At 41.0% G+C, this 288,358-nt stretch overlaps 10 protein-coding genes and 3 pseudogenes across 10 annotated transcripts; 7 read left to right on the top strand and 6 right to left on the bottom strand.

Moving 5' to 3' along the window:
• Window positions 1-62,761: 62,761 nt before the first annotated feature.
• On the bottom strand, window positions 62,762-66,720 carry LOC138588454 (5-hydroxytryptamine receptor 7-like). Its single transcript, XM_069658590.1, has 2 exons — window positions 65,835-66,720; window positions 62,762-64,907 (listed from the first exon to the last, which is right to left on the bottom strand). Exons 1-2 carry the CDS (start codon window positions 66,410-66,412, stop codon window positions 64,004-64,006), a joined length of 1,482 nt encoding a protein of 493 aa, XP_069514691.1. The 5' UTR covers window positions 66,413-66,720; the 3' UTR covers window positions 62,762-64,003.
• Window positions 66,721-72,284: 5,564 nt separating this feature from the next.
• Window positions 72,285-136,194, top strand: arfgef3 (ARFGEF family member 3). Its single transcript, XM_069659082.1, has 41 exons — window positions 72,285-72,369; window positions 75,447-75,498; window positions 80,094-80,175; window positions 80,974-81,114; window positions 81,342-81,410; window positions 85,731-85,920; window positions 89,151-89,235; window positions 92,836-92,940; window positions 93,126-93,250; window positions 93,413-93,627; window positions 93,720-93,832; window positions 93,921-94,053; window positions 94,162-94,439; window positions 94,485-94,754; window positions 96,814-97,154; window positions 101,251-101,417; window positions 101,721-101,883; window positions 102,061-102,168; window positions 104,531-104,746; window positions 107,207-107,317; window positions 108,702-108,852; window positions 108,990-109,304; window positions 112,685-112,818; window positions 113,478-113,623; window positions 113,770-113,949; window positions 114,062-114,203; window positions 114,429-114,551; window positions 114,744-114,847; window positions 116,445-116,589; window positions 116,714-116,842; window positions 118,710-118,886; window positions 120,473-120,587; window positions 121,814-121,916; window positions 126,976-127,107; window positions 128,454-128,584; window positions 131,545-131,763; window positions 131,853-132,024; window positions 132,716-132,817; window positions 133,090-133,465; window positions 133,671-134,071; window positions 134,164-136,194. The coding sequence occupies exons 1-41, from the start codon at window positions 72,285-72,287 to the stop codon at window positions 134,353-134,355; spliced, it is 6,738 nt and encodes a 2,245-aa protein (XP_069515183.1). The 3' UTR covers window positions 134,356-136,194.
• A 17,249-nt stretch (window positions 136,195-153,443) lies between these two features.
• On the top strand, window positions 153,444-163,951 carry LOC138588675 (high-affinity choline transporter 1-like). Its single transcript, XM_069658908.1, has 8 exons — window positions 153,444-153,627; window positions 154,955-155,068; window positions 158,460-158,615; window positions 158,748-158,896; window positions 160,497-160,640; window positions 161,109-161,262; window positions 161,497-161,714; window positions 163,263-163,951. The coding sequence occupies exons 1-8, from the start codon at window positions 153,444-153,446 to the stop codon at window positions 163,812-163,814; spliced, it is 1,671 nt and encodes a 556-aa protein (XP_069515009.1). The 3' UTR covers window positions 163,815-163,951.
• Window positions 163,952-168,780: 4,829 nt separating this feature from the next.
• On the top strand, window positions 168,781-171,604 carry LOC138588835 (G-protein coupled receptor 4-like). Its single transcript, XM_069659081.1, has 3 exons — window positions 168,781-168,975; window positions 170,559-170,743; window positions 171,097-171,604. Exons 1-3 carry the CDS (start codon window positions 168,781-168,783, stop codon window positions 171,602-171,604), a joined length of 888 nt encoding a protein of 295 aa, XP_069515182.1.
• A 5,993-nt stretch (window positions 171,605-177,597) lies between these two features.
• Window positions 177,598-182,806, top strand: LOC138588834 (2-oxoglutarate receptor 1-like; annotated as a pseudogene).
• A 6,731-nt stretch (window positions 182,807-189,537) lies between these two features.
• LOC138588833 (ovarian cancer G-protein coupled receptor 1-like) lies at window positions 189,538-193,037 on the top strand. Its single transcript, XM_069659079.1, has 3 exons — window positions 189,538-189,744; window positions 192,258-192,442; window positions 192,530-193,037. Exons 1-3 carry the CDS (start codon window positions 189,538-189,540, stop codon window positions 193,035-193,037), a joined length of 900 nt encoding a protein of 299 aa, XP_069515180.1.
• Window positions 193,038-197,520: 4,483 nt separating this feature from the next.
• Window positions 197,521-205,357, top strand: LOC138588832 (G-protein coupled receptor 4-like; annotated as a pseudogene).
• Window positions 205,358-208,892: 3,535 nt separating this feature from the next.
• On the bottom strand, window positions 208,893-219,788 carry LOC138588831 (uncharacterized). The gene is made up of 5 exons (XM_069659078.1): window positions 219,582-219,788; window positions 216,888-217,072; window positions 216,469-216,800; window positions 209,567-209,685; window positions 208,893-209,126 (listed from the first exon to the last, which is right to left on the bottom strand). Exons 1-5 carry the CDS (start codon window positions 219,786-219,788, stop codon window positions 208,893-208,895), a joined length of 1,077 nt encoding a protein of 358 aa, XP_069515179.1.
• A 6,725-nt stretch (window positions 219,789-226,513) lies between these two features.
• Window positions 226,514-231,969, bottom strand: LOC138588828 (G-protein coupled receptor 4-like). The gene is made up of 6 exons (XM_069659076.1): window positions 231,807-231,969; window positions 230,968-231,205; window positions 228,698-228,758; window positions 227,170-227,363; window positions 226,740-227,060; window positions 226,514-226,676 (listed from the first exon to the last, which is right to left on the bottom strand). Exons 1-6 carry the CDS (start codon window positions 231,967-231,969, stop codon window positions 226,514-226,516), a joined length of 1,140 nt encoding a protein of 379 aa, XP_069515177.1.
• A 6,732-nt stretch (window positions 231,970-238,701) lies between these two features.
• On the bottom strand, window positions 238,702-241,044 carry LOC138588827 (ovarian cancer G-protein coupled receptor 1-like; annotated as a pseudogene).
• A 2,360-nt stretch (window positions 241,045-243,404) lies between these two features.
• On the bottom strand, window positions 243,405-247,596 carry lhb (luteinizing hormone subunit beta). Its single transcript, XM_069658148.1, has 3 exons — window positions 247,503-247,596; window positions 244,067-244,185; window positions 243,405-243,638 (listed from the first exon to the last, which is right to left on the bottom strand). Exons 1-3 carry the CDS (start codon window positions 247,594-247,596, stop codon window positions 243,405-243,407), a joined length of 447 nt encoding a protein of 148 aa, XP_069514249.1.
• Window positions 247,597-252,742: 5,146 nt separating this feature from the next.
• Window positions 252,743-255,800, top strand: cox20 (cytochrome c oxidase assembly factor COX20). The gene is made up of 4 exons (XM_069658924.1): window positions 252,743-252,855; window positions 253,770-253,884; window positions 254,217-254,280; window positions 254,473-255,800. The coding sequence occupies exons 1-4, from the start codon at window positions 252,823-252,825 to the stop codon at window positions 254,615-254,617; spliced, it is 357 nt and encodes a 118-aa protein (XP_069515025.1). The 5' UTR covers window positions 252,743-252,822; the 3' UTR covers window positions 254,618-255,800.
• A 3,706-nt stretch (window positions 255,801-259,506) lies between these two features.
• On the bottom strand, window positions 259,507-281,474 carry LOC138588312 (high-affinity choline transporter 1-like). The gene is made up of 9 exons (XM_069658351.1): window positions 281,442-281,474; window positions 276,592-276,928; window positions 275,649-275,762; window positions 270,518-270,673; window positions 268,347-268,495; window positions 265,845-265,988; window positions 262,198-262,351; window positions 260,682-260,899; window positions 259,507-260,556 (listed from the first exon to the last, which is right to left on the bottom strand). Exons 2-9 carry the CDS (start codon window positions 276,773-276,775, stop codon window positions 260,005-260,007), a joined length of 1,671 nt encoding a protein of 556 aa, XP_069514452.1. The 5' UTR covers window positions 276,776-276,928; window positions 281,442-281,474; the 3' UTR covers window positions 259,507-260,004.
• Window positions 281,475-288,358: the final 6,884 nt, after the last annotated feature.

Raw genomic sequence — 288,358 nt, 5'->3', positions numbered from 1 at the left:
CAGGTCTTTTCTCTCTTGTTCCTGAGTCTACTTATGTTCGAGGCTAAATGAGCAAGTAATTGGAGTCATGGTCCATAACCCCTCCCAAAGCATGTATTTTTAAACAAAGACTTTTATTAATGGTTACACACTGTTTAATGTACTTACATAGAGCAATATATTATCCAGTTAAAAGGAGGAAGGAGGAGATACAACACACTTACTTACAGGTCAAGATAAAATTCCGCATCTGAAAGCTTGACAGGCCTAGTTACGGTTGCTAACGTAGGATTGGACATTGGCCGTTCAAGGGAGGGGCTTAGTGAGGGGTCAATTGTCACTTTTAAGTAACCTGTTTATTTTATTAGTGATATATATCTGACGACATGGCTAGTCCGTAGACGTCATAGCAGACATTACTGTAAAACAACTGACTTTTAAACACGTATGCTACGAGAACATTTTGAGAAGAAATGTACAACATCAGTTACAGAATTCAAGGTTTGTTAGTTTGCAGTGGAGGAATAAGTAAGTCACTGACATTAACAACTTCATCATATGTTTGGAGCTCCTTTCACCTTGCTCAGGTTCTCCAGGTGTCCGGGTTGGCCGGGCTGCAACAAACTGTCCAATGAGGTCTAACTGAGCTAATTTATTTCTGCCTCCAGAGCTGCTCTGCTGCTTCTGAGCAATGACGGTTCAACTAAAAGCAAAAAAAACACTATTTATTTCAACTGAGTTTAAATTTCGAATGATTAACAGCAGCACATTGGGAGAAAACAAACTTCAAAGGGAGCAAAATCCAACAAACTGCTGCGGTAGAAAATGAATCCAGGTGCAATTTCACTTCTGCATGTGCCAATTTTACGTGTTTGTGTGTGTGTGTGTGTGTACGTTGTATGACAGATGAGTCATCCAACACCCCGTTCTCAAGTGAATGAGTGCATCTGTGGCGCTCGCCAAGAGAAGTCAACAGACCTGAGCGCCTCTTCCCACAGAGAAGAGGTCTGGCAGCGCTGTCGTGATCCCGGCTGTGTTTTCTTGGCATGGTTTAGGTCAGAGAGGAGCCTGCAGAGTTTCATTCCAACCAAACTCATACGGATTAACACACCTAGAGATCATCTGCTGGAGTGTTTTGCCGGGTAGGAGACGGTTGCCCAGTCATGATTCTGGGCCACTGATTGCCTGTGGAGAGCCATGTGAAAGTGAAACCAAATATAAATCTATTTTGAGTGATCGTATTCATCGTGGGGCGCACTGTGTTTCCTGGCAGGGCAGGCATGACAATGATGAATTGCATCATCCATGAAAATATTGTACAAATATAATTTTGGCAGTTACACGAAATGTCAAAGCTTGCTTGAAATGAAAATATGTTTGTATGTATTTTGTAACTTTAATTTTTCTTCTTCTCAAAATTGTAGCCCTTGGAACAAGCATAGTGATCCGCTACGTACTTCATAGGGATTTACCTTTACACCCAAAACAGCTGATTGTCAAACTATGTTGTAGCAATACCACGATCATACCCCAACCTTAAACATGTTTTTAATTGTGACCATGTCTACAAAGTGTGGTTGTGGTAAAAAATGACACGGTATCAAAGTCTTTCTAACAGAATGATGATGTTTATGTGAAAAGTAGTCCTTTTCAAGTGATGGATGGGAGGCCATGTGGCACAGGTCTCATCAGTGTGGCCGTCCTGGAGGAGGGATCCATCCTTTATTATGCCTTGAGGTTTCTATTCTCATCAACTCCCTTCCCCATAAAGGAGCGACCTTCCTTTCCTATCTGAATCGAGGTTCTAAAATCAGAGAGTGTCATATGCTGTATAGATTATAAACACCATTGATGCAAATTTGTGGTTTGTTCTTTCCAAACCACAATATTTCCCGATCTTTAAGAAGAGTGCTTACCTTTGAGTTGCTGGTTTAGCTCAGTTGGTAGAAGATGCACCCCATGTATAGAGGCGACAGTCTTACAGCACTGATCGCAGGCTCAACTCCTGGTCTGATCTTTTGGTGCATGTCTTCCACCACTCTCTCCTCCCCACATGTCCCTTCTCTCTTCAGCTGTCCTATCAAAGAAAGGGAAAAGCCCAAAAAAGAATCTTTAAAGATGGGGTATCATGCTAATTTCCAGCTTCATATTTCACTCTGTGATACCGTAAGTAATTTACAGTTAAAAAAAACTTTCTCACACTGGTGCTGTGCAGGCCTGAAACGACTCAGTCAGCTCTGTCTCTTTAAGAAACCCCGCCCCTACAAGCCCACTTTCTTCTGGTTGGCCAGCTCTCTGAAGGGGCAGAACTCTGTTACAGAGGTGTCGGCAAAAGTAAACTTCACTTTTTGAAATGAACGCATGGTGCTCTTGTCTTGTAAACACTGATGTCTTTCCTTCACGGCCAAAGAAACTTTCTCCAAGACATTCGTAAGCAACTCGACGAGCAGAGCCGTTGAGCAGAGTGGTGGAGTGAAAAGAAATTCAGAGGCGTGGGTGTGTCCTTGAACTGTGCCAGGGACAGGAAGTTCGGCTGTGTCACGGGCAGATGCCCAAATATAGTTCCTCCACTTTGTGATATCACAAAGTGAAGCGTCTGGAGAAGCCTGTCTCAAACCTGGCATTCACAGCAGCCTTCAGACTGAGAGTTTTTAGCAGGAGATTACTCCAACTTACTTCCAACATCCAACATTGTAACATTGTATATACTATATGTCTTAAAACATTTGTTGTCTGATCCATAACCTACTCAAACCTAAACCATCACAGCACTAAACACATTTGTTGTTTTCCAACGGTGACATGTGACAGTACTGGAAGGCCCAGACAATGACAAATGTGTTATTTTTAATTGCTATGAAAATCTTTCATTTATTTTTGTCCAGGTGAATTTAGATCACGGCTGTGATTTCTTTTGTCATCGTGACACAGCTGTGATCGCTCTCCGTGGCTGCATCTAGATTTTCCATCATCAACAACAACAGCCCTGGGAAGCAGTGACCGCAGGACAACCCCACTTCCCTGATGTATGTTGTTAATCAATCCACTTGTTGCCTTTCGGTGTCCATACTTCACCTGTACTCTCCCACTCAAGTTAGCCCCTTGTCAAAGACATCATCATTGAAGTGTGATGATTTACAACCTTCCTCGTATTTCTTTCGCTGGATAAACAGGCTTAGATTTCTTTGAATTTCTTGGCCATAACATTAAAACATCATTTTGCTTGTCCTAAGGTCCTAAGCATCCGTGTTTTTTAGAGAGGCAGAGATCCAATTCCCTCCTGTGTGACTATCATATTGACTTTGATGCATAGTTTGTGTTTCTCTTCTTCATTTATTTCTTCCTGCTTCTATAAAAAGCAGACGCAGCTCTAAAAGGTGAAGAAGATGGTTTTAAAGAAGCTTCCGGCACTGACTTCAGGTTCTGCTCGGGTAAAATTATTTTGACCTTTTAAAATTGGACTTCATTGATCCTCACTCCCGAATAATATCAGGTAGTTATTTTCACAGCACTCCCGACTTCATCTGCAGTGGAGCTGCGGAGTAAAAGAGGAGGGTACATTAATACCCTAAAATCCTTTCTGTTCCATATCGCTTCAGTCCCAGAGGAGGCGATGTTGAAATCTCATCTTCCATCCATTTCACCGTGCTGTTGAAGTGAAGCTCTTTCTAAAAAGGTCTGTTTCCTGATCTGTATTACGTGAGCGATGAACAAAGGCTGCAGTATCTTTACCTGGACTGTATATGTGCTTCTGTTATTCTGTCCACCCTCTGTCTGTCTGCACAGGCTGATCTCCCAGCTCCAGTCTCAGCTGTGTTTGTTATTCTGCAAGTTTTGACATGAATATCCTGATCAGGGCCCTGCAGCCTGAGCCCCCGGGGTCTCTGACTGGCACAGAGATGTGGGTCGTCTGCTCCTCCCACCACAGAGACCCCTCAGCTGGTCGTCCTGTTTTTCTCTGTTTGATTTCCTGTTTGCTGCTGTTTGTTCTTCCCACTCACGGAGCAGCACAGAGGGTCTCCATGTAACTCAAACTGATTGGGAGCAAACTTCTCCTCACGAGCCAGACGACCCAGTGGGAGCAACAAGAAATCTGACAAGAAACTTTTAGTTTCTTTAATAAAATGAGGTTTGATTCATCCTCAGGCAAAACATCCCCTGAAAATTCCCAATTATTTTCTGCAGGATTATATAATCATGTGTCCCCCGCCTCTCGCCCAATGACAGCTGGGATAGGCTCCAGCGCCCCACGACCCTGAACAGGATAAGCGGTATAGATAATGGATGGATAGTTCTCTGTGTCTAACACAGTTCGACACAGCTTCAAAATGTCTGGGTTTCCGGTTAAACCAAAAAGGTGAGGACCCAGATGCAGACTTTGATATATAAGTTTAATAAACAAAGGGCAAAAAACTTACAAACAAAACCAGGAACAGGTAATCCAAGGGAACGAGGAGCTACGAGGAAATCAGGGGAGGCACGAAGAATATCCAGAGAAGACACAAGGAACAAAATCACACCAGGAAGGTCAAAGACATAGACTCACACAGGATGGACGACAATGAACTGGCAGCGAGACAGGGGAGCACAAAGACTAAATAAACTTAGGAGGTGAGGCTAATCAGACACAGGTGAGACAATCAAGGGGCAGGTGAAAACAATCAGGGCAGGGCACGTAATCAAAGAAGTGGGAAACACAAAGGCAGGAAGTGGACCAACACGAGAGACAAGGTGACAAAGTAAAACAGGAAATGATCTAACCAAAGAGACACAAGTGAAATACTTAACTAAACAAGACTAACTACTGACAAGAACACAGAATAAACCAAAAACAAAACTAAACAATGAAAACTCATGACAAGGGACAAAGTGACAAGGTAAAACAAGAAATAATAATGAACACCGAAATACAAGACAAAAACATAACTAAACTAGAAACTCATGACACAAAATCTGTTGTTTTTCCGGCAACAGCGCCATTATTTGACCTATTTGGTGGCCAGGGAAGTTGTTTCAACTTTGATTTCTAGTCTCCGCCTTCTCTTAAATGCAAGCTAGCTGCGAAACTACGCTAAGAACAGAGAAAATGGCACGAGATATTCAGCTGTGTTTATTCTAGCTGTAATGTCGAGCCAAAGAAATGAGTCCTGCTCATGGTGGATTCATGTTGGGTCTCTCTCTAAATAATATTAAAAAAAGTACGGTCTAGAGCTGCTCTTTTTGTAAAAGGTCTTGAGATAACTTCAGTTATGATTTGGTGCTATATAAATAAAATTTGATTTTAAATTTAGCGGAGCGAGGCCGATGTTGCAGCGTGCCCCTTGCAATGCACCCTGCAATACCAGGGGTCAGGAACCTTTTATATTAAAGGAGCCATTTTTAGATAGAGTGCCAATGAAGAGCTGCAGGCCTTCTTTGAGTTCTCTTTCGTGAAAAAGATAAATGAATAAAAAGTTCCTCGCTGCAGATCAAGCCAGCAGCGTTGGTGATAAAAGCAAAGAAATCTGTCCTTGCACTTTTAAATTCTCAGTTTTTAAATGAGACTTTTCTTGTTTTTTATTTGACATTCATGACTAGCCAAGCCAGTGAGACTCATAACGAACCACCAGTAAGACTAGAAAGGTGCCGTAGATGCAAGGTATGATGCACATTTAAGTTGACGAATTACAAATAATAATTTGGTGTATAAGCTGCAGCTGCTGTAAATGGCTGCGGAGCAACGTGTTCCCTATCCCCTGTGCTAAACAGTATGTATGCACTGCCTACAGAGGCAGCTCTCTCCATCAGTTGAGCACACACTGAGAAATTGATTTTTTTATCAATTAACTACATTTACCATCAAGGCTGATCGAACATATCCATAGAACATGCCGAAAATTTCCTTTAAGAGTTTGATGAGATTCGATTGACAGTGACCTTGAGCTCCTGAAACGTTGCAACGTTATCTCCAGATGATTTGGTCAACGGTGATTTCTCACACTTACATGTTTTAAGAAAACACAAATGATTTACAAGTTTGAAATAAAAAATTCCTTCACCTTAATCCATTTGGACCCCTTGTAATGCTCCTAGCAGAAGAGCATACAAGTAGTGATGGAGTTTTCTCTTAACTGAATCAATGATCTAGTTTAGAGTGCATCACTGCAAAGACTTTAAAGCAGTCAGAGCCAAATCTTGTTATTTCAGGCTAAGTATGTAGAATTGACTTGTCTCCAGTCCGACACTTCAGCAAAGTGCCCTTTTAATGAACGCGTTCCACAATGTGTTCTGCTGTATTGCATTGCTATACTCTAGTTAACAGCAGCATACTTTCTTCTAATTTTCCCACCATCTAACTCAGGCTGTAAAAGGTAACTTCAAAATAAAAGCACACTGTAAACTTTTAAATTAAGACACACGTCTGCACCGAAGACGGCACCTCTGAGTGCTTGCCAAGGGCACCGAGTCTTAGCAGAAACTCCCACTCTAATTTACTCATCTGTGTGCTGCAGACAGTGTTACACACCTTTCACTGCAGCAGGAAACTGTGAGAGAGCTGCACTGTGCTGAAAAACACACACACGGAGAGCTTATAATGAAGACCAAAGTGAGAGGCAATATCCGGTGTGTGAAATTGTTATACAGCATCAACAGGACATTTGACCTGAGAAGGAAGATAAGCTTCATGCTGACAAAATAAAACTCCAGTTTATATGTAAATCCACTTCCTCTATAGTGATTTCTTCCTGAAACCTCAGGGGTTTAATGAAATTCATCACATTAATGTTGCATAAAGCCTAAGCATACACGATTAGGGCTTCAGTTTATGTTTAAGTTTCAATTTTGTCAGTTTAAACTATTATGCAGTGAGAGTGATAACTTCGTTGGTTGTCAGTGTGGAATTAATGCTAACCGCTGCGTACAGTCCAGTGTGTTTCCTGGCTCTAATTATCTTATTATTCACTTAGTCTTTCTGGGAACACAGTCCTGGTAAAGGGCCACTCACTCCGTCTAAGGCGTAATCATTGATGTATTAATTGGTCTTTTCCTCACTCTTCCCCTACAAGTCTCACATCCTGCAGAAATCTCAGGGAGTGAAAGTTCCTCTTCTGACCTGAGCTCATCTCACGGTTCATTAACTCGGTCTTGATGACACAGGGATACGAACATGGGAAGAATACATCAACTTTAATCTTGTTTGTGCAGGTTAAGGCAAAAAAAACACCAAAGTTTCTGATGAAAACATCACCGCAAGCGATCGCACAAAGCGAAAAAAGAACCATTACGGTGACAGTAGAACTAATGACGGTGATAACAGACAATGAGAGACATGAAAAGAGGATTTATCATCCCATTTCGCCTGATCTGACCTTATTTTGACAGGAGTAAAAGATTGACTGTCTCAGCAGATGTTTTTATCCTGCATGAGTTAATTTTAAGAGCGTACACCAGATGTTACCAGATGTTCACTTGTTACAAGGTCACCGTCTGAAAATGAAATCATAACCACACGGAAAGCTTTTACGGACCGATGACTTCCAAATAATTTAACACTTTTCCCCTTAAGTTGTTAAGTATTTATTGGTTGTATTTAGGCAACTTAAACGACTTTGGATGAAGATTTAGAGCACAGCAGTATGGTTCCCAGTTAGTACAGCACTACTGTCAGTAACAGAATCACTGTGTTTGGCTACAGTCCTCAGCTCTAGTGCTGTTAGATCTGTCAGCTACCTATGACACAGTGAACAACCAAATCCTGAGCTTGGTATCTTAGGATCTGCCCTCCAATCGTTCATACTCTACCTCTTAGGGAGAGTATCTTGGAAGGGAGAAGTTTCCAAACCCACAGCTTATCCACAGGGGTGCCTCAAGGGTTACTACTCGGTCCCCTTCTCTTTTAAATATATCACCTCACTCAGTGCAATCATTTGCACCCATGGTTTCTATGCGGACGATGCGACACGGGTCTCGTCATGCCTTGCCGATAGCTCTAAATGGATGAAAGAACGCCAATTTCAGCTCAACATATGCAAGAATGAGCTTTTTGTCATCCCAGCCAGCCCCTCTATGCAAACACAGATCAATATCCAGCTTGGACCAACCGAACTCATGCCCACAAAGTCTGCCCGGAACCTGGGCGTCATGACTGACGACCAGCTAACCTTCAAGGTTCACATGGCCTCGATTTGCCCGGTAAAACATCAGGATGAACCTGTCAGAGAACTGGTGGACGGAGCTAGAAATATATGCGTCTACTGAGAACCTTCACAGACTACTAGTACTATTACTTTATATTTATATTGTTGAGTGGCACTGTGGTGCAGTGGTTCACACTGTTGCCTCACAGTTTAAAGGTTCCTGGTTAAAATCCTAGTTTGGCCAATGAGGGCCTTTCTGTGTTTGCATGTTCTCCCTGCCTTAGTGGTTTCTCTTCGGCTTCCTCCCACAGTCCGAAGTCATGCTTGCTAGGGTGAAAGGTGACTCTAAAATTGCCCGTAGGTGTGAAAGGTTGTCTGTCACTATATGTGTCAGCCCTGTAATTGACTGGAGATCAATCCTCTCTGATTCGAATTCCCATTTCCAGAATATCTAGCTTCTGTTTTGTGATGTATTTCAGAGTGACACAGGATCTGCAGGTGAGCTAGGAATAGGGAGAATTTTAATTTCAAAACTCAAAAGTTGCATGTCTTATCAAACGTGACTGTGAGGCCCCAATGGAGAGAAAACACAGATGGAATAGTGTTTATGTCAGGAAGAGAGATACAAAGCACACTGAATGCTCCATGTAGTTGCTGCTGAAGCATTCCACTGTAAAATGCCCGTGCATAATTTGGAGCTTTAGCGGATGTACCACTTTTTTTTTATCAAAGTGAATCAAATTCAAGTGGGCTCATAACCACAATATTTTAGGGAAACAGAACAATGTTTGAAATGGCGAAAATCCAAAAACAAACTAGCACACATGCTGTATCAAAAATGTACCAGTGGAAAACATAGTGCATGGAATCCCATGAGAGGCAGACAAAGTTTTAGGCTGCAGATGAATCTAAAAATACAAGCACCAAGCTGCCAGCAAGTTTTGCATGACTGTTTAACATGTTGCATTACAATTTTTTCCCTCCGTACCTGTTTCCCAGTCCCTGCTACTTTCATCCCTCACTTGACATGTGTCCATCACTCAGCCATGCAGCGGGAAACCGAAGTGATTTACACTTCATAGGCATACCTCCTGTGTAGCTCTGCAGTAGGTGTGATGAGGTTTAAGCTGTTCTGGCATGACTTTGGGTGCTCTGAAGAATATATGTGCTGTGATAAGGCTCAAACTGACACGCTGACTACCTTGTTATCACAATCTGAGGACTTTGAGATGAAAGCGCTGGATCGTGGCTGGAAGCCCGTCTAATACTTTCCCTCTGTGGTAAAGTCAGGAGTGACTTTAGATCCGTCTCATGAGGGAAAGGAGGTGATACTTTAAATAAGGAGTTGAGAAGGTGTCTACTATAAGTCTGTGCTTTTACAGTGCACTAAAAATGGCTACATGTCAACACAGGGTCGTGCAGTTCAGTAATGCCAAACAGTACAAAGAGCCTAGAGCCCAGGCCTATTTCATTTCAGATAGGATGCACATACTGGGTAAATTGCAAGAGACAGCACTGATGTGAAAAAAGGTAATATAAACTCCTAAGCCTCATTTTCCTTTTGTTTATATCAGTGGTGATAGCGGTGTCTTGTGGTCCAATGCACACATCAGGCAGCAAATTCTAATCAGCAGCTAGAAGCCTGTTATAAACAGCACAGAGGAAATCAAGAAGAGAAAAAATAAATGCGTAAAAAAATCAGCACGGTGCCAGGAAATGGATCTGTAAACAGCTAAGGCTTCCAAATAACATAGATTCTGGGAACAGCATAAGAGCTGAATCTTATCAGAGTACACTCCTGAATGCTGGAGAGTCCCAGGATCAGCACCTTGGACAGCAGTCATCACACACTGCTACAGAATGTTGGCAGTGGTACATCTGAACGGTACAGGTTGGTGTTTACTCGGCTGGTAGAGATCACTAAAATTAATACAGTCTAATAAAACAGACTCATAACACTTAGATAAGGGACGATTCATCGTAATGAGTCTTGTTTTTTGTGCTGTGAAATTGTATTGTGTTATACTGAGAGTTGATTCAATTAGGGTTGACATATTTAAGTTAATCTTATTCAGGGAATTTGGAATATCCCTAAAACCCTACACGAAGAAATCAGATGGTGTTTGTCTTTAAAAATTACTCTGATAGTTTTATTTTATATTTTAGTCTTTAGTCGTTTCGTCTTCCTCTTCCGTAAAGGCACGATACAAAATACCCAAACCAGAGTCAGAGCAAACGGTTCAAAAGGTTTATTTTCCTTTATCAGACTTTATATTTTCCTTTATGCTTTGGCAACAAAAACATTTTGACATCATGCCAAAGATACAAAGTGTAGCTTTTTATACCAGGAATTTTACCCTTTTAGCAGCTGCAAATATCATAATTCATACAAAACTAAACTTTCTGAAGAAATAATTACTCCAGCAACTGTATTTGAAGTGTACAGTGTAATTACTCATCAGTTTACCTCAAGATTTGGTGCTATGTCAGACGCCTGCCATGAGCCTAAATTAATTTGTTCTTATCGTCTTCAATTAGTGGATTTTCGACAGAGCCTGAAGAGGTCTGTTAGACATTTTATTTCTGACTACTTAAAGAGCAACTTGCAGGTTGGAGACCCCGGTGAATCAGTGTGTAGGAAAATTATTTAGTAATTATATTTTTAACAAAATATATGAATTAATACACTACAGAGGCTTCTGGAGTCATTTTTTGTACGTTTTCTTATATTTCCACATCAAAACAGACGACCAGATGCTACGTAACAAAAGGAAGTCCGGCCGATTAATGACGGCTTTAACATCAATAAATATGTATATATATATATGATGAAGAAATTGTTAATTAATAACCATCCGACGGACTGCAGGCTTGTAATTATGAGCCTGTTAGGCGTCAAAGAGACCAGGAACAAGCCGGGATGAGGAGAAATAACAGCCTCGGGAGAGACATTGAGCTGTAGTGCGACGAGAACCAGTGGAGAACTGGGCAGGTGTCGCGATGTAGCTACAGCGTTAGCTAGCCTTATTTACCGCTGTGCTCACATCACCCCACTGTAAAAGTTAATCACATACCAAAGGCTGAAACAAATCATGAGGAGTAGCAAGTGGGAGCATTTATACTTACCTATTATAAGCTAGAATTTGTGCAAGTCCCTCTTGTTACTTAATATGACGCCTTTTTAGCAATTTACGGAAAACGACAACTTTTTCCTCTAAATTTGAGCCCTTATGTCTTGTTATTAATATAAAATCAAGGATGAACCTTTTCCGCAGCCATTTACATGCAAGATTGAGTATTAATGTAGTAAAAAATTTAACCTGCAAATTGCTTTTTAAAATAATTGGAAGTATCCAACCAAATTTGAGGCAGCTGGATGTCAGAAAGCTAAAGTTCAAATAAGAACCCTCCACTCTCACACTTCTCCTTTCTTCAGTCCTCTGTGTATTTTCGTTCACATCTTTGGGAAGCCTTTTCATGGTTTCCTGTGTATTTTTACTTCACCCAGCCCATGTTATAATTATGCTCGCCGGCCCACCTCCTCCCCCAGCTCCTGCAGCAAGACTCCAGACAAATTCTGCTTTCCAAATCCCATTAACAACCATGTACCCATGATAGTCTAAGCCAAGATGTGCTCAGTACTCAAAAAGATTTTGCCTCTCTTCTGACTAAATTTCCTCTTTATCATGACCTGATGAAGTCTCGTCAGTGCTTCTCTCAGTGTGTGATCATGTAGCGTGTCAGCCCCTCCTGTGGACATGACACATTACACCTTCCGGCCTGTCTGAGAGTGATGACATCTCCCTTTGAAAATGTCTGATTCTCAAAGATTTTCCCAAAGGTAGAACATAAAACATGTACCTGCTGAATGGGGTCATGCTACCAGCTCTGCGGGAGTGGTAGCGAGTGCCAAAAACACCTGACCTGGCACCTCGAGAGAGAACAGCTTTGATCCATTCAGCTGTGCCAACAACTGTTCTGCTGAGTAATCTCCCAGACACACAGCCTAATTTCTCTTTGTTGCCCGTGCAGATTGTTGCTCCAGGGCGCCGGCATCATGCAGACTCTCGCTTCCTCTGGAGCTTTCACTTTTCTTCAGCTCGTCCTTTAGTTTTTCTCGCAGTGGAATTGGGATTCTTTTTGAAGCAGCTGTGTCTTAACTCTATCTTCTAATCCCTGTTTTGTTTTCTGACTGTCGTTCGCACTGTCTGTCTGTCGTGGACAGGGTACATCATGGGAGCATTAAGAAAACTGAATACAGTGTTGCAAGCTCCCATCAAATCGGCTCTACTGGATCAAATTGTGACAATACAAAGTGTGTTTCTTCATTGTTTCACATGTATTGCTTAAGTCTCTCTGTGCATCATGTGGCCTGCAACCACCACATTAATATCATCACACAGCCTAGGCTGTTCCTGCGGGGCTGTAGATGTAACGCCTACATCATTATACATAACAACTTACATAATGCTCATTTTAAAAAAGAAATACAACAACTGCATGTTTTTCAGTGTTTCCATCTATCCATTTGTCTTATTTTGGTGTTGACGTCCCATAACATTAAAGTAAAAATTCAACCTTTGTCAGGTCTGTCCTCGAGAGGAGTAAATTACTTTTAAAATGCTTGTTTGTTTAACGATGGTTGAATCGATAATTTCTAATGCATTCGAGGAAGTCGGGAAATCTAAACACTGAACAACTTTTGCGAAAGAGTCAAGGGAATTTATCTCAAGAACTTTTGATCTAGAATGGATTATTAGCTGAACTTACTTGCAGATTTCTGTTTATAGAGATTAATAAGAAGTTAAATCATCAACAGATAGCTGCTGATTGGAGCCGGGATGTCATTACAGTGCATTACGTTACCCCACTTTTGCTCTCCACACGGACTGTTTTTCCTGCACATGCCGCAGCCCGCTGATACATGATTGGTCAATACTACTCTGACTAAATGCGTACTGCAAACGGAAACCAAACTGCGAGGAGCTCTACTTCAAATTTGAGGAAGCATCTGCAAACACAGCTCTGCAACACTGGTGGAACTAAGTGCCTGTGTTGTATTGTTTTCATTGAAACAGCTGTGCCTGTATATAACTCTGCCCAGTTCACTGTCAGATTGTTATCATAATAAAGAGTTAGAGTTACAATATAACGGTAAAGGTTATATTGCACCTGTCATTCCTGTTATTAGGCGGCACAGGTAATGCAGTAAAGTAACGAGTTACTTTTTAAAGTAACATTACCAATGCTCATTATATCTAGATTGTTATGTTATACTGTATCATCAAGCATTTATTAGCCATTTGTTTAGCAATTATGTAATATCAATAATGTACTAATAATGTAGCTGTGCAACAGAAAGATCTGTGAATAAAGTCACTGATATATAATGTCCAGTGTTCAGTGAATTGCTTTGTTATTCAGCTTCTTGTCGTAATTGAACCCCGACTCATCGTCCTCCACTTACCCTCTAAATCTTTTCCTTTTCTGTCTCTCACAGAAACTCCTTCATCAAGCAGATTCTCAGTTCAAGCACATCCACATCCTTAATGCAGACTTTCCTAAAACTGCCAGAAGCATTTCGATGTACTCGAGTCCTCAGTTAGTTTCCTATCACAAATGGGTTGATTGCCTCCTCATGGTGCCTCCTCTTGTTTGTTTTTCTGTCTCACTTCACATAATTGTTTTGATGCCTTTTCTCTGATCACCCACAGCCTCTCAGATGAAGCAGAATCTCTGATCCACGCCACAATTTTATATCTTATTAACTACCCCTGGGATCGAGCGTCGGGACAGGTTGTGTATACTCAGAGCTTTCTGCAGAGTCTCATTAGTTTCTTTGAAATATTTCTCTGATGCTGCAGACTAAATGCCCTTTATTTTACCTTGTTGAAGCAGCTTTTCAGCCTCAGATAAGAGTCAAGCCTCTACTTCACTGTCCATTAGTGCATTTACTAGAAGTGTATCCCTGTTGAGGCTGCACTGTGGGGCAATAAACAACATCTTTTAAACCCTTTTGATCTTTTATTCAACCTGTATTCCCAGCCTGTTCTCCCTCCTAAGCTGTCAAATACCTATGATCTGTCACAGCATTCGTCTTCTCATACAGAAACACAGGTACCCTTTGGTATCTGTATGAGACGCATGACTTCCATGTTGTTGTTGTTTTGTCTCAGTAAGGCACGGCAGCTTTATATAGCCAATTCAAATACAGGAGTAATTCAAAGTGCTTTACATACACCAAGAAATGGCGTTATCATTAGATTGATTGATTGATTGTTTGCAGCGTGGCAGCTTAAAACTGCTGTCACACTGCTTTGTTTTGACTCTAGGAACTAGCAGCTGACTGCTTCTTAAAGATCCAAGGGCTGTACTTGTTTTATAGTCTTCAAGGAATCAGAAATGCACTTTGTTCCTGGAGTATTGAGTGGTTTATAAACTCACAGCAACACTCGAAAATCAATTCCAGCCAGGACTAGCCCATAGACCATTACAGCAGTCCACCCTGCTGGAAATGAAGGCATCAATGAGTTTGTCTGAATCTTGCCTGGACACGAGACCTGTGACTCTTTCTTTTTGTGTTAGATGAGTGTTGGATCTGAGTCAGCCAATTGTCATTCCCAAGGCATCAAATACCGATGCTCTGTCACGGATGTAAACATAACAAACAGATACACAAAGGTAGCTTCTTTATAAGATGCACACTAACTGTATAGTAAACCCTTCTGTGTCAGTATTAGACCCTCAGGTGAATTGCTGTTAGTGAAGTAGTAGGAATACAGAGAAAGTCCCCAACGGTGGACAGAAAAGCTGTAAATCTGAAGCTCACTAATCCAATAACTTTCATTCTTTCCCCCTGTTGTCAAATGCAAGGATTTCATTTTCATATTCTCATTGTACAATTGAAGGAAATGTAATTTCATCTAGCCATTCATTTGCTCTAAACACTGATGGAGTGATTCTTTTGACCCACAAGGAGTATGAACAGGTTGAAAGATAGTGGCCCAAGAATTGCACCTTGGGGGACTCCACGTGTGCTGGTCTGCTCAGATTGATGGTCACCAGTGAAAACAACATAGGCTCTGCCTTCACGATACGATCACATCCATTTCAAAGCAACTGAGAACTGAAAACAGAAGGTGGATGTACCAAGATGCTTCCCTAAATCCTCTCAGTTTTGAAATTAATAGGATTGAATGTTGATAGTCACTTGTATGGCCACTCTGATTTCTTTTCTCTGAAAAAAAGATGCAATGTCATTAAGAGATAGGAAATCAATGTTTTCATTTATTTATCTTTTTATCCTTTTGTGCCGTCATTGAGAGAGAGAGGACAGTGGATAGTGTCAGAAATAGGGGAAGAGAGAGTTGGGATGATGTGCAACAAAGGGCCGGGGGTGGGAGTCGAACCCGGGGCCGCCCCACCGAGGACTTTCGCCTCTGTATGTAGGACACACGATTTAACTGCTGAGCTAAACCGGCGCCCTTCAACGACAAATCAACTGTGCTGAACAAGGCATGGGATTGTTGATATTCCTGATCATGATGTTAGACAAAAAAGGATGTCAGGCCTGATTTATTTCAGAATCTTAAATATCGAGGCAATCTGAAGTTTTACAGCTCTGCAGCTTTCTCTCCTTCCCTGTGACAGCTGGAGTGTTTCTGCACAGTGCTTTCTGCTTGCCAGAGATGTTTTTTGAGAGTTTTTACTGTCAGAATAATCAACGAGAAAACCAAGAGATTGTGATGGTAAGCTAATTGTTGTAGACAAAGCCTCTAGAAAAAGGCCACTGGTGTGCTCGTTTTTTGAAAGAACAAAAGTGCTCTAGCGTGGGGAGCAGGGGAAACTGACATTTCACAGAAAACCATGCAGAAGTTGGAAGACAATAGACCTATTAGCATTTGTCTGACAGACAACAACTTTAAGATGCAAAATGATACCTTGTGCTTCATGACAAGCCAGAGGGTTGCAATGAGGAGTCAGTATTTGTAGACCTGGGATGAGAACTCTTCTGTTTTGCTCATCTTTAGAGCATTTTCAGGAAAATAGTACCGAGCTGGAGCACCCTCACCGTTGTTTTAAACCTGCTCGATCACTTTTACCATATGTGATATTGTGAAGGCAAAAAAGAGAAATAATTCAGCAAACAAATCACCTTGCAGCCCACATGATATTGCAGACTGTCACTAATATGCAGCATGTGACACTTTTACAACTTCTAAATCTAAGTTTAAACGATGGGGAAGTCAAAGTGATGGAATTCTGCTCAGTATTCATATCTTGCTGTACAACTACCGTCCTTAATCCTTTTCACACATCAGGACGCAGCAGTGGGAATGAGATGACACCCTAATGGGAATGGATCACTGTCTCCAGGGGAGGAAATGAAATGTAAGGAAGAGAGATGTGAAGGGAAGGAACACTCGACAGTGTGACTTTGACGTGTCACTTCTCTGCACCTCTCTGAAGTTTGAGCAGGTCTGCAGAGTTTCCAGAGTTTTACAGTGAGGAAAAAAATAAATTAAACATTGCAACATGTCATAAAATATAGCTCAAATTATAACGGGAAGATTGTGGATTTCGTCAAACACACATCACGATTTTTCTCAGCAGAAGCTATGCAATGTATTTTTGTTCTTTTAAGCCTTTCCATCACTCTTACACAGGAATCACACACGAGTTTGCACAGGATTCACAAAAAAGCACACAAGGTCAACAGGAATAAATGTAAATAAATGGAATAAAAGTGATAAAGAAAATAAAAACATAAAAAAGATAAAAAGATTTGGACAATTAAGTAAGTAAATCAAAGCAATAAAGGATGGTAAGAATAGGATATGATGAGCACTTGACTTCTGCACACCTTATCTCCTCAGGCAGGTCGTTCCAAAGTCGAGGGGCCCTGACGGCAAAAGCCCGGTCACCTTCGGTTACGCGTGTGGCTCTTCCACCTGCAGCTCCTCAAAGTGTGTTTGAAGCTCTCAGTCAGCCGATTCAGGTGTTATCAGTGCATGAAATGGCCGTTATCAGTTGTAATTGAGAGCATAGATATGAGGCAGTACAGCTCACTGTACCTCCAGGTTGGCTGAGTGGGTCGTTATCGCATATAGGTAAGGGGGCAATGACCATCAGTGAGGAAAATCAAGAGTTACAGCCGTGGACGTCACACATGCAACACTGGTGCTCTCTCTGCTGGCGGTGGTGATTAAGCTCACCTGTTGCAGCCTAACAATCAGGACTCAGTATAAGAACAAGGGAGAGAAGACGGTGTGTGGCAGCGGGTAATTTCGGAGATCGTGTGTGTGCTGAACAGACTGCAGAATCCACTGTCTTACTCTGTCAGTGGAACGAGGGTGATCTTCTTCTCGGAGTTCTTTTGTTGTGTATTAATTCTGATTTTGTTAAAGAAATAGTTTAATGGGAAAGAAGCTTGTTTTGAGTTGTATTTGCCTTTCATTTGTTATTAAATATAACTTTGGTACTTTTGGCCTTCATGCAGAAGCAGTTGGCCCTGTCTGAAGCGTACGAATAACGGTGATAGCAGCCTACAAAGGGCAATTTAATGGTGTGTAGGGAGTTAGCTTCCCGGTATGCACCAAGTAAGGAAATTGGGACTTGTAGCTGAAGAGGTGCCGGTTAATTTCCTGGGCACTGTAGGGTGCCCTTAAGCGAGGTACCAAATCCCCAATTGCTGAGGGCGCGTCCCTGTGCAGCCCCCTCACTCTCTCCATTAATGCATGTCAATGTGTTTGTGCATGTGCGTATTGCAAGGCCTATGTGTGTGCATAGCATGTTTCTAATAATAACAGAGTGAAAATTTCCCCTCTTCTTCTTCTACATGTGTGATTTCAAATGGAGTGATACGCTCCGATTCGTTAAATCAAGTATATTTATTCAAACCACAGAGGTGTCATCAAATCAACCAGGACAATACGTTGCTATGATCGACAGTTATGTGCTGAAACCTGATCAACAAGAATAACCAGTGTGTATTTAAGTGATTTTAGTGGCATCTATCAGTGGTGATGAAGATTGCAACCAACTAAAGAGTGTAGGAGAACCTACAGTTGCTGCAAAAACACGCAAAAAACATGCTCTCAAGCCTGTTGTTGGTTGGTCCATTCTGGGCTACAGTAGAAACATGATTCATCCGTCTGTTTCATAGCCAGTGAAAAACTCCCAGGAGCTTTAAATAAGTTGTAAGGAAGCTAAACTAATTTTATTCCAATGTTGCTTTGTGTTTGCATAATTTGCAGATAGGCAACTGTTTGCTAACACAGACAGCACAAAAGGATTATAATATACGAGAGAACACAGAGGGGGCATTCAAACATCTGACTGAAGCTCGTCTTGGTGGCACAAAATAATAACTGACAACTGTGATTTGAAAAATGCAATCCAAACCAAGCGGAAGAAACAAGCCCAAAAATGTACAGTAAGGGATTATGGGTTTAACCACACCGCTGTTGTCATCTGATAGTCAGCAGGAACTTGTGCATGTGCAGCTAAACACAACAGAGTGAAAGCTAATGCTGAAATTTCACTCAAAAGCTAATCCTTCATATCCTCTCAACTGGCAGTGTGCACACCCAAGCAGGAGAAATATGTCATTTCAATCTCTACTGACAGATAAGAAAACACGGGCGGGAAAAAGTTTTCGGGTAACAAAACCTAATCCAAAAATGCATCAATTTAAACTTTGACACTCTGGCTCGGATTAAAGAGAATAAACTGCACTACACCTGTGACTGCAAACTTATTATACAGCCAAGCTAAGTCACTCTGGATAAGCGCATCAGCTGAAAGGCATGTGTGGGAACCTGAGGAGAAAGCTATAGGCGGAAAGAGTGACAGACAAAGGCCCTGACAGACAGACAGCGAGAATAAAGCAGAAGAAAGGCGGCAAAGTGAGAGAGGCGAAGGAAGAAAGGGGCTGAGCGACAGGGCAAAGGAGATATGAAAGAATGGCCAGTGGGAGTGAATGAGAGCTGCGAGGATGTTTCCGGAAGCTGTTTAAGAATTAATCCAACAGCGAGCGGTAAGCAGAGCACAAATACATCACGCCCAGCCGCAGAGCTCCCTGTGCTGAAGCAGCTAAAAGGGAATATTATAAAGATGCAAATGTGGCCCATTTACTGCGGTGCAAACGCGCAGACTGAAATTTGGGAAGTGTGTGTGTGTGTGTGTTCTGTGTGTTTTTATGCATAAAATCAGAGACAAGGAGCTAGAGCCTCATACACTTTGTACTTCTGCATTTAGGAGGAGCGCCGTTGCCACAATACTTTCTGAAGTTAGGTGCCTTAAGCTAACAGTATACCTTAAATTAATTTACAATTCTTGCTCATTGCAACTTGGTTCTTATTAGGAGACTTCTCCATCGTTCCAAATGGTTAGATGTGGGAACACAGCGACATGCCAAAACTTACTTTGCAAGCAGTCACATGATAAGACATTAAACTGCTCTACTTGGAGGTAAAACTGAAAAGTGACTGCACCTGAAATAAAGTAATCCTGTAATCCCTCGATAATCCCTCATAGCACCGCAAAACTATGTAGGTCAAAGCTGAAGCATTCAATATGTCACTTTGTAGCCTGTGAGTGTTTTTTTACGATGCCTAATTTTGTGCTCCAAATAAGTTTGTCTAACCTGCTAACAAGCTGTCAGATCATCTGCTTGTGTTTCCAGGACATAAAAACATAGTTGTAACTGATAGAAGTGATGGACTAAACTATCATTTAAGACACCTTAGAGGCCAATTTATAATACATTACACTACAGCTCCGGAAAGACCACTCCAAATGTTCCTTAAACCAGCATCTCTCTCTACATGTCAAGGCCAGCCCAATCCAGATCTGAACCCCACTGAAAGCCTCCTGAGTTTGATCAAGAGGAGGACGGATGGTCACAAGCCATCCAACAAAGACGAGCTGCTCCAAGAGCGGCCTAATGTCACCCTACAGCACTGTGAAAGTCTTTCAAGATGCATGAAAGCAGTAATTAAAAACCAGGTTAATAATAATGTAAATAAATGTCTGTTAAGTCTATCTATCGTCGAATGAGGTAACACAACGGTGATTGAGCCGATGCAGTATATAGTATCATTATGGACTGCGATATCAACAAGCGGCGCCCAGTTAGTGACGCGTTTTCCATCACCCAGCAGTGGTTGGTCTGCCAGAGAGGGTAGGCGGAGCTAAGCAGCTGCTTTTCCGGTCTCTGCAAGTGTTGCGAGTAAACAGCAATCTACTATGGCTGAACAAACAAAGAAAAGATCGATGACTACAGATACAACTTCAAAAATAAGTGAAAATACAAAGAAAAAGAAAGAAATTCGACGATCAGATGAAGGCAAACAGTCTAAAAAGGAAAGCGACCTAGGATTAACCTGGGATGTGTCCTCCCGCCATTACCGTATATCGCCATTAGGGGGCGTCCAAGAGAAAAAAACTTGTCAGTTTAAAACATGATTATTCTGTTGAATATTAACTTGTTTTCTTTGCATTATTTGAGGTCTGAAAAACATCTTTTTTGCAACCTTTTTTTGTTTTCTCCACCAGTTGTCCTTTTCTGCAAATAAAAAGACCTAAATGGGACATTTTATTTGGAAGTTGTGAGAAAAAATACTTTCTAAAACATTAGAAATGGTAAATTTGTGTACATTTTACTCAAACAAAAACCTATAAGTAGAAGAACCAGAGAAGAACTTGTTGTCAGGGTTTTGATTTAAACAAAAAAGGTGAGGACCCAGATGCAGACTGAAATAATGGATTTAATAAACAAAAGGCAAAAATGCAAAAACCAAATCTAAACTCCAACAGAAGGCAAAAAGGAAAATCAAAAGGCACAGCAATAAACTCACAAACAAAACCAGGAACAGGTAATCCAAGAGACACGAGGAAATCACGGCACAAAGACAATCCAGGGTAAGGTCATGGACATAGACTAACACACGATGGAAGACATAGACTCACGTATGATGGATGACATAGACTCACGTATGATGGATGACAATGAACAGGCAACGAGACAGGGGAGCACAAAGACTAAATAAACTTAGGAGGTGAGGCCAATCAGACACAGGTGAGACAATCAAGGGAGCAGGTGAAAACAATAAGGGCAGGGCACATAATTCAACAGGCGGGAAAACACACAAAGGCAGGAAGTAAAACAAGACAAAACATACATAGGGCAAGAACTACAAAATAAAACAGGAAACACTAAAAACCAAACTCAGGACTGTGATAGTAGAACTCATGCAGAAAATCTCTAGACAATAAAACACAAATGAATTACATAGCTAAACAAGACTAAATCAATATATCACAATATATTAAATACAAAATTAAACACTGAGAACTCATGACAGGTAGACAAAGTGACATGGTTAAACAAATAATAACTGAACACCAAAATACAAGAAAACCGGAACTAAACTAGAAACTCATGACACTTGTTTTGTGCGTCTTAATTTTTTCCGGGGCTATATGATACCATTTTTTAATATATTTCTTCTGACTTTGAACAAACCAAAAGGACAGATTATACCAATTTACTTGAGGGGGCTCACGAGTCCCTAGACTATGACTGTGTTCCTTCCGGGGACAAGATGCAAGTCCCTATAACACGAACCATTACATTTAGGAGGAAAGTCTCGGTAAGGTTTAGGCAAGTGCCACTTTGGGTTGGGGTTAGCCCCTGGGAAATAAATAGGATTCAATGTAATGTTATTCAGAGTGATGGAAACAGAAGTGAAGATGTTTCCTACGTCTGTTTTAAAAGCAGCTGCATCCCAAAAAAATCAAGCTCATTTCAAAGTGCAATCAGCTGCTGACAATTCTCCTTTTTCTCTCAGTACTATTAGCATACATAAACACACATGTGTTGATCAAATCAAGCTCTGATTTCTCAGTATTTGCACCAAAAATATCTGTACACAGCTGTTGGGTTGCCGCTCACCATGATTACTCAGAATCTGTGAAATCTGAAAATGTTTTACCGCTCTGTGACTTTGATTTTTGGTTGTCTCGTCCTAAATATGAGAATAAAAGACTAACTCAGCTACCGCGTCAAATGAAAACAGTGCTGGCAGGACGGATACATGATCTGATGTGATTTTGGATACGCAAAACAAGAAATTAGCCCCCTTCTCAAACAGATTCTAATCCAACATGAACACAGTGTCAGATTGGATGACTGGAGTAAAAGGAAACAGTAATTCGCTCTGATTACCAGGCGACTCAGAGTCAAGGTCTGAAACTCAAATTGGTCCTCGCTAAGATAATAACACACAAGCAAAAACGCACACAAACACACAGAGTAGCCCTCCTTCATTCAGGGGCCTAAGGCGTTAGCATTAGCTCTCTGCGGCCCATTTCCCAAACCCTGAAGGAATCCAAACATTATTACAGTCACGAAGGTAACAAAGTGCTGTGGGGAATGAAACATTTCCCCACAGGGAAGACATCTTCATGAAGGCTCGCCCGTATTTTCTCAGTTTGCCCCCCCCACATGAGAGCTTAAGTCTACAGAAGCTTCGGGGTGCCAGCTGAATAAACTTTCATGAAAGGCTTTCAGTCAAACAGTGAAATATCCGCTGTGCTGCTAAATGAGAGAGGAGGCTTTTAAAAACAAGTCACCTTTCCGGCTGCTTAGCATTGTGTTGCTGTCCTTTATACGCGGTTATTGCCAAGCAACTATGAAATAATGGGAATCAAAAATGCCAGCCTACTCCACTGGGGTAATTATTTGAGCTTTTAAGTGTCACTGTCTCCCAGTGGCAGCTTAATGCCTCCATTATAATTGTAATTAGTGTGAGAGGGCGTCCCACCTCCAGAAGGTCACCAGTTTGATTCCAGGAAGTGGCGACGTGTCCGCCGCCGTCCAAGCATCCTGCATCTGAGACACTGTATTTAACTTACTCTAAATATAAGATCACTTTGCAGATTATTAACCTTCTTAATTACAATTTATCCAAGCTTGACATCCAGTTTCCACTGGACTGATTGTGTGTGCCAACAATTAATTGTACATGAGTCGTGGTTGTAGCTGCAGGGTCTAAAAAGTGAAGTGCATTCATCCTGCCTTCTTTCCAAAGGTCAGCAGGGCCGACTCCACTGAGTGCAAAAAGAGGTCAGATCGTATAGAACAACGAGACTAACTCTCCGCTGATTTATTAACTCAGTAAACATTTTCTGGTCTCAATAGAAGGTTACAAGACTTCTTCAATACATCAGGACTCATTTTGTGAGTGAAATAGTCAAAAAAAACAGGATATAATTATTAAGGATATTAATATCTCAGTTACAAAATTACACATGCACCTTGTGAACCACGCTAGTACTCGTCTACTGTTGGCTTGGAAACCCTTGCTCATGCTCAGCTCCAACCACACGTCCAAACATGGTCACTTATTACTCCTCAATACAATATGGCAGCGGCAAAAATTCTTTACTCGAGCCAATAAAAAGGTAGTCCAACATATGTCTGAAAATATTTGTAAAAAAGCATGTACATGGTCACATTTGGTCACACACGTTACTTTTAGTGAGCATTAATGTATGACGTGTTGGTGGCCTAAATTTATGTGCCCTGCAGTCTTCCAGAATCTCTAGCAGAAAGCTTTTTCTCCTTCACAAAGGGGACCTCGGTTCATTTTCATTATTGAACCAAATATTATATAGGCAAAAGCACGATCTTTTCCTACACCTTTCCAAGCAGTCCTGGTGTCTGAACCTTAAAGAATCGGCTGCAGTTTTGACATGTTAATCACCAAAAGAATTTAGTTTTGGACTAGAATCAAAACCAAGTATGTGGCTGACCGCATCAGGTCAATGTGCGCTTTTGTGAGCAATGTGTTACAAGGACTGTCCTTATGAGGCCGATGACAACGTGTTATAAAACAGGTACTCCCACCTACTCCCCGAACAAAGTATCAAGAGTTGTATGGACAGAGAGTCGCTTCAGTGGAGGTCCAATATGCTACATGATCCGCCATTGCAATGTCGAGACTCTCTCTCTCTATGGCTTGTCAGACAGTCAGGCAGTCAGTCTGTCAGTCACATACAGACCCATCTGTAGGGCTGACCCCGGCGGTTAGCCAAAAAGATCATGGGTTTGGTTAGGGTTAGGGTGTATAGTATGTCGAGGAAACTATAAGTCATTTCATGCACATTATGTAACTTTTGTCAGTTAAAGTAATTCAACTCTGAATTTTGGTAAAGGATTGAACTTTGATTTCCCAGGTGCATGTCTTGTGTTTGTTTGACCAGTCCTTCACCCCCGACCGCCACCATAGCAGACTATCTGCCTAGTCATGCCACCTGCCTTCTTAAATTCTTTCATTTAGAGTCACGAAACATACCTCAAATTAATTCATAACTCTTAAATTTGTGCTGACTTACACCCCGAAAAAGGATAAATACTTACTGAAAGTGAACAGGAAAATGCTTAATGACGACCCTGTAGATTAAGCATTTTCTTGTTTACTTCCACTAACTATGTATGGTTTTTTAATTTTTGTTTGAATGATTTAATGGTTTTGTATACTCTTGGCATCCTATTGTCACTTGATGTATTCTTAATTGATCCTTATGTGTTTTAATGGTTTTGTAACCGAGGTCTGTGTCTGTGTTTTCTAAATGTTGTATTGTCTTAGCTGGCTCCACCGCTGTAAAGTATACCACTGCAGCCCGGGGAGCCCTGCGGTCCACATGGGCCCCGCCCCCGCTTGTCAACAACGATTTGAAAAAACACACAACAGCGACATTGGGACGTGGATTTCCAGGACGGTAAGTGTTCTGGTTTCCGTTTGTAGTACACTTATAGTAGTATTAACCAATCACGTATCAGCGGGGTGCGGCGTATGCAGGAAAAGCTGTCTGTATGGAGAGCAAAAGCAGGTGGAACATATTGCACCGTATTGACATCCCGTCTCCCATCAGCGGCTATCTGATGACAACTTAGCTTCTTATTGATCTCTATAAACAGACATCTGCATGCTAACAGCTAACAATCCGTTCTAGAGCTAAAATTCAACTTGAGATAAATTCCCCTGACGCTGTGTCACGAAAGCCGTTTAGATTTCCCAACTTCCTCGAATGCATCACATCGATCCGACCTCCATTCAACAAACGAGCATTTAAAAGTAGTTTTCTTCTCCTCTTTAGGACAGACCTGACAAAGCTTCATTTTTACTTCTTAATAATCTGCATCATGTTGAAATTTCGGCAAAGGTAAGACCTGTTAATTAAACTAAATCACAAGAAAAACGGTTTATTTATCTGTAAACAATGCGGCACGTGAAAAAGAAAGTCTTGACTGGAAGTCATTTATCCCGTTTACCCCGGCAAGTTCACCAGTGTCCACAGAGGCTATATTGTCGTCAGACTTTAGCCGATGGGATCCGAGATCCCTCACCTGACATTGAAGCTGCGGGGCGCACAGTGGTCAATTTAAAAACACAATAAAGTAAAAAACACTGCATATATGTTTAAAAGCTCCAACAGTTTAAAATGTACTTGATACAATTAACTCCACAAAGTGTGTCCAGTGTTATAAAATGGTCTGATAAATTTCGCTGCCACTTTGAAATGATTAAGTATCCTCACTATGAAAGATGTTAAAATTCGCCTGCTCTGTGCAATGGGCTCACTCAGGATTAGCTGCGGGGGGGCTTCACGTGTTTGCGTTATGGTGCTGCCTGGCTGCAAAACTAATTTCCCCTCGGGGACAATAAAGTTGAAGTTGAAGGAAATCCTAATTCAAGTGTAAAATTCTATATATTATATTTTTGTGACTATTTATTTTATCAACTGCTGTGAGAGGGGACTGCAATCCTTGAAAAATCTCTTCCTCTTGCGGCACAAAGGACTCAGTGTCCATTACTGCCAGGTGAAGCAAAAAAAGACAAACATTATGAGCCACAGTCACAGCTCGAGTCTGTCTGGAGTGACACATTTCATAGTGAAGAGGGAATTGGGTTTTCTAAACTAGGACAAAATGGAAAGAAATCACACAAATTGAGAAAAACTCCGTTAGCTTAATTTACATAACACTGCATTCATTTGGCAGACGCTGTTGTTCTAAGTGACTTACAATAAGTACATTCAAAACACAAAGGACCCAGAGCTACATGTTGTTCAAAACTGGGAGTGTGTCCTTTTTGAACAAATAACTAAAGGCATGCTCAGCACTACACTACACATGCTCAGACACAAATTGGATGTAAGTAAGCACCAGAAAGGGTTGTTATGATATTCTGTGGTCTGATAAGGTAGGTGTTTTTAGGCTGCAAAATTATTGGAGGTGACTAAAGGGAAAGATATGGCACACTTTTAATCACACAACAGCTCACACACACTCGGTTCTACCTCATTAGTGAGACATAACCTCGGGCTCACTGTGAGGAAAGTAGTGCACAGTTCAGCACCACGGACAGCTCCCAGAGCATTTTGAAACCACCCCAACAAGGAAACTTTTAATGTTCTGTTTTCTTTCGCTCACTTAGTCGAATAAATCGACTTACCTTGGAGATTATTCTGCAGGTTGGAGATACTTACTGAATGTATTTTGCATTATTGTCCATAAGTTTAAATATAAGATTATAATCAAATTTAGACCCCCTTTTCTGAACTTGTCAATATGCACATCACTCCCCGTGAATACGTACATGTATACCCGTTCTTATTCCTGGCAGTAAATCAGATTATTTTCTTCCACCGCCCTGTGTCTGTCAGTCACAGAAGAATCCACACAGACAAGGTCATTGCATGTGAGAGGTACTGAGATCTTAATTAGGCCTTTGACAGTCGAGTAGCGTGCGGCAGACTTCAGCTGTCATCTAAACTCTGCTCCCGTGTCACTTAGATTGATTGTGATGGTGTAATTATGTCATTTTGGAACCAGGTTATTCAGAAGACATTTTAAAGGATGGTTTCTCTCCTGCACACAGACGGGTAACGGGTCAAGTTTCCTGCCTGTGCTGCTGTCAGATCTTAGGCTGAACTTTTCCTTCATATACAAGTGAGTGAATCAAATCATTGTTGTATTTATATAGTAATACAGAGTATTATTTTGTCAGAACGTGCCATTGTTTTTTATTACATTACATTCATTATGCTTATGTGAATTGTTCTAGAAGTAGTGTTGCAGGATTCAAGCTCTGGAAATGATCACTGAATAATCGTTGTTTACAGACAGAGAATAGTACCTTTACATTAACCAGCTGCAGGTGGGGTTATCCTTACTTGATAAAAACGAACTATATTTCTACCTTGTCATATTCAGCAGGAGGCTCTGTGTGGAAAACAGGGTTAGTTTTGCAAACATGTGCATTATAGTTTGTCCATGTAAGCCTTCATTAGTAGAATTGTACATTTTGTTTCACCCCAGGGACTTTTTTCCCCATAAAATATGATCCAGATTTTAATCAAAATCAGTGAATAAAGATGTGTCTTTGTACAAATTAGAAAATATTTTTTTTACAGTGAGGCCCGGGTGCCAGAAACACGCTGTTCCGGTGGCACCTAAACAGTAAATTAATCAAAATCAGTGCCCCATATCCTATTTTCCGAGCTACTTTAGCGACCTTATTTAGGAACACCCATATGAGGGCGCTTTCTCTGGGAACAAGGGAGTGAGTTGTAAGTCTGCGTTAGAACACAAGGACTTGCTAAATGGGTTTTGCAGGCAACATGCATGAAATAAAATTCCAAAGCTGTGTCCTCATTCTTATACAAGGAAGCTGCAAACCCACATATTTGAGACTACTATTTATTGTGTGTAAGAATGTCGCTTTTTCTTTTCTTTTTAAGATATATTTTTTACCTTTTTTGGCTTTATGGACGGAGAGGACAGTGGATAGTGTCAGAAACAGGGGAAGAGAGAGAGGGGGTGATGAGCAGCGAAGGGCCGAGGGTGGGAGTCGAACCCATGGCCGCCGCATCAGGCACTGAGCCTCAATACATGGAGCGCGAGACTTAACTGCTGAGTTAAACCAGCACCCTGGATGTTGCTTTTTCTTAACAGAACATGTTTAATTTTAACGCTCCATGTGCCTCTCTGCTTAAAAAGTATAAAATATACTGTATGTATCATGTCATATGTTCAATATGTTGTGTGTTTGCCTGCAGCTCTGCCCCTCTGCAGCTGTCTTACTTGTAGATGCGGCTCAGGTCTCTGCTCCTGTTCAGTGATCCATTTTCATCATGCACTGCTGTGATTGGTTTAAAATGTGCTGAATGAAAGATTTGACTGGACGAGGAGTCAAAGATTCATCGTCTCACCCTCCTATTTATTTCACTACAGCCATTATTTCACTCATACATCAACTGAATGTATAAGATTTAGAATTACAAGTGGCACAGCGCAGCTCTGACTGTGTGTTTCTCACACTAGTAATGGGGAACATTGTCCTCTCCTACCACAAAGTGGCTGGTGTGTCAAAAGCACAAATTGGACACCTGTTTGCTGGAAGGTTCTGTAATTAATTTCGCTAATGTTCACTTTAGAAATACTTGTTGTCGTGGGGGAAGATGTGCACTCAAGCGTGAAGATAATGTTTCTGACCTTTGACCTCTGCATACAGTTTTACCTTCACTGCAAAGCTCTAATATCAGAAATGTCAGTTGATAATCTTCGAAGCAAACAACAGAGACTGCATCTATTATTTACAGAACACAGCAGCTCAGTGTCCCCGCAAACTTTCTGTCTGAATACTGAAGAATACAAAGGGCAACGGCCAGAGCATTTTATTCCTTACGCACACACACACACACACACACACACACACACACACAAAAGTATGTGCTGTGGCAGGTCACAGGACCCAGGGGGCAAACACTGTAAATACGCAGCAGAATAGAAAGCAGAAAAAAGGAAACACTTGAGTGGATATAACCTTATCTCTTCATAACCTCTTTCTCGTGATTGCAGGAGAGTTTTAAAACTAACTTCTACCACCAATAAGAAAAACGTAACATGAAAACTTTCCAGTAACTAATCTGGTAACACTTTATATTAAGGTACACATATTCACTATTAATCAGTTGCTTATTAGCATGCCTTTTAGTAAATATTGGCACTTATTAATGCCTTATTCTGCATGACCATATTCTACAACTACTAGGCCTTTAACTAAGGGTTTTCCCCCAATAACCTCCTAATTACTGCTTATTAATAGCAACTTATGTGGGATTTAGGGTACCAAATGTACCCTGTCTCTGAGAAATAGAATATTTTCAGTGTTATAAATAAGCATGTTATACAGTATGACAACAAATACATACTGTTGATATATGGTTAAAAATCTGTGTGATCCCTTGCACACTGAAAATCTGTCAGCTGTAAATTATATAACAAGTTTAGGCCGTGTATTTGTTCTTAGCCTCGAACAAGCTTGAACAAATCTTTTAAAAGGTGTGTTTGAAAACCTCTGAAGTGGTCCATCAATAAAGGAAATATTTCTACTTGTGGTGACTTTGTTCTTCTTCCACTGAATGGGAATAAAACCTCAATAGACCTCCATTTTTTTCAAGGTGTAACCCATCACGTCTGCTGGTTGCAGTAATTGTAAGCTATAATGGATTTACTGAGTTTGGAGAGGAGACAACCTTAGAAGAGTGTGTGGGTTAACAAGTGTCAAACAAGTAGTGAATTGGTTATGAGCAGGACCTCACTTTAGAATAGGTAACATATTATAAGTTAGAAATACTTCATTTGGAGTTATTTGGACTCTATTAACACTTGAAATTGTGTGTTATGTTACACAAGCAAACACCATTTTTATTAAGTGTTATTAAGGGAGAATGACTATTCTTGTGGTACTACCACCTTATAAGGCCCTGACTGAGCAAAGCATATAAACAATAACTCCCTTACTTGCTATTAATAAGCAGTGATTAGGATGTTATTGAGGGAAAACCCTTAGTTAATGGCCTAGTAGTTGCAGAATATGGTCATGCAGAATAAGGTGTTATTAAGTACTTTATAAGCGCCAATATGCTACTTATATACATGCTAATAAGCAACTAATTAATAGTGAATATGTGTACCTTAATATAAAGTGTAACCATTAATTCAAATCCCTGTGTTTTATAAGAGCCATTTTGCCATGCTTCATAGTTGGTAAATTCTCTTTCACATTTAACCTTCAAAATAAGAATAATAATTAGAATCTTTAGAAAATGGTTCTTTAGATCGACAGACCATTGACCTGCACAGGATTCAGAGTTGTGTAAACCAATTTACAAACACACACAAAAAAGACTGAAAACGGTTTTAATAAGAATATTATTGAGAGTGAAAATTCACTATTTACTTAGCAGTATAGTAAATAGCCACCAAACTCTCTTTCACCTTTAAGAAGAAGCTACAGACCCTGCTCTTTATGAACACCTCTGACCTTAATGATATGGATGCTATTGAGGATGATGACATTGAGGACATTGTTGATAGTGATGATGATGGTAAAATTTTAAAAACAAAAAAACTGCTTGTATAAACCCTGTGCACTGCCTGTCAGCACCTGTGTCCGATCGCACTTGAAGCTGTTTGTTGGCACTTCCTGACTTTGTTCCCTCCTGTCCTGATCATTGCTTTTGTTATATTAACTCAGATGTACGTCGCTTTGGACCAAAGCGTCTGCTAAATGAAAATCTAACATTGTAAATAGTAAATAATGGTGGAAAGATGAAATAACCTTCGCACAAGATCCACTTAGTAGCTTTTCCCAGAGCTTTCAACCACATCTGCATAATAATAATTCATTTTCTAAATGTACTAAAGAGAGCTGAAGAAGAAGGGAAGGAGATCTTGCCCATGTAGTTAGAATGTAAATTATATAGGATTTGTTGTAAAACACAAATTTACCAGTAATAAACGTTCTTTAAATGATAGCATCATTTACTATTTTGATATCATCTACAATATAAATGTGTTAACCCTTTCCTGCCCTATCTGAAGCTCTGAGCCTGAAGCCAGTGGGTTACTATTGAAGGCTCAAATCTTTACAAACATAAACATTAGTCATTTCCCGAAACAGGTAGTTTGGCTCAGGTCTGTTTGGCAGCATCTTTAGTTTACTGACATAATCACAGATCTTCATTTGTGTTTTCAATATGTCCATAAATGTGTCATTCTGATTCTGTTATTTCAAAAGGCTGGTCTATTCTGAGTCTGTTCCACTTATTTCCTCACTAAAGGGTTCCTGTGAGGTATTTCTTTATTCCCTTAAAGCAAACTATCTTTTTTTTTTTTAAATGTATTTATATATCCATCCATCCATCCATCTATTATCTATACCGCTTATCTAAACCAGGGGGCTGGAGCCTATCCCAGTTGGCGGGAACACCCTGGACTGATCGCCATGGAGACAGACAACCTTTGATGCTTACACTCACACCTACAGGCAATTTAGAGTCACCAATGAACCTAGCGAGCACGTCTTTGGACTGTGGGAGGAAGCCGGAGTACCCGTAGGGAACCCACACATGCACGAGGAGAACACACAAACTCCACACAGAAAGGCCCACTTCAACCACACCGGGATTTGAACTAGGAACCTTCTAGCTGTGAGGCAGCGCTGCTTACCACTGCACCACCCTTATTCATATATGTAATCATTTATTTATTTTGTGCAATGGCAGCTGACTACATGATGAATTTGTCTGTCTGCTCTCACTGTTTATGTCTGGCGACATGCGATGAAACATTTACACCGCGCGAATGCCAGAAGCCCTGAGACGTGACCAAGCCGTGTTGTGTTCATGTCACAGTCATGTTGGTTCTGTGTTATTTATGTCTTACTGTCAGGTTGTGTTCTGTCTGCCTCGCTCCAGCTCTCTCGCTCTCTTTCTGCTGCACATACACACACACACACACACACACACACACACACACACACACACACACACACACACGCAGAAAGACTTCACAAAAGCGCCTTTCTTGTGCTGCTATAATCATGAGGACATTTGCATACAGCAGACTCATTCATTGCCTAAAACACTGAACTCAAGTCTAATAATTATCCTCATTGACCTAAAATCTGTCTCTTTATCTCTCTTTTTTACACACACGCACACACATGCACACGCACACAGCTCGGCATGCCCGCCTGCATCAACAGACTTCCGCTCTTTCTGCTATTTTTGGCTGTAATTAATTCTTAAAGGACGCTGTGTTTAATGTGTCTTATAGCGTCGGCTCCTGGTCATGTGACCTGACAGCTCAAGCAGAAAGTGTCAGGTGCAAAGATGCCGGACAGCTGGCCGCTCTGTGGGGAGTGTGTGCGTGTGCATATATAGGTTTCATGGATTTGCGTATGCGTGCTTGTGTCTGTTTTTTGGGGGGAAATTTCAATATTTCTCCATTTGCATCATTTATATATTGATGTGTGTGTGTGTGTGTGTGTGTGTGTGTGTTCATTTCAAAGAGGTGGGTCACTTGGGAGGTAAATAAGCTCAGCCAACACATGTGGTTCACTGCTGGATTATGTAAGAGCAGAGAGTGAGGCTGCAAAAGAAGAGGGGAAGGAAGATGAATGGAGGGAAGAGATGAGGAGGGGGGGAGGGGGGTAAGGATGGAGAATACTTGAGAAATGTGAAAAACTTTCATCAGTTTACTCCTGCTACATTTTTGTTCCGATTCTGGATGTCACTCATGTTTCATACTCCAAGCTAACACAGGAAGCGGTGAGGATTTTTGTAGAGGAAACCGTCTCTCTCTGGAAGGATTTGGAAGGAACAAACGGACTCCATCAACAAACTTCCACTCTAACAAACCAAACTGTTGGAGACAGCAGTGACTTTCAGTAAAGGAAGCCAAAGTGGAGGAAACTATTTCTGGTTGTCGGAAAACATTGCCATGTCTCAATATCTTTTGTATCATCCAAAGAAAACCTTCATTAAAACTATTTGGCATGTGTCCCAAAAGCTTCAATACCAATACTCAGGCCCAAATTCCCATAATGTATGTTTGAGTATTATCCACAAAATTTAATGAACAGAGAACTCCTCATCTTAAATCCATCCGTCCATTTTTTTCCACTCATCTGGGGTCAGGTCGCGGTGGCAGCAGGCTAATCAAGTTATAGACGTCCGTCACCCTAGCAACACTTTCCAGCTCCTCCTGGGGGATCCCGAGGTGATCCCAGGCCAGGTGGGATATATAATCCCTCCAGCGGGCTCTGGGTGTGCCCCGGAGTCTCATTCCAGTTTGACGTTCCCGGAAAATCTCCTAAGGGAGGCGCCCGGGAGGCATCCTAATCAGATGCCTGAACCACCTCAACTAGCTCCTTTCGATGGGAAGGAGAAGATATTTTTTCAGAATGTATGTTCCCAGGCTCTGTGCAAATTCGCTTCAGATTAGCTTATTAGCTTCAGAATCCAGTGAAGTTGCCCTCTGCATGTTCCTTTGTGAAACTGATTTGTAAAGACAACCAACAGCAAGAGCATTTTTACCAAATAAATACATAAGCAGGGGTCGCAGTTTGTTATGCCATGTATATTCATGTTCCCCTGAGAGTGAATCCTAACGATTTTAGTGACCTTCTGACCATCTGACCTCAGATACTTAAGTGATTCATCAGACCAGGCCACCTTCATTTACTCCGTGGTCCAGTTCTGATGCTCATGTGCCAATTGTAGGTGCATTCTGTGTTGCAGGTTCACCGGTTTTCCTTCCTGATTATATTTACCTCAGTTACTTAAAGGAGCAATTCTCCCCTGGAAAAAAAACACTGTCAGTCAAAGCTGGTGTTCTCTGTAATCCATAGAAGCAATAATATTTGAAATTGGCGCCATAGCTGTGGAGAAAGTTGTACAAACAGTTTGTGGTTTCGCCCATTCTGCATTCCTACAACACCCAGCGTGCATTGCGCCTCCCTCTGAAAGTGGAGTGAAATACTACCGTTTCACTGCAGGCAATGGCTCAGAGTGGCACAGAATCTGATATACAACGAGAATATACCGTAGCTTCCCATAACAGCATGATAGTACTGAATCAGCGAACTGGCCCTTTGAGGACATGTAAAAAGAAAAATTGCATGGCACAATAAGTACTTTCATTCTTGTTGTGAATTGTGCTACTTCATAGATTTTCCGAATGTCCTCAAACACTTGCAATAAGCAACTTTGATCTAAAACAGTATTCTGACTCTTGTTCTGAAAAATGGTTCTTCTCCCTGTAGCTCAAACAAACCACAGAAAGGCTCTTGTACATTTGAATATCAGAGGGAAACTCCCTCATTCAGATTTGTTACTCTTTTTTTGCAGGCCCTAAAAATAGAACCAGGAAGCTCTGAAATGGTAATTCAGCATGTGTATCACACTGCTGCAGACTTCAACACTCATGTAAAGTGGAGCGTCATCTGGGTTATGTAAGCTCATCTGTCAGTCAGTCCGTCACTCATTAAAATAACGTAACATTAAAGAGAGGAGGAATAAGGAGCCGTGGGCAGAGACAGGGGGCACATCATGCTGAGAAATGTGGCTTTGAATGTTTCATGCTAACCTTTTATGTATTAAAGAGAAGACGTATTCCTTTTAATAAGTTATTTCATATGGTCTTTGTTTGTATTTTTACTCTGGGAAAGGTTGACTGAGCACAGTGCTCTTTTACATCATCAGTGCTCGTCTCATTCATGCAGCTAACACACAGTCACACCTCAGAGGTGCTCAGAACAAACGGTCACAAAGTGTGAACGGCCTGTCACGGTGTCCAGCCGTGGTTTATTTAGGAACTAGCTTTTTGAAGGTGACATATCTTATCAACAAACTCCATTTTGCTTTGTTCAAAGTTACATCCATGTTAGTTTTCTTTTTCCTCCGCCAAATAGATCCGGACGGTGAAAAGATTCAAAGCACAGCCTGCTGCTGTTGGCCTCTGACATGAATTATGATGAACAGCAGGACGGCTGAATCGTTGGAGCTCAAGAGGTTAATGATAACTTCAGTCTGTTTGCTTTTGAAATCTATAATAAAACACTATTCTCAAGGACAAACCAGGAGAAGAATTTGTAAAACAGTTTTCAATTCAAAATGAACCAAATGCTGTAGCAGAGGCTTAAACGTGTGCCAGCAACCAGACCTGCTGTTTAAATCATTTTGCCTACATAAATTTAAGCTTTTAATGTGTAAAAAGTTTCCTTTTCTCTTTATTATTGTCAAAATGCACTTTTAAAGACGTGCTTGAAGGTGAAATAATTCCTCTGATCCTTTTGCACACAGTTATTAAAGCTGCTTTGAGGAACGAAGCAGCTTTACCTTTACCGTACCTCTTTTTTCTTTGCTGATTTTGTACAGTCATATGTATCCCGCAAATTTTTGCCCTGGAAAATGTAAACAAAGGCAGCGTGCAGTTAATCGATTCATCTGACACTACCCCCCTGCCAGCAGTTTCAGGCATTAAATATAACTATATAGAAATAATCAATATTTAATATATATATTTAATGGTCTGGTTTGCTTTTGTAACTCATATAGAGTCATCAGAATTAATTTCAATCTGTTTCATAACCAGATAAAAACTCCTCACAGGAGCTTTAAATGTGTTTTATGTGTTTATTATTGCCCTTGGACTCCCTGTAAAACTTGGTATGAACTAATTGTCTTCAGCTGGTTTTTTTTGCGTAGTTATAACAGCAATAGATCCACTAATGGCGTTTTTTCTTTATAAAAACAATGCAGTTCAGCGTTTTCAGCGCTCACTGTCCTCAGCGTAAGAACGCCCTTGCTGTCAGCTGTTTTTCGTCGCTGCGCTCACAGCTGCTCTCAGTTGAAAATAATTCTACTTTTGAAACACCGCTGCACTTGTCATTGTCACTTCTTCCTCACAGACCAATCAAAATCAAGAAGGGGCGGGTATTTCAATATCAACTCAACAACAATGGAGGAAGAGCTAATCCTTTTGTTTTTTCAAGGGTACAATATCCAGGTGTAGAGTTGCTGCTAACGCCAGGATTCGATTCCTTTCCATTGCTTTTATGTTTTCTTTGTAAAATGTCCTCGAATAAATCAGATATTAAGCATACAGAGCGATTTAAAATAGACTTAGGGCCCGATCAGACAGAGTGTGTTTTAGCAGCTGGGGGTGGCCTCGGTGACCTCGGATGAATGTAGAGGCGGGCCTTCTGTTTCCAATATAACAGTTAGATTGATGACAGCTAATGATTCGGTGGTTGCCTTAACAACAGTAGAAAAAAAAGGCGCAGCGAGCTGCTCTTTTTTTAACCGTGGGCTTCAACAGAAAAGGCAGTGTGGTGCGCCTCTTGTTTTACACGTGTCTGATTGGGCCCTTAATGATCACAACCGAGGGTAGCGGAAGTGCCGCCAGACAACTTTCGTAACCTTTCGTAACAGTAAGTGCTGGTGAGAAGCGCTCTGAAATTTTCGGTCTTGGACGCTGCCAGCGCAAAAAAAAAAAAGCCATTAGTGGACACAGGCTCTGAGTGTTAAACCCCCTCATATGGGAACATAGAGCTCACACAAACACATCCTGTTTCAAATGACCACATAACAAACAAGTTACGGACATTCAGCTAAAATGAAGCACATATATATAGTCCGTATACGTACAATGGGCTGTGTTCCTATGGTCCAGCGCATTTGTATCCCCTCAGGAAGTAATTCTCTTTTCTCTCCAATGTTCTCCTGATTCAAGGTGAAATTACCTGTTTTATAGGAGCAATTTAATGCTGAGGAAAATAAAAAGAATAGTGGAAAATAAATAAAGCCATATAAAGGGAGCTTAATGATACATTTTATTTGGTAATGCTGAAGCCAGGATCACATTACCAGACAGTCAATGACGACAAAACGTGAGCAGAGTCGACAAAAAGACAAAGACAGGAGGCAATGAGTACAGGTGCAAATGCAGTTTATCTTTTCTTAGAACCTTTTACTCAAAATGATTTGCTTTTGTTCGACTTTATATGTTATAAGATGTGACTATGGTTGTATTCCTTAGAAAATTGAATTTAAAAATAAGGCTGATGAATGGATGTGTTGTGCGTTAATGTTGAAAGGGCAAGTTATCACATCATTGCATTTTTTAAGAAGGAAAAGTAGAAGACGTGTGGCCTAACTTGCCTTTGCAAAAGAGACTGTTCTCATTAGTAAATAAATAGAAGCAGGATTTCTCACTTGGTTAAAAGCTTAAGCACACCTGTCCAAGTCGTACTCTTGTGGTTGTTAAACTAATGACTCACAGCAGTAAAGGGAAACGCAGTTCAATCAGAAGAGACTTGTTTTTAAGTGAACAATTATTTCTTTTACAAGCGCATAATAAGGATGAGAACTGTGCAAAATCTTTGGCGATTAGACCCCATCAAGACGTCTTCATGTATTCAAAAGGGTTAGTGAGGCTGGGAGCAGGATAGGATACCCCCCGATGGAGTCTAGACACTGGTGGGGAAGGAAGGAAGGATGCAGGATGTGATGAGGGGTGGACTTCTGAAGAGCTCAGCCTGGATGTCATGTGTTGAAGCTGGTTGGAGGAGGGTTGCAACGATCCACCCTGACATGACAAACTGACAGCAGCAGAGAGGAGAAGAGATTTGAAGTTTGACGACAGCAGGATGATGGCTGGTTGGTTAACACCGAAAGAGGGAACACAATGATCAGCTGATTAGAGACGCAGAAGGAGAGAGAGAAAGAGGGATAGAAAGGGATATATGAAGGAATGAGGCTGAATTGACCTGTCATTGTCATATCATAGAGCAGGTTTCATGTTCTATCTCCTTCCAACAACAAATAATGTTGGATTCAGACCACGCATTATTTGTCTGTTATGATTGTCACTGTGTGTTCTAGGGACCAACCCCGAGGGAACATCAGATAGACTGAGGTGTTTCACACTGGTCAACCATTCCTGTTGGTCTCTTTATGCTCCGTAGACCAGACCGTCTCATGTCAGTTCAGCCTTAGCGGTCTATGCAAACCATGAATGACACATCCTTCGTAGCCTGCGTCCTTGAGTTGAGACACAGCTACAGTGACACATAGCATGATGGCAGCTGGCTCGTTAGCACATTGCCATTACCTAATATGCCACTGTGGGGCAATGACTGGAGGACTTTCTCCCCGTTGGGGAACAGTTTTTTTTGCCGGGGTCAGCCCTACGCGGGGTCTGTATGTGACACACTGACTGATTGACTGATTGACTGAGTGACGGTGCTTTCAGAGCCGTAGAGAGAGAGAGTTGCGACATTGCAATGGCGGATCATGGAGCATATTGGACCTCCACTGACGCGACTCTCTGTCTATAAGGCTCTGGGTACTTTGTTCGGGGAGTAGGCGGGGCTGCTCGTCCGCTGCTTGTCCGCTGTCCTCACCTACGTCTGCAGCGTGTACCTGCTTTCAAACACGTTGTCATCGGCCTCATAAGGACAGTCCTTGTAACACATTGCCCACAAAAGCGCAGTCAGCCACACACTAGGTTTTGACCTAATTGGAAAGGTAGGGTTATCTGGCAAGAAAAGGGGGAGTAGAGAAGTCAAGCCAAGCAGACACCATCGTGCTTCAACTATATCTCTTAAAAAGTTATTGCTTATACTCTTAGGAAGAACCAAACCCCCTGCATAGATTATATTCATTGCTTATATTCTTTAGCCAGACAGAAGGGAACGGCCAGGGTGGAAGGTGGACATACATCGAAAGCCCTATTCGCACGGGACTAGCATTACCTAGGGTAAGTTTTTCTGCACCTCTTTCCTGCTTCTTTCCCGGTCGAGAATTATGGGGGCTGCAGTGGAAATTCCAAACGAAAGTTTAGATCACATTTTGGGTGCAAATTCAGGAGGTTCATTTCTAAATCACATGAGGTCCCCAGGTAATAATAGTGCCGTGCGAATAGGGCTACACATGTGATATCAACCCCCATGTGGTTAGTTTAAGGCTACTGCCATTTCGTTCCACATCTTTCTGTGGGTTAAATTTCGGATTGTTTCTCGAAGTCATTGATGTGTACTAAAAACTTCAAATGAAAACTAATGTTTTACTGATATTAATAATAAGTAATAGCCTACTCATGTTATGATATGTAATGCCATCCATCCATCCAGATGTCCCTCTCCCCACCAACGTTTTCCAGCTCCTCCTGGGGGATTCCGGGGCGTTCCTATGCCCCAGCGAGCTCTGGGTCTGCCCTGGGGTCTTTTTTCCCAGTCGGGCAGGCCTGGAAAACCTCCATTTAGGAGGGATCCTAATCGGATGCCGAAACCACCTCACAAGCTCCTTAACTGATCTCTAAGGCTGAGCTTGGCCACCCTTCAGAGGACGCTCACTCGTATTCACAACCTCATTCTTTCAGTCACGACCCAAAGCTCATGACCATAGATGAGGGTTGGAACAGAGATCGACTGGTTTTGTCTTCATGCTAATTGCTAAAATAGATCCATAATAGATTTAAATTCAGGGGTTTTGTATATTTTCTTTCTTTGTTTTGATTCAATCAATGACAAAAACTTTAAGCTGTGACACATTAATGATGGATGAGCGATACAGATGAGCATCTGTTTCGTAACACATTCTTTCATAAAATAATGAAACGCTCCAAAAGAAGAAGTGTTTTCCCAGAGAGAGAGAGAGACAGAGTGCTTGCTGGAGGAGAGGCTGATATAAATAGAGGGAGACAGCTTGTTGGAAGAGTGGAGAGGTGAGAGAAGAAGTGTGGAAGGACGAGAGGTGGACATAGATAGAAGAGGAGGGAGAGATATGTGGATATTCTTTTGGTCTCGTTCCAACAAAGACTTTTTTTGGTTGAGCTTTTAAATTCTGATAAGAGGATTCTCTTTGAGGGCAAGACGAGTTCAGATAGATTTATTTGGGCAAGGAATTCAGAGCACGCAATCATACCCCCGAGCAGAGTGTATAAGATTCACTGTATGCACAAAAGTGTGTGGACACAAAACTTAGTCCTTCCCTTAAATGTCTGAATACTATTGTATGCTGCAGCATCAGTGGCCTTAAACTGGATTTAAACTTCTATTTGGGCGTCTTTTTATTTTGGCAAGCTTATTTAGTTCGGCGACAAAGAGAAAAGGGTCAGCATCGGTAAACATCTTGACCTTCGGGCTCTTAAGACCAAAGACTAAGTCCGTAATCTAGGCGTGCTCATAGACCCAGATCTCACGTTTGGAATCTCCATAACAGCATTTTATCAATTAAAAGATTTTGCAAGAATTAAGGGGTTTGTGTCCCAAAAAGACCAAGAGAGGCTCGTCCATGCTTTTCTTTCCCCAGTAGGGTTGATTGCTTTAATGGTCTTCTAACTGGACTTCCTAAAAAGACCATGACCATGGCCAGGACTAAAACAAGACTAGTTCAAAACCAAGTCTGTGGCTGACCGCATCAAGTCAATGTGTGCTTTTGTGGGCAATGTGTTACAAGGACTGTCCTCATGAGGCCGATGACAACGTGTTTGAAAGCAGGTGCGCGCTGCGGACGTAGGTGAAGACAGCGGACGAGCAGCAGAGGAGCAGCCTCGCCTACTCCCTGAACAAAGTATCCAGAGCCGTGTAGGCAGAGAGTCGCGTCAGTGGAGGTCCAATATGCTCCATGATCCGCCATTGCAATGTCGCAACTCTCTCTCTCTCTACGGCTCTGAAAGCACCGCCACTCAGTCAGTCAGTCAGTCAGTTACTCAGTCAATCACAGACAAACCCATGTGTAGGGCTGACCACGGCGGTCAGCCAAAATGGAGCACACTACTCCAGGTTTAAAATCTCTGCATTGGCTTCAGTTAACTACAGAATAGATTTTAAAGTGTTTCTGCTGGTCACTTAACGGTATAGGCCCAGAGTATACAGTATATCTGACATGTTTAAAACTTACCAACCAAACAGGAACCTTAGATCTGTTAAAGCAGGTCAGCTAGAACAGCCCAGAGTCCTAACTAAACATGGAGAAGCAGCAACTGGAACAAACTGCCATTAGAGATTAGATGTGCTCCAAGCGTAGACATTTTTAAATCCAGGTTAAAAACATTTGTGTTTTCATGTGCCTTTGAATGAACACCACAACCTGCACTTTATCCCTACAGTGCTCAGCATTTTAACTTCATATTTCAATCTTGTTTTATCTTACCTCGGATGTCTCCTTTATTTGTGTAAAGCTCATTGAGTTGCCTTTGAGTATGGCTTTAAAAGTAAACTTAAAAGTCTTATTACTCACTATGACTGCTATACGATTTTCCATTTGCTTTGTTTAATTAAAATGATCAATCAATGATCAGTTCTGAGTAGGAGATGATAACAGCCTTTCTTAAAAGTGGGTTCATGTTGTTCTGACCGTTTTGATCAAAATCCCCCTCTGAAGAAAAACATGTTTTGCTTGCGTGCTTCTCGGATGTTCGACCTTCACTGTGTATTATGATGGATGTGCAGAGTTAGATTTATCTGCTGAGGGTGAATGTTTCTTCTCATGACATGAGAATTTTATGATAGCTCTTTGAAAGCAAATAGTGGTCATGTATGTATTTTACATGATAAAGCCTCCAATACAAATACAGTAAGAATAGGAGCAGACATCCTGTTTCATATGAGAGACAGGAGACAGGATACATTGTCAAAATTACAATGATTATGAAGTACACCAATCAGCCATAACATTATGGTAGTCAGTGAAGTGAAAAACATTATCTCGTTACAATGGTCCCTGTCAGTGGGTGGTATATGTTAGGCAGCAAGTGAACATTTTGTCCTTGAAGTTGATGTTAGAAGCAGGAAAAATGGGCAAGCTTAAGAACGTGAGTGACTTTGACAAGGGCCAAATTGTGATGGCTAGACGGGTCAGAGCATCTCCAAAACTCTTGTGGGGTGTTCCCAGTCTGCAGTGGTCAGTACCTACCAAAAGTGGTCCAAGGAACGAGTCAGGGTCATGGGCGGCCAAGGCTCAGTGATGCACAAGGTGAGTGCACACTGATCCATGTGGTCCAATCCAACAGAAGAGCTACTTTAACTCAAATAGCTGAAAAACATAATGCTGGATCTGAAAGGTGTCAGAACACACTGTGCATCGCAGTTTGTTGCGTATGGGGCTGCGTAGTGGCAGACCGGTCAGGGTGCCCATGCTGACCGCTGTCTAACGGCGAAAGCGCCTACAATTGGCATGTGAGCATCAGAACTGGACCACTGAGCAGTGGAAGAAGGCGGCCTGGTCTGATGAATCACGATTTCTTTTACATCATGTGGATGGCCGGGTGCGTAGGCGTTGCTTACCTGGAGAAGACATGGCACCAGGATGCATTATGGGAAGAATGCAAACCGGTGGAGGCAGTGTGATGCTTTGGGCAATGTCCTGCTGGGAAACCTTGGGTCCTGCCATTCATGTGGATGTTACTTTGACACGTACCACCTACCTAAACATTCTCAGTGACACTGGGTTCACAGCTCAAGCTAACGACTCACCCCTGATTACACCCCTGAATGACCAACAGAGGCTTAGATTTCTAGCTCTGTCAACCAGTTAGTTGGAGTCTTTTGGAGGTGAAATGTCTTCAAGAACTGCAACCAAGTCCAGTTCACAGACATGTTACCTGAACATTGTTGCAGACCAAGTACACCCCTTCATGGAAACAGTATTCGATAATGGCAGTGGTCTCTTTCAGCAGGATAATGCTTCCTGCCACACTGCAAACATGGTTCAGGAATGGTTTGAGAGTTTTGACAGTCGAGCATCTGTGGGATGTGCTGGACAGACACTCCTCGATCCATGGAGGCCTCACCTCGCAACTTACAGGACTTAAAGGATCTGCTGCTGACGTCTTGGTGCCAGATACCTCAGCACACCTTCAGAGGTCTGGTGGAGTCCATGCTTCGACGTGTCAGAGCTATTTTGGCGGCAAAATAGGGACCTACACAATATTAGGCAGGTGGTCATAATGTTATGGCGGATTGGCGTATATTGTCTTTACGAATCTCTAGTGGTATCACTCTGCTCATGTGTCGGTAAAATGTACATCAACAATACAGTGGCACACTTGGGACACAGAGCTCATGGCAAGAGATTGGACTGGCAGTGTTTGAAGACAGACGGAGGCTAAAACAGCAGGATTTATACTCCAATATTTAGTATTGCCATTTAGAACAAATATTAAAACTTGAAAGTTGTTTGACCTACTTTAGAAAAGTGAAATTTCACTTAATTAGAACTACGGTCTAAAAAAGTTAACTAGTCCATTTGGCAAAGAATCACAAAATCGACAACTTCTACAACCTATAAGATAGTTATCTCCAGTCTGCATCTCATCAGCCCTGAGATGCTTTGGTCTGATGTGTTCACATGTCTCAGTAGAACTCGCTGTGTGCAGGATACAAATTTTGAATATTGCCACTAATGAGCAACTGCGAGCTGCACCAAACAAAACCTGAAACATAACGACGATGGTCATTAAAAGCTCCTCATGAATCTCATTGCAGGAGCTTTCATCCCGCAGAGAGGCAGGTAATCAACCATGATTTGTTTGGAGGTATTTGAGGGCCTGTTCATATGTAAATTAAGATTTTAGAAAAGCAAGGTGGAACTTTTTACAGACACAGCAGGGCTCAGGATATTATTTATGGCCCTGTTGAAAGGTAGAAAGGAGCTGGAGTTCTCAGCCAGGAGGTCAGTCCAGCATGATTTACAATCTGAATTGATTTATAAAAGACAAAAGGGCATTTGTACAGCTTTAAGTACCCCAAAACTGAATTTTTTAGAAGAGAGAAGAGAGAGCCCAAAGGTCCTCTCATAGTTTTTGCTTTATAGCTTGGACCTTATCGATCCTGGTCCGTCAGTCATGTGATGACTGGCGGCTGAATATATGGGGAGATGATAACCACTGCCTCTGCTCCACTGTTTTTGATCTATCAGATTATTTTTTAAAGACTTTTTTTGCCTGTATTGATAGCGCAGTGAAGAGTGAAAGGAAATGTGGGGAAGAGAGAGAGGGGATGACATGCATCAAAGGGTCGAGGCAGAAGTCGAACTACTGTAGCCTGCTCTACCAACAGAGCTAATCCAGTGCCAGATTTTTACAGGGATTTCTTCTCTGATTAAGTAGCAAGGCAGAGGGCACAGGTGAAGGGGCCATGTAGGGCAGTGGATCTCAACTGGTCTGGCCTCAGGACCCACCACCACCTCCTTAATGACAAATCGTGACCCAAATTTTTCAACCACTGAAATTTAGAGAATGAAAAATGGCTCAACAGCATAATAGCCAACCAATATGACCAGCAGATGGCAGTGCATAAATATTCCCTCCACAATTAACAGCCTTTTTTCAACACTAATAAATTGAAATGCAACTACTGTTGCGTTCATCAAGAGTCAAGAATGTGAATGTAGCTATAACTTTTTTTTTCAAGCACACATTCATGACCCACTGAAAAACAGCTCCTCGACCAACTTTGGGTCCCGACCCACCAGTTAAGAACCATAGATCTTGAGCGTCTGTTTTGTGAGAGTCTGCATCCAGTTAGAAGCCAATATTTAACACTTAGGTAGATAAAAGGCTGCAAAGGAGCTTGGAGGTTAGGCCATGAGGCTCCATACAGGCTCCATAAGGGTAGAACGTAACCGTTGCTTTTAAGGTTTTGGCCCAAACTAACCCAGGTAAGGCTCCACCTAGAAGTGTGGGCTCCACAGATGAGCGCAAGGCAAAAAAGGAAGGACCCAAATGCAGACATTGCAGGTGGCCACGGTGAGTTCAGGGATTCATTAAGGAAGTGCCCTGTTTACACCTGGCATTAACATGCATCTTATGTGATCCAATCACAAGCGACAGCTCTTAGTTCACACCTGGCTTGAGAATCTCAACTCGCATCTCCAGTGACCTCTTAAGATCAGGTCTCACGTCTGTGTCCATAAGCAAATAAGCACAACCTTTTGCAATGACCAACTGCGTTGTTGTTAACCACCGGCCCTAATGGAAATCAGACAGCAAGTTTCATGCATACAGGATCAGAGGAGGAGGTGGTTAGGGATGAATGGGAAATGTGTTACTCCAGAAGACAGGTGGGCAGGTTGATGTGAGTAAGGGGACCAGGATGGATGGGGGGGAGTTTGGCCGGAGGCAGAATTTGACAAACCCAATTAAGCTAAAAATACACCAAAGCATATTATTATACTCTGATTTGACACAACTGAAAAAGAAGCTGTGAAAACAAACACCCAACAACAACAACGACATGCAGGTTTCACATTGTCCTGATTTATACAACAGTTAGTTCTGACCAAGTAATCTGATTGGATAAGAGGCATTCCATGAGGGGTGATCACTGGGACTTTTCACTGTATCATTCCGCCTCAGCCAGGTGTTCTGAATACTCTTAATTAACATTACAGCAGACTGTCTACATTGATCAAGCTGGTACCTCTGAGTCACACAGCAGACTCTTATTTCATTGGTTTATGATAAATTAAAACAAATGAACATGATAAAAACAGCTGATCTGTGGTGACCTGTAAACACAGAGTGCAGGAGAATGTTTGGGTTGCTTGGCAACAACAGTCCAGTTTTAGTTAAGTTGTGGAACTAGTTGAGCTGGTGGAGCAAAAAATAGTTTGTTGTTGATTATTACTGTTAACTACTATTTGCCGCTTGTATAACTGTTGTATAAAAGCAATATCACACTCACGGTTGTGATGTTATACAGAATATCAGCACGGCAGCTGATATGTGCATCACTCCCTCTCATGTGATATTGCTTAAAAAGCCTTTTCCACTTTCTTCTTTGTCATTTGTCACATTTCTCCTTCTCAACATCTCTTCCTTTTGAAGTTTGCCTTCAGTGTATCCTCTACGATGCCTCTGTAGTAAGCCATTATTTTGACAGCAATCACTGTAGACTTTCACAAAGTGCATTCTTCTGTCGTGTAGTTCTTGCGTCTCTTAATGCCTCATCTGTCAACAGTTAATCTGCCTTTCACAACGTGTTTCTTTGTGTGTTTCAGTCCAGAATCAAGTCAAGCTTTCTATTGACTCATTGCCACATCATTCATTATCACCCCAGACTCACCAACAGAGACGAGCTCTTTCAACTTCTCATCAGCGTGCTGCACTTCGCATGAAGACGGAGAGAAAGTCACATGAAAGGATTTTGCCTTTTAATTAGAAATTTTGGGTTACAAAGTACTTTGAAGATCCCTGCTGCTTCCTAAGCAGTTTCTGTGTTGTAATACTCCTCTCCACCCTGAGCGAAGGCATTTTCATTCAGGGATCATTTACATGTCGAGCCTTCAAGAGGCAAAATCCAGACGTTGCTTTTAGTGGATTTAAGATTAATTTTTAAATATATTTTGGACTTTCGGATAGAGTGACAGCGAGGGCACTCACAACAACATAAGCTCTCCCAGCCCGCCTACAGTACAGTTTTTCAGAATGAAAACTCTTTCCTGAGGGTCTCTGTTTTTTATATATTCCAGTGGTTAATGGGATTAGCCATACTGAATCCACCATATCATTCTCTTACCAGAGTCCTCTGTGCTCAGTGTAAGACCAACTACCACCATGACTGCTGCATGAGATGAGGAAATGTAGAAATGAGTCATGGCCAAATATAATGCACTGAAAAGAGAAAAACACAATTTTTACAATGGCTTCTGACTATGTGGAAAGACACACAATAGAGGAAAGAGGCTAAAAAAATAAAACTAACGTATAAAAAAAAAAAGAAACTGATCTAAGTAGTAAAAGATTGAAGGAGGATGAGTAAAAACACGAAGAAATAAAAGTAGAACATGTGAACAAAAGAATGACTCAGAGATGGAGCAGGACAGAAATGGCGACTGGAAATCAGATATCGTTGGTTGGTAAAGAGAAGCAGAGAGGCAGAGTCAGAGGTTGGTTCTTGTGCCAGTGAAAGAAAGCCATGTAAGAAGGAGAAGCAGCCCGTGAATGAACAAGACGAAAATGTAAGGCAGGCAATGGCAGACACGAACGAGAGACAAACTGAGTTCGTGAAAGGGACAGAGAACAAGAGCTCAAATCAGGAAATGAGTGAAAGATGCACAACGACAGACGAAATTTGAATGAGACAGATGAAGACAGACAATATTTAGATGAAAATGAGAACAAGAGACAATGTCAAGAAGAACGGGATGTTTAGAACTGACTTCACACACGTATTTAGGTCACAAACAATGCCAGTGGCGGCCTCGGATGACTCGCGACATAATTTATTCTGGGGTCTGCTTTCAAGCTGTTGGTACAGACTTTCAACCGTCTATTTCATATAAAAATGTTATCCTGGAAGACGTGTGTGTGACAGAAGTTGGAGAAAAAAATATCGTGTGTTCGGTGTGTAAGGCTCAAGTTATCCTTGAGAGCAAAGAAAGACGTTGGCGGTAATTTTTAACCACCTTAAAAGCTCTGACAGCAGTTCTAAAAGGGCCGTACCGTGCATGAGAAGTTGTACTGGGGATTTCATGGCGAGTATCCCACACTGTAATGTTAAGTGGGTGAGAATGAAAATTTATAATCTTTCATTATTCACAAACTTTTATCCAGTATGGCACTTCCCTGCACTTGCACTTTAGTGCTTAAAGTGAGGGGGGGAGAATGTCACTGAGTAAATGGAGATGAATAGCTATAGACATCATAAAATCTTTCATGGGTGGACCTCTGTAAAGGCTACGTGTCAAGCATTCCAGCCGGATGGCGTGTTGGGGAGGTAAAAAGGGACATTAAATATTAAAGTGGTTTCGAATGTCACCAAACATCGCCCTGTCATACATTCATTTTCTGTTTTGGACAATAGGGACAGAAGAACAATCACTTATGACAACAACAATAATGTTTTAAAGACATTCGCTTCAAGCAAACGCCTCCATATTTATACATCTTGACACAGAATAACATGAGCAACAATTTGGATTTGTGTTTGGAGATGGAAATGGTAAATGGACTGTACTGTATAGCGCTTTTCTAGTCTTGCGACCACTCGAAGCGCTTTTCCACGACATGTCACATTCACACATTCACTCACTGATGGCAGAGGCTGCTACACAAAGTGCCCAACTGTCAATCAGTCTTCACATTCACACACCGTTGGCTATGACACCGCAATTTGGGGATCAGTGTCTAGCCCGAGGACACTTTGACATTTAGACGGAGGGAGCTGGGGATCAAACCACCAACCTTTAGATTGATAGAAGACCGACTCTACCACTGAGCCACAGCCGACCTGTACGAATATTGGATGACTATTGTTATATGTCACAGGGGTGGGCGCCACGGCAACAAATTATTTTTGTTCAGTGTCATTCAGTTCCTGTAAACTCAGACGACACGTCGGAGGAATAAAGACACAAACTGTTCATTTCCTTTCCCAAAATTCCTCTGAGGGGAGGGCGGAACCACCTTAGGAGACCTGGACGCAACATCACCTGAGCACATTAGTTTTGCTCTCACACATCGGTTCTGCTCTTCTTAATTCTCGCAAACTGTTGCACCACAAAGGTGGAATTAATTACTTTTAACCTTAATACGAAATTGTTGGCATGTAACTTTTAGTAAAAATAAAGTGCAGCAATGAAAGAACAAAAAAATAATCATCACAAATCTTACAAATAGACACAAAAGTAATCACATCACATTTGAGTGTCAGTGAAATATTCTTTCTCTCTTTAGCTCCTAGCTAGCTTCTAGTAGCTTTGGCTACAAGAGCCAAAGAGCTCCCTTTCATCGCTAACTAGTCGCTAACTTTACAATCTCATGATGTGCGCACGACAAGTAGCATATGGTGGTTCTTAAATGATCCAGTGTTTAGCAGAACAAACACCATTTTGGAAAATATGTTTTTTTTCCCCATCCTGCTTTAGAAAAATGTATATTGGTTTTGTTGCACCACTCTAGTGTCCGCTGAAATGTTTTTAGCTTCTAGCTTAGTGACAACACGAGGCAGGAAAATATTGATCCAGCAGTCACCCATGTTCAAGGATTTGTCCATGTTTTTTCAGTCCAAAAGGTTTCTAGGACAACTTCACCTACCACAAAGTAGTGTTGGTAATTAGAACTCAGAACTCAGAATATCTTTATTGTCATTGTACATGTACAACGAAAGTGGATGCAATCCTGTCAGTGCAAACATCCAAGGTAAACTGTAAAAAATAAAATATATATTATATAAAAAAAGAGGGAGAAATTCATAAAACACAAAGTAGACACATCACTGCAACATTTCACATTCTCTGGTGTACATTGCACGATTCCCTTAATATTGCACAGTCCCTTAATATTGCATTTAAGATTCCCCAATATATTGCAACGGTTTTGAATAACAGCTCTTTGAAGGGAGCCGGATCTTAACGTTCCTTTCCGAGAGCACCATTTCATCATTTTTTTCCTGGGGTCAGAGGTTACTAGGTTTATCTGCAAAATAATCACGAGAATAATGCTAGGGTATGACCTGATTTGAACTTAGCAAGCTCTTCATCTATATTGTCTCAATGGGAGGTGCTGCATATTCGTAGAGAGATTTCTGTCGAGTGGGGTCTTCTTGTGCCCGTGTTTCTATGGCTGCCTAAGCTGAGTGTGGTAATTCAGCACACAAAGGCACCAGCTGTATGGGGCACCAGCACGCAGAGCGTTTTGACGCGGAACAACAGCAGGGGCATTTTCAACTGCGTCTGCATCCCACGATGTGCACAATATCTCACACGTATGAGTGTGCGAGGCCAACTAGTTCTAAAATTTGTTCCATTTATCCACTGGAAGGGTTTTTATTTCTACTGCAGGGGCATCCATGAGTGCACTTTCGTAGTGCTTTTTTAAACATAGGGACACCAAAGGGGACAATCAACCCCCTGGGCCCCTTTTGAGTACACCACTGCTCTAGAGTAAAGGTGGAATAATGACAAGTGTTGAAAACTTCTTTGGGAAGCGGGAGGTCTGCAGGGATATTGTCCTCTACATAAGGTGCCTGTTAGCTAACGTTCCGTTTGACTAAGCCTCTGAAGTCTCCGCCTCCAGCGCTGCTTTGTCAGGTGTGAACATGCAGGTCTGTGTGATTGATTGGCAGCTGTGTTGCTGACAGGGAGCAGACGGGGTCGATCTTTGCCTCCGCGGTTGATAAATGAAAGATAAATCAGGCCTTCCTCCTCGCCGCCACAGGCTTATGGACATAATCAGTGTGGTGACCGTCTGAATGAAGTCACCGCTATTTTTCTGCTGCCTCCTCGCACACTGACTCATCACAATCAACATGTCTTTGACTCACCATATTAACATGGCTAGCTGGCTCACGTCATAGTCATAACACTAAAAGCCAATGATTCAGCGTTGAGTGACTTTGACAGCCCATCCACTAACCGACAAATTACCATCCTCATCTTTCCATCGTTCATTCATCTGCAGCCTTTCTCTCTACCGTTTCTCCTCCCCTTCCATCACCATCTTCTCTCTTTTTTCAACCCTCCTCCACCTCAGTCCTTCTTTCTCCACCTCCCACTCATTTTCCACCCTCTTTTGCGTCTTCGTCTCTTTCTCTTTCCATCTCTTTCTCTCTGCCTCTCCCTCCATCACTCTCTCACCCGTCCTCCTCTCTCCATCTCAGCAGGCATGCAGAGCTACTCACTTTTTGACTCGGGGAGGAAAGAACTTCTCACATGGTCGCACACAAAGCCAAACTAACTTGCAAAAACACTTCTTCTTCTTCTTTTGGTGTAAAAGCACACTGCAGTAGGTGTGAAGTATCTCCTGGAGTTTCAGCTTCTTCCCCCCCTGCTGTCCGCTGTGTTTTGAAGAAAGCAGAATTCACTCTTTATGATATTTTTGAGCATGTGGGAAGGCTGAATCAATAGCGGCCGCTCATGTAAACGCTGCCCTGGGCGGCAAAGTAAATGAGTCAAACAACAAACTGCGTCACCGCGGACATCAATCACAAGTGTACTCTGATCAATAGAAACACAAAATCGATGCAACTTTCTGCCACAGTTACACACAAAGCTGAACTCTACTGAAGGTTATGATGCTGTATGTTATTTCCATTCATTACATTTTCCATTGCTCCGGTGGGCGGCTGTCTCCTCGCATGTTCACATGTCCTTCAGCAAGACACCAGGTGGTGTGAAAGTGCCCAGTATGCAGAGGGATGCTGGTTTGAACTCTGTAGTAGGTAAAATATTCCTCATAATAAACCCTGCAGCCCCGGTGCTGTGCATTTTCTTCTTCGTGTCTTCTTGATGTGGCTCCCTGTGAATGTGTGCGTGCGTTTGTGTCTTCAGCTGGGTTCAAAATTAACATGAAGAAATTGGAAGGGGCCATTGCATACCAAGTCAATAGACAGACTTCATGAACATGGGGGAGAAGGATACAAAGGATAAAAAGTGTGTGGACACCACTAAATCACTCATGTAAGGGATATTCCCCAACATGGTGTCTATTATCATGAATTTATGGACGACATGGAGATCACAACAATCTGACACACAACCGATTATGGACACTTTTTGTCATGAGTTGTTCCTTGTTTGGTTTTATGTTTGGTCTGTTTCGGTGATATGAAAGCATTTCCTGTTTTATTTTGTATTTACTCCCTTATGTTGCTTTACTTCGATTCTTTGTTTCTTTCCCTTCTTTGCGATTGTGAGTCCTGCCCTTATTGTCTTCACCTGTGCCTGATTACCCTGTGTGTATTTAACATAGACTGTATAAAATGATGGACGACATGACAGCTCCCTAAAAGTGAAGCCAAAACATGTCGAGCGCCCCCTGCTGACTGGCTGCAGTATAGCTCTTAAAGCCCGCCTCCTCCATGTTAACAGGTGGAACATGAGTCAAACTATAAAATCAAAATACACGCCAGATAAATTTTTCTCAAACATGGTTTCTGTCATTATAGTTAGTTCTTATCATGCTGATTTACGTCCAAGTGTTCATTTTTGTAACAAGTTTATTTTTAATTAGTCATTTGATGCTGTAAAAAGGATGATTGACAGCTCTATTGACAAATACGGCTCCTGCAGCCGATCTGTTCCAGATTAGCAGAGTGGAGGACAATCTGCGATAGGAAAGTAATAAAAACTACAGTCATGGAAGTTTCCATACCTGTGAACGTTAACCTCAGACCAACACAAGAAGCTGTTCTGTTAAACACGCCGGCGTGCGGGATCCGGTAAGTTAAGCGGAGCTACAGCCGGTTCACCCACCGATCTCTACTGCGCAGTCACTGGCTCCAAATGACATCACCACCACAAGAGGGCAGTGCCTATCACGGGGGCTGTTTTGGCATCAATTCCGACAATGAGAGCAGATGGAGACGTGTTGTCCATCTATATATACAGTCATTGGTATTTAATGTCTGTGTTCCTCTCCTTCTGTGCCAGTTCATTGTCGTTCCCAGTGAAACACGTGTCAGTATCCATGAAACTTTTAGTGTCTCGTGCTACCATATTCCTAGTGTTTCCCTCTTGGACTTGTCTGTTGTTTGCACCCTCTTGATGGACCTTGTTTCCCTGTGGATTTAGTTTTATATGGACTCTGTTCTCAGTAAGTTTCTGGTTAACCTTTTTGTCTTTTGTTGGATTTAAGATTTTGTTTTGCCATTTTGCCTTCAATTTATTAAACCTTATCTCAGGTCTGCAGCTGGGTCCTCAACCTTTTTGAGTTTTGTTTTTGCAAAGTGTGACACTTTTAAGGCCATTATCCTGCTTATATCATGGTCACTTGCTAAACAACAAAAACAAGACCAATAATTTATGTTTGCATGCAAGTTTTTAACAAGCTTTAAATCCATTTTCCCTGATCGCGCCCGAGCATGGGCGCACCCCCTCGAGTATATTTGGTGACTAATTCTACCACGTTTCTTTTTTGGCCTTGACTGAGTGAGTGAGTAAATAAGTGACAGTACTTCCAGAGCCATAGAGAGAGAGAGTTGCGACATCACAATGGTGGATCATGGAGCATATTGGACCTCCACTGACGCAACTCTCTCTCTATACAGCTCTGGATACTTTGTTCGGGGAGTAGGCAGGGCTGCTCCTCTGCTGCTCGTCCGCTGTTCTCACCTACGTCTGCAGCTCGCACCTGCTTTCAAACACGTTGTCATCGGCCTCATAAGGACGGTCCTTGTAACACATTGCCCACGAAAGCGCACACTGACCTGATGCGGTTTTCACCTAGTCTTGTTTGACTGTCAAAAAGATCGTCATCCACAATCGATTAACTTGCTGGACACTCTCCCCTCGCGCTCTGTCTCTCCCATACCTGGAGCAACGTCTCCACACATGCTCGTCAAAGAAACACACACACATACAGAGAGAGAGAGACGTCCACTGGAAAGATCATGATGAATGTCAACAGAGTGGACACATACAGGGAGAGAGAAGCACACGGTTACTTACTGTTGAAAACAGTAAAAGACAACAAGATTAGCTCGCTAACCTGCCATGTCATTATCCCCAAATTAACATCAAGATTTTTTAACAGACAAATGACAGGTCATGTTTTCTGTCGCCCGCAGCCTGAAGAAAAGAGTTAAATAGCTAATGTGATGTTAGGTATCAGTAAGTTCAGTAAAGTTTTATCCTCCAAATTTGTAAAAAGAAATGTTTAAGTCCCTTATTGCTAGAATTAGATGTTAGCTTGTTAACAAAATTATAGACATTAGCTGTGTCTCAATTCGTGGGGCTACATCATTGGAAAGGCGCGGTCTACAGAGGATGAGTCATTCGTAGCCTGTGTAGACCGCTAAAGCCAAACTGAATTGAGATGGTCTGGTTTATGGAGGACTTCCTGTTTGAGTCACCAGCTATTCCCGCCTTTGTTGAAATCCAAAACGTTTACATTTAAAAGTGTATTCCTCGGCCGCCTGAGAGTCCGTCTGGGCGGAATTAGTCTCACGATTCTTTGGGCCGTGAAGGATGCACCCAATTGGCCTTCAAATACGGCCTTCGAAGGATGCAGCCCCTGAACTGGGACACAATTATTGTAAAAAGAGGCATTAGCTAATGACAGTGAACAGGAAGTTTCACCAGAATTACTTCCTGGATGTCCGATGAGTTTATTGACACCTTCCAGCCAATCAGAATTACCAGTACCAGAGCATGGTACCTTATCTCTTCAAGCTATATAATGTGTTGTTGTGTGACAAAATATTTTAGGAAGTTCAGTATCAGTTGGTGACTGTTAGAGGGGGAAAAAATGAAATGCGACCACTTTCCTGTTAAAGGTTTTCATAAATCTTTAACAGCAGCACTGTGGAGCCGCTTTTGACGGATCAGCATGAATTTTAAAGTTTGGCTGATTATTTATGTCCCAGTTTTTGGACATGACATGAGCCCTGCGCTGGATAAGAATGACAGTTAATTAGAAATGTAAAATATAATGGCTTGCATTCAGAGCAGTGAATCACCATTCTTCCTGTCTTTCTTTACCTCCCCATTTACTCTCTCTCTCTCTCTCACTCGGCCTGCCTCCATCTTTTCACGAATATATTTTGGCGCCCTCTTTCCAACACTGCACTCACACAATTTGAATCTCATTAATCTCATGTTTTAAATAACACAGATTTTATTTTTGTGCGTTTAAACATTGGCGAGGTGACTCATCAGTCTTTTAAAGGAAAGCTGTCTGTTCGGAGAAGCCCGAGTGAAAATCTTCAATAGATTGATTCATATCAGCACTTCAGTGCTGTCAGAGGAGAAATGCTTTGTTATCTTCAAATAGTTGGTCTTATCTTTGAAGCAATCATGTGACTGCTGTGAGTCTCTTTGTTCTGGGAGAGGCTTGAAGGATATTTGTGTTTGATGGGTACACAGAGACATGTTTTTGGTGTTTCTGTCAAGTCTTTTTTTCTTACAATGTTGTTTTTTCTCTTTTTTTTCAGCTGAAAACTACAAATATGTGACTGATGTTTGGGTATTCATTTGTATTTTGATGTAATAAAATGATAATCTGGGGCCAGATTCACAAAGCATTCTTAGGAAAAAATTTCATCTTAAGTGCAATTTTCTTCGTAGCTTTAGTCTTAAGAAAAAAGTTACGAAAAATTGATATTCCTGAATAAAGTTCGTATTTCGTATTTCTAACTTTCTTGTCTCTTCACAAGAAAAAAGTTTCTCCACAACTTTAAGTTGACCCTACATATGTCTTCAAATTGAGACAGTGAAAAGGTAAGCCTCAATCAATTTACTGAATTTCAGTTGTACAAGGTTCACTTACAATAGCGAGCTTTTAGTTAAACATTTATTTAGAATGGTGTCATCTCATTTCTACTAAAGTGAAACTAGCAAATGTGACAGTTAACAGTTAAAGGGCCTTTTTTTCTACTGTTGTTAAGGCAACCAGCGAATCATTAGCTGTCATTAACCTAATCGTTATATTGTGAACTGAGAGAAGGCCCGCCTCTCCTTTCATTCGATTGGACAATGAGAAAAAATGCCTAAGCCGCCCCCAGCTGCTAAAACACGTTCTGTCTAATTGGGCCCTAAAGAACTTCCCTACATTTTTTTTCTTACAAATCTTTCTAAGTTTTATCCTAAGAATATGTTTGTGACTACTTTTACCATAAATACTCTGGTATCAGTATTAAGACATAATCTGTGATCAAAATGTAGGCGTGAAGACAATCTAATTTAAAACTCTGCACATCACCAACTCGACTTCATGAGTGTAATTTCACTTAAAATATATGGGTATGAAAACTTTTTTCCACCATCAACATCAGGAGTTTTTGGAAAGAAAGGATTAAAACCAAAATAAATATTGTATTCCTTAAATAAGGGTCTATTTTTCACCTATATCTTGACATTTTCATTGCACTAACTAAAGCAAAATTGCAGCTATACCACTTCTCTGTTTGAAATGTTAATTCAGCTACACCTTACTCATAATACCTGCATGCATGTTATAAAATGACTGAATGTGGGCCTGGTAATGATTGTCCTGTCAGGTTACACATCAATATTGGCAGGGAAATGCAAATGAATAGTGTTGATGTATTTGCAAAGAACGTATTGATCATATAACCCTCACGCTGAGGCGAGAAAACAACACCGCTTGCTTGCTCTTTCAGCAGCACTGAAAGATTTCCCTCGTAGCTCACAGAGAACTTTGTTATTTTATTCACAAGTAAACAGGCAATGATCTCGCTCTTTTATAACAGGAATCTGCTTTAGTGGGTACAAGTTCGCCATAACTTTGATTCAACATGGCATAAATCAGTCAATAAATATAAAACAGACTCTAAAATATCTCTCACATCAGAGTTTCAGATAAGAAGCACAGACAGATTTAAGGGCAGAAATAACAGCTTCAGATGTGAACAGCTGTTTTCAAAAACGGTGACCTTTTGTAAAATTCAGCTTTCATCGTCACGCAGTAGATAAGCTGAAGTATAAACAACCTCATGTTGGTTTCTCTCTTCTTTAAATTACTTTGAAAGTCAGTTTGTTCACATTGACTGATGAAGCATTAAAGGAGAAGTTCGGTATTTTTAAACCTGGGCCCTATTTTTACAAATTTGGGTGTCTTTTGAAAACTTTTGAAATCAGTCCACATTGCCTCCACCGTAGCCGCGATACGGCCACAATGGCTGCAACATACGGAAATGATCCCTACAAAGATCGTCCTTTTTTTAAAGAGTTTTTTTCGACACCCACATTTTTAAAAATAGGGCTCAGGTTTAAAACTACTGAACTTCTCCTTTAAGGTTCACTTTAATGGCTAATATTAGAACTTCAATCTTCCGGACAACACAAAGTTAAAGAAAAGACGGGGTGTTAAAAGGGATACAGATACAAAGAATCTTTCAAAATTAAGTACAAATGTTGAATATTTTACAACTTATCTCTAATTTAACTTCAGTAGCTTCAGGTTGAAGTTTTACTGATGTGAGGGCATCCGTTATGGATTTAACATCAGGAACTAGAGAAGGTGCCACTCCTCCTTGCGTTACGGTTTTCCCAGTGGCCACTCGGGGTATTGCACCAAAAAAATCCCATGAACTCAAAAACATTCCCACCATACAGCCGGCCACCATTATAAAAGAGATGTCTGCAGTGTATGAATAATCCACCAGGGGGCAGAGAATCAGACCCAGAGGACCTTTGGATGAGACAACAAAAATTGAGGTCATCAGTCTGTGACCCACACAAGGTTTTTCCACGGATATTTTTGCCAAGTTTTAAAAGTGAAGGCAAGAAAAACATTTAAATTGTTCTGAAATTGTTCGACATATAATGACCTAATTTTTTTTACTTATTTTATGGTCAAATTGTGCTGAGAATGTATGTATCAAATTAGATACAGCAGGTATTTAAGATGATGTATCTGTAAATGTATCAATACTATTTTTTTTTTAGATTATGCATTCCATAAAACTTTTGATTGTTTAAGTAAACTAATTTCAAGGTGTAAATGAAATAATTGGCAATATTTAGAGTGGAAATTGTTACATTTATAGCCTATATTGTGATGATTTTTTACATACACAACCCTGCTTTATCACAATAATGGATGAGTAATTGGTTCTCCTGCTTATAGTTTTCTTTTGCAAACTGATTTTCACAAATCATATTGTTGTACAATATAAAACAAATGATTTGTTTTAAGTTTCAAGATGCTCATGGAAAAAATTGAAGAATTAAAAGAGTTTAAGGGATTAAAAACTGTGTTCTGTAAGACGTGTGGTACATTTCTGTGGGTGGTGATATTAGCTCTAAGAAGCATCTTTAAGGGGTAAAAATATGTATGTACTGCGTATGCTATTATTTGTTGAAAACATATATAAGGTAACCAGTAAATTGCAAAACAGAAACTCCTGATGTATCAAATATGATACAAAACAAATCTTATACACATTTTATTTAAAGTATAATTTTGATTATTTTCATTTAAATAAATATGTGTTAAATCACTATCCATCTCCGAATGAGGTAACATAATGGTGATGGAGCCTATGGCCCACTGACGAAAGCCTTTGCATTTGCAGTATTACAGACTGGGTGTCTGTGGTGAGATACTCGGAAAAAAATCACAAGCAGCGCCCGGTTAGCGGCTGCTTTTCTGGTCTCTGCAAGTGTTGTGAGTAAACAGTAATCTACTATGGCTGAACAAACAAAGAAAAGATTGATGACTACAGATACAACTTCAAAAATAAGTGAAAATCCAAAGAAAAAGAAACAAATTCGACGCTCAGATGAAAGCAAACAGTCTGAAAAGGAAAGCGACCGTCAGCCAGGAAAATCAAGAGTTACAACTGGAGCCAACCGTGGACGTCACACATGTGACTGTCTGGATATCTGGGAAGTGTGCTCCCGCGATTACTGTCTATCGCCATAGGTGCTGCCAAAGAGAACGAAAGATCTTCGAGATTATAACTTTAATTTATTTATTTCTATTTGTCAGAAGGCTCAGAAAAGAAAATTAGAATTTTGTGGATTTGATGGTTCAGGTCATACAAGGTTAAATCACAAATACATAGAGAGCTGGCAAGAGCCTGGTACACTTTTACTTTTAGCACTGTGTCATCAAATACAGTCGTGATTAAGGTGACTTACAAAGAAAAACAAACGCTTGGTGTTGTTTCAAGTGTTATTTTTGCACAAAGTGACGACAACAGTTACGTTTTTCACTTTTATGTCAGAGCCACAAAACCAATAATATATCAGTAAAAGTCAATATTGCTAATATTCTTTCCCGGCTGTTTAAGGTTTAAGATTTGCTGATATGAGGTCAGAATAAGGACAGGAAGTCAGTAAATGTTTAGAATGATTTTAATACAAAATGTGGTATCTGTCCATTCTCATGTACATGTGCTCTCTTCAGGTGCTGATCAGAACAGGAAAGAAGGTATTCACACTGACAGAAACCAAAGCTTTTCATTATTAAGTGTATTTATTTACATTTGAAACAAAAGAGGGTCAAATACTTCCCTCTGTGCTGACTGATGGCAGAACCTTAAAACACACACGATCCGTCACCATGAAATCTGTTTGTTCTTGTTCTTTCATTTTCAAAGGTTTCTGCATATGTTTCATGGACCATCTGCTCATCAAACCTTCTTTAAAAGCTCATTAAAAACCTGCTGTTCAACGTCAACATGTTTATATCTGGAGCAACAAGGTTTCATCATGACAGCATTTTTTACGGTCCTATCTCCAGGAAGCCTTTGTTGTAAGCATTCTGGGAATTTGATTGGTTGCAGATAAATCCCATAGAACTTGTCTTACTGCTCGGGAGTAATGTCATTATTTCCCATTACTTTCTCGTCTTTTCATTATGTACAGCTTTTCTTTACAAAAATACAGGTGTTGGCAAACAGCATATAAAAACAATACTACCCCCCGAGGGCTGCTCTTTGTTGTGATTCAGCTGTCAGGACAAAGACTTGCAGGGTCAGTGTTGTATGTCTAATCCCAGTGGAGAACATCCCCTTTGGTGCAAGTGCTTCAGAAAAAAGGGCGATTAAAAGCACTGATCAGGACGACAATACGGTTTGTTTGTGGCCTTTCTGGTCAAAAACAACACGCTGAGCGTCAGTTGGCACAAAAAGGCCAGAAATGCTTGAAATTTCAAGTATTCCTGTCACACCTCCGGTAGCATTTAGCAGCAGGCCGCCGTCACAACATTACCCTTTAAAAGTACCGTGCTGTTTCATGATGTTTTGTGGTAACAGTCATTGTGTGAGAGCATTTAAGTCCACATCCTCAAACGGGGGATGGCAGCCATCATCTGTGTGCCGTTGTAGTGTTTGATCTTTGGTTGGTGTTTCTGTTTAGCTGCCATTGACACAGATCTCCTATACCACTGTTTCCAAACCTAATTGACCTTTGACCCCTTCTTGTGACCTCTCATCACAGCCTGAACAAATGTACGTCTATTTCTTCTCTTTTTTTGGGATGTTTTAGAGGATAATTCACAAATATACACAAATTAAAGTATCGTACAAATTATGAAGGGGTGTTATATTTTTGTGACGCAGGCCTTCCAGTTGTACCTTACAGGTCTAGGTCAGCTCCCTTAAATCAGCTGTGAAAATGTAGGAAACATGGTAAGAAGAGTGAAAACTACAAAAAGATTAAGCTCTATTTGTTGCTCTGTTTTCAGTGAAGGCGGCTGATAGATCCGATACATCTATGTGCGAGTGTTTTAGAGGCTGCCCACCCAGGAAAGTGCAGCGAAGGAGACAGGCTTTTTAACTCTTGTCAAACAGGAGGGAACATTCGGTCACACCTGTCAGCCATGTCTGGTGCTGAGATGCGGCTGACAACCACTGAATGCTGCAGGAGAGTTTCTACCTTTAATTCACCTTTTACCACATGTCCCCTCTCCGCGAAACAGCTCGTGTCCGACCAATAACAACACTTAAAAACCATTACTGTGTGAGGCTGACTGGGTTTTGATCGTGTTACCTTCATACTTTCAGTTCCCCACACACGAGAGCCAGCGAGCATATTTTCAAATACAGATCTTGTCAAGTTAACAAGACTTGGCAGGCTCTGCATCTGGATGGGTTCCGTTTTGGACGCAGTTCTGGAAAGATGTGCCCCCGCTCATGTCGACAAGCAAACACTCTATTCTAATGACGGGAAATGGAGCCGAGCCCAGAACGAGTTCAATTCATGGGCCGCTCAAACTTTTCGGTTCACAGCCCCCAGACTGAACTAATTCCTTTACTTACAAGGCTGAAGGCATGGATTGGCCGAACCATGAACTACGACAGCACAGATTTATTTGAGGTTGAACATTTCAGCTGGCAGTACTTCTGAGTGTTTCTACTACTCAGTTCGAAAGGTCACGGATCCAGAAAGCATCCACAAACCCTACTGTACTTTTCTCTGGATGGACTCCTTCAGTGTTCACAGTTTGTTCTTCATTCGCTCACTAACAGTGCGGGGTACGATTGCCCACCGATCATCAAGGCCGATGCCTGCATTTTATTTTGGCAAACTGAATGCCCAGCATCTCTGCTGCAGTCCCGCTTTGTGATTAAGGCTCAGAGGATGGGTATATTCTTTGTGTCGCACAGAGCAGCTTCAATTAATGATTAGAAAAAGACCAATTACAGTGGTTACTGAGTAAAAAGGGATTTTACTGCCCTCTGTTGCTGCTTCTCTCTTAGCTGCAGTTCAAACTAATGAGGACACAATTTCAGCAGCACAGGCAGACTGTTATATCACTGCTAGAGTTGTAAAAGGGCCATTTAATATCACCCAAAATACTGCATTTATAAGGAATAAGATTTGCTACTAATCTCTGTCCCAATAAAAAACACAATATTACAAAAAATGATGCCAAAAATATGGCTAAGCATGCCCCAGCTGCTGCGTTTAAGGTACTTACATGAACGTATAGTAGGAGCTCATTCCCGGCACCGCACTGGACATGGCATTACCATTAAATTGATTGGAATTTTAATGTGCATAAACACTATATGCACTCTCTCCTGCCGCTCTAAAGCACTTCCCCAGAGCTAAACCTGTGCTTTACTATAATGAAACTCAGAGTCTCCTAATCCCTGTGGGAGGTGCTCGGAAATATCAGCGAAATACCTGCTCATTTCCTCCCCTCGATACGTCCGAGACAGATTTCTACTCCGAGCCTTGAGCTTGATTAAGATGCCAAGAGAAAACTACGTTAGATAGTGGGTGTCTGTGATTTTGGCACATTAGATCATTAATAATTAATGTCAGTTGCTGTACTGAAATGAGTCGCTCATCCTGCAATAATCGCTGTAGCTAAGTTTGAGTCAAAAGTGGATCACAGTGGGATAGGATGAGGGTTTATTTCCCCTTCCTGGTTTGAGACCTTGGTCAGTGCCAATGTTCAGCCCAGATTGTCTTATAGTGTGACAGAAGAAGTCCTAACCCTTTTAAACAGATGTTTGATGTTTAAGATTTAAAATTGGGATGATTAAGTCAGTACTTTCTGGGCGGGAGCCCAACAGCCAATGAGAGACAAGTCTGCGAGGAGCTGACGGTAAGATGTAGAGCGCTGAGACCTACGTGAGTTGACAGATATGAAAACAGTTAATATCGCAACAACAATTTTCCTCTTAAGACTTGTACAGCTCTTAGTTCGCTGCCCTGTGAGATCACACGAGATCATACTGGATCACAGGTTGTACGTCGCTCTGGCAGTAAGAGTCTTGTAGCACATGCATGTTTGAGTTTAGAGAGGACAATGTCTGTGGAGTTTCTCCTTACGTGTATGATCATCACCATTTCAAAACTCCTGCAGGAGTGATGAACGACTCGTTGTACTGACTCGGGAGTCACGAGTCCTCATCGGCACTAACTCGTTCACTGACTCACCCCTCCTACCCGATCAATTAGGGCCAAAAACAATCAGAAGGTCTGGGAGGGCTGCATGATTAAATTTAATCTCCATTAATGTTAGCGGAGTGCTAAACTGGATGTTAGCCCGATCTGAAGTCTCCAGTGCGCATGCTCTATGGGCGCTTGGGCCGATGGGGGATTCAAGATCTAGGTAACTGACTCGGAAAACCCAACTCTTTAGTGAGTGACTCATACAAACTCGAGTTAGTAAAAAGAGTCGAACCTCCCGCCTCTATCCTGCAGTTTGAGCCCGGTTAAGAGACTTATTTCTTTCTAATGCAAATGTATTGTCGAGCAAAAGGCACGCACTTCTCGACTGTAGGTTTGCTGCTGTTTTGGTGTTTGGGCTGCTTCACACAACACACATAATGTTAAGAAACCACCTTGGGGTCTGAGCAACAGTGAGAGGCATGTATTTATTATTTTTATCAACCTAAGAAATAACAGCACACTGCTCAAAAATTAAATAAATATTCTTGCATTTGGAGGACAAAAATGTACAAGAGACAAGTGGGCTCTTCTTTACCCACGATCCACTCTCCTGTTACCTTCTGCCTGGATAGTGCTGCTTTCACAAGCTTCACTGTGACATAAACAAAAGCTCAAACTGAGCCATTAACATCTCGGGCTGCCCGGGGAACTTTCAAACGCCGTGTCTGATCTGAAATTGTGAGGTGCATAGTTTGAAAAGAGACGCTTATGTGCTGCAACCTTAAACGACAAAGGCACAGGATCGTTCAGAGGCGATCTTGTCTCCCAACACGTCTCCTGGATATAACTTCCATCCTATGACCTACGACTTCCTGACAACGTCGTCCCCTCAGAAATGCTCTGTGTTGATTAGTGAGCAGCAGGACTACAAAACAGATATAAATTCAAAGTTGTGACAAGTTTTGGCACATTGGACACAGAGTGATATTGACTGGGGGAAAAAAACATATTCAAAAGATATAAACTCATATCAGGTACAACAGATCATCAGAAGGAGCCATCTGGCTCCTGTGGCTTCACTTGTGTACAAATTTTTACATGTCAGTCTAGTTTGACTTTTATTAGCTCATCCGCTTCTTGTTACGTTTGTCCATTTAAGCAAACCCAGCGTTTAGGAGCAGTGAAAACAGTGGTATCACCAGGGATCAAGGTGAAGACATTTGGTGTTCGAGCCTCGAGGGCCGACTGGAATCCACCGTTCTTGGCTATTTGTGGAAACACAAGATAACGGGAACTGATTGTAGCTCCAACTTTTGTGCCAATAAAATGTGCAAAGCCGTCCAGCAGGGTTGGAATCAATTTCAAATACACCAAAGTATCACCTATGGTTCCAATAGCTGGACCTCACCATCAGGTTATAAGCGTTCAGTGTCTGTGCTGCAGCAGCACGATTCAGACATTGTGAATTAATCACCAGTGTCTCAAAATGTCGCTCAATTGTTTCTTAATCCCTGGGAAAAGTTTCTTCCTCTGTTTGCCTTCCTGTGCATCCATTTAATCACACAGTCCTTCCTCATCTCGTTGCAGCAATCATCGCACACATTTTGGGGAAATAAACAGTCTGGCAGCGTGGTGACCTTGTGCCACAGGCTGAGCCCCACTGGGCGTTTTCCCTAATGGTACGTCTCTGTCAGAGTCTGCAGTTACACTGACCTAAATCCTTACACATCAGTGTCTGGCTTCTCCACTAGTTTCAAAGCCTCATGCATGCCAGCCGCCGACAGCTTCCGATTGATGTTCCTGTAGCGGCACCGCAGGAGGTTGCTATAGGTGGTCCTCAGATCCCGGTTGAAAAAAGCATAAATGAAGGGATTAATGAGGGAGTTGGCGTATCCGAGCCACAAAAGAGTTCTCTCAAGCCAGAGCGGAACGCAGCTGCACTCCACGCCGCAGATAAACGGCCTGGCAGTGGACACCAAGAAGAACGGCAGCCAGCAGAAGGTGAAGGCGCCGACCACGATACCCAGAGTGGCCGCAGCCTTCTGCTCCCGTTTGAAGATGGACTGGTTTTTCCTCTTCCGGCGTTGGTGGTGTTCGCCGGTCTTGAGGAGGCGAGAGACGCGCGTGCTGCACTCCTCCTCCACCTCACGCTGGAGCTTCAATGCAGCTGCCACGCAGTCCAAACTCTCCTCCTCTTCCTCAATTTCATCCTGCTCAGCCTCTGTCCCTTCAACGCTTCCTGTTTCTTCTGACACTGCGGGCGGGTGAACTTGCTGCCCTCCTCTTCCCCCTCGGGGAGCCGCCCCTGCACCATGATCCCCTACCCTGGGGAAGCCGGTGATGGTGTGCTTGGCAGCGCTGAGTTTTGCTGCCCGGTAGATCCTGTAGTACATGATCAACATCACTGACATGGGGATGTAGAATGCCACCGCCGTGGAGTACACGGTGTAGCCAAAGTCCTGACTGATGAGGCAGACTCTGCCGTCGTTGACGTTCTGCGCCCAGCCGAACAGAGGGGGGAGGGTGATGGAGGCTGAGAGGAGCCACACTGACAGGATCATCTTGGCCATGCAGCAGCCGTTTTGCCGGACAGGATACGTCAGGGGTTTTGTGATACCCAAATACCTATAGAGAGAAATATGATTAAAGATTTCCAAAACAGGCAGACAAATTTCACCTGAACCAGAATTCTTTTTTCAATTATTGCCAACAATAAGGTTTTTTCTTTGCTTATCCTGCCCTGAGTAATATGTTCTCTCCACCCTCAACAAGGTGCCCTTGAGCAAGGTGCTTAAAACAATCTGTTTCGGCATATGCAGCCCCCAGGTGGGGAACAGTGTCATATTGTGAAGCTCCAAGGTGCTAAGAAATGTGTGATCAGTGCACCTTTAACTGTTAAAAAAAGATAAAGCCAGACTGCAAATAAAGGTGGAAACATTTATTACATTTTTTATGTTGTATTTGGCATTTTGGGGGTAATCTGAGAGTCACGGCGTGTTGTTTTTCAATGCTTTAATCTCCCTCTCCGACCCTTTTAAGCAATTCAAACTTGTGAAGTAATAAAAGAACTTGGTGTACAGCAAAGAACAAAGCCGAAAGGTCGCAGGCTTGATCTGCACATCAGGCACAATTTTGTCTGAGCCAGAGTGAGCCTCCGCGCTTCGATCACCCGCACACAAACCGAGCGATAAAAATGTTATCAGACTACATTATGTGATTTTTGTAAGCAAAGTGATGTGAGGGGAGATTGAAGGATCAGTAATTGACAAAACGTGCTCTCTTCTGAGGACATGTTGTACATGTGGAGGAGTCTGGGTCCAAAATTTTGATGCGTAAAAGTTGAATAAAGCAATTGCAGGGAAATAAGGCTGCCGATATTTTATACATATTGCCAACAATCTATGAAGCGTTTTAAATAGACCATAGTGTCTTTTCAAGGTTAATAATAATCAAGTAGATTTGTGTATTACAACTGTTTGACATATTGTTTCACTGGTTTTAGGATGCAAAAGATTCTGACTTTGTTAAAGTCATAAAAGAAGTTGATCTCACCTGTCAATGCTTATTACGCACAGACTCATAATGGACGCGGTGCAGCACATCACATCCATGGCGATAAAAACGTTACAGAAAAATTGTCCAAATATCCACTGACCGCCAATCAAGTCCGTGATGCTGACGAACGGCATCACGGCCAGAGCCACTGACAGGTCCGCCATGGCCAGAGAAACGATCAGATAGTTGGACGGCTGGCGCAGCTTCTTGACGAAGCACACGGAGATCACCACCAGTAAGTTCCCGCAGATTGTGGACAGCGTGAGCATGGTGAGGACCCCGCCAATCAGGACTTTCTCGACCCTGCCGTAGCTCAGAATCTGCTCGCCGCACCGGGTCCCGTTCGTCTCCATGACCTGCGGCTGACTGGAGGTGGACGGAGACGTCGCTGCTGCCGCTGCTGCTGCAGCCTCTGCGGCGCCCTGCGCAATCATCAGCAGCCGGGGCGCAAGAGCCTCCGAGATCATCATGTTGGTGGAGCCCCCGGGATCTTCACCACCGACCCTGTCCTCTATCATGAACGACGACCTCATGTTGCCACCGAAGCTTCCGTTACTCGCTCCCACAACAACCATTCTGCTGCCGCCTGTTCCTCTTTATCCATGGGCTTGGAGACCCGTCCGGTGGTGACATAGACGCGCACAGATGTGCCGATGTTGGTGTGAGAAATTAGTAATTCCTAAACACAGCCCCCTCAGGGTTAACTACTCCGACATACTCTCTCTCTCTTTATAAAGCTTCGACGCCTTAATTCTTTATATTTAGAGGCATACTCGTCATTACGCACGTGGCGCGCCGCCGGCATATTCCCAAAATACCTGACCTATAAAAACGATTTTCTCCCACCCCTGTTGTCTGTGACCACCCTGGCTTCTTTCCGCTTTTGAGCTCGATGTGCAGAGAGAAGGAAACTTAAAAACCGCAGTGCGCGCATCACAAAAGTTGACGCGTGACGTAGAAAGACATGTTGGATGTATTTTGGGCAGCCGAATAGTTCGCATCCTAACATTCACAAAGGTGATCCTCAGAAAACAAAATGCTCTCGTCAATTTTTTGGGTTCATTCTACCGAAAATGTCTTTGCAAGGACAAACTATGTCCATGGAAGACCGTGCGTAATTGCGCAGAAGAAGTAAATGTTCTGTCGATTTCAAATACATTTTGGTGTGGTGGTTTCTCCCTCCCTGCACACACACATGCCCACACACACACAAAGGAGGGGAAGAAAGACAAAGGACGAGATTACACAGATTGTGTTTGGACGATAAAAGAGTGGGCAGTCGCAGAGCATTTAAGAAAATTGCTTCTATTATTCAAATAATCCATCCAAGAAAAAGCTGAGGAACATTGTGTCACATTTTTTGGATGATTGCAACACAGTCTCAGCCGGGCTATATTTATGATTGGTTCCAGATTTAACTTTGATCATTCCACTTTTAAGCGAAACAAGACAGGATGGTTAAGTGACTTCATTTCATGGAGACAGGTTTAATTTTAAAGATCGGTTGCTCCTCATGTAACCAAGGTGAAGGAGCTGAAGTGCTGATTCCACTTCAATCATTTTGCTATTTACCGTTCAAGCGGAGGCATTAAATTAGTGTTTGGACAAGCTGTGCAATCTTCCCTCATTTCACTTGTAAAACTTATGAGATTTATGTTGCTGGAGGCGGGAGCAGGGACCCAAATAGCTCCTGAAGCCTTTTCATCATTTTCTAATCTGAGCCAAATTATTTTGTGATAACCCCATACGTGGGCATGTTACTAATGCAGCGGGTAGGCTTGAATAGTGGCGCACCCAAGCGGTTATAAGCGGAAACTGCAGGTTGTTGCGGGTGATTTTGACGGTATACTTTATGCAATTCCTTCTTTTCTAAGAGATCGCGCGCTTGTATATTACGGACGAAAGGTCATCATGGGATTGCCTGTAGTCTTCTAGCAAATTGCATGGTTCAATTTCACTTCAAGGGTCTTCAAGGAAACTTATGAGTTTAAATCTAGGTGTGTGCTTTCTAATTCTTTTGTCTTATGAACCAGCTTCACATCTTGTCGAGGGTGAGCTGCAGTTTCCTCCTCTGATTGTTTAATTTAAAGCATTAAAAGAGCTAAACGAAATATCCAGCTAAAAGTTAGAAGTCTAAAGAACATTATGTTCCTTTTTTCTCCTTTCTGATGTTTTTCTGATGTTGTGACCCCTCTGATTTACATCGGGTACCGGCTGGGAGTCTTGTGTCCTTTAATAATAGTGATAAATAAATTCAGAGTATCTTAAGATGAAGGAAAAATATATCCAAACAGGTGATATTGCTGCTTTCGCCCTGCAAAGTCCCATTTAATCAGAGTACAGACACAAGAGAGCTGCAAAAAATAGCCCTCTATGCAAACAAGCCTCAATCATTAAACAGGTCAGACTTCCTGAAAGGACGTCTACCTTCACAAGTCTATTTAAACCCACAGCAGCGGCACAGTTAAGCAATGTAAACCACAAAAGGCTGCAGGTCGATGCCAGCAGCAAATTAAAGGGTCAGCGCTCTTGCTGATTGGACATCACACCAGAATCGTGTTTGTGCAGCTCTGGGAATAAGAACAAGCTTTTTTAAAAGGTTGTGAGAATATTTTGAGCATGTAAAAAATCCTGTGTGTTTCCCAGTTTGCTTTCAAAGCATCAAAAACTGCTCACGTCAGCTGCATTTTTAGCAACAACGTGAGAGCAGATGTGTTATTTTTTGAACAACATGATGAATTGGAAGCAGGTCAACAAACCACCAGCTGACAGGAAACTTTGGTCTCGACGCCGAGTGCTCCCCAGGTGTCTGATCATTTTTAATATTGTCAGCACCTTTAAAATAGGTTGCTGGGTCAACATTATTTGCTCCACTTTGGAGGTTGATAGATGAAAAAAAATGAATCCCCTTTCTAGCAAGTTATTTAAACTCTCACAAGGGTTAATCAAATAACCACTGACAGGTGAAAAACATTGATTATCTTTTTACAGTGGCCCCTGTCAGTGGGTGGGATATGTTCGGCAGCAAGTGAAGTTGATGTGTTGTGATGGCTAGATGACTGGGTCTGAGCATCTCCAAAGCTGCAGCTCTTGTGGGGTGTTCCCGGTCTGCAGTGGTCAGTACCTACCAAAAGTGGTCCAAGGAAGGAAAAACAGTGAACCAGCAACAGGTTCATGGGCGGCCAAGGCTCACTGATGCACGCGGGGAGAGAAGGTTGGCCTGTGTGGTCCGATCTAAGAGAAGAGCTACCGTAGCTCAAATAGCTGAAAAAGTTAATGTTCGTTCTGATAGAATGGTGTCAGAACACACAGTGCATCGCAGTTTACCAAAACATTGTTGCAGACCAAGTACACCCCTTAATGGAAACTGTATTCCCAAACAGGAATGGTTTGAGGAACAAGACGACGAGTTCAAGGTGTTGACTTGGCCTCCAAATTCCCCAGATCTCAATCCAATCGAGCATCTGTGGGATGTGCTGGACAAACAAGTCTGATCCATGGAGGCCCCACCTCGCAACTTACAGGACTTAAAGGATCTGCTGCTGACGTCTTGGTGCCAGATACCTCAGCACACCTTCAGAGGTCTAGTGGAGTCCATGCCTCGATGGGTCAGGGTTGTTTTGGCAGCAAAAGATGAACCTACACAATATTAGGCAGGTAGTAATAATGTTATGGCTGATCAGTGTGTATGTGAGTCCTTCAGCTGGAACTAACAAACACTTCACGTCAACTTGTGCTGCCTTTTCAGAGCTCTGACTTCAACCATCCAACACATTTAGGATAAAGTGGGATGCTGACTGAAAGCCAGGCCTTATAAACCAACATAGTGTCTGACTGAGCTAATGCTCTTGTAGCTCAATGGGGGGGGAATACGTGCAGATGAAAGCTAGGTGGAGGCCTTCCCCAAACATATATATATATCTTCGGAAAAACTTGTTGAGTATCAAACCTTTATTGTACTTTTAAGATCACCCAAAATAAATTAGGGAAAGCTGACAGCTCACATTATTAAAAGAGGAAAATGTATGAAGAAGCTGCTGGTTCTTTTTTCCTTGGCACCTTGACGCATTGCTTCTGCATTATTATTGTCTTGAAAAGTATAAATTTTAGATTTTTATCCGAAGCTTGGCTCTTTGAAACTCTCATCTCTCTGCAGCTCTTACTCTACAGCCTGAGCTTCTATTATCTCGTGCAGTTTTTATGCCCCTGCTGGGATTATACATAATGACCTTTTAGCATCCTTTCATCTGTGATTATTGTATCAATTTTATTTTGTTACCTTCCTTTGGTTACTTTTGTCCTTTATTGCCCCATTCCATGATCCTGGGAGGAATAAACGAGTCAAGCCAATGAATATATGAATAAATGAATACTGAATTCAATCATTTCCCGCCCTCTCGCATGGCTACAAATTATTTACCAAGCGCATTGTACTATATTTAAGATGATCATGTTTTTGTTCCTTTGATACTAAATTTAGACTAATATAACAGTCTAGCAAATACTTAGGATGCATTAATCAGCAAAAAAAGTTCTGAATTATTCAAGATTGCGTTCTAACACTTTGGCAAATAACTTGCAAATGTTTGTGTGGACTGCACTAGTATAAAGTAGGCTACAGATGCTCACAGATAAATCCCACCTATTCTTTTAAATACTGCTACCATCTGGTGAGATGTTGCACTGCTTTAACATCTCAATTGACAACAATAACTCAGTAACCAACTTCTTTTAAGATTTTTGCTAATATAACATGCTAAAAGTTGCAATGTTACATTAGCAAAACTGTTACCGTGCTCATTCATATGTTCACTTTGTTTCAATTAAGTTTCAGGCAACATTTGGTACTAAGTTAACATGCTAACACTCCATGCTACATGCAAGAGGCTGATAAAATATCTACATGTTAAGAACCTCTTTGTGCTTAGGTATGAAACAAACATGCTGCTCGGCCACATAATGATGCTGTAAAGTGGCCCAGTAACACTTCTTCAATGAACGTTTGCCAGAGTACCTTAACTTTTTTAAACCTTAACATTAGCTAAGCTAGCTTTTTTGTCCTATTTGTATCGATATTATCTTTTTTAGTTCTTTTATTTTACCCCTTCTTGTGGATCATTATAAATAAATGTATCTTTAAAATGACTTATTAATTTATCTATTTAGAACATTATTCATGGTGCAACAAGTATAATTTTATGACATTAAGTCAAAAGGGCTTAACAGGGGTGTTAGCATGTTTATATGAAAGTTCCTGATTGTGGGGCACAAAAGATATGTATTTCACTTTAAAATACAACAAAAAATAGAACCATAATGAAGTCGGAGGCTTTTGAAGCCTTAAGTTTGGCAATTTAGCCGTCCAGCTTTAGACTTTTTTTAACTAGACGTGGCCATATTTTGATGAGACTGAGGGTAAGCTATAGCATTGTTACGTCTCTCGCTGTTTAACGGGCACCATTGTCGTGACTTGTCAGTAGCCAAGCCCGAAAGACTACCCCACTTTGACTCTAAATTAGAATTAAAATAAATACCATACTGTATTGATTAAAACTTGAAACTAGCTATAGGGACCATAGGGCAATGTTAACTTATTCTGAGTTAATTTTCCGTTTTGGACCATTGGAGTGGTTCCCTGCTGGTTATAACTTATTAGAAATGACAGAGACTTAAAGCAAATTCACTGAGACTTCACTTTAGAAGCCACGAGGCTACGTCCCCTTTTACAGTCTATTGTGTGAAAGGCCTTTTATTCTGAAGGCAGAATCGCCTGGAGGCAGCTTCCTCCACCTGTCGCGCCGCTGAGACAGGAAATCCCATTCCAGTGACTCCACTGATTCCTGCCACAGTTTAAAGCCTCCCCACAGGGAAAGGGTGTAAATACTGTGTTGCCAGGTTGGAGAGAAATCCGCCTCTTAGCGGTAGGCTTCGGGTAGCGTAGCGCTGTGGCGTATTCCTGGCGTGCAAAGGAAGCAGCTTGATTTGAGGGATAGCAGAAACCGGATCTGGATTCCGTGAACAACACAAGTATCCTCCGAAACGGATTTCAAAACACGGTAACGCTGAGGATTACATGACTGACGAAGATGAAAGAAGGGCGTTTATTTACCGAATTCATCCACCTTTTGATGGGGGGAAATTTATGATGATTGTTTTTCATATGTCAGAGGATCGTTGCGGTTCAGACTGGAAGATTAGGCGGTGGATTTGTGCAGAAGAAATACAGACGCTTCTTCCTCCTTCCACCTTCACGGGATTGACGGCTGGCCTGACATCATTGGCTGCTCGTTGGGAATGAATCATCGCCTCCATCAGGGGGGGTACAGGGATGCTGTCACTGTCGCTGCACCCTTAAAACACCACAGATAACCCCACACGTACACTAACCCACAGAGCCGGACTTGTCTCTGCTCTCTGACAACACAAAGCCGTTAATTCTCTGGAGCCATGGAGGGAATCCTGCGAAAGCTGCAGAAAGACGCGTCCGGCCACAAGCACAAAGCTATCCGCGATGCCTGCGTCTACGCCTGCGGTGAGTGAACAGCAGCCCCCACCCGACTCTCCGGCTGCAGGAGGGGGGCAAAGGGATGAGGGGAAATCTGTGTTCACCTGCTAGCCTTTAGGGAACAGGAAGCAGCTAAACTAATACCACAGGCCTTAATTACTGGAAATCTATCTTAAGGAACATCTGTTTCTCCCAAGTTAAGACTTGTTTTGGTGGTTCAATCCCCTAACTGATAGTTGGGTGGAGAGGGTTTCCATCTACATGTGCAGGTAGGAAGCTCCATCATCCAAAACAGGAGTTAAATATGCACCTGCTGCTTTCAGGTACTGGCTCATAGTGATCAGTATGTACAGCTGTAGTCTACATGAAACCTATTGTTATATATTCAAATCAAGTCAGTTCTTTTTAGACAGTTTAAACTTATCTGATGAACAGCATCCATTTTTAATAACCTCCAACAAGGAAAATACATTTTCCTGTATGTATAAGATTGCTAATGAATGCACCAGGTAGCACTTTTAAGTGCTTAGATTATTATGATTATTATATTTATTTCTATTATTAATATACTGACATGTAGTGTCTGTGGACAAACAGCTTTAAAGTACATTTATTTCCATTCAAATAATCTAAACTCTACTTTAAGTTTCTGTCAATAAAATAATGTCATGGCCAAATTTAATTACAGATGAGGGCGACATTTGGTTTAAATTTGTTTTAACTCTTCAAGACTTCTTAATCGCAAATGTAATGGCAGAATGAAAAGCACAAGCATGATTTATTAAAGATAAAATGCCACACTGAGTTGTACGTATATTTTATGAAGTAGGATTTAAAGGTGTACATTTCATTAAAAAATAACTACAATAACCTGTAGCGGCGTACTTTAGTCCTCTGGGGAGTTAACGATCAAAAGACACACTGATCACAGATAACATTAAAAAACGTCTGAAGTAATATTCTAAAACTAATATTAAGGATTTCTATGTACAGACTCTGGAGCTTTGTGGACAGTGTTAAGCAGCTGTTACAATAGATATGATGACGTCATGCACAACACACCTCCCTCAGTAGTATTTTTATTGCTCCTTTGGATTTGTTTATTACAGGATTGCCATAGTCTTTTTAAAAAGCTATGATAGACTTCATCAGTATAGTGAAATTTGTGCTGACTTACTCTCACTTAAAATGATTGCCCAAATTATAATGAGTCTGTACGATGACTTAGAGTATCTTGAAAAAGCACATAAAGCCTTTTCAGTAAAGAAAGAGTCAGACTTTTGTTAGAAACCCTTCGCAAGTCTCATTACTGTCTGTCTGCACAGTTCGGTGCTCTGCCTTCCCTGGACATCCCCTCCTCAGCATGCAACATTCAGAACTTGACTCTAAAATGGTTAGAAATAATCCAAATCAGACAAATTAAAGACCATGTCGGAAAAAAAGGTTTCCACTGACGTCAGTGGAGATATAATTGCTATTATTGATGAGCATGAGGGGCCGGCCTGACCTTTTGGTGGCAGGTGAAACTCAGCAAGTAGAGAAGTAGAGTGCTGATTGTGCTGATTAAGGGGCAATCGTCTCTTACATAACACACTGAATGAATGCACACACACTCCAAGGGCATGTTTAAACCTAACAGGGCATGACCGAAGTGGACTGCAGACCTGCCTGCATACATGCTCACAAAAAAGATGCATGTATAAATAAAGAATGAATGTTAAATACAGGTAATATCTAATGCACTATTCAATATAATATTGACAGTGCAGTTAAGTGTAGTGTGAAAATGCTTCTACTGAGAGCCAGTGGACTTCATCAGCCAATGAAATGTTTTACAGACTGCCTTGAAATGTTTCGGGTCACGCCCAAAACATCAATCACCAAACAGTCTACAAATGAGAAGCATGCCAAGTGTCCCCATTGAACCCTGCCTCGAACACACACAGACTCAGGGCAGATGTATAGCAATATGCAGTGCAAGGGCAAGGCTAGTTCACTAAACCTTGAAATGTAACATGATGGTCTGCAGATTTACAGGAGATTTATGTTGTGTTTTAGAGATGTCAGCAAGGGTCATATTTCATGTCCCCAGCAGTAAAAATGCAGTAACATGTTCCTCCTAAGTTGAAAGTATGAAGCCAAGGTGGAATTGGTCGACATTTCAGAGATATTAGCATGAAGACAAGCTGTAATGAAACAGATGTTTGACAATGGAGCTCTATGGCAGAGAGGAAGAAGATATATCAGGCTGTGATACACACAATACTTGTTAGTGAGGTCATTTTGTTGTTGGTTTTTGCAGATTGTATTTAAAAAGTTGACGTAGCCTACGTAAAGTCATCCACTGCTGTTTGGACTACAGGTTTGAAGCCTAAAATTTGGCATTTTTACAATCAGTGTCTTCTAAGCCAGACCATATTTGGATAAGAGGGCTGGTATAAATACCGCCTCTATCCTAGTTGGCTGGTCGCCTTGGTAGCAAATTGTCAATCAAAGGTAGCTTAGAACTAAAATATAGCCTCCTTTTCATCTGTTAGCATATATTCCTATAAGGACAATAAATAACTAAATAAACGTCATGCTGTATTGAATAAGACTTGCGGGTGGAGATTAGCCGGGTCTGAATGCCAATTGTAACCTTTCCCACTAAGCAAAAAAGCTGGGTGTTAGCAGGTGTTAGCGGGTTTTTTGACCAGTGGGAGAGGGGCTTTATTTACCGTCTATGGATCTTCGTTTCTTTAGCTTGTTGACTTAAGTAAACCCAGTGTAAAAAGCCTTATCTTTCAACTCTATTCTAAACTCTGTGCTTAACATATATTTAAATTACAACTTTTACTAATTAGCCATTTTATCCAAGCTACTGTTTTAAGCTAACTGGCTAGCTAGCAAACATTGTAGTTTAAAAGCTTTTGTGCGGGGAACCAGATTTTTCATCGGGTAAAGACGATCTAATACTTCTCACCTGGTCTTTCTTAGCTCAACAAACAGAAAACCTCCCCCGCAGGAAATGTTTTCTTTTGGTTTAGGTAAATCTACATCAAACATGATATCTCTCAGGAGTTATTAACTACAATGTTACTTTTCTTTGTTCCCTTAACTCACAGAAACCCTTGAGACTCAGAATGGTTCAGCCAAGATTTCCCCTTCACAACTTCGGTAAGTAAAATGTCACAGATCACTTGAGCGCAATAGACTTAATAGACTTGAAGACAAAACTTCTTTCAGTCATTGCAGCATAAAGTAAGAAAGCCAACAGAACCTAAACAAAAAACACTTGAAAGAATAAAAATGTTCTTTGTACTGTCAGCTTTGTTGGACCTGCTGAAAGTATTGAACAAGACAGCTTTGCCTTACAGACCCACACTGTTCAGCCTGTGTGTTTACTACAGGGAATAGATAACTGATTATTAACATGTATGATTTGACTTTATTTGAATGTTGAACTTATCCCAGCAACGATGATGCAAATATTGAACTTCAGCACCAAACTCAGGCAGTGTGCCATTGAGCTACAGTGTTACACATTGCTTGGTAAAAACAGAGTTTGAACTCTGGAAATGTAAAGACTAAAGGTGAGCCGGACTTCAAACCTAAAAATATTGGACAATTACCGGATCAATATTTCATATTTAATGATTCTCACTTGGTGCAGATTGGCTGAAACCGACTTTATTACATCTTCCTAAACATCCAATATTATGTTTCCTGCATTGAAAGACATTGATGACAGTGCGTTATTTCTTTCTCCAGTAGAGTACCGCCTAATGCCTCCATGCTGCGCTGCGATTGGCTTGCGCTTAAATCAGCCAGTCTGTACTTTTCCTCCAAAAGTCGCTAAAAGCCGCCAGATGATGTTTTACGCTAATTGCATAGTGGTGACGTCATCTCGTATTCATTTGCATAACGCTTAGTGGTTGTGAGCAGCTGCCCAAGGCCAGCCCCCGCCCACTCCTGACTCCCTGCGCAGTGCTGCTGGGCATGGGACAAGAGGAGAGAGGAGAGAGAGAGCAACTCGGAGCTGTTGGTAGAGGAGCCATGAACTGTGATTACACCTGTTTTCCTGACAGATGGCCGGTTCTTTCTCAGTCGAAACACAAAAAAAATTGTTCTAAACTGAGCACCGGCTCCGAACCGGCCCTGAAACTGAGATCTGAAATCTGGTCAGCGTACATGGGAATGAATTACAATATAATATATTTCAGTGCTCTGAAAAAGTCCCTAATTTGTCGCTTTTTAGAAAAAAGCGTGAGGGTCTGAAAAGTTGGCAGCACTGAAACCCATGAAGGCAAACTTTTGAGACCACGAGCTTTAGGATTAGGCAACACCTTATTGGTAAAAAGTTGTGATCACAGTAAAGGTGCTGCAAATTATGAATAACTGACTGGAAACACTGACTTTTATGACATTGACCAAGAAGCTGATGGATGGGTTTGATCTACTTAATAAGGTCAGACTCGGACAGGACTGGTGTATCCCTACAGAGTATGCTCTCAAACCTGAACGAGACCTGAATGTAAAACGTCCGCAAATACCGAACTTCCCGAGCTTGTAAGATTTGTATTGGGCCTTCTGTTTTCAATATATTATGGAAATATTTTACTGCTGTTTAGTTCACGCCCCTTTTATGCAAATCATATCCATCAAATCATGGTGAGAAAACTAAGCTGGACATTTACAAATGCACACAGCTGTTCACCGGGACTGCAGCCGGAAAAGCTGTAGCTCTCAGCCTGGTTCTAACTTTAAGTCCAGTATTTCCCTATTTAGAATTCCTGTATCATTTTTTTTCCATTGTGTAAACACAATTATTTCATGCCTGTGTTTTCTGAATGCAAAACATGAAAAATGTGAACGGAGAGCTGCCGCTATAAATTCTGGATGCTGTTGCAGCTCAACTCGCCATGAATTATTCACTCAATAACCTCTATTGTTTTATTAGAGATGATTAGATTAAATATTCATGGTAATGTCTTTGTAATGTGGTGTCGTCATGCTCAGTCCGTGTGCTCCTCCGCCTCTATGGCAAAGATTTCAGGTCTCTTATTACAAAAGAGAAGAGAACACTTAGTCTGACTAACAGGATATAACACTGGCTGCTCCTGTTGTATTGTTGCTATGTGACAGTTGCAGTGAGGATTTTTGGGCGGGTTTAGATGTTTTTGTTTTACAGTTTCTTATCCTGACTAATATGCTTCCATTTTTTCCTTTCATTTGTTGCGCTCTACATGCTCATCAATCATGTCTGAACTGAAACTGTTGGGAACTGCTCGGCTGTGATCCAGCTCTGGCTCCTTGCTGGCCCTTTGAACCAGTGTATTTGTGACAGCTCAGAGACGCCCGCGAGCTCAGAGATGAAACCCAGTAGCCTGCTATCAGCAGCACAGCACGCTGACTCAACCGACTACAAGTAATGAGAGGGAGATAGGGAGCGAGGGAGAGTGCAGCACAACACAAGACAAAGAAAGAGTGAAGAAATGGACAGAAAAAAAATAGCTCTGTGATTCAAACACAGTTGCTGGGTTATGTAACTGATTCTGTCCTACACTACTGTGTGTAGTTTTAGGACGAGAAGGATGGGGATACTAAGAACTTCTATTTTTAACCAAGAGTGGCTATTTTTGGTATAGAGAATCCATAAATAAATATCTCTGGGCAATGGGCCTGAGTTGACAAAAATGCTGTTTTGTAATGTATCTGTACCGCACAACCAGATGATATCAATCACTGTTAAGAATTAAAAGCAAATTGAAAAGAACAAATAAGACAACAAGCTACAGATATCCTTTAAAGTTCCTCCTGTACGCTTATTGCTTTGGTGTCTGCAGAATCCAATGTTTAAAAGTCTGAGAAGCGTGATCTTGTTATCACAGGTTCTCAGCCACTGCTTGGCGCTAACAGCCTGAAGACACTGCTTGCATGACTGCACCTCCAGTCTCATCACAGTCAGCAGTGACATTTCCCTCTTTCTGTGAGGGGTCCAAGCAGAATTAGACGCACAAAGTCTGACTGTATTCTGTTTTTGTACCATTTTTAAATCCGCCATTGATTTGATTATATTTAGTGTTATTTTCTTTTGTTTTCCTCTTATGATTTCATAGTCTGGACTTGAAATATGTGGAGTATCACTGAGAGCAGGAGAGAGGGAGGAGGATCTGGAGTTCATGATGAAGTCAAGACTAAGACCTTCTCATATTCTGCAGATTTCTCCTCAGTCTTCCCCTTTATTAAATATTGAAGTCATGGGTCAACAGCAGCTCTTACAGATTTAAACCATAAATAGTCCTTCTGGCAGCAGGCTAGCTCTGGAGAGGTGAACTATGACTGGTGGTCTTTAATATTTACTGTATCACGCCTTGGGATGCCTCCGGCTATTAGTTGATTTTTATTTTTTAACTCAATCACTAAGATCATCACAATCACTGTGTCTCTGTGTCAGACATGTTGTGACAGCTACAATTACTGCCAAACACTTAAGTCATGCTGGGCAACATGATAAAATAACCTCTTGACAAAAAGATAATTTAAAGAACTGGGATTGTCTCGGGCAACATAGATATAGTTGTGTACCATCAGTGTAACCAATGACTGTCTATATAGATGGACAACGCGTCTCCAGCTACTCTCATTGTACAAAATTGAAGCCAAAATGCCCCCGAGGCAGGTGCTGCCATCTTGCACATTTGGAGCCGGAGCGGCGCAGTAGAGATCGGTGGATGGAGCTGCCGTAGCCACTTCCGCTAACCAAAACACACACTTAACTTACAGAAAAAAATTGCAAAGATCCTGCACGTCTATGTATTTAACAGCAGAACAGCTTCTCTGTGCTGGTTTGAAGCAGACGTTCACAGATCTGGAAACTTCAATGACTGTTGTGATTGTTTTAGTTACGTCTCCTCTCACCGTTCCTCCTCTACTCAGAGCTGTCAATCATCTTTTTTATAGCATCAAATAACTAATTAAAAATAAACTTGTCAAAAAAACACTTGGAGTTAAACCAGCATGATAATGACAGAAACCATCTTTGAGAAAAATATGTTTGACTAGTTTTTGATTTTATAGTTTGACTCATGTCCCATCTGTTAACATGGAGGAGGTGGGCTTTATGAGCTAAACTGCAGCCAGTCAGCAGGGGGCGATAGAGAATATAACAGTAATTTGAAATAATGATGACTAATTGCTTTGTTCAGAAGAAGCTAAAGAAAGAAACAATAGGACCTAGGATGCTTCCTTGAGGATCGCCTTAAGACATTATAACTGGTGGAAGTAACAACAGTGACGTCACCCATTAGTTTGTAGACAACACTTTTCAAGACTGGAGTAAGTGTTTGTTGGTTTGTTGGTTTTTGAGCCAGAATACTATATTTAGAACAAGAAGGTGGAGCTGGAGAATAGTGAGTAACAAGCAAATGCTAAGTAATGAAGGTTAAACAGTCTGTGCCCAAGGATAATTCATTAACTAGCTAATGAGCTAAAACAGGACTCAGTTTCTTACAAAATAAGATTAAATTGGTGGTGGAATCATACCAGACTTTTTTATACATTAGATTAAAAATGCAAGTTCTCAAACATCTCAAGTGAGAGAGTGAGCAGTGGGTTAACAAAAATAACTGGTAACTCACAAGTTCTTCGTACCCCACATGCCAGCTGTGTTGTCTGCAGGAACAGGTACATGGGAACACCATATTCAGTGAAGATGCTCTGAAAACATTACCGGTAACAGAGGTGTAACCTGTTGGTTTCTGTGCTTCCAGAGAGCGCTGTCTGCTGCCTCTACAGATGGCCCTGGAGTCTAAAAACACCAAACTGGGACAGGCGGCACTTACAGGAATGCAGGTACTGCCCTACACAGAAGAACCACAGAGAAGATATTTTTTTCCCTAGCAATTTTATATCTATCCTTGTTCTTATTTTTATTCTGCTTTAATTAAGAACATGTCTTCTTACAATCATAAAATGTATTTTTTGTAATGTCATCTACTTTGAAGAGGGGATATTATGCTGATTAATATTTTAAGAAATATAATGTTGGATGTTCATACAAAACGTGGATGAAGTTTCAAATCTGTAGGTAAAAGTATGTTGGAGTAATCCCCAGGCTTCTCAGCTCAGTCTGCAGGCTGCTGTGAACGCCAGGTTTCACACAGTTTTTTTCTACACACTCACAAAGTGCAGCCTCAGGAGGCTTCAGAGAGAGCTGGCCAATCAGAAGAGATTTGGCTTGTAGGGGTGGGGTTTCTTAAAGGGACAGAGCTGACTGAGTCGTTTCAGGCAGAGGGCCTGAGTTTTTTTAACTGTAAATTATGCTAAGCTACTCCACAGGTATCACAGAGTTCAATATGAGGGTTGAAATTAGCATAATATACCCCCCCTTTTAAATAAGAAATCACAAAATCTTCCTTTTGCAATTTAAAAGTCCAGTTCTGCAACCTTGACACTACTGCCTTGCTTTAAACGCAATTAACATCTGAGTTTTTAACCAACAGGCTAGTTGTAAACGCATGGTATTTGAAAAAAAAAGTTAGCTCAAGCTTAAACATGTACAAATTGTGTAAGTACCTACATTTTGTTTGTTTGTAGTGTGTAAGTACTGCTCCTTAAAGCCGTCTCCACTGTGCTTTTCTCTCCAATCAGAAGCTCCTGTGTGAGGACAGATTTGTGGGTGGAGTCGGCAGGGAGGTGGAGGTCCTGGAGAAGCAGCTGCTCAGCCAGATGTTGGAGGCCATCAGGGTAACCCCATCTCTCCATGAAGACCTGCAGGTGGAGGTCATGAAGGTAAGACCTGCGAATGTACAACGAAATGTGTTGCCCACAGATACTGATCTTAGCTCCTCGATATCTGGACGACCACTCTGCAGTAGCCCTACATTAAAATGAGAAAAGAAATGTAAATATGCTGAGTGTTTATCTGAGTGTTGCATCCATTGAATTTCATTTCCCTGAGCTGTTGCGTTTGTCCCTTTTGGAAAGTATAACACGTTGTGTGTGTCTCCTGTGTGCAGGTCCTGCTGTGTATAACCTACTCGCCAAACTTTGACATTAATGGAGACTCCATACTGAGGATTGCTGAGGTAAAATGCTGGGATTATACATCTAGCAACAAACAGGGACACTGTTTTTTTAGTGTTAGCAATATGTACAAAATTATATATTATTATTTTTTACATCAGATTTCATTTTCACTGTTGTTTGCTGTTTCTTCTTTGTCAGGTTTTCCCTCATGATGAAGCAAAATTGAAGCATTTTTCATTCTCAAAATGTTAATAGTACTGTCCCAGACCATGCTAATGTCAGATAGCACCACTCCCTCTTTGAACTGTTAGCATAGCAAGCAGTACATGAGCTCAGTCTATTTTTAAAGGTGATGCTCCGCTCCTACCCTGCTCACCCAAAGGCCTTGTCTCATGCTGTAATCTCTTTAATTATTCAGAGGGTTGAGAAGAGTGGTCCTGCACACACAAACACACACATACAGGCATGAAGATTAGCTGGTTTTTGGAAAATACAAGCTAGAACAAAAGAGACCTTTGGGATGAAGGGAGACATGAGCTGTAAAAGAAGTGACATGCTGGACCTATGGTTGCACAAATATTGCTAGGGTTCACAGGTGTCCATGAAATATGGATTAGGTATCACAATATACAAGAGTATATCTTTAAAAAAAGATGTTAAAATAGTTGTGAACTTGTTCTCTTATCAAAGCTTAGCTAAATCATCAGAATATAGCTGTAATATGTGTTTAAGATGGTATTGTAGGCAGGTTAAAGAAATGCTTAGTAACTCTTGAAACATGTGCATGTAATGCCCAAATCCTCTCTTTAATAGTTACTCCATATTGGTGCTTAAAGTGAACAAGTGAATGTAAAGATTATTGTTTACAATGAAAAATGAAAGTCCAGCACTTCCTGATAATGTCGTGCACATAATTCGGAGTGGCTGCCACGTGCAACAGGTTCAATTCTGTACTGAAGTTGTCCACGTTTCAAAGGTAGATATAATGTTACCACATCAGTGTAAAAGCTTAATATGGCTATGAATCTAGCCTTCCTTTCCAGCAGGGTGAACAGCATCACACATTCAACTTGTAGCTTTGCAGTATACCTTTAGACAAACAACTAACATCCATGTTCATGGATATACAAGGGGAGGAACAGTTAGGTCACTCATTCAAGTAAAATGCCAATTTAATTACTTAAAGTTATAATCTCGAAGATCTCAGTTTCGATCCCTTTGGCAGCACCTATGGAGATAAACAGTAATTGCGGGAGCACACTTCCCAGATATATGTGATATATGTCCATATTCCCACATATGTGTGATGTCCACAGTTGGCTCCGGTTGTAACTCTTGATTTTCCTTGCTGACGGTCGCTTTCCTTTTTAGACTGTTTGCCTTCATCTGAGCGTCGAGTTTGTTTCTTTTTCTTTGGATTTTCACTTATTGTTGAAGTTGTATCTGTAGTCATCGATCTTTCCTTTGTTTGTTCAGCCATAGTAGATTACTGTTTACTCGCAACACTTACTTAGCTCCGCCTACCCTCTCTGGCAGACCAACCACTGCTCGGTGATGGAATATGCGTCACTAACTGGGCGCCGCTTGTATACCGCTCGCTACCAGACACCCAGTCCGTAATACTGTAAATGCAAAGGCTTTAATCAGTGGGCCATAGGCTCAATCACCATTTTGTTTGGCGATAGATAGTGACAGACATTTATTTACATGAAAATCTTTGAGATTATCACTTTGACAGCTTGGTAATTTAAAGTGATATTCCTCTGTACCTCTTTTGTTGAGGTGCTCCCTTATTTTTTAAAGATTTTCTGAGGTTCTGCAGGGCCTTGAAAGAATACCCCAGATTTTGACTATCTAACAGAACATGTATTGTATGCTTAAAAGGTGGTTTTATGGTTTTAATTCCCTTCCTTTGCCCTACCCTTAGTTCTTGGTTGCCCTCGACTGGGTAGAGGCCTTTCAGAAGCGGACTGTATTGAAAGCTTTACCTATGAAATGGGACACCCTTTGTTAGGTCATATATTTCAGGTTTTATACAATGGAAATGAAAAGTTCTGTGCTATCACTAACAAATTGCTGTTTACACAAAGCTCTATTGACATTGTGAATAGAGATGTTTCTGATATGAGACCCGGCCCCTTGCAGAATTGTTATCTGTAAAGTGTTTCTCTGTAACATCGCTTCCCTCAGCAGCAGCAGCTCCTGCACCCAGGTGATGTTTGATGTCCATTAACAGCCCATAAAAACCTGGTCAACATGTTGTGTTAATGGGCTCTGCACCGCCAGGACCGGCCATCTGTTGTGTGTGTGTGCGTGTTTCTGTTTGTGGCGGGTCATAACTCAGGGTGGCTTGAGAGGCTGTCAGCAACACTCCATTATCTGTAACATCCTATACAAACACCGGGGCTCTGTACAGGTTCTTAATGCAGGGATTGGCAGCACTGAGGGGATTTATTCAGTTTCAACCACTGGGAGCCTGAAGTTAATACTTCATCTTTATAATACGATCATATCTGTTTCTGTGTCAAGTTTTACAGAGAAATCTTCATCTCTGCTAGTTTCCCTGCTTGGTGTATTTGTGGTTGCAGCCCAGGAAGTACAGTAAGTCATCTGCTAATTGGAAGATGCAGTGCAAAGTGCAATTTCCATCTGTGGAATCATAATGATTTATCAGATTCCCTTGGTTTTGTTTACACAACTTGCAACCAAAACAACAGCAGTGGCAAATGATAACAGCATCTGAGCTTCCCACCCTGAGTTTGATGTCAGAGACAAATGGCCGCCAATGTGGCGAATGCAGATGTCGACATGGTATTGTCGCAACATTGCTGCAATAAATTTGTCACTTGTGCCACTCATAAGCAATGAGTTGTATCGCTGCAGGTTATTTACTATCTCCCCCTCCGCTCTTTTCTTCTGGTCTGTTTCATGCATGTTTCACTTTCAACCAGTCAATCACAGGGCTGACACATAAGCCCTTTTTACACTGCGGTTCCGCCTCAGCGCCGTAACGAAGCTCCACCGTCGATCAGCTTTTGCCATTTTATATTGGACCAAGCAACGGCTGCATAAAGCTGCCCCAGTATGTGTTTTCACATAGCATTCCGGCGTTGCGGAAGCAAAACACGAGCGAGGTGTAAACAAACAGCGCATGCTTCAAATACACACACACAGCGCTGTTCTGCCCTGTCGGCTCTGCAGTTTACACAGACGCCGTTTCGCCTCTGTTACGCTCTGTTGCTACTTCGATGCCGGCTCCTAGGCGGAACGACTTCGCTCCACCGTTCCGCCTCTGTGCGTTCTACATAGAAGACGGAATGCAACAGCGGCGTTATAATCCCGCCTTGAACTGGCTATAGAGACAGACAACCTTTCACGCTCACACCATCATCTACGGGCCACTTAGAGTCATCAACTATGCGTGGGTTCTCCGGCTTTACTGTGATTGACTGGCGACCAGTCCAGGGTGTACCTCCGCCCTTTGCCCAATGACAGCTGGGATAGGCTCCAGCCCCCCGCGACCCTGAACAGGATAAGCGGTATAGATAATGGATGAATGGACTACAAATACTAAGCCTCCATCACAATTTTACTTTCACCAAACTTCAGCTATAATAACAAAACAGTCATGTGACATTGAATGCTTGCGAGTGGTGCAAGTGTTAAAATTCCTCGGCCTACAGGAGAAGGAGTTTGAACTGTGGGAGGCAGCTCCTTGCAGTCCTGCCGTCCCATGCACAGACTGGATTGCAGCTGGAAGGCATAATGATGCAGGCTGTATTGATCCTTCATTGATTCAGCACAGGTGGTGGAAACCATCCCTGAGGCTGCCGAGACTTAAACTCTAAATATAATTAGCAGAGATGGTCTTTGTTAGGAGCTGTATGAGCCTCTTTATTTATAGGCGATTAAACAGAATTGTGGTGAATTAAATGCTAAATAAATTCTAGCATGCACATTTCAGCTCTGACATGCATCCCAAAAACCTTCTCCTGTTAACCTCAACAACATAAGACCATGTTGGGACTATAGTGTGTGTGTGTGCGCGTGTTGCTCAGTGCTGACTAACCTATCCTTCTCTCGTACTTTCCATAGATCAGCAGTGTTTACTCTGTACGCTTCTAATCTGGCTAGATGATTTCTGACACACTAACAATACATCCCCTTGCCCCTTTGCCCGCATTAGTCTGGTAACCGTGGCAACCTGTGACGCCATGGAAACCTCCCATAAACCTTGTTGATAGTTCACTGACTGTGTGATGCAGTGTCGGGACTGTGCGTCACTTTGCTGGTTTTGTGACTCAGACGTAAGAAAGATCTCACACTGACAGATGTTATCTTGTGTGTGTTTGTGTGTGTGTGTGTGTGTGTGTGTTTAGGTGTGTATCGAGACCTATGTGTCCAGCTGTCACCAGCGCAGCATCAACACAGCGGTGAGAGCCACGCTGAGCCAGATACTAGGAGACCTGACGCTACAGCTGCGACACAGACAAGAGGTCACGCCTTCTCACAAACATACAATACAGAAATTAAACTTTTACACACACACACATAAACACACACAGCCGTGTGCACAGTTTTAAATCAGAGGTAAGAATCACAGCAGGACTCGTAATGCTTTGACTCTTTCTCAAATCTCATGTAGTTATTTTGAATACCTGAAACTGCTGGCGGGGGGGAAGCTGTCAGACGAAGTGATTAACTGCACGCTGCCTTTGTGACATTTTTCAGGGCAGAAATTTAAAGTGAGTGATACATATGAGTGTTAAAGAAAGCAGGATGAGATTTTTTGTTAAAAACACTACTTAAGCATGTACAGGACAAAATCAGCAAAGGGATAAGAGGTACGGCTTTGTCAACAGGGGGCGCCAAAATCAACACAAACTGAAAGTTCCTCACAGCAGCTTAAAGCAATTTAAATTTGTTGTTTTATATTAATGTTATGGATTTTTTTTTTACTTTCCTTATATGTCCATAGACACGCATGTAAACACACATTTCACACAGAGGCATGTGAAGTAATCAGAAACCAATGCACTGACAGTAAACACGCCTCCTGCTGTGTTCTCCTCCACAGGGTGCAGATGGAGACGAGGTGACTGCACCGCCCCTGCATAGACGAGGTAAATGAATACCAGTGCTATCATACACCTCTGCTGCTCTTCTTCATTAGCCCCGGGGCTGTGATCACTTCTGTTATGTAATCACACATATTGTTGTAAATGTGCGAAGTCAGTGGTCCTTCCTATTTACATACACATCACTCTTTAACAGTGCCAACAAAACTGAACATTATAGGCATTGTAAGAATGGACTTTATGGCAGAATCGTTGTATTGGATTGCATCAGACTGCACAGATGTACCCAATAAAGTGGCTAGGCTAGAACGGGACATCCTCACATGGTATATTAAAGAAAATAGAGAAATAAAGAAAATCCAGTGTTTAACCTTGTAAACATCTCCATGTGGTGTTTTTCATGTGCTACAAGACATATCAGGGACAACATCAGCAGTCATCTCCATGGCTGGGCCTGTCTGCTTTTAAACTGCAGTGTACCAAGGACAGGCTGAACAACACGTTTTCAGATTGGCAGGTTTGAGACGTAACAAACCTAAGGAGCCAATCCCGTTAATGGACGGGGTGACGCTATACATATTTTGTGCAACCGATGGCAACCACTTCGGCGATGCACGAGCCAGCTGTAACCGTCAGCGTAATTTTTGCCAACTCACTACGACTAATGGGGCGTCACCTGCGAGCTAATTCAGGCAGACAACTCGAGCTGCACTTATATAATAATTGATACACGTCACTTCCACGTCACCTGACAAACACTTCCTCCCAATTGGCGGTCGATTTAAGCTGCAAGATTTCCTGTCTCTCCCTCTGCTCTGTCATTGCCATCGCTACCCTGCACCAGTACTGCGCTCTTACTTTTAGCCCCAGCATCCACCTGTAGGCTCCGAATAGGGAGTTTAAGATATTATCTCATCACTCCTCAATTTCTGCATGTAAAATAAATCAGCGAGGAGGGATGAGGTCGGAGCCTAGACGCCAAACAAGCTATGTTCTGCTGCTGCTGCAATAAACATTTCAAACTATAACAACATGAGTTGTCTGACTGAACTATAGTTACCGTTGCTGCTACTAAATACTACTTTTCAAGCTAGCTAAGTTTCAACAAGTTGCCACTAAACGATGGCAGAGACGTGCTTTGTTTTGGCGACGGAGGCGGTTGCATAGTGGGCAGGGACTATGCAGATTCAGGAATTTGTAATGAGGTAGAAGGAGGAGATGCCTTGGGAGATTTTTACAAGGTAATTAAACGTAGAAAAACATCAGACACAATTTATTATTTCAAGCAGAGCATTTTATATGTCTTGATAAGATTTTGTTTTGGCAAGGCTTAGGTACAGAAGATGGTTACGGAAAGTCTACACATTTTCTTTGAGCTTGTCTACAGCTGGAGTCACTGGTGGTAATTGAGGCCAGTCTGACAATGTGGAGATGAGCCTGACAAGCTAATGGGATGTTTGAAACCGTTCACCGTAATTACCCTCCCATGGCCCCTTCAGACTAGTACTTAGAATCTAAGGCTGGCAAAGTTTGAGCATTTTAATTATATCCAGTATGTACTGTTTTCTTATGTGAAGTGAGCCTAACCATCTAAACCCTGATAGAAATTGTCCACCAGTGCCTACAGTGGTATTTGTGCTTATTGTGATGTAATGTCTTGGAGTATTTTCAAATAGCAGGAGTGTTTTGCTAAAAATATACACAAAAATACAGACCCCAAACAATTCTGACTGGACAAACATAAACAAAATATTTCTTAAAGGGCCAGTTCATCGATTTCCACCTACAATCCTTTCATTCTATTATGGGGAGCTAATGCCATTATGGTAGGAAAAAATGGAATTTTGCTCAGTGCCTTTGGAGGATGCTATCCGCTCTCCGATGGGCCCTGGAAAACCTCCGCCAGACTGTAAAATGATGTCATGTCTCGTTCAAAATCGTCAGGTTTGAAATGTAGATTTTTTAGACGATCCACCGGTATATTCTCGTCGTATTTCAGATTCTGTACCGCTCTGATGAGACATTGCCTGCAGTGAAACGGTAGTATTTCACTCCAGCGTCTAACGCTGGGCCATTCGTTTCAGAGGGAGGTGCACAATGCATGCTGGGTGTTGTAGGAATGTAGAATGGGCAAAACCACGAGCTGTTTGTACAACTTTCTCCACAGCTCTGGTGCCAATCTCAAATATTATTGCTTTTATCGATTACAGAGAACATCAGCTTTGACTGACAGCGGCTCTTTCCAGGGGAGACTAGCTCCTTTAACTCTTACATTTAAAAGTGACAATAGTCTTATAGATTTGCAGCCGCTAGCAGGAGCTCAGTTTTCATCAGGTTTAGGCTACATGGAGCCATTCAGGCTGTGACTTTTTATAGTATCATAACACCACTGTAATCACCAATCTGCAGGTATTAAAAAACGCCTTCACAGATTGACTGTCAGGGCTTCTTTATGATACTATACAGTCCCACACATAAACACACACGCACAGGAACAGTTTTGATTGATGTCTCTGCAGGCAGAGAGCCAGACAGGTTCACAGAGGAGGTATTGATTTATTTAATGTATTACTGATAAACCTGTAGATGAGAGAGGGAGGGAGGAAGTAAGAGCCAGGAGACAGTAATAAGGTTTTAATCACCTCATGTACATATTGAATAAAGATAAAGTAGGTCCCATGAATTAACCTTGTTATGGTGTGTGTGTGTGTGTGTTTGCAGATATTTCTCCAACCAGCCAGGCTCTGTGTGAAGACGTGGTGACTGTTCTGACAGTTTTCTGTGAAAAGTTGGAGTCAGTTGACAGGTAATGCTGCAATCATGCATTCATAGGATGAATGGTTGTCTGTCTCTATGTGTCAACCCTGTGATTGATTTGGGATCCAGGGTGTACCCCGCCTCTCGCCCAATGACAGCTGGGATAGGCTCCGGCCCATCCACGACCCTGAACTGGATAACGGTATAGATAATGGATGATTTGCTGTTGTTGTAATATATGCTTTTGTAAGCTGTAAATGAAAGAGTCTTATTTTAACAGTAACTTCATCATATATCGAGTGAAGCTGCTGTTTAGCAGACTCCATGCTGTGTTTAACCTGAAAAAGTTCCTCATTAGCTGAACAGTGTTAAACTACATCTGTGCAAGTCACAGGCTAAGTGACATTTGTAGATTCTTTGCCAAACACAGAAGTTGGGGTACCTATTGTGACACCTTTTAGTTTGCAGACTACCAATTTGTAGCTTCGAGTTTTGGAGCCAAAAGAGACCATACTAAAACTGTGATGAAACCATAAAATCATTAGAAAAATGTTTAATGAGTTAATAAATCAACTGAGAAGTAGGCAAATTTTTCCCATCTCCGTTTTTTACAATCAAGGTTCCTTTTTCAACCTGAGGAGTCGCCCCCCTGCTGGCCATTAGAAAGAAATGTATATATCTAAGACACTTTTTTTTTTAAATATGAAGTGTGTATCATTATGTAAACTACATTATTGATGGCACTAAAGAAGAGGTTACACTTTTGCGAAGTATGAAAATTAGCTTCCCTGCTGAGATTTAGAGAAAGAAGGATTGATTCCACTTTCATATCTGACTATGCTCATACACTTAGCTTAGCATGAAGAGTCGAAACAGGAAGCAGCTCTAATGCTCACTAATTTACACGTTATATCTGTTTTGTTTGATCTGTACAAAAACTGTTAAAAAAAGAAAAAATAAACAGTTTTTTTTTTTGCACATGTAATGTGCCAGATTGTTTGTTGGCTGGTAGCATGGATGTTTTAAAGTTGCGTATTTGCTTTGAAGTTACCAGGCAGACTTGACAACTGGACTGCTGTGAAATTACAGCCATTTCTGGCCCCTAAAAGATGGTGACTTTGGCCCTTTATTCATGGCCAAGTTGTGTTGAAAAATGGCGAACATGCTAAACATTACACCTGCTTAAAATCAACATGGAAGCCTACTGAAATTAGCGTTTAGCTTAAAGCTTTGCTGTGCCTGTGCTGTCTTACAGAGCAGCCAGCCTGGCTGTAGACACTTCAATATATTAAAGCACATTTTAACCACCAATTTATGTAACACGATAATCAGGTCAACTTAGTGTTTTCATTGCAACACAGTTTTATTGTGTTGTGTCACAAAACAACACAGAAACAAAGTAAAAAGCACATTTAAAACATGGATTTTAGGATGCTGTTCCTCTTCTCAGCGGATCCTGCAGTGTAAGAATCATAACGCCAGGAATACTGGCTGGCTTGGCTCGCCTTGTAGGCGGTATGACGAGCGTGCTGCTCCTCAGCCTTTCTCTTTCTCTTCTCATCCAGCCTCTCTCTGTGGTCACGGTACTTGTTTAGCCAGTAACTGACTTTAAGCTGGTCTGGCAGCTACTGCAGGGGGATGCTGGGTTTGGGTGTTTCTGGTTTGTGTAAAGGCAAGATAAGATAAAAGTTGAAGTTTAAAATACAATACATTTCCATATGGACAATAATAAACACTTCAGGGCTAAATGAGTTCAGAAATAGAAAGGTAGAATAAAGAAAACTGATAAAATATGATATAAACCTGCAGACTTTGCAGTAAACAGGAGGTAGGTGGAGCTGTCTGGGTGGGGCTTTTCTTAGACAGACTCACTGTCTGTTTTTTGCCCTCCCACATAGTTGTTGTGCAGAATTTTTGTGCTCTGCAGCTTTTCAGCCTTCAGCTCAGAGGTCAGGCGATCAGGGCCGGCATTGTCTCCCGCCCCAGGCAGGCGACACAGCTCAGCCTCCTCTCGCCTCCTCTCTTTCAGAGCACTGATAGTGCACCTGGGCTCCTCCTCAACGTGCATCACCTCTAACTACTGAAGCCTCTCTTGCGTCAGCTGGCCTTCTTTGGCTTTCAGCAGGGCCTTTTCATCATCGGCCTTCCTCTCCTCCTCCTCTCTCATTTCGGCCTCCTGCATCCTCTTCTCAGACTACTACTACCACTATTTCTCTCTCCTCTCTTTCCCTCTCGAGCTTCTCCATGTTTTCCAGAGCCCATCCTTCCCTCCGCTCCATCTCCATGGCTCTCAGCTTTTCATAGACTCCTGACCTCCTTCCTTCTTTCCTCCTGGGTCAGTTGCTTGAAGCTTTTCATTCGCTCCATTTCAGCAACAAGGGAACTCGCCTGTCTTGAGCTCATGTTTGTTGTTTTGTTTGTTCTGAACTTGTCGGTTTTGATAAATGCACTCGAGATGTCTACTGTTCAGCAGGTTTGTGGGGAATGATCTTCCCAGGCAGAAGTGTCCTCTAACTCCTAATGGAACAACAGTAATAAAATCTTCATTTCTAGCGACACGGTCGGCCGTTGAGGGAACTGCAGTCAACCTTCTTGTACACGCTCGCGTGGACACTCGCAGGCATTAACAACGGTGTTTTGCTACAATGCCTAACTGGCAAATCATCTGCGATTGCAGAAAAGCTAACAGTAGCTTGTTGCCAGCAGCTTACAGCTGGCTGGCTAACCTTAGCCCAGGCAGGTAATGCAATGATATTGGCTAATAGAAAACAGTCTGTAGTTATACACATTTGTTTTGTTCTCTACATAATTAACAAGATCAACACTGTTTGTTATGTTAGTTAAAGTTATTTGTCAAGCTAGATAACTGACATACACACTCAGATAGTATTTTGGTAGTCACAACGTTAGCGAGCTAGCTCTAACATAAATACACTGGATGACTCCGGCATTGTGCTTCGTAACCAAACGGCATTAGCAAACATTAGCCAGGAGGGGCAGGGCGGCTGGAGAGAGCTGGGATGAAGCATTTGTGCTGTGAGAGAAAAAACGCCCAGTGAGAGAACGCTGCATGCAGGTTTTGTTTCTATGACAACAATAAGTTGTGGGTCTGTTCCCCCCCAGATCCCCAAAAGCAAGTGAAGGTCTCCATGAGTTGCATGCCCTGCCCGTGTTGACTCTTGTTTCCCCCTGACATCGATCACATTCCTGTTTGGTCAGATGGGCTTCACTAGATAAAACGTATTTTAATTTTTTATTCTTGTGTGTAGTTTGTGTCTGTGTTCTTGTGGGTGTCGTTTGTTGGCATTATCCATCTCAATTTCACAGCTGGCGTTGACTCGTGTTGCACACTGTTGATTGTAGTGGTGGAAAATGAGCTGTCAGCAGAGTTACTCACAAACGCGCAGACACTTCACATCCTCTTGTTTTGCAGAATAACCGTCCCGAGTGCTTTATATTAAATTCAGCCCACTGGCTGTGAGGGCCGATGGAGGAAGTTGGGGAAGGTCTCAATTTATCAGTTCCTCTACTACCCCATTCACACATTGGCATTCAAAAATTAAATTTGATTGATGAATATTTGTGAAGTCTTAAATATAGCCCCTTTAAGTGTTAATTTTTGACTGTGTTGTGCCTTTTCACCCTCCAGTGGAAACCAGCTCCTGCAGCTTCTTTACCTGGAGTGCATCCTCTCCATGCTCAGCAGCTGTCCTCCCACAATGCACCTGTCCAGAGGTTTCACTGACCTTGTATGGTAAGTCATGAGCCAAATAATGCACTTTTAGAACAATAAGCCAATCCAAGATGTCATTAATAATTTTGTGTTTATTGTTCTGCTTCTCTTTTTAGATTTTGTTGTTAAATCCCTTAACTCTCCATATTTTTTATGTATTTGAATATTTTCATAATCCTAATACAACAATGATATCATCTGTCCAGGAAGCAGCTGTGTCCGTCTCTCGTGGCGATCATGGGAAATCCTGTCAACGACAAAACCATCGCATCCAACCACGGCTACATGGGGGCGACAGACCGAGAGCGTCTCTCAGATAGACTCAGTCTAGGTAACTGGATTTACTGGAGAAACCACAACAGATGGTCGCTACAAGAGTTTTTATTTATACAAAATAATGCAGGTAAAGCATAATTCCACTGCTGCGTCTTTAATGCCCCTCCTTGTCTTCCTCTGCCAGGGATCGGCCAGGAGGTGGACTCCTCGGGTGGAGGGATATCCGATCAAGGCAGAGGGTCCGGCTGTTCCTCGAGCGCCCCCGCCAGGATTGCACCGGTAGTGCGGACTGTTTGTTACATCGCTGCGGAGCTTGTGCGTCTGGTGAGCTGCGTGGAGTCGATGAAACCTGTGCTGCAGTCGCTCTACCACAGGATCCTGCTGTACCCGCCTCCTCAGCACCGCACCGAGGCCATCCGCATCATGAAGGAGGTGAGAGGAGAAAACACCTGCTTGAAAATTAGACATAAAATGAGAAAAGATGAATGTAGCGATCAATTTCTGTGTCTTTGTGTGTGTGTTAGATTTTGGGCAGCCCCCAGCGGCTCTACGACCTGGCTGGTCCGTGCGTGGCTGAGCCTGAAACAAGGAAGCGCTCTTTCTCAAAGAGGAAGTCGCACCTGGACCTGCTCAAACTGTTAGTAACTCCTCTCCTTCCTTATTCGAGTTGTCAGAAAGTATTTCAAAAGGCTTATGTTTGGGTGTTTCTGTGTCTACTTGGAAAGAGTGATGGACGGGATGACAGAGGCCTGTATGAAGGGAGGCATCGAGGCGTGTTACTCCTCCGTCTCCTGTGCCTGCGCTCTCCTCGGGGCGCTGGACGAGCTGTCGCAGGGCCGCGGCATCCAAGCCGAGCAGGTACTCAGCTGAGGCAGGATAGGACAAATTTATAACCCAGTTTTATTGTCAGGACCTGACAGATGAAATATTGACGTTGGCAATAACATAGCAGCTGTTTGTTCTCAGGCTCGGCTTCTCCTCAGACGACTGGAAGATCTCAAAGATGGAACAGAGTCGACGCGTGAGTCCATGGAGATCAACGAGGCCGACTTCAGGTGGCAGAGACACATCCTGGCCTCTGAGCAGGCTCCCTGGGACCCCAGCTCTTCTTCCTCCAACGTGGCCACCAGCGGGGCCACCGAGCGCAGCCCCGACATCAGCATCAGCATCACCACGGAAACAGGCCAAACAACCCTAGACCTGGAGGTCGGGGAGCTTGGCTTGGGTCACACCACACCTGAGGAGTGTGGGGAGGACGCACATCTACCCTCGCCCCCATCCTGCGGCAGCCAGGAGGGGATTAAACGTGAGCCGAGCCTCGAGCCGGGCCATGTGAACCAACGGGAGGAGTTAGGAGGTGTGGGGGAGGTTGAGGGGAGAGGAGAGAAACAAAGGGCAGGAGGAGGTGGAGGTGGAGACAGAGGAGGTGTAGTTCCTCCCGATGTGGTGCAGCGAACTCACGGTCTAGTTTACCCAGACATCACCAACTTCCTGTCTGTGGAGTCTCGGACCAGGTCACACCATGGGGGAGGGTCACGATACAGTGAGAGCAATTTCAGGTATGCGTGTGTGTTTATGTTTATGTGTGTGTTTATGTGTGAATAGACCAAATTTAAACCTTTAAAGGTATAATAAGTAGGATTTTTCCTTGCATTTTGTCAACAACACATTCAAACTTGGCCCCTCCTCCTGGGCTCTTCGTCACCAGAAGCTCACTCTCACTCTCTCGTGCGAGAACACGCCCACCCCGCCGAGCTAACACAGACAGCATCACAGTTAACTTTACGCTAGCATGCTAACCGCCGCTTATCTTTGCGCTAGCATTCTGACAGCCGGTTAGCTTGTCCTACCTGGTTTGAGGCACCTACCTGTCCGACAGAAAGAAGGCCAACTCTGCGTCACTCTTTCACCATGTTCGCCGGTCTGAATGGGGCCCAGTTGCTAATTTAAAACCACTCTCACACTCACCTGTACGCTGTGATTGGCTCAGGGAAGCACAACAGCGCCCCTCCTGAAAACGTCCCGTGCAAAGCAAAACAACAGAATAGATGCAGAGGGAAGGGTCTCACAAGGGTCTGCACACACACTCACAAACACACATGTATAGAGGCCCATAAGTAATGATTTATATTATATTATATTTGTAAAAGTCTATATTTTATTTTTCTGAGAAAATCCTACTCATTATACCTTTAATGTGCTGTACTTGTTGCTATTTTAAGCTCAAAGGATTGCATGTTGATATGATCTTCTATTATTGTTTGCCCAATTTCTGGAGTCATTTTCTACACAAACTATACTTGATTATTTTCACTCCTCACAGGCAGTTATTGTTTTCTATACATTTTGAGGACACTATGGATATTAACTTTTAGAAGCTTGAAAATCATTCTGAAGAGTGGATATATTTCCTTTTCAGAGCAGTTTTTAGAGCAACCTTATTGGTGCAAACAACAAAGTTCAAACAATCCTTTAAATATCACTAAATTACTCTAAATTAAGTTTGTCAGGTTTTTTTGCCAGCTGTCACTTTTTGATGTATTTTTTAAATGCAGAACTACGGAGGTTCGAAAGAGAAGAAAGAGAAAGAGAAGTTAGAAACATATACATCTGGGTATTATATGTGTTTTCTCACCCTAGTTTGTGCCCTTAGAAAATTTGTGAAAAAGTTTTTGGCAGAAAAATATTTCTCATCACTTTAATTCTTTTCAATCCATGACACAGGTGAGGGAAAAAACATTTTGGATTATTTTACCATTTTTCACAGGATACAGAAAATATTTTGGCAGGTAAAAAAAGATGCAAAAAAGTTTGATGGATAATTTTTCAAAAATTACTTTTTCATCTGTAAAGCAGTTGACAAAAAATGTTTTTGGAGCTTATAAAAATACAAATAAGGCTAACTGGGAATCTACACCCACAGTGTAGCGTCAGATGAATGTTCGTCACATAAGCGTCACGACAGCATCTATTTTGCGATCGACACCGGCTGAGACTTCAGCAAAGATGGGTCTCAAAGTCAGCCAATGGTAGTTGCGATTCCTGGCAATCAATAGGGGTGGTGAAGACAACCCTGCAACCGACTTGCAGACTTATTTCTTAAATTTGCATAAATTCTGTGTTTATGTAGGATGTAGAAGTCAAATGAGAATGAATTAATAAGATTGTTACACCCAGATGTGGAGGAAATGTACATATTCATTGCTCTTTACAATGAATTTTGCCTGCTCATCGAGCATATCAATGACTTCAAAAGGAAACTGAAATCAAAGTTGGCCAAAATGAAGAGATCAAGTCGTTTAACATGGATTCCTTGGTTGTGGGCATGTATTTACATAGCAGTCAATGTTTATCAACGCTTCACTGACGCGCAGCAGCGGGGAAAAATAGACAGCAGGAGCAGCAGAAAATTACTCGCATGTTACGCCCGTCTTCTGCGCAGCACACGCGGCTGGTAGATATTGCAGCATTGAATAACATTGGAGCAGTTCTGTCCCGGCACACGCGCCTCAATCGTTGCCTGGAAAGTACGAAACGTATATAATTTCCTATAGAGTGCTTATCTAAATGTCATCATAAACATACAAATTGTAATCAATCTACCTGTTGTGTTTTCAGTATGGAGGAGCAAGACTTGTCACGCACAGAGTTCGACTCGTGTGACCAGTACTCCATGGCCGCCGAGAAAGACTCTGGGCGCTCCGACGTGTCTGACATCGGCTCCGACAACGTCTCCCTGGCCGACGAGGAGCAGCAGACCCCTCGTGACTGTCCGGGCCACCGCTCCCTGCGCACCGCTGCCCTGTCACTCAAACTTCTCCGCAACCAGGAGGCCGACCAGCAGAGTGCCAGGCTGTTCGTCCAGTCGCTCGCCGCGCTGCTGCCGCGGCTGCTGGGATTGGCCACCGCCACAGATGTGGACCTGTCGCTGCAGAACTTCTCCTCGTCTTTCTGCACCGGCCTGCAGGCTGGTGAGAGAGGGAGGAATCGGGGAGGGGTCAGGGTTGTTTTATGTGTTGGTGTGACTTGGTTTCTCTTCATGTGAGAAGCCTTGTTAGTGCATAGATGATATGATTTTGTGCATTTGTGTGTGTTTGGGTGTTAGCTAATCAAACAGGGTATTTGCTGAGGGTGGAGATCTGTGCAGCAGCCTGTTCTTTATTAATCGGCTAGAGTCTCTGCTGGTGTAACCCTAAATGAGATATTGAATGTTTGAATCAGCGCTTGAAAAATATATAGAAATTCACTTCTTGTTTTATTAACAACTAAACTGCAGGCAAAGAAAACAATAAAATAACACGGAATAAAACATTTCAGTAGCTAACTGCAGGTAAATCACTAATGTGGTGAAACTAAAACACGTAATTTAAGCTAGTGGGCTCTTAATTGTGACGTGTCGTACACAAAAAAACAAAAAGTGTTCAGATGAGTTTAACTGTTAATCAAACTAACAACTGAATTATAACACAAAAAGCAAACTTTGACATTGCCTGACAGGTAAACCACACCCAGGTGCCAATTACTGCAAGTGATGAAACCATAGAAGGAGTGCCACAAAACAAATAATAATCAACATAGGAATAAAGCACATTATGGCTCCTGGATTTGTATGTGAAGTGGCATGGAGTTACAGTAAATTAAACTAATTGAGAAATGATTGAAAACATTATCTGCACTCTGGGTTACAGCTGCCCTTACAGTTTTATTTATTCTGTGTGAAAGCCAGGAGCTCATGTTTACATTATTTAAGTCCCCACTCAGTCTGCATTATATTTATGTTAAATTGTTTCCAAAAATAGGATTCTGAAACGTTAAGCGACAGTTGGAGTGGAGAAAAATGTAAATATATAAACACAAGGAAACCATGATTTCTTTTTTTGTAATCACTTTTCATTGTTTTTCAAAAGACATGACATCACACAAAACATAGACAGAGAAAAGAACAAAAAATAAAACTAAAACAACAGTAGGAAAACTAAAATATTAAATAAATAATCATGATAATAAATAAAATAAAGATACATAAGCATTGGCAGTCCAACTCACTGATCATGAAAACATCTTGCATGCATATAATAACAATGTCAGCTTCAACCTAGTTAGCTGTTCAGTATTATATTCATGAAACACCTCCTGTCTGTTGTTCAATTTAAAAATTAATGGTTCATAATTGACTATTTTAGGTCATCATTAAAAGAGATGGCATTTTTTGATTTCCAGTGTCTGAGCACAAACCTACAACCTGTGGTGAGGGCCAATCTGCACCAGAGTCTGCTGGGGTGCAGCAAATATCTGATTCACGAAGCTTTAGTCTTGGAAACAGTGATTTCTGAACTCACCTGAGGTCTGATTGACACCTCTAACGTCACCTCAAGGCTCATGGGTATTGTAGTATTTATGCCACACCATATGTCAGAGATAAATTATGACTTTTCAGAAATTAAATTAAAACAAATTAAAACATGATGACCATATATTAAACTTTAGTCTCATTAAATCGCATCTTGTGTTTCTGTCATATAGTCTGTATAAAAAAAGATGGACGACATGACAGCTCCCTAAAAGTAAAGCCAAAACATCTCTATCGCCCCCTGCTGACTGGCTGCAGTCATTATAGTTTCTGTCATTATAGTTCTTACCATGCAGATTTACGTCCAAGTAAATTTTTCTGACAAGTTTATTTTTAATTAGTTACTTGATGCTGTAAAAAGGATGATTGACAGCTCTGTTGACAAATACGGCTCCTGCAGCTCTATTCCTGATTAGCATAGTAGAGGAGGAACGGTGAGAGGAAGTTTCCATATCTGTGAACATTAACCTCAGATCAACACAAGAAGCTGTTCTGCTGTTAAACACACCGACTTGCGGGTTATTTGTAAGGGTTATTAGGTGATTTAATTGTGTTTTTTAGGTAGCGGAAGTGGCTACGGCGGCTCCCCCCACCCATCACGACTGCACTGGGGCTATTTTGGCATCAATTTTGTACAATGAGAGCAGATGGAGACGCATCGTCCGTCTATATATACAGTCATTGGTTTCTGTGTTGAGAGACATTAGCAATCTTATTTAACATAAACCTATACAGTGGGGATGAATACTTCCCTTCATTTCGCATCTATTCAGTAAACATTAAGGGAAAAGTCAGTGGCTGATGAACAGAAGCCTTTTTCTTTCAGACCTTTGCCTACAGTATTCTTTTATTCTCCTGGTTAATTATATATGCTGAAGCATTTTCAGAAACATAATGTGGATGTGTTTAAACTGTACTCTATATTCCCTCCATCACTTCAGAGCATGAACAGTTTGATAAAATGTTTTGCCTCCGGGGCATGACCCATAATCCATCAGTGAAAACAGTGAGCCTGCTGGGAGTTTTTACATCAGCGGAGCAAAATTACGAATCAAATTAAACTCTGCGGTTAAGTGACTTAATGAATTTGGTCGAGGCTGTGAATCCCCGGAGAGAGTTTCTGATTTTCACACTTGACTTGTCATCAGCTAACAGATTTTATCTCTCAGTCTCCTCTCACCTTCACACTTATTTTCTTTGTCTTACCTCTACCTGTCTGAAGTCTGATTCTCTCTTCTGTTTCTCCTCTCTCTCTCTCTTTCCTTCTTGATTTCTCTGTCCAGTGCCTACTCTCTGTTTTCACCTCCCTCTTTTGTCTCTCCTCCTCGCTCTGTGTTAGTCCCTTTCTTCCTTCTTCACTCACTACCCAAGACTTCATTTTCCGCGTGCTGCATTGTTCACAGAAAAAGAAACAGTTTTTCTTACCTTTGCAGAGAAAGTAAAAATGCAGCTTTGTCAGGTCTGTCCTCAAGAGGAGAAGAAAACTACTTTTAAAATGCTTGTTTGTTGAATGGAGGTCGGATCGATTGTTTCTGAGGCATTCGAGGAAGTCAGGAAATCTAAACGCTGAACGGCTTTCGTGACACAGGGTCAGGGAATTGATCTCAAGTTGAACTTTTGATCTAGAGATTAATAAGAAGCTAAATCATTGTCAGAGGACACTGATGGGAGCTGGGATGTCATTACAGCGCATTATGTTAGGCCTGCTTTTGCTCTCCACACGGTCTGTTTTTCCTGCATACGCCGCAGCCTGTTGATACGTGATTGGTCAATATTACTCGGACTACAAGCGTAGTACAAACGGAAAGCAGAACACTTGCCTCAGATCTCTACATTTCTATGTAGAATCTGAGATAAACCTCTGTCTCAACTTTGGTGTGTCTGTTTGTATTATTTTGTATCTTGGATCCAACATTATATATGCATACCACACAACAACACAAGCAAACCTACTTTAAATAAAAGAAAATACAATATTATGGAAACAACAAAGTGCCGTTCACAGTGGGGACCAGAGGACATTGTGACATGTGTGAAGTGTTTTATACTGTTGAGTTACAATGGTGTTAGATAGCGGTGGCTAGCTCCACTTATGTAAACATCCACACTCCAGGCGCAGCACTGAGAAAAGTTACTGCAGGCGTAGTAACGCGTAGGTGTTGCGGTCCACACAGAGTAGTGCCAAATAAAGAGGCTTTCTTAGTGGAATATTCAAATATAGAGTACAATCTATATCTCTATTGATTTTTAGGCGGGACGTCCTTATAAGTGGATAAATTACGTGTGGAATTGACCCTATCTGCAGCAGCACATAGCCTAGCATCCGTTCCAGCACTCCGGCCGGTTTCTAAGCAACGGGGCCGTGTTGACCGGCATCCACTGTGTGTAGTACACTTACTATTATTTCATACAACCCCACTTCAAACAAACCGAACTATCCCTTTAACAGATTAATTTAGACTCTCAGCTCCCATGTTCTGCAAGGGATTATGTTGCAGATATTACAGCCTATTTTGGCTGTGGCTGTGTGTGGCTGTGGGCTGAAGCAATTTAACAGAGCAATCCCAAAACACCTATACCTAGTAGTTTTTGAGACTCCAAAAAGTAAAAAAAAAATGGCCCAAAGTTTTATAACACTGATATGACCCTTAAAAGGTGAGTTTTAACCATTCAGAAATCTCCCCTTTGTCTCCCTCTCTCCTCAGGTGGGATCCACTCTCCGGGTTTCGAGGCCGGCGACACTCTGAGCTGTCAGTCCCTGATGAACGCAGACGGTCTGTACCTGGTGTCGTACTACGCTCTGCTGCTCAATCTCAAACTCTGCTGCTGCGACTACTACAGACGACGAACGCTCGTACCCGTCCTCAGCCTGGTGAGCAGGGTGCTGCGTCCCGCACAAGATCAGTTTGTAAGGCGTCGAACATCGACACCATGTTCATACACACACATACACACGTACGGAGCTATGACAGGGTTTCTAATGGAGTATTTGCACATTGTGGAACTAGTACTGTCAGCATGATAAAAGGCATTCCAACACCTGCTGATTAAAGTAGAAGGAGGGGAGGAACAAAGTAAGGTATACAGAACCAGACTTGATGAAAAGACATGATTATGATGTAATTTAGTAGATTAGAAGTAGAATTCTCAAAGGTTTTGTGTGATTTTGCAGAAGGAGTTTGTGCGTCTGATCCAGAGCAGCGGCGTCCTCGTGGTTCTGTCTCAGGCCTGGATCGAGGAGCTCTACCACCAGGTGTTAGAGCGCAACCTGCTGGCCGAGGCCGGGTACTGGGGCTCACCTGATGAGCACTCTCTGCCGCTCATCACCATGCTGACAGGTACACACAAGCACACCGCCATGTCTGCCTTCATCAAGCGTTTACTTGACAGACTCTGGATACGACAGATTCCCAGCTCTGAAAACAACACAGACATCCTTTGTAATGATAAGAGCTGACATCTGCCTCTCTCTCTGTCCCTCTGTCCTCTCCTCTCCTTGTCTCCTCCTCTCTCAGATATCGACGGTCTGGGCAGCAGTGCGATCGGAGGTCAGCTGATCAGGAGGGCGTCTAGCCGATCACCGCTCAGCTGTGACAAAGCTGGCAGTGACACAGCGATGGCAGGTCAGTTCAGAGTGTTCCCAAAGTTTAAGCAATATGACGGATGGATGAACTGATTGATTGGTTCTCAGTGAATTATTCATTAGTATAACTTCAGCTGTGAAAAGACTGACTCTTAGAGATTATCGGTGCATTTAATTGCATATTATTTTTATCTCCGAGCCTCTAAATCAGCCAAGGTAAACCCTTACAAATAACACCCTGAAACTGCTGCAGAAGTGCTGCAGCGTTAATCAGCTGAAAATGCTCCACTGGCTGTGTGCTGAAGGCGAAGCGGCCCACAACAGAGCTGCAAGTGCTCCAACCTTGTGTTTTTTTTTTTATTATTGTGGTGCTGGAAAATAAGAGGACACAGAGGAGCAAGGTCAGAACACATGAATAGATGAATATTGGGATGTTTTGTATTCTGCTGCACTGTAGGTCTGTAACAGGGAACATGGTGTAATTGCTTGTTACATCATGGAACACCAATTAAAATATACCCTCGCACACACACCCTGGAGCAACAAGCCAGGTGAACTAAAATTACAATTTAAAGCACCTTTCAGTCAGAGTTAAATCCATTTTTTGTTAACGTTAATAAACACGACATTTATTCCGTTCAGAGACTTTTATTTCCCGGTTCACACACACCGTTACCTTTCCCAGTCCCACCGCACCGTCAACTGCGCATGCGTCACCCGCAGTACAGGGATCACCTCCAAAACATATTTACCGTAATGAACATGGTAGAACAGAGATACATGTTAACATTTTTCATTATCACACTAAATAAGAGAAACAATCCAAAAAATTAAAGCCCGACTGATATATCTGACATCCGATATGGGCCTGGTATCGGCCTATCGCAGATAATATCTGCATTCAAATATGCATTGATATGAAAACTTCTTTTACACAACATAATCTCTTTTTACAGATTCTACATAGAAATGTAAAATCTGTAGCAAAAGCAGTCCGAGAGTAAAAGCAGGCGGAACGTAATCCACCTTAATTACATCCCGGCTCCCATCAGCGTCATCTGACAACGATTTACCTTCTAATTCATCCCTATCAACAGACATCTGCATGCTAACAGCTAACAATCTGTTCCAGATCAAAACTTCAACTTGGGACAAATTCCCTTGACGCTGTGTCACAAACGCCGTCCAGATTTCCCCCACTTCCGTAACGCATCAAAAATGATCGATCCGACCTCCGTTCAACAAACAAGCATTTTAAAAGCAGTTTTCTTCTCCTCTTGAGGACAGACCTGACAAAGCTTTTACTTTCTACAAAGCTGCATCATGGTGTTTTAATTTCAGCAAACTTAAGACACGTTAATTTAAGTAAATCACATGAAAAACAGGTTATTTTTCGTGTTCATACTGCAGTATTGAGCCAGAGTGCAGCCTCTGTGTAACTTACTATTTACAGTGAAACTGAGACTCACCACAAACAGATGAACGGTCACTGTTTTTGGTGAAGAAGTTAAAGTATATAAAATATTTGGAGCAGACTGAGAAATGATCATTTTTGCTGCACTTTTAGTTATTTTTTTGCTGCATGTGCATCATATCCTTTCAGATGAGTCAGTTTTTGTCCATCCAATTAAATCCTCACTTTAAAAAATAGAACAGAAATATTAATCGGTTGCTTTGACTACATACTGACAATATTAAAACTCAGAAAAAAACAAAAAAACATTTGTGTGTAACTGCACTGAAGGAAACAAAGAGGCTGAACAGCAGGAAGAAGAAGGGGAAGGAGAAAAAATATTTCATCAAAAAAAAGGATTAAAAAAAGAGCTAGAGAGGGCAGACGCGGGGAGAGATGGAGAAGATGAGTCAGGGACCACCTGCTCTCCTTCTGCATCCCAAAGGACAAAGGCTCGGCCAGGATTGCCATGGCAACTGCTGCTGAGTCACCCCTGATGAGAGTTATACTCTGTCTTTGTTCAAGTGTGTGTGTTTGTGTTTGTTTTGTGTTTGTGAGTGTGTGTGTGTAGGCACTAATGCTCCTGTTTGTCTTGTCAGCATCATCAGTCACTGTAGGCCCCTGATGTGTAAAGGCTCGGTAACAGACGGATTTTACGCTGCTGTGTATCCTGTTGTGTTCTGGCAGCAGTTGGAGAAGCATTTAAGAGGCATGCTTTAAACTTGGGTGCTATTATTACATATTTGGGGTTTTGAAGGACTAATAGGTACAATATGTTTTGGAAAGCCCCCAGACTTCACTTAGAAAAACAATCATTTTTACATCGCAGAGAGAGCAATGTAACGGCTGATTCCTGAGTTTTAACTAAAAACAGGTTAATTAAACACTTGATGATGTATCCTCTGCCTCCTCTTTGACTCTTCTCTGTTGATCTGTGTGTGTTTCTCAGGTGCTGTTTTCTCCCGTTTCATCCTCACCGGGGTGTGGAAGAACCTGATCGATGTGCTGTCCACGCCGCTGACGGGCCGCATGGCGGGCAGCTCCAAGGGCCTGGCCTTCATCCTGGGAGCGGAGGGGGTCAAAGAGCAGAGCCAGAGGGAGAGAGACACCATCTGTCTGAGTTTAGACGGCCTACGTAAAGCCGCCGCGCTCAGCTGCGCTTTGGGTGGGTGAAACGTGTGTCTCATGTGTTTGTGTTAACATCCCATCGTCCCTGCAGGGAATCATCTGTTTCTCCTTCCCCTCAACAGAGAGAGGTCAAAGGTCAGATGCTCAACAGCAGCCAGGAAGCAGGAGCTGTAGATTCAAGTCTAAATTGAACAGACACTTAAAGTTCACACAATACATTTTTGTAACACTTGGCATTGCAACAAATGGAAAAAAAATAATAATTTTGATGCTCAACAATTAATCTCATGACATTTGTATTTTGGTGTCTAAATTATCAGACTTATCAAAAGTCCTACCAAGCTTTGGTCACAGGTGATTCCACTTGTTTTGGCTGATTTGACTTCTTGGAGTTCTTCCAGTGTGACACTAATTATGGTTATATGACTTTTCCCTCAATTCTCTATTGGTTTTGTCGGGCAAACCGTACAACAAACAGCTCATTAGTGGTGTCACTCCATATAAGGTCACACTCAGCACTCTGACACAGTGCTCATTCGGGAAACATTTGACACATGAAGCTTCCTGTCTGAAATTCAGCATCGGTTTAAACTCCTAAGCCTATCCTCCACACTCGAACAGAAGGACGCCTTTTTTAAAGCAACATTATGCAAGAATTCCTCTTTTTTTCGCAATTTGACAAGCCTTATAGCTTGTAAGTATGTCCTCTTCAGTCTCTTTAGCTATCTCGCCCGTGCTGAGAATAGAGAGCTCAGACCAGTAAGGGGGGAAGTTTGTCTGCCAGAAAACTGTGCCTCAAAGCATTGCACCCTTCTTTCTAGCGATTGTACACACTTAACCCATGTAACAGTTTGCATTCGATGTGTTGTATGGCCCACTGATGAAAGCCTTGCTGTATTTGCAGTATTACAGACTGGGTGTCTGTGGCGACTTTAGCAGAAAAAATCACAGATGGCGCCCAGTTAGTGTAATCTACTATGGCTGAACAGACAAAGAAAAGATTGATGACTACAGATCCAACTTCAGAAATAAGTAAAAATCCAAAGAAAAAGAAACAAACTCGACGCTCAGATGAAGGCAAACAGTCTAAAAAGGAAAGCGACCGTCAGCCAGGAAAATCAAGAGTTACAACCGGACCCAACTGTGGACGTCACACATGCGACACTGGATATCTGGGAAGTGTGCTCCCGCAATGACCGTTTATCGCCAAAGAGAACGCAACTGAGATCTTTGAGATTATAACTTTCAGGGTGAAATTTACACAATTTAAAAAGGAATTTTGTGCAAATGTGCAGGACAGCAATCACCTTTATAAAAGCAAGTATCAAACACTATATTTTTTCCACATCCCTTACTAGATGTGGTATATATAGTTTGTTTTAGAAGTTAATCTATCAAGACTACAATGACTACAAGTTTTAGCCGTGAAAAAAAACTACAAACGAAAGAACCAAAACTTCGTAGCAGCTCAGCTTCTGAACAAAAGCTGAGATTATTACAGCCTCAGTCAGCTGATTGTCAAAGGGACGTGTCAACATAAACAATCATTCAACAGCATAACTTGTGTTTACATATTTTATTATATGTATGCAAGATTCATAACTCAAGCTCAAACAGCTCTATTATGATTTTTTTAAATGAACTCAAATTACCTACTGGGAAAAAAACAATATACTGTGCTTTATTTTTTCTCTTGTAATGGAAGCACATGTAACAAAACAAAACAATACGAAAGAACTATGTCATATTTGCTTTATTAATTACTTCAGTAAACCGCAGACGATGGCTAACTGGGCCTTATAGCTGTCCATGGTGAGCCATGTAAGATATTCAGGGTCAACCCCAGATTGTAAGACAACGATGATATAAATGTTGAAGTATCTATGTGTCATGTGGTAAATGTACTTGTTAGTTTCATCATGTTTTCATCCAGAGAAGCTCTGTGGTGTTCTCTCTCAGCCTCAGCCCTCATCACATTATACAAATTGAACACTTTTACGAGTGACAGCTGTAAGATGACAACCCGAATCTGTATGGACACTCAGCAGCTCACCTGGAGGTTATCAGGAGGGGTTAAGATTTTCAGGATCTTTCAGGAGTTTCATGGGAAATACATTTTTATTATCTACCCATTAAGGAAATCTGGATGTATCGGTAAGTAACAGTTACTGGCACAGCTGCATGGCCATCAGGGGACGAAACCTGATTGAAATGATCCGCACAGAAGCAGCGATGAATATGAATGAACACATGGTGTGCAACCTTAGCTGCGGAAAGAAGACAAGGGATGGTGCACTTCTGTTTTTTACTGCCAGTTAAAATTTGAATTCACCCAGGGGAGAAGAAAGCTGAGACACACTGTGCATAAATGTGTGAAATGGAAAATCTTTAGAATAAAAGTTACATATTAAATGTGCAGTAATTAAGTTTTTAAGGATGAGAGAACGACTGAAACTTAACAGTAAGTTTTAACAATGTGTGTGTCTGTGGCCATCAGGTGTGGCTGCCAACTGTGCGTCGGCTTTGGCCCAGATGGCTGCAGCCTCCTGTGTGCAGGAGGAGAAGGAGGAGAAGGAGGCGGGCGAGACGGGAGACACCATCACACAAGGTACTAAGAGAAAACGCTGTTTTCCCTTTTTTTTGTCCATGCTTATTCAACTTTAAGCGGTTACTGAGTGATAAGGAAGTGTCGATCAGTTACCCACTTGCATCTGATAAACATAAGAACATGCATACAATATAAATACACGCAAAACTTCAAACAGTATCAGTTTACAGCTTCAGCTTTGCAGGAATATCCAGGGATGAAGGTTCAAAGAAAAATTGACCTTGTGTCTTTTTAACTTTATTGTATAGGAGTGTAAAATCAGTGTAAAAAATGAATCATTTTTATTAAAAAGGTTAAAGGTTACTGCTACCTTTGTTACCTGCAGAGACTCTTCTCCAGAGTTCAAAACTACAAATGGCTCTTTAGTGACATCCAGTGACAACTGTGGTGAACTACAACCACAAAAGCGAACGCATTCTATTCTGCAAACCCTTGAGATTTTAATATTAAGTGTTATATTAAGATTTGACTTGCAAATTTCAAGCTCAAGAGCTTTTAATGAAATGCATTTGCTCTTTTGGGAAATGGAACCAATTTGTATTCTTACTGGACCAGTATAATTCGCTGACCGCCAGAAAATTGTCCTAAAAGGGGGCGCTGGTTTAGCTCAGTTGGCAGGAACCCCATGTACAGAGGCTACAGTCCTCGATGCACTGATCGCAGGTTCAACTCCCGGTTTGCCGATCATCTGGTGCATGTCATCCCCAATTCTCTCTTCAGCTGTTCTGTAAATAAAGGCAGATGCCCAAAAGAAATCTGTCATGAATGTGGAGGTCATTGAAGTGTTTCTTCATATTTCTAAGACAGTGATTATGTGATAATATTTGTGATGGTGAATCAGCATCTGTGAAATTTGTGTTCAGGGTTTTCTTGCAAGTGTTTTGGTTTTCGCTGCACTTCTACTATTCTGCCTTTGTCCTGGTTGAGGCGTATGGAGGCTGCATCAACAATTATAAAAGTTGCCGCTGCATTTTGGGTGCAAATTCAGGCTTAACTCGTTACACAGCAAGGACACACATTTTCAGAAAGCTTAAATCCATCAGAAGAGCAAAATCTCAAAAGACGATCAGATGGATGTTATGCATGACAGCATGTGTGCAGGAAAGTTTTCTGAACAGTCAACAGGCTTAGCAGTTATCCTGTAGCCTGTTAATAATGTAAGGAAGCAAATGGTCAATTATACTTGCACACCATCGTATCAAAGGGATAATGTCAGTTAAATACAGACTTTGCTCAACCTGTGTGAATGCATTGCACAAAACAAAGTATGTGTGTTTTGCAGTTATTCAACTTTAAACGTTAGCTGCCCTCCGACTACACTTCCTCATGTGTATATCATGCGTGTGTATGTGTCATATTTCTGGGTTTGCGTGTGTGTGCGTAGTGAAACAGCGCGTCGAGCAGCGTCTGGAGCAGATCGGTCGTCCTCAGGGAGTTCGCCTCCACACGGCTCACGTGCTGTGTATGGACGCCATCCTGAACGTAGGGCTGGAGATGGGCAGCCACAACCTCGACTGCTGGCCGCATGTCTTCAGGTACACACACACACACATTTCTCAACAGGTCAGTTTGTCTGTTTTGGGCATTGTTTATTTAGTTTCACAATGTGTCAATTTTTCTCTCCACTCTCCTGGTCTCCTGCCCCTCTCTCTCTCTCTTCCTCCCCCCTCAGGGTGACGGAGTACATCAGCTCACTGGAGCACACTCACTTCAGTGACGGCTCCTCACAGGCATCCTCTCTGACCACCATCACCCAGCAGAGCCAGCAGGCAGCGGGTGTGGATCTGGGGCTTGAGCTGAGCTGCGAGCCCTGCCCGGAGGCCTCTGAGCTGGGCCTGAGCCAGCCGGTCATCCAGCCTCTGTCCATCCAGGAGCTGCTGAGGGAGAGCAGCAGGGGAGGCAGAGGGCTCGACCTGAAGACCGGCAGCCTGATGACAGGGACCAGCGCTGCCAAGGCTGTGTGCACGCTGTCCACACAGGCTGACAGGTGGGGCGCAGAGATCACACTGAGCAGATTCATCATAGACATGTTTTGTAAATTCATCCAGTGTTCACGTTGGAGGGTATTTTAGATTAAGTCTATTATTAGTTTTAGTCACATTTAAGTCATTTTTACCCTTTAGAGTTTTAGTCTATAGTCATCACAATTAATCATTTATCTCGATGCCCCCCTTCATGTATCTCGAGGTCTAGGTCACGAGTGAGGGTAAAATGGATGGCGTAGTTTGGTGCAGCATCAGCAGTATTGCAGGCACTGTACCGGACTGCCGTGGTGAAGAGGGAGCTGACCCGTAAGGAAGCTCTCAATTTGCCAGTCAGTACGTTCCAACCCTCACCTATGGTCACGAGCTTTGGGTAGTGACCGAAAGAATCGCAGACACAAGCGACCGAAATGAGTTTCCTCTGCAGGGTGTCTGGGCTCAGCCTTAGAGATAGTGTAAGGAGCTCAGACATCTGGAGGGAGCTCGGAGTAGAGCCGCTACTCCTTCGCATAGAAAGGAGCCAGTTGAGGTGGTTCGGGCGTCTGATTCGGATGCCTCCTGTGCGCCTCCCTGTGGAGGCTTTCCGGGCACATCCAACTGGGAGGAGAGCCCGGGGTAGACCCAGAGACTGCTGGAAGGATTATATATCCCTTCAGCGGGATCCCCCAGGAGGAGCTGGAAAATGTTGCTAGGGAGAGGGACGTAGGCTATGGGTCCCCCGGGTCACCTCGCTTAGCCTGCAGCTGCTGCAACCTGACCCCGGATAAGCGGAAGAAAATGGATGGATGGAGGAAATTGATATAAAAAAATCAATATTGAAATCTCTTTGAAAAATCTCTAAATTATATATGTAACACAAGTACGGAGTACAAATCTACATATTTGGGTTTGCTATTTAAGGTTAAGGTTTTGCTATTTAAGATTCCTCGATTGATTATATTTTTTAGAAGTAATCTTTCTTAATGTGAAATTTTGCTGATTTTCAACCTTATCTCTTTTTTTTAAACAGAATAATACCTGAAGAGCGTCATGGTAACAGTGTAGCCTCAGCAGGCTGTCTCAGTACATCTTAGACAAAGGTCAAAGTGCATTATACTAGAAATAATGACATAGTGTATGTTGCATGGTGTGTAAGCTATGAATAAAGACAGGCACATGTTCCCTCAGTTCAGGATATAATTCAAGTACAGCTGTTTTTATCATCTTGTTAGATGAGCAGCCGCCATGATGGTGACTCTTAATGAATTTATCTGCCAAAACCTTATTTTAATGACATTTGGTGCCTGGCAGGAGGTGCTGGTGTGCTGATCTCCTTCTAAGACAGCCTGAAGATGGCAGCAGCAGCACAGAGCTGCAGGAGTGTGCGTGTAGTGTGTGTGTGTGCTGTTACTTCTGTCTGTGTGAGGGCTAAATTAAGAGCATATTTCTAATTGAATTCCTTTTTTTAAAGGGCAGGAGGTTTTATTGGGCTGTTTGATGGTTAAAACCAGGTTTAGGAATTTATTTAGAATTAGGTTTATGTTAGTGTCAGAGTCCTCACAAGTATAGAAGACCAATGTCGTCTGTGAGAGCGACAGTTTAGCTGTGCATTAAAATGTATTCCCGTGCACAACCACTAATACAAAGGTGTGATTCTCAGTTTGCATGCCAGCAGTTCTGCTGTGCATTAAATTCTGCGCAATCTAAACACACACACACAAACACACACCCTGTGGCAGTTAATATTAAGTGTGTGTGTTGATTCCAAGGATCATCTCTTATATAACCTGTTATCTAGGCTGCTTTTAGGAGCAAATAAAAAAAATGTTCCCACTGATCCTCTGGAACAGATGGACTGAACACATTTACAAGCTGAAATTGGAGCCAAAACATTGTAAATACTCGCAGGGCCGCCCGAAACACTGCACTCAAGGGCAGTGCTGCTGCATGTGTGCATCATTGTTCCTCTGAAATCCTTATGGGTTATGGGTTGTTTTATTTATTCATGTTTACCCTCCTGCGACTCTGTCTCTTCATATGGGGACACTGAATAAACATTGTTGGCAGCACTTTGTACTATATCCTAACTTAGCCTCGTTGTTCTTATCATATAGAGACTTATTTTGTCCCATCTAGTGGAAGTAAAACCACAACACAATAATAAGTGTAAAAGCAAGAAGGCCATCTTTGCCAAATCATTCCATTAACCATTAATATTTTGTCAAGAACAATGACTGTATATAAAGATGGATGACGCGTCTCCATCTGCTCTGATTGTAGAAAATTGAAGCCAAAACATTTCCCTTGATAGGCGCTGCCATGTTCTGATGGTAATGTCATTTGGAGCCAAAGCTGCGCAGTAGAGATCGGCGCCGTAGCCCCTTCTGCTAACCAAAACACACACTTAAATTATCGAAAAAAAACAGCAAAGAGCCCGCATGTCGGCGTATTTAAAAGCAGAACAGCTTCTTGTGTTGGTCTGAGGTTAACTTTCACCAATATGGAAACTTCAATGACTGTAGTGATTGTTTTAGTTACGTCTCCTCTCACCGTTCCTCCTCTACCCCGCTAATCTGGAACAGATCGGCCGGATTTGTCAACAGAGCTGTCAATCATCCTTTTTACAGCATCAAATAACTAATTAAAAATAAACTTGTTAGAAAAATGAACACTTGGATGTAAATCAGCATGATAAGAACTAGCTATAATGATAGAAACCATGTTTGAGAAAACATTTATTTGGCGTGTATTTTGATTTTATAGTTTGACTCATGTCCCATCTGATAACATGGAGGAGGCGGGCTTTATGAGCTATACTGCAGCCAGTCAGCAGAGGGCGCTAGAGACATTTTGGCTTCACTTTTAGGGAGCTTTCATGCCGTCCATCTTTTTCTACAGTCTATGGTCGAGACTAAAGTGGACATGGAACAAAAGTTTAACAAATGTTATGGTGATGTGATAATTGGTAAAATTAATGACATATTTATATCCCTTATCTAACTACACAAATAATTAACATAAATAAACATATTTGTGCTCAATTATTCTTGTAGTTAGATGGCATATAAAGCATATAAATATGTAATTAATTTTACCAATAATCACATGCTACAACGCTGCTTACAAAGTACTGTTCATTTAAGGACAGTGGATGTTGAAGTCGAATAGTGTTTGTGTTATTCGGCCAATCAGTCTTTATATGAGGACATGATTTCTTCACCACTTCCTGTTCACAGATGTTGCTTAGTTTTTATACTTATCAGGTCCGACTAATCCTGAGTAACTAGGAGAAAGTTAATATGGGTACCAAACAAATCTCAGGTCCCAGGAGGTTCGTATAGGAAGGTCACATGGTTCTAATGAAACACTTTCTGAGTATGTGTTTGCGTGTGTTTGTGTGTTACAGGTTGTTTGAAGAAGCAGCCACCAAGCTGAACCTGGTCGGTCTGGTCGGCTTCTTGCAGCAGCTCAGGAAAGCTTCACAGTGTCAGCTGTTTGACTCTGTGACTGAGACTGGAGACTACTCGCTGGCAATGCCGGGTACACACCAAAGACACACACACACACGCACATACACCTTCAGTTGTTTTGCTTCAGTAAACACACTAATCTCATAACTCCATAATGTTTATATTCTTGAAATTGAATTATGGAATTAAGATTTTGCACAGTGTTCAGTGTTCTTAAGAAGTTTTGATAATTTTATCAATCAGTCATTTGCTCATCTGAAACTTAACATTAAAGGCCAACAGTATCAGGTTCCTCAGATGCCCCTGTGGTTTAACCCAGTTTTCTGAGCTCAGTAACATATAGAGCACCTATGGAGATCAATAAATCACCTTCATCCTTAACTTTAAAGTCTCTAAGCTTTTTAAGATACTCTCACTTTAAAAAAAGTGTGATTTTGCCTGTTAAAAATGGTTGTATGTTTTAGGTTATAACAAAACAGAAGTGACCATAATTCTAAGTTTATAATGTATGAAATCAAAATTGTAAGTTTTGTATCTGAAATCATGAAGTGAAGAACATCCACACTTATTTAAGTTAGCTATTTTCGTCTTTATATTCTTTTGAGGTCCTACTTATGTAGAGAATTATTAAAACAAATTCCTTCAGAGGCTTTTCACACATTTAACAAATTGATATCAAGATAAAATAAGGACATAAATAAATTCTAATCAAAGTCCTTTTATCCACAGGGGAGGCCAAGTCGACACTGGACCGCCGCAGTGCTCTCCATCTCTTCCGTCTGGGCGAGTCGATGCTGCGGATCGTCAGGAACAAGAACCGGCCTCTGCTGCACATGATGAGAGCCTGGAGCGTGGTGGCCCCACACCTGGTGGAGGTGAGACACTTCCACCCCTTTAAAGACAAAGTTAAGGCTGCAGTGCTGCAACAGGCTGCCGTTTACGCGGGGTTAAAGATCATACATAAACTATACTATGCAGTGTAGCTCATTGCACACCCAGTAAAAGTTCCTGTTTCCCCCAGGCGGCATGTCACAAAGAGCGCCACGTTTCCCAGAAGGCCGTTTCCTTCATCCACGATGTCCTGACGGAGGTGCTGACGAGCTGGGCGGAGCTTCCACACTTCCACTTTAACGAGGCGCTGTTCAGGCCCTTCGAGCACATCATGCAGCTGGAGCTGTGTGACGAGGACGTACAGGACCAGGTCTCTCATTCTAACATCCACTCATTTACATCAATCAGTTAAGCAACATGAAATGTAGGCTGTTAATTTAACACACAGTATAAGAGACGTTTCTCTGCTCGCCCGTCTGCAGGTGATTACATCGATAGGCGAGCTGGTGGAGATGTGTTCTCCTCAGATCCTGTCAGGATGGAGGCCTCTGTTCAGCGCTCTGAGGACCGTCCACAGCAGCAAGACTGACACCAAAGACTACCTGCTGGGGGAATACTCCATGGGTACGTTGTTAACCAGTTCACACACATTTTAATACAATGTGCCTTAAGTTTATCATCTGACGCTTTACAAAGTCAAAACATTTCTTTCCTGTTGTATTTTCTCATCTCCTTTTTCTCACCTTCATGCCTGAATCCTTCTTTCTTTCCCTCCTCAACTCCTTCCATATTCTTCTTCTCCTTCTTCCCTTGCTCCCTACAATCCCTCTCTTACATTCCCTCCTCTAGGAAAGTCCCAGGCTCCAGTCTTCGATGTTTTCGAGGCTTTCATCAACACCGACAACATCCAGGTTTTCGCTAACGCTGTCACCGACTACATCATGTGTCTGATGAAGTTCGTCAAAGGCTTAGGTTTGTGTTCTTTTTATCCTTTCAGAGATAATACCTTAAAAGCATGCAGAGACTTTGTTTCTCCTGGGAACATAATCTGTTATGATCATTTTAGATTTTCTTTTTATACAAACCTTAAGGACATTCTGTAACATTAATGGTAAATACACTGTAAATAATACCATATTTTCATGATTGTTTTCTGTGTTACAGGAGAGGTGGACTATAAGGAGATCGGAGACTGTATCCATGTGTCGGGTTACAGCTCCACTGACCTCTGCCTGCCTGCTCTTGACTACCTTCGCAAATGTTCACAGGTAGGAAACGTGTCCAGTTGGGAGTCCGATCTTTTGCTTTTCAGGATCAGCTAATCCATCTTACTTTGGTGCCGTTTGTTATAAAGCAATGTTGGATTGGAACAATCTGATCCAGACACAACATTTCAAGCTCACCAAATCCGGATTACCATATCACAATGCACACTACTAGCTCTGTAAAGAACAATGGGTGGAGTAGGTCGCTGACATTTACAAGCACAAATTACCAATGCAAACCTCCATTCAGACTCATCTGACCCAAAACATGTAAATACAACAGACAAATACTGCTCATATTATGATCCAACTGACCTGTGACCCACAAAAGTAAATTAAAAGTGATAAATCAATATTAGATTCATCATTTTTGGTTATTTTACTGTACTGAAGCCTTAATAGGCAGCCTAATGTCTGCTTTATCTACTTTATGAACATAACAGTTGATCAAATCAAGCACAAACCTGAACCACCTTATAAGTTTTGTTGCAGCCAATTTAGACTTGTGTATGTTTGTGTGCGTGAATGTGGGTGTGTGTTTATGGTAGGCACTGTGGTTGCTATGGGTTACCTGCACAGCTGTGGGCATAGGTGGTGATTAGTCACATGTAGGCTAAATAGGGGAGACACAGCTGATCACGGAGTAGGGAAATGAGAATCAGGGGAAGCCACACAGTTTTTCAACCGTGTCTGTGTGTGTGTCGAGTGAATGAGTTTTTGGTACAGTTGTAGTATTTTTGTCCTTTTGTATTAGCTAGTTTTGTAAGTCTTTTTACACTTGTCCTTTTGTAGATGTTTTTTAATGTTTATGATCCAGAATAAAGTGTTAAATGTGTACCATGGAGGACCTCATTTTTATACACCAGCATGAGTTGGAAATTACTTCAAGATCCCTCAAGTGGCATTTTTTGTAGTTAGATTGCCGCTACAAGTTTTTTTAATTTCCTTTCCAGAAATCCAGTCCAACCTCCTGCTCCAATCAAAAAAAGTTTTTTTTATGTATTTATTTTTTAAATCAAATGTACCCCAATTCTACTGAAAAGTTTTGAACAACATGTTTAATCTTGATATCTTGATCAAAACCAAAAACGGATGACGTCATTAGATTACGAAATCCTTATTTTTTTGTTTGAACAAATCATTTATTTTTCTCCTTTCATGCCTTTTTTGAGAGAGAGAGAGGACAGTGGATAGTGTTGGACGCAGGGGAAGAGAGAGTGGTGATGACACGTGGCAAGGGGCCGAGGGTGGGCGTCGAGCCTGAGACCGCTGCGTTGAGGACTATAGCTTCTGGATATGACGCACGATTTAACCGCAGTGCAGAACAACATTTTTAATATATGTTCCACTCCAATTGTTCAAATCCAAGACTGAAACCTTTTGCTCAAAAGTTTAATTATTATTCTGTCTCAACTTGATCAGGCACCCTTAGTGCCTTTACTGCTCCTTTAAACAATACACCAATAACACATTTTTCCCCAATATCAATAATATATTCCATATTAAGAATTATAAACTACTAGAAGTTTTGTTAGGTTTGCAGATATTTGCAGGTGGCTGTTTTTCCTTTTGACTTAATGAAGCCATATGTGATTGACAGCTTCTGGCAAAGATCTACAAAATGCCGTCCAAGCCTGTGTTTCTGGGTGCTCGGCTCGCCAGCCTGCCAATGAGATCACAGGAACGCTCGATCAGCACCGAGGACGGGATGGACTGTGTCCTGCAGGAGTTTGATGACGACACAGGTAAAGTGTTTCCCTTCACAGTCATCCACGTCAGTTCTTTTCCCTTCTACTTCTTGATTCTTCTTGTACTCGCTGTAATTTCCCAAAATCATGTCTGCGTGTTCCTGTGTTCTCTGTCCTGCAGGTCTGATCCAAGTGTGGATTCTGTTACTGGAGCAGCTCACAGCAGCCGTGTCAAACTGCCCTCGCCAACACCAACCGCCAACCCTGGAGCTGCTCTTCACCCTGCTCAGAGAGGTCACGACTGTACCAGGTAACACCCAGGCACACACACACACACACACACACCTGCTCCAGCTGCTGGAATGAGTGTGACAATGTTTACGTCCATATAAGGATTATTAATCAATCTGTCAATCCATTTTATTTGGGGCCAAATCACAAGTTATCTCTAGACCATACTCTTTGTAATATTATGTAGAGTGACCCAACATTAATCTTCACAACAGTGGCAGACAGACTCCCTTTTGACAGGCAGAAACCTCGAGCAGAACCAGACTCATGGTGAACAGTTGTCAGCCTCGACTGAAAGGGGCGAGAACGTGGGATAGAAGGAGAGGTGGCAAAAGAGAGATGGATCGAGACAGAGAGACAAACAGACATAAACAAAGCAACAAAAACAACTACAATTAATACAGATTTATGGTTACAGTGCCAACAATAATAACAGAAATATGTCTCACATTAGGGAGGACTGTGATTCTAACCGCGGGGAAACACTAACGCCTGCCTCAGCCAGCTGCCCAATGTTTTTTTTTCACTAGGCTGGTCCCGTAGACGAATATCATCGACGGACTAGTTGTTGTTGTAGCTGCTACACTAGCACATCGCGAGACTGCACTCGGGCTCTTCTGTGCTGATTAGATGCGCAGAGGGTTTAAACAACGGTGCTCTGACAGCCAGCTTTCTTTTGCTGATTACTGTGATTTTTAAAACAAGTTTGTTGTTAATAATGTATCGCTCTGTATGGGAAAGATGAGGTGCCTCCCTGGGATGCATGGATAGTGAGTTTACTGCATCCTTTTAGATTTTAATGCGTCAGAGACGCAGGACGTGTACCTACCAGCATCACTGGGTCTATATTTAAAAGTAAAATAGCGCTGGCTGTGAAGTTCTCCGTCATCCAGGTCATGGCAATTTAAGAACTTTAACCAAGTCCAAGACCAAGTTGCCTTTTGGATGAAGCTTAAAATAGCGGTGATGACGCTTCACTGGGTCCAACCCGCGGTTGGCATCACATAACCGCAGTATTGCAGCCCTAATATTAGCAATAACAACTACAATGATGACAGTATAAAAATGACTGATAATAGTAGTTATAGGATTCATATTTTTCTATAACATAGTCGCACCACTTTAGGGACAATTAAGCAAGAATGGTCCTCAACATTAAAGACAGGGGTGTTTTGGTAATATCCAGATCTGTGAGTTTCCAGACTGTTCTGTTATCTAATATCTAAAATTCAGGATTTATAAAAAAATAACTTCATCATTCAAGCAGAGTGTCTTTCATGACCTTTTGGCGCACTAAGCAAACGTTGCTAGCATACATGCTAGCAAACATTGTTTTTCTATCAGGCACTGTCTCTTTTGCATTAACCCATACACTTTATATTTTCACTTATATTTGAGTTGTTTATTGTACTGTATTTTTGGAGCTATCTGACACTATATTTTCCTTCAGGATTAATAAAGTTCTATCTTTTCTTATCTTATCTATGCCTGTGTACACAGCTCTGCCCAAAGTCTTCTTTAAGTGCACCAAATCTAGACATCCACAAACAAAGTCATTTTAAGGAAATGTGGCAAAACATACATACATGTTAACAGGTGGATTTAAATAAACCTACATAGTAGTCTGGATAATCAATAATATATGAATTGAAAATGTCTATAAACCCTGTAAAGTAAAGGTAATCAAAGAGCTTTTGCCAAATCAGTCACGTGACCCCAAAATGATCTTCTTATATTTTAATACTAAAGGGGAAAAGTCCCTGAAACTCAGTCTGAGACTCTCTCTCTCTGGCTTTGTGGATCAGCTGTCTGATCCCGTTACATTGCCAAAATCTGTCCTAATACACAAACATGCTCACAGTAAACACTGCGTCTCCTCCCTCCAGGTCCGGGCTTCGCCATCTACTCTGTCATTCAGCTGCTGCTTCCTGTGATGGCACTGTGGCTGCAGCGTAGCCATGGCGACCACTCCTACTGGGATGTGGCGGCTGCAAACTTCAAACATGCCATTGGCCTGTGCTGCGAGCTGGTGGTGGAGCACATCAATAGTTTCATCCACTCAGGTGAGACACACCTCTCTTTGTAAAAGGTTGCCACAGAGGGTTTGGGCCAAACAAAGACAGAAGCAGTTCTTCAAACAGAACTACATCACATCTCACGTTTTTCACACTTGCTGTGAAAAGAACAACAATTTCTAGAGAGGTTTATGAAACTTAAAGCCCCGCTCGCACCCTCACAATTTCCTCTATCTAAGATTTAGTGCTTGTAAGGTCTCATCTTTTAGGGTTAAGCAATGGCCGGGCAAAACTCTGTGCACTTGAAATACTAAGAGGGGAATTCAGTAAGAATGAATTGCGGCCGCTGATAGCTCCATAAATTGCGCATCATTTACCCCCACTATCAGCTCCTTCTCAAGGACGGATTCACAAAGCAAATTGCACAAATGATAATGAAGCGCAAACACGCCCATACAGTTTCACAGATCCGTGCAGGTTGCTCTTGTTTTGTGTCTGATTGTGGAGAGAAGCTATCAGCACCTCTTTGCTGCACGATGCCGTGCTCTCAGGCATTGGTTAAGCACACTGACGGATCTCAACTCCACGCACAGATCGATGATGAGCAGGGAGAGGAGGGGGCAGCTCTTTTAACAGTTTACTGTAAAGTGCAGACTCGACAGGTGTTTACTAGTTTCACTGTCTGTAACGCAGCTTCATTCATTCATGCAATGTTTGCATAATGACTTAAAATACAAGCAAATGGCTCCGGAGCACAGAGACGCTGTTTGCTCTGCAGACCAATTTGGGGTGTATTCAACTCTCTGCGTGTGCTTGATAGTAAACAAACGGCCCGAGTGCCGAATACGTCATGTCTGCAGCGCTAAGCCTTCCTTTTAGAACGTCTAAATTTGTTGACCTACAATTTTTTTTAGGTCACAATATTTTGACCTACAATATTTTGAAAGAGTTGAGATAAAGCTCCTGTTTCTGCAACCACTCTCGCCTCTGATTTTCATAAAACACTGTTGTTTTTGCTTCTTTTATAACTTTTTAATATTTTCAAATGGCACATCTTTAATAAGGTTACAAAGTGTTTTAGAGAAAGCTGCAAAACCAGCAGATAAAACAGCAAGAGTTCATACATGCTTTACTATAGAAAAATGTTTAAAGACACGATTTAAAAGATGTAAATGATGCAACCACGTCTGATTGTATAGGCAGAGTCACTGAAAGTGTGTAACACTGACATGCACAGGAGATTCTTGTACATAATTTACACGAAGCACGAAAAGAAATGAGAGGGAGAGAAGATGATGAGAGGGGACAAGGACAGAATGATAAGGGACAAACACATGCGATGCAATCTGAACAAGCAGATTCATTTTTAATCTCAGGAACATGTTTCTTTAATGGAATATTCTAAGCTCAATCTGCTCCGTCACAGATCAACCTGTATTGTTTGTCTCGTTTTCAACCTGTTTTGTGCACCCACATGAAATGGAGCGTGATTGATGACTTGTTGTTCCACTTGTTCCTCCTCTTTAGTCAAATGAAATTGTGGCCACTGCACCCACATGTTAACGGTGTGTGTGTGTGTGTGTGTGTGTGTGTGTGTGTGCGTGCGTGTGTGTTTCTGCCTTCCCCTGTTCCAGATATTGGTTACGAGTCTCTGATCAACCTGATGTTGAAGGATCTGTTCAAGCTCCTGGTGTCCTGTGTGTCTGAGCCTGCAGAGACCATCTCCAGAGTGGGCTGCTCCTGCATCAGGTGACCACACATGAGTCCTCGTCAGCTGTCAGTTATACAGCAGACACAGCAGTCAAACTGTTGTGGAAACTTGGTTTGTCCAAGGACTCTCCCTCCCTCCATCTTCCTCTCTCAAAATCACAATTCGCTCAGCATGTTTTAAATTGCTACAGTGATCTGAACCAGCTGTAAGTGAAGAAGGTTTTAGACATCGACTGCCAGTTTAGGAGACTAAAATAACAAATGTTGCCTGCTGTTTACATTAATTCAGTTAATGAGTTTCATTATAATATAAAATGCTGTTTCCAGCATGCTGACGACTGCATCATAATTAATTAGTCAATGATGTCTTATTTCCTGCTTTTATCGATTGTTATAACCCTGACTCCAAAAAGTTGTAACGCAGTATAAAACAGGATCTTCACCTCTTGGACCTATAATTAAGTGGGAACAAGTTATTTAGTTCAAAGTCATACTATTTCTTGTTTGCACGCAGTGTATTTTGGGGGAATTTGCTGATTTGGCTGATTGCAGCATGAAAAAAAACTATTAAAATTGCCTTTGGAATATCGGTTAATCAGATAATGCAATCAGATAATATACCCAAATTGCTCAGTCCTTTTTTGATTTGGGATAAGGTTAGGAAAGTTTGGGATTTTGGAAAATAAAGCTTGTGATATACTGCAGGGGTCGGCCCTTTATATGGGTCTGTATGTGACTGACTGACTGACTGACTAACTGACTGAGTGAGTGAGTACTTTCACAGCCGTAGAGAGAGAGAGTTGCAACATCACAATGGCAGATCATGGAGCATATTGGACCTCCACTGACGCGACTCACGGAGTAGGCGGGGCTGCTCGTCCGCTGCTCGTCCGCTCACATACGTCCGCAGCATGCACCTGCCTTTAAACACGCTGTCATCGGCCTCATAAGGACAGTACTCCACATTGCCCACAAAAGCGCACATTGACCTGATGCAGTCAGCCACATAATAGGTTTTGACCTAGTCTTGTTTTTCAAAGAGTCAGCAAAGCTCTGTTAAAGACCAAAACCAACAACAAACTAATCCTGCTGACTCTCTGTTTCAAAGTCTAATATGTCTTCTTCTTCTGTGCCATGGTAAAAACACATTGTTGCACTGACTGACATGTTCATTCATTACCATGACGACATACTGTACTCTACTGACTTAATCACACAGTCCCACTGTCTAAATGTTGCCTCTGGTCCTCTCTGTCTCCCTGCAGGTATGTTTTGGTCACAGTGGGTCCGGTGTTCACCGAAGAGATGTGGAGGTTAGCCTGCTGTGCACTGCAGGACGCTTTCTCTGCTACGTTAGAGCCCGTCAAGGTACGCACTCACGTACACACTCCACACAAACACACACATATAAACCGTATGCAGGTATCAGGGGGTGTATGTCACAAGTCAACAGACACTCAAATGTAAGAAAGAAAGAGAAACATGCATATAAGACAACAAACCAACAGAGTCACGCTCACTCACGCTCACACTCAACAGGCCAGTCGGCTGTAGTAAACCACATAATCCCTCCCCAATCTGAAGCTGCTGGTTGGGACAGAAGTAATCTAAAAGCCTTTGCTGCTAATACTGTCAACATGCTGACACTCCACGTTAAGCTCGACAACCCCAGTTAACCTTCCTGCAGCTGTGAACAACAACTGTTCTCGTCACCGTGTCAGGCTTCAAATCTGTGGCATCTCTCTCTCTTTTAATTACATTAGGAGGAGAAAGACACAATACTGCCTCAGGCTGTCAAACCAAGTCTGTCAGAGGAGGTGGCTCCTGAGTTTTGCATGCAGCCTTAATTAGCAGAATAATATGCCTGATAATGTGTAGGAGCAAAAGAGGGTTCAAATCTGACATTTGATTTGAGTTTCTGATTTATCAGTGCTACAGGCTTTTCTGTTGCTTACCAACAAAAGTAAAGAGAGTTCATACCCAGCCCTTCTGTCTAATAAATCAACAGGCAAACTAGTAAAGTGGGCAAAAACTTAATAGGACAGAGAACCTTTGATGAGCAATGTCAGAAGCCCTACATGTGTTAGATGGCAGTGTATCCTCATACAACTGCTCTGTCAATTTCCCTGTGATCCTACAAATGACGCCATTTGTCCAACACGTGGTTACTGGAAATGGTCTGTTGATGTTTAGCAACACAAATGCACTTTTTTTACATTCAGGAAACACATCAGGGTGTGGTTTAAAATAATTCTCAAACCTTGGTTTGCTGGCTGAAAGTGCTGCTTTATAAGACCCATCCAGTGCAGTTGCTTTGAATGTCTAAATCTGCCATGGATGGGTCAAATTTGGCTCATCGTTATGTGGGTTATATACCAATTATAGTGCTTTACTTTGAGTGAATATTCTGGAAAAGTTTTACCACTTTGATTGTGATTTCTCCAACAGTAAGTAAGGGAGAGCTGGGCTGAAGCACTGTGAGAGAAAACGGGTTTTGTTTCTATGACAACAATAAGCTAAAAACAAGCTTACAACATGTAGGGCGATTAAAGCACAACACTTACCAGCAACATTTTTAGTGTCTTGCCGATTTGCTCCCACAAGCGGGCTTTTCATTTTCTATTGTTTGTTTGTCATATCGTACAGCTCCGGGTAGACAGGAACGGCCAAAACAAGTTGCTCCTCCATGTTTGGTGGTAACCTCATTGGAAACAACTGAAAAAAGATGCTGGCGCTCTGAGAAAGGGGCTATGTGGACACGGGGCCTAAAACATTTGTTGAGCCTAAACTAAAGTGACGAAGTACAGAGTATGGTGACATGTTTAAAGTTTAAATACACTTCACATAAAATGTGAAAAGGAGGTTTGAAATATTCCCCGGGAGACTTATTTTGGCTTCAAAAGGTACAGTAAAAAAGAATTAACTTCTTTACCTGTTAAATGCTTTGCCTTTGGTGTGTGATAAGGTGCCTTCTCTGATTTTTCCCCTTGGCAGTATTTAAACATACGTATGTGTAAGAGTATGTTTGTTTTTCTGTATTGTTTTGCATAAAAAGTGTAATCATCCCAAAGTGGGGCTTTCCCAGGATGCTCAGCTTCATGAGAAATTAAGAGACTGGTGTTACTCTGATGATGATGATGATGTGGTGTTTTACTGCTGTGGGAGATCACAGATTTAGAGAGTACAGCCTCAGCTAGAATCCAACCCCTGCTGTTCCAAGTGTGTGTGTATGTGTGTGTGTGTGTGTGTGTGTGTGTGTGTGTGTGTGTGTGTGTGTGTGTGTGTGTGTGTGTGTGTGTGTGTGAGTAGAGGTGACACCGTCAGGCTTTTTATATGTGGTTGGTGTGTGTTCCTGCAGTTCTGTAGCAGCTGCCTGACTGACAGCAGCTAAGCAGCTTTACAGCTTAGAGCCACATCTGTGTGTGTGTGTGTGTGTGTGTGTGTGTGTGTGTGTGTGTGTGTGTGTGTGTGTGTGTGTTTTAGGGAAAGAGACTGATGAAGATGATTTAGTGCCATTGACAGATTTTCTTTACGTGTTTCCAGAAAAAAAAATCTATTTTTAGGACTCTAACAGACAAAATAATTTCTTATTTTCTGGGCTTTTAAGTCCTCAGCAAAGTGTCAGAACAGATTTTGTGATGCCTAAACTTTAGTGTTTGTCGATACAGAGTTACCCTTTCATACTATTATTATTATTATTATTATTATTATCATTATTATTATTATTATTACGCAGCTTTAGGCTGTACTATACTAACCCTGTAGGGATATGATATGATTGCTTTAATTTTTAATGGCCTAAATCAGTGTCCTCAATGGATCCTTAGCTATTAGCAAGCTAAGCATCTAAATAGAAGCTAAGCTAGCATTAGCAGCAGCTCGGCTCGCTGCCCCTCCCAACGTCCCTTGTCTGCTGAAAAGTGTTGTAGAAATGTGCGTGGCAGATCCCATGCTGATTGACACCTGCCGGGGTCCGCCTGTCCGCATTCTCATGGCAACTGTCAACACAACAATAGCGCATGGGAAAGCAGTGTTTCCTCTAGGATTTTTTTCTGCAGCAGGATAGAGGGTTTGTTGACGTTTGCTAGCTTTCACTAACGTTACACTCTCTGCTAGCCGTGCATTGTTCTTCTTTGCTGCTTCAATACAGTATTTGCTAGTGGAAGCCATATTATACTGTATATTATTGCTGTTTAGGCTTCTGTTTTATAAGAAGAAACAAGTCAGTGTTTTTTGGGGCTTTTATGTGCTTGATGCATTGACTGACTGGCATTTTCAGACATTTCAGACGCTGGTATGATTAGAAAAACTTGACTCTGTTTTATTCCTCTTGCTGAAGCGGTTTATGGGGAGACTTATTTTTCAGATGAGCAGTAAAGGTGATTAATAAAGCCTTGATGTAAACTCTTGAGTTTATCTCAACAATGTATCAGGGGGTTTTAAGGGCTTAAATTCTGCATCTCAGTTTAATATGTTTAAAATCTGAACGTATAGCTTAACATGCTCTTAGTCACATCGGCACACATGCAGAGATTTTGTTTATGTAACAGCTTTTGTGACTGTAATACATGTTGGGGCTAAAGTTATTGTTTTATGTGGCACATCATATTTATGGTCTTATGGACGATTATATAAGAGCTCCCTTTATCCACTGGCATGTTACAGCCTGCTGCTATTACATTTTGAACATTGAGTACTATGTCAGGCAGTTATTTACATGTATATTATATTTTATATGAGTGCATAATACTTTTCTTTCTGCTTTTTGTTGTTTGTTCTTGTTTTTTAAAGAAATTCAGGGTCATGATCATGTGGAGTCACTTAAGTTTCTTTCTGAGCTTTTAGTCCCAGGAACTACTTTTCCTCCGTCTGTTGTTGTGTGTGTTTCCAACAGGCTCTAAAAACCAAAGAATATTAGGCAAATTACTGATGTAAAGCAACACTTTATGAATGCAAGTCGCTGATTTTAATTCCCACTGGATTTTGTCCTCTGCATTTTTGCTCAATAGGGCCTGGTCTTCCTCTTGGTTCGTCTGTCTTCCTCCTCTAACTCCTCTTATGTGACAAACACAATGAACAAAAAACACATACTTATTGGTTTACAGGCAGCAACTACTTGACCGGACCCCAAAGTTTTTGTTCTTTTGGAATACACAACCCCGAAGCAGGGACTATTTTTGGTGGTACAATAATGTCCCAGAAACTTCACTAAGAATGAATTGTGGTTGCTTATAGCACCATAAATTGCGCATTATTTGCACCCGCTATGTGCTCCGTCTCAAGGGCCGATTCACAAAGCAAATTTCACGAATGATATTCAAGCGCAAACACGGCAATACAATTTTGCAGATCCGTGCAGTTTGCTCTTGTTTTGTGTATAATTGTGGAGAGTCTGCACCTCCGCACTCTGCTGCGCGGTGCTGAGTTGAGCGCACACTGACAGATCCCAACTCTGTCCACAGATCGATGACGAGCAGGGAGAGGAAGGGGCGGCTCTGTAAAGAGTTTTTTGTGGCATTTGCACAGGTTTAGCGGGCGCAAAAGCAGCGCAATCTTTTAGTGAATTCCCCCCTTAATGCAGACTCCGGTTCCAGCAGTGGTAATGCACATAGCTGCTCAAAAAGTTTTTCTCCTAGGGAAGTGGTACCCGGGGTTCTTGTGGTGGAAATGGAGCTTTATTGTACATATTTATTAGTATATATTATTATATTAATAACCCATTTGGAGGTCCCTTCATTGAATAAAAGATGTTAAAAGTATACAGATATCACATTCACATGTATTGCCCCTATTGTCTGGGTGTTAAGAATTCTGTGGGCTTATAAAGAGGGTCTTGGCCCAGAAGAGGTTGAGAGAACCAGATATGGTGGCTCTTGTGGGCTTCATGTTTTTATACAGCTTCATATTCATACAGTTCATTCAACAACGAACACAACCACAGCGCTCACAGTGAAATATTTCAGGATGTTGTGGATTCCCAGTAGACAATTGCTCAGATACCTGGGTGTAAATGAAAAAAACACAAAATATAGGGTGTGTAATTTCGTGTTTGTAGGTCACATGCAGCGTTCAACATAAAGCTGACAGGATGTGGATATGAAGCCTTAACATGTAGCTTATGCTTTCAAACACATCGACACATGACCTTTGCCTGGGTTTATAGAAAAGCTGACTTTTTCCATAAGCAATGCATTCAGGTCACATCTGATAAAATGTACACACTGTATTAAACTGTATAATATTTGGATTTCATTTGGATTTATCTGCTAGCCGTACATGTAGCTTGGTGATGGATTCAGAGGCTGCAACAGAACAGCCTTTTGCATCATTCATAAAGTGTATTTTTGATTGTTAACACTACTGTAACCATCATTTATGTTTTATGCATATTATAGCTCATAGCTTCTCTCTCCTCCTCTCTCTCTAGAACCTTCTGGCGTGTTTTCACAGCGGTTCAGACAGTTTTTCTGGAGACGCCTGTGAGGTGAAGGTGGCGGCTCCATCCCACTCTCCGTCTGCTGAGGCTGAGTACTGGAGGATCAAGGCAATGGCTCAGCAGGTCAGTCTGACTTAAAGGGGGCTCTAATACTTTTAACCTGGGCGCTGTCTAGCTGCTCCCGCCAGCAGCCACAAACAGGCTGTAATGACTGAAACGTAATCCTTGGGAGCAAATGCAAGTGATCAAAGTATGTCCACTTTACCCCTGCCTGGATTATTTTTTTGTTACACAAATATTGTCTTACATCTAAACTAACCATATAAAGCACCAAACAAAAATGTGTTTCTCTCTTGGCAACATTCTCCGTTTTGTTGTTAGGAAGCTAGAATAAAAGGCTGTGTAAAACAAGCACTGTTAGTGGATGAACTTTGATCAGGCACATTTGCCTGCAAGAATACCTTTAGCCTTTACAGACAGTTTTGCAGGTGCTGGCTAAGGCATTATTGGTGCAATAGTCTTAGTCCTTTAAATGTGTAAAAAAATAGGGCCCAGGTTTAAAAACACCATAATTGCACCTTAAGAAAGGTCAAGTCGAAAAAGAAATTTGATATTGAAGATGTGGAACTAAAACTTTTTATGTAACTATTTTCAAAAATTACCCGTGCAGTATTACTTCTCCTTACTGCTGACTCACACTGCCTGCCTGCCTGAGCAGAGCATGTCGGCAACAGAACTTAGTTTGCTTCAGCGTGCATGTAACAGGTTAGAGCCTTCATACCGCCCGCTGCTCACAGGCTGCTGCAGTGCAGAAAATCTAGAGAATAGGAGGCTCGCCTATTTTTTTACCGATAGCTGCATGCGGCACAATACTTTTATTCTGATGTTTTTCCCGGGGCAGTTGTTTGGCAAATCAAGTAAAGTGCATGGCTTCTTATCCCTGCCCAATCAATAATTAAAACAACATCAGGTCAGGGCATTATTTCTTCTGGTGCAATTTCTCTCTCTCTGCTTATACAGTAATTTTTTGCACCTGTATGTAAAATAAGATCCTGTTTCTGATATAAATAAGGTACTTTTCCGAGCTCCCAAACCTGGATAACAGACACCAGAAACCACCGCTGCATATGGCAAACAGCCAGGCAAAGTGAAGAGTGATTAATGAATATCTTTGATTTACATGTATTAATTATTATTTACGATAATAACACTTCACGCTTTCCTGTATAGAAGAAATGTAAATGACATTTACAAAGGCATTTAGTTAAATAAATCGATTTTTTGTGGCCTTTATGTCAGTGTAGCTGATTTAGAAAGACAGAGCTTGCAGCAGCAGTCGACATGCAGCCGGTGTGAACACATTGACTGCTCGAGCCGCAGCCGTCACATGCTGCTCAAGCAGGCTGTGTGAAGTTGCCGTAACAAACACTACTAGGACAGCTTGTTGACATGTGCACTTTGTGTCCTAGGTCTTTATGTTGGATACCCAGTGCTCCCCAAAGACGCCCAACAACAAGGAGGGCTTTGAGCATGCTCAGTCCTGCGTTCTCATCATCGAGCTGCCTCCTGACTCGCAGTCCAATGGACACACTCAGAAAAGGTGGACAACACACACACACACAAATGTACAAGCAGAAGCATTTTTTATTCCACATGTGGAGATGATTTACTGAAACATTTTGTAACACTGCACCTGAATCTTTAATCTATATAATCTCTTATATAGAGTTAGGGTTGGGTAATATTGAAGCCAAGAAGAAATGTATTTTTGATTTTCTAAATTGATCAATCAGTTTTTTTTTTCAGGCAACTTTGAGTTTAATGTAATCTTTTAAAAACAAATGTTCAGAGTGCTAGCTTATTTCATACTTTGCAGAAAAAGGACATGCAAAATAATGTTCCACTGAATCTAACTCTTAACTTTCTCTGTTTGTTTTTCCGCTGCTGTGGATATTACAGGAAAATTGGGTAAGGCGCTTGTCTGTGACATTGCGTTATTTTGTCCTAACAGTCTGTAAAGTGCCTACATACATTACCCTGTATGGGTTTGTATGATCGTTTGACAACTGTATCATCTATTAGTGTAAAAGAGACGTTACAGATCGGGTTTGCTGCACAGTGAATTTACATTTATATTCAATTCATTAAAAAAAGGAATGGACTTGATTTCTCATTTCATCTGCAACAGAGCGTATCAAACTGAAAACGCAGAGCGCTTTGATGCCTTTGTATCCTGTGACAACACAGCCCTTTTGGTTGTATGTTATCGAATGTAACACCGCTGTAACACTGCCATTATGATACACTTTGCAGCCACATATTGTGTTTGCATATTGTGCAGCACCATGCTTAGTGTACGGTGTCTCACATTAAAGGGGCCGTATCTTTTAAATGGATATTCTCATATTTAGCATGGCTTTCACATGTTGGGGTGTTTATTGTTCACAGTGAAAAAAAAGTGAAAACTGCATAATTCCGTGTTTTTCCAGAAGGACATGTTTAAAAAGGTCGCCTCTGAAATGAACCGTTCAGAACAGCTGCAGGTTTCTACGTAGAGCCTCGCTTTAGCTGAAATCGACCAATCATCATTCACCGTCATTCTCCTCAGGCTGCCTTCTTGCGCTAGCTTGTAGTCAAGTCGTCGTCATGGTTTCAACGTACCATTCTGATACCTCCTGGCGATACTGACTCGTACACAGGGTCCAAAATAAGCACCCACCACTCGCCAGATGCGGGTAAAAATCTAATTTGGTCGGGTGCCAGGGGCGGGTGCACCCATTACTACAAAACATACTTTGAGTTGTTGACGAAGTTTTGTTTTGTCCGTGAATAATTATTCGTCGCACCTAAAATGTAGCAGGTGTAACAGAGCAGCTGCTAGAGACGTGAACTCGCCGCTGGCGGACCGTGGGTGTCTGTTTACTGCTATGCATCCTTTGAACAGTCACACAGCCACCCCGGTAACCCGGTGTTGTTGGGGTGTCGGCTCTACAGAGGCTGCTGGACAGGGAACTGACGCTACATTAGCAGCCCACACCAGCTAATGAGAACTTGCTACAGCAGCTAATTATTGAGTTTCCATGTTGTGGATACATATTTCCAATTCACTGGCCTCGCCATCACTGCATCTTAACTACAGTTTTAAACTGTACCACTGTCACTACGGGAGGCAGAGGAGAAGCTATACACCTGAGACACCTAGCAGGAAACAGCAGAGGCTATCGCTAACAGCTGAGCTACAGTATGGTTCCTAGCAGAACTGAAGAGCTTGTAAATGACAGTCGGATGAGCGATGAAGGAGAGAACTACTGCAAGTTTCATTGTGCAGTGTATTAATGAGCTGCACTAATGAAAAGCTTATTTTGTTGCAGTGATGAAATAAGCACTCAAGAAAAAATATATATCAGAGTGTATACATACTCATAACAAGCAAAAGCCCTGCAATAAGATGAGATAAACCTTTATTAATCCCAAAGGAAATAACAGTGCCAGATAGCTCCAAAAAATACAGTAAAATACAAATAATACAAAATCAATAAAAACTTTAGCAAGAGTGAAAATGACAAGGATCAAAATATTCTTACGGTACAATAGCCTAAGGTAGCCTACTCATTGTGCAGGATGGCCTATGTCAGAATAATATCTGTAATATCAGTGGATTATTATTAAAGCATTACTGCGTAGGCCTACACCACTTTTTATATGTGGAGCTGTTTTTAACTTCTTTAGATTTTTCTTTACATTCAGTGGAGTAAAAGTATACATATATCTAATAGATACATTTTATCTAAGAAAGTTTTTATGGCCGGTTAAAAAATATTTTTGGCTTACCCGCCAATGGCAGGTAGACCAAGAAGTTAATTTTGGACCCTGCTCGTACATATAAGGCCAAATAACCGATCCTAAAGCAGCCATGTTTTCTACAACTTGGGAATGACAGCTGCTCCCCCACGTGGGATTGCACACATGGGGGAGGGGCTACGCGGTCACTCGAAACACTGTCAGCCAATCGTGGCTAAGGTCTGACCTTTGAATGGCAAAACAGCTTGTTCGTTTCAGGAGGAAGGAGAGGCTCCAAAAAATAATTAGATTAAAATATGTATACAATTTTTAAACGAAACAAACTTCATCAACGTGATTCAAAAACACATTAGAATAATAGAAAATTGATTGCATGGCTTAAATATGTCTCCTTTAAGCTTCCTGCACATGGCATGGCATGTTGGGAAGTGTGGTTTTTGTGCCAGCGTTTACTTGAACCTTAGTTTAGTTTGACCAACATGTTGGTAACAAATTTGAACACATCTGTCAATTGTCATCAGGATTTCAAATTTCTTTTGCAGCAGGAAGGAAGAATGAAGACATTTTGAAACCTTGAACAAAATGTTTTTTGCCCAATTTAGTGAATGAAGTTTGACTTTACTTGCTAATGTAGTCAGTTTAAAAGCTACATGATTTTCTTAAGAAGCCACGAAACAGAAGCTATTAAAACGTTTCACCCCAGCATAATAATTTGTTTATTGTCCTCATTCATTTTAAAATGGTTTCTCAATCCTACAGGATCCCATTCAGGACCATTGTGGTGAGCCTGCTGTCCCACCAGGTCCTGCTCCAGAACCTGTACGACATCCTGCTGGAGGAGTTCGTCAAGCAGCCTGAGGGTCAAGAAAAGGTCACGCCTGTGAGCTCCGACCCGAGCAGAGCCTCAGCGGGCTTCCTGCGCTACATCTCCATGACTAATTTAGCCATAATCCTGGATCTGCTGCTGGACTCTTACAGGTTACTGCCGCAAGAATGTCAGGCATATGATGACAGCGTTATATCCACCTGTAATGCTGCTGACTATCTTTTTATCCCTTCCTCTGCAGGACAGCGCGGGACTTTGACACTCGGCCGGGTCTGAAGTACCTGCTGATGAAGGTGTCAGGTGTTTGTGGAGCGGCGAATCTTTACCGTCAGTCCGCCATGAGCTTCAACCTCTACTTCCAGGCCTTACTGTGTGCCACACTGAGCCAAGCCGAGGGCATGACCGCACAGCAGGTGGAAACACATAAAAACTCTTCAGTTGTTTTTATTCAATTTTTTTTAAGACGTGTTTCTACATGAACCAGTTGTCCAGGGACTCAATAAAAGCTTAAAGGGCCAGTTCGCCGATTTCAACTTCAGTCCTATCATGATCATTATCATCATCATTATGGGGAGCTAATGCCATCACGGTAGGGGAAAAAATGCAATTTGGCTCTGTGGCTTTGGAGGACGCTCTCCGCTTCTCCAATGGGCCCTGGAAAACCTCCACCAGACGACGTGAAACACGTCATCTGGCGGAGGCCAGGGAGCTCACTAAACTACACTTCCTCAATCTAGGACGCCCGCCTTCGATGTCATTTCTCGTTCAAAATCGTCAGGTTTGAAATGTAGACTGCAGACCTGAAGATTTTTTAGACAATCCACCAGTACAGACCAACCACTGCGCGTCACTAACTGGGTGCTGCTTATAATTTCTTATCACAAATGTCGCACCAGACACCCAGTCCGTCATTCTGCAAATGCAAAGGCTTTCATCAGTGGGCCATAGGTTTAATCACCATTGTGTTACCTCATTCTTTGGTAGATAGTGACTTAACAGACATTTATTTAAATTAAAATCTTCACGATTTTTACTTTAAAGATTCAACCAGTCAGTAGGGATCAAATGTGATGTGTCTGACATTTGAAGCTTTCATGTATTTAGGTGAAGAGGATCCTGTATGAAGAAGAAGAGGGGAGTTCTGACTCCTCTCACCCCGGCTCTGCTTCCTCAGAGGACGAAGACATCTTTGAAGAGACGGCACAGGTGACACACAAACACAACACAAGTTCTCAGTTAATGAAAACTTTAATAGTTTAAAACGGCTGCACAGAAAATAATCTTTTTTTACTGCCTTTCATTTGAAAAAAAAAAGCATGAAAGCACTGTGATGAAAGGATCAACAGTGATAGCTTTAAAACTTAAATAGACTCCCATTTTAGTTTGTTCCAATTGAGGACAGTTTCCTGAAGAAAGAAGAAAAATTACTAATGTTGTTCTAATACCAAAAATCTAATATTCCACTTATCTCCCCTCAGGTCAGCCCCCCTCGCGGCCGGGATAAACGTCACCACTGGCGAGCCCCCATCCCGTCCCTCAGCGTGCAGCCGCTGGGCAGCGCAGACTGGGCCTGGCTGGTCAAGCGCCTCTACAAGCTCTGCATGGATCTGTGCAACAGCTACATCCAAATGCACCGCGACCTGGAGAGCACGCTGGAGGAGACGGCGCTGCTGAGGGGAGGAGCAGGAGGAGGAGGGGATCACGTCTTCTTCCTGCCTCTGTTTCAGTCTGAGACTTCCACCCCAACATCGATAGGCGGGCTTTCGGCGAGGGGGACGCCATCAGAGGAGGGCGGGTACAGATGTCAGACCGCGGACATGAGCACAGCATCGCCAGGAGACACGCCCACACCCAGCCCAGGATACAGGTTATTTTCTAATTCATGTGCATAACATACAGTTATGTATGTTATATTGTTTAATTAAGTTGTCCTCTCTCCTCATCTCTCCTCATCTCATCTCATCCTCTCTTCACAGCTGCACAGGCAGTCTTCCCCACCACTTCCGGACCGGAGGTGAGAGGAGGGACTCCGGCATCACAGGGAGCTCAGTAGGGGCAGCTCCTGGCAGCTCTGGACAAGGAAGGAGAAAGGAATGGTGGGAGAGCGCCGGGAATAAACTCTACACCATCGCCACGGATAAAACTATCAGCAAGCTGATGATGGAGTACAAGCGCAGGAAACAGCAGCAGCAGCAGCAACAGCAGAGCCACGTCAACCTGTTCATGAAGGAGCAGGGCCGGGCGGCCGCAGCAGGAGGAGGCGTCGGGGAGAGGAGGGGCCCTGTGGAGCCACAAAGGCCCCCGCAGAGGCCCCAGCATCTGGTGGACCAGCAGGGTCCCCCTTTGAGGCACTCGGTAAGCGCGGGACCTGAAGTCCTGAGGCAGGAGAAGAGACCTCGCTCTGGATCCACCATCAGCTCTCACAGCATCTCACTGAGGGACTCCGAGGCTCAGATACAGGTACAGAGTGTAGCAAGATGGCATCGAAAAGAGATTTGTAAAGTATGTTTCACATAACAGTAAGCAGCTAAACTTGTTGTCTTTCCTCGCAGGCGTGGACCAACATGGTCTTGACTCTCCTCAATCAAGTCCTCCTCCTGTCAGACTCCTCTTTTCTGGCTCTCCAGCCGGCGCTGTACCCCTGCCTCAGCCAGCTCTCCTGCCACGTGACCGACGCCCGCGTCCGCCAGGCGCTGCGTGAGTGGCTGGGTCGCGTCGGCAGACTCTATGACATCATTCTGTGACGTTGCAGCAACGGAATGCAAAAGCGCCAGAAAAGGAGCGCAGTCGGTCTGTCGGCGAAGGATGGAAAACGGGGGAAGGATGTGTAAGATTGATGCTGACCTGTGACAGTGCCGCTATGCAGTAGAAAGATGAAGCGTTCGATTAGCTGATGATGAAGCGTTAACAGGCGTTAACAGGGGGGACATTGGCGAAGATCATGTGACATCGAGTTTGAGGATTCGATTGGCAGGTGATGAATGTGAAAGTTCCATTTCTGCCTGTTCTTTGGTTTAAATTTCCACACAGCAAACATGCAAGACAGATCGCATACTCACATCTCTTTATTTTGTGCCTCCTCGTCTCTCCTCTCGCCCTGTTTTTTATCTTCCTTGTCGGCTTGATCTTAAATGGAAGGGCTAAGATGCTCGATAGGAGGCGAGGAAAGGAAACAAGGATGTATGAACTTGAGAAATGCGAAGAGGCTGCTGCATCAAAGCTTTTTTAATACGGCTTGCTTGTTATAAGTCTTGCAGAATTGCTGATAATCGTGTCACAGTATTGCATTATTTTCCCCTTGATAGCACCAATACTTTTTAAAGGTTACCTTTGCAGACAGCAGGAATGCGCACGTGTGTAAGTGCTCGCAAAAAATGAGATACCAACAAAGTAGAGACTCAAAACATCGCTCCATATCATCGCAAGTGGTGAAAAACTCAATGAGGTACCTTTAAGGAAAATAATTATCATTTAGTGTTATTATTTATATGTGGTTTATACTGGTTTTGATAACATTGTAGGATAACAATACGAACTGCACATGCGCCTTGTTTAACTGATCTAAAATCAGGCCACCGTGTCGACAATGCAAACTTAAAATGCTGTTATATTTATTTATTTTGTTTCTTCAGTCTTCAGGCCGTGAGCCTTGTTTGCGATGTATTTGAGTGTTCGTTGACGACACGCTTTTTCTTTATGCAGCTTTAAATGCATTACAGTCTCATTCATACTCTTCAAACTGAATGTGTTCTTTATTCACACTCTGAAGAGTGTTTTACCAAAATGCAATCAAGTATTTATTTTAGCCAAATCCCAAATACATACAGTATGTGCATTTAAATGTTTAATGCCTATGATGTAATACACTTTATGTTAAATGCTTATATGTGTACATATATTTATGCAGATATTTTATTTATTAGGAGTTCATTTGAGAGTTTTTCATACTTGATGCAGTATGTGCTTATGCTATCTGATATTATGATGTGCTTTTTATGTGTGTGTTTAAAGGAGGCCCCACCACACATACATGGTCAGGTTGGGGGTAGAGTGGTTGCTTTTGCTAAATATGCATTTGGGTTTTCCATCAGAGTCACCAACACCACCTGTTTAAAATGGCCATGTTCTTAATAAAGAGCAGTGCATGAAGCTCCTGTGAGTTTTTCACTGCTTATGAAACAGACTGAAATTAATTCTGAGGACTCTTTATGAGCTACAAAAGCAAACCAGACAATCAGAGACAAGATTGATTATTTCTATATAGTTATTTTTAATGCCTGAAGCTGCTGGTGGGGGGGTAGGTGTCACACAAAGATTAACTGCGCGCTGCCTTTGTTTACTTTTTCCAGGGCAAAAATTTAAAGTGACTGATACAAATTTTTGGTTAAAAACCACCTCTTAAATGTCTAATCTCAACGATTTCAGTTTCATTCTGTTTGGCGGCACCTTTGGCAATATACAGTGATTGCAGGAGGACACTTCCCAATTTAACCAAACATCTACAGTCGGCTCCCTTTGTTATAGTTGTAACTCTTGATTTTCCTTGCTGAAGGTCGCTTTCCTTTTTAGACTGTTTCCCTTCATCTGAGCGTCGAATTTTTCTTTGGATTTTCACTTATTGTTGAAGTTGTATCTGTAGTCATCCATCTTTTCTTTGTTTGTTCAGCCATAGTAGATTACTGTTTACTCGCAACACTTGCAGAGACCGGAAAAGCGGCCGCTTAGCTCCGCCTACCCTCTCTGGCAGACCAACCACTGCTAGGTGATGGAAAACGCGTCACTAACTGGGCGCCGCTTGTGATTTTTTTCCGTGTATGTCACCACAGACACCCAGTCTGTAATACTGTAAATGCAAAGGCTTTCATCAGTGGGCCATAGGCTTAATCAGCATTGTGTTGCCTCATTCGGCAATAGATAGTGACTTAACAGACATTTATTTAAATGGAAATCTTTGAGATTATTACTTTAAACTTACACAGGACAAAATCAGCAAAGAGATAAGAGGTACGACTTTGTCCACACAGATCCTCACAGGAGCTTTAAAGCTGCAGCGCTTGGTTAATCCTCACAGAATGCAAAGTGTGCTCTCAACATTATCAGGTTAAACTATTTGCCATCCTCAGGCACTTCTATTTATGAACTGATTCGAGTCATTTTCCACTAAATATCAAAATACGGAGCCCAAAGTGACGTTTAAAATATTTCCTTCCAAACAGATGAGCAGCAAATTAAAAATATTTTGTTGTTCAGTTGATTAACTTCAAGTTGCCAGTTATTAGAAGTTGCAGTTGGAGTGGTTTAATTTATATAAACTCTGCTGTAGGTATTCTACAGAATGAATCATACATTTTTCATGCCCTCCCTCTCTTTACATTAAAAACACCGTCAGAACAAAATATCCCACTTGTAGACATCATATTTTCCCTTCAGTTTAAATGGCCACATGACCATTTATCTGACACTGCACTGGATAAACCTCACATTTTGAGCCATAGTTATACACCCCAAAAAAATCCTCATACTAATTTTACTAATTACTAATTTTTTTCCACAGTAGACACATGAGAATGTGCTGAATCAGGACAGATTACAACTGAATGAGCGACTGACCTGATGAATGAAAAAAGAGAGACTGGTGAATGACGCTGACTTCGTTAGCTCGGACCATATTTAGGGCAGGCTGGCTCAGGGAGGGCGGGGCGTCTGACGCTCCTAAGAAGATTTACCCTCCTTTTTTTTTTTTTTACCCAGTTAGTCAAGTCATGTGTATTTATACAGAGAGCATATTTAAAATCAACAAATGTGGACCAACATGTCCTACAGAGAGCTTATATGTTGGGAGTGTCTGATGATGAATTCAATCAGACAAAAACACAGGAAAGATTGAATATGAACGCTAAGAGGATAAAAGTAAATTAATGAAGGCATAAAAATATCTTGATCTTAAGTCCAAACACAGACAACAAATCAAATAGAAATAAGGGCAGAGTGGCTGCATTACAGCCAACGTCAACATCTGAGGGTTTGTCTTTTTCATCTGCACTCATTCTCTTTCTGCTTGACCTTAGTGAGCCACAAAAACAACACGATTCTACAAGTCACGGGGATAATGATTTCAACACATCTCACTACACGCTTAAGTATACAGTCAAAAGATGCAGCAACAAAGTGCGTCAGAAACATTATGATGAAGTAAAGAAAGACACAGACGCAGGCAAATCAGACCAATGCTCCAAATACGACTCTGAAACCTTTATTTCAGAAGCAATCTCGGTTTATTTGTTGAAATCCTCTTAAAGTCAGTCAGACAGCAATCAATCAATCAAATGCTATGACAGAAAAATAGAGAAAATATCCAGTATCTGTGGCTGTCGCAGACCTGCAAAAAGTGTGACTCATGATTTCTTTCAGATCGAATGAAATGATTGGATAACTTACCTGCCCGTCTACCTGCCTACCTGTGCACAATCTGTGGCATTTTTCGGTCAAATAATTTAAAAAATGTGGTTACCCATACTGGTTTCTATTTAGTTGAAACCATTTAGAAACAGGATAATTGGCTTCATCATGACTGTTGATGCTCGAGATGAGGGTCCTCTAACAGCGAGGGGATGCCAGAAATATGTATTGTTAAAAAAATGACATGAAGGAGTTAGGGACGGGCATTTCAAGCTAAAATACAATTCGATATTCACTGGGAACTATTTGACCATAATTCGAAGACCCCCCGTGCAAACACATGCAGACATACAGAGAGACCCATTTTCATTTTTTCACAACTCTGTTGGTTTTGTTTTGCAGTTGTTGAAGACTTATGATATGCTAGTTTGACCTGGCAAAGTTTGACCTCATTTTCATAGACTTTTTCTAAGCCATCCCGCACAGAACTCTTTGACGGCTGCAGCAACTCAGCATTTTTCTCCAGTTCCAAACAAAGACTATACACAGTATACAGTAGATGGACAACACATCTCCATCTGCTCTCCTTGCACAAAACATGTCATGTCATCCATCTTTTTTTACAGTCTATGCTTCCGAATGTCACAGCTCCAAGCCCGCTTTAACGGCCCCCGGCACTAATGCTTTCTTCTTCTTTTGTTATTTTATGGCAGTTATCAAACAGCTTTCAGACGCACTACAGACAGACGGAACATTTGCTTTGTTTCGTAAATTTTGGGTTTAACATTCACTCCTCAATTTTTAGTCAGCCACAGGACTCTGCTCCACCCTGGTGACATGATATAGTCCCATTAGGCCAATGGTGATACCTGTGCAAACAGGTGTGCTGCCTGCTCTCTGGCTAAAAAAAATGTGTATGGAAAAGTTTGAAATTGTTGATCAGTTCATGACAGCAGATTGATTTAAGACTTGTGTGAAACCTTGTTTTAGCACAACTCATCTTCTCCTTGTGATCGTCCTCCAAGCTCGTCCTGTGACATGGCCCAGTGTACCCAACTAAAAGACTTAATTAGAAAAATGTCATTTTTTGAATGCAGCTTCAAATGACCTTTTTATGTCAGATTTGTGACTTTACACCGTGTCCCTGTCTGAGTTTGGTTTGGTGGGCGGATTCCCTTTTTTCTCTGGAAAAAGGGGAAGTAAATTGCGGAGAACACAAACAGTTTTTTTAAACCCATTAAAATAAGTGGAATTAATGTGAAGCTACCATTAAACATTCATCACAGACCTGATTTATGTGTCCTCATCCTGTAACGGAATTCTACTTTTATATCTTTAGCCTACTTGACCTAAAGACATTCGCATCAGACAACTGATACTCAGAAAAATCAGGGTTGTCCCCGTTCCTACTTTAAAGTCAATCTTGCAGGGTCAGTCCTGTAAACGACAATCTGCATTAGTACGTCTCGCCTCTGTCCTGTCCTGTCTCCTCAGGCCCCTCCCACCGTCCCTGACCCGTCCCCGTTTTGTCTTTATTCCCTGATATTTGATGGCGAGCAGCGAATGAACAGATGTTGTCGGCCATCAGTGTGATCAGCTGCAGTGAAGGGCAGGATTTATTTGGTGTTAAGTCCGTGACAGCGTTTCCATTTGAAAAAAAAAGCAGTCGACTAATGTGTCAGTGTCATGCAACAATTCTCCTGCGACGGTTTGTGTTGACTCCTACTTTGCCTGGTTTCCATTCAGTCATTCGCTCTGCAGATTATCCTGCTTTTGGGCTCACTGGTGTTGTTTGTGTGTCAATATTTCTTCTGTTTGGGGATAAATGTTACGGCTGCACCTCTTGAGTTTTACTACTAATGTATGTTTCACATCGTAGATTAGGACGAGATTGAATCATAAATGTCATCACACGCAAAAAAAGAACTTCTGCACTTTAAGCTGATTTGGTGCACTTGGGTATTGCTCAATACCAAAGAGAAGCTCCAAATCCGCCTATTGTCGTGCGTCCCATCAGCTGAATGGTTTTATGAGAAAGTCTTTGTTTCCCAATTTGTAACGGCTCCTTTTTTTTCTGTCCCTGTGCTGGGGAATTAAATCGCACTTCTACTAATAATTTACAGTAAAATCATGTACAGTTTAGTGTCTTATTGTGGGATTATTGGGACGCTGAACAGACTGAACAGGAAGTGACCTAGTAGTCTTGCTTTCCTCAGATCTCCGACTGATTAAAAAGAAGATCAGAATGAAAAAAGCGTAAAAACTACAACATCTTTGCTTAAAAATAATAGTTTTGGAGAGCTAAGAAGGAGGATAAGTGATTTGGTGCAAAAAATCAATTCGTAATGCAGGTTTTTGCAGGGAGGAAATGACGGTCAGAGAGCGTAGGAGTAAAGGCAGAGCATTAACGTCCCTTTTGCCCTGATGTCTGACACTGATGGAGGAAGTATATACATGACCCAGACATCTGACACAGTTTCTAATGTGGACGATCACGTGACAGAGGGTGTCATAAGTACATGTAAAAGCAGAGAAATGAAAGGTATTGACAGCCAGCTAAAGGGAAATCTATATCTATCTATATCTCTATAGACAGGTCAGGTTTGAACAAGGATCAGGGGCTGAGATGTAGGTGAAGTTCATGCAGACAAACTCTTGAGTGTCTCTGCTGCTATGACGAAACAAACTGTTCTTGCAGTTACATTAATACATCATCCAAAGGGAAGTGCCGATTAGAAGATGGTACCAGTTCCACAGTCTAGGTTTAAAGATCTGCTGTGACATTAAAGACGGTTGGTACATTAGCTTCATCTCGTGCTCCAGACCAGGTCGATGGCATAAAGATCTTTAGCAAACATGTTTAGTCTTGTCCCTCAACACTTAAATTTGTGGGATGATGATGTTGAAAAACTGTTATTGGAGCTGCTTTCTTAGCTTATTTTCAGTGTGACAGAGGAGTATCCCGTGGCAACATTTGTAGAAAGTCTCCTGTGGCTCTTTAAGACAACATGTTTCTGCTTTAGTTTTTTGGACGACATTTTTCCAACAGACAGCCAGCATTAAAATCTGTGGGCAGTAAGTTGTACAGATGTTAGACATTTAACGGAACAGCTGGTCCAGCAACAGCGAAAAACAATTGTGATGCTTCTCAAATTGCCTCCAAAAAGCAACACACAAAGGTCAATATGCAACAAACATCAAGGCCTAAAACGCGTCATCTGGTGGAGGCCAGGCAGCTTGCTAATCCACACTTCCTCAATCTAGGACGCCCGCCTTAGATGTCATGTCTCGTTCAAAATCCTCAGGTTTGAAATGTAGACTGCAGAACTGAAGATTTTTTAGACGATCCACCGGTATATTCTCGTCGTATTTCGGATTATGTACCGCTCTGAGACATTGTCTGAAGCGATCAATGTCCTTGACTGGAAAACGGTAGTTTTTCACACCAGCGTCTCTCGCTGGGCTGTTATTTCAGAGGAAGGGGCGCAATGCATGCTGGGTGTTGAAACCACGAGCTGTTTGTACAACTTTCTCCACAGCTATGGAGCCAATTTCAAATATCATTGCTTCTATCGATCACAGAGAACACCAGCTTTGACTGACAGCGGCTCTTTCATTGGGCAAACTGCTCCTTTAAGGAAATTCTGTTGTGGAAAACTTGTGTGCTCAGAGTTTCTACTATACAAAGTATGCACAGTGCAGTGTGTGGGGATTTTGTCATCCAACATCTTATAAGCAGACTCATGACAGCATGTAGTGTTATAATCAAATCCAAAAATACGAGCGCACGTCTGTCATTCACCATTTTCCCATGCAATTGCATTCTTGCATTCTTCTCCTATCATAAAGAGCCAGCAGTGATTGTGGGAAATGTAGGATTCAGTAGATTTTGTAAATGTACTCACGCTAAAGACTAAAGGTGAGGATATCTTTGCTTCTGGTGCTTTGAGTTTGCCCATCTTTTTTTTTTTTGCCTCTAGCCCATCCCCCAACTTTATGGAAGTGCCATACCAAATCAGCGGAGGACCCCTTTAAACTGTACTATGATTAAACATGCAGTAATGAAAGGATCGCGTGTCTGTAATTGTATCCTTTATTAGATTGTATCGTTGCCAAGATCACTGATCTTTTGATTGACCTTCCAGGTGTAACTAGTTTCTTTAAACCAAAGAAAAGGTGTTAATGAAGGTGTCTGTGAGGTTCGGCCTCTTTACCTGGAGCAGCAGGTGTAAAAGGGGGCGTGGCCTCTTTGCAAGCAAACTACTGCTTCTGTTTCTTCAAAAGATAAAAAGTCACCGGAAGGCAAAACTGCAACTGGTTTGTTTGTAACTTAAATTGTAAAAATGTATGATGCATCATTCTGTATCCCTGCAGATGAATGTGCACACAGTTCCTGGTATGATCACAGGCTTTGGTTGGTTTGACTGTTGGCTTTTTGCTGACCCTGAACGCTCCGCCGCCAGACCGACACGAACAGGCCGGCTAATGTTGTGACTGTGATTTCTAAAAGTGTATTTTTCTTCTGCTTTTGATATCAAAAAAAGCACCTGTACTCTCCCTTAATGTTTCCAACATGCTCTGGCTTTCTCAGTCTTACAGTTGTGTATCTGCTGATGTTTCAAAGCGCTTCTCCAGGAGGCATGTCTGCTCTGTGTGTTGTACAATAAAAGCAGTTTATCGCACATGTCTGTCATCATGTTGTGCTTCTTCACAGCTTCACATCTACAATAGCTGTTCAAATACAACATTCACTCACTTTGGCTTATGTGGAAATGGTTGTGGAACAGGAACAACACAGAAATAGCTTTCTGGCAATGCTAAAGTATCAAGGAGTTCAATCCAGTATCTACACCGCCTCTCCTTCTTTTCTTTTCTTTTATAGTTTATTTGAAGAAAAGGGACAATGTACATTAAGCTAAACCATTTATAATATTATAGACTAGACAGATATTTTTGTATTTGATAAGGTTTTCCAGCTAAGCAGATTAGATTTCTCTAAAATATGACAATGATGAAAGCTGTAAGGCTTCTAGTCTAAAGTTTTAAGTGCATGTTTATATACTGATTCCAGTGGTTTCAATGCTGTGGAGTGTGCATTGGACTAGCTTGTGAGACAACAGGTGATGTGGGAGAGAGGTTTGAATCTATATGTACGCCTATATATTTGTATTCTGAAACGGCTTGTAGTCTTTCTCCTGAGATGAGAATATCTTGCTTTAGATCTGTACTGTGGCCTTTGGAGAAGAACATACCAACAGTTTTTGACACGTTCAACTGAAGACAGCACTGATTAAGCCAGGATGTGACCTTTAACATGACATCTGTCAGCTTAGTTGCGATGTCTTTTGCAGTTTCACTGTAAGTAAAAACCACTGTATCATCGGCATACATAAGGGTAAAACAGTTTTCACACACAGAAGGTAGATTGTTGATGTAAATGCTGAACAGCATTGGGCCCAGTATAGAGCCATGTGGGACACCAGCTGATAGACTTAAAGGGTTAGATTTATAATAATTGATTTTGACAAGTTGGGAGCGGGCTGAGAGGTACGATTTGATAAGGTTGAGAAACTGTGATGAAAAGTTTAATCAGAGTAGTTTATGCAGTAGTATGGTATTACTAACGGTGTCCAACGCTTTTCCGTAAATCTGGGCCGCTGGTTGTTGGCGGGTTTGGAGCCTATCCCAGCTGTCATTGGACAAGACGTGGGGTACACACTGGATTGATCGCCCGTCAATCGCAGGGCTAATAAAGCAGTTATTTTAGCATATTAAAGAACTACACAAATAAAGACCTTCATGCTTGCATAGAGGAAGAACAAATAAGTACAGTTGGTTATTTGTTAGCTCAGTTGGAGCAGGCGCCCCATGTATGGAGGCTACATCTCTCATTGCACTGATCGCGGGTTCGACTCCCCATCTGCAGATCATTTGATGCATTTATTCCCCCACTCTCTACTCCCCACATTTCCTGTCTCTTCCTGTCTCGCAATAAGACGACACATTTTTCAAAAAAATGTTTGAAAATGTGTCGTCTTATTGCCACAGAACGTCAAGTTAGTTAATATAATAGGGAAATCTAAAGTTACTATACATCATTGTACAGAATTGAGAGAGGGATTTAGGGTCTGCAGACTAAAAACTATTTTAGTTTGCTTTTTCTTTGTCCCTGTCTCTTTTACACACACAGCTTTGTTATTCAGTTGCTGACCACCCCCAGCAGTTTTAAATCCCCCCATCAGGACCACTGACGTGTCTCCTCTTAGCTGCACACACGCACTGTCTGCTGCCCTCGTTTCTTCCTCTCCCTCCTCCCCCTCACACTTATTATTTCAGGCTGATCAGTTCAGCTTTGCAGTCAGTGTCCCTCTGAGCTTACAGTGGACTCGTCCTTGTCGTCTCTCTGTCCACTGTTCATCCCCTGAGCGCCCTCAGCCTCTGCAGCTCCTGGCTCTGGCTGGGCTTCAGTCCACCCACCCACCCACTCACTCACCATGCGGTCTCTTTTGGAGAGCAGCTGGATGAAGTTTGGACCAGCCGGCCGGGATGATCTGGACTGGTCGCCTGGACCCTCGGCTCTGCCGTCCACGGACAGACAGGCATCGGTGAGTTGGGACTAATGATTATTTTCATCTTTTATTTAGAGTTAGATTCACTTTACAACCTAAAGTATCACTACTTTTGTAGAATTCTGCTTAACAAAAACAACATTAAAAGCATGTGTAGCTTCTAAAGTTGATTCACTGACGAGAGAAATCGCCAGGGTCAAAACATGGACTTCTGGCTGTGTACAGAATAGCAGCAAAAATACGGCATCTTGGCATTCGCCAGTGGGATGATATAATGAGTTATGTCAAATACCAGATACAGTGCTTATCTGATTAAATGCTGTTTGTAATCATGAGTTTAAAATTTAGTCTTATTTTGTAGTTTATACATTAAACATGAAGCCCAGATAAATTTCCCGTTTCATATTTTTCCTAACTAAAATAAGTTTTCCACACTGTAATTTTACATGTGATATTTTAATTTTACCAAAAGATAATCATCAACACACATCAAGCTGCATTGGGTCTACTTTGTAATAATTAAAGAGTATAACAATCTCAGAGATACAGTTGTGCTGAAAACAAACAGTCCTAAGTGCAAGTATATCCCTAATGGAAAATAAGTAAGTGGGTCATACAAGAAAACAGGAGGCAAAAGTTTCGTCATTCCAAGTTTCGTAGTTTCCCTTCGTGGATTTGTAGGTGGTTTTTATTTTTATTTTTTTACATAATTTTTTTGGACTTTGGCTTTATTTATAGGACAGTTGAAGATAGACAGGAAATGTTGGGAGTGGAGAGTGGGGGATGACATGCACCAAATGATCGGCAGACCGGGAGTCGAACCTGCGATCAGTGTGACGAGAGCTGTAGCCTCTGTACATGGGGCGCCTGCTCTACCAACTGAGCTTAACAGCACCCCAGGTGGTTTTTATTTCTAACATTTATTTTTAGTTGTACTTCCTTTATTTCAGACTAAAAGTCTGCAGAAAATTGAAATCTTTATAAGATCTTTGTCTTGCTTTTGGAGGTTTATCAGGTTTAAACTTTTTAAGTTAAACAAAAATATGATAAGATGGCAGGATAAAGTGCGTTGATAGTAGGTACTTATTGCACATTAATGCTTTCAGTTCAGAGTTCAGTATGGTAACGGCTTTGGGATAAAAACTGTTTATTTGGTGCGTGTTTTGATGGACCTGTCGCGTTCTCTGGAGGGCAGCAGTTCAAACAGCTGATGGGCACGGTGGAATGAGTCCTTTAGGATGTTATGTGTTTTCTGTAGGCAACAGGAGGTGAAGATGTCGTCCAGGGCAGGTAGCTGTTGGTTTATGATGTTCTGGGCAGATTTTATGATTCTCTGCAGGGACTTTTTATCTGCTGCAGAGCTGCAAAAATGCTTTGTCTTCAGTAGTTGTGTGCTCACAACCCTCAGCAGTTTTGATGGTACACATGTAAAGTGGCCAAAAATATATTTTGGAGTGACGGCTCCCTCTGATGGCCAGACGTTATCTGAATTATAATGGACCCCCGTGCTCCCCTTAACAATGTTTTTGTTCCTGTTTTTTGTTCCTCATCTACAAGGCCTTTAATATCCCTTTAACAGCATAGTGTGTATTTTACTCAGAGTATATTAAGTCAACATGTACACCTACCTGTGCATAAAAGAGATACAACATGGTGGTTTTTGTATGTAAATATTTCAACACATTAAACAATATAACATATGAATCTACAGTACAGTAATGTTTTCATGTCTGACTCACAGGGACAGAGCTCAGGCGAGGCCATCATCAGTGCAGGAGCCATCACCTACATCTCTCTCGCAGCTGTCTCCGTCCTCCTCCTCTTCCTCAGTGCCCTCGGCTTCCTCATGTGGCGCCGCCGGCGTGGCTTCAGCCTCCACGGCAAGATGGGATTGGCCAACGTGATCGCCCTGGAGGACCTGCAGGACCCGGAGAGGAACTGCGAGCTGCTGTCCTCCATCAGACGCAGCAGGAGGGAGCACCAGCTCCCCAGCTCCAGCTCTGAGCAGGACGTGACGGACGGCGTGTTCCTCATGGTCTACCTGCCTTCGCCCTACGAACAGACGCTCACCAGGATCGCCAGAGCTGCCAGCACAAGCAGCTCCAAGGACTTGGAGCTGCTGCCGCCGAGTCCTGGACTAGAGACAGGCAGGAGTTATGCAGAGGAAGCGATGAAGGACAAGGCAATCATAGAGGAAGAAGTCAAGGGCTGAATCAAAAGAGAGCTGTTGAGAAAAGACTTGACATCAATCTGGATCTAAAAAGAGCAAGAACGATTGGAAAAGACAAGAGTTAAAGGAGATTACCGTCTCTAAGTCCTGTCTTGCTGCACCACAGCTCTGTAAATGTATGGATTTTTGAATGAGGTTTGGTTGACTGGGATTTATAAAACAAACCAGAAGATTTCCTCAGTGATTCTCCTTTTAAGAGACAAGTTCAGGCTGCTGAACACTCTTGACTCCGACACAGAATGAATGATTTTTTGGTGTCCTCCTGACGACGATGGTGTTTTGCAGAAATCAGACCTCTGACAGTCCTCTAAAACTCTGCCTGTACCCTGCTGCCCCTGTACCATCCTGCGGCATGTATGTTATAAACATGACTGAAGAAGACGAACAACGGACTGAAATGTGAATTTCTTTATTCCAACATAACCTGGAAAGACACCTGACTATAAAATGTACCGCTGGATTGAAATTATTATTTTTTATTTGTAGTTTATCTGTAACACGTTTCATCCTTTTGTTGTATTTTCCCAATTATGAAAAGTGTTGCTTTTAAGGAAAGAGACAAATCTTTATTTTGTGATACTCATATTTGTATTATTTACAGTACATTAGTTTTTGTCTGATTGTTTGACTCATTGGATACAATAACTGACAATAAAGTGCAGAATTATGATTTGTTCTGTCTTCGCTGTTCTTTGTTTTTTCCAGTGACATGTTGGACATGTGTAAATTACTAAAGTAAGTGGTAAATGGACTGTACTTATATAGTGCTTTTCTAGTCTTTGCGACCACTCAAAGCTGCTTTTACACTACATATCACATTCACCCATTCACACACACATTCACACACTGATGGCAGAGGCTGCTACGTAAAGTGCCCAACTGTCAATCAGATATCACATTCATACCCGTTGGCTATGCCACCGGGAGCAATTTGGGGTTCAGTGTCTTGCCCAAGGACACTTCAACATGTAGCCTGAGGGAGCTGGGGATCGAACCGCCGACCTTCCGATTGAAAAACGGCCGACTCTACCACTGAGTCACAGCCGCCCCAAAAGCATTGTTTAGACATTCAAAATTCAAAAATATGAATCACTGAAGAATTTCCTCTTTTTAAAGAAATCCATTGTTAAAATTGGAAATAATATTACATTTAAATAGAAATGTTTTCTTTTTTGTTGGTGAATTAACATGAAAAACAAGATAGTGACACTGAAAAGAAAAAAGAGACAAATACAAAACAAATAAATGTATAAATAAAAAACAATAGCATAGAAAAGTTACGACAGTGTAAGTGTTGACATCATCACAGTCCGGGAGTAGAAATTAGGTTCAGGTATGGTGTGTGGTGTATGTGTGTGTGTGTGTGTGTGCGTGTGTGTGGGTGGATGTTTGTATGACAGGTTCAGTTTGTGCCGAGGATCCTGGACAGGTGGGGGTGTTGCATTTGTGGCACAAAAATAAATAAATAAACTGCATGAATGAATAATTAGGTATAATGTTATTGTATTACTAGAATAGTATAATAATTATCATGAACATTATATATAGTATAATGACATAGTCTAATAACATAAGCAACAAACTAAAAATATAATATAGCATTACATGATACAGCACAATATAATATGATATTATACCACAATACAATATAATATAATACGTCAGTGGCAGAGTCGGTCATCTTTCAATTGGAAGGTCGGCGGTTCAATCCCCAGCACCCTCAGGCTAGACACTGAACCCCAAATTGCTCCCAGTGGCATAGCCAACGGGTATGAATGTGATAAGTGATTGACAGTTGGACACTTTACGTAGCACCCTCTGCCATCATTGTATGAATGTGTGTGTGAATGGGTGAATGTGACACGTAGTGTAAAAGCAGCTTTGAGTGGTCGCAAAGACTAGAAAAGCGCTATATAAGTACAGTCCATTTACCATTTACCATATACTGTATATAATAGAATAGAATAGAATATTGTATACCATGATGATGAGCATTATGATAATTAATAATAATTTTAAATAGCAGTGAGAGGTGAGAGGCGCCAGAAAGGGGGCGGAGATTAGTGTGTCGACACAGGTTTCATGTTCCCATTGGGACTGTCAATCGATTAAAATATTTAATCAGGATTAATCGCATGGTTGTCCATAGTTAACTAATTCTAGTTAACTTAATTTAACCATAGTTAAATCGCACATTTTTTACCTGTTGTAAATGTACCTTAAAAGTTTTGAATCCTCTTATCAACATGGGAATGGACAAATATGCTTCCTTTATGCAAATGTATGTTTATTATTATTGCAACATTCCAAAACAATGACAAACACCGTCCAGAATATTCTACAGAATAACTTCAAAGGTTCTGCATGCTCAAAAAATATGCTGAAAGCATAACATGGCAAACTGAAGCCCAACAAGCAACAACAGACGGTATTTAAGGCGGTGGTAACTCCGTTCACATCGACAGTAAATACAAATAACTTTTGTCTTGTCCAGAGAACCATCTGGCAGGGCTTTGAGGCTGAACTTGTCATTTCAAAAAACACTTTTCTTTATGCATTTCTGCTCACAGTCGTTTGTTTCTTTGCAACATTACCGCTGCACCGCTTCCCGATTTCACAAACTACGAGGCGGGCGGAGGGTCATAATAATAGAACGTGCATGCGTTAATCGCTCGTCAAAATAAACAGTGGCGTTAGAGGGATTGTGCGTTATTATTGCATTAACTTTGAGAGCCCTAGTTCCCATCAATGCCGATCGGAGCAGAGGTGATAATTACCCGGGTCTACTGCAGAGTCATTTGACCCGGGTCTGAATGCCAATAGCCTTTCCCATTAAACAAAAAGCCAAGTGTTAGCGGGCATTAACAGGTTTTTTGACCAGTGGGAAAGCCACTTAAGGAACCTTTCATTGCCACAGAATGGAGCTGTGATCACCACAGGGGTTTTGGTGTAAACCTCTTAAAAAACTCCTTCAACAAACAAAGATTGACTTTGGTTCTCAATGGACATGCAGATTCTCTTTAGCCCGGGCTTCAGGCTTTAACAGCTCTCAGAGATCATCCGATAAGATAGCAGAATTAACAGCAGGAAGCAAAAACAGACAAAAGCTTTTAAACAAAGGACTGAGAACTCACACATACACACACACACACACACACACACACACACACTGACCTACCTTACCAACAGTGGACTATCACACTACACTGACCAAGTGTGGACGTCTGTTTCTTGTTAACCATTTTTCTGATACAAATGTTTTGTTAGTAATCTCCACATGCTGTCATATGTCCATATGCTGTGTAGTTCATTTATATCACTGATAGCACAGAGCTGTGGAGGCATCAGGCTCCCGCAACTACCGTTTCTCGCCACGGATACCGACAAAGAGAACGAAATTGAAATTCGAGATTAGCACTTCATAAAAAAGAGAAAATAAGTAATTAGTGCGCAAAAAACCAATGAGTAAAATAAAAGTATACAAGTATGGGTTGGTTCATTCTAAGATAAAAAGCAATGGAAATGAGATTCCAGAAGTGCAAAAAAAAACAACAGGTTCTTTTAAAGTGAGAAACATTAAAAACCTTGAAAAGAAAGGCAGCAGACGAGCGTTTTACCTACAACATTTAGACCCAAATGCAGATGACGATGGTTGAGCTAGATGTTGGATCGGACAGCAGTGTGACGCAGGCAAGAGTCAAAATCAGAAGGCAGCACAAGCAGGCAAAAAACATCCAACAAGTAGCAGGCAGGAATCAAGACTGACAAGACCAGGTGCAGATACAGGTCTCAGGAAAAACAGGTTCACAGGTTATAGAGGCTTTATGTGTAAAAAAGACACATGAGAATGTTACTGAACAATCTCACCAGGAACAATGGTTGTAGGTTGGTATATGTTGTGTTTAAAGGGGTGGCTGGTGGTGGAATGAGTTGTCCTGAAAGAATAGGCAAAAGTAGGTTTGTCAAATAAGAGTTGTGAAGATGGGAATGGAGGGAAAAACTGAGGGAATCTGGTGGAAAGGTGGAGAAATGAAGACAGAAGAAAGTACAAGGCCTTAGGGGATTTATAAGTGTGGCTGGAAAAGGAGGAGCAGGGAGACTAACTGAAACATAAGCAGGAAGTCAAACAAGGTAGCCACATGTATCTTAAGAACTGTCAGACAGCCCGGATTGTTAATTTTGGGTGTGTTTGTTTTCTTTGTCAGTGGTTCAGTTAAATTAAATGTGTCATTCTAGAGATGTAGACAGATAATCTTGCAGAATAGCTCTAATGATCGTGGTCAAATGATGTTTCGTATTTAATCGAGATGAAGTAAAACCGTTAATTTTCTTTAAATAATTTCATCACTATGCTCTTTTGAAATATGTACATCCATCTCAGAAGCTAATGACCTTCAGTGAAGATACATTTCACATGACTTCATTCGAAGCTTATTTGATTACTCATTTGACTAAAACTGTCTTTTACAGGCGAATACAAGACCAACAAGACTACGTCAAAACCTAGTAAGGGGCTGACCGCATCAGGTCAATGTGCACTTTTGTGAGCAACACTGGAAGTGTGGCGTGTGCGTGACGGCTGCGGGACGTATTCATTTTCATTTTAAATGCATGAAAACAGATGAGAGTCCTCACAGTGCTGGCGTGACATGCGCCGAAAATTTAGAGAATAGGAGGCCCGCCTATTTTTACCGCGAGCTACATGTGGTTCTCCGCATACACGGTGAAAATGAACTGTGATGAGTCCTATTGATCTCTCACAGCAATATTAACATCTCTTCCTGTCGTAAAAGTCACAGGCAGGGAGAGTAAAGTAGGTCAACACTTGCGGTTTGCTTTTTCAAAGTAAAAGCCCGATCCAGCATTGTGTACAAACTCCTCTCGTTTGTACACAAGGCTTTTATTTTCAAGTGTTTTCCAGGCTATTGTTGTTGTAATTATTTTTTTACTTTATTTGTAAATTTGTATTTGTCCTGTTTTTAATGTGAATGGGATCCTTTTCTGTTCAGACCAAACCTTTAAAACAAAGACCCGACACTACCCCCTCGATATGCGCATTGCAGACGTAGGTGAGGACAGCGGAGGAGCAGCAGACGAGCAGCGCTGCCTACTCCCTGAACAAAGTATCCAGAGCCGCGTAGTGTCGCGTCAGTGGAGGTCCAATATGCTCCGTGATCCGCCATTGCGATGTCGCAACTCTCTCTCTCTCTATGGCTCTGAAAGTACCGTCACTCACTCACTCACTCACTCACTCAGTCACATACAGACCCATGTGTAGGGCTGACCCCGGCGGTCAGCTAAAAATAACAGAAAATTGGGTGACTAAAATGATGACAGAATTTTGACTCTAGGCAAAGGAATTCTAAGATAGTTGCACAAACCTGAACTTGATTGTTACACTACTACATTAGGTCACTTAGAGCCATTTTATGTGCCTAAGTAGTGGGTGGACTTTGCAGTCCAACTGCCAATTCTGAGAATTGGTTTTCAAGTTTTTGTTGTAGAAACACTTTTATCTGGGAAAAAAAGGAGAAAAAGAAGAACAGAAAGGTTTGTGCTCCAGCAGCAAGCAATCCTGCTCAATGCAGAGAGGAAACCAACAAGTGGAGTCAATAGTTAAAAGCACAGTGTTGCAGTGGCAAATACAAATAAAGTAGAATATCTACACCCCTGAGGCATTGGTTTAGTTCAGTTGATAGGGCTGTATTCCTATACAATGACAATAAAGGCTTTCTGATTTTCTGTCTCTCTTCAGCTGTCCTATATAAGAAATACAAAAAGCCTTAAAAAAAAAGAATGTTTAAATACTAAAATACAAAATATCAAGTCCACAGCAATGTAACACCATCGTATAGACTGTGACAGGAGAAAGAAACTCGAAAATAAAACATTTAGGTCAAAGCTTTTGAAGCAAACTGAACGTTGGACTGTTGGTCCACAACCAGCTCGAGGCAGTAACAGAGCCCCAGGGGGGGGGTCAGGGCCGGCTTTATGGCCGGGGGGTGGGGGGTGGGGGAAGGTTGTAAACAAAAGCCCCAAGGTAAATGCCTTCAAAACAAGTGTCAGCTTGTTATTTGAATTAAGTTTCTTCCAATTTTTTCCGGCTGTTACTTAAATGCATACCAGGCAGGATTACCTAAATAAAGCCGCACAGAATATGCCGTGATATTGGGATGACAATATCTACCTTGAATCTTATTTGCGAAAGAAAATCAAACAAATAGGAGATAAAAGGACAAATATCATGTTCTGCTTTTCAACCTCAAAGTGTTTAGTGTGGAAAAAAAAGAATATACACAGCTTATTTATGAATTAGCTATTTCAACAAAATAAATTACATTTTTGCGGCTACCACATCTTAAAATGTACTGTTTTTAAAACTTGCACTTTAACAAGCACGTATTTTAAAAGTGTTAAATGTAACCATTTTTATGGGTGTCAAGGCAACAAAACACATACATACGAATACATTTTGTGGGGTAACAATGAGAACGATTCCCTCACAGCCACACCCCGCTTTCAATTACCACACAGGAAGGCAGCAAGCCAGTTATTCAGGGTTTGCTGTAGACATGCTGCAGCCTGGCTGCTCTCTGCACTGCATGCTCAGCACTTTCCCAGGACAGTCAGCATCATGGCTCTCAATGTCCCGGGACTTGTAGCCACCATCATATTCTACCTGCTGGTGCTGGGGATCGGTATTTGGGCTTCCATTAAATCTAAACGTGATGAAAACAGGACGCAGGCAAACCATGCTGACATGGCTCTTCTGGGAGACAGAAAGATTAGCTTGGTAGTCGGCATCTTCACCACAACCGGTGAGTCATGCATTACATGCAGCACTGCAGCGGCTGCAGCCTGCAGCTATCAAACTGCATTTTAATTGCATGTTCACAGGATGGTCACTCTTTTATGTCATCAACATGGAGGAGGTTTGTGCGTTTGTTAATATGTGTGCGTACATTTGTTAATATGTTGTGTTTAAATATGTATTTTGGGTATATTATGTCATAGAATGCTGGCAGTAAAAATTACTGGAAAGAGTTGATTAATGCGTCTAAATAATCCCATTAGAGGTCAGAAAGGGCAATAAAACTCCTTACTCACTCATGTCAACCATATCAAAATAGTATAATAAAAATGTTTTTAGAGAGCTTTAAAGCTGCTGTGAGGAACTTTTGGTTTGTGTTGATTTTGGCGCCCCCTGTGGACAAAGCCGTACCTCTTATCTCTTTGATGATTCTGTCCTGTACGTGCTTAAGTGGTGTTTTTTAACAAAAAATCTCATCCTGCTTTCTTTAACAGTCGTATGAACTCACTTTAATTTTTGCACTGACAAAGGCAGCGTGCAGTTAATCGCTTCGTCTGACACCGACCCCCCGCCAGCAGTTTCAGGCATTAAAAATAACTATATAGAAATAATCAATTTTGTCGCTGATGGTCTGGTTTGCTTTTGTAGGTCACCTAGATTAATCAGAATTAATTTCACTCTGTTTCATAATCAGTGAAAAACTCCTCACTGGAGCTTTAAAATATTGAAATATCTTAACAAAAACATGCTCTTAATGCATAATTCTGGTTCTTACTTTATTTACATTACAATAAGCTAATTAGCTCTTTCACTATGTGTTAAAATTTCATAAAACTAAACTACACTGGGCCACAAGGATCAACTGAAGTCAGGGCATAACAGAGCCATGTGACCTGCACAGAAAAATAAATGTCTCTGCATATTCAATTTGTTATTTAATGTGTAATTACACCCTTATAAAGTAACTATACATTTGTGTGTAATGAGTAACTTCAGGTCATACTCAGTGGTCTGTATTTCTGAAGTCTTATAGGGAAAGCAAATTCTACTGACTTCAGCTTAAAACGAAGAATATTTTAAATAAAAAAGTTTGAATAGTTTTTCTGTCCTTGGAAAAATCTTCCTGTAACTTTAAATATTGGTCATGTGAATGCCTCACCATCTGAAGAAGACTGATGGAACAAACTGTAGCTGAGATCACACCCAGTTAAAATACCTCACTAATTGTCTCTTGGGTTGAAACATTTTATCAACTCACCTGTGGCAGATATTTTGTAATAAGCTTGAAAAGGGACAAATTAACTCTGCATGATTTGTATGTTGGCACTGTGCAGCTACCTGGGTTGGCGGGACCTTCATCATCGGAACAGCTGAGACAGTGTACGATCCAAAGTTGGGACTGATTTGGGCTGTCATGCCGTTAGCAGCAACGTTGGCCTTCATTCTTGGTAAGACTTAACTGACACCTTCTTCAACTGCTTTCAGGGCTCACACCCAAACTGACACCTGAACTCCTCACAGAGTTACCTTTCAATTGACATTTTAAGTCTTTCCACAGCTATACTTTGGGAGATGGGAGAGACTGAAATGCCATCCACCTGTAGAGCAGTTTAGTTCATACATGTTTTTCTTCTGGCCCCAAAACAAAAAGAATGTTGTAAGTGTAGCAAATATTTGGTCAAGTTATGTGAATGCCCAAGGCAACAGTACAATGGTATAGACCAAGGAAAACATGTCATGTAGACAAGTGGAATGTTCAAATAGTTCAACAGCAGCAATACAAGTAGTCCATTCAGTATGTTTGTGTTCACACAGAGGTCCATGGGTCTCTTTAACATTATGCAAGACTTTGGCATAACACTATATTAAGAATGATTATAGGAAAGATTTGCCTGCAGTACTAATCCCATTGCTTGGGTTGAGCAACATTGGGTCTGCCAAAGGTACTCACTGTCCAACAAGGTGTAATATGCAAAGAGGCATGAAAGACTGACATCACTTCCGGTTGATTTCCGTGTCAAGCTGCCAAAAAAATGTGTAAAAACTGACGGAGACTAAAGCATATTAAATGCTGGAGAATTTACAGGGGAATCTACGCGTTATTTACTACATTTACGCTGCTCTACTCGTGTTTTTGTCTGCTGCGGCAATATAAAACAATTGACAAGAGACAGGGGAGTTGCTATATTACTGTCTAATACAGCGACAAACACAAACATCAGTAACAGAGCTTCTGGTTGGTTGAAAATAAGGAACAAAATCTCTGGTCAGTAGACTCAACACAAGGCATCAGGAAGTGGCTAAGTGAACGGCTAACAGTTTTTATAATGTAAACATGGATAATCACATTAGGACATATTGGATTTACTATTATTGTTAGGAAGCTCATGAAAGAGAGACGATAACACCAGAGCCTTGTTATAATGGATCAGCTCACAGCTTCACAGCAAAACAGTACATCAGCATTCCAAACATTTTAATATAACAGTAAAAGATGCCTCTGATATTTATACAACATTGCAGACCACAGGTGATCAGTATTTTAGATATGAAAGAAGAAAAGTTAAAGCAATTGGTTGAATTTGAGTGAACTCGCAGGAACACAACATGGCAACTTGCTGCAGAAGTTGGTCATGTTGAAGAACGTCACATTCTCCTTATCGCTCTACACAAATCCACACAAATCTGATCAGTGTGGGGATCAGTGTGCAGGACCGCTCCCCTCTAAACTTCCTTTCCTTTCCAAGAGTAGGAGAAGAGAGACCTATGAGGGCTGCGAAAATTGAGAAAAACACAAAAGGCCGCCTCAAGTTTTTTTGTCGTTTGTGATCTTAGAGGCCCTGTTTGTGCTGCGTTTAGTGAAAATGTCATGGCTTAAAGAGAGATCCCAATGATGGACTCTGCTGACTTCACAGTGGAAGTTAGATAAGATGGTTAAGGGGCAGCTGGCTCTCTTTAGACAGTTGATGGAAGTAAAGATGCTGTTTTCTTGGTTAGAGAGGAGAAGTTTCCTTACTAGATGAGGTCATTAGCAATGTGTTCACGGAGGAACTTGAGGCTTCTCGTTTCTTCCATGCTGGATCTGTTGAAGATAAGCAGGTGGTGAGCAGTGTAGGCCTTAACAACATTGAAAGAATAATTGTTATGTAGACACCAGAATGCAAGAAGCTCTACCTCACATCTGTTTTGCATCTTATCATTGTGGCTGATGAATACAATTACTATTCTCTCATCTACTCACTTGATTGGAGTAATATCCAGCAGAGCAGTCTTGGGTCATTAGTGTGAAAAGCAGTGGGTCGAGTGTACATCCTTGGGGAGTGTTGTAGCTGTTGAGGAGATGTTCCTAATGCATGCTGTGTTGGGTCTCGCTGAGAAAGTTGAGGAATGGATGTGTGGAATGCTGAACTAAGATCCAACAGCAACCTTAGTCGGTGTGCTCTAAATTTAACTTCCAAACTGCTTCAAATGCTTCAGTTTTAGTTGTTACTCTCACAGGTTTCCCATAAGCTTTTCAACATGACAACATTAAAGACAATTAATGATGCATGAAGTGGACACCTCCTTTCTTTTCTTCTATTTTTCTGTGCTGCATTTTGTACTTTGGATCATTTGTGATGAATTAAAAGTGCTAAACTGTGGCTACATGGTTAAAGTAAATAATCTTAAACTTTTTCATTTAAATAAATGTCTGTTAAGTCTCTATCGCCGAATGAGGTAACACAATGGTGATTGAGCCTATGGCCCTCTGATGAAAGCCTTTGCATTTGCAGTAGGACAGACTGGGTGTCTGGTGCGACTTTCGCTGAAAAAATCACGAGCGGTGCCCGGTCAGTGACGCGTTTTCCATCAGCCAGCACTGGTTGGTCTGCCAGAGAGGGTAGGCGGAGCTAAGCGGCTGCTTTTCCGCTCTCTGCAAGTGTTGCGAGTAAACAGTAATCTACTATGGCTGAACAAACAAAGAAAAGATGGATGACTACAGATACAACTTCAAAAATAAGTGAAAATCCAAAGAAAAAGAAACAAATTCGACGCTCAGATGAAGGCAAACAGTCTGAAAAGGAAAGCGACCGCCAGCGAGGAAAATCAAGAGTTACAAATATAACCAAGCGTAGACATCTGGATATCTGGGAAGTGTCCTCCCGCAATTACCATTTTTGCCATAAAGTGCCAACAAAGAGAATGAAACTGAAATTTTTAAGATTATCACTTTAACATCCAGCCTTAGAACATATCTACTGAATATGTCTAATAAAGGATCAAATGCTTATTCAACATTTCTCCCCTCTCTTCCTCTCGGTAAGCGACCGTTAGCGAGGAAAATCAAGAGTTAGAGCCGGAGCCAAACGTGGACTTCACACATACAACATATTCTGGGAATATTATCCCAGAATGGTCATTTATCGCCATAGGTCCCGCGAAAGAGAACAAAACTGAAATCTTCAAGATTAGCACTTTAAATAAGGCTGCATCAATTTCCTGTTCAAAATATCCTCGTGAGGTTTGTGAAAAACAGAGGTACATTACACCAGACTGTATGAGTGCAAATACACAAAACTCTTACCAAGTGAAGCCATAACAGGATATAATGAAATACAACTCAACAGCCCACATTTCAAATTAATTTCTCTTAACAAATATGCCTTTGCTTTAAAAAAAAAAAAGCCTCATTTTGTTCTATCCTGCCTTAAAATCCAATTTTAACAGGAAATCCATCATCTAAAGGAAAAGTGACCTTTTCAAACCCCCAAAATTGTTGACAAACAGGAGCTTTTACTTGTCGGTCTGAAAGAACAGATTGATCAAGAGAACTGAAAATCTGCTACATTTCCTCTCTAGGCGGTCTTTTCTTTGCTGAGCCGATGAGAGACAAGAAGTACGTGACCATGATGGACCCTTTCCAGATCAAGTATGGAAACGGACTGACTGGACTCCTGTCTGTGGCACCACTGATGTCAGAGATTATTTGGGTGACATCAACACTGATAAGCTTGGGTAACAATTTTTCTAACTCAACAAATGATCCTGATCGGTGATTTGTTATTACTTTGCTTGAATGCGTCTCCTTCTGTGTTATACTATATGTGTATTTAAACTGTGCATGTCAACAGCATGTGTTTTTCACAGGAGTAACTATGAGTGTGATCCTGGATTTGTCCTACGCTGTGTGCATCTGGATCTCTGCTGCTGTGGCCATCACATATACCCTGCTGGGAGGTCTCTACTCGGTGGCCTACACAGACATCATACAGCTCACTCTCATTTTCGTCACCTCGGTAATTTCCTCCACCACATCTGAGTTGGTTTGGATTCATAGCTATGACCCATATTCATAACAAAACATATTGTTCGACACAACCATATAAGTCACCTTTGCAACATCTTATTACGACCCATACCTATGTTATTGTTATGTGCCAGGCTCTGGTCTGTTTGGGTGAGAGCAGGGCTCAAGGGTAAATCAAAAATAGGACTTTCACCCAGTAAACTGGGGTTTGACTTCTGTGTGAAGCTAAAACTCAACATTGTTTTTGTTTAAGTCTTGAAATCAACCAATCAATCAATCAAATTTTATTTGTATAGCGCCAAATCATAACCAGAGTTATCTCAAGACACAAAAAGAGCAGGTCTAGACCGGCTCTTTGTTATGTTATTTAAAGAGAGGCCCAACATGAATCACCATGAGCAGCACTCAGCAATATTCGGCACATTGGCAGAAAAACTTCCTTTTAACAGGCAGAAACCTCGAGCAGATCCAGACTCATGTTGAACAGACATCTGCCTCGACTGGATGGGCCGAAAATGGGATAGAAGGAGATGCAGGATAGAGACAGGCAAAGAGAGCAACAACAACATATGTTCTTGTTACATGAACAACAACAGACACATACTTATGGTTACAATGCCAATAATAGTGGTAGACTAGGGTGAAGATTAACAAAAAATAAATTAGCGAGAGAAGCAGAGTAATGATAAAGGCTGTAGTAATCGTAATTGTAACAGTTGAAGTCAACAGGTCTACTATTAGCATTAGCAGCAACAATAATGATACTATGGGGAAGGCTGATGTTAGTAGTTGTTGCAGTCGAGCAGGTCCACAGCAGCAGGTGGTCTGAAAGTAAGCTCATCTATGTTATATAACCAGTGTACGCAATTGAATCAATGTAACAAGCATACTGAAATGTATTGCTAAACCACAATCATTTTCCTAAACTTGAACAAGCAGTTTTGGTGCTTACGTCTAACCAAACAGCACTCACTTCATAACACTAACCAAGTGTTCCTCGGGTTGAACCGATACAGATGTGTTGGTATGAGGTCATGTTACCGGCCATTGGTAGGGGTGCTATTAAAGGAAATGTTCATATGGATTTGAGGACCTGAAACTGTTGCATTCTGCCTCTATGTCCCCTCCTCCAGCCACCTCCCCAAACCAAACGATTGCTGCTCTGTCTCAGCCATCTCACTGACTTCAGCCACACCTTTTTTCTCCTGCAATAACCTTCTTCTGCACTGCCACAATCACCTTATACCACTCCTTATCCATCCCACCCTGTCAGCTTGTCCTAGTTTCACTGATGCTCTCTTGCTTGGTGGTTTTGCTTACGAGCTTCTGCTACTTGAAAATGACCTGAACCTGCCTGTCAGCTTGCCAAATTTCATTACCGGCAAAACATCCCATCAGCGTCAGCTGTACGATGTGTTCAGAGCTAAAGCAAAAGGTAGAATATAGAACAATTAGTAGTACTTCATGTGATGATTACACTTCTTGCATTTCATAAATGGTAGCATGCCCAGCTGCATCATAAGAAGAGCTGTGCAGTTAAGACAAGCTCTCACGTTGTATGTATTTATGTTGTATCTCCATCTCTTCAGTGGCTGTGCGTCCCTTTCCTCCTAAGGAGCCCAACCTCTGTTGACATCACCACCACATCTTTCAACCACACCTTCCAGGCTCCCTGGGTTGGCACTTTGACTGCCGACAGAGCGTGGAGGTGGATCGATATCTTTTTACTGCTGGTAAGGTAGTGAAAAGCATTTCTAATCAAGACAAATACATTGGAACATAACTTGCAGAAGTGTATGACTCACAAAATGACTGAAAGCACCGAGAGCACAGAAGTAGAACCTAGGTTAACCAAATTGCATGTTTAATTCCATGTTTTTGTCTGCACAGTGTGCACACACAAGGTCAGTTGTGCATCTAGTTGTAGGCTTTAAATAGTGACCCTGCAATATACCAGGCTTTGCAAAATCTTAGTAGTAGTCAAGCAACCAAGCAAATTTTCAAAGGGAAAGTGCAACATTGGTTTGCAGGATAGCTTGCTGCAGCGTATACAAGAGCATGTTAATGTATCTGCAAATGTCACTTTGATCCGTTTAAATGCTGCTGCGATCCCTCATCTTTAATACCACTGCTACCACTACACCATTACTTTTGTGTCACCGTCATGAATCTCTTTCAATGTGATGACTTTTCTCTCTCAGAGCGTAGGAGACCTCGGTTTCCAGGATTTCCACCAGAGGACATTATCAGCTTCTTCTTCAGCCACAGCCAAGTTGCGATGCTACGCTGCAGCGTTTCTCATCCCCACGTTTGGGATTCCTCCTGTGCTCATTGGGGCTGTGGCTGCATCGACAGGTAAAGCAGAAGTTTTAAAAAACTTTCATGATTAAATTAAAACTTGATGTGCTTTTAATCCTGAACAGTCTTAATGTAAATATATGATTACAGGAGAACAAGTGCATTTAGCTTGTTTTAGGTAGCTTTAGTGTGTGACATTAGCTACTCCTGCACTCTATGTTTTGATTTGACCAGTGACACACCAAAAATATTAGTTTGCCTGATTTATCCTGTATGTTTTTAATTTCTCAGACTGGAACCTGACCTCGTATGGTTCTCCAACCCCGTTTGAGCGAGGTCAGACAGGTCTGATTCTACCCCTCTCCCTGCAACACCTAACGCCACCCTACATCTCCGTTGTGGGCATCGGAGCTGTAGCTGCCGCTGTGATGTCGTCAACCGACTCTGCCCTGCTGTCTGCGGCCTCCATCTTTTCCTCAAATATCTACAGGAAGATCTTAAGGACCAAGGTAAAGATATGGAAAAGAGGGTTAAAGGTTGCTAATCCATGTTCAATTTGAGCTGATGGAAATGTTTGATCAGTTTCAATTCCTAGAAACAAGGAGCATGAATGTAACACATTGTCAATTCTATTTGCAACGAAGAAGAGAAATACTGTGAAAAACGACCAAAAATGATGCTTTTCCAAAATGTGGTCAAACATAGTTTATCATAACTGACGGCCCCTATAAAGACGGAAGGGGCTGTAAAATAAACAAGCACATTGAATTGACCCTTCGCTAATCCTTTCGCACCAGCATGTAAATATTATGGCGTTTTCAACTATCGGTGAGAGATGTTCCAAGGGAAATATTAGCAAATTTGTGAAAAAATAGTTCCCAAATATCAGAGAGAAGTAGACAGAAAGGACAACAATACGTTTTTGAAAGCTACATCCAGAATATAATTTGCCAGCGGAGTGTTGAGAATGAAGAGGACATAAAAATGCAAGCGTCAGGCCCCCCACGACAATTCATGTTTAGGGTAGTCATATAGGAACAACAATGTTCTTGCACAGCAGGGTAAGTCAATGTTTTATTTTGAGCTAATGTTTCATTATGACTCCCTATAACTTAACCATTGCTAGCTAAACTAAATTTTGTCCACTTTTTTATGTTGTTTGAAGTGCGTCAGGATATTGCGCACATATCGTTGGCTTGATCCATACACTGGATCTCCTAAAGGCACAACAATATCCTGTACAAGTTTGCCACATCAATGGCACAAACCAAGGAGGGCTGATATCATCGGCGATGGTATAGCAAAGGCCAGACAGGATCGCGACTGTCCACAATTTTTAATCCATGTCCGACACCTCTCCTCTCGAGTTTTTGGCTTTGATATAGCGGAAAATATGACACCTCCCTCTAAACTTTGAGGATATCTGCTGTTGGACTTGTTCTGAAAGCTTGACAGGCCTTCCGTGCTTAGTTATGGTGGCTAACGTAGGATTGGACAGTGGACGTTCGAGAGAGGGGTTTGGCGAAGGGTCAATTGGAATTGGATTTGCAGACTGGGGGATTATCTAATATGCGCTACAGGCGTTTTTAAAACAGACACTTACTAACTTACGGACAGAAAAGGACGGTGATCATTCTGTCTCAATGGATAAATAAGAAAGGGTTTACTAAATTGAAACTTGGATATTGAGAGGTAGAAACAGATTTGTTAAGAATTGCACCTTAGACCCTCAGATACAGGTAGCCAGTCCGTCATAACAGTGGGCATTGATGGTCTCTATGAAACAATGTAGGATTATTGGCCTAAAAGGTTAAATAAGGCCTCAACTGTTGCAAAGCAATGAGATCTGACAAGGTGCTGCGTTAGCCAGTCTAATGCTGTGTATGCAGTGTGTATAGTGCCCCCTAGTGTGTCCAGTTGCTCAAGCACATCAAATGCTTTAATGTGATGTTGAAAATGCAACGTATGATTAAAACAAGCACAACAAAGGGAGCATAATATCAGGTTTGGAATGCTATTTAACCCTTATTTTCTTTCTCTATTTTCTTAAATTGTAGGCTTCAGAGAATGAGATCCGGTGGGTGATTCGCATCGCTGTGGTTTTCTTCGGCCTGGCTGGTACGTCGCTCACCTTCCTGCACACAGGCGTAATGGCTTTCTGGGTCCTGGGTGGAGAAATCGCCTACATTATGATGTTCCCGCAGCTGGTCTGCGTGCTCTTCTTCAACATCTCCAATGGTTACGGTGCCACTGTGGGCTTCCTACTGAGTTTCTTTGTAAGAATTTTGTGTGGAGAGCCCTTGATAGGGCTACCGCCGGTCATCCATTTCCCAGGATGCACCCTTGAAGATGGTGTTTACGTTCAGTATGCCCCCATCAGGACCATCTGTATGCTGGTATCTTTTGCCACAATATTGCTAGTCTCCTATTTGGCGTCGCTGCTCTTCAACAAAGGGCTCGTACCAGAGAAGTGGGACATGTTTCTAGTTAAAGTTCAGCAGCCGTCACATACGATACCAACAAACGGCACTTGCGAGGAAATCCAAAACTCACAACCTCTGTGTGAGAATCCCGGAGGCTCAGATCCAATGTTGCAGTCAACTTGTTGAAATGAACTAACTGCATCATGCTGCCCCCATGATAAGACAATACATGCCATATTACCTCTCCAAACAACATACACCTCAGATTTTATTAAAAGCAAAATGATGGAATAGTGGACTTGTTTTTTTTATCAACTGGAGCAACTGACGGATGAACTTCATTTTGTCTTGTGGAGAATTAAACATAAAATAGAGTACCACAATTCTAAATTGTACAAGAGTAATCTCTTTCAGCCGCTTGTTTAAAAAAGGGAGTCTTTGTAGGTATTTGATGTGAAGGGTGTGCGATTGTAACATCGACCGTAATTTCACATCTACAAGTTTAATACTAGTAATTCATTTTGGCAAAGAAAATCATGGCGCAAGCTCCATTTAGTAGCTGCTCTTGAACTTCAAGCAATTTATACTTTTATCAATCAGTGTAATTGTTGAAAGTGCAGGTAGGAAGGAAGGACCCGTTAGAGACGGTCAAAGGAGCATTTTATAGTGAATTTGACGGCTTACAGGCAGGTATAGGAGCTGTATATTGGCAGGCAGGCGAACTTGTAACACGAAACAGGCAGTTAAGTAGCCAGGCAGGTCCAGGATTTGAGCAAACTACAAAACAATATAGCCATATAGGCAGAGTAATGAGGATAAACTGGCAACTAAAGAATGAGAAGAGTCCAGGCTATATGGGTGAGACTGATGAGTGAAGTGGAGACAGATGAGTAGTTGGATGGGGATGGTCAGGACAGTGACTGGCTTATTAGAAGGGAGCAGGTGTGAAGATGAAGAAAGGAAAGAAAGTCCGAGGTCATCTGGTGGAGAGGTGGAGAATCGCAGGGGACCTTAGGAAGTGGGAATGTGACTATTGCGGAGGAACAACAAGACAGATTGACAATAATGGGATTCTAGATGTTCTAGATTTTTCCAGTTTTTCTGAGCACTCTAAAAAACTTTTCTGGTCCAATTTTGATGCCATTACGTCAATGAGAGATTTATTTTACTAGATTTAACCTGCTGGTGGCCTTGGGGGTCAGGGGATCAATACATTCAGGAGGATTATCTATCTGGGTACTATGAATGTCTACAGTATGTACAACAGTCAACATCAATCAATCCCAGCATTTCTCAGGGGGGCTGAATGTGAGAACGCAAATGTCTGAATCCACAACGTCTGAGTGACCTAATGTGTGAATGCCGCAGGAGAACTTGTTCTGTGGCGTGCTTTGTAAATTTCCATTATTACTTCCCCCATTATTTCTGTTTGCTGTATGAAAAAAGTCCTCCTCACATTCCATGCAAAGTGCTTGTTTGCTTAACAAATTGGAATGTGAAACAATGGACACACAACAGCAGTTAGTACGTCTCGGGAAATTAACCACTGTAGCATTCGGTGTGAGTAGAAACATGAAGGACAAGACTGCTTGGAAATTAGTAGATGAAAAAGACACTGCCAGATCTAACCCTTTTTCCAATGTCTGAGTCTGAGAAGCTTGGGAAATGTAACAATGTGTATAATGTGTTTAAAACTGTGTTTAATGTAATTAAAAGAAAAATAATCTTGACTGTTTTTATAGAATCATTGAATGATTATACCTTACCTAAGAACTGCCATTATTAATGAATAAAAGGGATGGGAAGATTTGGTTCAACATAAAAATGGTAAAATTCACTGGACAGATATGTTACATAAGCTTATGTTATTTTTGCTGATAGATTATTGTACAGGTGTACTTTACATATTCGTGCCTAGATGCTATTTTCTCTCTTCTTCAGAAGAGCAGGTGTAGATTATCATCAGCTTTCCAGATGTTATCACTCAGCATATTTACTGTACACTGTTTGGATGCAGTGGACAAAACATCAGACATTGGTGAGGAGAACTCATTCAGACGAGGTCTTACTGCTTCCAAAGGTAAATATTGTGACTTCACTTTTTTTCTTGTATGTAGGAACTATGATGAAGATACAAGAACTGCAAACAGGCATGTAAATATATGTGCACACTGTAAAAGGAAAAAGCTTTAGACAACGTTTGTTTCACTATCTGTACTTTATTTGTAAGAATAACAAGTAAGTAATTGTGTAACAAAATGTGTAACAGCCGTTTAATTAACAGTTTATGATTATTAATATATTATAATAATATGCTTCAGATACAGTCTAGAACATGTTAACAAGGGCTTTTTCTTTTTACATATTTTCTTACCTTAATTATTGTTAAATTAAATTATTGTTCTGACCAAACAGAAATTCCACTGACAGGTGTAATATACTGATTTTAACAGTCTTCCAGGAAATGATTAGAGCTGAGATATGAATGATTTCTGTGACAAAAAGATATGTTAATGATTCGGTTATAAATATTATCAGGAAATAAAAACACAAGTCAGTTTCTCAGTTTAAACAAAATGTAATGACTCTTCCTATTTTTTGTTTGTTTTTTTTGTTTTTTGGGGTGGGGCGTTTTAGCCACTATTTCCACTACCACTACTACTACTTCGATTAATGTATATATATTTAAAATCATCATCATTATTATTATTATTATCACTTTATTCATGTAGCACTTTGTTTCATAGAGGATACTATTTTTACATTTAATAAACTCCAAAAGCAGCTACATGGAAACATGGAAATGATGGGTTATAGGTTAACAGGAATACAGTTAGTTAGTTATTTGGTTTATTTCATCGTGACATGCACAAAAATGTGCCCAGCCCACATGAGCTTACAAGACACTACAGACAAAACAAACAAAAGCAAAGGCCGAATGAGAACTAAAGAACAGTTACACCTTAAAATATATCAAACAATGTCTAATAAAGTATGAGAAAAAAACATCAAACAAAGCGTCCTACTACGCTGTTGGAAAGCCTAAAACACAAACTAAATACTTCATGTGTGAATAGATACTGAAGTCTGCGTTCATCAGACATGGAAAACAAATCAGGACAATCTGCAGACATTTTGCTGAAAAGGTGACATCAGAGATTGTGATACAGGGGACAGTAAAACAAAAAATGCATTTCATTTTCGACTTCACCCAGGTCACAGAGGGAGCACTTTCTGTTATTCTCTGGAGTAGAGTGAAAACGACCCGTTTCCGGAGGCAGGAGACGGACCTCAGCTGGGCGAGGACAGACCTCTGTGCTCGAGTTAGGTTCAGGGTGACATAAAGCTCTGTGTGGTAAATCTCTTTAATCAAACAATATGTCCTTAACTTTGGTTTATATAAGACTTCTTTAGACCAACTTCCAAATACTATTGTTTTAATTTGACTGACACCGCATCATAATTTATTTCTGTATATATATTGGAGACCTGCTTTGTCAAATATTTTGAAGACTCCCTAGTCCAATGATAGTTATTCGAGAGATCCCAGAGAAAGATGTTCTTAGTCAGTCTGTAATCTGGCGTGTTGATTAATCTGTTCCACAGTCGCAACATGTCACCCTTATGCCGCACCTCACATGGTTCCCAGCGCATGTCACCATAAACAGCATGTTTTGGGGCTTTTTTATGCACACCCAGAAAACAGCGCATAGCTCTGTTCTGAACTGTGTCACACTTGGTTTGCTTACGGTCACCCCAGACCCCTGCACCATAATCTAGAATGGGACAAACACAAGATTTATAAAGCTGTGTGTAGGTTTTATAACCGAGATCCCTACATAACTTTAACTTATTACGGACAGCTCCCAGTGCTCTACCTGCAGAGTCTGATAACACTTTAATTCCCACTTCAAATGTAAGGTGTTCATCGACAGTAAGTCCTAGGTATTTGTATTTCTTCGTGTCTGCCAGAGGTGCTGTAAACTCAGTCTGTAACTCTCCCTTCTCCCTGAAATGCATAACCTGAGTTTTGTCTCCATTTATCTTTAATCTCCATTTACTGCACCAACAGTACACAATATTCAACAAACTCTGAAGGTCATCTTCATTCTCAGCAAGGAGGACTATATCATCTGCGTACAGCAGAGTGGAAACTTTGAATTCTCTAGTCCGACACCAATGGATGCTTGCTTAATTTGCATTATTAAATCATTTATATAATACAAAATAAGAGCAGATCAAAACTATACATTTGAGTTTGCTATATTTTATAATAAATCTAAGTACAGTATATGACAATACAAGAGAGTTGCAGGAAATGAGGATTGAAATAAAAGTCTGTTTATAAATGTGTGAATTAATGATCTGATTTAGCAGGCCTGAAATCTAAAGCATGTCATTCCAGAGCACATGTCCCGCCAAAATAAAGTGTAGTGACCTATAGTTTAGAGCCTGTGAAACAAACAGTCAGGATCTAAGACTGTGTCCTAAGTAACTGAACATTCTGCCTTTTGAGTAGTAATTAAAATCTTAGAAGAAATTCTAAATATTACAGTGAAGCCAGTGAAGGTGTATTATGACTGGGGTAATATGGTGTCTACCTTTGGTGTTGAAATTTTGGGGCAGCATTATGGACGAGCTGGAGACGTAACTGACTTTTGAGTTTTGAATTTTGATGGATGCAGGTTTAGAGAAAAAATATGAAGACGATAAAGTCAGTCAGGACATGAGGAAAGAGGAAGATGGGAATTACATGCAACAAGACTCCATGAAAAAAGGTCCTGCTAGGATTTGAAAAAGAATGATCTCTTACAAGGAACATTTTGTACACATAATATAAACGATTATGGTTCCTAATCCATCATGTATATTGCCTCATCCAGCTTCCAGCTCAACAAGTGGTGAGACAAAACATTTGTACAAAGGTAAATTAACATTACATTTCATTAACAACTGGAAAGTGATCTGTGGCGGCAGTGAGGTCCTCACATCAGCGAGTAAAAAGGGACAGCTTGATAAGGTTCTCTCTGTTTGTGTGAAGGTGCATTTTACAGCTTTAATGACAGAACTGAATAATGTTGGGTAGATAGTAAATAATTTATCCCTCTATTATAACCTATGATCTCTAAATTAACAGGTTTCAATCTGAAGAATGGGAGATTTCCACAATAACCACACCTCACAGAACGAGAGCTACAATCACAACAACATCTCTGTCAACTATGAGGATGATTCGCGGGACTATTATTTAGAAAATGCTTTTTTCATCAGGCATGTGTCGACATGCATAATCATTGTCATCGGCCTTCCTTTGACACTCGTGGCCATCTACTCTCTTTATTCCTCGGTAAGTACATTTTGACTGAGATTTTGTTTATTTGCCGGCTGTGTCATGTGTCTGTGGAACAGTCAGTGAGTTACGGACGGATGGTATTGTACAAATTTGTGCTGCAGTTTTCATTCAGTTTGCAGCCTCTGTAATCTCTGGTCTTCAGCATCAGATTCATAGGACAGCAGCTCATTAAGGAGTCCACCCTGGTATTTACCTCCAGACGATCTCAGCAGACACAGTTCAACCAAAGGATTTATTAAAGCGTCAAACTCAGAAAAAAAATTGTCTTGCATACATCTTAATTAACCGTGCATAAATTGAGTGAAAGATAAAGGAAAACACAAGGCACCAAAATTGGTTGAGATACAGAGGGACAGGAGAGCACATCAGGTCCAGCAAAGAGCCGGAAGAGCTGAAGGTGGCGTTAATATTGATATTGTTTAAGGTAGTGATAGCCTGATTGTTTATTAATTGATAAGTTTGTGTTCCTAAACACAAATTTCGGTGTGGCTCTGGCAAATCTACTTTACGTTATATTTACATTTTGTCTCCCTGGATGTGCTTGTCAATCTTACTTAATCCAGTAGAGCATATATAACTTCTGTTAAAATGCTCCTTCAATTATTTTTGCAATCCCCATGAAATGAGAATACAATGATTAGAGTGGTTTACCTTGTAAAAATAAACATGACACACAAACTGTGACCTTGGCGTGGTGTGTCCGTTTGATAAATACAGCTCAAGTGTTTGGGCCAGAATGCATCCTGCCTGCGCCTGAAAAACACGTGCAAAAGCTGCAGTGCATCTTAGTCTTGTGACCACAGTGATTGGTCAGTGCTTCATATCTGATATTTCCTGACTTGAGCACTATTCGCACAAGACTAGTGTTACCTGGGGACCTGTATGAATTTGTAATAATTTCAGCGGTTGTCTGTGATCGTAATCCTGTGCGAATATTTGTAAAGTAAAAATTCCAGCGTAAATTAACATATTCTGACAAACACAGAGGTCATCTGATAATATTAGTGTAGTGCGAATTGGCATCTCAATAATTATGGGGTCGAATATTTATTTTCTGCAATGTTTTTGTTATCTCCGCGCCTTTTTCCCAGTTGAGAATTATGGAGGCTGTGGTGGAAATTTTAAATGAAAGTTTTGACAGCATTTTGGGTGCAAATTCAGGAGGCTCATCTCGCTACACAGCATGGGGACCCATTCTCAGAAAGAGCAAACTCAAATCCAACACAAGAGCGAAATCTTGAAAGACAATGAGATGGATGAATTGCATGGCAACATGCGGTAAGGAACGTTTTTCAACAGGTTTAAGGCTTTAAGCTGATGTTACGTGAAGCCTTGATATTTTCAATCATATCTGTTTGTAAATTGTAGTGAAATAAAGACTTGCGAATGCACAGCACGAAACATAGACGTTGGGGGGTAATTTCTAAATCACGAGGTCCCCAGGTAATACTAGTCCTGTGTGAATAGGGCTTAAGTTTCATGTGATTGCTGGGCAGAGCAAGATAACATGTAGGAGGAGGTGGGGTTCAGAGCATGTTTACATACCACCTGTTAACATTTCCCATGTGTTCCTTCAGGTGCGAAATGATCATGTTGCTCCGATCTACGTCATCAACCTTCTCATTTCCGACCTTGTTCAGCTCTGCTGCCTGATCGCTAGGGAGGCATCACCTGGCTATTGGATAACGATGATTTCCCTTTATGTTTACGACATTGCTGTGTTGGCAAGTGTCAGCTTCATGTTGTGTCTTGCCCTGGAAAGGTAACTATATGTCAATCAAATATGTGTGTCAATATATTACTATATAATTCTATATTTTTACTATATAAGTCTAAAGCTCCTCAAAGACAATGTGTCAGACTGCTGGAGCCCTCCTTGAGGGGGTCAGGCATGCTGAGTCAGTGCCCTATTTAAAACAGACCTCTATTAAAGCATTTTATTATTCTTAACATCAATGGTTTTGTGCTTTTCTCACTTTACTGTTTTACATCCACATTTCAAATTTCACATTTGTCAAATTCCTCCCGTTTTATATAGGGACATCACTTTGTAACTTATACAAAAGTGTTAGTGTGTTATACCCCCAAAAAAGGTTCCTTTATCTTGTGTTACAGGTATTTGGTCATCGCCCACCCACTGTGGTACCGCTTCAGACGAACCGTCAAGACCTCTGTGTTGGTCAGTCTCATGGTCTGGGCCCTTTCTACCATCTATTCCTTCTCGTATGAAACCTTTGTAATCACCTTCCTCCTTCCCATTCCACTGCTCATATTCTTCCTGGTGGGGACCCTCAAAGCGCTCTCTGCTTCTATCTCAGTCCACTCTGATGAAAAACGACGGATTGTGGCCATTTTAGTTGTAGTGCTGCTTGTTTACACACTGCTGTTCCTGCCCAGAATTATTGTGTACCTTCCAAAGGATTTATTTAGCATTCCTCTTCTCCTCCTCTCTGACATGTTTATTAGTGTGAGTCCTCTTGCAGACCTAGTTCTGTATGTTTTCATTAGGAAAGGGGCCATAGATAACCTTTTGGCCTCTGTATGCTGTTGCAGAATGGAGAGCAATGATACTGAAACAACAATCAGTGGTGAAAGAAGTAGATCTTTTACAGCAACTGTGTGAAGCGATTTTAGCCGCCCCATGCGGACAAAATGGTGAGTCTTATTCCTCTACTGATCCTGTCCTGTAAATGCTTAAGTACTTTCTAATAAAACATCTCCCTCCTTTTTAAAACAATACTTCCTGTAAACTGACTTTGCTGGAAAAAAATCTTTAAAAGCTAAACATTGCTCTGTCAGACTCGCCCCTTTGGATGCGGAAGCATTAAAAATAACTTTGTAGAATTAGTCAATCTTCTGACCCCTTATAGGGGAGAACATTTTGCAAGGACCCCCTCAAAATCGTAACACCGACTAAGCATGCTTACAACCATTTGCACTCTTAGATGCCATTGGAACTATATTGTAAAACCTTTTAACCTAAATACTTCAGATCTGTTTTATAGTGATTAACAGAAAAACATTTCAATTTGAATCATGTTAATACCACTTATATACTTTAAAACAGTGGCTCATTTTATTCAAACTGCTTGTGGACTCAACTTTACAGCATTTATACTTTTCAAGTAATTTATCTTCAAAGCTTTCAGAAAATTAACAGCAGCAAGACAGCCGCAGAAACCTGAGTGAATTGAGTATTCACGACAGATTGACTTGATGTGTCACAATCATGTCAGTTTCTATTGGTCCGAAGCTAACGTGGGTGGGAGTAATGGACACAATATGCTTGTTTCATTGTTGCAAATGGTCTTCATCTGTAGACATGCACTTTTGAATGATACAGCACAATTTTGTAATTTATTATAAATTTATTATAATTATTTCGCGGACCCCCAGGGGTCTGAGGACCCCACTTTGAGAACGACCACTAGACACATCACTATAAAGTTTTGTTTGTTTCATAACCTGTTACAGTCTCCCTACTGTATGTTTAGGTAAAAATAGAAATACTACAGTGTAGAGAAACTTTGTCTCAAGTAAAAGTCGTGACGGTGCAGAATGGCCCATATCATATTAATTATGTCTATTATGTAAATGAATCATTATTATATTTCCCTTAATATATACTTAAATGTTGCAGCTGGTATATGTGAAGCTATATAACTACACATGCAGCTGGGTAGCGTGTGAATTTCAGTAAGGGATCAGTTAAGTTTTATTTTCATAATAATACATCTGAATTTATGTTATGATTATATTTTGTTATATTATTCAGATTCTGCAATTAACTATAACTTAAGGCATCATATACATGTAGTGTTAGTGGTAGAGTAAAAACTTACAGCTGATATATGTGGAGCTTACTTTATACTGTTTTGATTATTATCCAATATCACAATGTTTTGTTACATTATTCTTAATCTGCAATGTTTATGAAATACTAGGTCCAGCATGGTTTTGACTCTGCTGTGGGGTTACTGACTGTTTTGATAATCTTGTTCTGGTTCACTGTGATTGCTTCAACAAATGCCACTGAAATATGTGTCGTACTATATTTTTATCTGTCAATTATTATTGTCCTTTACTCTTGAAACTAAACTGGATATTATGACCTGAGATCACTTAAGCAGCCATGCCCTCTTCCTCCTAAATGTGTATTTTGACCCTAAGTTTTACACAAAAACTGCATTTTAAAAAGTCTTTAGGAGTTTGATCTAATCGGTCTCTCAAACAAGTTGTTATTTTCAGAGCAGGTATTTTGCAACCGCTGTTATGTGCTTGGCAATAGGGGTAAAATGTTAGCCTATAACACAATATATGTAATTTTTTTAGACACAGGTGTGTTTGCTTTTGATGTACTCACTGAATTATAACCAAATAAAGTTAAAAAAAAAACTCTGGTTGACAAACCTCTGTTTTCTGTATCAACATAAATCCCCAGAATAATATTGGGTAGGCACTTTCAGTTTTCTTATCACCAATAGATGTTTTATCGTAACTTTCAAAGTGCTCATACATTTTCAATAATTTTGTTCAGAAATAATTTTGTTATTATCAGAAAGTGTGACAGGGACTGTCACAATGGCTCGGTAGGCTGTTATCATCAATAACTAAGATGGGATGACCAATATTTACATTATGGAGGCAATGCCTAGTGGAGGTAGTGATAATGACGGGAGTAAAATATAGGGGGAAGTCAGGTGTCATAGTATGAAGAATATTTATGTATTGTGTATTTATAACTTGTACCAGGACCTTTCTGTGCATCTGTGACATAATGAAACCCCCTCCTCTGCTGGAACATTACACATTCAGTTATCAACTTGAGGCGCTGGTTTAGCTCAGTCCTCGACGCACAGATCTCGACTCCTGGTCTGTGATCTTGTGGAGCATGACATATATTCTGACATAGGGTTTTTATGGATAACACCAGCCATTGGCTTTGAGCACAGACGGATCCCTGCATCACACATTTTAATTTGATTATACTAAACCTTTCAGATTATTGCAAGCAGTGTAACATGCATCCTCACATTGCAGCCCGTGTAGATACCATAATTTCAAATTCAGTCTGACTGACAAGTGATCACATTCTGCTGATTGCTTCTGTGACGGCCACAGGCCTTGGGTCAGTATGTGTTCGCTTTCCTGCCTCTGTTTTCTCCTCTTAGCCTCCCTGATTGCCTGGCTCCTCTCACCTCGTGGGGGATTGTGCTCACCTGCTGTGGCCTTTAAAAAGCTTGGGGAATCCAAGATGGCTCTCTTCTTTCTCCCTCCTGGAAGGCTGGTGCCTTTTATGCACCCACCTTGGCTTTTGTTTGGTTTGATTATGTTTAGGTTAGCCTTGGTTCCTTCTGTTACTTGTTAAATATTACTTAATTGCTGACTCGCCTTTGGTTGATTTAAACTTAATAAATCATTTGTTTATTTAAAACGCTGCTACTGTGTGGATCTCCCTTCTTTGTTATGCTCTTCAGCAAGCTGGGCATAACACTTCATTTAATTGCATTCAGCTCTTAGCTTCATTTTCTTTACATCCTGCTAATTTAATATAGTGCTGAATTCTGGTAAAGACTACAAGTTCTGCCGTGTCATTAAGTGTGCCATGTTGGCCCTTTCTAATGTCAGCTTTCATTATTTATATTCCCTAAAACAAGGGCTCTAGTGCTCTTTGCTGTTTGGTAGATTCTATAATGTTGTTTGCAGTGTGGTAAATTGCTTGATGTGCTTTGCTGGTGAAAATTCTGTAATGTTCTTTTACATGTGGTAGGTGCTGCACCTTTCTTTGCCGTGTGGTACTGCTGTAATGTTTCCTGGTGCGTGATAAGTGCTATAACGTTCATGGCTTTCTGGGAAGTTCCATCATTTTCATTGCTACAGCCCGGCTTGTGAGGGATAAGGGAAGCAACACAAAACCAGCTGTTCTTGGTAAAACAAAGTTATTTATTAAATTTATTATACATAAATTAATTTATACATGTATTTGAGGCTGGTTGGAAATTTACCAGAGTGGAACTCCGATGACGCTCCTTCTTGCACCTTGGCACTGGATGCAGGGCCGCCCGTAGGAAGCTGGGACTCATGAAAGGCGAACAGCGGATAATGTCGGTGGTTGTCTAAATAGTACAAGCTAAACTGCAGGTAGTTGTTTATAACGTGTGTAACATCTAAAGGACACTTTGAAGACAGCAAGGTTCACATCTTGGCCAGAGAAGACCGTTGGTTCGAAAGAGGTGTCAAGAAAGCATCTGTTAAGCTGGAATAACCATCCCTTAACAGAGGTGGTGGCCTAAGACACCACCTATCACCAACTAACAATGCAGTGTTGAATTCTCTGCCCAAACAGCTGAGATCACACTCACTTAAATTAAACTGCAGTAAAAAGCCCAGAGAAGGATGTAGGCATGAAGAAGGCCTGCAGTCACACACTTTATGGCAAGATTGCGACTCTCTCTTCAAAAGTAGATTTTAACGAGCCTCCTGTGTGCCATTACTCAAAATCACTATAGACCGTGCAAATGCAAAAAAGACTTATTTGAGTTATGATTCCGCTGCTTTCAAAGGTTTATACTACATTGTTTCTATTGTTCTATTCATAACCTAATACAATTCTTACTGTAGTGGTACAAAACAGGGAACAATGGAATGCAAATGATTATGCAAACTGACAGACAACTGAGTATTGTTAGTTCAGATATGATGGAGTCCAAAAAGTTATTTTAAGTTTGCAGTTTTCCTCCTCCCTTCCCCGAAATTCAAATTTGACGTGTAAGACAGACGAGTATCTGACTGTGTAACAAACAGAGTATAAATAACCTGTGATAATATCTGAAAGCATGCAACAAAACATATTCAAGACATTTAGATTGGAGGACATACATAAGACTATACATGTCTGTCCTTTTGATTAAATCTGACTTTCTGATGTACTTTGCATATGTTCATGCCTGCCAACATATTTTTGGAAGCGGGTGTAGATTATTAGTAAACACGCCACCAGGGAACTAGCGGGTCATTGTGGTCACTGTGGTATGGTGGCTTGCAAATGTATGTTAAATAATTACTTCTTTTTTTTAAGAAAAGCAAAATTACAATCAGCCATAAAATTGAAAAAAGTTATGGTAGAGTCCATATATCTGGTATCCCTCCATATCCCTTCTCCATTCTAATCCTGCCATGAGTGGCAGCTGGCAACAAACATCCATGTCCAGCCGGCTGCTTTACTAAATACATTTTTGACTATAATAAAATAGACTTAATTAAAAAGTTGTGGTTTGTTATAGGTGTTCATTTATAAACACTAAACTCCCCTTTAAACAATGTCTACATACGACCAAGAACCCTGCCCATCCGTCTGTTTCACTCTCATTAGAGGAGGCTATTTTGGAAAACACCAATGGCAGCAACTTGGAGACCGCATATAAGGCAAAAGGTCCACTGAAGGAGCATAATTTAACAGATACAGCACGGACATGTCCATCAGTGGGTTAGGTTCGGTTTTTTCTTGCCAATGTAGCCAAGTGCTGGCAAATTGGTGGGTTAATGTAAGGTCTCTGTAAATAATATTACAGTGTTCGGACTGCTGGCTGGAAGCTACCCGTCACTGCCTGATGGTTGAAGCCCAAAAATGACCCAAAAACAGCTAAGCAATAATTACACTAGATCAGCCATTCCCAACCTGTGGACTGCGACTATTCCAAGTGGGCCGCCAAAACATTTGCAAAAAATTTAAATTTTTATGGAAAGAAAATGTGATTGTAAAAAAAAAAAAAAAAAGTTTGAAAATATTTTAAAACAAAATTACTTTGAAAAACATTTTAAATATTTAATAACTAAAACAGGGGTTTCAAACTCAATCAGAAAGGGAGCCGAAATTAAAAACTGGGTCTAAGACGAGGGCCGAACAGGGTCAGCATTATTTGGACGACATCTTACAGCAGGGGTCTCAAACTCAGGGCTTGGTGCCACTCTGTACTTTTTTATTTCCATTACTAACATTAAAACTTAAGTAGTCTATAAGGTTGTGAGAGCTAACACACAAGCCATATACTTTACCAATGAGTGGACCTCAAACAGAGCATCCCTATGTGAAACATTGTACCATAATTACAAAATAAAATCATTATACTTAAACAAAAAAAAAGTTTTTTAACTTAGTTCTTAACAGTGCACATCTTTTTCTTGAAACAGCAGTTTTTATCTTATAAACAAATCTGCAAATCTTTTTCTTGACTTTATTTTATCTGACTTAAATGTTTTTTTGAAATCTAACAATGAACTAACAAATGCGTGAAAGCTCCTCAGAGTCACGTTTACGAGCCTCCCTCTCCTAAGCAGTAGATGTCGACCGATAGTAGATTTTTAAAGGCCGATATGTCCTTGCTACCTCCCTGAGCCATACATGGGGGGGAAGGTTGTTGGCGAGCGTCTGGTGTCCAGGCTTTTGTCCATGGGGCCCGGCCGTGCTCAGCCCGAATGAGCAACGTGGAGCCGCCGCCTTGTGGGCCCACCACCTGCAAGGATAGGCATAGGGGTCGGGTGCATTGCAAACCGGGCAGCAGGCAAAGGCGGGGGCATTGGCGTGCTGAACCCCAACAGCGTAGACTATTTGTTGGTATGTGGAATGTCACCTCTCTGGTGGGGAAGGAACCGGAGCTGGTGCCAGAGGTGGAGCGTTACCAACTACAGATAGTTGGGCTCACCTCCACGCACAGCTCTGGCTCTGGAACCAATATCCTGGAGAGGGGCTGGACTCTCGCCTTTTCCGGAGTTGCCCAGGGTGAGAGGTGTCGGACGGGTGTGGGGATACTCACAAGCCCCTGGCTGAGCGCCGCTGTGTTGGGATTTCACCGGTGAACGAGAGGGTCGCCTCTCTGCGACTGCAAGTTGCGGAGAGGAAGGCTCTGACTGTTGTTTGTGCCTATGCACTGAACAGTACTTAAGAGTATGCGGCCTTCTTGGAGTCACTGGGTGTGGTCCTGGAAGGGGTCCCATCTGGGGACTCCATAGTTCAACTGGGGGACTTTAATGCTCATGTGGTGAAGAGAGGAGCAGAGCTGTCAACTGATCACCTCTTGGTGAGTTGGATCAGATGGGGGGGGGGGGCTGCGGGACAGACCTTGTAAACCCATCGTGTAGTGAGGGTGAGGGTGTGGGAGGAGTTCGGGGAGGCTTTGGAGAAGGAGTTTCGGTTAGCCTCAAAGAAGTTCTGGCAAACCGTTAGACGACTCAGGAAGGGGAAGCAGGGATTGGCTCAAGCTGTTTTCACCAGGGATGGAGAACTGCTGACCCGGACTAAGGATATTGTCGGGAGGTGGAAGGAACACTTTGAGGAACTCCTGAACCCAGCCAAAACGTCCTCTGATGAGGAGGCAGAGTCTGAAGGTCCAGGGGAAGCCTTATCTATATTCGTGGCAGAGGTCGCTGAGGTAGTCAAGAAGCTCCTCAGTGGCAAGGCGCCAGGTGTAGATGAGATTCGCCCTGAGATGCTAAAGGCTCTGGACATTGTTGGGCTTTCGTGGCTGGCACGCCTCTTCAATGTCACATTGAGGTCTGGGACAGTACCTGTGGAATGGCAGACCGGGGGTCGTGGTTCCCATTTTTAAAAAGGGGGACCGGAGGGTGTGTCCCAACTATCAGGGTATAACACTACTCAGCCTCACGGGTAAAGTTTATTCCAGGGTGCTTGAAAGGAGGCTCCGGCCGATTGTCGAACCTCGGATACAGGAGGAACAATGCGGATTCTGACCTGGCCGTGGAACAGTGGCAATGCTCTTTACCCTGGCAGGGCTGTTTAGGGGGGCATGGGAGTTTGCTCATCCAGTCTACATGTGCTTTGTGGACTTGGAGAAGGCCTATGATCGTGTGCCGGTTTCATCGGTTGTGATGAGAGTCAGCACCTTCAAGTCTGAGGCCATGGTTCTCTGCCAGAAACCGGTGGATTGCCCCCTCCGGGTGGGGAGTGAGTCTATGCCTCAAGCGAAGGAGTTTAAGTATCTCGGGGTCTTGTTCACGAGTGAGGGTAAAATGGATCGTGAGATTGACAGAGAGAGGTTTTGGCTTCACTTTTGGGGGAACTGGCATGTCACGTCATGTCATGAGCGCCAACCTTACAGCAGCAGTTTAAAGTGGAAGAGTAAACAACAGAGACCGGTATGTCGGCCATCAAATGCTCAACTGCCCTCTTATGAAGTAGCTTAGAGTTGCTTTTTGTAAAAAGCTGCACACTATAGCTGAGGAATTAATACTACCCTCAGCTAAACAAAAGGTAGATTGATAAACACTGTTTAGACTTGGAACTATTTAGCCTACTATTATTCTTTGTTGCTCTACCGTACTTTACATATTCATGCCTGGATGCTATTTTCTCTCTTCCTCAGAGAAGCAGGTGTTGATTATCATCAGCCTATTAGATGTTATCACTCAGCATATTTACTGTACACTGTTTGGATGCAGAAGACAGAACATCAGACATTGGTGTGGAGAACTCTTCAGACAAGGTCTTACTGCTTCCAAAGGTAAATATTATGACTACTTTGTCATAGATATTACAAAAAAAGATAAAAGAACTGGAGACAGTCATAACAATATACTAACTATAACAAGTAGGTAGCTTTGGAGTTGGAGTGTACAAAATGCTGTAGTTAATTACATTGTGTTTGATTAACTCAAATGTGTGATTTTATAACAAATGTAAGAGCAGTTTAAGTAGTCTCTACCTTAAATAGATAAAATATGCATAAAGAAAAATGTATTTTGAATTAAATAAATGAGATAAGAAAGATGAAAAATTAGAGATACATAGTATACATAGATAGCATAGTATGAAATCAATAAATAGTGGTGCTTCTTTTGAGACATTTCAGGCATAGATCAATATAAAAATGTTTACGAAGGCTTATTTTACAATTTATGGTTATCTTTGTCAATATTCTGTTTATTGTTCTTATCCAACATTATCCACTGTATAGTATTTACAGTTATGTTTTCTGATGAAACATTTCCCAGAGGTAAATGTGTATAAATTAAGGCAAGTCATACACACGGTTTTGTAGGACCAAAGAATCAAAATGTTGAATGTAAAAGGACTAAACTGGTTTTAATGGCAGCCAGTGAAATAGTTGCGAAATTATTGTTTGTGTACATAAACACAAGTTCTGCTTATTTTTTTAGAATACTGTGATTTCCCTGTCATGTGCCTGGCAGCCTTCAGGGCTCTCTGACAGAAAGGTCTTTGTCTTTCTCCCAGGAGAATGCTGCACGTGACCTGTGTGCAGCCAATTCTCAACATAGATGTATTATGTTAACCCAAGCCATGTTACTTTCCAAAACCTAATCAAGCAGTTATGTGCAAAAAACCCAACAAAAAAATGGTCACAGTTTGGTTAGGTTCAGGCAACAAAGTTGATAAACAATGTAAGTATTTGGTAACTTTCTGTATCATGATCTCTCAAACTACAGGTTTCACTCTGAAGAATGGCAGATAACACAACCAACACCCCCCTGGACATAAGCTATGATGACTACTTGTATTGTCATTATGCCACCCAATTAATCATCTATTATACCATACTCTATACTTCAAGCATAATTATTTGTATCGGCTTTCCTTTGACCCTTGTGGCCATCTATGCCCTTCACTCTCTGGTATGTATATTATGACTGAGATGTATTTTTTATTGGCTGTGTTATGTGTAAAAGTCTGTCTGATTTGGAAATTTACAGGAATCATTTATTTAAGTTGATTGGACCCAAACGCGTGTAGTTTTCATGACCGAAAAGCATAAAATAGTCAACTTTGCCAAGGTGACTGAACAGCTTTATTTTTAGCAGGGTCTCTACATCATTAAGCTACATCACTCTGTTCACCAAGACTTTTCTTTACCAGCACCACAAAGTATACATTTAGGTCTATAGAAATAAAAATATATTTATTTCTTATAACTGTCGAATGAATTGCAGTTATAGATGATTAAGACATTTGTGACACCCAGAGGTTAAACAGTAATGAATTTTGAGATCCCTTCACTTCTCATTGAGCGCAGTCATCAGGGCAGAAAAATGACTTTCTGATTTGGTTTGAGTAAATGTCTACAAAACTAAAAGAAACGTCTGTGCCTACAAGTACACCCGCACAGATCTGCTTACATGGCTGTAGACCAGGGGTCTCAAACTCAATCAGAGAGGGGGACAAAATTAAAAACTGGGTCTAAGACTAGGGCTGAATGGGGTCAACATTTTTAGAACAGACTAAAATAAACCATGTTTTTATTAGAGGAATTATGACAAATCAGTCATACAGAAATATGAACTTAACTGCTCCCCAGACATATTGTATCATCTTAATTCAGAGCAAACCAAGGGTATCGAAAAGAAGAAATGAGATCAAATTGTAAATAAAAAAAACATCAGCATCATAAATCTGAGTCATTTCCCAAAAAGTTTTAACACAGGCATCAAAACTACATTTTTTGTCCAGAAAATCTTTGATTCTTAATAATTGAAGGAAAGTTTAGAACATCAATATTGAGTTTATTAATGTAATTCAAAATGTTTTTTTTTATTTATGTGTATCCTATCCTTTAGTGTAACCTCAGTAAATCCAGTGGTGTACAAAATTAACCTCTATTAACAAGAACTCATTCTGTTATTTGTGCAATATATATATAGAAATGCCTATGCAATCAGGAGAGAGAAACTGCATCTTCTGTCTGGTGTGTCCGTTTGATAAATACAGCGCTTAACTATGCTTAAAAAAACAGATGCAGAAGCAGGAGGTTGTCTTATTCACCACAGTGATTGGGAAGCGTTTCATTACTGACATTTTTGACAGCAAAAAATTAGAGTTTCATGCAAATTGCATAAAAGGCTCTTACTGCAAACGCTAGGGAAGGCAAGATGTCATATTTGCGAGGAGGTGGAGTTAAGAACATTGTAATACAATAACTGTTTATATTCATCAATGTTTCCCTGCAGGTGCGAAATGATCACGTTGCTCCGATGTTCATCATCAACCTTCTCATTTCCGACCTCATTCAGCTCTGCTGCATGATCTTTGATTCAGGACTTGTGTTCGCATATCACTTTTTTCATGAGCACACCTTTGCCTGTGTTTACATCTACAGTCTGATGGCCAGTGTTTGCTTCATGGTGTGTCTCTCCCTGGAAAGGTAGCTATCAGTCTAAACAGAATCTATGTATCTGCTTCAGTGTCTGATAATTATATTACTATATCATTCAGAAACTCCTCAAAGGCAATGTCTCCTGCTTATGTTACAGGTATTTGCTCATCGTCCACCCACTGAGGTGCCGCTTTGTGCGTTCCATCAAGATCTCTGTGGTGTTCTGTGTCGGGGTCTGGGCCCTTCCTCTGGTCTTTCTCCTCCCCCACTATTTCAGAGTTGATTTTCATGTAACAGAAACCATCTTTTTCCTTGTCTTTTTACTCCCCTTCCCACTACTCATATTCTTCCTGGTTGGCACCCTCAAATCCCTCACTGCATCCATCTCAGTCCCCTCTAATGAAAAGCAGCAAATTGTGGGAATTTTGGTCATGGTGCTCCTTATTTACACGCTGCTGTTCCTGCCCAGCATCATTTGGTTCCAGGCAAAAAGTGACAGAAATATTTTCAGTCTCAGTTCTTTTGTCTTTTCTGATTTCAGTTGTTTCAGTGCCCTGTCTATAATGTTTATTCGACTGAGTCCACTTGCAGACTTAATTCTGTGTGTTTTCATGAGCAAAGGGTCCACAGACAAGCTTTTGGCCTTCTTGTGTTGCTGCAAAATGGACAGCAATGATATCGACATAGCAACAGTGACAGCGTGAAAACAGTAATCATCATGTGGGCAGAGAAAGAGAGGGAGAGAGATAGCAGAGAAATCAGAATGTTAAAGATGCTGTCGTTTACTGATGTGATCTCAGTTTAGTTTGTATTTTACTTAACTGCTTTCCTCAGCACATTTAGCTGACAACATGATTGCCGCCTGGATTTTGTTCACACAATGTTTTTTGGAATGAATAAATCATTACATTTTATTTAGTTTGCAGGATTCATAAGGAGGTGTTGGGTGGGATGTCAGGCATAGAAATTGATGAGTGTTGATTGTTGACATATTTTGGACTTACTACGTACAGTTTTACACAATATTCATTATCAATAACTCTTGCTCATTTGTTGTATGTGAATCCTATTTCTAGGAGCCATGACCCAGGAGCATTGTTTTGACTGACTATGGGAATACTGGTTGCTGGATAATGTTTTCAGTTGACTGTGATGTCTTCAGCCTTAATAACTGATGCCTGTTTTAATTAGTTTAGTTGCAAATTAAAAACTATCATGATTATCCTTAAATCACTGAAGGACAAGATATATTTTGTTTAAGTGAGCTTATTATAGCTGCCTGTCTGTGTACTGAATGTTTATTTCACAGGGTGGGATTTTAACAACCCTTAAAGGAATTTTCTCTTCTGGTCTCATACTATTTATTTCTATTAATTTAGTTATTTACTTCAGTGATTATGTGATCACTCCAAGCTTTAGGCTTTTGTTGTGCTGTGTAATGAATCAAATTATGTACTATTTGTTCATTTTTCTTCCGTATATGTTTTGTGGTTGGTATTTAAGTTGTGGGAAGGCTAATTTTCAGGGTGTAATTCAGGGTTATTTGTAACAGCTGTTGTGTGCTAGGTAATATAAATAATATCTTTAGAAAATCAATTTAAACATGCCTGTATTTCTACTTCCTCTGCGTTACAAGTGTTTCTGCTTGTATTTTAGATGAGATACATTTTGTTCTAAAATAAGCATGAGGGCTGCGTGATATTGGGAAAAAAATGACACTGATAACTTTTTTGTGTTAATACACAAATACATTTTTGGATATGTAGTGCAGTGTGTTATCCCTGCATTGATATACACTTTAAAATCATAATTTATATTTACGTACTTTAAGGTGATTTTCTTCCAAAAAACAAAACCTCCAGCTTTTACCACACCTCATTCAGCTCCCTGCCAGCGACTCTGTGACATCGGCACGGAACTGTTTTCTTTATACTTAATGCTCAGAAGTCTTTGGCTATTTTCAAATACCTTTTATGTTGCCTTACACCATTTTTAAAAAACATAATAAAAAAATGTTTTACATGCCAATGTTTCTTTTTTGTCCAAGCACAGAAAAACATACATCAGATTTGAACAATTATTTTCCTTTTAAATATGCTTCATGAAGTATTTTAATGGTAGAAAATGTTAGCAAAGGTTTTCCTTGCCCTATTACACAGAGAACTATATTACAAGCCTTGCATCCCCAGAGTGTGAGAGATACCCATCCATCCATTATCTATGCTGCTTATCCTGTTCAGGGGCGCTGAAGCCTATCCCAGCTGTGATTGGGTGAAGGGCGGGGTACACCGGGACTGGTCGCCAGCTGACATATAGAGACAAACAACCTTTCGCACTCACACCCACACTTATGGGCAATTTAGAGTCACCAAGGAGAGGAAGCCGGAGACAGAGAAACAGAGAAAACAGAAATTTATTGTAGCAAGAAATCTATTTAGTAATGTGTTAAAAGGGTGTTCTGAAGGTTTAATCAAAAAAATACATAAAAAAATGAACTACAACATGTATTCAGTAGCCTTCTGAGAAGAATAGAACAGGTGTTTTACTAAGAGAGAGGGTACATTAATGGTAGTTAAAATAACAGTTGGGCAACAGCAAAGACCAGAAAAAAAAAACTAAATTGGGGAGATTTTTTTTTTCCATTCTGATTTCGCTTTTGGTTTAGGTCTAAACAAAGTGGCCTTTTCAGCTCATACAGGATCATCTCATACAGACACACAAGGTACCAATTAAAAGGTTCCCCTCTGCATGGGACTGCTTTCAGCCAAATCCAATGTAAACACATCTGCAGCAATACTAGACACTCAGAGCAACTACTCTTAGAGACATAGAGATACTTATAGTTCACCTGGTTTGTGGAGCTTAAAGTGAATGTAGTTCATGGAGTTATTGTTTTAACCAACCCCAGTATGTTTTTCACTGGGTTACTCAAAAACCATCTTCGTTGTTCTTGTCATTCCCTTCCCATGGCTTATATTCTTTCTGTGTGGGAGCCCTAAAGCCATCTCTGCTTCTCTGTCACCCAGGAAGGATAGTTATTGCTGCGGTAATAACTAATTCGTGGAACCTAAATAAACTAAATTTAAAAAATCTCAGTCCCCTAGAAAACAATGTTTGTCTCGGTGCTGCTTATTTATGTGCTGCTGTACATGCCCAGCATCATTTGGCCCCTGGCAGAGAAAGACATATGACATTGCTTCTGAAAACCTGTCTTTGGTGTTGCTTTGGTTTTGTCATCTTGCAGACTTAGTTCTGCATGTTTTCATTAGAAAAGAGACCATAGGCAAGCTTTTGGCCTCTGTGTGCTGTTAAAGGAGCAATTCTCCCCTGGAGAAAGCCGCTGTCAGTTTAAACTGGTGTTCTCTGTAATCGACAGATTAACCCTAACCCTCCCTCTGAAGGGTAAGGCCCAGTGAGAGATACGCTGGAGTGAAATACTACCGTTTCGTTGCAGGCAATAGCTCAGAGCTACAGAATCTGAAATACGATGAGAATATACCGGTGGATCGTCTAAAAAATCATGAGGTCTGCAGTCTACATTTCAAACCTGACGATTTTGAAAGAGACATGACATCGGAGGCGGGCGTCCTAGATTGAGGAAGTGTAGTTTAGCGAGCTCCCTGGCCTCCACAAGGTGGCGCGTTTTACGTAGTCTGGCGGAGGTTTTCCAGGGCCCATTGGAGAAACGGATAGCGACCTCCAAAGGCACAGAGACAAATTGCATTTTTTCCTACCATAATAGCATAGCTCCCCATGATAATAATCACCTTACGAGCATGTCTGGATTGTGGGAGGAAGCGGGAGTACTCTGAGAGAACCCACACATGCAGGGGGAGAACAAACATATTTCTGCCCATAGTAAGGTTAGCTCTCAAGCGTTTTATATTTGTGCCCCCCTGAGAAAATGAATGCCTGCCCATCAGATTTGTTCTGGCGCCGACACTGCCCCATGGCCAAACCGGGATTCAAACCAGGGACCTTCTAGCTCTGAGGCAGCAGTGCTCACCACAATGAAGGGAATGAATGTCTATGACTTTGATTATTGGGCAATGAAATAGAGGGGGTGTAAGGTGTTATGAGGCAAATGAGAAGTCCTTACAATATACCTGCATCTCACACGACTCAGTGCACTCAAGTCATCTTAAAGAAATAAAAAAGGCTGAAGGGAATTTATTGAGAGCGAGCCAAAGAAATTACCCCGTTCATTTACCGTTACATATAAAATGTGTTTTGAATTGCTGCTGCTGGTTTATAAGTTACTCAATGATCCAGGGCTGAAATATATTTGTCATCTCCTTAAAAAAATATAAACTCAGAATACAGTCAGAACAGAACAGGAAAAAGCTGCTGTGCTGCAAACAAATTCAACAACTTCCTGATAATCTCAAAATGTGCCCCTGCCCGAGATACTTTCAAATAAAAGCCCTGTGCCTTTGATTTATTGGTTTTTATTATCTTTGTAGTATTTGGGTTAACTGCTGAGTCAAACTAATCTTCTATGTGCAGACTTTCCACCAGGTGGCAATGTCGAATTGGGGCACGTGTCGCCTACTGCATCTGCCTTACTTACTCTGACGGTGCAGCTTTCTAGATGTTTCTGTGTGTGCAGAGGGTGTATAGGTTTTTTTTTTTTTTTTTTGCATACGATAAACGCCTTATTGAGATTTAGGAATAACTTGTCACGAGTGTCATCTCTCATTATCTTTAAAAGCAAGGTGCGTGTGCGGGAAGGGGTTGCTATTTTTACACTGCAGGTTTTCACCGTTGCTCTTAAATGGACCGGGCTCTGGTGGGCTCATATAACTTCTCTCCTTCCACTGTGCCCTTACATGCAGAGCACACACCGGTCAATTATGAAATATGGTACATATTGAACAAATGATTGAAGCACAGAATGATGTTATATCCGCTGAAGCAATCCCACAGCAGCAGAATAAGTGTCTTTCCAAATTAAGAGAGACACTGTGACAATGTTAACTAACACTAAGTATACTTAACATTGAAAAGGGTATCCATGTCTGTATTCTCTACTGTGTGCGTAATGTACACTGGACAGTGTGGGAACAATCGCTGGTGCCACTGGTAGGTGCTTACAATAAATTCTCCCCTTAGTTGTACGTGAGCGTGTGTGAGTGTATGTGATTCTGCGTGTATTCGAGAGAAGTCCCATGACAGTGATTGCGCATGATGGAGAGCTTGATGTTGGTCTGGGCCTGGAGACTTTGGTCCATGCAGGGTTCGAGCAGGAATCTCCCTAAGGCTAAGGAGGACGGAGAGATGAGCGAGCCATCACCAGACTGGCCTCACGCTAAAAGGAGTATAAAGATGCCAGGAGAAACAAAAGCTCGCCGTCTCAGACTTCTGTCCTATCTACTACTCCATTTGACTGTATCAGCAAATGCATTGATATTTCCTGAGTAGGATCCCTGCTGTGCATCAGTGTAACAAGCAGAGGAACGCGTGATGTGAACTCACCTGTGTATGAGCAGCTGACTACCTAAATAAATCGGCCTTTAAATAGCAGGAAAATACTGCATGACCCCCACCTCATTATAGACCAACACACCCATTGGCTCATAGGTGGGCGCGATACGTTTGCTAGAAAAAGAACGTGGGCACTGAAAATGGAAATGACAACTGTGTCATTGTGTAACATTGTGTGCTCTGTGCTTACTACTTTGAAATGTCTTATGCCTTTTAGTTGTAGATTTGGAGAGTTTCCACTCTGGTCCTTGCGCGACCTGTACTCATGTCTGTGATAAACTGGTGGGAGGTGTGGTCAGAGCAGGAAATGTGCTGTAGCCCTAGTATGTGAAATGCTGACAGACAGTTTTTTTGATCAATATTATCTCATTTTCTGAGAGCTCTTGTGTAACATTTGGTTTCTATTGTGGCTGTACATTTTCACTGCATAGACAGTCTTTATGGGCACCTGTTAAGAGTCTTTTCGAGCACCTGTTACTCTTTTTTGTGCTCAACCCTTTTTATCGATCTCATTGGTTTAGTTGATAGTATATACAATTAGTAAACGCAGTTTTGTTTTTTAAAAATATGTCCTAAAATAATATCTGTATATCTTTCTTTCACATCTGAATCAATATCTGTTTTAAATTAATCATTATCAATCATCCCATTTCGGGCCCATCAAGTTCTCTTACACACAGGTCCACCTAAAAACAGCACAGAATATAAATCTATAATCTATAATCTCTCTGCTTTCCTTATGACAAGCTGTTTGTGGTTGTATCAGTTTCCGCCTCCCTCAATAGACGCATAATGACTCCTGACCAATTTTTCTCACTTCCTTAGAAGAGCAGTGTCATATTATTGGAAACCTAGTGCATGTGATCACTTACCATCAGATCTGTGGACCGCTGGGTTGCAGAGAAACATCAGACATTGGCGTAGGGACTTCGTTCAGGTGAGATCTCGTGGCTTTAAAATGCTTTTATTCTGATCTTATATTAGAAATATTGAAAAGAATAAATACATCTTAATGTCTGAAAAGGTATTTGCAAATGAACTGAATGCATTTATATCTAGAACATGTCTACACAGCCTTCTGAAAAATTCTTCTCATTATTATTTTTATTAATATAATAACATTTTCTGTTTTGATTCACTGTAAGTACAAACCCAACATTGTCCCCCTGACAGGTGTTTTTAGTGCTGTTGATTGATATAGTTGTTGGTGAACACAAAGTAAACTGCAGTTGTGTTAAATTGCACACTGACAAAAATAAAATTAGAACCTAAATTTGTTTTATTTAATCACACAAAATATTTGACTCAATGTGAAAAATGTAACCTGCAGTTTTTTTTTTTATACCATGCCGAATAATTTCTGAACGTGAAGGATTATTTCAAAATGTCCAAAATTGAGAATATTTTTCACAGCAAATGTACATAATGTAAGAGCCCAAACTTAGAGCCTGTAAGGACGCTGTTGCTATGTACTGTTTGCTTTTTTTCTTGTTCAATAATCTGCTATTGAATAACTTCAATAACTGTTGAAACTTTCTGCATCTTTAGTGCAAACTAATCTCTCCTCTTCTTTTGGAAAACATCTTCAACTCACACGTTTACATTTTTTGGCAATGAGCTTACCAGCCAATCACAGAATTCAGATTTTTCTTTAATTTCACATTGGTACTGCTACTAATGAATTGTGGGTAATTGAATCAGTGTGTTGATTTTAATCCAAGTAAAAAGCTTTGATCAAAAAATAAATTTCAGTTTGATGTCTCACTAATGTTAACTATAAGGTTTAGTTTGAATAAACAAACTGATATTTATCAGCTTTTAAAGTGAGAGAGAAAAAAACACTGAACAACGACAGATCTGTTTTACTAGCTTTAGTGATGTCATTAACTATTGTTTTATTTTACAACTTTCTATGTCCTGATCTCTCCAATTTCAGGTTTCACTCTGAAGAATGGCAGATCTCTATGCTAACCACACCCCACAGAACGACATATCTTATTACTACTTCTACGATGCAAACGAAACATTTGATTACTACTACGACAATCCTCCCAATGAGTATGCAAAAGTTCGTTTCATCATGCATGTGGTGACATGCATAATCATTTCTATCGGCCTTCCATTGACCCTCATGGCCATCTATGCCCTTTACTCTCTGGTATGTACATTATGACTATTTATTTACTGCCTATGTCATATGTCTAACAGTCTGGGCCCTATCGTCCACCAAGGTTTTGATATGAGGTGTGGTCAGGCAAACGGGTGGCGTGCTGCTATCTAGAGGACGCAGAAAGCGACCACGCCTTAGACCATCAAAAACCTGGTCTACAGTCTAAAGTCTAGGGCGCAATCTGTGTTTGCTATTCAGATGGCGCATTATGGACATACATCGGCGAGTTTACAACACGAGTGTGCTTGTCACTCACACGGGGAAGCACAGCAGCGCTTTTACTCACAAGGAAAAAGCAGCGTGTCTGCAGATACAGTGAAAAAACGTTGTTTGAGGGACAGACTGCAAGCTTTGGTTTCCCTCATTTTCTTAAATCATGATACTGCTTTCGGTTTGTGACTGATCTGCTGAGAAGTGCGGGGAGACGTGGACAAGCTCTCCTCCACACACACCTGCTTCACCTCAGGGAGATTCCTGCTCCAGCCGTGCACGAGCCAAAAAGACCGACACAAAGCTTTCTATACTGTTCGCTCATTCAGACGCACGCTCCCTATAATACAGCATAAACCGTGACACAATCACACACAAGCAACTAGGAGGTAAATTAATGACCATACTCAAAAATAACTACCTGTGGTACCGACAATTGTGCCACAGATATTAATACACTGTCCAGTCTCCATTACGCACGAGAATACAGCCATGTGATCCAGCAGCAACAATAAGCAAATAAACATTTACAGCCTACCTTTCTTTGATGGTCAGCACACAGAACTTTAATAAACATAAGATCCTGTCTGTCTGGAGACTTAATTCATTAATGCTGTGCCTCGTGTGTAAATGTACAGAGCATAAATGTACGTCTTTTTTCATTTTCGTTTCTGTTGGGCAGTGGGATTGCTACAGTGGCTTTAACATCAGTTCATGCTTCGACATGTATCGTACAGTGACCTGTGTTTTTTTCTGCTTGTTCAAGGACACAGTGGAAAGAAATGAGTTGAACATGCCGGTCATGGTCCGGTTTATATAAGAAGAATGACTGAAATCCGCTGTGTAAATAGCAACACGCCTGCCTGCAGGCGCACCGGGATCTTAAAGGAAATGAGAGCTGACAGTCTGATTGGTTTGATTTATGTTATGCCGAAAACACACCTATGAAAAATCCAGGGATTTAAACCAACCTCTTTGCGCCTTGCGCCTCAGTTTGTGCGCCGTCTAAATAGCAAAAGTGGGTCAGACACGCACTAAATCATTTAGCGCCGTACGCTTTAGACTGTGCACCTTCCACAGTCTAAATAGGGCCCTCTGTCTTCAAATGACCATGATCTGGGTTGGGGGGCTTGGAGGAAGTACCGTAAAGACTTTACTCCATAATATTAATATTAATATTTATATGTAGTTGATTGGACCTGATGCACATGACGTTTATATGCAGAACTGTCGCATGGGCTGTGTGAAGTGAGCAACCCAAAAAAGATGACAGCTCCCAAAAAGTGAAGCCAAAACATGTTGAGCGCCCTCTGCTGACTGGCTGCAGTATAGGTCCTGAAGCCACCTCCATAATAACAGATGGGACATGAGTCAAACTATTAAATTAAAATACACGTCAAATAAATGTTTCTCAAATATGGTTTCAGTCATTATAGTTAGTTCTTATCATGCTGATTGTGTGTTCATTTTTCTGACAAGTTTATTTTTAATTAGTTATTTGATGTTGTAAAAAGGATGATTTGTTTTGTTCTTGTTTTTGTTCTTTCAATGCCTTTCCTTTGGCGATACCATGAGATTGACTTTTGGATAGTTGCCATTAAAGAACTTTATTGTTCCCTCAGCATCACCAGCAGTTCAAATTGTCCAATATAGTGTAATATCCTGGCAGGTGGGCAGGTCGGGACAGCCACTTGGAATTGTGGGACAATAGACTTCAGTTTAATGTAGCTGAATATCCCTCCAAAGTTTTTGAGTTGTATAAAGACAACAGGGAGTCAGGCAGTTATAACATGAAGTTATTTCCTTGTGGAGGGGTTTAACCAGAGTGTTTGAGAGCACGGGCAGTCATACGTGAAACGAGACTGGAGACTGTGTTAAGATTTCAGTGTCTCTCTGTTTAAAGCAAATAAAGTGCATTCAAGACACCCACAGCTGCTCTGCTGTGTTTGTCAGTACAGTCTCACTACAATAGTTTGTGACTGACTACCTGCAAAACTACTGCCACTCCAATCAACTTCAGCAGTACTTAGTTTTTTATGCTAATTAGCAGACTTAGCATGGTTTCATGCTAAAATGAGCTGGCCAGTTAGCAAACATTATCTGCTCAGCATCAGAAGTTTTCTAGTGGTGTTGGTAGATCTCATTTAAATAATGTACTGTATAACCCTGGTCTTCAAAGGTGGAGAATGACCTCTTCAAACTCTCAGTATGAAATCGTGAGACCTCAGTTCAGAAGGAGTTAAGAACATGTTAATAACTGCCCGTGTACTTTTCCCAATGTTTTCCTGCAGGTGCGAAATGATTACGTTGCTCCGATCTACGTCATCAACCTTCTCATTTCCGACCTCATTCAGCTCTGCTGCATGATCGTTTGGGAGGCAGATCATGATGGCTGGGTTAATGAGAATGTGTTTTACGTTTACAACTGTGGACTAGTGACCAGTGTTGGCTTCATGGTGTGTGTGGCCCTGGAAAGGTAACTATCTCTTTAAACAGTCTGTGTGTAGTACTTGAGTATATCATTCTGAAGCTGCTCAAAGTAAGTATACATCTTATGTTACAGGTATTTGGTCATTGCCCATCCACTGTGGTACCGCTTCAGAAGAACCATCAAGATCTCTGTGGTGGTCTGTGTGGTGATCTGGGCCTTACCTCCTCTCTATTTCCTCACTTGTTTTCACTGGGCCACTCCTGAAGTCTCAATAATCGTCTTCTCTGTCGTCCTCGCCATTCCCTTCCCACTGTTCATATTCTTCCTGGTGGGGACCCTCAAAGCGCTCTCAGCTTCTATCTCAGTCCCCTCCAAGGAAAAACGACGAATTATGGCCATTGTGGTCGTGGTGCTGCTTATTTACACGCTGCTGTTTCTGCCCAGCGCCATTTGGCCCCTGGCAGGTGGATACAAGTATGACAACATTTTTAACGTTGTGTCTTTCATGCTTCTTCAGTTGAGTCCTCTTGCAGACTTAGTTCTGTATATTTTCATTAGAAAGGAAACCATTGACAAACTTTTGGCCTCTGTGTGTTGTTGCAAAATGGAAAGCAATGATAACAGCATATCAACAGTGTGAATGTTGTCATTATGAACACAGAAACAGAGACAGACAGAGGAGGAAACAGACCAAAATGTGCTTTTTCTCAGTTATAACAAATGAATGTCATTTTTAAACCTTTTTTGTTTTAACTATGTTGTAAAGTTACTGTTAAAATTCGGAACTTAACATTTTATGTGTGCAGCCTAAAAGGCCTGCTAGTTTTCACAATGTCATTCTGAGTTTCTTTGTGATATCTGTTGTATGCTTGACAACAGGGAGGACATAATATACCACATCTGTCATTTCATACGAATTGTACTTTTTCAGGAAATTCAAATAAAAATCAATTTATTTTTCTCTCCAAAAAAAAGGGAACTTACTGACTGGATTAAAATCTAAGAAACATTACATTTTGTGAAGCCCTGTATGTTTCTCCTTTTTAAAGGGGCCATATCTTTTGAATGGATATTCTCATATTTTGCAAGGGTGTTTATTGTTCACAGTGAAAAAGTGAAAACTGTATAATTCCGTGTTTTTCCCAAGCAGCAACCTTCGGTGTTGAAAAATGAAGCCAATGCGGAAGTGCAAAAAACTGCAGTTCCTTGAGTGGCCACTTGAGGCTCCAAAAAACAAGAAATAAAATTACAGCAGATGGGAAAATGCCAATTTTTACAGCAGAAATAAACATGTTTACAGCCTGGTACAAACAACGGTTTTATTATAAATAGCTAATTTTATTGTTCAAGAAAACTCGTTTTAATTATATTAAGCCTTAAATCATAGGGGCCGGCTCACTTGATTGACAGGTGTATCCTGCTGGCTGTCTGATAGACATCAACACAGACATAGACACTGAGCTTAACTTCACCTGTTTGTGTTGTTGGAGACTTATGGGGATTTTTTCAGTCAAAGTTTGGACAAATAATCTGTCTCAATGGGATTTATGGGACTTTATGAAGAGAAGTCTGAGCTCCAGCTTTTCGGTGAGTTAAAGTTAGTTTAATTGTATTGATATATTTTTAGCACTAAGTAGCAGGTATAGTGTGGTCACTTTAGCTGCTTGTTAGCCTGTGCAGTGTTTATCAAACATTTATTTAATCGTCGGCCAGTAAATAGGAGTCAGGGGTTGTTCGCTTTTCCCTGGAGAGATTAAAGAGGACTGTAGTGATGAGAAGATCGGTTATTTTAAGTTTCCTGTTAAGTGTTGACTTGCTGCTATCTCAATATGGCGACCGCCATAACGTCACTTCACTTAGAGCAAGTGGTTCATTTAGTGGTGGTAATGATGGCTACGACAGAGAAGGATGATAATTCTCCACCTGAGCAACCATGGCCACATCTTTCGCCCATGTCTGAGGTTTTTGAAATGAAGAATGAGTCGTTCTCTCTGTTTACCAAGCACAAACTTCATCACGGCCTATAAAAATTTGCCGTCTTATTATTGTTTCTGTTTTTTCGGAGCTGCAAATCTGGAAATCTGCAGCATGTGAGTTCAAAAATGTGAATTATGTCTTCTAAATAAGCATAATGTAGCAGAATGAACACCCATGTATTCTTGACTGCACTCATGCTTTGTGAAAATACAACATTTAGAGATTTTTTTAAATAGTAGTTTGAATATTTCAGTATTTTAAAATCAAGTACTCATAACATTTGACCGGGGGTCCGTTTCGCAAAGCAGGTTTATTGAAAACTCTGAGTCTGTTAACCCTGAAATGAGGGAAACTCTGAGTTTTCCGTTTCACAAAGGGAGGTAACTTAAGCTCTCGGTCAGTTACCGTAGTAACAGACTCTATGAACCTAACCTGGTCGCGAGCAGGTTTTCTTCAGGAAACTCAGAGTTTCGCTCTGTCTCCTCCCTCTAGAATATAAAACCCTCATTCTACTTCCTCATTCATTCAGCCCGCATCGCGCGTGTGTTTGAGCGGTTACCGAATTAAAAGAAGAAACGTTGCGTCTCTGTGCTGCTCTGACCGCTTTGCAAAAGTCTTTTATAATTATGATAAAAAAAATCAAAAGACAAATCTCTGTCTAAGTCATCATTTTTAGATTTTCCACCACCACTGCCGAGAGCACTCAAATAAGACACCTTAAGTTATTGAAATTTTTTTATTTATTTAAACTAACACATTCAGTTTAATCAACCTAAATTATAATGTATGTGAAGTCAGCATCATGTTAGGGATAAAGCTAATGCACATTAAAACAGCCACTGAATGATGTTTCATTAGTTTAATATTTTAAATACGATTGAAGTGCTTCCATGTATGTTTTTTTCTCCCGCTGGATTGCTCCTAAATATACATTTTAGCTTCCGGTCGTGATTAAGTATTAAATAAATAGACCAGTTCAAACTTGTAGATTTACTTGAGCAGCAGTTTCTTCCCACGCCGCTTCTCTCTGTTTTGCAGCTGCAGCCGTGTTACTTTATTTTTCTCAAAACATGCTCGTATTCGCTGAACGTCTGCATGAGGATTTCGAGCTCCACTGATGTGACATAGGAGGACCTCTTTTTGTGTACCGTTGCCATGGTGAATCGTGGTGTCGGGGCTCCATTAATGCTGGCTTTTTACAGTCAGCGTGCACGCACTTAACTCCGGGTGAACCTACTCAGAGTTGATTGAACTAACTCTGATCAGCTGTTCTGGAACCGAAAACTCAGAGTTTCCTATCTCAGAGTAGATCTACTCAGAGTTCAGGGTTAGACTCAGAGTTTGTTGAACCTTCTTTGTGAAACGGACCCCAGGAGTATCTATACTTTGACTCAAGTAATGTAGTTGTGTATTTTGTCCACCACTGCAATCAAAGGGTGCATAAAGTCATTAAAATGAATATTCAGACTTAAATTTACAGAATACTGCAGTTAAAGAGATCTTAATGGGGCAGCTGTGGGTCAGTGGTTGAGTCAGTCCTCTTTCAATCAGAAGGTTAGTGGTTCGATGCCCAGCTCCCTCTGTCTACATGTGGAAGTGTCCTTGGCCAAGAAACTGAACCAAATCACTCCGAGTGGCAAAGCTATCGGTGTGTCACTGTGAAGACAGTCATGTTTCTGACTGACAGTTGGACACTTTACGCAGCAGCCTCAGTGCATCAGTGTGTGAATGGGTGAATGTGACATGTAGTGTAAAAGCAGCTTTGAGAGGTTGCAAACTTTTTATATCAAGAACATGTCAGCATAGCCTTCTGAAAAATTCCTCTCATAATTATTATTATTATTAACATAATAACATTTTCTGTTTAGTATTCACTGTAAGTACAAACCCAACATTGTCCCCCTGAGAGGTATTTATAGAGACGCTTTTAACTTTTCCAGGAAAAGATAACAGCTGAGGTGTGAAAGGAAGCTTTGTGGTCTGCGATTGTAGATGAAACTCACCCTGCACGTCAGAGTTACATATTACTGTTAGTTAATAATCCAGGAAATAATGTTTCAATTAAATTAGAAAATTATATTAAATAAAGGAAGAGCAGATAATGTAATAGACATGAAAAAATGACAATATACACTGTAAATCACAGCATGTGTTGACTGTTAAAGTTGTTTGTAAACTTGAGTAAACTGTATTTGTGTTAAATTGCACACTGACAAAAATAAAATTAGAACCTAAAATTTTTAAAGTTTAATCACACAAAATATTTGACTCAATGTGAAAAATGTAACCTGTAGTTTTTCTTTTTAACTCTATGCCAATAATTTCTGAATGTCCAAAATTGAGAATATTTTTCACAACAAATGTGTAAGACTCCAAACTTAGAGCTTGTAAAAACTTTGTTGCTATGTATACTATTAATCTGCTATTAAAGCTCCTGTGAGGAACTTTTGGTTTGTGTTGATTTTGTTGCCCCCTGTGGACAAAGCCGTGCCTCTTATCTCTTTGCAGATTTTGTCCTGTACATGCTGAAGTGGTGTTTTTTTAACAAAAAATCTCATCCTGCTTTCTTTAACAGTCATATGTATCATTAACTTTAAATTTTTGCTCTGGAAAATGTAAACAAAGGCATCGGCAGTTCATCTCTTCGTCTGACACCTCCCCCCCGCCAGCGGTTTCAGGCATTAAAAATAACTATATAGAAGTAATCACTCTTGTCTCTGATGGTCAGGTTTACATTTGGAGGTTATATAGAGTCATCAGAATTATTTCCGTCTGTTTCATAACCATAAAAAAACTCCGCACAGGAGCTTTAAATATCATCTCTTGACACGAACAAAAGAAACTTTCTGCTTCTTCAGTGCAAACTAATCTCTTCTTTTCTTTTGGAAAACATCTTCAACTCACACGTTTACATGAATTTATCCAATCAAATTAGATTTTTTGAATGACTGAACGACAGATCTGTTCTACTAGCTTTAGTGATGTCATTAAGTATTGTTTTATTTTACAACTTTCTATGTCCTGATCTCTCAAATTTCAGGTTTCACTCTGAAGAATGGCAGATGTCTCGCTAACCACACCCCACAGAACGAAATAATTGATTACTACTACTACTCGATGGGTATTACAAAAATGTTAATTTCATCATGCATGTGGTGACATGCATAATAATTTCTATCGGCCTTCCTTTGACCCTCATGGCCATCTATGCCCTTTACTCTCTGGTATGTACATTATGACTTTATTTATTCACTGCCTGTGTCATATGTCTAAAGGTCTGTCTTTAAAGGTCCCATATTATGCAAAATTCACTTTGGAATGGTTTTCTAACAGTACTATGTGCCCCCTGCCTGTCTACAAACCCCCCGAAATGAGAAAAGTCTATCCTCTCCTCTCTTGCTTGCTCCACTTTTCAGAAAATGAGTGCTGGAACAGCCCGATTGCAGCTTTTCCCTACATGACGTCATGAAGGGCAATAACACTTCCTCCACGTTGGTGACCCCGCCCCAGATAAATATCTGGCCTGCCCCCTGAAACTTCCTCGCAGGCACTATTTTTTTCCTCTCGCAAACGCTGCTCTGTTAAAATAAACATGGCGAAGGTACGGGCAAAGCATGGCAGTTGCTCTGTTGTTGGCTGCACAAACGAGCACAGGGGTCTATTTTTACCTCCTTCGTCTGAGATTATGTTGCTTTACTGTATAGGCCTACCGAGTGTGATAGCTTGTTGAATGTGGTTTTAGCATAGCAGCTAATGTAAGTTACTGTTGGTAACACAGTTTCCTTATACTACGTTAAACCCTGTTACCACTCTCATCGCGATTACTACAACATTTGCCCTGCAGCTACAATGATAACTTTATGTTGCCACTCATGTGTCACATCGTTGGAAAGCTACGATCAAGCTCAAGATTCGATTGATATTAACCAATCAACAGCAACAGAACATAAACAAAAATTTACAAAATTGACGTAACTCACTGATGAAGACTCACTGTATTCCACTGATGCATATTATTTTCATAAATTCACTCCTGGTACATTGCTAAAGGTCCAGATGATATAATCCAGTAAAGTATTTAGTCCAAAAGCATTATTCCATCAATAAGTATCCATGGATCGCCGTTCGTCGTTACTAATCGGCCGTCAGAAATGCCGCATTTCCCCGTGTATTTACTGTAATAACTTCATATTCCCTTTGAAGTGCCGCTCCGTTCCGCTATCAAAGTGGAGGCGAGCTTCTTACCTTTCCATAGAGGTCTCATTTGAACCAAAAGGGGCTTCCATTACTGATTCTCAGCCTACAATAGCCAACCAGAGTCGGTGTTGAAGGAAGGTGCCTGTCCCTCTTTGACTGAAGGCAGAGGCGGCCAATAGCAACCGAATTAGCGCATGGTACCAGAGTGCAAGCCACAACCTCTTCCAGAGAGGGGCGTGAACGGGGCGTGGACGGGCACAGCTCATTATCATTTAAAGCTACAGACACAGAAACAGCTTATTCTCAGTAGAGCTCAGTAGAGGGAGTTACAGGCTGGCTGAAGTCCAGGAACAAACTGGGTTTTTAGGCAACAGACTTCAAAGTGACTGTTCTGGGACCTCTGAGACCTATGTGAACTTGCTGAAAAGGAGTATAATATGGGACCTTTAAAGGATCTTGATCTGAGTTGGGGCGGGGGGCAGGGAGGAAGTACTGTACATGCTTTACTCCATAATTAATAATTATAAGTAGTTGATTGGACCTGATGCACAAGCTGTTTACATGCAGAACTGTCACACGGCCTGTGCGAAGTGTGCAACCCATAGACTGTATAAAAAGATGACAGCTCCTGAAAAGTGAAGCCAAAACATGTCGAGCGCCCCCTGCTGACTGGCTGCAGTATAGGTCATAAAGCCACCTCCATAATAACAGATGGGACATGGGTCAAACTATTAAATCAAAATACACGTCAAATTTTTCTCAAACATGGTTTCTGTCATTATAGTTAGTTCTTATCATGCTGATTTATGTCCAAGTGTTCATTTTTCTGACAAGTTTAGTTTTAATTAGTTATTTGATGCTGTAAAAAGGATGATTGACAGCTCTGTTCATTGGCAGAATAGAGGAGGAACAGTGAGAGGATATGTAACAAAAACAATCACTACAGTCATTGAAGTTTCCATATCTGTGAACGTCTTCTTCAGACCAACACAAGAAGCTGTTCTGCTGTGCGGGATCTTTGCTGTTTTTTATCTGTAAGTAGAGTGTGTTTTGGTTAGCGGAAGTGGCTACGGCGGCTCCACGTGCGGATCTCTACTGCGCAGCTCTGGCTCCAAATGACATCACCATCACAAGATGGCAGCACCTATCACAGGGCTGTTTTGGCAACAATTTCGTACATGTGTCGTCCTTCTATATTATACAGTCATTGATGCAGGCGCACAGGGCCTCGCACCTCTAATGGGCCCCGCACAGGGTTTGCCCATTTCCGCGGGAAAACTGCAGACATGGCTTTGCATCCAGCATTTCTTTTATTACCATAAAGTATTTTCAACACTGTTGTTGACCCACCATGATTCTGAATGCAACAGCTCTGTTTACACGTGTGCCTTCACTTAAACTGTTTAATGAGGATGAAGCTGACTGACTTTGTTCTTTCAATGCCTTTCCTTTGGCTATACCATGAGATTGACTTTTGGACAGTTGCCATTAAAGAACTTTATTGTTCCCTTAGCGTCACCATCAGTTCAAATTGTCCAATATAGTGTAGTATCCTGGCAGCTGGGCAGGTCGGGACAGCCACTTGGAATTGTGGGACAATGGACCTCAGTTTAATGTAGCTGAATATCCCTCCAATGTTATTGAGTTGTATAAAGACAACAGGCAGCCAGGCAGTTATAACATGAAGTTTTTTACTTTGTACCACGCCCTCATTTTGAAACTGAGCTTAAGAGTGACCAGTCTATTAAAATGGAAGCCATTGGAGTGAATGGAACAACTCTCAGGGCCTTGCTTGACTCTGGGAGTGATCAGACTCTTGTGTATAGGAAGTTTGTACCACCTAATATTATCAGCACCAGTGACACTGTTCCTATCTGTTGTGTTCATGGAGACAAGAAGAGTTATTTAACAGCTGACATGTACATAAAGGTAGATGGTCAAACTTTGCTCTTGAACATTGGGGTTGCTGATTACTTGCCCTACGATGCTGTGCTTGGACGAGACCTCCCAGTACTTTTTGATTTGTTGGAGTCAGATCAAAGCCGAAAATGTAATGCTGCGGTTACCAGAATGCAGGCAAAAAAAAATCAAACTAGCCCTCTGAGATTCTCAGTGCCCTACCCTTCTTCAATGAGCAGTTGTAGACCACACCCGGGAAGTCTCTGAAAACTCGCAGGCCGAGAAGGCAGGAGAAACTCCAACAAACACTTGTGGAAAGACCGACCAACACTGAGCCAGAGTTGCCTTTAGGGTTTCAGGTGCCATCCGATATCACTGAAATGCAGAAATCTGATCCGTCTCTAGTGTCTCTTCTCCAGAAAGCAAAGGAGAAGGAGGCAGAAACTGGGTGGAACTTCAGAGAGGAGTATATTCTGCAAAATGGCATGCTCTACCGTCAACAGGGGTCAGTATTGCAGCTAGTGGTTCCCCAAGCAGCTAGAGGCATTCTGTTCCCTGGGCTGGCCACCTAGGTAAGCACAAAACCACAGCTCGCATTACACACCAAGCTCCACTTCAACCGCTACCCATCATTGGCACCCCATTTGAACGCATTGGGATGAACAGTCTTGGTCCTGTAGAAAGGAGCAAAGCAGGAAATCGTTATATGCTGGCTATAACAGACTATGCTACCAAGTACCCAGAAGTTTTTCCACTAAAGTCCATTAAAGCAAAATCAGTTGCTTTCTTTGTTTAGGTGTTTGGTGCAGTTCTTTTCCAGAGTGGGCTTCCCTCGTAAAATACTGACTGATCAGGGAACTAACTTTATGTCCACTCTGCTAAAACAGGTGTACCAGTTACTTGGTATCAGGAGCCCGAGGACTACACCGTATCATCCCCAAACTGATGGACTGACAGAGCGCTTTAACCAAACCCTGAAACAGATGCTCTGGAAGTTTGTGAACAACAGTGGTACGGACTAGGATCAGTGGCTGCCATACCTGCTCTTTGCCTACAGGGAAGTACCCAAAGCTTCCACTGGTTTCTCCCCTTTTGAACTTTTATTTGGGCATGAGGTTCGTGGACCTCTAGCACTGTTGAGAGAGATTTGGGAGGGAGAAATGGGGAGGGGAACTGTTCCTATGTTGTCTAGATGAGAGAGCGACTGGAGAAAATGAGTGAGCTGGCAAAATCACACATGGCGGAGGCCCAGCAACAGCAGAAATCCTGGTATGACAAGTCAGCTCGGCAGAGATCCTTCGCCCCAGGACAGAAAGTGCTATTGCTCCTCCCCAGTGATGAAAACAAACTGTTGGCCAAGTGGCAAGGACCATTTGAGATCCTGAAGAAACTTGGGCCAACCACATACCAGGTATCGACCCCAGGGCAGTCACGCTCCAGTAGGGTACTGCACATAAATCTGTTAAAAGAGTGTGTGCAGCGACCTGAAAGAAAAGCAGAGGTGATGCTAATAAGAGGTGTACTAGAGGAGGAGGAAGTAGACGAGCAATACTTGCCTCCCTCTAGTGACCTGGTGGACCATGACCTCAGTCACCTCTCAGATGACCAGCAGCTCCAGGTGAGATCAATATGTAATTTTGAAGCATTTCAGGAGAATCCGGGGAGGACAAACATTGTTGAACATGACATTGTTGTTAAAGAAGGTACTTCTGTGAGAAGACTTAGTTACAGGACTCCTGAATGCCTGCTGGCTGCACTAAGAAGGGAGGTGGACCTGATGCTGTCACTGGGGATCATGGAGGCTTCAAGGAGCGAGTGGTGTAACCCGGTGGTCCTCGTACCCAAGAAGGATGGAAGCATGAGGTTCTGCATTGATTTCAGGTAACTGAGTTCAATTTCTCAGTTTGATTCCTATCCAACACCAAGATTTGATGACCTGCTCGAAAAGCTGGGAAAAGTAAAGTACTTGACCACAATAGATCTTTGTAAGGGTTATTGGCAGGTTCCTCTCACTGAGCAGTCCAAGGAGCTGACAGCCTTCAGGACACCCTGGGGCCTCTTCCAGTTCACAGTAATGCCATTTGGTTTGCAAGGCGCTCCAGCATCTTTCCAGAGGCTCATGGACCAGGTACTCTGTGATTTCTCTGGTTTTGCTGCAGCAAATCTGGATGACATTGTCATTTACAGTAACACCTGGGAGGAGCACCTGGATCATCTACATGCTGGTTTGGACAGCCTTCATTCTACTGGGCTTACTGTCAATCCCTCAAAGTGTGTCTTTGCCACTGCCGAGACGGAGTATCTGGGCCACGTCATTGGAAATGGGGTGATACGTCCTCAGGTCAACAAGATCCAGGCCATAGGGTCTTGTCCTTTGCCATAAACAAGGAAGCAACTCCGATCCATTTTGGATTTCATTTCATACCACAATTCTCCACCAGGGCAGCTCTACTCACTGACCTGACTGGATCCCGGAGTCCCAATCAGAACCAATGGACAGAGGAGGCAGTGGCAGCTTTCCATGAAATCCAACAGTCATTGAGTAAGGAACCTGTTCTGTACAGTCCAAACTTTGATGAACACTTTATTCTGCAAACTGATGCTTCCGACAGGGGTCTGGGAGCTGTGCTACTTCAGGGACCACAAGGTGATCGACACCCAGTGGCCTACATCAGCCGGAAGCTGTTCTCCTGGGAGATTCGGCACTAGACGGTGGAGAAGGAGGCACTGGCTATCAAGTGGGCCCTTGATTCCTTCAGGTACTATCTCCTTGGCAGACAATTCACCCTGGAGACAGACCACAAGGCGCTTCAGTGGATGGAAAGGATGAAGGATACGAATGGAAGAATCCCCCGCTGGTATGTGGCACTGCAACCGTTCCGCTTCAGCATTCAGCACATTCCTGGGAAGGACAACCTTACAGCTGACTATCTCTCCCGCTGTTCCAGTGAGAGTCCTGAAGGGGGGGAGTGTGTGATGGCCACAGCCACACAAGGGTAATATCACCCTCACCTTCACCTACACTCTCACCTCATTGGTTTTCTAACAGAACATGTTCATTTTTATTTTGTAGTTAACCACACAAACAATTTATACGCTTAGTTTGGTTTTGTATTAGTTTATTTTTGCATTTGAGCTTACATTGTCTAAATTTAGTGCACACATTTTCACACTGTAAGATTAGACACACATTTCTGTTTTACTAATCATTTTTTCTTTGTCCTTGAGTTACCTGACTGTTGGGGGATGGCACTTCCTGGTTGGAGCAAAAGGCGTGGCCAAGGGTTGTGAACTCTCTTATGCTGGAGCCAGCTCATTGGAAGAAACCAAATGCTCTGATGTCATGGGGGGATTTGGGTTTAGTTAGTTTAGCTCTGTATTAAGTTTCACTTTGTGTCCATTTTGTTTACCCCTTGTTTTTGAGTTGGTTTGGCCAAACCCCTATATATGTTCCCTGGTTATCTCATTATGGGAGGTCTGTTTGTTATGTTCACACTTTAGTTCCTCTCAGCTTAAGTAGAGTTATATTAAGTTGACCTCTTTTACAGGCCTAGTTGTTATAATTTTGGTTTGTACATTTAATGTTCTTTTTGGGTAAAATAAAAACCCAAGTTTTCTCAAAACTCCTGCTGTCTTGTGCCTTACTGCCTGGTCCCTAACAAGGGGTTTAACCATGAGTGTGATTGGGAGCATGGGCAGTCATACATGAATGGAGACTGTTGTGTTAAGATTTCAGTGTCTCTCTGTTGAAGGCAAGTAAAGTGCCATTCAAGACACCTACAGCTGCTCTGCTGTGACTGACTACCTGCAAAACTACTGCCAATCCCATCAACTTCAGCAGTTCTTTGTATTTTATGCTAATTAGCAGACTTAGCATGGTTTCATGCTAAAATGAGCTGGCCAGTTAGAAAACATTATCTGCTCAGCATCAGCATTAGTTTTCTAGTGGTGTTGGTAGATCTCATTTGCATAACGTACTGTATAACCCTGGTCTTCAAAGGTGGAGAATGACCTCTTCAAACTGTCAGTATGAAATTGTGAGACATCAGTTCAGAAGGAGTTAAGAACATGTTAATAACTTCCTGTGTACTTTTCCCAATGTTTTCCTGCAGGTGCAAAATGATCATGTTGCTCCGATCTACGTCATCAACCTTCTCATTTCCGACCTCATTCAGCTCTGCTGCATGATCGTTTGAGAGGCAAATCATGAGGGCTGGGTTAATAACATTGTGTTTTATGTTTACAACTGTGGACTAGTGACCAGTGTTGGCTTCATGGTGTGTGTGGCCCTGGAAAGGTATCTCTTTAAACAGTCTGTGTGTAGTACTTGAGTATATCATTCTGAAACTGCTCAAAGTAAGTATACATCTTATGTTACAGGTATTTGGTCATTGCCCAGCCACTGTGGTACCGCTTCAGAAGAACCATCAAGATCTCTGTGGTGGTCTGTGTGGTGATCTGGGCCTTACCTCCTCTCTATTTCCTCACTTGTTTTCACTGGGCCACTTTTGATGTCTCAAAAACCATCTTCTCTGTCGTCCTTGCCATTCCCTTCCCACTGTTCATATTCTTCCTGGTGGGGACCCTCAAGTGCTCTCTGCTTCTATCTCAGTCCCCTCCGAGGAAAAACGACGAATTGTGGCCATTGTGGTCGTGGTGCTGCTTATTTACACGCTGCTGTTTCTGCCAAGGGCCATTTGGCCCCTGGCAGGTGGATACAAGTATGACAACACTCTTAACGACGTGTCTTTCATGCTTCTTCAGTTGAGTCCTCTTGCAGACTTAGTTTTGTATATTTTCAATAGAAAGGAAACCATTGACAAACTTTTGGCCTCTGTGTGTTGTTGCAAAATGGAAAGCAATGATAACAGCATATCAACAGTGTGAATGTTGTCATTATGAACACAGAGACAGAGACAGACAGAGGAGGAAACAGACCAAAATGTGCTTTTTCTCAGTTATAACAAATGAATGTTGTTTTAAAACCTTGTTTGTTTTAACTATATTGTAAATTTACTGTGAAAATTAGGAACTAAAAATACTATTGTTAATCAACAGAAGTTTTCTTTGCGATATCTGTTGGATGCTTGACAACAGGGAGGACATAATATGTCACAGTATCTGTCATTTTATATGAATTGTACTTTTTAAGGAAATTCAAATAAAAATCTGGATTAAATAAACTTTGTAAATTTTGTGAAACATTGTGTGTATGTTTCTTCAGTTGAAACTCTGACTGATATCTAGCTGAGATCCAACAAGTAACAAGAATATTTCTCAAAATGTCTGATCATATATTGAAATACTTTGGCTCCTGATGAGCTAACTGGACAGCTGATATTCACTATGTGTTCTTTGTGTTCTCTTTATAAGTGCTTGTTTAATTCTGGGAATTTTAAGTCGTGTACTCTTTGATACATTTAAGGGTGAAAAGATTTTTTATATCAGAGGAAGATAAGGAGATGAAGATACCAAATATCAACTCATATCTTTACAGCAGGAAATGCACATCATGTTCTTCATGTCAAATTTGTTTAGATGAAGAAGATGTCAATTCTCAGGCAGTGGTGTGTCATTACTCACTTGTGTGTTTGGTTTTTGTTCAACAATCTAAATATTCTGTATAATAACACTTCACTAAGAATAGATTGCAGCCCCTAATGGAACCGTAAATTGCGCATCATTTGCCCCCACTATCTGCTCCATCTCAAGGTCCGATTCACAAAGCAAATTGCACTCATGATAATGAAGCGCAAACACGCCCATAAAGTTTCACAGATCTGTGCAGTTTGCTCTTTTTTTGTATCTGATTGTGGAGAGAAGCTGTCTGCACCTCCACTCTCTGCTGCACGGTGCTGCGCTCACAGGCAGTAGCTGAGCTTCAAACTGACAGAACTCCATGCACAGATCGATGATGAGCAGGGAGAGGAGGGGGCAGATGTTTTAATAGTTTCCTGTAAACACTCGATGGGTGTTTACTAGTTTCACTGTCTGTAACACAGCTTCATTTTTATAAAAGAGCGCGCAACAGCTCGCCCATAAAATAATCCCCGTCTTGTGTAATGGCTCCAGGCCATCCACACATGTGGACAAAGTGTGCTCGTGTGCCGGGGTTGAGCCTCGCACAGCCCCGGACTGACTGGTCTCCTGATTATAAAAATAATGGCAATATGTTATTAACGGGTTGTTTTTTACAGACAAATACATTTTTTGATCACACAAAAGGTGGAAATGTTGTCATGATCAGTGTAAACTCAGAGCGCGACAGCCCTTATAATACTGCGTCGCTGTTAGCAACAGCTCTCTGCAGACGGTAATATTTTCACTCTAACTGCACGGTGCTGTCATTTGTGAATTAGGTGCTTTTTGCCAAGAAGCTCATTTGCATAGAAAGGAGCCAAATTTCCCCCGAATGTCAGCATGATGACTTATTTAAATACGCGCAAACGGCACCGGAGCACAGAGACACTGTTTGCTCTGCAGCGCACTTTTGTGTGCACTCAACCCTCTGCGTGTGCTTGGAGAATGACGCAGAGTCTTTTTGTGTCACTTGCACAGGTTTAGCGGGCGCAAAAGCTGTGCAATCCTTTAGTGAATTCCACCTCTATATGTTCTTAATATGTATATATTCTACTTACTCTCTTGATCAGCTCTTTTGCACAGACTGAACCAGTTCCTTTGGTTCTCATACTGCACGGATCAGTGGAGTGTGATGAGTTCAAATCAGCCGTGGGGAATGTGAAAAGGGGAATAACTAAGCATGTGCTCCATGTGACTGAATGTAAATTATCATTAGAACCTACATTTAAAGGTAGAAGGCAGTTTAATGTAACTGTGGGCATACATAGGACCAAACTCTACTCATCTTGTCTCAGATTCATATTGCACATATTGAACCTCAGCCATTAAACAAAGGATCGCTTGAGGCAGTTGAGCTTAATTGACAAAGTTGATGAACTTTCATGAGTCTCACAGTTTTTGGTTGTTTATTGTTACATCCTGTTGGTGTTTCCTGTTGTGTCCTCCAAGTGAATCATCTGATTGAAAGCACCTGTGCTAATAATTTGGCCAAGTCTATAGCAGGCCTTTAGTTCCTCTCTCTCTCTATGGGCCTTTCTCAAACCAGACGCTCCCACTCACACTCCATCGCAGAGTGAACTCATTCACAGCACCCTTCGTTTAGGTGAAGGGATTAAATACAGCGCCGAGCTTTGAGACTAGCTCCCCTCACTCCAGCGGTGACAGGAAATGTGTGTAACCGTGGTTTCATGTCATACAAATAACAAAAGCTAAATACCAGAGTCATTAAAATCACTCCACATCATGAGCAAACTTCATCCCGAGCTTGCTTGGTGGCATTTCTTATTTGTAAATATACTTTTTTTTAAAACTCATGTTAATTTCCCAACTCAAATGCAGTAACATACCTCCCTGGTGTTGTCTAGTATGTTCAGTATTTGAGCCAGATCCGACACCACCTGGTTGGATGTACTTATTGTAAGTCACACTGGATAAAAGCTTCAGCTTGTGTATTTCCAAAAGGACCTTTTTTCAATTATTTAGAATATTTTTTTAAATCTACATATCATTATTATTTTTGGGGCTTTTTGCCTTTATTTATAGGAGGTGGGAATGTGGGGAGGAGAGAGTGGTGAGTGATGAGTGAGTTGAGGACTGTGGCCTCTGTATATGGGGTGCCTGCTCTTTCAACTGCGCTGTGTGTTCATGTAACTTTTGAAGTTTTTTTTTTTACCCAGAAATCATAACTCTTTTATCATCATCTAAGATAAATGATTGCCACGCTCTTATTCATGGGCAAAGAACATTTTAAAAACCAGGGACTCTTGCTTCACAGTTGGGGCTGCTAAGTAATCCTGTATGATAAAGTTGTTTGACCATCATTAACAGTTAGACGTGACAGGCATTGGCTACTACTTATTTATAATAAAAATGAAGCTTGGTTTCTTCTACAGAAAGAAGTCTTGTTTCCCTCTGCCATGTAGAAAGAGGACTGTGGTAGCAATCTTTCTTTCAGTGCTGGACTATGGAGATGTTATCTACAAACATGTGGCAACATCCACGCTTGCGCCCTTGCACTACTTTCATCTGTTACACCACTGTTTCTCTCAAACATAAGAAACTATGTCCTCAAAGAGTTCCCATCTAAGCAGCATTGCGTAATGTCACATACAGAAGAGTGACGCTTAGAGCTTGATAAATGTGGAAGGAAGTATATCGTTGATAACACCAGTGAGTAACAGTTTCCGTCTTTATGGAATTTTCCACACGTTAAAAACATTAGAAATCTTGAAACTGCATTGCACTGGTTACTGCAACAATCTTTATTTACAGCAATAAATGCTAAAAGCTAGCACAGTTCCTTTATGTGTTTTAATGTGCTTTAGGGTTCCATTACTTAGGACTAGTAGTAGAAAGGGATGTTGTTCATGCAGAAGTTGGGTTGCAGGCTCTCGAAGGTGCAGTCAGACGTGTCCATGGCACAGCGGCCGCAGTGGCAGCTCAAAGCCACAGGGTAGGTGACAGTCGGGTCCACACCGGGAGGACAGTCAGGAAGCTCAAATGTCTTGTGGTAGAAGTCCCGGTATGTGCACACATGCTGATAAACGTTGCTGAATGGTATCTTGATGACAGGGTCCTAAATGGGAGAAAAAAGTTAATCATATCTGGGGAACACTAGTCTATGACTGCAAACCTGAGTTATAACCACTCTTTGGACAGAAAGGTCAAATCTAGGCCAAGCACAAATTGCTAAATAACCCGTTAAAATAAAAGTGAAATGGGAACAAAAACGCCAAAATAAAACATTTACGCTTAAATTAATTTTTAACTTTTAATTAATTATTTTTATTATCTTACTGAAGGTTTTTGTGGCGTTTTCTTCCTCAAACATCCAAGTTCCTCTTTAGTTATTCACTTATAATTTATTTTTTTATTTTATTATTCATACTGTTTCAATTTTGTGTCGATCTTTTTATTGTTTCACTTTATAAAAATGAAACATGACTGAAATCCTTCAACACAGACAGGAACTATAATGTTAATCCTTTGGCCTCTTTCATTTACTACCCACAATACCTTGGTGATGCAATGACCACTGCAGATGGTCGTCTCCACTGCGTGGCACTTGGGACAGCCCTCCTTCTCCAGAGACACCGTCTGGTTGATGAGCTGGCAGGGCGGCAGCTGGAAGGCCACTGGTGATTGAAGAGAACAGGGGTCCGTTTCACAAAGAAGGTTCAACAAACTCTGAGTCTAACCCTGAACTCTGAGTCGATCTACTCTGAGATAGGAAACTCTGAGTTTTCGGTTCCAGAACAGCTGATCAGAGTTAGTTCAATCAACTCTGAGTAGGTTCACCCGGAGTTAAGTGCGTGCACGCTGACTGTAAAAAGTCAGCATTAATGTAGCCCCGACAGTACGATCCACCATGGCAACGGTACACAAAAAGAGGTCTTCCTACGTCACACCAGTGGAGCTCGAAATCCTCACGCGGACGTTCAGTGAATACAAGCATGTTTTTAGAAAAATAAAGTAACACGGCTGCAGCTGCAAAAGAGAGAGAAGCGGCGTGGGAAGAAACTGCTGCTCAAGTAAATCTACAAGTTTGAACTGGTCTATTTATCTAACACTTAATCACGACCGGAAGCTAAAATTTATATTAATTTAGGAGCAATCCAGCGGGAGAAAAAAACATACATGGAAGCACTTCAATCATATTTTAAATATTAAACTAATGAAACATCATTCAGTGGCTGTTTTAATGTGCATTAGCTTTATCCCTAACATGATGCTGACTTCACATACATTATAATTTAGGTTGATTAAACTGAATGTGTTAGTTTAAATAAATAAAAAAATTCCAATAACTTAAGGTGTCTTATTTGAGTGCTCTCGGCAGTGGTGGTGGAAAATCTAAAAATGATGACTTTGACACAGATTTGTCTTTTGATTTTTTTTATCATAATTATAAAAGACTTTTGCAAAGGGGTCAGAGCAGCACAGAGACGCAACGTTTCTTCTTTTAATTCGGTAACCGCTTAAACACAAGCGTGAGACGGGCTGAATGAATGAGGAAGTCGAATGAGGGTTTTATATTCTAGAGGGAGGAGACAGAGCGAAACTCTGAGTTTCCTGAAGAAAACCTGCTCGCGACCAGGTTAGGTTCATAGAGTCTGTTACTACGGTAACTGACCGAGAGTTTAAGTTACCTCCCTCTGTGAAACGGAAAACTCAAACTCAAACTCCCTCATATCAGGGTTAACAGACTCAGAGTTTTCAATAAACCTGCTTTGTGAAACGGACCCCAGATGAAAGCATGGATAACACCTATAATACCCAGCACTGTCAGACCAAGCTCCAACCGCTCTATTCTTACAGCACAACTGACATCGTAGCTGAAACAACTACACATGTGATCATTAACCACTCCATTTACATTTCTCTGTTGTGTAATGTTTTAACTGAAGTGGTTGTAGTGTTGCGTAATTGAATGACCTCTGTGGAAATTGATGCTAAATTTCCTCTTTAAATGTAGCTGCCCAGGGACCGCTTAAATAGTTAAACTTTTGGAACACTGCCTTGCTCGTCAATGTCCCTTCTCCCTCACCAACCAATCAAACTCAAGAAGGGGCAAGACTACCGATAAAAACTTTGTCAACAACTAATCCTTTCGTTTTATTGAGGGTACAGTTTCCTTGTGTCGACATGCAGCAAATGCCTGGACACGATTCCTTTCCACTGTTTTTACATTTTCTCTGTAAAAATGTCTGTGATTTAAAGCAATTCTTACCTTTCTGGCATGTCCCTCAGCACTTAGTTAAAATTTGAACATGAACAACTCTGCCTTTCTTCAAAGTTCCACCCTCTTCCCCCTGCCTGACCTCTGACACTCCCCTCCCTCCCTCCATCCATCCCTGACGCGTGCAGTGAGAGAAGCAGCGTGAGTGAAACGGGTCATGGGAGTCAGAGTCAGAGGCACAGGTAAGTGAAAAATAACCAACAGTAATTAAATAATATTAAATTCTGCATGTGGTATAAAATAAAATTCCCTCCCTCGTAACGTTTAGTTACCTTTTGTAGTCTGACGAACTACCAACGTTACTATCGTAATTATAGCATTTCATCGCCTGTTTGTTTACAGTCAGATGCGTCGTTTTTCGGCAGAATTAATATTTTCTTGCTGTCATAACGTCTTACCTTGCCTGAATTGTCCCGGTAACGTTTGTCATTAAATTAGGAGCAGTTGAAGCAGTTTTGTTTAAAGGTTAACTTTGTTGAGAACCTGTTTGTCAGCTAATGGTAGCTAACGGTAGCTAACTTTAGCCCTCGTTCAGACGTTTAGCTTCAACATTTTTTTCTTTTAACTTTATGTTATATAGTCACAAAGAAAAAGGCTCTTTCTTTTTTTAAATTGTGGTGCTTCTTTGAGGAGAGTGTGGTTGGATATCCCGACTACGTTCCGGATCTTCAGAGGCAGGGGCCGACAGCAGCAGCCGACAGCAGGAACCAGCACAGGAGGTGTAAGAGCCCAGAGAACGGCAGGTCCTTCCAGGGGCTGCCAGGGTAGGAGCAGCAGGGCCGTGGGGTGATGCAGAGTGGGGAATCTGCTGAGGAGAGGCCCGGAACCAGCAGACAAGCTGCCCCAAGATCCACAACAAGAGCAAGTCGGAGGGCACGTGGACCTGCTGTACTCAGTCCTGACGATCTCATCCGAGTCCAGCAGTTTCAACAGGACAGGGTAGCAGCCGAGCGGGTAAAGCAGTACATTATTATAGTCATCCTTGTAACGATTCATCTTCTTATTGTTGTTACCAGTACTGCTGTTGTTGTTGTTGTTGTTATGGCTGAGATGTTCAGCAGCTTTTCTATATTTGTGTTGACATTATTGCTCTTGACAACAACATCTATTGACATGAATGAGTTTGTTTTTTTTTGCACAAAAAATTGTTTGTAAATGTTTACATGTCTGTTGCTGCTTTTGAAATGTTCTTTTTGTGTGTGTGTGTGTGTGTGTGTGTGTGTAAATTTTAAGCCATTTTATGTTTGAAAACAATTGTATATATACATATATTTTTTCATATAGTTTTGTATGTTTTCTTATTCACGTTGTTCAATAAAACCTTGCATTATATAATTGCCTTTGTCTTTTTACTCACATAAATTAATGTTTATTATGCTTTACTTCCATTATGCCCCCTTTTCATATTCCCACTTCATCTGAATGAACTGCAGTGAATTGCTAAAATCAATTTTTTAGAAAAACATTTATTATTGTACACAGTTTATCTTTTTTTTTTTTTTTTTTACAGCTGTCTTCTATAACAAATTAGCTATTTGGTCCCAAAAAAAAAAAGCAAATAAATAACATAAGGCACTTGCAAGATTACTGTTTAGTAATGCAAACAAATCTTTTAGATGTAACATTCAGCTCTTCATGAGTTCCAGGGGTACCAAGTCTTGGCTGGTGCTGGATGTCCTCCATTACTGTGGGAGTGGTGTACCTTGACAAAGAGTAAAAAAAAAATAGAAACGTGACACAGGATATAAATTGCATAAACTCAAACAGGCTAGATTTTATATAGATCTTAGGCTGCTTTGGCACAGAGTGATGTTATCACAATGTACAGTAAGTGGAGCAAGTGTATGTATCAACTTACAATTTCAAATTCACTACTGGTAAATAGTACTTCTTCCCAAGGATGGAAAAAGTCACAAACATAGACAGATTGGTCTTATTTACACAGATGTCAGCTAGCCAGCATTATCTATTAACCGGAGAAGTCTTCTAGCAATGTGCTGAACTAGCTCTGGTTACTGTACAACCAACCAAGTCAAACGCAACCCCGGAGTTATAATACTAGAACTGGGTTAATGACAACTTCACAATAAACACTGAGGCTAACGCTGAAGCTAACGTCACAGGTAGTGTAATATTAAACAAACCAAGCTGTGGAGTCAGTTTGTTTACACTACCGGCGCTAACGCTAACGCTAGGCTAAATTTCCCTGCACAAATAACATAATATTACAGAACAACAGTAACTAGTAACTGATGTTATCACATGTAATGTTGTGTTCTAGGATTAGGCAAACTAAAAGTACCTGTCCAGCAGAAACTCCGCGACCATCTCATCTCTTTTTAGCTCCGGATGTAGCTGCATTAGCCTCCTCCATTGCTCGAAAGCAGAGCCGATGTTGACGCACGTCTTGCCTCTTGCCGCATCAAGCTCTTTCTTTATGGCAGCTTTTTGTGAAATAGTCTTCTTTGTCCTGATAATTTTCTCTGTGGGGGCAGCTGATGATGGAAGTGGCAGCTCGCCTTGGTCAGTCTTTGTCAGTTCTCCGTTCCTTGCTCTCTCTCACCGCTCTACTGCTCTGCCAGAGAGGTGCGCAACTTGCGCGCCATGACAGCAGTGCAACTGCGAGGGACGCGGCGACGGATGACAGACAGGAAGCTCGGCAAATCAATTTACTCGGACTGAATAAAATGACTGGTCAGACTTTTATGAGAAATATATGAGAATTAAATATTGATGAGTTTCAACGCCTAGTGGATTTCTTTTACATTTTATTGTGCTATACGCTTATTAGGAGCATTTTATGATTACAAAAGAAAAGTGTAAAAATGCCAGAAAGGTAAGAATTGCTTTAAGACATTTTAAAGGCACAAGATCTCATCTGACGAAGTCCCTACGCCAATGTCTGATGTTTCTCTGCAACCCAACTGTCCACAGATCTGATGGTAAGTGATCACATGCACTAGATCCCTGATAATATGACACTGCTAATAAGGAAGTGAGAGAAAGTAGTCAGGCAGGATTATGTGAAACTGCGATACAACCACAAGGTGAGAGAGCTTGATGGGCCTTAAGTGGGATGATTGACGGGTGGCTTAATGTGTATTCTGTATTTGCTTCAGGATTCCTACATTCGGCATGAAATTACAGACAGCAAAACTTAAGTAGAAGAACGCAGAGGAGACAGACTGTTGAACTGAGGAAAACAAAGAGAAAAACAAATTTTTTTTTTTAGAGGACAGTGTGTGCATTTAAAAAAAGATATTGATTCTGATGTGAAAGACATTTTGTTAGCTTATTGTATATGATGGCTTACCAGGTATCACACTATCAACTGAGTTAATAAGATCGATAAAAGAGTTGAGCACAACAAAGATTAAGACACAGCAAAGTAAAACATGATGTAACAATAAACAACCAAAAATTGTAAGAATCATGCAAGTTCATCAACTTCATCAAATAAGCTCAGCTGCTTCAAGTGATACTTCCTTTAATAGCTGAAGGTTCAATATGAACCTGTGTATGCCCACAGTTACATTAAACCACCTTCTACCTTCTAATCAATTTTCTATTATTCTAATGTGTTTTTGAATCACGTTTGTTTCGTTAAAAAAAATGTATACATATTTCAATTTAATTATTTTTCAGAGCCTCGCCTATTGCGGGTGATCCAGGTGTTCTGCTGTTACCTAACAGGTAGAGGGAAAAACCAGAGAGGGAGAGAGAGAGCAAACAGAGCGGCCGGCACGTAACAACCGAACTGCACCGGCGCTGGCGGTCGCCATATTGAGATAGCAGCAAGTCAACACGTAACAGGAAACTTAAAATAACCGATCTTCTCATCACTACAGTCCTCTTTAATCTCTCCAGGGAAAAGCGAACAACCCCTGACTCCTATTAACTGGCCGACGATTAAATAAATGTTTGATAAACACTGCACAGGCTAACGAGCAGCTAAAGTGACCACAGTATACCTGCTACTTAGTGCTAAAAATATATCAATACAATTAAACTAACTTTAACTCACCAAAAAGCTGGAGCTCAGACTTCTCTTCATAAAGTCTCATAAATCCCATTGAGACAGATTATTTGTCCAAACTTTGACTGAAAAAATCCCCAAAAGTCTCCAACAACACAAACAGGTGAAGTTAAGCTCAGTGTCTATGTCTGTGTTGATGTCTATCAGACAGCCAGCAGGATACACCTGTCAATCAAGTGAGCCGGCCCCTATGATTTAAGGCTTAATATAATTAAAACGAGTGCGTTATAAAAATAAAATCACCCCCGTACAGTTTTCTTGAACAATAAAATTAGCTATTTATAATAAAACAGTTGTTTGTTCCAGGCTGTAAACATGTTTATTTCTGCTGTAAAAATTGGCATTTTCCCATCTGCTGTAATGTTATTTATTGTTTTTTGGAGCCTCAAGTGGCCACTCAAGGAACTGCAGTTTTTTGCACTTCCGCATTGGCTTCATTTTTCAACACCGAAGGTTGCTGCTTGGGAAAAACACGGAATTATACAGTTTTCACTTTTTCACTGTGAACAATAAACACCCTTGCAAAATATGAGAATATCCATTCAAAAGATATGGCCCCTTTAAAAAGGAGAAACATACAGGGCTTCACAAAATGTAATGTTTCTTAGATTTTAATCCAGTCAGTAAATTCCCTTTTTTTTGGAGAAAAAAAGAAATTGATTTTTATTTGAATTTCCTGAAAAAGTACAATTTCTATAAAATGACAGATGTGGTATATTATGTCCTCCCTGTTGTCAAGCATACAACAGATATCACAAAGAAACTCAGAATGACATTGTGAAAACTAGCAGGCCTTTTAGGCTGCACACATAAAATGTTAAGTTCCGAATTTTAACAGTAACTTTACAACATAGTTAAAACAAAAAAGGTTTAAAAATGACATTCATTTGTTATAACTGAGAAAAAGCACATTTTGGTCTGTTTCCTCCTCTGTCTGTCTCTGTCTCTGTGTTCATAATGACAACATTCACACTGTTGATATGCTGTTATCATTGCTTTCCATTTTGCAACAACACACAGAGGCCAAAAGTTTGTCAATGGTTTCCTTTCTAATGAAAATATACAGAACTAAGTCTGCAAGAGGACTCAACTTAAGAAGCATGAAAGACACGTCGTTAAAAGTGTTGTCATACTTGTATCCACCTGCCAGGGGCCAAATGGCGCTGGGCAGAAACAGCAGCGTGTAAATAAGCAGCACCACGACCACAATGGCCACAATTCGTCGTTTTTCCTTGGAGGGGACTGAGATAGAAGCAGAGAGCACTTTGAGGGTCCCCACCAGGAAGAATATGAACAGTGGGAAGGGAATGGCGATGACGGCAGAGAAGACGATTATTGAGACTTCAAAAGTGGCCCAGTGAAAACAAGTGAGGAAATAGAGAGGAGGTAAGGCCCAGATCACCACACAGACCACCACAGAGATCTTAATGGTTCTTCTGAAGCGGTACCACAGTGGCTGGGCAATGACCAAATACCTGTAACATAAGATGTATACTTACTTTGAGCAGCTTCAGAATGATATACTCAAGTACTACACACAGACTGTTTAAAGAGATAGTTACCTTTCCAGGGCCACACACACCATGAAGCAAACACTGGTCACTAGTCCACAGTTGTAAACATAAAACACAATGTTATTAACCCAGACATCATGATCTGCCTCCCAAACGATCATGCAGCAGAGCTGAATGAGGTCGGAAATGAGAAGGTTGATGACGTAGATCGGAGCAACATGATCATTTCGCACCTGCAGGAAAACATTGGGAAAAGTACACGGGCAGTTATTAACATGTTCTTAACTCCTTCTGAACTGAGGTCTCACAATTTCATACTGAGAGTTTGAAGAGGTCACTCTCCACCTTTGAAGACCAGGGTTATACAGTACATTATTTAAATGAGATCTACCAACACCACTAGAAAACTTCTGATGCTGAGCAGATAATGTTTGCTAACTGGCCAGCTCATTTTAGCATGAAACCATGCTAAGTCTGCTAATTAGCATAAAAAACTAAGTACTGCTGAAGTTGATTGGAGTGGCAGTAGTTTTGCAGGTAGTCAGTCACAAACTATTGTAGTGAGACTGTACTGACAAACACAGAGCAGCTGTGGGTGTCTTGAATGCACTTTATTTGCTTTAAACAGAGAGACACTGAAATCTTAACACAGTCTCCAGTCTCGTTTCACGTATGACTGCCCGTGCTCCCAAACACTCTGGTTAAACCCCTCCACAAGGAAATAACTTCATGTTATAACTGCCTGACTCCCTGTTGTCTTTATACAACTCAATAACATTGGAGGGATATTCAGCTACATTAAACTGAAGTCTATTGTCCCACAATTCCAAGTGGCTGTCCCGACCTGCCCACCTGCCAGGATATTACACTATATTGGACAATTTGAACTGCTGGTGATGCTGAGGGAACAATAAAGTTCTTTAATGGCAACTATCCAAAAGTCAATCTCATGGTATCGCCAAAGGAAAGGCATTGAAAGAACAAAAACAAGAACAAAACAAATCATCCTTTTTACAACATCAAATAACTAATTAAAAATAAACTTGTCAGAAAAATGAACACACAATCAGCATGATAAGAACTAACTATAATGACTGAAACCATATTTGAGAAACATTTATTTGACGTGTATTTTAATTTAATAGTTTGACTCATGTCCCATCTGTTATTATGGAGGTGGCTTTAGGACCTATACTGCAGCCAGTCAGCAGAGGGCGCTCAACATGTTTTGGCTTCACTTTTAAGGAGCTGTCATCTTTTTTGGGTTGCTCACTTCACACAGCCCATGCGACAGTTCTGCATATAAACGTCATGTGCATCAGGTCCAATCAACTACATATAAATATTAATATTAATATTATGGAGTAAAGTCTTTACGGTACTTCCTCCAAGCCCCCCAACCCAGATCATGGTCATTTGAAGACAGAGGGCCCTATTTAGACTGTGGAAGGTGCACAGTCTAAAGCGTTCGGCGCTAAGTGATTTAGTGCGTGTCTGACCCACTTTTGCTATTTAGACGGCGCACAAACCGAGGCGCAAGGCGCAAAGAGGTTGGTTTAAATCCCTGGATTATTCATAGGCGTGTTTTCGGCATAACATAAATCAAACCAATCAGACTGTCAGCTCTCATTTCCTTTAAGATCCCGGTGCGCCTGCAGGCAGGCGTGTTGCTATTTACACAGCGGATTTCAGTCATTCTTCTTATATAAACCGGACCATGACCGGCATGTTCAACTCATTTCTTCCCACTGTGTCCTTGAACAAGCAGAAAAAAACACAGGTCACTGTACGATACATGTCGAAGCATGAACTGATGTTAAAGCCACTGTAGCAATCCCACTGCCCAACAGAAACGAAAATGAAAATAGACGTACATTTATGCTGTGTACATTTACACACGAGGCACAGCATTAATGAATTAAGTCTCCAGACAGACAGGATCTCATGTTTATTAAAGTTCTGTGTGCTGACCATCAAAGAAAGGTAGGCTGTAAATGTTTATTTGCTTATTGTTGCTGCTGGATCACATGGCTGTATTCTCGTGCGTAATGGAGACTGGACAGTGTATTAATATCTGTGGCACAATTGTCGGTACCACAGGTAGTTATTTTTGAGTATGGTCATTAATTTACCTCCTAGTTGCTTGTGTGTGATTGTGTCACGGTTTATGCTGTATTATAGGGAGCGTGCGTCTGAATGAGCGAACAGTATAGAAAGCTTTGTGTCGGCCTTTTTGGCTCGTGCACGGCTGGAGCAGGAATCTCCCTGAGGTGAAGCAGGTGTGTGTGGAGGAGAGCTTGTCCACGTCTCCCCGCACTTCTCAGCAGATCAGTCACAAACCGAAAGCAGTATCATGATTTAAGAAAATGAGGGAAACCAAAGCTTGCAGTCTGTCCCTCAAACAACGTTTTTTCACTGTATCTGCAGACACACTGCTTTTTCCTTGTGAGTAAAAGCGCTGCTGTGCTTCCCCGCGTGAGTGACAAGCACACTCGTGTTGTAAACTCGCCGATGTATGTCCATAATGCGCCCTCTGAATAGCAAACACAGATTGCGCCCTAGACTTTAGACTGTAGACCAGTTTTTGATGGTCTAAGGCGTGGTCGCTTTCTGCGTCCTCTAGATAGCAGCACGCCACCCGTTTGCCTGACCACACCTCATATCAAAACCTTGGTGGACGATAGGGCCCAGACTGTTAGACATATGACACATGCAGTAAATAAATAGTCATAATGTACATACCAGAGAGTAAAGGGCATAGATGGCCATGAGGGTCAATGGAAGGCCGATAGAAATGATTATGCATGTCACCACATGCATGATGAAACGAACTTTTGCATACTCATTGGGAGGATTGTCGTAGTAGTAATCAAATGTTTCGTTTGCATCGTAGAAGTAGTAATAAGATATGTCGTTCTGTGGGGTGTGGTTAGCGTAGAGATCTGCCATTCTTCAGAGTGAAACCTGAAATTGGAGAGATCAGGACATAGAAAGTTGTAAAATAAAACAATAGTTAATGACATCACTAAAGCTAGTAAAACAGATCTGTCGTCCGTTCAGTGTTTTTTTCTCTCTCACTTTAAAAGCTGATAAATATCAGTTTGTTTATTCAAACTAAACCTTATAGTTAACATTAGTGAGACATCAAACTGAAATTTATTTTTTGATCAAAGCTTTTTACTTGGATTAAAATCAACACACTGATTCAATTACCCACAATTCATTAGTAGCAGTACCAATGTGAAATTAAAGAAAAATGTATTCTGTGATTGGCTGGTAAGCTCATTGCCAAAAAATGTAAACGTGTGAGTTGAAGATGTTTTCCAAAAGAAGAGGAGAGATTAGTTTGCACTAAAGATGCAGAAAGTTTCAATAGTTATTGAAGTTATTCAATAGCAGATTATTTAACAAGAAAAAAAGCAAACAGTACATAGCAACAGCGTCCTTACAGGCTCTAAGTTTGGGCTCTTACATTATGTACATTTGCTGTGGAAAATATTCTCAATTTTGGACATTTTGAAATAATCCTTCACGTTCAGAAATTATTCGGCATGGTATAAAAAAAAAAAAACTGCAGGTTACATTTTTCACATTGAGTCAAATATTTTGTGTGATTAAATAAAACAAATTTAGGTTCTAATTTTATTTTTGTCAGTGTGCAATTTAACACAACTGCAGTTTACTTTGTGTTCACCAACAACTATATCAATCAACAGCACTAAAAACACCTGTCAGGGGGACAATTTTGGGTTTGTACTTACAGTGAATCAAAACAGAAAATGTTATTATATTAATAAAAATAATAATGACAAGAATTTTTCAGAAGGCTATGTAGACATGTTCTAGATATAAATGCATTCAGTTCATTTGCAAATACCTTTTCAGACATTAAGATGTATTTATTCTTTTCAATATTTCTCGGATAAGATCAGAATAAAAGCATTTTAAAGCCACAAGATCTCACCTGAACGAAGTCCCTACGCCAATGTCTGATGTTTCTCTGCAACCCAGCGGTCCACAGATCTGATGGTAAGTGATCACATGCACTACGTTCTCAATAATATGACACTGCTCTTCTAAGGAAGTGAGAAAAATTGGTCAGGAGTCATTATGCGTCTATTGAGGGAGGCGGAAACTGATACAACCACAAACAGCTTGTCATAAGGAAAGCAGAGAGATTATAGATTATAGATTTATATTCTGTGCTGTTTTTAGGTGGACCTGTGTGTAAGAGAACTTGATGGGCCCGAAATGGGATGATTGATAATGATTAATTTAAAACAGATATTGATTCAGATGTGAAAGAAAGATATACAGATATTATTTTAGGACATATTTTTAAAAAACAAAACTGCGTTTACTAATTGTATACACTATCAACTAAACCAATGAGATCGATAAAAAGGGTTGAGCACAAAAAAGAGTAACAGGTGCCCATAAAGACTGTCTATGCAGTGAAAATGTACAGCCACAATAGAAACCAAATGTTACACAAGAGCTCTCAGAAAATGAGATAATATTGATCAAAAAAACTGTCTGTCAGCATTTCACATACTAGGGCTGCAGCACATTTCCTGCTCTGACCACACCTCCCACCAGTTTATCACAGACATGAGTACAGGTCGCGCAAGGACCAGAGTGGAAACTCTCCAAATCTACAACTAAAAGGCATAAGACATTTCAAAGTAGTAAGCACAGAGCACACAATGTTACACAATGACACAGTTGTCATTTCCATTTTCAGTGCCCACGTTCTTTTTCTAGCAAACGTATCGCGCCCACCTATGAGCCAATGGGTGTGTTGGTCTATAATGAGGTGGGGGTCATGCAGTATTTTCCTGCTATTTAAAGGCCGATTTATTTAGGTAGTCAGCTGCTCATACACAGGTGAGTTCACATCACGCGTTCCTCTGCTTGTTACACGGATGCACAGCAGGGATCCTACTCAGGAAATATCAATGCATTTGCTGATACAGTCAAATGGAGTAGTAGATAGGACAGAAGTCTGAGACGGCGAGCTTTTGTTTCTCCTGGCATCTTTATACTCCTTTTAGCGTGAGGCCAGTTTGGTGATGGCTCGCTCATCTCTCCGTCCTCCTTAGCCTTAGGGAGATTCCTGCTCGAACCCTGCATGGACCAAAGTCTCCAGGCCCAGACCAACATCAAGCTCTCCATCATGCGCAATCACTGTCATGGGACTTCTCTCTAATACACGCAGAATCACATACACTCACACACGCTCACGTACAACTAAGGGGAAAATTTATTATAAGCACCTACCAGTGGCACCAACGATTATTCCCACGCTGTCCAGTGTACATTACGCACACAGTAGAGAATACAGACATGGATACCCTTTTCAATGTTAAGTATACTTAGTGTTAGTTAACATTGTCACAGTGTCTCTCTTAATTTGGAAAGACACTTATTCTGCTGCTGTGGGATTGCTTCAGCGGATATAACATCATTCTGTGCTTCAATCATTTGTTCAATATGTACCATATTTCATAATTGACCGGTGTGTGCTCTGCATGTAGGGGCACAGTGGAAGGAGAGAAGTTATATGAGCCCACCAGAGCCCGGTCCATTTAAGAGCAATGGTGGAAACCTGCGGTGTAAAAATAGCAACCCCTTCCCGCACACGCACCTTGCTTTTAAAGATAATGAGAGATGACACTCATGACAAGTTATTCCTAAATCTCAATAAGGCGTTTATCGTATGCAAAAAAAAAACAAAAAAACCTATACACCCTCTGCACACACAGAAACATCTAGAAAGCTGCACCATCAGAGTAAGTAAGGCAGATGCAGTAGGCGACACGTGCCCCAATTCGACATTGCCACCTGGTGGAAAGTCTGCACATAGAAGATTAGTTTGACTCAGCAGTTAACCCAAATACTACAAAGATAATAAAAACCAATAAATCAAAGGCACAGGGCTTTTATTTGAAAGTATCTCGGGCAGGGGCACATTTTGAGATTATCAGGAAGTTGTTGAATTTGTTTGCAGCACAGCAGCTTTTTCCTGTTCTGTTCTGACTGTATTCTGAGTTTATATTTTTTTAAGGAGATGAGAAATATATTTCAGCCCTGGATCATTGAGTAACTTATAAACCAGCAGCAGCAATTCAAAACACATTTTATATGTAACGGTAAATGAACGGGGTAATTTCTTTGGCTCGCTCTCAATAAATTCCCTTCAGCCTTTTTTATTTCTTTAAGATGACTTGAGTGCACTGAGTCGTGTGAGATGCAGGTATATTGTAAGGACTTCTCATTTGCCTCATAACACCTTACACCCCCTCTATTTCATTGCCCAATAATCAGAGTCATAGACATTCATTCCCTTCATTTGGTGAGCACTGCTGCCTCAGAGTTAGAAGGTCCCTGGTTTGAATCCCGGTTTGGCCATGGGGCAGTGTCGGCGCCAGAACAAATCTGATGGGCAGGCATTCATTTTCTCAGGGGGGCACAAATATAAAACGCTTGAGAGCTAACCTTACTATGGGCAGAAATATGTTTGTTCTCCCCCTGCATGTGTGGGTTCTCTCAGAGTACTCCCGCTTCCTCCCACAATCCAGACATGCTCGTAAGGTGACCCTGGGATACACTCCAGCCCTCCAATTATTATCATGGGGAGCTATGCTATTATGGTAGGAAAAAATGCAATTTGTCTCTGTGCCTTTGGAGGTTGTTATCCGCTTCTCCAATGGGCCCTGGAAAACCTCCGCCAGACTACGTAAAACGCGCCACCTTTTGGAGGCCAGGGAGCTCGCTAAACTACACTTCCTCAATCTAGGACGCCCGCCTCTGATGTCATGTCTCTTTCAAAATCGTCAGGTTTGAAATGTAGACTGCCGACCTCATGATTTTTTAGACGATCCACCGGTATATTCTCATCGTATTTCAGATTCTGTAGCTCTGAGCTATTGCCTGCAATGAAAAGGTAGTATTTCACTCCAGCGTATCTCTCACTGGGCCTTACCCTTCAGAGGGAGGCTTAGGGTTAATCTGTCGATTACAGAGAACACCAGTTTACACTGACAGCGGCTTTTTCCAGGGGAGAATTGCTCCTTTAACAGCACACAGAAGCCAAAAGCTTGCCTATGGTCTCTTTTCTAATGAAAACATGCAGAACTAAGTCTGCAAGATGACAAAACCAAAGCAACACCAAAGACAGGTTTTCAGAAGCAATGTCATATGTCTTTCTCTGCCAGGGGCCAAATGATGCTGGGCATGAACAGCAGCACGTAAATAAGCAGCACCAAGACAAACATTGTTTTCTAGGGGACTGAGATTTTTTAAATTTAGTTTATTTAGGTTCCACCAATTAGTTATTACCGCAGCAATAACTATCCTTCCTGGGTAATATAGAAGCAGAGATGGCTTTAGGGCTCCCACACAGAAAGAATATAAGCCATGGGAAGGGAATGACAAGGACAATGAAGATGGTTTTTGAGTAACCCAGTGAAAAACATACTGGGGTTGGTTAAAACAATAACTCCATGAACTACATTCACTTTAAGCTCCACAAACCAGGTGAACTATAAGTATCTCTATGTCTCTAAGAGTAGTTGCTCTGAGTGTCTAGTATTGCTGCAGATGTGTTTACATTGGATTTGGCTGAAAGCAGTCCCATGCAGAGGGGAACCTTTTAATTGGTACCTTGTGTGTCTGTATGAGATGATCCTGTATGAGCTGAAAAGGCCACTTTGTTTAGACCTAAACCAAAAGCGAAATCAGAATGGAAAAAAAAAATCTCCCCAATTTAGTTTTTTTTTTCTGGTCTTTGCTGTTGCCCAACTGTTATTTTAACTACCATTAATGTACCCTCTCTCTTAGTAAAACACCTGTTCTATTCTTCTCAGAAGGCTACTGAATACATGTTGTAGTTCATTTTTTTATGTATTTTTTTGATTAAACCTTCAGAACACCCTTTTAACACATTACTAAATAGATTTCTTGCTACAATAAATTTCTGTTTTCTCTGTTTCTCTGTCTCCGGCTTCCTCTCCTTGGTGACTCTAAATTGCCCATAAGTGTGGGTGTGAGTGCGAAAGGTTGTTTGTCTCTATATGTCAGCTGGCGACCAGTCCCGGTGTACCCCGCCCTTCACCCAATCACAGCTGGGATAGGCTTCAGCGCCCCTGAACAGGATAAGCAGCATAGATAATGGATGGATGGGTATCTCTCACACTCTGGGAATGCAAGGCTTGTAATATAGTTCTCTGTGTAATAGGGCAAGGAAAACCTTTGCTAACATTTTCTACCATTAAAATACTTCATGAAGCATATTTAAAAGGAAAATAATTGTTCAAATCTGATGTATGTTTTTCTGTGCTTGGACAAAAAAGAAACATTGGCATGTAAAACATTTTTTTATTATGTTTTTTAAAAATGGTGTAAGGCAACATAAAAGGTATTTGAAAATAGCCAAAGACTTCTGAGCATTAAGTATAAAGAAAACAGTTCCGTGCCGATGTCACAGAGTCGCTGGCAGGGAGCTGAATGAGGTGTGGTAAAAGCTGGAGGTTTTGTTTTTTGGAAGAAAATCACCTTAAAGTACGCAAATATAAATTATGATTTTAAAGTGTATATCAATGCAGGGATAACACACTGCACTACATATCCAAAAATGTATTTGTGTATTAACACAAAAAAGTCATTTTTTTCCCAATATCACGCAGCCCTCATGCTTATTTTAGAACAAAATGTATCTCATCTAAAATACAAGCAGAAACACTTGTAACGCAGAGGAAGTAGAAATACAGGCATGTTTAAATTGATTTTCTAAAGATATTATTTATATTACCTAGCACACAACAGCTGTTACAAATAACCCTGAATTACACCCTGAAAATTAGCCTTCCCACAACTTAAATACCAACCACAAAACATATACGGAAGAAAAATGAACAAATAGTACATAATTTGATTCATTACACAGCACAACAAAAGCCTAAAGCTTGGAGTGATCACATAATCACTGAAGTAAATAACTAAATTAATAGAAATAAATAGTATGAGACCAGAAGAGAAAAGTCCTTTAAGGGTTGTTAAAATCCCACCCTGTGAAATAAACATTCAGTACACAGACAGGCAGCTATAATAAGCTCACTTAAACAAAATATATCTTGTCCTTCAGTGATTTAAGGATAATCATGATAGTTTTTAATTTGCAACTAAACTAATTAAAACAGGCATCAGTTATTAAGGCTGAAGACATCACAGTCAACTGAAAACATTATCCAGCAACCAGTATTCCCATAGTCAGTCAAAACAATGCTCCTGAGTCATGGCTCCTAGAAATAGGATTCACATACAACAAATGTGCAAGAGTTATTGATAATGAATATTGTGTAAAACTGTACGTAGTAAGTCCAAAATATGTCAACAATCAACACTCATCAATTTCTATGCCTGACATCCCACCCAACACCTCCTTATGAATCCTGCAAACTAAATAAAATGTAATGATTTATTCATTCCAAAAAACATTGTGTGAACAAAATCCAGGCGGCAATCATGTTGTCAGCTAAATGTGCTGAGGAAAGCAGTTAAGTAAAATACAAACTAAACTGAGATCACATCAGTAAACGACAGCATCTTTAACATTCTGATTTCTCTGCTATCTCTCTCCCTCTCTTTCTCTGCCCACATGATGATTACTGTTTTCACGCTGTCACTGTTGCTATGTCGATATCATTGCTGTCCATTTTGCAGCAACACAAGAAGGCCAAAAGCTTGTCTGTGGACCCTTTGCTCATGAAAACACACAGAATTAAGTCTGCAAGTGGACTCAGTCGAATAAACATTATAGACAGGGCACTGAAACAACTGAAATCAGAAAAGACAAAAGAACTGAGACTGAAAATATTTCTGTCACTTTTTGCCTGGAACCAAATGATGCTGGGCAGGAACAGCAGCGTGTAAATAAGGAGCACCATGACCAAAATTCCCACAATTTGCTGCTTTTCATTAGAGGGGACTGAGATGGATGCAGTGAGGGATTTGAGGGTGCCAACCAGGAAGAATATGAGTAGTGGGAAGGGGAGTAAAAAGACAAGGAAAAAGATGGTTTCTGTTACATGAAAATCAACTCTGAAATAGTGGGGGAGGAGAAAGACCAGAGGAAGGGCCCAGACCCCGACACAGAACACCACAGAGATCTTGATGGAACGCACAAAGCGGCACCTCAGTGGGTGGACGATGAGCAAATACCTGTAACATAAGCAGGAGAAATTGCCTTTTAGGAGTTTCTGAATGATATAGTAATATAATTATCAGACACTGAAGCAGATACATAGATTCTGTTTAGACTGATAGCTACCTTTCCAGGGAGAGACACACCATGAAGCAAACACTGGCCATCAGACTGTAGATGTAAACACAGGCAAAGGTGTGCTCATGGGAAAAGTGATATGTGAACACATGTCCTGAATCAAAGATCATGCAGCAGAGCTGAATGAGGTCGGAAATGAGAAGGTTGATGATGAACATCGGAGCAACGTGATCATTTCGCACCTGCAGGGAAACATTGATGAATATTAACAGTTATTGTATTACAATGTTCTTAACTCCACCTCCTCGCAAATATGACATCTTGCCTTCCCTAGCGTTTGCAGTAAGAGCCTTTTATGCAATTTGCATGAAACTCTAATTTTTTGCTGTCAAAAATGTCAGTAATGAAACGCTTCCCAATCACTGTGGTCACATGAATAAGACAACTTCCAGCTTCTGCATCTGTTTTTTTAAGCATAGTTAAGCGCTGTATTTATCAAACGGACACACCAGACAGAAGATGCAGTTTCTCTCTCCTGATTGCATAGGCATTTCTATATATATATTGCACAAATAATAGAATGAGTTCTTGTTAATAGAGGTTAATTTTGTACACCACTGGATTTACTGAGGTTACACTAAAGGATAGGATACACATAAATAAAAAAAAACATTTTGAATTACATTAATAAACTCAATATTGATGTTCTAAACTTTCCTTCAATTATTAAGAATCAAAGATTTTTTGGACAAAAAATGTAGTTTTGATGCCTGTGTTAAAACTTTTTGGGAAATGACTCAGATTTATGATGCTGATGTTTTTTTTATTTACAATTTGATCTCATTTCTTCTTTTCGATACCCTTGGTTTGCTCTGAATTAAGATGATACAATATGTCTTGGGAGCAGTTAAGTTCATATTTCTGTATGACTGATTTGTCATAATTCCTCTAATAAAAACATGGTTTATTTTAGTCTGTTCTAAAAATGTTGACCCCATTCAGCCCTAGTCTTAGACCCAGTTTTTAATTTTGTCCCCCTCTCTGATTGAGTTTGAGACCCCTGGTCTACAGCCATGTAAGCAGATCTGTGCGGGTGTACTTGTAGGCACAGACGTTTCTTTTAGTTTTGTAGACATTTACTCAAACCAAATCAGAAAGTCATTTTTCTGCCCTGATGACTGCGCTCAATGAGAAGTGAAGGGATCTCAAAATTCATTACTGTTTAACCTCTGGGTGTCACAAATGTCTTAATCATCTATAACTGCAATTCATTCAACAGTTATAAGAAATAAATATATTTTTATTTCTATAGACCTAAATGTATACTTTGTGGTGCTGGTAAAGAAAAGTCTTGGTGAACATAGTGATGTAGCTTAATGATGTAGAGACCCTGCTAAAAATAAAGCTGTTCAGTCACCTTGGCAAAGTTGACTATTTTATGCTTTTCGGTCATGAAAACTACACGCGTTTGGGTCCAATCAACTTAAATAAATGATTCCTGTAAATTTCCAAATCAGACAGACTTTTACACATAACACAGCCAATAAAAAATACATCTCAGTCATAATATACATACCAGAGAGTGAAGGGCATAGATGGCCACAAGGGTCAAAGGAAAGCCGATACAAATAATTATGCTTGAAGTATAGAGTATGGTATAATAGATGATTAATCGGGTGGCATAATAACAATACAAGTAGTCATCATAGCTTATGTCCAGGGAGGTGTTGGTTGTGTTATCTGCCATTCTTCAGAGTGAAACCTGTAGTTTGAGAGATCATGATACAGAAAGTTACCAAATACTTACATTGTTTATCAACTTTGTTGCCTGAACCTAACCAAACTGTGACCATTTTTTTGTTGGGTTTTTTGCACATAACTGCTTGATTAGGTTTTGGAAAGTAACATGGCTTGGGTTAACATAATACATCTATGTTGAGAATTGGCTGCACGCAGGTCACGTGCAGCATTCTCCTGGGAGAAAGACAAAGACCTTTCTGTCAGAGAGCCCTGAAGGCTGCCAGGCACATGACAGGGAAATCACAGTATTCTAAAAAAATAAGCAGAACTTGTGTTTATGTACACAAACAATAATTTCGCAACTATTTCACTGGCTGCCATTAAAACCAGTTTAGTCCTTTTACATTCAACATTTTGATTCTTTGGTCCTACAAAACCGTGTGTATGACTTGCCTTAATTTATACACATTTACCTCTGGGAAATGTTTCATCAGAAAACATAACTGTAAATACTATACAGTGGATAATGTTGGATAAGAACAATAAACAGAATATTGACAAAGATAACCATAAATTGTAAAATAAGCCTTCGTAAACATCTTTATATTGATCTATGCCTGAAATGTCTCAAAAGAAGCACCACCATTTATTGATTTCATACTATGCTATCTATGTATACTATGTATCTCTAATTTTTCATCTTTCTTATCTCATTTATTTAATTCAAAATACATTTTTCTTTATGCATATTTTATCTATTTAAGGTAGAGACTACTTAAACTGCTCTTACATTTGTTATAAAATCACACATTTGAGTTAATCAAACACAATGTAATTAACTACAGCATTTTGTACACTCCAACTCCAAAGCTACCTACTTGTTATAGTTAGTATATTGTTATGACTGTCTCCAGTTCTTTTATCTTTTTTTGTAATATCTATGACAAAGTAGTCATAATATTTACCTTTGGAAGCAGTAAGACCTTGTCTGAAGAGTTCTCCACACCAGTGTCTGATGTTCTGTCTTCTGCATCCAAACAGTGTAGAGTAAATATGCTGAGTGATAACATCTAATAGGCTGATGATAATCAACACCTGCTTCTCTGAGGAAGAGAGAAAATAGCATCCAGGCATGAATATGTAAAGTACGGTAGAGCAACAAAGAATAATATTAGGCTAAATAGTTCCAAGTCTAAACAGTGTTTATCAATCTACCTTTTGTTTAGCTGAGGGTAGTATTAATTCCTCAGCTATAGTGTGCAGCTTTTTACAAAAAGCAACTCTAAGCTACTTCATAAGAGGGCAGTTGAGCATTTGAGGGCCGACATACCAGTCTCTGTTGTTTACTCTTCCACTTTAAACTGCTGCTGTAAGGTTGGCGCTCATGACATGACGTGACATGCCAGTTCCCCCAAAAGTGAAGCCAAAACCTCTCTCTGTCAATCTCACGATCCATTTTACCCTCACTCGTGAACAAGACCCCGAGATACTTAAACTCCTTCGCTTGAGGCATAGACTCACTCCCCACCCGGAGGGGGCAATCCACCGGTTTCTGGCAGAGAACCATGGTCTCAGACTTGAAGGTGCTGACTCTCATCCCAACCGATGAAACCGGCACACGATCATAGGCCTTCTCCAAGTCCACAAAGTACATGTAGACTGGATGAGCAAACTCCCATGCCCCCCTAAAAAGCCCTGCCAGGGTAAAGAGCATTGCCACTGTTCCACGGCCAGGTCGGAATCCGCATTGTTCCTCCTGTATCCGAGGTTCGACAATCGGCCGGAGCCTCCTTTCAAGCACCCTGGAATATACTTTACCTGCGAGGCTGAGTAGTGTTATACCCTGATAGTTGTGACACACACTCCGGTCCCCCTTTTTAAAAATGGGAACCACGACCCCCGGTCTGCTATTCCACAGGTACTGTCCCAGACCTCAATGTGACATAGAAGAGGCGTGCCAGCCACAAAAGCCCAACAATGTCCAGAGCCTTTAGCATCTCAGGGCGAATCTCATATATACCTGTCGCCTTGCCACTGAGGAGCTTCTTGACTACCTCAGCGACCTCTGCCACGAATATAGATAAGGCTTCCCCTGGACCTTCAGACTCTGCCTCCTCATCAGAGGACGTTTTGGCTGGGTTCAGGAGTTCCTCAAAGCGTTCCTTCCACCGCCCGACAATATCCTTAGTCCGGGTCAGCAGTTCTCCATCCCTGCTGAAAACAGCTTGAGCCAATCCCTGCTTCCCCTTCCTGAGTCGTCTAACGGTTTGCCAGAACTTCTTTGAGGCCAACCGAAACTCCTTCTCCAAAGCCTCCCCGAACTCCTCCCACACCCTCACCCTCACTACACGATGGGTTTACAAGGTCTGTCCCGCAGCCCCCCCCCCCCATCTGATCCAACTCACCAAGAGGTGATCAGTTGACAGCTCTGCTCCTCTCTTCATCCGAGTGTCCAAAACTTGCAGCTGCAGGTCTGATGAAATGACCACAATGTTGATCATTGATCTACGGCCTAGGGTGCTCTGGTACCAGGTACACTTAAGGTAACACTTATGAGCAGCCCTATGGTGTTTGTTATGGCCAATCCATGACGAGCACAGAAGTCAAATTACAAGACACCACTGAAGTTCAGATCGGGCAGGCCGTTCCTCCCAATCACTCCCCTCCAGGTTTCTCCATCATTGACCACATGAGCATTAAAGTCCCCCAGTTGAACTATGGAGTCCCCAGATGGGACCCCTTCCAGGACCCCAACCAGTGACTCCAAGAAGGCCGCATACTCTTAACTACTGTTCGGTGCATAGGCACAAACAACAGTCAGAGCCTTCCTCTCCGCAACTTGCAGTCGCAGAAAGGCGACCCTCTCGTTCACCGGTGAAATCCCAACACAGCGGCGCTCAGCCAGGGGCTTGTAAGTATCCCCACACCCGTCCGACACCTCTCACCCTGGGCAACTCCGGAAAAGGCGAGAGTCCAGCCCCTCTCCAGGATATTGGTTCCAGAGCCAGAGCTGTGCGTGGAGGTGAGCCCAACTATCTGTAGTTGGTAACGCTCCACCTCCCGCACCAGCTCCGGTTCCTTCCCCACCAGAGAGGTGACATTCCACATACCAACAACTAGTCTTTGCTGTTGGGGTTCAGCACGCCAAGGACGTACATCGCGTGCATTCGCCTCTCCATACCTGACATAACAGGTAATGCAGGTACCTGGGACAATTAATTAAAGTTAACTTTATAAGACAGCTTTTTTCACAAATTAAGATCATGATAAGGTTGTTGTTTAAAGTATTGCATTATTAATGAATTAGACTATCGTTAACTTTCACTGCTTTTCTGCCGAGCTCATGCTGCTGTCTCTGTTTAGCTAGCAAGCTCACTACAATTTGGCTAGCAGTGAGTGCAAGCCTAGCACAACTAATGGGATCATATCTGATCATTCGAGGGGCACTTTTTCTGAAAATATAAGTTTGCGTGTGAAACTCCCGAGGATACTCTTAACAACTGTTAGAAAACCATGAAATGCCACTCGCACTTGGAGACCGCAAGAGGGGTGGTAGGGGGCTAAACCTTTGCTGTACCGGGGAAGAGCTGACAAGTGGTACGTGATTCATATTATATCTAACTAGTTTCAGTTTACTGGTTTCAAACACTAATGGTTTGTAAGAGTGGTATTTAAAAATGTAACGGGATGCGCAGCATCTGGCCTGATATACGCCACGGAAGAGCGCATCGCCATGTAAACAAATCCAACATATTTCCAACGATGTAATCCAGCAGATCACACTTCAGGATACTCTCCGTACTTAATATCAAAGTCGAAGTGGCAAAAAAACGGGTTTATTCAAAACCAGCTTTTGCATAAGGCTGATGTAGGAGTAAAGCACGTCACGGCGTCAACACAAACTGTTGTGAACAACAATGTGTAGGTAAAGTTAAAGGAAAAGAGCGAGAGACTGACACAGGGACGATACATTCGCTTCTTATATAAGATTCTTATGGTAACTTCTTTGATGCTACTTGAGTTGTGTCTGTAGAATTTGTGTTTCTATTTTTTTCTCCCGAATATATGCCAGAAAGCTTCCGTGATGATAATAACCATTCATTTGTAACTTTACTTCATGTTTCTTGTTACATTAGATGGCAGCAGGAGGAAACAGTCGTCCCTCTATGGGACTATTCTGCTGAGGAAAGGCACAATGTGGGCACAACAGTTTGAGTTAGATGTTCATTTGCAGATTATATTTTCTTTACTACTTATTTCATTTATTTAGGTATTCATTACTCTTTGAGATTCATGTTCTGTTCCGGATTTATGTTTTTATTTAGTTATTTATTTGACATAGACTTTCAGTTCAACAGTTATGTGTAAGGATATGTAATAAAGATAGAGATTGTTCATTTAAATTAGTTTCATTGTTTTTTCGTGGGGTAGGGAGATATCGGCCAATTAATCGACTATCGGCTTTTTCCTCATGCTAACTAGCGTTATTATATCAGCCTTTAAAAATCCACTATCGGTCGACCTCTGCTGCTTAGGAGAGGGAGGCTCGTAAACGTGACCCTGAGGAGCTTTCACTCAACCCCACTAGAGGATGAGGCTCAAGCAGTGTGGAGATGGTGTGTTTAAAAGCTGTTACCAGGTCAACAGACTGAGTATCAGTGGGAATATTGCTTGTTAAAAGGCTTTCATGAGTGGCTCTTAAAGGAGCCGTTTTGTTTGCAGAAAACTGCTTTTCTTCCTGAGGTAGGTGCTTGCAATATAGGCACTTGGCTTGAGATGTGAGCGCTAGGCTGGCGTGCTCTGGGCCGGAACAAGCCTCACAGCGGGTGTACAGGTCGCAGCACATGATGTAGCTGGTCTAACACATATCCTGACGGTTCCGGAAGAAGCTGTGAACAGAGGAAGTTTTCTCAATGCTGCAAATATCGCACAAGAAAAACTGGGAGCCAATTGTATAGTCTCACAGCAATATATATTCAGGATGAGACCGGGAATGAGGCCCATCACGCAGGTGGGCATGGACTAAAGATTTTTTCAGTGCTGTGCAGTCATGTGAGGGATAAACCCACTAGTGATAGCCTTAAAGGGCGAAAGCCTATATGAAAAAGAACTCAACTTCACAATAAACTGCTGGGACGTGTCCCCTCCCCATCCAGCTCATCATCTGTATGTGACAGAATTGAGCTCCATCAGGATGAGAGCGCAGCTCTGCGCAGCAGAGAGCGGAGGTGCTCACGGCTCCTCTCCTCTATCAGACGCAAAATAAGAGCAAACTGCACACATCAGAGAAACTTTATGGTTGTGTTTGCTCTTGATTATCATTGCCACAATATGCTATGGGAATCGGACCTTGAGACCGAGCGGATAGCGGGGGCAATTGATGCGCAAATTATGGTGTTATTATCACTGATGTTATTATCCATTTTTAGTGAATTTGTATGAACGGGGACATGAGAATACTGATCTTGTAATATGAAGAAAAATATATCACAATAACGAGAAAAAGAACTCGTAATTACGAGAGATAAGGGGTCCAATTTTTGCAATTTGCTTCAGTAGTTATAAGCCTAATACAATAAAGAAAACAATGAAAGGAGTTTTTAACTTAAGCTCAAGCCAGTGCCCCCCTGAACGTGGCGACCAACTATATCGCCTATGCCTTGTGCACTGTGGCCATATATTGCACTGTAGGCACATCACTGTACATATCCATATATTTCTCATACTGGATGCACATTTTGTTCTTATTGCTTATATATTTTATTTAATTGATATTTCTCTATACTGTATATTGTGGTGTTCACATACTGTATGTGTATCTTCTACTCATATTTAGCAATCATTGTGTAGGGACCGGGATAAGCTGCATAAAAGCTGCCGTTGTTACCGGTAACGTAACAGCTTTGTGTTGCAAGTTATGTGTTAAGCAATGTTAACCCAACATTCCTTGATATGTGAGTTAGCTAACGTTAGCTAGTAAGCTCGCCTTGAGTAACGACGCTACCAGACATTCACGTTACACACTTTGTAAACAACTACCTGCAGTTTAGCTTGTACTATTTAGACAACCACTGTCTTCAATAAAACTTATTTGAGAGGCAAAATAACACACACCGACATTATCCGCCGTTTGCCTGTCATGAGTCCCAGCTTCCCCTGGGCAGCCCAGTGCCAAGGTGCAAGAAGGAGCGTCATCGGAGTTCCACTCTGGTAAATTTCCAACCAGCCTCAAATACATGTATAAATTTGTTTTGGACAATGTTTGATTTGATCATCCAAAATTGGGGTGGCATGACATTTTTCAACAGTGGCAGCTGCCACCCTGGTAGATATCTAGTTTAGTTAGTACGGTTTTATTTCTATTGTCTTTCACTTAGTAAGATATGTATTTAGCTCTAGGTTAGAGTCCTCTTTTTGTTGTATTTATTTATTGATTTGAGCAGCACCCACTGGCCCATTTTCAGTTTTTACATTTTTGCCTCACTTTTAGTTGTTGTAAAACAATCACTCTTCCTTGTTAATAAATAACTTTGTTTTACCAAGAACAGCTGGTTTTGTGTTGCTTCCCTTATCCCTCACAAGCCGGGCTGTAGCAATGAAAATGATGGAACTTCCCAGAAAGCCATGAACGTTATAGCACTTATCACGTACCAGGAAACATTACAGCAGTACCACACGGCAAAGAAAGGTGCAGCTATAAACACACTGCAAAGAACATTGTAGCACCTACCACATGTAAAAGAACATTACAGATTTTCACCAGCAAAGCAGATCAAGCAATTTACCACACTGCAAACAACATTATAGAATCTACCAAACAGCAAAGAGCACTAGAGCCCTTGTTTTAGGGAATATAAATAATGAAAGCTGACATTAAAAAGGGCCAACATGGCACACTTAATGACATGGCAGAACTTGTAGTCTTTACCAGAATTCAGCACTTTATTAAATCAGCAGGATGTAAAGAAAATGAAGCAAAGAGCTGAGGGGGAGATCCACACAGTAGCAGCGTTTTAAATAAACAAATGATTTATTAAGTTTAAATCAACCAAAGGCGAGTCAGCAATTAAGTAATATTTAACAAGTAACAGAAGGAACCAAGGCTAACCTAAACATAATCAAACCAAACAAAAGCCAAGGTGGGTGCATAAAAGCCACCAGCCTTCCAGGAGGGAGACAGAAGAGAGCCATCTTGGATTCCCCAAGCTTTTTAAAGGCCACAGCAGGTGAGCACAATCCCCCACGAGGTGAGAGGAGCCAGGCAATCAGGGAGGCTAAGAGGAGAAAACAGAGGCAGGAAAGCGAACACATACTGACCCAAGGCCTGTGGCCGTCACAGAAGCAATCAGCAGAATGTGATCACTTGTCAGTCAGACTGAATTTGAAATTATGGTATCTACACGGGCTGCAATGTGAGGATGCATGTTACACTGCTTGCAATAATCTGAAAGGTTTAGTATAATCAAATTAAAATGTGTGATGCAGGGATCCGTCTGTGCTCAAAGCCAATGGCTGATGTTATCCATAAAAACCCTATGTCAGAATATATGTCATGCTCCACAAGATCACAGACCAGGAGTCGAGATCTGTGCGTCGAGGACTGAGCTAAACCAGCGCCTCAAGTTGATAACTGAATGTGTAATGTTCCAGCAGAGGAGGGGGTTTCATTATGTCACAGATGCACAGAAAGGTCCTGGTGCAAGTTATAAATACACAATACATAAATATTCTTCATACTATGACACCTGACTTCCCCCTATATTTTACTCCCGTCATTATCACTACCTCCACTAGGCATTGCCTCCATAATGTAAATATTGGTCATCCCATCTTAGTTATTGATGATAACAGCCTACCGAGCCATTGTGACAGTCCCTGTCACACTTTCTGATAATAACAAAATTATTTCTGAACAAAATTATTGAAAACGTATGAGCACTTTGAAAGTTACGATAAAACATCTATTGGTGATAAGAAAACTGAAAGTGCCTACCCAATATTATTCTGGGGATTTATGTTGATACAGAAAACAGAGGTTTGTCAACCAGAGTTTTTTTTTAAACTTTATTTGGTTATAATTCAGTGAGTACATCAAAAGCAAACACACCTGTGTCTAAAAAAATTACATATATTGTGTTATAGGCTAACATTTTACCCCTATTGCCAAGCACATAACAGCGGTTGCAAAATACCTGCTCTGAAAATAACAACTTGTTTGAGAGACCGATTAGATCAAACTCCTAAAGACTTTTTAAAATGCAGTTTTTGTGTAAAACTTAGGGTCAAAATACACATTTAGGAGGAAGAGGGCATGGCTGCTTAAGTGATCTCAGGTCATAATATCCAGTTTAGTTTCAAGAGTAAAGGACAATAATAATTGACAGATAAAAATATAGTACGACACATATTTCAGTGGCATTTGTTGAAGCAATCACAGTGAACCAGAACAAGATTATCAAAACAGTCAGTAACCCCACAGCAGAGTCAAAACCATGCTGGACCTAGTATTTCATAAACATTGCAGATTAAGAATAATGTAACAAAACATTGTGATATTTGATAATAATCAAAACAGTATAAAGTAAGCTCCACATATATCAGCTGTAAGTTTTTACTCTACCACTAACACTACATGTATATGATACCTTAAGTTATAGTTAATTGCAGAATCTGAATAATATAACAAAATATAATCATAACATAAATTCAGATGTATTATTATGAAAATAAAACTTAACTGATCCCTTACTGAAATTCACACGCTACCCAGCTGCATGTGTAGTTATATAGCTTCACATATACCAGCTGCAACATTTAAGTATATATTAAGGGAAATATAATAATGATTCATTTACATAATAGACATAATTCATATGATATGGGCCATTCTGCACCGTCACGACTTTTACTTGAGACAAAGTTTCTCTACACTGTAGTATTTCTATTTTTACCTAAACATACAGTAGGGAGACTGTAACAGGTTATGAAACAAACAAAACTTTATAGTGATGTGTCTAGTGGTGGTTCTCAAAGTGGGGTCCTCAGACCCCTGGGGGTCCGCGAAATAATTATAATAAATTTATAATAAATTATAAAATTGTGCTGTATCATTAAAAAGTGCATGTGTACAGATGAAGACCATTTGCAACAATGAAACAAGCATATTGTGTCCATTACTCCCACCCACGCTAGCTTCGGACCAATAGAAACTGACATGATTGTGACACATCAAGTCAATCTGTCGTGAATACTCAATTCACTCAGGTTTCTGCGGCTGTCTTGCTGCTGTTAATTTTTTGAAAGCTTTGAAGATAAATTACTTGAAAAGTATAAATGTTGTCAAGTTGAGTCCACAAGCAGTGTGAATAAAATGAGCCTCTGTTTTAAAGTATATAAGTGGTATTAACATGATTCAAATTTTGAAAGATCAAGATTTGAAATGTTTTTCTGTTAATCACTATAAAACAGATCTGAAGTATTTAGGATAATAAGTTTTACAATATAGTTCCAAAGGCATCTAAGAGTGCAAATAGTTGTAAGCATGCTTAGTCGGTGTTATGATTTTGAGGGGGTCCTTGCAAAATGTTCTCCCCTGTAAGGGGTCAGAAGATTGACTAATTCTACAAAGTTATTTTTAATGCTACCACATCCAAAGGCGCGAGTCTGACAGAGAAATGTTTAGCTTTTAAAGATTTTTTTTCCAGCAAAGTCAGTTTACAGGAAGTATTGTTTTAAAAAGGAGGGAGATGTTTTATTAGAAAGTACTTAAGCATTTACAGGACAGGATCAGTAGAGGAATAAGACTCACCATTTTGTCCGCATGGGGCGGCTAAAATCGCTTCACACAGTTGCCGTAAAAGATCTACTGATTGTTGTTTCAGTATCATTGCTCTCCATTCTGCAACAGCATACAGAGGCCAAAAGGTTATCTATAGCCCCTTTCCTAATGAAAACATACAGAACTAGGTCTGCAAGAGGACACACCCTAATAAACATGTCAGAGAGGAGGAGAAGAGGAATGCTAAATAAATAATCTGGAAGGTTCTCAATAATTCTGGGCAGGAACAGCAGTGTGTAAACAAGCAGCACTACAACTAAAATGGCCACAATCCGTCGTTTTTCATCAGAGGGGACTGAGATAGAAGCAGAGAGCGCTTTGAGGGTCCCCACCAGGAAGAATATGAGCAGTGGAATGGGAAGGAGGAAGGTGATTACAAAGGTTTCATACGAGAAGGAATAGATGGTAGAAAGGGCCCAGACCATGAGACAGACCAACACAGAGATCTTGACGGTTCGTCTGAAGCGGTACCACAGTGGGTGGGCGATGACCAAACGATCATGCAGCAGAGCTGAACAAGGTCGGAAATGAGAAGGTTGATGACGTAGATCGGAGCAACATGATCATTTCGCACCTGAAGGAACACATGGGAAATGTTAACAGGTGGTATGTAAACATGCTCTGAACCCCACCTCCTCCTACATGTTATCTTGCTCTGCCCAGCAATCACATGAAACTTAAGCCCTATTCACACAGGACTAGTATTACCTGGGGACCTCGTGATTTAGAAATTACCCCCCAACGTCTATGTTTCGTGCTGTGCATTCGCAAGTCTTTATTTCACTGCAATTTACAAACAGATATGATTGAAAATATCAAGGCTTCACGTAACATCATCTTAAAGCCTTAAGCCTGTTGAAAAATGTCCTTACCGCATGTTGCCATGCATATCATCCATCTCATTGTCTTTCAAGATTTCGCTCTTGTGTTGGATTTGAGTTTGCTCTTTCTGAGAATGGGTCCCCATGCTGTGTAGCGAGATGAGCCTCCTGAATTTGCACCCAAAATGCTGTCAAAACTTTCATTTATAATTTCCACCACAGCCTCCATAATTCTCAACTGGGAAAAAGGCGCGGAGATAACAAAAACATTAATAAATATTTGACCCCATAATTATTGAGATGCCAATTCGCACTAGACTAATATTATCAGATGACCTCTGTGTTTGTCAGAATATGTTAATTTACGCTGGAATTTTTACTTTACAAATATTCGCACAGGATTACGATCACAGACAAACGCTGAAATTATTACAAATTCATACAGGTCCCCAGGTAACACTAGTCTTGTGCGAATAGTGCTCAAGTCAGGAAATATCAGATATGAAGCACTGACCAATCACTGTGGTCACAAGACTAAGATGCACTGCAGCTTTTGCACGTGTTTTTCAGGCGCAGGCAGGATGCATTCTGGCCCAAACACTTGAGCTGTATTTATCAAACGGACACACCACGCCAAGGTCACAGTTTGTGTGTCATGTTTATTTTTACAAGGTAAACCACTCTAATCATTGCATTCTCATTTCATGGGGATTGCAAAAATAATTGAAGGAGCATATTAACAGAAGTTATATATGCTCTACTGGATTAAGTAAGATTGACAAGCACATCCAGGGAGACAAAATGTAAATATAACGTAAAGTAGATTTGCCAGAGCCACACCGAAATTTGTGTCTAGGAACACAAACTTATCAATTAATAAACAATCAGGCTATCACTACCTTAAACAATATCAATATTAACGCCACCTTCAGCTCTTCTGGCTCTTTGCTGGACCTGATGTGCTCTCCTGTCTCTCTGTATCTCAACCAATTTTGGTGCCTTGTGTTTTCCTTTATCTTTAACTCAATTTATGCACGGTTAATTAAGATGTATGCAAGACAATTTTTTTTCTGAGTTTGACGCTTTAATAAATCCTTTGGTTGAACTGTGTCTGCTGAGATCGTCTGGAGGTAAATACCAGGGTGGACTCCTTAATGAGCTGCTGTCCTATGAATCTGATGCTGAAGACCAGAGATTACAGAGGCTGCAAACTGAATGAAAACTGCAGCACAAATTTGTACAATACCATCCGTCCGTAACTCACTGACTGTTCCACAGACACATGACACAGCCGGCAAATAAACAAAATCTCAGTCAAAATGTACTTACCGAGGAATAAAGAGAGTAGATGGCCACGAGTGTCAAAGGAAGGCCGATGACAATGATTATGCATGTCGACACATGCCTGATGAAAAAAGCATTTTCTAAATAATAGTCCCGCAAATCATCCTCATAGTTGACAGAGATGTTGTTGTGATTGTAGCTCTCGTTCTGTGAGGTGTGGTTATTGTGGAAATCTCCCATTCTTCAGATTGAAACCTGTTAATTTAGAGATCATAGGTTATAATAGAGGGATAAATTATTTACTATCTACCCAACATTATTCAGTTCTGTCATTAAAGCTGTAAAATGCACCTTCACACAAACAGAGAGAACCTTATCAAGCTGTCCCTTTTTACTCGCTGATGTGAGGACCTCACTGCCGCCACAGATCACTTTCCAGTTGTTAATGAAATGTAATGTTAATTTACCTTTGTACAAATGTTTTGTCTCACCACTTGTTGAGCTGGAAGCTGGATGAGGCAATATACATGATGGATTAGGAGCCATAATCGTTTATATTATGTGTACAAAATGTTCCTTGTAAGAGATCATTCTTTTTCAAATCCTAGCAGGACCTTTTTTCATGGAGTCTTGTTGCATGTAATTCCCATCTTCCTCTTTCCTCATGTCCTGACTGACTTTATCGTCTTCATATTTTTTCTCTAAACCTGCATCCATCAAAATTCAAAAGTCAAAAGTCAGTTACGTCTCCAGCTCGTCCATAATGCTGCCCCAAAATTTCAACACTAAAGGTAGACACCATATTACCCCAGTCATAATACACCTTCACTGGCTTCACTGTAATATTTAGAATTTCTTCTAAGATTTTAATTACTACTCAAAAGGCAGAATGTTCAGTTACTTAGGACACAGTCTTAGATCCTGACTGTTTGTTTCACAGGCTCTAAACTATAGGTCACTACACTTTATTTTGGCGGGACATGTGCTCTGGAATGACATGCTTTAGATTTCAGGCCTGCTAAATCAGATCATTAATTCACACATTAATAAACAGACTTCTCCTAAATTCCTGTGACTCTCTTGTATTGTCATATACTTAAATTTTCGTAAAAATATAGCAAACTCAAATGTATAGTTTTGATCTGCTCTTATTTTGTATTATATAAATGATTTAATAATGCAAATTAAGCAAGCATCCATTGGTGTCGGACTAGAGAATTCAAAGTTTCCACTCTGCTGTACGCAGATGATATAGTCCTCCTTGCTGAGAATGAAGATGACCTTCAGAGTTTGTTGAATATTGTGTACTGTTGGTGCAGTAAATGGAGATTGAAGATAAATGGAGACAAAACTCAGGTTATGCATTTCAGGGAGAGTTACAGACTGAGTTTACAGCACCTCTGGCAGACACGAAGAAATACAAATACCTAGGACTTACTGTTGATGACCACCTTACATTTGAAGAGGGAATTAAAGTGTTATCAGACTCTGCAGGTAGAGCACTGGGAGCTGTCCGTAATAAGTTAAAGTTATGTAGGGATCTCGGTTATAAAACCTACACACAGCTTTATAAATCTTGTGTTTGTCCCATTCTAGATTATGGTGCAGGGGTCTGGGGTGACCGTAAGCAAACCAAGTGTGACACAGTTCAGAACAGAGCTATGTGCTGTTTTCTGGGTGTGCATAAAAACGCCCCAAAACATGCTATTTATGGTGACATGCGCTGGGAACCATGTGAGGTGCGGCATAAGGGTGACATGTTGCGACTGTGGAACAGATTAATCAACACGCCAGATTACAGACTGACTAAGAACATCTTTCTCTGGGATCATTGGACTAGGGAGTCTTCAAAATATTTGACAAAGCAGGTCTCCAATATATATACAGAAATAAATTAGCATGTAATGTCAGTCAAATTAAAACAATAGTATTAACTCGAGCACAGAGGTCTGTCCCTGCCCAGCTGAGGTCCGTCTCCTGCCTCTGGAAACGGGTCGTTTTCACTCCAGAGGAGAACAGAAAGTGCGAAGTCGAAAATGAAATGCATTTTTTGTTTTACTGTCCCCTGTATCACAGTCTCTGATGTCACCTTTTGGGCAAAATGTCTGCAGATTGTCCTGCTTTGTTTTCCATGTCTGATGAACGCAGACTTCAGTATCTATTCACACATGAAGTATTTAGTTTGTGTTTTAGGCTTTCCAACAGCGTAGTAGGACGCTTTGTTTGATGTTTTTTTCTCATACTTTATTAGACATTGTTTGATATATTTTAAGGTGTAACTGTTCTGTTACACCACTGTTTCTCTCAAACATAAGAAACTATGTCCTCAAAGAGTTCCCATCTAAGCAGCATTGCGTAATGTCACATACAGAAGAGTGACGCTTAGAGCTTGATAAATGTGGAAGGAAGTATATCGTTGATAACACCAGTGAGTAACAGTTTCTGTCTTTATGGAATTTTCCACACGTTAAAAACATTAGAAATCTTGAAACTGCATTGCACTGGTTACTGCAACAATCTTTATTTACAGCAATAAATGCTAAAAGCTAGCACAGTTCCTTTATGTGTTTTAATGTGCTTTAGGGTTCCATTACTTAGGACTAGTAGTAGAAAGGGATGTCGTTCATGCAGAAGTTGGGCTGCAGGCTCTCGAAGGTGCAGTCAGACGTGTCCATGGCACAACGGCCGCAGTGGCAGCTCAAAGCCACAGGGTAGGTGACAGTCGGGTCCACACCGGGAGGACAGTCAGGAAGCTCAAATGTCTTGTGGTAGAAGTCCCGGTATGTGCACACATGCTGATAAACGTTGCTGAATGGTATCTTGATGACAGGGTCCTAAAAGGGAGAAAAAAGTTAATCATATCTGGGGAACACTAGTCTATGACTGCAAACCTGAGTTATAACCACTCTTTGGACAGAAAGGTCAAATCTAGGCCAAGCACAAATTGCTAAATAACCCGTTAAAATAAAAGTGAAATGGGAACAAAAACGCCAAAATAAACATTTACACTTAAATTAATTTTTATTATTCATTATTTTTATTATCTTATTGAAGGTTTTGTGGCGTTTTCTTCTTCAAACTTCCAAGTTCCTCTTTAGTTATACACTTATAATTTAATTTTATTCCTTTTATTTCATACTGTTTCAATTTTGTGTCGATCTTTTTATTGTTTCACTTTATAAAAATGAAACATGACTGAAATCCTTCAACACAGAACTATGATGTTAATCCTTTGGCCTCTTTCCTTTACTACCCACAATACCTTGGTGATGCAATGACCACTGCAGATGGTCGTCTCCACTGCGTGGCACTTGGGACAGCCCTCCTTCTCCAGAGACACCGTCTGGTTGATGAGCTGGCAGGGCGGCAGCTGGAAGGCCGCTGGTGATGGAAGAGAACAGGTGTAAAGTATGGATAACACCTATAATACCCAGCACTGTCAGACCAATGTTTGTGTAATGTTTTAACTGAAGTGGTTGTAGTGTTGTGTAATTGAATGACCTCTGTCAAAATTGATGCTAAATTTCCTCTTTAAATGTAGCTGCCCAGGGACCACGGATGAATATGTGAAGCTAACTCTGAGAAACTCAATGCCTGTCTTTTGTCTTTGTTAAATAAACAAATACAATTAAAACAAAGTAATGTTGCAGTTTGGTACGAATGTCACATACTAATAATCTGTGTGTGCCCCTGCTTACATATTAGCTATGGCTGGTACTGAAAGCATGTGAAAGATTGACTTGCATCATTCCTGCCCAAAACTCACTTCTTCTTTCTCTTTTACAAAGTGTTGTGTCAACTTCGATGATACACTTCATCCATTCACACAAATTTAATAATAAAATGACTGACAATTCAGACACAGCTTTTAGTTTCCCTTCTAAGGAAAATGTGGGAATGCATGCACATATATTTCCCTGAATTTTAAGTTACTTTAATGTATTTGCTTATTTCGACACTTATCAAAACCAAAACTACCACTTTTGCTTACTCCATAGCACACCTACATTGAGTTGAAAAGTATAAATCTCAGTTACTATTTGTCTTTGTTTGTTTTGGTGCTAGGATATGCAGTTCTCCTGAATGTGAGTTTGTATTGGAAAAATGCAGCCCTTCTCATGCTTTAAACCTTTATTCTCCTCCCAGTCCATGATAAGTTAGGGCCTGTGTTCACTAACCGTGCTTTTTGCAGCTCAGCGTTTTCTGTGCTCAAGAGTCCTTAGCACAAAAATGCCCTCGGCATCAGCTGCTCACAGCGCTCTCAGTTGAAAATAGTTAAACTTTTGGAACACCGCCATGCTCGTCAATGTCCCTTCTCCCTCACCAACCAATCAAACTCAAGAAGGGGCAAGACTACCGATAAAAACTTTGTCAACAACTAATCCTTTCGTTTTATTGAAGGTACAGTTTGCTTGTGTCGACATGCAGCAAATGCCTGGACACGATTCCTTTCCACTGTTTTTAAGTTTTCTCTGTAAAAAAGTCCATGATTTAAAGCAAATATTTAGCATACAGAGCAATTTAAAACAGTCTCACTATGGAGGGAAGTGGAAGTGCAGCCAGACAACTTTTGTAATCTAGCAACAGTAAGTGCCGGTGAGGTCATGGGTGTTGCTAGCACAAAAAACCGCTGTTAGTGGAAACAGGCCCTTACTATTTCTGCTGTTCTGCATTTAGTCTGCATTCCAAGGAAACCTCTGAACAGTGTTCAAACAGAAACAGATCCCAAAGTGTGTGGGTAAAATTACTGACTCTTTAGATTCAGGTTGAGTTTCTCCCTATGTCCACTTCATACAGACTACTCATACTGCTTTCAAGGGAAATCTACACAAACTAAACAACCACTACAACATACTTAGATTTTAATAGAACATGAAATAAGCAGGTGGACGACACATCATGTTTTATTGTGTGTATTGTCAGACTCTGATAATTATCTTCTTTTTATGGATTGCTTTGCACGTATAGGCAGTTATTCAATTGCTGACTTGTTACCTTTTTCTTTAGGATTTTCTTTCATTTTTTTCACTTTTACCTCCAAAGAACACAGCACAAATCCTAAGCTTAATCCAAAAGGTAACTGGACTTGGCTGAAGGTCTTGAAGACGTTTCACCTCTCATCCAAAAGGCTCCTTCAGTTCTTACTGACTGGTGGACAGAGCTAGAAATATAAGCCTCTGTAGGTCATTAGTATGCTAATAGATGTTAGCATTACGAGCTAGAAATATAGGCCTCTGTAGGTCATTAGTATGCTAATAGATGTTAGCATTACGAGCTAGAAATATAGGCCTCTGTAGGTCATTAGTATGCTTATCGATGTAAGCATTATTAGCTAGAAATATAGGCCTCTGTAGGTCATTAGTATGCTAATAGATGTTAGCATTACGAGCTAGAAATATAGGCCTCTGTAGGTCATTAGTATGCTTATCGATGTAAGCATTATTAGCTAGAAATATAGGCCTCTGTAGGTCATTAGTATGATTATCGATGTTAGCATTATTAGCTAGAAATATAGGCCTCTGTAGGTCATTGGAATGCTAATAGATGTTAGCATTATTAGCTAGAAATATGGGCTTTTTGTCTTCAATAACTTCAACCAAGTCCAGTTGCCTTTAGGATTAAGCTCAGAATTACCATGACCAGGACGACTGAGAACCTTCACAGACAACACTGCAGAAAGGAACTCCCTCTTTCTGAAAACGACCCTGTGATTGTGATTTTATTTTTCTTTATAGCCTGAAAACTTAAACAAGAGCATGTGTAGAAATCAAGTTTTGTCCCAAACCGCTTTGATTGAAATGTACGGAGCCCCTGAAGCCCCAAGGGGTATTATTTTTTATCTTAGCACAAGATAACTTGTTTGTGTAGCAGTAGTGTAGGCCTACTCTCTCTTGCATTGTGTGATGAAACAGGCATAAACAGCACTTTTGGCTCCAACACTTATTCTAATAAAAACCAAAAAATATTAAGTCTTTGTCACCTTTGTAGTCGTAATACGCTCAAAAATGCTAAAAAAAACTGTGGGTAAGTGAGCTTCACTACAGAGATTAATGATGAAGCTACGATTTAGCTAGCAAAGCATAATAACGTGGTGAGCCTACTTAGTGAATCAATATCATCACAAAAGCCTTTTGTTCCAAATTCAGAGATTCTCTGAAAAATACCATATGGATAAAATGCTTATTTGTTCTGGCCTTATATATAGCATAGCCTATGACATACTAACACAACATGGGCCGCATACCTCATGTCTGCAGGGGCTCCAGCAGATTGCACTCATGTTACACACAAAATACCAATCCCAGTGTAACGCTAATAAGGAAACCTCATAAACGTTATTTACACAATTAAATGAGCAAATTACTGGAAAAATAAAAGCATATCATGACTAATGATGGCAAGTGGAATCATTAACACTGCAACAAAATATTACCCTTTGGGACTTCATTGGCTCTGTAGAAAAATGCTGAGACATCATTATGGCATTCTTAAATCTGCCTATCTAAGATTTAAGAGCCCTAGTCCTTACAAGAAGCTAATAAAGGTCAAAGGTCATACGGATTGGAAACACATGACTTTTTTTTCTAACTTTCCAGTAAAAACATGAAGATTTTGTAAGATTTTGAATGTGAAATGTTCCTCCACTTGAAAAATAAAACTGACACCAATATCATTAACTGTCTGATTGTCTTATTTACCTGCAGGGGTCAGGGGCCAGACGGAAAATGCAGCTCCCAGAAACAAACTCAACAACAAGGGGAACATCACTCGTCTCACCTGTGCAGCATTCATCCTGCAGGACAGAGAAAATGGCTTACTTAGTGAATTAATCAATAATAATCTAAAGAATTATGGACAGAAATAATGAAGCCCATCAACAGACATTTTTCTTTTTTCTACCTGCACACCAATTGCACGTATATCCCAGGCTAAGTTATAATGTTGTTCATACTCAATTTTCAGCTTCAATTAGTCAAGAAAAAGCCTCTAAACGAAGAATCTCTGCTGCCAACAACAATTCAATAATGACATACTAACATGTGTAACTGCAGTCTTTAACTCATCCATTAAGTACTGAGAAGTGTTTTAATACGCATGAATAAAATACATTGCAACCTGTAAACTCTTTTAAGTATTTAGTATAGTGTAAAGTGGTACCTGCTGCACTATTATGGATCATTCCTGACCTCTGCTGTTTATCACTATATATTACATCAAAACGGTTTAATAAAACACTGTGAATTAACTCGATTTAGAATTCTCCTACAAATCTTAATCCAAAGTTAGGAATAGACAGAAATTGGATAAATAACCTGATTGCTGTTGGAGCCTGACTTTCCTGTCCGTGGTCTGCAGATAGCGTGGTGAGGCCGGGCGCCCTGCTCAGTCTTTATAGCACACAGAGGATCCTGGTATCCAGGATGAAACTTCCACATATTGGATGTCATCCCTGGTAACCGAATTTGTTGGTACGGGGAAACACTGTACAGGTTTGACCTTTATGTAGCCAGGAGATTAGTCTCTCTCCCTGTGTCACTCTTACGTCTTGCTGCACTCACAAAACAGCCAGATTAATCCAGCATTAGAAGGAGCTGGGGTAGGTTCTGTGCCTGCTCAAGGCCACCATGAGTATAAGGAGTAAGGACATGTCTGCTCTGGTAGCCTTGGCTGGCTTATTTGATAATTAGAACCCAACAAAGGGATGCTTAATTAAGTAGTAAAAAATATTTGGATATATTTTTTTTAAAATATAATAATGCTCTTTAAAAAATGTTGTGAAGTGAGATTTTAATCAGGTATCAGGTTGACTGTGTTTACTTGTGTGTCCCATGTGGTCTAGCGGTTAGGAGTCTTGGTTTTCACCACCCAGGCCTGAGTTCAACTCCCTAGATTTGTAATGAGAATTATAAGTAACAAGTAGAACATTTTTCAAAAACCTTGTAAATCAGGATGTTACCACCAATTCTGGGAGATTTGGAGAAGCAAAAAAGAAAATCCCAACAGTCCAGGTACTTTTCTTAAAGCTCTGCTTTACTTTGGTTCAGCATCAGCATACGTGCAAAAAGGGCACAATGAAAATACAGAGGAAACTTGTAAAAAGGGGGTCCCAGGTCTACTGAAAAAGAGATGTGGTGTGTCCGAAACCGCATACTATCATACTAATCATACTAACCGCAACGTAAAATTGAGTATGTCATGCGTTCCCATCTCATAGTATGCAATTTTGTGTATGCAAGACATGCCCGGATGTACACTAGATTGGCCCGGATATTTGAGTATGAGACGAGAGCTCACTGGCTGTACTCAACCGCCCCAAAATGCATTGCAGCTTTTCAGCTTCTACTATAGCGGAGATGGACCGGAGATTAGACCGGACATACGTAAACAACTAAGTCACGTGATACGGAGAAAACGGCTCCGAGTATGATGCCAACGGCATCCTAATAGTCAGGTTAGTAGGCAGTATGCAGTACATCCTGTTTGAGGATGTCGTAGGCAGTACGTTAGTATGTGGTTTCGGACACAGCAATGGTGTGGAAAAGTCAATAGCTTTAAATACAGCTGGATGGAACCACATTACTAGCAAGGGTACATTTACACAGTATGTTCAAGCTATTAAAAACATTACCAACATCAATCTTTCTCTTAGTTTTTAAAATGTACAATAACATAACAAAACAATAAAATATTAATTAAGATAGAGTTAATTTTACTTTGGCTGGTATTAAACAAAATACAAAAAGAAAGACCCTTACATCCTCCCCCATCACAAAGTCCAACTTGGTACATTCAAGATTGCCAACACCTGGTGGAGCAGGGGGGCATTCATGTGCGCGCGTTCATGAGAGAACGACCCTCAACCAGGAAGCTGACTCGAAGAAAACAATGATTAGAAATCAAAGCAACAAGAAACAAGAAAACAAATGCTTTAAATAATAACAAACAAATCAAATCTATGTATAAATCAACCACCTGATTGTTGAGGGAGTAAGTACTGCTCCCTCACAGTTTGTTATGCGTAACTGAAATCAGTCCACCTGCCTATAGCTGGCTGAAACAGGTTTAGTATACCAAACATGCAGCATAATTTGTTTGGATAATACTACTTCCTTTTTCCATGTAACGAAGGAACACTGTTATTTACTGCCTTCTGAACCTCCATAGGCCCATATTTTACAGGTTTCTAAAGGCTATTTCAAGGTCAAGAGAATTCCATCTTGACCACAGAGCCGGATGGATACTGTCAGGTAATAATCTGCTGCTGCCGGTGAAATAATCCTGTTTCATCAGTGTGGGATCAGTGAGACGCGCTGACTTCCTCCTGACGTGGTTCATTCAATAATTTGATCCTATGGTTAAGAGAATGAAGGATTTATAGTGGGTTAAGATGACACAGCACGATTCAGTTGGTCTGTTTAGGTAATGGGCTGATTTCCAAAATTCAACCTTAAAATCTTAATGTTTACCAAATGTCTTTTCTGCATGACAGTGTACATTTGGTAGACCCAATGGTGGACATTTCCATAGCAGAGGAAAAGAGATACATTCTACAGACAGTTTTTAGAATATAAGATCAAACGTAGCAGATGTATAGCCTCCCCCACGGAATCGTGCTGTCCAAATGATGCTCTTGCAAATTTCATCACATTAGATTTGATAAAGTTTGACTGTCGTCTTGTGCTTATTTTACGGCTGTATGTGTTCCCTGTTCTGTCTGTCCCTTCTCCCCTTCTGTTCTCAACTCTGCAGGTGAAGCTCATTGCACCTTTGATCAGTAGCCTATTTAAGAGACCAGCACTGACATCAAGAGAGGCTTCTGGAGTGGGGACTGCGGTGGTTCTGCCTCTCAGACTGGGAATTTGTGTTGTTGTGTTCTAGTTGCTTTTTTTAGCCTTCAGTTAAATATTTGATTGTTTAATTGTCATTTATTAAATCCCATGTATTTGAGTGTTTTAAGGTGTTCACATGGTTATATTTGGATCAATTGTGGATAGTTGTTAGCCCCATAGGGCTGCTTTAGGGTGGGGCGTAACAGTTTATCTTTAAATAAATATCAGATTAACAGGATTTGCTCAGGACATTTCTCTTCTTTTAGTAGAACATGTCAACAACATGTGATTGCATTTTTAAATAATTGCAGTGCTAAAATAAATAACGTCCAAGTACGATACATTTAAACTAGGGACAGTGACAGAAAAAAACGTAATCTAGACATTTGTCTGCACGTTTCTTTTATCTTCACTATTCATGCAATGATGCATAAATAATCTGTTCACCTGTTTCAGATGTTCCTAACTAAAACCTGTCTTGTCCTTCATTTGTCTTGCAGGGAGAAGAGGACACAATTGTGAACTCTCTTCCGTAAAGTAAGTATCAGTTCATTCACTGTACTTATCACAGTTCATATAATGATAAATAATCTGTTTTTATCAATATACCCACTCTTCCATGTGTCCTTTACAGAGGAAAGGAGGTGGGACGGCTAATTAATTTAAATAATGATAGTACAGTATCAGAGTGACACAACTGGATAATTTATCTGCTCATCTTTGATTTTTTTTAGGTTAAAACACTTAATATTTGTTATGGAAGAGTTGTAGAGAAAAGCCGAGGATAGAGGAGAAAATTAAATGAAAACGACCATCAGAGAGGAGGGAAGGGGGCGGGGAAATATGCAGCCTGAAACATCTAGTGCAAAAGATAAATGATAACTCATTTAATTTCATTGTCGGACCGGTCATCAAACTCATATAAAATGACTGAAATGAAAGAAAAATTAAATAAATAAGTCAGACACTGGAAATTCATCTAAGCACATATGTCATAATTTGACAGGAGAGCCCTGAACTGCAACTTCAACAACTACCACACGTTATCCTCATCTTGCTATGGTGACTTTTGGCCTGCAAAAAGTGTTTTAAATTAAAAGGCAAAACATCCCAAAATGCCTGTTTGGTTATTTGGTTTATGTTTTACATCATGGTTTACCAGGCACTGAATTTTCATTTAATACCCATGTGATGCAAACCATTTCCTGTGTCACCATTTTTCAACTTTCTGATGCAATTAAATGATTATATGAAGGGAGGTAAATTCTGTCACCGAAAAAAATCCCTTCGAAAAACATTCCCTTTGGATATACAGTACTTTGGATTCTTTTATATATATATATATATATATTCTTTATATTGTCCAAACCTTAACCGAACACAGTCTGGGTCTCATAAAAGGCCCCTGTTTTTGTGACTATTGCCCCTTACAATTAAGGCAATGGCTTCCGCCTGTCAACATAATCAGAGTCAAGCTCAAATCAGGACACATGTATATTGCCTATAAAATTGTATTACTTTGTAAGTCATCCACAATTATGCCTGTGTGATGCATTAAGCAAATGGAGTGACACATTTCCCTTTTTCAGATCCTTTCCACTTCTGCTGTAACATTGTAACTTGCATGTTATCGCACTTCTCCACCAGCTGAGGGCAGAGCAAGACTAAACACCTCAGGGTGGTTCATGGAGCATTGAAAGGAAAATTGACTGGGCAGATGCAGGGTAAAACAAGTGTAACATCTGTGCTTTCGTTAATGTGTTCATATAAACAAGCACAAGCATGCAAAGGGTAATGGTTTTTCCTATTTCCCTAGTGCACTAAATTCCCGAATGCTCAGAGAAAAAACGTCCCCTGCGATTAAAATACGCTTTTCATGGCTGTACCGTAATGTGATGGGTCCTCAGAACATACAAATCATACATTATAATGCTTTTCAACAAAACAATAATCGCATTGCATTATTACAGGCCCATCTTTACAAAAAATCACAATGCAACATTATATCGGAACGATACATTCTCTTGTTTTATCCTAGTCGGACGTTAGTAGCGGACGGACCCAAGTGATAGGCAATGCGCATGCGCTTAGGCCAATATGGTTACGAAAATTGTAGTTACATGACTTATATTTCAAGATAGCCTGATTTACTATAAACTTTGCACAAGAAGACGAACATAGAAGTAAAATGGCAGGACAAGAAGAGGAGAGCAGGGACAAGGTAAGCACCTTACGACACTTTACGTTGCGAGGAAACATTTTTGAAAGAAAGGGGCTACTTCAGTTTTTAGAAGGTCACCAGCAGTCAACATTCAGAAATGTAAACCAGATTTATACATTTTTTCACATTTGGCCTCAGTGCAGAAGTGTTACCTTACCTTAGTGAGACCTTCAGTTAGTCTTAAACCTAAAGCTGCAGCGTACAAGAAAAACCCCCCACAAATGTTGTACATCTAAACACTCGTGCTGTTTGGCTCTCTGATATCTCTCTATCTGTGTTTACATTTAGACCACAGCTGACGTTAATGTTAGCTTAAACATAACTTCACTCTACCCGAATTGTTTACCCGAGTTAAACTATCAAACGTTTAAGTATCGTATCAAAGTTAAATGATAACACCACTAACCTCTACAGCTAGATAGCTAGCTATCTAGCCAATGACTTGGTGAAACCAAATCCCTTTCAGATATTTGATAACATAAGATTTACTTGGGCCCGGACTCAAAACGTTCTTGCTTACTAAGCCGGTTAATGAAAAGCTTTTCTGAAACATTCATGCTAGTGGGAGTTCGGTTTACAGATTATTCACCAAATGGGCTTAGCATTGGATTTTAATAAAACATTGACCTGTCTCCGTTGCTCGGTCCATTGGTTGCGTTCGCAACATTGGTTCACACGGTGCACTTTCTTGTCAACAAACACACACTACACTCATGACCAAAACATGTCAATGCATACGTGATGTAACTACAGGTATAGCTGCTTTGAGTTCTTTCAACAATAGATGCGTATCTAATTTCCTTTATGTTTTAGTGTGAATTTAAGGTAAGTTACAAAAACCCCGTCTGTAAGATAGAAGTCACATTTACTGTCTACTTATGTCTCTTTCTTTTACATGTCTGTCTCTCCTTCAGGGTTTCAGGTTGCTGGGGATCCTTGATGTCCAGAACACTCCATGTGCCAGAGACGCCATCCTGCATGGAGCTGGGGGCTCACTAACTGCTGGCCTGCTGCATTTTCTGGCCACAAGTGAGTCTTGTTTGAGGCTGTACTGTTCGTTAGTGCATGTGTATTTTATTTTATTTTGTCCAGCCAAGACAGGGTTTTGAATTATAATTGAATGATTGATCACTGAGTAAACAGGTTGCATCGTTACCGAAATCTTTACTGTCCATAATGTAAAAGAACCTCATATAATATACAAACAGGAAGACGACAGAAGAAATACAAAGATATTCTAACAGGGTAAAAACACATGTAATCTTAATTATCTTACAATGACCTGTAAAACAAATGTTTGTTTAAACTCTGAACTTTTGTTTAGGCTACCTCTCAACAGCAGCCTCTCTCCTTGTCTGCAGGTCGAGTGAAGAGGTCTTTTGATGTGGGATTTGCAGGCTTTATGCTGACCACACTCGGGTCCTGGTAGGTTTTTATGTTGACTGACATGTCTTTAACTTTCTGATATTAACGCATTATTTGGCATACCTACCTAACAGAAAAATTGGTGTTATTTATAAACACCAAGCCATCAATATTTCCTGAATTTCTATCCCAATACTACTACTCTCGTTACCGCAGTTTGTAACAGAAACCCTGTCATGTCTCTCTCTGCAGGATTTACTGCAGGATAAACAACGCTAAGCTCCGTGTGCAACAGAGAATGATCCAGGGCGGTATCAAGAACAAGATGGTGTATGAAGGGACCGTGTTAGACCCAACAAACAAACCTGGAGCAGCAACACCGTCAGGTCCTTCATGACCTCTCGCACTGAGATTCCTGCCCCCCTCCTCTGTGGAGGCAGGGAGAAGTTAGGACTCTGTCAGGGTCCTACAAAGACTTGATGTCCAGTTTTTTTATTTTTTAAAAGACTGACTTCAGCTGCAAAAATAATGGTCGGACTAAATTATTGAATGTGTGCTGTTTGCTTTTTTTGTTTTGTTTGTTTTTTTGGCTGACAACTTATGATACAGCAAATCAAAAGTGTTAAATTTCTAATTCCAGATTCCAGAGAAAATGGACATTTCATGGCGGTTATTTATTAAGGGTATCAGGGTAAGCACTCTCTATAATGTGGGGATTGATGAAAAGTAGACACCAGGATGATTTTCCGTTATCTGTCAAATACCCCTTTCCTACCTAAATTTAGCGTGTTGACACAGGTTTTTCAGACCCAGGAAGACCCGCTTATAAATGCCGATTGTCTCTGCTCCCATTGCCAGTGAACTATGCGCCTTTCAGTGTCCTTTCTGCTGCGTCACTGTCTGACGTCACAAACGAGCCCGAAACAGGGTTAGTGAACAGTGAGGATGTTACATTGGTTAGGTCTTTAGTCTGTTTATTAAACTCGGCGCGACAAATTTGGAACGTGTTTGAGCGCTGCTTGGATGGAGACGGGTGGAATTTGTAGCTGAGATGACAAGGAGTGGCAGAAGTTAACCGACGCAGCATAGCTTCGCACGGGAAAGGGGGCGGAGATTAGCATGTCGACACGGGTTTTGTGTTCCCATCAATGCTGATTGGAGACGAGGAGATAATTACCCAGGTCAAATGACTCTGCAGTAGACCCGGGTGATTATCTCCTCGGCTCCAATCGGCATCTGAATGCCAGTTTTAGCCTTTCCTATTAAGCAAAAAAGCCAGATGTTAGCAGGTGTGAGCGGGTTTTTTGACCAGTGGGAAAACGGCAACTGCTGTGACATCACTGATTTGGGCGTGGCATATTGTGTAACATGTTTGGAAGTGCAGTAACTGTCAGTGTTGGACTATTGGATTAGATTTTTAATTCACCTGTTTTATTATTGAGTCTATTATGGTTGAATATGTGCAAAATAAATTGTCTACTGATTTAACAATGTGCGTCTACAGTCCAGTATGTTTTATTAGTGTTGTTGAAATTTCATTTGTTATTTTTGCATCTGCATTTTTTGTTCTTAACATGTATTTCCAGCTTTGTTTGTCCGTATTAGCCAATAAACAATAAATTAATATCTTTTGTCACCTTTGACAGTTTGAATAATTTAGTTGTGTTTGCTTCATATTAAAGCAATTAAGTGCTTTATCAGCAGTTTTGTTGCTGCGGTCTGCATTAAACGTGATTTTAGAACACTAAGCAATAGAAAACAAAATATTATTGATTGATATTTTTAGATGTAAAACTTAAATAAAATGAAAATATTTTTTCTACTGTACTGAACATGCCCAGTCCCATTCACAGGGTGGAGCAGAGCAGAACATTGAAAATCAGCCGGCAGTTTTATTTACAAAAGGAATGTCGTCCAAGGCAGCAGGTCAGCTGCCTCTAAGAAGTGCCCTTGAGCAAGAACTTGAATCTCTTCAAAGTCAAGGTATGAAATCACAGCTCACACCTTATATATGACATTTTGTTTTTACAACATGACCACAGTTAAATTTGAAGTGCTCTATGAAAGTGATTCAAGCACACAACTTTTAATCTGCTTCTTGCTGTGTTTGGTCACTGTTGTTTTAACTGTGTGACCTACTTAAAATGGGTTGGTTATAATGTTAAGCGTATAAAGAGTATAAAGTGATATTACCTTATTAAATGTGTCAGCTTAAAGGGGGGTATTATGCTAATTTCAAGCTTCATATTTCACTCTATGATACCTGTGGAGTAGCTTGGCATAGTTCACAGTCACTCATAATTTTTCTCACTTTGGTGCTCCGTGCAGGCCCTCATACAGCATCTGCCTAAAAGCACTCAGTCAGCTCTGTCCCTTTAAGAAACCCCGCCCCTACAAGCCCACTTTCCTTTGGTTAGCCAGCTCTCCGAAGCCTGCTGAGGTTGCACTTTGTGATGTCACAAAGAGCAGCGTATAGAAAACACTGTGAAACCTGGCGTTCACAGCAGCCTGCAAACTGAGCTGAGAAGCCTGGGGATTACTCCAACATACTTGTACCTACAGATTTGAAGCTTCACCCACGTTTAGTCTAAACATCCAACATTGTAACATTATATATATGTCTTAAAATGTGAAACAGCGTAATACCCCCTCTTTCATGACATCTAAAAGGTTTTGGTGCACCAGACGGCCAGCAGGTGTCACCAGATCAATCCTCATGATTGTCTGAGTGCATCACCATCCATCCAGTCCTACACTGTAAAAGTAAAGTGAGAGAGATGAGGTAAACTCAGTCTGCTCTAGATAAATGGCATAAATCAGCTTTAGTGAAGTCCATGTGTTTTTTATTGAAAGAATAAGCCATATTGTTTCACTCTTTATTTTTCTCTATACTCGTTACACAGTATTAATACTCTTTTTTTTTTTACTTCACTTTCAGAGAACAAATATAAAAGCGGATCTCCAGATTCGGAAAAGTGTTAACATATTTTACGGTCAAGAATAAATGCTGGCATGTGGTCACACATGCACAAATATTTTGTGGTCATGCAAGTCGAGCAATTTCACTTCTTCTGTTTTAAAATGTAGACCTTTTCATTGACACCCAAACTACTGCCATTTTTTCTGCATCCACTCTTAATAGAAAAGCAGTCAGATAATTGTTTACACCTAAAGCTGATACTGATGCATTACTGTATTTCTGTGCCAAAACCTTCATAATAGTAACCTTCATGAAACACTTGAGCTCTAATCCATACTCAAAAAAGAGGCTCATGAAGTAATCTAATTGCAGAGAAACATAAGGGAAACAAAGGACACAGATGAAACAAAAAATTAATTTAAAAAGCAAAAGGACAAAAAAAATGTATGTCAAGGTCAAGAATGAACCTCTGTCATTGTTTTCACGACACAAATACAAGCAAATTGATGAACTAATCTGCGCTACACCTTCATTCTCTGCCCTGCATACCTAGATTTTAATTTAACCATCAAACAAAGAACACAGGAAGCGGCTGGATCAGTGACGGCCTCTCTTGCTTTTGTAGTCTTTTTATAGAAGACCTTTCTCTCAGTCTACTCCGTCATGTGGGACGATTGTTCCACCAGAGCTGTTGGCACACAGACAAGCCAGGAGCGAGATGTCACCTTATATAAGACCATACTGATAAATTGTCCCTTGACTGAGATTGACGCAGACATCAAGAGGCAGGGGGAGGGGGGGAAGGGGGGAGGCGGGGACAGTCCAGGACATCTGTCACTGTCCTGGCATGCCGCACAGTCCCATGCTGAATTATCAAGCAGAGGGTGGTTATTTTTGTGCGTCATCGTAAGCTTGTAGGACACACGTGGAGTCGTGTTTAGTCGTGTGGACAGAAGATTTTTTAATATGTGACCCTTTATATCAGTTTTAAAGATTTGGGGGAGACGGACTAAGGCCTCTGAGACTTCTTTTTCAAGACAATAAAACATAATGTGCATGAGTAAAGAAAAGAATAGTCCTGACAAAGACAGGAGGTGAATTTTAAACTAACTGTAGTGCTGGGTTTTCCTCTATTTAATCTGTTTCGCTTAGGTTTTAGTACACCACAATTAAATCATTTGGCCTTGTTAAAGCAGTCCTGCTGGTTTAAAAGAAATCCTTTACAGCAACATGCTGAAACCAATTAACCTTAAAATAACAGCTTTAAAGGGGGACATATTTTAGCTATGCAATCAATTTTCTATTATTCAACTGTGTTTTTGAAAACATGGCGGCTCTAGGATCGGTTATTCTGCCTTATATGTTCGAGCCAGAATCGCCGGGAGGTGTCGGAATAGTAAGTTGAGATCCTGAAGACTTGACTACAAGCGAGTACAAGAAGGCAGCCTGAGGTGAACGACGGTGAATGACAAAAGCAAGGTTCTTCGTAGAAACCTGCAGCTGTTCTGAACGGCCCATTTCAGAGGCGACCTTTTTAAGAATGTCATTCTGGAAAAACACGGAATAATGCAGTTTTAACTTTTTCACTGTGAACAATAAACACCCAAATATGTATAACCCATGCTTTATATATATGAATATCCATTTAAAAGATATGGCCCCGTTAAAAACAAAACACCTCGGGTTACTGCTCTTATCGGGCATTTTCAGTGTTGCACTATGTATTTGCATAATGTGTTCTTAAAGCGTGGATGAATAATCTTATCTTAGCCTACCTGTATTAAATTACTTTTAATGATATCTATCTTGAAAAATAATCCTAAAATGAGTTTCCTCAGTGGCGTCTGGTCTCAGCTTTAGAGATAAGGTGAGGACATTTGGAGGGAGCTCAGAGTCTTTTGCTCCTTCCTGTCAAAATGAGGTGGTTCAGGCATCGGATCAGGAGGCCTCGTTCAACTGGTTGGAGAACACTGGGTACATCCAGAACACACTGGAGAGGTTATACAGTATGAATGGACTACATGTCACATTCACCCATTCACACGCTCATTCACACTGATGGCAATGACCTAAGTGCCAATCAGGATCTACTGTATAGGCATTCATACCCGATGGCTATGCCTTCAGGAGCAATTTGGGGTTCAGTGTTTTGCCCAAGGACACTTTGACATGTGACTGTAGCAGTCAGGGATCCAACCGCCAACCTTCCAATTGAGAGACGACCGACTCTACCACTGACCCCACAGCCGCCACGCACACACCTTTAGATCCCCCAGGAGGATCTGGAAAACACTGCTGGAGGGAAGGATGTTTGGAATACTTCTCCTATCCTAATGACACCAGATTAGAGGAAGAAAATAGACGAATGGATGGAAAAGTCATTATTATTTATTGCTTGTGATCTCAGTCTGAGTCTTTTACTTTAACGTGCCAGGAAATACCAAGTGTGAGCTGATATTTTATTGTATTTTAGATTTTTTTTTTTCCAATAAAGTCGACCTGGACCATGCACACAGAAGTTACAGTAAGCCCACATCAAAACGTATCTGTTAGATAGCTGCGTCAAGATCTGCTTCAAGATGATAGGACCTCACCACAGGTTTCCTTTAATGGTTTCCTATAAATACTTTGCACCTTTAGCATTCTCAAACAATATTATACAATAATAATAACAACAACAATAATAATAATAACAATATAAAACCATAGGTGTGATGTTTTTTTCAATTTATGGTATGTATAAAAGTATACAAAAATTCAAAATATTCTGTACTAGTAAAAGTATGTTATGTATGTTATTACACATTAAATACATTTGTTCTTTAAGTCCATACTGATGAAAAATATATTTAAAAAAATATCTCTTAACATGTTGATTCTAACATAGGTTCACACACCTCATTGTTCTCGTTCTGTTCTTTCAAGTTCTCCTCCTTAGTGTCATATTTGGCGTCATCTTGTGGCTGTGTTGAGTACTGAGCTTTCACATGAAAAAAGTCCAGTTTCTCTGGAATCAGGCCTCTGTTGAAGAGCACAGACGCCAGGTAGGAGAACAACAAGATGGACACCACGGCTGACAGCATGCAGATGGTCCTGATCGGCGAGCGCTGGATGTAAACACCATTTACCAGAGTGCATCCTGGGAATTTCAGAACAGGTGGAATCCGAAGCAGTGGCTCCCCGCACAACACCCGCAGGAGCATGCCTACCGCGCAGCCGAGGACCGCTCCGTAACCGTTTGAGATCCTGAAGAAGAGGACGCAGACGAGCTGCGGCAGCATCAGGGTGTAGGTGAGGTCCGATCGAAGCATCCAGATCATCAGGACGCTGTTGTCCAGGAAGGTGAGAGATGTACCGGCCAAGCCCACGACCACAACAGAGATCTTGATCACCCACTGGATCTCCGTCTCCGACGCCTAGAGAGAGGAAAACAAAAAACTATGAGAACCAGTTGTGTTGAGGGTTCTTTTTTGAACGCCCACCTTTTTTCTTTTTCCAAATAAGATGATTTGAAATGTCAAACTGTCCTCCTTTTCCTTACCTGTGGCCTCAGGATGTTCCTATAGATGTTGGAGGTGAAGATGGAGGCTGCAGACAGTAAGGCGGAGTCAGTGGATGACATGACAGCGGCGGCCACCGCTCCAATACCAATGATGGAGATGTAGGTTGGGGTAAGGTGCTGCAGGACGATGGGTAGGATGAGTCCCATCTCCCCACGTTCAATTGGAGACGCAGGACCGTAAGAGGTCAAGTTCCAGTCTGAGGATGAAGACAGTTAGACAAACAGGTGAGAAGAACGACACGTAAAAACACGCACAAGCATGCAGACGAGCGATCAAATGTAAGATTAAAAAGTCTGGTTAAAAGCAGTCAGGATGGGAACCGTTTTTATTGATACCGGCTTTGATACCTATACTGCTTATCGATGCCGATACTTACTTACTCTTATTGATACTACTCTCCATTATTTGGTGCAAAAAATAAAGACATATCTTTATTAGGGTGTGTGATAATGTGCCTCTGGAATGGGGTTGGTAACTTGGGTTAACATTTACAGTACATGTAGTAACAGTAAAAATCAGAAGCAATACAAAAATAGTTTTCTGGCTGTCATGGCAACTCAAAATTCAGACTTAGGCGAGCTATCAGATACTAGCCAACCTAAACCAAGTGGACTCCACTGAAGTGAAGTAAATCTTTTACAGTAACCATGGCAACAGCTCTGTGACATTCTCCCGTTAGTTCCTGTGTTATTTCCCCTTCGTTTAGCGATGGGGAAATAACACAGGAACTAACGGGTTGCATGGGTTAAACTTGGGTGTCTGACTTCTGCTAACGTTACCCACCGCAGATGAAGCTGGGGCTGTTGCTTGTCTGACTTAGAAGTGCTAATATCATAGACTGTATAAGGCTAACATCCAAAGCTAGCTAAAAACGGTGACTGAGTAACGACAGGCTTATTTATAGGAACCACAGGTGTAACTGCTTTTTTAGTTTGGCTAATCCCATCTGCAGCATTGCTATCAGAGCCACCGGGACTCGGAGGCTGCACTGTGGATGTACTAGCAGTAACGCTAGCAACAACCTTTAGCATTAGCAGCTTTGCTAAAGCCGTCAAACACCCCACACTGCTTCAGATTGATAGGCTGTTGAACTTGTATGTTTCGTGAGGTTGCTGGTGTTGCCCCCTTAAGCTACCTTTTTACATAAATTGCAAGAAGATGCACCAGAGTTACATTTGGTAAAGTGAGCCCGAACTATCAAACGCTTTACTAGAGACCTACTAGACTTTCTTCAGCATGAGACCAAACAATGCAACGTCATTGCCTGACGCCAGCGGTTTCATCATCACTAGGGGATGGATGCCAGCTACGTTAGAATGAAACGACTGAAATGAAACAACATTAAATAGACAGAATGTTAACTTTAAATACCGACAGGAGCACCATTTCTCCATTAGCTTATTGGTACTTTCGGTACCAACCAATCACGTACCGGTACCACAAAAAAAACCAGTTCTGGATACCCATCCCTAATCATCAGTCCCTGAATCGTACTTGTTGATGCTGCCACTGCACCGAGGATTATAGGAGGGATTCCTAATGTGGGAACGATGAACGCAGCAGCGAAGCAGGTGATCTTTGCTGTAGTTGAGGAGGCGGCTGACAGCGTCCTCTGGTGGAAATTCTGAAGACCCAAGTTCCCCAAACCCTTAAAAAGAGAGAGAGACAAAAAAAAAGAAGAAAATCATTTAGAATAGGTATATCAGAATATATTTCATACCATGGCAACCCAGTAATTTGATTGGACAAGTGGTGTTTCATGAGCGCTGTGTTAAACAACACTTGCTTATGTATCACTACGCCTCGTCTTCTAATTAGGGATGCACGATATTATGGGCACGTTATCGGTATCTGCAGACAATGGCTTGAAAATGACATATCGGCATCGTCATTTTTCTGCCGATATTTTCCAACGATAAAACAACACTTTAATTCTGCCTAAATGCTCTAAGACTCCCTAAAAAAGCTTGACGTAATACTACGACATTAACTCGGCACCACGCCTCTTCCATCAAGCGCGAAGAAGGGTGCAAGATGTGGTATGGCATTTTCTCAAAATGTTCGAAACGGACAGCAAGGATGATTTCATGTTATGTATTTGTTCTGTGCAATAGGTAAAATTTGCCCTAGTTGTGGCTATTGCCAGGATTGTCAGAGCATCATCCAAGCCTGTCTAAGTTTGAATATTACAGTTTTATTTGACAGAAAATGTTACATACAAATAAATATGGCATTTTGTACATAACATAGTTTGAAAAAGTAATTTTCTTATATTGTCCAGTGAATGTGTACATTTTAAAAAGCACTGTATTATGTTATTTCTGCCATCTGCCAGTGGGCCACTACAATAAGAGTAGGCATGATATCAATTCCACTACAGGGGAGACTTGCCTAATATATCGGTATCGAAATCGGCAATCGGCAAAAAGGGCTGGAAAATATCAGCATTTTGGATATCGGCAAAAAATCTAATATCCCTAGTTCTAATTATCGTCAAAAAACATCACAGCAAACTATCTCTTCTAGATTGATCAATCATACAGGCCACCAAAGCAACTGTCAACAGATTCCTATTTCACTGGTTACAAGATAAATAAAAAAAGGTACAGATACATGTACAAATATACATGTTAGGGATGGGCATTTGAAGGCATATCATTATTCGAATACTTTAAAAAAAAAAAAGATATCCAGTTAACCTCACTACAAAAAAAGAAAGTGTAGCACACTCATAATGTTGCCTGAAGCGGACCAACCTCTGGGTCAGAGGGTGGGACCCCCAGGCCCCACGCTCAGTGGTGGCCCCCTAACAAGCTACGTCACAGCCAAAGGTCCCTATCGTACACCCGGCGCACTGCGCTATTTTTCACCCAACGCAGTCTGTCTCTGCTATTTAAAGGGTGCATTAGTAAGATTGGCATACATCGGTGAGTCATCACAACGCGAGTCTCTGTTACTCACACAGGGACGCACAGCAGCGCTCTTCCTCATAAGGTAAAAACAGTGTATTTGCTGACACAGTTAATGAACTGCGCAGCTGTGCCGGGTATGTTTTTTCTTTATTTATTGTATACATGGGTGTACAGGTTTAATCAACAATATGTGATTGATGTAGTTGATGAATAATATTTAATGTACTTTAGGCAAGACAATACTCATGTCATTTAGAATATTCGAATATCCATGCCCATCCCTAATACACATACATATACAAAGTGTACAAATAACAAAGTAGCTTGTCTGCAGTACATACAGACATACACAAAGTAGCAGATTGTAGAAATTGTAGATTGAATACACAAAAAAATATTAATCAGCTGTAGCTTAATACCTTTTACTGCTATATGCTGCTCGTAGAGCTGTTGTAGTAAAGCAATATCACACTTGAGGTTGTGCTGTTGAACTGAATATCAGTACAGCTGTGCCTTTGTCACACAGACAGTACAACCTTGAGTGTGATATTGCTTCAGTATCATAGCAGCAAAAACAAGGAGCAGAATTTGTGATGAAAGTAAAAACGGATTGTTCAATGCATCACCAAACCTAATGAGTTATTATCAAGTCCAGAGCTTTATGTAAATGTAATCTTTCTGTATTAAATTTGAAAAAATAATTTGTGTTTATTTTTCCTGGATCAGTCAAGTCAAGCAACACAGTCTTTAAGAACATAAAATGACCAAAACCTCTTCACACCGCCTCGCGCTCTGTTGGCACATAATGTGTTAAAATGATGTGCTGACACATGGAAACAATGCAAAGTGCACAAGAGAGAAGTTCTTACACGTGGTTAACATTGTAAAGAGTAGCAGTTTGGTAGGCGCCAAAAGAACTTGTAGTGCTGACATGTAATTTTAACATGTTTTATGTCACTACCATGCAATGTGGTGTTGAAGGATTAGTATAACCCTAGGTGGGACCAGGTTAGATAAGTACCTTATAGTTGCTGTGATGGAAAACTGAGAGGTAAAGCTGCAGGAGACCTGGATGCCTTATGCAGAAGTATGCATTTAAGCTCGATGGAGGAGAACTGAATGAGCAGAAGCAGCATACACTGTGTTGTGCCAAGGTTACCGTCTGAAGGGGAGCATTTATCCCTGCACTAAGCACTGAGATACACGGCGTGTCTAAATAAGGCTATTCTTCATCCAGCATAAGATGTGTAAAGATTCTGTTTGATCTTGGATTCTTAACAAGGAGTTATGCTCACCAAAGTTATCCTGAGTCACATTGTATGCCTTCAGGCCACATTCAGTGCAGGTCAAAGAGGAGACAGTGTATCATTGTGGAGTCTGGGGCAAAGACAGGCAGAGCTGGAGACAAAGAGCTGAAATATTGCTCTGAAAGAGACAGGCTGTGGCCTTCTACTTTTTAAATCTGCAACTTAAAGTGACCTGGAGAATCAATGTGTCATATTACCTCATATCACCATCGATTAAAAACTCGATGCTTGCATCTGTGTTTAAATTCAATTAAGTCACAGCTGTAAAACAGGCTACATTGTTTACAATGTCCAGAAGAAGCAATATTTTTTGATCTGAAATGAAGAGAGGCGTGTTTGATGATTCTGGAAATACTTCAGTCCTGTGGTGAGAAAAACTCTGGAGGACATCTTTTGGCAAAACAAATGATAAGCTCTATTACCTAAATCTAAAAGGCACAAAATGGAGCAGGAGCAGCTCCGTCATCCTCTCCTCAAAACCTCCACCTCCTGACGAGCTCTCAGGAATGCTGCGAGATAAAGTCCTTTTACCTTTCCCACCTAAGCTTATTAAAAGATTTAGCTAGACCTCTTTAAAGAGCGTCATGCTGTTCTCAACTGCAAGTTTATGAAGTTATAAAAACGTAATCTAGCTTTGAAAGTGGAGGGATTCACATTTCTGAAGGTGCTGTGCAAACATGAAACCTAAGGACAATGTTTGTGCAACACCTGCGGTGCAGTCCACTTCATTGCACAAGAGAGATCACAGCGAATGCGTGCATCCCAAAGTCAAAGTTGGATCCTGTCCAGTCCAAACCTGAAACTCGATAGCTGTCCATGATCTAATATAACAGTGAGGCAGAGGACATCCTTGCTGGCGTCCTTGACCAAACCTCACCTTAATCACACATCGAATCTTTCTTGAGAACCCTTAAAGACTTACCAGAAGTAGAAAGTTATCGATCCATCTCCAGGCTCTGTCTGCCTCCAAGGTACCGACCCAAGGAGACTGGAAGGTGGAGTTGAAAGCTGTCTCAGTGATGTCCACCACAGCAGGACTCATCATGGCGAATGGCACGCACAGCCACTAAGAAAAAGCAAAGACCGTTAGCACACTGCTACGGTACTGTTACAACAAGCCCTCCTGACCAACAATAACGGGAAAATGTGAGCTGGATCTAATGTGACACCACCAATTACAAGAAGTTCCCATTAAGTTCACCCTATGGACTGAATATAACAAGTGGACGTGGCCAACTGTGATGTAACCCTTTGGTTTGTGGCCTTATGCGTTGAAGTTTAGCATTTTGGCCATAGCCATCTTGTTTTTGGTGCCAGAAGTGACAAGATTTACACATTGCCACACCTTTATCCTGGTTGATAGTTCCCCAAGGTTATGACTTGTCAATTAATTATAGGTAGCTAGGCCTTAGAGCATAAACTGCTATATCGTCTATTTTACTGTGAATGGGACCCTAAATATGCAGAGTGAACCGCATGCTGTATTAAAGAAATAAAATGTTTACAGAGGAGACAAATCAGGTAAGAAGTAGGCTCATTTTATCATCTACATTCTGATTTTTCTAATTTTTTCTCATAGACTTTCTCAGTCGGACTTCTTTCGCAAACCGTGAAGTCGCCCCCTGCTGGCCATTAGAAAGAAAGCAGGTTTAAGACACTTCGGTAATAGTTTCACTTTTGAAACCAAGAGGCTAAGTCCACTTCTTTATATAAAGTCTATGGTTTATTTACAAAGAATCACATTATTTGTATTCTTCATTCAATTAACCCCGAATAGATTAAAGGTTCTCGGGTGTGTAGACAAACTTATACAGGTCGCCTTTTTGTTCAGTGTGCAATTATAAAGATGGACAAACACACTCACATTCGCACATCAGTTTACAGTTCACCTGACTGGCATGTGTTCAGATGACACATGCTAACCACTGAGCCATCGTCGCACCATCTAAGACTTTTCCTGGACACCTAAAGATGAAATCATTAGGGCACACAACGGCTAAAAAACAGAGTTTTACTCCAAAATAATTATTTAAAATTAGTGAAATGTTCATTCATAGCTTCTTAATAGCATAAACTTCTACTTCTAAATGAAATGGCTAAACCTCCTAACATAAATATACAAATTAGTAAAACATTTTCAGAAATAGTTTTTGCTTTATTTCCAAGAGTTAGAGGAGAAGATAAAGAAGACTTAAAGTGAGCCAAGTTTACGCTAGCTACAATAAGTGAAAATTACAGGAAAAGCTAAATGCTAAAACTGTACTGAACTAATTTTTTTCGACAGTACAAGTGAAGAAGAAATATTTACATATAGCTCGCTAACATTAGCCACAAAGTAAGCTAATAGGCTACTAGTTATACCAGAATAAGTGGCTATGGTAGCAAAACTCCTGAATGTATTAAAGCGAGCTAGAGTGTGTTTTATAGTGTGGAAATTCAACTATTTATTTAATAAACAAGGACGTGTTTTATCTGTATTTTCAAAAGTTACATATTTAAGTACTGGCGGCAATTAGCCTAGCTAGCAAGTGCCTTGTTAACTCACAAATAAACACACAAATTGTGGTTTGACAGGAAGGTGTTTGTTGTTACTTTATATTGCTGAACAACAGCTGGCCGAGGTAACTTCTTTTGTCACCTTAAAGGAACATGCCAGGCATCCAGCAGAAACTATGGTTGCAATGATGTAGCCTACTTCATTCAGCGATTTAGAAAGAATAAGGTAGAATTAGATTTAAAAGTAGAATTAAAACCAAAATTAACACAAAGGTTAAATAAACGACAAACTATTTTTTGCTTTCAAAAATCGTGTGATTGTAACAACCCCAAGGGTTTGGAACTCTTACAGGAGAAAAGGTAGTTCTGGGATCACCTTCTCAGGGTGTGGAACCTGCAGATAAAGTAAGCATGTTCTGACCGGACCTGAACTTACATCTTAAAATATTTGGGGTTCTTATAATATGTTTCTTTGCTTTTGTTGTCTTGTGTTAAGCACTTTGAATAGTCTTGTTGCTGAAATGTGCAACATAAATAAACTTGCCTTGCTTGGTGGGTAAATAACCTGTTATTCCCCAAAGAATAGATTCAGAATGTTCCCACCCAAAAGATTTGCTTTTCTGTTAACACAAGCAAGATGCATCATGTTTAAATAGTTTTGGTGGGTTGTTCTTTGGTCCATCTATGATTATGGACGGGGCCAGTCGAGCTGTTTTTGATGCTTTCAATTGTTATGCTTAGCTTGGCTAAAACACGCTCGAATCAAAAAACATGAGAGTAGTGTCAATATTTTGATCTAATTCTCAGAAAGAAAGCAAATTAGTGAATGTCTTAAAATGCTGAACTTATTCTGTAATGTCTCTTCAGAACCGGTTACCCCCAGGACAGCCAGGGAATAGAATAGGACACCTGGAAAGCACTAACTCACCAGGCTAATGAAGATGAGGATGAGCTGTATGATGTCTGTGTAGGCTACAGAGTAGAGACCTCCCAGCAGGGTGTATGTGATGGCCACAGCAGCAGAGATCCAGATGCTTACAGTGTAGGACAAGTCCAGGATCACACTCATAGTTACACCTGTTAAATGCACGCACATTAGTGTTTTAAACACACTGTCTATATAGACTCAATTACACATTTCAGATCCTTTTGAGGACTTAAAATCAACATACTGACCCATAAATAAACCCTAGAAATCAGCTGTCTTATTTGGACAGTTGGACAGAAATACAGCTACCACCTCTTGTTTATATAATTATACTGTTTTAGGTGGAGTGAATCCAGAAAAGGAATCTGGGACTTGGATGAGCAAGGCGGGATTTCTTATCCTTATTTAATCTTTGTCTTTCAAAGGAACTACAGGTAGTTTTTTATTAGCTTTGGAGCCACTTTGACAAACGCTGAATACCTGATTTGGATTTTGCTGTTGCTGGAAACGAGGGAAGCAGCATGATTCTCGAATATTTCAATAGTCACTAATTCATTAAAAAATGAAAAGTTCAAGCAATTATTATCTCATCTAAAAAATATCTTTATTCTTGTTTTTTCGGTGCCTGGTTGTAATGCAGTACTATGGCCAGACGGTGGCTGTAGCGCTTATGAGAGCTGTTTGCTAACCAACATTAAAGTGGTAATCTCGACGATTTCAGTTTTGTTCTCTTTGGCGGCACCTATGGCGATAAATGTCTTCGAATAATGATCGAATAGTTCCCAAGTGAATATCGAATAGTATTTTTGCTTGAAAAGCCCTGTCCACAATCATATGCAATTCTGTTACGCAATCTAATCTATACAATCATATTTTGTATCTCCGTACGTCCCTACTGTAAATGCATTGATTGTCGCTGTTTATAAAGCTTATAAAAAGGTGCAGATGTCATTTGGTAACAATCGATCGCTCGTTTTGATTGCTACGTCATTAATAACGTCCCTCGTGCACACGCGGCTCACGTGCTGTTTTGAATTGCGAGAGAAAATATTTAACTTTTGTAACTTAATGAAACAGACTGCTGACGAAGGCAGTCAACAAAGCAGACAGAGAGACAGACAGATAGAGGGGGCGGGGCCAGCAGCTGTGCAGAGAGCAGAGGTGCTGGTGTGTTGGGGGAGTGAAGCAAAGCAAAGTGATCAGATTAAAGTAGATTGTGAATTAAAACTTAATACAGTGAAGAAAAGAGTACAATTAGAGTGCGGCCGTCTACATGTTATGTGCTTCTCACAGAAATCATTAATATATGCGAGGGCAACACGTTTGTGTACTGCGCCACCTGAAAATGAGTCCGGGTTGTCCGACGTCAAAATATAGTTCCGCCTGCTACATTTTCCAAACGAAAAAAAAAACACACAGGAGCGGTGGCGCGCCCCCCACAGTTTGAGAATCACTGTCCTAAACCATTAAAGGCTTTAGATGTATATATAGAAGTAGAGCCTATAAATTATAGAAGATCCTTAAGTATTCATGGGAAGTAAGAAGAACTAACAGGGCTTGTGTGTTAACAGTTCAGTGTTGCCTGAACAACACTGGATTTTTGAGGCTGGTATTGATGTAGGAGATTTTAAAGTGAGTTGTTTTATTTATTTTTTTACATAAAAGGCCAAACTGCCAAAAAGACAGTTGTTAATGTATTTTTTAAAAGAGTTGTGAGAAAGATATATATTAAGCTGGACTTTTTACAGTTATAAATAACTGGTCTCTGCATGACCAATCTATGTAAGAGGGACATTGTTCTAAATGGCCTCATAAGATTTTTCATTTCGTTATTGCAACTTTTTAACACAAAAAAACAACTTGACTTGTTGCAGACAGCCGGGAAACTGATAAGAGAAAACAGAATTCTGTTAAATTTTCTGTACCACAGTAATTCATAACTATGCTGCTGTTTTTGTTTATTTACCATCACATTATTGACCCAGCAGTCCTGTGGTTACTAGTGTGAATTAAGGTCGTGCTAGAGTTATTTCAGACCAACTGTACAATTAGACAAAGGCTTGTGTTTCACTCAACACCTCAGCAGTGGGCTACGATCAACAGCTGCTCCGCTGCCAGAGTCAACGTACGAGTATCAGATGCATCACACCCACACAGAGAGACATTCTTACCTAATCCTATGAGTGTTCCCGTCACCCACATAATCTCTGATATGAGTGAAGCCAGCGAGAGAGCGGCCGTCGGTACTTTTCCATATTTGATCTGGAAGGGATCCATCATGGTCACATATTTATTGTCCCTCATCGGCTCGGCGAAGAAGAGGCCACCTAAAAGATGAAACAGGGAATAGAGAAAGACTTAGGTTTTTCAGCCTTTTAATGTGTGATAGACATTTACCTTTAGCTGAACACTTAATAGATTTCTTCATGAAATACTCGAATTCTTCTCCTTAAATGGCCCCTCTAGTAGCTAGTAGATAAAATTAGATGAAATATTTTGGGTCTTCACAGGAAAGTGATATGCCAAACAGATCCTGATGCAGCTTACCTCGATTTAGACAGAACATGCCGTTCTCAAACATGAACACAAAATAAAGTTTTGCCAGGGTAATCTTTTCAAGGGTTCCTTTTTTAAAAAAAAAAAAGTGTTAAACTGACAAAAAAAAAATACACAAGGTAGAAAGAAAAGATTTTGGAGTCGTGAATTTTTTATTTAAGGCTCATTAATAGGCTGTATATAAGAAGTTGGACCTCGCCACTTGGTTTCAAAGATGAAGCCAATGCTGCGGTGCCTTACACATGCATTCTTTCTAATGCCCAGCAGGGGGAGACTCCACTGACTGCTAAAAGAAGTACAACTGTATGGAATCACCATTATGCTACCTCATTCGGTGATAGATAGTGACTTAACATCCAGCGGAAACTATGGTTGCATTGATGTAGCCTACTTCATTCAGCGATTTAGAAAGAATAAGGTAGATTTAGATTTAAAAGTAGAATTAAAACCAAAATTAACACAAAAGGTTAAATAAACAACAAACTGTTTTTTGCTTTCAAAAATCGTGTGATTGTAAAAACCCCAAGGGTTTGGAACTCTTACAGGAGAAAAGGTAGTTCTGGGATCACCTTCTCAGGGTGTGGAACCTGCAGATTAAGCATGTTCTGACCGGACCTGAACTTACATCTTAAAATATTTGGGGTTTTTATCATATGATTCTTTGCTTTTGTTGTCTTGTGTTAAGCACTTTGAATAGTCTTGTTGCTGAAATGTGCAACATAAATAAACTTGCCTTGCCTTGCCTTGCTTGGCGGGTAAATAACCTGTTATTCCCCAAAGAACAGATTCAGAATGTTCCCACCCAAAAGATTAGCTTTTCTGTTAACACAAGCAAGATGCATCATGTTTAAATAGTTTTGGTGGGTTGTTCTTTGGTCTGTCTTTGATTATGGACGGGGCCAGTCGAGCTGTTTTTGATGCTTTCAATTTTTATGCTTAGCTTGGCTAAAACACGCTCGAATCAAAAAACATGAGAGTAGTGTCAATATATTGATCTAATTCTCAGAAAGATAGCAAATGAGTGAATGTCTTAAAATGCTGAACTTATTCTGTAATGTCTCTTCTGAACCTTTAACAGACATTTATTTCAATGAAAATCTGGCTGGGAACAAAAAACAAGGTGACGGCAAAAATGGCAAACTCGAGGCTTCAGAAAGGTAGTCCACAAACAAGCTGCTGACGTCATAGTGGCTGACGTCCACTTCTTTTATTCAGTCTATTGGCTAATTTTTTCAAGTGTTTAATACTCATTAAAGCCACACAGGTCAGAACACACCACTGCCCCATGATCTAAATAGGACTGACATCACTCGTCTTTATTCTGGCTAGAAATGTAAACTAGCCAAATAAAAATAGATGATATCTAAAGAGCTAAAAAATAAAATCAAAACTGTCCTGGAACATAAATTCTTTTAAATTATGTTTTGTGATCTTTTAAAGAATTTACCTCAAACTTTGTTTTGTTCCTGTTTAGTAGATGGCCCCAAAAAAAGAGGAAGTGAAAGAGATGAATATGCCGTTTTTTATCGCATTTCCCCATCTGTTATCAAGTTCCACACAGAAAGGCAAACAGTTAAGATCATTCATAGAAAAATGGATCATTTTTCTCACTTGCTTTCTAGGCCCTCCGCTGAAACCGCATTTGTGTCAGTGTAAATTCATCAGAGTTTAAGAGGATAAATCTTTCTTTTCCCAGGGGATTTTCCTGAGCAAGAGGAATGTTGCTTTTCTCCACTAATCTCCAGGCAAAGGTAAGGTAAGGGAAGGAAGTTGTGTAACCTTTTGTGTCTCCATTGATTAAAACATGTCAAAACACCTGAAAGTTTTCATATTCAAGAAGAAAATCTGTTGTCAAGTAGTGTTGCTGTACACTACGAATTTATAAGTTAATGATGCATTTCAGGAGTTAATTTATGATGAAATGTTGTAATTAACTGCTTTGGGAAAATGTATTTCTCTTAACCTGCTTAATACTTGAGTGAGTGATTTCCTATGCTTAGGAAACCTTACAGTAAAGGAATCTATAGACTCTAAACATTAGGGAGCAAGTATGTAGTTCAGACTTCCCAGTAAAAGGAAGCAGTGATCCGTAACATCCGTGGTAGAAATGAATGGATATGAGGACTATTCATGCATGGTCATGGTTAATCTGTGAGGCCTCACAGAGTCCTTCACATCTGGAATGCTTTATTATGGGAGAATTTGGCTGCCCAAAGGTACTGATCAGGTGGGACCTTGATATGTTTTAGACTCCTATGACAGTCGAGAACGTGCTGACCCTGGGTATTGTTTGCCTACTGCCAGGTGGTCTGTTTCTTCAGGGCAAAGTTACCTATGATGTTGAATGAAATGTCATGTTGTGCAGGCTTTTGTATCTGACCGACTGTGTCGATTAGTACATGATATCTGTGATATAAGGTTTTGTGTTATTTTTTCCATTCATGTAATTGAAGACTGATCAGAGGAACTTTGAGTTCATCAATGATGTTTAAAATAACTCATTTGACCCCGATGATAAGAAAATAATCTCTTTACTTTTGGTAGATTGTGAAAGTTAAAGCTGCTGTGAGGAACTTTTTGTGTCGATTTTAGCGCCCCCTGTGGACAAAGTGGTACCCTCTTTGCTGATTTTGTTCTGTACATGCTTAAAGGAGCAATTTGCGCCTAGAAAAAGCCACTGTCAGTCAAAGCTGGTGTTCTCTGTAATCAACAGAAGCAATCATATTTGAAATTGGCGCCATAGCTTTGGAGAAAGTAGTACAAACACACCCTTCCTCTGAAAGAAAAATAGCCCAGCGAGAGACGCTGGAGTGAAATACTACCGTTTTCCAGTCAAGGACATTAATCGCTGCAGGCAATGGCCCGGAAAAGAATCAGAAATACGTCAAGAATATACCGGTGGATCATCCAAAAAATCTTCAGGTCTGCAGTCTACATTTCAAACCTGACGATTTTGAACGAGACATGACATCGGAGACGGGCGTCCTAGATTGAGGAAGAGTGGATTAGCGAGCTCCCTGGCCTCCGCCAGATGACACGTTTTACGTAGTTTTTTCCAGGGCCCATTAGAGAAGCTGATAGCATCCTCCAAAGCACAGATTGAAATTGCATTTTTTTTCTACCATAATAGCATTAGCTCCCCATAGGTTGAAAATCGGCCCTCTAAGTGGTGTTTTTTTCACAGAAAATCTCATCCTGCTTTCTTTAACAGTCATCTGTATCACTCTCACACTTAAAATGGTTGCCCTGGAAAATGTAAACAAAGACAGCGTTCAGTCAATTCGTCTGGCACTTACCCTCCACCAGCAGTTTCAGGCATTAAAAATATCTATATAGAAATAATCAATCTAGTTGCTGCTGGGCTGGTTTGCTTTTGTAGCTCATATAGTCATTAGAAGTCATTTCAGTCTCATAACCAGCAAAAAAACTCCTCACAGGAGCTTTAAGTTGCCTTGTTCATCAAACCTCCACCCTTCCTAAACTGGATTGTAGGGTTAAACCACCATCATGTTACTTCTGCCTACTGTCCGAGTGCTCAACTCTGTCTTCTAGATTCTAGATATTTTGTTTAATCATAGACTTGTTTTGGTCTTACTTTGGTATTACTCACCAGATGACAGTCTTGGTTGACAGTCTTGCTTGACTCAAGTTTTTTCTTTTGTTTTCAGCCTTGCTGCTCTAGATTTAGTTCTCAATAGAGATGCAAAAGTCCTTTTTATTCACAAGAGCAGGTAATAGTAATGTTCCATATTATGTCTTTGCCATGTAACCAGAAAACATTGTCATTTTAGAGGTGTTATTTATGCAAAAATAAGAAGAACAGTGTCCTTCTTATGCAGTCTTTGCATTATTGTGCAAGAATATCGTATTTAGAATATAGGTGTATATCTTTGTCAAAGCAGTAGACTTTATTTTTACCCAATAATCCAGTGTGTCGTCAAAAGTTTCCTGTTTTTGGAAGGTTTAAGACTTTTCTTTCCAACACAACTGTACTGAGTTATGGGAAACCTCACTTCAAATAACAGGAAGACAACATGGAGCATGTTTACGTGCTCATTAGTCCTGGTTTTGATCTTAACAAGGATGTGATGTTCACACAGATCATGGGAAAATGGGTTATTTATATCCCTGTATGCATAATCAAAACAGTAAACATGTTTCTAATCCTCTGTATGTGATTGTGTCTTCATTTCTGACCATCTCAGTTCTATTATCTGTACCAACAGAGGATATTCAGGAACCCGGATACAGTGTTTACATGCCACAGTATCCTGGTTTCTATTGGAGCAATCCAGGTAGCATGCAGGTTTCTCTAAACCAGCTTAAGATGTGTACATGCAAAACACATAACAAGGATTCCTCAACAGCCTGATTACAAGCAAGATACTGGTGTCTGTGTCTTGGGTGCTTTTTTGTTTCTTTTGCACGTTTTGTCTTGATATCAAAGCTCATCAGATTTGGACTTTTGCTCCTGAGAAACGACATGCTAATTCTGTTTTACTAATATGGACAGTCTACTGCACAAACTTTACATTTCCCAATGCTTGTCATAGGGATCAAAGAACAACAAAGATTTCTCTCTATGTTTTATCCGGCCACTGTGGCGTGTGTGTAATAAGCATTACAGTCTCGGGGGCCCACTATGGCTTTACACTTTTTCCTTAATCCAGTGAAAATGAAACCACTGACCCCAGACTGCTCCGCTCTGCCTCTCACCGTTACAGGACTTTAAAAGGAAATTCTCACCGATAATGAAACACATAGTTGCTGCGATTGGCATCACAGCCCAGATCAGTCCCATGGAGGGGTTGTACACTGCCTCCGCTGTGCCCACGATGAATCCACCTCCAACCCATGTAGCTGTAACACACACACCCAAACACACAAACACACACGAAGATATGACAAACACACAGAGGACAGTAGCAGGAAGGTTAGCCGCAGCTACTCTTGCCAAACTCGCACATGCCTGTAACCTGATATGAAGAACCAGCCGGTCTACTGTAACTTTAATAAGAAATTAAAATTGAATAGGAATTTACTGTAAATTTAATGACCAATTACTTTAAAACATCCTTGTCCTTAAAGTTGTTTCATCCTGTGAGCTGCAAAAAAAGGGATTTGGTCTGAGGGTCAGTTATAAATTATGAAAGATGTGGATGTGCATGAGGATAAAGCAGTTTTAAAAATATTCACTGACCCAATTTCCTGCTGTTTCTCCTGTATGTGACTCAGCTTGTTTTAAACAGTATTAAGTTCCTCTTTTTTCTCTGTCCCTTTCTGAACGCTTTCTATTTTTTGTCATGATGCATCAAAAAATATACGAAAAATTATTAGAATTAAAATCATGTTAACATTTGCATCTATATTTCTGTTAAATCACGGGAAAAAACCCAGACATATTCATGAAGATTTTTTTTTCGCCTACCAATGTTGATCATTCGGCACGTTAGGTTGCTGTTATAAAATTGTGCACGTTATGTTTTCTCTTTTTTATTATATTTTTAATATATGGTTTAAAGATTTAACTGGAGAAACGTATTTAATGTTATAAAACATAAATGTAGATCGCACGAGCGCACATTCAATCTGATAAAACGGACACCACCTTAACATGGAATACGAGCCCGTTTCCTTTTCAGAGCACAATTAAATCGCAAGGTGACTCCATGTTGTTTCAGTTACTCGCCTGTCATGGTGAAGATGCCGACCACCAGGTTGATGCCCCGGTTGCCCAGAAGCGCCATCTCCGTCTTATCCCCCCGGCCCTTCTTCGCTTCCTTTTTGGACTTGATGGAAGCCCAGATACCGATCCCGAGGACCAGCAGGTAGAAGAACAGCATCACGGCCACGCCGGGGATGTTGAGAGCCATGATGGAGCTGCAGGATTCAGACTGAAGGAGAGAGCGTCTGCCGGGCTGCCGGGATGATACAACACATCCCTCCCTGCTGCCGCGTGAGGACTCATGGAGGAAATACACTGTGGCTCAGTGGAGGCGCGTGGAACTGCACATTACCCGCAGCAGCTATAACCGTCAAGGTGACACACATCAGTCATACACTATGCAGTTAATGTGTCTGAGTGGGTGTTTTAATATGGGTTATGTACTGTTTTTAATACTTTAAATGTGCTATTTTTCATAAATATTTAGGCCTACACGTAGTTATTTTTTCTCTGTATACAGTGTTTTTTATTTTTAGAGGCAGGCTCCGCCTATCCCCCACAGCATTCAAACCTCCTTCACAGGCACGAGGGATTTACAGCATGTATACAGCATGGCTATTTTTAAATTTTATCTCATCTGTGTCAATTTCTAATTATCACCCAACATTCTACCGTCGCTGCTTCACATTAAAAGCATTAAACGGCTCAAAAATGGGGCAACTTTTATTGTGAAAAGGTAACAGGAAAGGCGATGTATTATTCACCAAGGTCGATGGAAAGTAATCCCCCTCCCTACACAGCCTGCTGTTATCAAGGGACTAAACTTTCAATTATGTGAGATGAGGACAACTGGCAAACTCTGTTTACTAATGCCATTTAGTTTGCAAATATAGTTATTTGTAAATATAGTTTTTTAATTTATATTTATTTTTTAAATTAATCTTGATGTTATTTTTCAAAGCAATAATAATAAGACTAGATTTTATTTTTCACAAGGGGGGCTGCATATAGGGAGGAATCCCACTCAAGTATGTAAAATGAAAAACAAAACAACAAGGTTACATGAGACAAAGAAAAGATAAACACACATGCCGTTTAACATAGTAATCATGGCTCCTGTTTAACAACTTAAAGCAACATGACATCAGTATTTTAAAACTCCAGGCTGCGGCCCTGCTAATAAATCAAACATGCCATCCCTGCCTGGGATACAGGCTCTTTTATGTGTTGATACATTTCTCCTTCCTGTCAGTAAACCCTCTCATATGACTGTACTGGCAACGGACTAAAAACAAGACTGTTGTTCTTCTTCTTCAGCACACAGGTTGCTGTGTTGGATTGCGTTACAAAGTACAAGAGCTTTTATTTTTATCGCAGTGTGGAGGAACTGATGTGGTCTCTGACACGCTGAGCCGGGGGAGGCTGTGTGAGAGGGCTGCCCCTTCACAGGAAGATAAATACACTGTGTTGATAGTACTGCACACTGTAATAATAAGGCTACAGATCATCCTGAGAAATTGTGTGCATTATTGATAATTGTTGGTGTTAAATAAATAAAAAATAGGCGGTTAATATAAAAGGCCAACATAAGAAATATGCCACATTACAGGAATCAGAATGTGCAGGACTCGTGACGCCTGCAGGTTATTCAAAACTCATTACTAATAACATCATGCTGTTTTTCCCATGATGCAAAGCGCCAAGCCCGGGCCTCTTTACAGAAACAATAGCTTTGTTCATATATCTCTGAGCATCCTGCTGGTTACAGGTCAACTGAAGACCTGAACAGATTGTCTGAAAAGAGCCGAGGGGGGTTTAACGTATTAAGTTCTTAGAAAGCTCGACAAGTGAACAATGAAGCAAAAAGACAAAGCTCTGATGGGTTTGTCATGTCAAAGGAGCTGAAAGGTCAGCAGCTAATGTCTTTACAATTAATCTACCCCTGTGTATGTCCTGTCAGAGCTAATTTACAGTTTCCTTTGATTAACATTCAGGATTACACTGGCACATTAAAGACTTATCTTGGGCTTTTATTAAACATTACATATCAGAAAGTCAAGTCATCCACTTGCTGTGTTGTTACTGATCAAAGCACAGTTAGGAAAACTTACAGGGACTTTTATTTTTTCATTTAACTTTAATTATCTTCACGCTGAAATATTTCATGCAATAGGACTGTGGGAGGAAGCCAGAGTACCTTGAGGGAACCCACACATGCACAGGGAGAACATGTAAACTCCACACAGAAAGGCCCCCTTCGTCCGAACTATAGACTGTATAAAAAGATGGACGACATGACAGCTCCCTAAAAGTGAAGCCAAAACATGTCGAGCGCCCCCTGCTGACTGGCCGCAGTATAGCTCATAAAGCCCGCCTCCTCCATGTTAACAGATGGGACAAGTCAAATAAATGGTTTCTGTCATTATAGTTAGTTCTTATCATGCTGATTTATGTCTAAGTGTTCTTTTTTAATTAGTTATTTGATGCTGTAAAAAAATGTGTTCATAGATATAGCAGTGTAGATTTTCATCATCCTGGCAATATGAGCATGTGAAACACACAAAAGACTGACAACAGTATAGCTAATATAATAATATGCTTTGTTTATTTATTGCACTGCATATCAGCGTTGCATCATTGAAAAATGTTATTGTCACAGTTTAACTCATATTGGGTAGGCCTACTGTCTATACTTACAGTGGAGATGAAGATTATCTGTGCTGCTCACAGCATTGTACTACGATATTCAAAAATACTGTGTTGTAGCTAAACTGAATGTTAGTATAATATATATTCTTACATTTTCTAATGTAGTCCTAATTGTCATTACCAATGATAAATTGTTCTGTATATTTACTGTACACTATGTATAGTCTGCTATGTACTGTATGTTTCCCCTCCACTGTGCATGAGTGTTCATGAATGCTCATTTGTCTGAGCCCCACTGTCAGCATGACAAACAGCTGTTTATTGATCGTCCTTGGTTGGTAAAATTGAGCGTGTGAGGCCGACTTCATCTGCATTATTCAGTAAGTGGGCCACCACAGGAAACAGTATTCAGTGGTTCAGTTGTCAGACACTGAAGCTGACACCTTCAGTACTTAACCAGCAGGTCGCCACACTCAGCTCAGTGTCACATTCTTCCGATTACAAAGTACTTCAGATTACAAACCAGCATCCCAGCAGCACAGAGAGCTTAGAAATGTTTACCTTTTTTTTCTGGTGTCATTTTAATCTTTAAAACTTGAGAGTGAGTCTCGATAAGTTAGTGTCCATTCCACATGATACAGTATGCCAGACACGTTGGCGCTGGTTTGAATGAAACTTAAAAGTGCTCTGTTGAGTTTTCATGTAAACAACATTTCAAAACAGATTGTTACTTCCGAGCACTAGAAATGCATTTAGAAATATACATTTTACATTGTGAATTATTTATCTCCATGCATGCTGGGCAGCAGTCCTATTTTGCTGCCTTTGCCGTTTTTACCTTTCATGTTACAGCCAGCCACCAGCTGTCGATCACCAGAATAGCTTGAAACCAACGACAGGAATATGTGTCACATGTGCATGTGCATTCTTGTGCACAATACTAAGATTGCTCCTTAGCTCTACTTAGTCCCCTGGTTAACTTTATGAGGTTTAATGCATCTCCCATATTGATGTTACATGTTTTTTGTCAACATTTTAACTACAATTTTCAAAATATAGATAATTGTATCCCTTTCATGCATGAATTGCTTTTGAGCAAGCCACTAGAGTGGACCCTGTAACACATGACTTATGACTTCGCTAATGAGCACTTTTTGTTTTATTGCTTTTAATGCATAAAATAAAATATCTTAGTGATCGCTTTTGTGCTTTTATTTCTTACAACAAACACATTTCCGGTGAGTCACATGTTTACTCGGTTGGACAGCATGACTCGAAGTTTTCAATCGAAGAAGTATGAAAGTAATGAAAAACACTGTTTGCAATGCAAAAAGGTTGAACCTGGTTGAACACTGGACTTGACCCCTCAGCCTTTCCCCTCTTGAATCAGGGGGTATTTGCTCTGCTCCTGTATGCCTTTCTATCACGCTCTGCCCTTGAGCTCTACAAAATAGACACAGACAACATGGATCTAACCCGCTCAAAATATTCATACAATATTCATACAATAGTAATAATAGTTACAGTTTAATAACATAACACAGAAAAAAGTTACTCCAGAACCATAAAGTCTTAATTATAATATTAATTGTAATTGAAATGTAGCTAGCAATGCATGATGTCTAATTAAGTGGACAGATAATTAATCATAATTTTCTCCAAACATAAAGTCAATACTTGTGAATTATATTGCTCCTAAGTTGTTACTTGATGTCACAATTTTATTTTATTTTTTCTAAGTTGCAAGAGTCTTCTGGAATACAAGGTGTTCTCTTCCCGTTACGTGTTATATACGGCTGGTATGTTAACGTAATTAAACAGACGGCCAAACTCAGTTTTCACGAGCCAGGAAGCGAGCGCCTTGCTCCTTTAATGACTATCTTCATGTTTGAGAGATAAAAGTTTATGAGTGAAACTGTAATAAACAAACAACAGCAAAACTTAGAATGTTTCTTAGCTAGTATAAAAATTTTAGTGTGATTTCAACACAGCTAGCAAAAAGTGCTAGTGATAGCCATCAATACAATTGCACTTAGCATATGCTAACAAAGGTCCTACAATAGCATGTAATGTAGTGTCACATAATTGTAAATTAGCATCATGACAAACCCAGAAATAATTACTGCTAATTGAAATCTGCACGTCAAAAAACTAACACTATGCAACGATAGTAACCAAGTCACTCATTAATATAAATCAAGATATAAAACAACCAAAAAACTTACAGCCATTGCTTTCGTAGATGTAAGAAAGGCAGAAGACAAAGGAAAGGCTTTCATGGAGCACATGTCTGAACTTAAGTTCCACTTTCACTTTTGCAACAGGGCTTACAACGTCCTGTATTATTTCAAAATAAAAGTCTCTCTTACAACAAGCAATATCAATTTAAGGTATTTTTACTATCTTAAATCAGAGAGCAGAACACAAGAAATTGCAAGATATTCCTGAGCCTTACGGCATTTCTGATCTTGATTTTGAGAAATATCTTGTACACTTACAACGGCTGGCCAGTGGCTGTATGGAATGACTAACTGACGTTCACTGAAGTGGCTGATGTGAGGCCATGGGCCGGGTTCACAAAGATAGACTTTGACTATGGCTTGGATATAACAAACAGTCAGACTTCAGATAGACGTCTAAATTCATCTGTTTCACAAAGCAGTTTAGTTCTTGACTATCTTAAGCGGGACTATAGTGCAATGAATTCTGGGTAAATCACGACTTTTTTCAAACGAAAAAAATGGCTGACCAAGTAACAGCATCTAACCACTCAAGTCCGTTTACCCCAGCAAGAGTGTAAAAGCAGAAAAAAACAGTGAACAGTGTTAATCTGACCGTTGAAAGGACCATCAAAGACATTCAAAATTTGTTGCTACTGGTCAGCAGTTATCACTGATTGTTACCGTGGTAACATGGGTCTTAGAGCTGAGTTAGCCTTGGGGTAAGGTGTCTACATTTTTTGGCTTAAAATGAGTAGGTCTAACTTGCATTAGACTAATCTATGAGCAATATTATGACTGGCCTGACACTATAGACCAGTCTAAAACATCTTCGTGAAACCGGCCCATCTCAAAACCCGTGCATTTAGTGGAAAACAGCTTTTGAATAGCCGTCCACTGTAGTGATCGCTATGCGTGGAAAAAATATACAAAATATATTACATCATATTTGATCAACTCTTTGTATTTTCAGTGCAAAACATCTTGATTTGTAATGTAACAGGTTGTTAATCCTGCATATTGTTGCTGCACATCCTACAGTGAAAAACATCATGCTGCACACAGGGTCAAATGATATTGCAAAGCAACAATCTGAAGTGCTGAAACAGGACTTCACGGGTCTGTTGAACACAGTCAGTTCTCTGGATGCAGATGTGTTTATCAGTGGCCCCATACCACCGGTCAGAAAAGCAGATGAGAGATTCAGCAGGTTGCGGGCACTGAATCAGTGGCTTTCATCTGCTTGTACTGTTCATTCAGTGCACTTTATTGACAATTTCAACATTTTCTGGGAACGCAGACATCTTCTTAAATCAGATGGAATTTGCCTTAACAAGTCAGGAGTAAAACTGTTCACCTCTAACCTAGTTTACTCCTTGCATCACCCATCAGTCCTCAATGCCAAGGACAAGAGACAAGAGGAATCGGCATGGAAGGAAGACATAACATTTCACAGCAGAAGCCTTGAGGAAGAACCCTGTCTGCCCCCGCCTGAGGAGATTTCTGAACTGGAGAGACAACAGAGGCGAGAGGAGGGGACTCCACCCCCCTCCAACCCTTTCAAAAACACCTGTGCCTCACCCCCTCAAACCCCAGCCAGGTCATCCTCATCCTTCTCCCTCCTCCTCCCTTTCGGAGTTCACTGACCAGATGAAGTAGCTGGTCAATGCTGGAACTGGATGCACCCCCCAGTCCTCTCCCATAATCTCTCCCATAAACCCCGCATGGCGCCCACCTCCACCAGTTCCGCCACAGCCATTACAGCCACGATGCCCTCCCCCTCCTGCTCCTCGACGGCATCATGCACTGTCTGCCCAGCCTGATAAGGTTGAAAAGGTTGCTTGTGTTCAAAATGTACCAAGCTCAAACTGATATGTGGAGGGTCCAGGTTGTAAGGATAATGGCAGTCATGACTCCTTCCAGGATAAGCCTGGGCCCTGTATGCCAATAGGTTCCACAATTTCTGTCCTGATAGGTAATAGAAAAAGAAAGGCGATTCTACCGCGAAACAGGAAGCACTCATGTGATTCTGCAAATTTAGCAAATTTAGCATCCATTCCTTTTGAGCCACAATCTGTCCCAATCAATTGGGCAGGTAAGGCTCCTCAGACATTAAAGTAAACTATAGGCCTATATCCGATCTACCATTTTTAAGTAAGATAATCGAAAAGGCTGTCTTTCAACAGTTTTCAACACTTTTTGACAGTGAACAACTGCTTTGATGTCTTCCAGTCAGGCTTTCGACCACACCACAGCACTGAGACGGCTCTCGCAAAGGTGATTAATGACATCCGCTTAAACACAGACAGTGGCAGAGTTTCAGTCCTAGAACTACTCGATCTTAGTGCTGCATTCGACACAGTTGACCATAAGATATTACTCGACCGTCTGGAAAACTGGGTTGGACTTTCTCACACAGTAGTAAACTGTTTGGTTTTTATTTAAAGGGCAGGGACTACTTTGTGTCTATAAGTAACTTTACATCTGAGCAGACAAAGATTACATGTGGAGTTCCCCAAGGCTCCATTCTTGGGCCTCTTCTGTTTAACATCTACATGCTTCCACTGGCTCAGATTATGGAAAACAACAACATTAGTTACCATAACCATGCAGACAACACACAGATCTACATCACAATGTCATCAGGGGACCATGGCCCCATACAAGCCCTAGTTAAATGCATTGGACAAATCAATGAGTGGATGTGCCATAATTTTCTTCAGTTGAACAAAGACAAAACTGAGGTAGTTGATTATGGAGCTAAGGAGGAGCGATTAAAAGTCAGCGCACAGCTTCAATCATTAGTGACCAAGCCAGAAATCTGGGTGTAGTCATGGACTCAGACCTGAATTTTCAAAGCCACATTAAAACAATTACAAAGTCAGCCTACTACCCCCTCAAGAATATACCCAGGATTAAAAGACTTATGTCTCAGCAGGATCTAGAAAAACTGCTCCATGCATTTATCTTCAGTCGACTCGATTACTGTAACAGTGTCTTTACAGGTCTCCCTAAAAAAATCAATCAGACAACTGCAGCTGATTCAGAACGCTGCTGCTTGAGTCCTCACTAAGACCAAGAAAGTAGATCACATCACTCCAGCTCTGAGGTCTTTACACTGGCTCCCTGTCTGTCGGAGAACAGACTTCAAAGTACTACTGCTGGTTTACAAAGCGCTGAACGGTCAAGGGCCAAAATACTTTTGTGATCTGCTGACACAGTACGAACCATCCACACCGCTCAGGTCGTCAGGGACAGGTGTGCTTTCTGTCCCCAGAGTCAGAACCAAACATGGAGAAGCAGCATTCAGTTTTTATGCTCCGTATATCTGGAACAAACTTCCAGAAACATGCAGGTCTGCTGAAACACTTACTTCTTTTAAATCAAGCCTGAAGACTCACCTGTTCACGGCTGCTTTTTACTGTAGCTTTAACTCTTATCTTTTTATATTTTGGCTTCTTTTTAGCTGTTTTTAGTTTATCTTCACTTTGCTTTTTAATGTCTTGTTTTATGATGTGTTTCTTTGCTTCTGTTGTTCTGTGTAAAGCACTTGTGAATTGTCTTGTTGCTGAAATGTGCTATATAAATAAACTTGCCTTGCCTTGCCTAAACACATGAACGTGATTTAGTGAAAATTACTATATTTACCTTTGAGAGAAGAGAAGAAGTAAAGAGTATCTCTGAAAAGAAGACTTAAGTAATTACAAATGCTGGATGCAACAGCACTTGACTAAATGCACTTAGTTCAATCGATCTGGAGGACTCACACATAATGAAAATTGATGCTGGCTTTTAGTTCTTTGAATGGATCAAGCCCAGGAATTCTGGAGACTACACTTCCCATAATTCAGCTCTGCAGTGTCTTTCGTAATCCCATTCCTCAGTGTCTTTCAAACACCACACCTCCCATTTTCAAGCCAGGCTACTGAGTGATAAGTAAGTTAAATAATTCTAATAAGTGAGACTACCCAGATGACATCACCAGGGTTGTTTTCTCTGACTTACTTCTCATGAGCCAAAGAAGACAACACATCTGTTTCGCAGGCTGAGTAGTGCCCCTAATGACGAGTCCATCTTCCGGGGTGAAATCGGTGGAGGGATCCTTTTTTTGTGTGTGTACAGCCACACAAACATGCGCAAATGCAATTAAGATAACAGCTGGTCCACTTTATTGACATCATACTTTAATGCAAATACCCCTCCCTTCAGCATCATGCACAAACAGAAAGAGCCATGTAAACCAATGGAGAATATTCAGCACATCTAGGCCTCATTCAAAGCAGCCAGTTGAGCTCTGCAGAGATAAGGCTCAGCGCTGTAGCAATAAAAAAAGATGCCACACATACGAACATGAACCTAAACATGATCATTGATATTCAGATGAACAGGCTCTCTCTCTCATTCTCTAAGAGGGACGTTTAGCTGTATGCACAGGATTTCACATGGATCTCCATTTGAAGATGTTTCTGCTTTCACGTCTTTAAAACAAAATTGGAAGGACAACTGAGGGTGTGTTTGCGGATGGGAGTTGTTTCAGCGTTCATTGCAGGTAAGATAATGGTTCCAGGTGATTATTAAGTTTTGCAAATTAAAAAAGAGATGAAAAAGAAATGGGGCCCTTGGACAGGAGACGACACAAAATTCTGCTGTTTTGGTCTTTGAGTGTATTATTACACGCATAAGGATGGAGTAATTTTCTTCTACAGATGGTTATTTCAAACATGTTATTTTGTTGAATCACCAATTAAGCAGTCCTTTTTTTGAGCCTCTCTTGGCTCATAGTTTTGCTGTTACAGCACACTTATTTTAAGCTCAAACTCTGGTAAACCAACTGTACAGCTCTGGGTTAAAAAAGTGAGAAATCTAGCAGCCCGAGATTTATGAAAGATATATTTTTACAAGAGCTGTTGGAAACCAAACCAAAACTAAAAGGAGAGTGAATATTGGACTTGAACTAGACAGGTAGACACTAGAGCAACTTCTGTATTTATGTCATATATATAAATAGGCCGCTGTTTGCTGACATGCTCACTATAAGGACTTTGTAAGGTGATAAGTCGGAGCTGTGTGCTGAGCATATTTGGATGTTTCTCTGACCACATTACTACAGATTTTAAATGATATTCAAACCTAAATATTACATTTTTGCCACGTTAACAATATGAAAAATCAAGTAATCCTTGCAGAGTAATTAACTTTCCTGCTACCAACTGTACTTTTAGTAATTCTTTTTAAGTATTGCCAAAAGTATGTCCAAATACAGCTCTTGAAGCTCCGGCAGAAGTATTTTAATGGCTGTTGTACCTGACCATGTACACTATAAAATTATTTAATTTCTGTTAATCAAAAGAAAAAACATCTTGATGCTAAATCTGTAGCACTAATGTTGAGGGCAATCCAGAGGTGGCAGATAAAATGGCCTGAGGGTTTATGTTTTGAGTGATCACCACAGAAGTCATGGCTTCATGGGTAACTTAGCTCTTAGTTTGTTTAAAGTGATCTTTTTTTGTGCTCATTTTGTTCTTACGCAGGACTGATCTTGCTCTTTTTTCACTTACATTAGTTGCTTAGGTCTTCATTACAACCTACTGTATCCCCAACATCAGCTAAGCGGCACACTTTGATGCTAATCTGAACAGCTGAACACATAAATAGCCTCTGTGTGGCCTCTTATGGCTGACAGCACGGTGACAACAACTGTCCCTGTCCTCATCAACGTCACTTACAATCACACTGGAAACAACACCACGCCCACCACTGTCCAGGTAGCCAAAGTGATCAGCTGGCTGACGTTCAGCATCGGGCTGCCCGCCATCGGACTGGCTATTTACACCCTGAAGAATCTGTCCAAAGGTTTGTACGCACTCTGCTCTTCAGGCATACAGTCATCATGTAACAATTTACACACTCCGCCACCACCTCCTATACCCCCCTGAGAGTCAATCAAGGTGGGACTGGTGAGTGTGAGAGGGCTTCACTCGGTCTGTGCTAGGCTAGCAAATTAGCACCCAAAACAAAACACTGCACTGCATTTACAGGTAGTCTGGGCTTGACACCATTGATTGTAGAGAGTGGATGTTAGCACTGGGATATGGCCCATTGGTTTACTACATGTTCAAAAGCCTTGAGAAAATCACCTTAACTGAGGTAATAAATACAGTGAGAATAAGATAATTTTCTCATAGACTTTAATACAATCTGACTTCTGTTTGCAACCACTGGAGTCGCCCCCTGCTGGCCATTAAGAAAACAATCTGCTTTATGACACTTAGAGGCCACCAAAAGGCCACAAACATTTCTAATATACAAGCTGTGTCACAATCCAGGGGCTGTAGCCTTTGAAGGAGGCGGTCTACGGAGGATGCTCGATTCACAGCCTGCGTAGACCGTTAAAGCCGAACTGAAATGAGATGGTCTGGTCTAACCTTGTGTCACCAAGCGCGGCTCCTGTCGCCTAGCAACAGGTAGCTAGCAGGCTAACTAGCTAGCATAACTAAGTAGATTAACCAATATTTTTAAAGACAATTTGTTTCCAAGGCCCTTTCGTTTTCCTAAAGATGTGCTAGCTGTTCAAAAAAACGTTTGGGCCACAAAGGATGCACCCGCTGGATCCTTCGCGGCCTGGGTAACGGAGGATGCATATTTTGGCCGCATCTGAAGTAGTGGTACAGCCTTCAACACGCCTCTGTGACGCAATCGGCCTTCAAATACGGCCTTCGAAGGCAGCAGCCCCTGGATTGGGAGACAGCTACTGTCTTTGCTTTGGACACAAACAGGCGAGCTATGCTATGCTATGCTACGCTAATCTTAGCCTCTTGAACCGGCTTCATATTTAGAATACAAACATGAGAGTGGTATTAAGAGGTTTTGTCCAATTGTTTACTTTTTTTGATACACTTGCTACAAATAATGCGTGTAAAAAC

The sequence above is a fragment of the Semicossyphus pulcher genome, unplaced genomic scaffold (assembly GCF_022749685.1).
Source record: "Semicossyphus pulcher isolate SPU_LCO1_2020_fin unplaced genomic scaffold, fSemPul1.0.p SCAF_12, whole genome shotgun sequence".
NCBI lineage: Eukaryota > Metazoa > Chordata > Actinopteri > Labriformes > Labridae > Semicossyphus > Semicossyphus pulcher.
Note: the sequence above shows the minus strand (reverse complement) of the source record. Positions and strands in the feature narration are given on the sequence as shown.

Coding starts and splice junctions, on each gene's coding strand:
- LOC138588454 (XM_069658590.1), bottom strand. CDS start 66,412: ATGGTTGTTGTGGGAGCGAGTAACGGAAGCTTCGGTGGCAACATGAGG. Junction 64,908..65,834: donor TGCGTAATAAGCATTGACAG/GTGAGATCAACT, acceptor TTCTCTCTATAG/GTATTTGGGTATCACAAAAC.
- arfgef3 (XM_069659082.1), top strand. CDS start 72,285: ATGGAGGGAATCCTGCGAAAGCTGCAGAAAGACGCGTCCGGCCACAAG. Junction 114,848..116,444: donor ACCTTCGCAAATGTTCACAG/GTAGGAAACGTG, acceptor TGTGATTGACAG/CTTCTGGCAAAGATCTACAA. Junction 134,072..134,163: donor ACTCCGAGGCTCAGATACAG/GTACAGAGTGTA, acceptor CTTTCCTCGCAG/GCGTGGACCAACATGGTCTT.
- LOC138588675 (XM_069658908.1), top strand. CDS start 153,444: ATGGCTCTCAATGTCCCGGGACTTGTAGCCACCATCATATTCTACCTG. Junction 158,616..158,747: donor ATCAACACTGATAAGCTTGG/GTAACAATTTTT, acceptor TGTTTTTCACAG/GAGTAACTATGAGTGTGATC. Junction 158,897..160,496: donor CTCTCATTTTCGTCACCTCG/GTAATTTCCTCC, acceptor CCATCTCTTCAG/TGGCTGTGCGTCCCTTTCCT.
- LOC138588835 (XM_069659081.1), top strand. CDS start 168,781: ATGGGAGATTTCCACAATAACCACACCTCACAGAACGAGAGCTACAAT. Junction 168,976..170,558: donor TCTACTCTCTTTATTCCTCG/GTAAGTACATTT, acceptor GTGTTCCTTCAG/GTGCGAAATGATCATGTTGC. Junction 170,744..171,096: donor TTGTGTCTTGCCCTGGAAAG/GTAACTATATGT, acceptor CTTGTGTTACAG/GTATTTGGTCATCGCCCACC.
- LOC138588833 (XM_069659079.1), top strand. CDS start 189,538: ATGGCAGATCTCTATGCTAACCACACCCCACAGAACGACATATCTTAT. Junction 189,745..192,257: donor TCTATGCCCTTTACTCTCTG/GTATGTACATTA, acceptor GTTTTCCTGCAG/GTGCGAAATGATTACGTTGC. Junction 192,443..192,529: donor GTGTGTGTGGCCCTGGAAAG/GTAACTATCTCT, acceptor CTTATGTTACAG/GTATTTGGTCATTGCCCATC.
- LOC138588831 (XM_069659078.1), bottom strand. CDS start 219,788: ATGGCAGATCTCTACGCTAACCACACCCCACAGAACGACATATCTTAT. Junction 216,801..216,887: donor GTGTGTGTGGCCCTGGAAAG/GTAACTATCTCT, acceptor CTTATGTTACAG/GTATTTGGTCATTGCCCAGC. Junction 209,127..209,566: donor GTGGTCATTGCATCACCAAG/GTATTGTGGGTA, acceptor TCTCCCATTTAG/GACCCTGTCATCAAGATACC.
- LOC138588828 (XM_069659076.1), bottom strand. CDS start 231,969: ATGTGGAATGTCACCTCTCTGGTGGGGAAGGAACCGGAGCTGGTGCGG. Junction 231,206..231,806: donor CTTTTCCGGAGTTGCCCAGG/GTGAGAGGTGTC, acceptor CCCATCGTGTAG/TGAGGGTGAGGGTGTGGGAG. Junction 228,759..230,967: donor TCCTCTGATGAGGAGGCAGA/GTCTGAAGGTCC, acceptor CTATACTTCAAG/CATAATTATTTGTATCGGCT.
- lhb (XM_069658148.1), bottom strand. CDS start 247,596: ATGAATGCTGCACAGGTGAGACGAGTGATGTTCCCCTTGTTGTTGAGT. Junction 244,186..247,502: donor CTGGCCCCTGACCCCTGCAG/GTAAATAAGACA, acceptor TTCCATCACCAG/CGGCCTTCCAGCTGCCGCCC. Junction 243,639..244,066: donor GTGGTCATTGCATCACCAAG/GTATTGTGGGTA, acceptor TCTCCCTTTTAG/GACCCTGTCATCAAGATACC.
- cox20 (XM_069658924.1), top strand. CDS start 252,823: ATGGCAGGACAAGAAGAGGAGAGCAGGGACAAG. Junction 253,885..254,216: donor GCTGCATTTTCTGGCCACAA/GTGAGTCTTGTT, acceptor CCTTGTCTGCAG/GTCGAGTGAAGAGGTCTTTT. Junction 254,281..254,472: donor CTGACCACACTCGGGTCCTG/GTAGGTTTTTAT, acceptor CTCTCTCTGCAG/GATTTACTGCAGGATAAACA.
- LOC138588312 (XM_069658351.1), bottom strand. CDS start 276,775: ATGGCTCTCAACATCCCCGGCGTGGCCGTGATGCTGTTCTTCTACCTG. Junction 275,763..276,591: donor CGGCATCTTCACCATGACAG/GCGAGTAACTGA, acceptor TGTGTGTTACAG/CTACATGGGTTGGAGGTGGA. Junction 262,352..265,844: donor TCGATAACTTTCTACTTCTG/GTAAGTCTTTAA, acceptor TCTCTTTTTAAG/GGTTTGGGGAACTTGGGTCT.